At 40.6% G+C, this 288,358-nt stretch overlaps 2 protein-coding genes across 7 annotated transcripts; both read right to left on the reverse strand.

Annotated features, from left to right (window-relative positions):
- Window positions 1-10,672: 10,672 nt before the first annotated feature.
- STAG2 (stromal antigen 2) lies at window positions 10,673-196,568 on the reverse strand. 5 transcript variants are annotated; one of them, XM_043492945.1, is made up of 35 exons: window positions 179,508-179,592; window positions 176,298-176,422; window positions 129,379-129,521; window positions 118,948-119,026; window positions 110,878-111,039; window positions 109,660-109,756; window positions 105,816-105,892; window positions 96,614-96,818; window positions 92,592-92,743; window positions 90,840-90,913; window positions 90,617-90,740; window positions 80,532-80,630; window positions 80,348-80,427; window positions 79,221-79,328; window positions 73,063-73,174; window positions 71,857-71,974; window positions 61,762-61,865; window positions 61,446-61,538; window positions 61,139-61,228; window positions 59,897-60,100; window positions 53,960-54,030; window positions 53,531-53,618; window positions 53,360-53,440; window positions 50,675-50,767; window positions 48,153-48,327; window positions 45,872-46,011; window positions 43,646-43,747; window positions 41,046-41,194; window positions 40,217-40,345; window positions 37,033-37,238; window positions 36,369-36,558; window positions 36,170-36,283; window positions 22,035-22,161; window positions 16,446-16,523; window positions 10,673-12,786 (listed from the first exon to the last, which is right to left on the reverse strand). In XM_043492945.1, exons 3-35 carry the CDS (start codon window positions 129,420-129,422, stop codon window positions 12,763-12,765), a joined length of 3,789 nt encoding a protein of 1,262 aa, XP_043348880.1. In that variant the 5' UTR covers window positions 129,423-129,521; window positions 176,298-176,422; window positions 179,508-179,592; the 3' UTR covers window positions 10,673-12,762. The 5 variants fall into 5 exon arrangements, with proteins under 5 accessions (XP_043348880.1, XP_038273635.1, XP_043348879.1 ...); XM_038417707.2 differs by lacking the exons at window positions 176,298-176,422; window positions 179,508-179,592 and adding an exon at window positions 196,451-196,568; XM_043492944.1 differs by lacking the exons at window positions 176,298-176,422; window positions 179,508-179,592 and adding an exon at window positions 196,023-196,126.
- Window positions 196,569-226,968: 30,400 nt separating this feature from the next.
- On the reverse strand, window positions 226,969-269,216 carry LOC119861110 (X-linked inhibitor of apoptosis). 2 transcript variants are annotated; one of them, XM_038415648.2, is made up of 7 exons: window positions 269,104-269,216; window positions 244,160-245,064; window positions 242,095-242,194; window positions 234,128-234,206; window positions 231,740-231,773; window positions 229,861-230,064; window positions 226,969-227,699 (listed from the first exon to the last, which is right to left on the reverse strand). In XM_038415648.2, the coding sequence occupies exons 2-7, from the start codon at window positions 245,031-245,033 to the stop codon at window positions 227,506-227,508; spliced, it is 1,485 nt and encodes a 494-aa protein (XP_038271576.1). In that variant the 5' UTR covers window positions 245,034-245,064; window positions 269,104-269,216; the 3' UTR covers window positions 226,969-227,505. The 2 variants fall into 2 exon arrangements, with proteins under 2 accessions (XP_038271576.1, XP_043348785.1); XM_043492850.1 differs by lacking the exons at window positions 226,969-227,699; window positions 229,861-230,064; window positions 231,740-231,773 and adding an exon at window positions 232,620-233,728 and having other exon boundaries at window positions 269,104-269,200.
- Window positions 269,217-288,358: the final 19,142 nt, after the last annotated feature.

Consider the following 288,358-nt stretch of genomic DNA (forward strand, 5'->3'; position numbering starts at 1 on the left):
TTAATCAGACTAGGATATATGGTGATGAAATGCAGTAGGAATAAGACTTTTACTGACTTATTCTTGGAGTGATTACAAATTACTAATTCGAAGATGTCTTCATGCTGAATTGAGTTGTATGTCTGGTATTGAATATTCCTATTACTACAGATTTGAGCACTTAGGGCACAATTTCATTAGTACCGCCATTTTACAGTTTAATTATTTAGTAATCAGGTGTCATATAACATAATATACTTAGTTTACTATATGAAACATGTCCATTCTCAATCCGTAATAATTATACAATTAGTCTTTCCCTCCAAATTACCCTCACCACAATCATATAAAAAAACACTTTGGTCCTACCTGATATCTTAATAGAAAAGCTTCTTCCTTTAGAACAACTCTCTCCAGATTCACCTTTCTTAAACTCAGAAAGGAACAGAAGCATACAGCTTTGTTCATATTACACAGATTGAAGGGCTGCAGGTGTCATCTTGATAGAGATTCTTCAGAATTCACTTTCTTTCTATTTAAATTACCTAGGATGAACATTTCCCCCTACCCCCATTGTTATCTACAATACTGTTTGAGGAGGAAGATTTGATGGAATCTAGCTTGATTGTTCTTCTGACTAGTCAAATACCAGATGAAAGATTGGAACTAAAAGGCCATATTAAATTCACATTGAAAATGGAAAATAAAGTTAAGCAATGACATTTCAACCATGAAGCCTTCTTCAGGAATAATCTATAAAAGAAATAGCCAAGTCAGTTAAGATTTGCTTTGCTTTTTCTCTCTATAAAATCTTTTCTGAACAGACTTCATAGGTAAAATGTCACTGGTACCTTTCTTGTCTACATTCAGCGTGGATTTAAGATACCCCTTTTGTTCCATTTGCAGCTCTCGTGCTGATGTAGCAATATTGCTTTTTTATTCCCAGAACATGTTAGTCTAACAGCTTGCTTCTTGGCCAAGACTTTGACTAGATCCGTAACTTTTTTTCTAACAAGTTAAAAAGAAAAGTTGGCAGTTTCAGGTTTTAAATGGGTTACTCCAGTCATAATCCATTTCCGCTAACCATCAAAAAGAGAAAAAGCAATCAAATAATCTGAAAACATTAAGAAGGAAACCTAAGGTTCTTTGGAGTAGAAAAAACGGATGGCTTGTAAGCAGGGACTCAAAGAACTCTGAATGACAAATGTCTTTTGAATTCTGCAAATGGATAGAGTGATGCAAACACATATGCCTAAGACTGAAAAAGGGAAGAAGTTGTGATTGGAAATTGCTTCTAGACTGTTAGTCCAGATCCATAAAAACTGAAGCTACCATACCATAATAAAAACTTATCATTAACCCGATATTCTGCTTGGTCGGTTACAAATGAATCACAGAAAAAGGAAAAGATGCCAGGCACCTGAAACTCTGCAGCCCCAGGCTATTCTGGAGTCTGACTACAAAATGAAAAGGAGTACTTGTGGCACCTTAGAGACTAACAAATTTATTAGAGCATAAGCTTTTGTGAGCTACAGTTCACTTCATCGGATGTATTTGGTGGAAAAAACAGAGGAGAGATTTATATACACACACACACAGAGAACATGAAACAATGGATTTATCATACACACTGTAAGGAGAGTGATCACTTAAGATAAGCCATCACCAGCAGCAGGGGGGGGGGGGGAAAGGAGGAAAACCTTTCATGGTGACAAGCAAGGTAGGCTAATTCCAGCAGTTAACAAGAATATCAGAGGAACAGTGGGGGGTGGGGTGGGAGGGAGAAATACCATGGGGAAATAGCTTTACTTTGTGTAATGACTCATCCATTCCCGGTCTCTATTCAAGCCTAAGTTAATTGTAGCCAGTTTGCAAATTAATTCCAATTCAGCAGTCTCTCGTTGGAGTCTGTTTCTGAAGCTTTTTTGTTGAAGTATACCCACTCTTAGGTCTGTAATTGAGTGACCAGAGAGATTGAAGTGTTCTCCAACTGGTTTTTGAATGTTATAATTCTTGACGTCTGATTTGTGTCCATTCATTCTTTTACGTAGAGACTGTCCAGTTTGGCCAATGTACAGGGCAGAGGGGCATTGCTGGCACATGATGGCATATATCACATTGGTAGATGCGCAGGTGAACGAGCCTCTGATAGCGTGGCTGATGTGATTAGGCCCTATGATGGTGTCCCCTGAATAGATATGTGGACAGAGTTGGCAACGGGCTTTGTTGCAAGGATAGGTTCCTGGGTTAGTGGTTCTGTTGTGTGGTGTGTGGTTGCTGGTGAGTATTAGCTTCAGATTGGGGGGCTGTCTGTAAGCAAGGACTGGCCTGTCCCCCAAGATCTGTGAGAGTGAGGGGTCGTCCTTGAGGATAGGTTGTAGGTCCTTGATGATGCGTTGGAGAGGTTTTAGTTGGGGGCTGAAGGTGATGGCCAGTGGCATTTTGTTGGGCCTGCCCTGTAGTAGGTGACTTCTGGGTACTCTTCTGGCTCTGTCAATCTGTTTCTTCACTTCAGCAGGTGGGTATTGTAGTTGTAGGAATGCATGATAGAGATCTTGTAGGTGTTAGTCTCTGTCTGAGGGGTTGGAGCAAATGTGGTTATATCGTAGCGCTTGGCTGTAGACAATGGATCGAGTGGTATGATCTGGATGAAAGCTAGAGGCATGTAGGTAGGAATAGCGGTCAGTAGGTTTCCGATATAGGGTGGTGTTTATGTGACCATCGCTTATTAGCACCGTAGTGTCCAGGAAGTGGATCTCTTGTGTGGACTGGTCCAGGCTGAGGTTGATGGTGGGATGGAAATTGTTGAAATCATGGTGGAATTCCTCAAGAGCTTCTTTTCCATGGGTCCAGATGATGATGATGTCATCAATGTAGCGCAAGTAGAGTAGGGGCATTAGGGGACGAGAGCTGAGGAAGCGTTGTTCTAAGTCAGCCATAAAAGTGTTGGCATACTGTGGGGCCATGCGGGTACCCATCGCAGTGCCGCTGATTTGAAGGTATACATTGTCACCAAATGTGAAATAGTTATGGGTCAGGACAAAGTCACAAAGTTCAGCCACCAGGTTAGCCGTGACAGTATCGGGGATACTGTTCCTGACGGCTTGTTGTCCATCTTTGTGTGGAATGTTGGTGTAGAGGGCTTCTACATCCATAGTGGCTAGGATGGTGTTTTTAGGAAGATCACCAATGGACTGTAGTTTCCTCAGGAAGTCAGTGGTGTCTCGAAGATAGCTGGGAGTGCTGGTAACGAAGGGCCTGAGGAGGGAGTCTACATAGCCAGACAATCCTGCTGTCAGGGTGCCAATGCCTGAGATGATGGGGCGTCCAGGATTTCCAGGTTTATGGATCTTGGGTAGCAGATAGAATACCCCAGGTCGGGGCTCCAGGGGTGTGTCTGTGCGGATTTGTTCTTGTGCTTTTTCAGGGAGTTTCTTGAGCAAATGCTGTAGTTTCTTTTGGTAACTCTCAGTGGGATCAGAGGGTAATGGCTTGTAGAAAGTGGTGTTGGAGAGCTGCCTAGTAGCCTCTTGTTCATACTCCAACCTATTCATGATGACGACAGCACCTCCTTTGTCAGCCTTTTTGATTATGATGTCAGAGTTGTTTCTGAGGCTGTGGATGGCCCTGTGTTCTGCATGGCTGAGGTTATGGGGTAAGCGATGCTGCTTTTCCACAAGTTCAGCTCGTGCACGTCGGCGGAAGCACTCTATGTAGAAATCCAGGCTGCTGTTTCGACCTTCAGGAGGAGTCCACCCAGAATCCTTCTTTTTGTAGTGTTGGTAGGAAGGTCTCTGTGGGTTAATACGTTGGTCAGAGGTGTGTTGGAAATATTCCTTGAGTCTGAGACGTCGAAAATAGGATTCTAGGTCACCACAGAACTGTATCATGTTCGTGGGGGTGGAGGGGCAAAAAGAGAGGCCCCGAGATAGGACAGATTCTTCTGCTGGGCTAAGAGTATAGTTGGATAGATTAACAATATTAACAAGATTAAAAATAATATAAAAAGAAAAAGGACACTAAGCTATCTAAACTACTATATGCCACAATGGGCCACAACAATGGTTCCCGTAACCCACCCAGCAATATTGTTAATTGTGCTTCCACCGACGTGCACGAGCTGAACTTGTGGAAAAGCAGCATCGCTTACCCCATAACCTCAGCCATGCAGAACACAGGGCCATCCACAGCCTCAGAAACAACTCTGACATCATAATCAAAAAGGCTGACAAAGGAGGTGCTGTCGTCATCATGAATAGGTTGGAGTATGAACAAGAGGCTACTAGGCAGCTCTCCAACACCACTTTCTACAAGCCATTACCCTCTGATCCCACTGAGAGTTACCAAAAGAAACTACAGCATTTGCTCAAGCAACTCCCTGAAAAAGCACAAGAACAAATCCGCACAGACACACCCCTGGAGCCCCGACCTGGGGTATTCTATCTGCTACCCAAGATCCATAAACCTGGAAATCCTGGACGCCCCATCATCTCAGGCATTGGCACCCTGACAGCAGGATTGTCTGGCTATGTAGACTCCCTCCTCAGGCCCTTCGTTACCAGCACTCCCAGCTATCTTCGAGACACCACTGACTTCCTGAGGAAACTACAGTCCATTGGTGATCTTCCTAAAAACACCATCCTAGCCACTATGGATGTAGAAGCCCTCTACACCAACATTCCACACAAAGATGGACAACAAGCCGTCAGGAACAGTATCCCCGATACTGTCACGGCTAACCTGGTGGCTGAACTTTGTGACTTTGTCCTCACCCATAACTATTTCACATTTGGTGACAATGTATACCTTCAAATCAGCGGCACTGCGATGGGTACCCGCATGGCCCCACAGTATGCCAACACTTTTATGGCTGACTTAGAACAACGCTTCCTCAGCTCTCGTCCCCTAATGCCCCTACTCTACTTGCGCTACATTGATGACATCATCATCATCTGGACCCATGGAAAAGAAGCTCTTGAGGAATTCCACCATGATTTCAACAATTTCCATCCCACCATCAACCTCAGCCTGGACCAGTCCACACAAGAGATCCACTTCCTGGACACTACGGTGCTAATAAGCGATGGTCACATAAACACCACCCTATATCGGAAACCTACTGACCGCTATTCCTACCTACATGCCTCTAGCTTTCATCCAGATCATACTACTCGATCCATTGTCTACAGCCAAGCGCTACAATATAACCGCATTTGCTCCAACCCTTCAGACAGAGACTAACACCTACAAGATCTCTACCATGCATTCCTACAACTACAATACCCACCTGCTGAAGTGAAGAAACAGATTGACAGAGCCAGAAGAGTACCCAGAAGTCACCTACTACAGGACAGGCCCAACAAAGAAAACAACAGAATGCCACTAGCCATCACCTTCAGCCCCCAACTAAAAACTTTCCAACGCATCATCAAGGATCTACAACCTATCCTGAAGGACGAGCCATCACTCGCACAGATCTTGGGAGACAGACCAGTCCTTGCTTACAGACAGCCCCCCAATCTGAAGCAAATACTCACCAGCAACCACACACCACACAACAGAACCACTAACCCAGGAACCTATCCTTGCAACAAAGCCCGTTGCCAACTCTGTCCACATATCTATTCAGGGGATACCATCATAGGGCCTAATCACATCAGCCACACTATCAGAGGCTCGTTCACCTGCGCATCTACCAATGTGATATATGCCATCATGTGCCAGCAATGCCCCTCTGCCATGTACATTGGCCAAACTGGACAGTCTCTACGTAAAAGAATGAATGGACACAAATCAGACGTCAAGAATTATAACATTCAAAAACCAATTGGAGAACACTTCAATCTCTCTGGTCACTCGATCACAGAGCTAAGAGTGGCTATCCTTCAACAAAAAAGCTTCAAAAACAGACTCCAACGAGAGACTGCTGAATTGGAATTAATTTGCAAACTGGATACAATTAACTTAGGCTTGAATGGAGACTGGGAATGGATGAGTCATTACACAAAGTAAAGCTATTTCCCCATGGTATTTCTCCCTCCCACACCCCCACACCCCCCGCTGTTCCTCTGATATTCTTGTTAACTGCTGGAATTAGCCTACCTTGCTTGTCACCATGAAAGGTTTTCCTCCTTTCCCCCCCCCCGCTGTTGGTGATGGCTTATCTTAAGTGATCACTCTCCTTACAGTGTGTATGATAAATCCATTGTTTCATGTTCTCTGTGTGTGTGTGTATATAAATCTCTCCTCTGTTTTTTCCACCAAATGCATCCGATGAAGTGAGCTGTAGCTCACGAAAGCTTATGCTCTAATAAATTTGTTAGTCTCTAAGGTGCCACAAGTACTCCTTTTCTTTTTGCGAATACAGACTAACACGGCTGCTACTCTGAAACCTGACTACAAAATGTTTCACCCGGTGTACCACCTGCTTTCTGTCAGACATACAAAGTCAGCTGTCTGTCTGTCCTGCATATCATTTTCCCATCAGACACAAGGGGAGTTCAAGAAGATATTTCACTTTTATTCTACAGTGTTGCAAGAGATGAAGGAGTAGACATTGGAGGCAAAGTCATTTAAAAATAGAAAATGTCACCTTTCAGTTTTAGATCATACCTGCTGGCAAACCACTTTTTGACAAGTAATAGCTATTGAAAGTAATAGGCAACATTTTGTTTCTTAATCGGAAAGACTCCATCTTCCAATTTTCTAATAATAGTTTCCTTTAAAGAGTTGTCGCAGCAAAAATACGAATTCATACTCTCCAACAATTACAAACACAATATAGCTTTGAAAATTGTAAACCAAGGTACCTTAAAATAGTGTAGAAACAAAAAATATACACAATTTAATTGGCAAAACTGCATTGCTGGAGCTTTAGAATCAGCATTATACACACTTTAAAGAATTTCAACTAATAGATGTAATGGAAAACTTTAGTAATTGAAACTGGTAAACCACCCACTTTTTAGAAAGGCAAAAAATTTCCACCTGACGAGAAGGGATGAGTTGAGATCTGTCATCAATTGGTACAGATGAGAACAAATTGTGTAATGCAATACAGTATTTTGAAAAGTGAAAATCTACATATAAAAAGATACAAAGAACAAGACGTTAAAGCAAGTCTAAACATAAAGTTAGTCACATCTGGTTATCAGTAAGCTCCTTCATGCATAATATGAAAACCAAGTGGATGTGGTTTGTTTTTTTGCTTATTGTGAAGTTCAAATGTTAGAAAAACAGAATGTAAAGCTGTGAAAGCAATGTGATAATACAGAAGATCTGTCTATTTTTCACTCAAGAACTGTGGTTTAACTGCTGCTTAAAAGAAAAAGCAAAACACATGGCTTCCTGGAATGATCATATGGTGTGGCAAATAGCAGTTCCATACTAAAGTTCTTGCCAAGTTTTCAACATGCTGAAGTACTCTCTAGAACATCTAGGTCAATGGACAGACAGACCAGTTAACCAAGATGATGCCCAGTCACTCCAAAGTTCCGAGTCAACCAAAGAGAAACATCTATGGATGAAACCATAGCAGAGCATTCTTATCATTTCTAAAGAAACATCTACCCTACTGTACCTCTGACAGATGTACTAAATTTATACAAGGGCTGAGTCCCAGTAGATCGAGCAGCATCCCCAATTGTAATGGGAAGCCAGATTAAAGAAAATAAAACAGTCATTTCCTTTTGTTTTGCCAGCTCAATTATAACATTGCTAGTGTTGACAGAAGTTTCTCAGCTAATGACAATACTTAGGATAGGTGAATGGAAAATTTCTTACCTGGTAATTTTCTCTTAACAAATGGGCTACTCCTCTTACCTACAGAATTCCAAAAACTCCATTGGTGTTGCAGGAAACTTGAGGACTAAGCACGGTCCTCCATTTCAGGTTGACCAGAAATTCTGCCTTTGGCAGCATAACAAGTTAGTGATTCAGTTTCTCCCAATCATTTTGTTTTATATCTTTAATTTGTATTTGTTTTTCATACCCTGGTGACTGCATTTCAACACTTAGTTCCTCTTCTCAGCTGAGGAATAATTGGAGCATTGAGGCTCTATGTCATTTTGAATTTTACATGCCATGTACCCTTGATATATAATTATTTCCAGTTCTATTTTTAATTGACCTATAACTCCCATTTTGACAGACTTAATACAATTTTTCTTTAAAGGGTGAATTTTTTGAGGGGCGTGAGTTAACTACAGAATTCTGACTGCCACTTATCCAATACTGGTATTTCATTTTTCAATCTTTGTAACATGGTTTTCATTCTTTATAAAGCTAGTTATTTAAACAAATTGTTGATTTTTCCCTTCGTGGTTTTTCTGTCAAAAATCAGCTCTACCGTAAAGTGAAATTATTAAAATCAAATTCTGATTATACTTTCAGAGTTAGTTTTGGGACATCCGTAATCACATCCTGAAAGAAATGCAGACATGGACTTACTTAAAAACAATGGCCAACATTTTCAAACATAAGGCCTAATCCAAAACCCATAAAATTAAATGAAAATAATCCTATCATAATAATCAGTCGCTTGGTATAAGAAACTATAGCTGTATTTAAAGACTTTTAAAAGTTGCCTGATTTTCAGAAGTGTATAGTACTTATGAAAAGCAGAATATTCAATTAAATCTGTTTAAATAGGAAAGTAAACATATACAAGGTTTTAGTTTCAAAAAGATCTGCTCTAAAAAAAAAGGATGCCAGGATTTTTCACTCAGTGAAAACTCAGGAATTTAAGTAATCAAAGAAACAAGACACATGTAAGGCTCACCAAGGTGGGAACTGGAGGAAGAGAAGAGAGGTGAGGGGAAAAAAAAAGACTAGTTGACAAGTCAGCATGAGTTGTGCCTTTGTTCTTTTGGTATAAATCACTAGTATATGGCAGATATTTTCTTATGTTATCTTGTCTTGTTCAAAATCGATTTATGTACACATGCACGTAAGTGTATGTAGCTGATATCACTGCAGAACCAGAAATATATAATCTCAGGCCACGTTTACAGTACCAAAAATGGGGATAGGAGTGATCTGGGGAATTATGTCAGGAAGCCTTTACTTCAGTACCAAATAAGCTTGTTAAAACCAAGTATTAAATAAAATTTTAAGACCTGCACAATCACAATATAGTCGGGACTAAACAGCATAGCTTCTGCAAAAGAAAATTTGCAAAAGAAAAGTTTCTGTCTATCAGAATTCTTTGGACACATCAACAAAATAAAAGATAAAAGGAGAACAGACTGCCAATTATATGGACTTTCAAAAAGCATTTGACAAGGTCCCTCACAATAGGCTATTAAGGAAACTAAGTAGTAGTGCGAGACAAACTACTGTCACGAGCAGAAACTGTCTCAGAGACATAAAACAGTAGGTGTATATTTTCATCATAGGTAAAAGTTAACAATGGGGTGTCCTGAGGTTATGTGTTAGGACCGATGCATTTTGTTACTGATCTGGAAAAAGGAGAAGAGCAGTGAAATGGCAAAATCTGCAAAGGACATAAAGTTAGATAAATCATGACCAAAGACTACCACAAGAAACATCAGAGGGACCTAGCAAGCTACATGAATAAGTAACATGATGGCAGATGGAGTAATGCATATTGATAGGAGTAATTTGAATTTATACACTTTACCAGGCTCTAGATTAACTCAAAACTCAAGGGGGGGGAGGGGGGAACGACACTGGCAATCACTGTTGGCAGCTCTATGAAAACTTGCTCTATTATTAGAGAATTGAAAAGGACTTCCATAAGTAAAGGGACTGAAAAGATTGGGACTGTTCAGTTTTAAGGAGACATGATAAAGGTATACAAAATAATGAATGGTACATAGACGGTAAAGAGTGTGCTATTTACCCCCTTCCATAGTACAAGAAGTTGACAGTGAATGAAAATACCTTCTACAAAATGCACAAATGTCACAAGGTATCATTTAGGCCAAATGTTTAACAGGATTTAGAAATGGTCAGAACATTCATAAGGATAATGGGAACTTCCAGAGTTATATACTTCTAATTCTTACTAACGTATCAACATTTTAAACAACCATTTATTTGCAACGACAGGACAAGAAGAGAAGGAGGGAGGCCTTGCCAAACCAGACTTTTTAAAAAAAGATAGCAAAAACTTTGTGTACGTTTGTTTTCTGACGTTCATTTTTAGTACATTTTAACTTTCCTTGCCGTTTCTTTCTCTTAACAATTAAGCTTGAATTGTTTACTTATCGTACCGGGAGTCAGGATGTTGTGTGCAACAAATGCAGAGTGCTGAGCACTGAGCTATTGATCACAGTACAAAAAAAAAAAAATCACCACCTTTAATGACATGCCAACTCATGTAACCAAATTACTGCTCAATTTGATCATTTTCACCCACTTTCAGTATCTGATTTAAAAACAGCAGTTATAAATGTCAGACAAGGTCAGTTAGTAGAGGAAAAGACTTTGACATACCATTAAGAACAGAAATGCTACAGAGCAGCTACTGTCACACTTGATTGTTTTTGTTAAAACCAATTAGCCATTGATTTTCTGGCATACAAGAGTATTGTACAAATCTTAAATTTTATTTTCAGTTACTACCCTCTTTAACAGATTACTTTGTATTTACACTGCTAAAGATTTGTATAACAAGTTTATCCCAAATTAAATAATATTTAAAACAATCATGATTGCATAACTTTTCTACTTTAAATTATTAACCCAATTAGTGCTTTATTCACATTTTAAAAACTTGTACAATTTATTACAAATATAAAACAGTGCAGTTTTCCATACATTATCTCAACTCTGAGACAAACACTTAAAAGACATGGAAAAAGATTTAATTTCTATAAACATAACATTTGCATCACTCACATCCTTCTATTTTCAACGTCCTTCCCTACCCCCGATTTAAAAAGATCAAACATACAACATACTGTAGGTTTATTTTTATTCAAAAAGTTACTGTCTCAAGACATAAATACAAATCAGAAAACAGTACAATTAGGACAATAGAATGTGGAGGACAACAGGTTAAGGTAAATATATAAAACATTTTAGCTGGTTGAAAACATAAAGCTGTAAGAACTGCTTTCACAAAGAAACACTCGTTCAGGAGTAAGAAAAAATCAATTTAAGTTTAAAATCATATATACAGTCCTCTCAGCAGTTCTATTAAATGCAGTGGTGTGAAAAACAATATAGGCAGTACTTTTAGAAATGAGAATATTTATTTATGTAAAATGAGTTAGGCAGATCTGGTTTTGAGTATACTGTTATCCCATGACTTAGTAAAATAATTACATTTTATCATGATCCTTTAGATTATCTATGGTTTTTGGCTACCACAGCCCAATGTTTAATTTCTGAATCTAAAAACAAGAAGTCTTTTCGTGTTCACCCATTTGGGGAAATTCTTGTATTGCAAGCGTATTAAGGCATGGAATGATTAAAATAATATACCTCAAGAACTGAGAGACAACTGACAAAAAATATACATATGTAATATAAGTTAATATTTCCTTTAAAATGATGTCTAGCTGCCTAAGCCTTGCAAAATAAATTGATGTCAAAATGGCACAGATCCACTTTCTGTTTTAAACTGATTTAATTTATTTGTGAAAGGACAAAAAATGAAGTTTAAAGCTTAGCTTTCAAAGAATATTATGGGGTAGTTTATGAATTTCTATTATCCAATCTAATTTACATACAGAGGAAATGTACTGTAACCTGTTAGAAGTATCTTTTAACCTGAAGACTGCTTGCAAAGACAGATAGATAAAACAATATAAAATACAAATTTAAAAATCATTTTTAAAGCATGAATTCTCATGCTTTTCTATTTTTAAACATTGTTAAACTTTCAATATATTTCTGAAACCTCATAATTTTAAGTTGGAATTTAAAAGTAAGAAAAAACTAAACAAACTGCGCAATTATAAAATCAGCACCAATTTATATATATATATAATTTTATTTAAAATTTAGATCCCTATTCCCACACTCTAATAAGCTGTATAATTTTTGTTTAGAATTTTTCTGCAAACATACTACAATAAGCTTCTTTTATTTGGAGACAAAATACAGTGGCACTACTGGAAGGAATTTCACAACATTACATTTTTCTTAAAGGACAAGCAAACTTTCAGGGTTGATAATGGGGCGAGCATGACTGAGTTATGTTACTTTCTGGCAGTTCTGAGAAGGACAGAATGAAGCTTTTGGATTTGAAAAATATTTTAGATGAAAAAATTGATAACATTCTGCATTTAAGTTTACTTTTCTCCATGATTATCTTAATTAAAAAGCTTCTCTTGATGCAGCTTAAGCATTTAATTTAAAATGCCAAAATTCTGCTGGTTTTACAATTCTAGAAGATCAATCCACCTGCCATTTCAGTTCATGTATGTAAACAAACCCAGCAGAGCTCATGATTTAGTACACCTAATAAATGTATAAAAAGAGGAGCTCAAAACTGTACCAAGCACCTCTCAGAATGTTAGGTTAAAACAAATGTGGAATACTTTTTATGATTTGGAAATAAACTAACACATAAAATATTGGTTTTTCAACAAAAACTGTAGCTTATCCTCAAACTGTTTACTTGTCCTTTACATTTCATTTTTCAGGCAAACAAAACTGCCCCTTCAATGCACTTGATCTTGAAAGCATGTCATTCTCCTTAGAGAAAAATCTGTTCAGAATTTCACTGTATCTACCACAATTTTGTATTTTAAAAACTTCCTCTTCCACTTAGAAAATGACTTCATCACGGATTTATTTGCTGATCTGGTATTAAAACATTGACACCCCAAGAACCTAAAACAAAGAAAAATTGTACATATTAAAAGTGGCCTGCTAGTCAATTTATATTTTTCTACAAATTCTAACTTAAATGTAAAGAATAAGACACAGAATGTACTACTTAGATTATATCACACCAAGACACGTACAAATGCCTCCAATATATTTTAAATTTTCTATCCTCTCCTCAATCCAAAATTAGAAAAAATTAAGAGGAAATTACCAAGTCTGTAGTATGGAAACAAAGACATCTCATATGTATTTATTATAGGGTCCTCAAAAAAATTGAAATAGATGTCTATCATAAAAAACAAAAGGCTCTTCATCATATTTCTATGAATTTAGATAAGTTACCATTAGCTAGTTTTTCCATGAGTTAACTATCTGGAATACTTTGAAGATGACAATTTCTCAGGCCCAAAATGGAAATCGAATACCTTGTTCTGCAGTCTTCAGAACTGTTAAAAAGCAGTTAGTCTTGGATGGAGTGGCCTATATGAATGTATGGTCTGGTGCAGAGACTGTGTCTATAAAGAAGACATCTTGCCTCTCAGTTGCTGTCCAGGATACAGACATTAAACAGTGGGTACTGATGAAGGCAACATATTCAGAAAAATACAACTAGTAAGTAATCCAATAAAACCAAAGCCTCACTTAAAAGAGTCCACATGATTACGTGAAAGAAAGCTGGATCTGGATGAAGGATCTGCTCAGACTTATCTGACACCAAGGAGAGCAAGCTGCTTCCTGAACTATCAAAGCAGGTTCCAGGACTGACAACCCCAAACCAAAAATATCCAGATGCGTTCATTTTCCTCCTTTGCTTTGTATAGGATTTTGAGGATCAAAACAGTGCAGTGCAGCTATATAAAACAAACTTCATTCCGTGTTGTAGCAAGAATTTATATAATACTGATGTGCACCTGCTCCTCTCTCTGGCATCAAACCAACTCTTAATGACCATGGCACTAATAATTAACATGCAACTGAAGTAAACTATGAAAGGCATACAAAAATACATTGTGATGAGAAACCAGTAGTCCTAGGTGCCAATGACACTGTGTGTGCCACAAAACAAGTGAGATCGCAAGGAACTACCAAGACTTCTTTATAAACTGAATTTTGGATCCAGATGGTGCATGTGTCAAGGCACACAGAACCATCATAACCTAACTGCTTTTTAATGTATCCAGAGTCTATGCCAAAGGGCACAAACTCCAAGAGTGAGGGATCTGTACAAGCAATTCCATGAAGAAACCTATACTAACCCTACCCAGGAGGAATGTGTGTTTATAAAATTAGACACCATAACTGGCTTAGTTTTTTTTATAAATACTGAGTGATTCCTGAATGATGTTTTTATATGGATTAATCATTGAAATATTTGAAATAAGTAGTTGAAGACAGATTTTTCGTCTTTAAATTTAAGCAGATTAATTCATTTTGTCTTGCACATTCACTTGACTTGGAATATGCTCTGGATGCATGCACTTGCAGTACTGTAATTTATCATCTGCTGCCATCTTGTGGTAATGCTGATAAACTGCAAGTATAGATGCATCTTTAAATTTAAGCTCTATTTAAGGTGAAAATCCCAGGCAAAAGTATATGCTCTGTGTGAGTGTTTTAGTAGGAATGGGGTGAAAGGATGGGGCAGGTGGCAGCAAAGAAACAGAAGTGAGCCTATAGTAAAGATGTAAGCTATGATTTAAGATTTGAAGTCAGAACCATCAGACTGGAAATGTATAATGGCCCTGGATTCAGAGGAACAAACCATGTGTCAGATGAAATTGGCGACCGGTCTGAACACCATTAACATTTTAGTAAGATGAAAAAGATGTTTACAACAGTTCCATTACCTACAATTAATGGAAACCCATTATATTTTACATTTGAAATAAAGTAGGTGGTTGGTGTTCCCCACAGGTGTTATCTGAGGAGAGCAAAAAAATCCTATTAAAAAAGCCTACCTAGTACAAATCCTGGTATGACTTCCTGCTATCAGAAGATGCTTGCTAATATGGTATGTATGTGAGCCAGATAAATGGATGGCTTTGGGGGGGTCTGGAGAGGTGGGGGTTTAAAACTTTAATGGAATTTATATTATGTATCCTTCCATTAAATAAACCCCTCCCCTTTATAGTTTTGACTATATGTATGTCAAATGATTTTTTCCTAATTTTGTTTTTCTTCCTCATGCCCCCACAGAACATCTCCTGTTTCCCCCCTTTCCTACCAGAGCCTGGCTGTTTGGGTGCTGCAACTTGTTATTCTCATTGTAATTTTGTAAAACTAAGAGAATGCTGAAAATGGCTAAAAATGACAGTTGGTTCTGAGAGAGAAGGGAAAAGGATGTTTACAGCTGTTTGCTTTCAGAATTTCTCCCCCCATTTCTGCTGCCTTCCACCCAGACAGCAGCAGGACTTCAAAGGAAAACTGCCATTTCCCCTTCCCAGCCACTGTGCTCAGCAGCATTAGAAAAGTAACCAGGCTACTTTTAACTGGATGTGCCTGATGAAAGGAGCTGGATTAAAGGTTCCTGGTTCAGCCTGTTGACCTATGATGACATGTTTGTATGGATGCTGGAGACAGCAGAGAAAGCGGGTGAGGGAAGGGGAAAATATTTGTTCAAATGGGAATCACAGGCTTTAGTGGCCTGTACAGCTAACACTTTCAATAAGAAAAGAAAATGCCTCTACCCACTACAGATAATAGGGGAAACATATTTAAACAGGTTTCAGAGTAGCAGCCGTGTTAGTCTGTATTCGCAAAAAGAAAAGGAGTACCGGTGGCACCTTAGAGACTAACAAATTTATTAGAGCATAAGCTTTCGTGAGCTACAGCTCACTTCATAATGCATCCGATGAAGTGAGCTGTAGCTCACGAAAGCTTATGCTCTAATAAATTTGTTAGTCTCTAAGGTGCCACCGGTACTCCTTTTCTTTTTATATTTAAACAGGTTTCAGAGTAGCAGCCGTGTTAGTCTGTATCCGCAAAGAAAAAAGGAGGACTTGTAGCACCTTAGAGTCTCTAAAGTGCCACAAGTCCTCCTTTTCTCTTTGCATATTGAAACATTTCTCCCATATTTAAATTCTGTAACCTATGTAGCACAAAGGATATAAGGGATACATATTTTGATTGGTGAGGAGACCCCAGCCAACCACTTCTGAGAACTGGCTGTGAAATTACCTGAATGACTCATTCAGCCAGAACAGGGATCTTTGCCTTAGAGTCCAGTCACATAGTATATAATATATACTATTAATTGCTCTCACAGAAATGTCTTTCCACATTAGTAAGTGGCCTCTTTTCATTTTGGTTTTGACTTAACCATAGGGAATTACACTCAGAACATGAAAAATCAGAAACTTGGAAATACCTTAGTATCAACAGTTATCTGTTATCCTTACTTAGAAATTCAAGAATATTGTTTACATTAATTACTTTTCCTGTGACGAAAAAAAGCCACTACTGATACCATACAAAATATCTTATATTACATAGTTTCATCAGCTATATACCAGTTGTCAAAATAATACAAAGTAGTCCTTAATATTTGATTAAGTTGCCACAATCTCGGGTATTCCTTTCCAACTACACAATCAAGTTTTATTATATATTTAATCTTACAATTAAAATTATTTTTAGTTCCCCCCTCTTTTGACTAAACCTACTGATTCGTCCATGATTGAAGCAGGGTCAAAGAAATCTGGTTTTAGCTCCGTTCTCTCTCTCCTGTTCTTTGATGGTGGCTAAAAAAAAGCAAGCAAGCAAACTGTCACCAAAAATGTTAATAGTAAGTTACATTAAAGGTACAGGGAAAAAAAAAGAACCACTTATTTTGAGCACAGATGATATTCATACTTCAAAAGGGTAAAAATATATTCTTAGATAAAAACTAATTTTTATTCCTGCATAACTTTCTTTACTTTTTGTATGACAGTTTGAACAAGTAGTATATTAAGTGCCAAGTATTTTAAAACATATGCAAACTCAAAATAAACTTCAAGAAATAAAGGAAGGTTACTTTAACTGGAATTCTTGGAGATGTATGGTCTCTATGGGTCATCACTCTGGGGTGCGCATGCACTCTGTGTGCCCAGGATTGGAAAGTCTTCAACAGCAGCATCTGTTGGTTCGCGTCTGCACTTTCTTAGGCTCCCAACCCAGGGCATAAATGATGCATGGACCAACCACTTCACTAGTTCTGTACTATCATGAATCACAAGATGACCCTAGCAGAGGAGAAGTAGGGTAGGTTGTGACTAACCACAGGGACCACACATCTTGGACAACTCCAGCTACTGTTAAGTAACTTTACTTTCTTCTTCACCTGCTGGTCCCTATGGATATTCACTGGGGGTGACCCCCAAGCAGTGCTCGTTGAAGAGGAAGGTATGATGAAATATGCTGTACAAAAGGAGGTGTCTCCAGCCGAAACTTGAACAATAGTATGCCTGGTGAAGGTGTGTATGAAACCACATGTAGTCGCTCTATATATCTCCGAGGGGGATATTCCCTGTAAGAAGGCTACCAATGCTGATTGGGCTCTCGTAAAATAGGCCCAAACAGTTTAAGGAGATGGGGTTTTCATAAGATCATAGCAACGGACATGCTATGGAAATCCATAGGAAATCCATGGAGCCTTTGGGAGCCCCTTTATTCTTTCAGCAACAGTAATGAACAATCTTGTAGATTTCTGAAAGGGTGCCAGTTCTGTGCAAGTAGAAGACTAGAGCCCTGCACGCATCTGGGGAAGGGAGTCTTGTCTTCTCCAAACTGCTGTGAGATGTAGGGTAAAATACCAGAAGGTGAAAATTATGGTTACGGGGAAACCCAGAAGGCACTTTAGATATGAACTTTGTAGTTGCAAAGAAACCCTGCCCTTGTGAAAAACTGTGTAGGTGGTTCTGCCACAAGGGCCCCAAGCTCCCCAACCCTTCTACCAGAAATAACTGCCATCAAGAAGGAGTACAGAAAGAAACAGGAGGCTATGGGTTCAAACAGTGGTCTCAGAAGAGCAGAAAGGACCAGGTTCAGATCCCAGGTAGGATCCAGTTTTAAAACTGTAGGGAATGTCCCTACGATGCCATTCAGAAACCTTGCAGTAGTGGGATGGGTAAAGACCGAGCAGTCCTCTAGGGGAGGGAAAACATTGATAGCTGCCAAATGTACCTATATGGAGCCAATTGAAAAGACATCTGCAGTGAAAAAAGATATTCCAGTCTGAGGAGGATTCCCGATGCCTCCAGAAGTAAGTGGTGCTGCTGGCGTCAAAAGGAGAATCGGTGCCATTTAGTGGAACAATGTTTCCCCACAAAGGGTCTCCTCAGAGCATGCCCTCTGTTTTCACTGTCCATCCAAAAACATGCCAGATGCAGGGAGGTGAGCTGGGGTGATTCATCCTGGCCCTGTTCTGGGACAGCAGGTTCAGGAATGGTTGTAGGTGGATGCACATATGGGGAAGACAGCTGTAGGATGGTGGTGAAGCAGAAATGCTTTGGCCACCAGAAAATTATCAGGATCACTGTTGCCCAGCTGAGCTCAATGTTCCTGAGTATAAGAGGCAATAGGGGAATGGGAGTGAAGGCATACATTAGTGGATCTGACCATTCCACCAGGAAGATGGCCCATCTGGAGTTGAGGTCTTGGGTAGTGTGGGAACAGTGTGCTGGGTGCTCCTTGTTCTGTTAGATTGCAAAAAAGATGAGACCCCCCTTCTCCTGCCCTACTACTGAAAGATGTGCTGCACTATAAATTCCCATTCGTGATCTGTGTGGAAATGCCTGCTGAGGCTGTCTGACAGGGAATTCATTACCCCTGGAACAAGTGCTGCCAGGAGTGTGATCTGATGCCTGATGCACCAATTCCAGGGCTAGACTGCTTCTCTCCAGAGTGGGGTAAGTCTCGCTCCTCCCTGCTTCTTCATATAGTAGGTCAGGACGCTATTGTCTGTTCTTGACCTGAATACATGAGATCCAAATAACGGCTAGAATTGTCTTGCATGCTCTGTGAACTGCCCAAAGCGCGAATAGGTTGATTAGTAGTCTAGATTGGTATGGGGACCAGGAATCTTGGGCTATCTCATTGTTGGGATGCACTCCCTATCCCAGTAGGAAAGCATCCATGATGAGTGTCTTTGTAGATCCTGTGGGAACAAAAGCCACACACACATTCTCTCTGTTTTCCCATCAAGCAAGCAATGTCAACATGCCCTGTGGAAAATAAACTTTCTTGTCCAAAGGATCACTGTTCTGGGCATAGACAGTCTGTAGCCAGATTTGAAGGTGTCGTAAGTGCAGCCATTTACATGGGATGACCCAGGTGCACGCTGCCTTGTGGCCTAACAGGACTAAGCAGGATCAGACTGTAATCTGAGGGCTGAGATGAGGAAGTCTATGAGATTCCTCCGGGCAAGGAATCAGTCCTGAAGTAAATAGGAGCTGCCCTGATGAACTGTATGGTTTATGTGGATATTAAATTTACTTGAAAAAAAGAACAGGAATACTTGTGGCACATTAGAGACTAACAAATTTATTTGAGCATAAGCTTTCGTGGGCTACAGCCCACTTCATCGGATGCATGCAGTGGAAAATACAGTAGGAAGATTTTATACACACACAGAACATGAAACAATGGGTGTTACCATACACACTATAATGAGAGTGATCAGTTAAGGTGGGCTATTACCAGCAGGAGAGAAAACAAAAAACAAAAAAAACCCTTTTGTAGTGATCATCAAGATGGACCATTTCCAGCAGTTGACAAGAACGCGTGAGGAACAGTAGGGGGGAAAAAATAAACAAGGGGAAATAGTTTTACTTTGTGTAATGACCCATCCACTCCCAGTCTTTATTCAAGCCTAATTTAATGGTATCCAGTTTGCAAATTAATTCCAATTCAGCAGTCTCTTGTTGGAGTCTGTTTTTGAAGCTTTTTTGTTGAAGGATAGCCACTCTTAGCTCTGTAATCGAGTGACCAGAGAGATTGAAGTCTTCTCCGACTGGTTTTTGAATGTTATAATTCTTGACATCTGATTTGTGTCCATTATTATTTTATGTAGAGACTGTCCAGTTTGGCCAACGTACATGACAGAGGGACATGTACCGGACAGTCTCTACGTAGAAGAATAAATGGACACAAATAAGACGTCAAGAATTATAGCATCCGATGAAAGCTTATGCTCAAATAAAGGTGCCACGAGTACTCCTGTTCTTTTTGCGGATACAGGCTAACACAGCTGCTACTCTGAAACCTGTCATTACATTTACTTGGTGTCCCAAGGAACGATTTGAAGTGCAGCAGTGGTTGCTGTGTACTTCCTGGCATGGCTGATTATGAACAACCAATCATTCAGAAAGGAAAATACTGGTCTGCCTTGCCTGCAAAGATAAGTGGCCACCACTGCAAGCATTTTGTAAAGAGCCTTGGGGCTACTGAGAGGCCAACAGGGAGCACTGTGAATTGAAAATGTTGTTAAACGTAGCTAAAGAGATTGCTACCCTCAAAGGGAAGGTCCTCAGTGGTAGTTTGGACTGCTCTGCGAACCCTGAAGCCATGAACCCCTCTCATAACTACTGAAATAGCAAAGGAACGTGATGCTGTGTCAGTGTATCAAGGGATTCCATCATCCAGGATGGCCTGGAAGTGAGGCCTATATTCCAGAGGCAGTTTGTTCACAAAGTCAAATAGCTTGTTTAATTCTAGAAGTCATATCTGGACATCAACATGTGGTAATTTGCTATCTGGAATGCTAAACTGTTCAATGAGAAAAATCTTACTCTGAAAAGGTCTAGCTGCTTTGCATCTTTGTTCAAGGGAGTGGACTTGGGCTGTGACAGCCTGGACCACCAAGGAGTTTGGATTCAGCTGAGAACAAAGATTCTACTGCCTTGGGGGAAACAAACTATTGTTTCTCAGTCCTCTTTGGGTTTGGGTCACATGTGGCAGGGGTATGCCAAACCACTCTGGAGAGAGTCACAGCCTGGAGTATGTCTAGGAACTCCTGTGTCAGATCTTGGACCTCCTCTAGCAGAACCTGGCAAGTGTCTGATTCTCCTGAGATGGTCCTGATACCACTTAAAGTTGTCCATTGGTGATGTAAATGCTGGCAATATTGCCTCATCTAGAGAGGACAAAGAAAGCACTGCTGGTGGATCTGATGGTAGTAGCTATTCCTCCTCCAGAGATGGTTCCAGTGGAGCCTCTGGTTCAGGTGGATGATGTGGGTGGAAGAGTCAAGGAAGACCTCTTTTTAGAGGATTTAAGAAATATGTCCCTCTCCTTGCAGGGATTTTGCCCTTATCTTCCTCATGCTTCCACTACATGGAGTCCTTATGCTTGCTGAAGGATTTCAATCCATTCAGAGCAGGTGCAGAGGGTATGGGAAGCTGCCCAGAGGCTCCAGATGGGTTGATGTGGGGAGGGAGGGCTCAGGCAGGGCCTAAAGGAGATCTCTATAAGGTACCTTGGAAGCCTGAACTCATGAGATTGTCTGGTACATGGAAGGAAAACACAGAAGATGCCACATTTCGAAGGAATGTTTGCTTCTCCGAGGCAATACTGATGGTCTTGTGCAGGTTACTCACCAGGATAACCCTAACCCTCACTGGGGACATTCCACTCAAGGCTTTAAGCCTGTAACTTTGGACATAACAGTTGCCTGAAACAGTGAGGGAACTGCAGGGGGTGGGGGTGAAAGGGACCCACATTATCGCCAACTCAATATCCAAAACTTTAACCACTATTTGTATTTACAGGTATGATGAAGCAGAACACTAAAGAGGATAAACAGACCCTGGAAATTCTGTCCCAGACTGTAAGTGGTAGAAAAGGAACTGGAGAGGCAATCAATCTATTCCACCCTTTATGCCTTCAGTTGAGAGCATGAGAAGGTGCAGGGGCAGACCAACAGACACTGTCATTGAAGAGTTTCTGGTCCTAGCCACTAGGAATGTCTGTGCATTCCATACTGAATACCCACAGGAACTGCAACGTGAAGAGGAACTTTGAATAATAAAAAAGGAACCGTGCTGCCAATATCTTTACATTAAAAAAAACAAAAAAAAAAAGCACCTGCCAAAACTGTTAAAACAACCTTCAGGTTTTTTTTTTTTTTTTTTTTTTTTTTTAAAAACATGACCACTAATTGCGCTGTGATGCAAAGAAAGTAAGTTTATTTAAGAAGAATCACTGGCTTTAGCTAATATTAAAGTAATAGCAGGCTTAAATTAAAAAAAAAAAAAGGATCAAATTTTTCTTACTAAGTCTATGTCCATGGTGTCAAAATCCATGCCTTCATTTAGGTCTTCGATTCGCCCTTCTGATGACATCATCACATCTTCAACAATTGGCTCCTCATCATCTTCCATCAGGCTTGTACCACGCCGACTGAAGAAATTACAAGAAAAAGATTTATTTAGTACTAAATCTGAGCTACTAAAAATAAAAATGTATTAGAAAACCCTGGAGTCTACTACAGAACTGAATATGAATTACAATTGTAATGAAGAGTGATGGAACTAAAGAAAGGAAGTGAGAGTTTGGTTATCTGTCACTGAATCCGAACAACATAAAACAGGCCCAGCCCATGAAAAAAAGCTCTCTTTTGTATTTCATATGAAGAGAAGAGACTGGGAACAACAAGATTTGCTGTACACCATCATCTTCCTCAGCACTATTGGTGTGTGGACATAACAGATCTCAGAAAATATCAGACTCATGGCCAATTTATGACTCAAAAGAATGACTGTTACTCTTTTCACAGTCTGAGGTGCTTAAATTGACCGGACTGTTTCATTTGGATCTGAGATCTTAATGAATCCCAACTTTTGTTTACTTTAGCGCATAAAGAAACAGAACCACCTTCTCCAAGGGCAAGTCTGCTTGAGATACTCTGAGGATTTTCTCCCTCAGGAAGCATCAGAGACTAGATTCTCAGTTCTTTTGAGCTCTCAAGCTGAAAGTGGTTGAGAGTTCATCTCTGTAACAGATGAAGAATCTGTATGCAGGACCACCTTGGACATCTTTCCATTACACTAAGGGCACCATTTACAGCCAGTTACCTTATCAACCATCCTTTTAGTACCAAATGGCAATGCTAACAGCAATACCCATCATACTGAGAGACTGAAATAAAGTTTAATTAAAAAAAGAAAATCATGGAAAAGCACATCTAGAAACACTAAGATCACAAGAGTGAAGAACAGCTTACAGAAAGTAGCTGGAGGAAGAGAAGCGTACTCACCCTGTGCAATAACTGAGGTTCTTCGAGATGCTGCTGTAGATGCAGCAGCATCCCCTGGGATTGAAGATCTTCATCAGCAGTGCCCATTAGTCTGCACATGTGGATCTTCCCGTCTTTCCCCATGAGTAGCATGTATATATAGCACTGGGTAGTCCAACCACCAACCAGTTCTTTCTCTACTAGAGAGCTTATCTTTCAGCTCTGAAGAGGGGAGGAGGGCAAGTAGTGGAGCACCCAGATGGACACACATCTCAAAGAACCTCAGTTACTGCACAGAGCGAGTAACCTTCATTTCATCTTAAAGTGATGTTCCTATGGGTGCTCCACTGTAAGTGACTATAAAAGAGTACCCCTAGTTGGAAGGCTGGAGCTTCAGAGCAGCATTTACTGCAGATAATAGGACAGTGTGTCTGAGTAGCGCATTTGATGCTGTGTCATGAGTATTTTCATAGTGATGGCTAGAAGCGTCCATGGATGCCCATGTGGCCACTTTGCAAATGTCAGCAATTGGGACACTGTTGAGAACGGCAATCGAGGTGGGGAGAGAGCGAGTGAAATGTGCTCTAGTTTCAGGAGAAGGCAGTCAATTGTATAGTTGGTAGGACAGGTGTATATACTGTGAGATCCACTTGGAAAGGCTTTGCTTAGAAACAGTTGCACCTTTTGATCTTTTGGTCATTGATAGGAATAAGCATGGTGACCATCTGAAAGGTTTAGTTCTGTTCAAATAAAGGGCTAATGCTTGTCTGATCTCCAGGGTATGTAATGCCACTTCCTCCTGTTTATTGTGTAGTTTTAGAAAGAAGCAGAAAAGGTGGATAGGTTGGTTTAGGTAGAAAAAGGACCATATGTTGGGTAAAAATTTGGGATGTTGTCATAACGTAACTTTGTCTTTATGAAAAATCATGTGCAAGGGGTATGCCACAAGTGCTCCAATTTCACCTACCTGACAGGCAGAGGTGATACTAATAACAAATACTGTTTTCGTGGATAAGTGAACATAAGAGCACATCACCACTGATTTGAATGGTGATCTATTAAGAGAACATAGGAAGAGCTGGAGTGGGATTGCGTATGTGAGGGTAAAGATTTTGGAGGCCTTTCAGGAATATTTTTATGAGTGGGTGAATAAACAAGGAGTGGCTGTCTATATTGGAAAGAAAGGCTATAATGACAGCCAAGTGTACACAAATGGAGCTGGTGGATAACCCTGATCTTTTAAGGTGTAAAATTTAGTCCAAGATGAGTGATAATGGAGCACTCACTGCCTTGATTGGAATCCAAGTCCATTTTTGGAGAGAAGTGTGACTGGTTGTCTCACATCTGCTATTCAAGAGCACTTGTTTAACTGCCTCTGAATAGGTCATCTCCGAATCCCAGAACCATGGAGGAGCTATGCCTTCAGGTGGAGTAGCTGTGGATTGGGATAGAGGATTCAACCTGCATTCTGCAAGAGGAGTTGTGGAGTCTATTGCAGAGTGATTAGAAGGCATAAAGTCATGCAAATAAGTTAAGTCTACCAAATCTGTCATGGTCATGTTGGAGTTAAAAGAATGAGTTGGGCTCAGTCCCCTTGGATCTTTTGGAGTACTCTAAACAGAAGGAGAAAGGGAGGAAGGGCCTAGAGCAGCAGCACATCCCATGCGAGGAGGAATGAATTGCCCAGGAATCCATGGCTTAGGCCTGGTCTTGAGCAAAACTGAGGACATTGGGCATTCTCCGCTGTGGCAGAGATCTATGGTGAGGAATCCCTAGTGGCTGAAGATGAAGGGCCCATGTATCCAGTCCCACTCATGGCCTTGGGAGACTCTCATGCAAAGTGAATGAGCTGTGGTGCTCTGGTGTCCAGGGAGGTATGCAGCTGAGATGCTGATGTCGTGTTGGATATGACAGTTCCATAATTTCAGTGTTTCAGAGCATAGGAAGTGGGACCTTGCTCTGCTTTGGATGATGCTTGTTGACAGAAGGGGACCCCAGCGCAAATGTTTTTGAGCTGTGTGCACCAAAGTAGTGAGTTCTTGACCTTGATAGGCATGGATAGGAGCTTGTGAAGGCTGTGTCTGTGAGGTACATATACTGTACGTGGCCATGCCTGGAGACAGTGCATGTGTAACCTTGCATAGTTTACTATCAAAAGTGGCTGCTGCCATGTGGTTGAGTACCTGGAGACATGTCTTGGCTGAGATCTGAGGGCAAGTTCTCACCGTGGATATGAGATCAACTACTGATGAAAATCTGTGAGGCAGGAGGAAGGATCTGGCTTTTATGGAGTCCAACTGTGCCCCAATAAATTCCAGGAGTTGCACCAATGTCACTGTAGATTTCTCCAGGCTTATGCAAAGGCCCAGGCTTGAAAAAAGGTCTATTGGTGTGAAAGGCATCAGGTTCAGATGAGGCCTTGAGGAGACAGGTGTCTAAATATGGAAATATGATGATGTGCTGTTTGCACAGGTAGGCGTCCACTACCGCCATGACTTTGAAGAACACTCAGGGCGCTCTAGAAAGTCCCAAGGGCAATACTTCGTATCAATAGTGATTGGTCCCCAGGACACATCAGAGGAATGGTCTGTGGGCAGGGTGTATTGGGATGTGAAAATATACAAGTTGGAGGTCAAGGGCCAAGAACCAGTCCCCTGTTCCAATACTGGGATAATGATGGACAGGGTACCATCTTGAAGCGTTACAGTTTGACAAACTGTTGAGGTTTTGAAGGTCTAGGATCAGTCACCACTCTTCCAGATTTCTTTTGGATCTGAAAATAATGGGAGTAAAAACACTTCCCTCTGTGCTGGGATGGGACCAATACTATGGCTTGCAGTTACAGAAGGTGGTTTATTTCTTCTCGTAGAGTATATTCATGAGAAGGGTCCCTGAAGAGGGATTGAAGGTGTGTGGGACAGGTAGGAATGGGATAGAGTATCCTTCTTTGATGATCTCTAAAACCCACTTGTCCGAAGTAATTAGCCACCATGATGGAAAGAAAAGGGCTAACTGATCGCCAAACTGGTGGGAAGGTGGAGATGGCTGTCATGACTGGAACAGGGGAGGCTTCTCGGGTCCTCAACCACACCTTCAAAATTGTTGTTTGGCTGAAGGCATGTAAGGTAGCCCCTGGTGGAGTCGAATGTCTACGCTTGGTAGGGGTGTTGTGTGTCAATGTTGATGAGAAGTAAATGGTGGCGGTTGGGATCGTGGGGGAGGTTGGTATTTCCCCAATCTCTTTGGCACTGGCGTATAAATGCTGAAAGAGCAGAGAGTGGCTCGAGAGTTCTTTAGGGAGTGTAGGGACTCATCAGTGTGCTTCGCAAATAATTTGAAGCCCTCAAAGGGTAGGTACTCAACAGTGGTTTGTACCTCCTTAGGGTGACCAGAGAGGTATAGCCATGATGCCCATCTCATGACTATGACAATCACAATGGAACAGAAAGCAGTAGCCACAGAATCCAAGGCGGCTTGTAAAGCTGTATGGCCCAAGAGGGGTACTTCTGATGTGAGCGCCTGGGGCTGCTCCTTCTCATCATCAGAAATGTCTTGGCAGAATTCCTGTACAGTAGAACCTCAGAGTTGTGAACACCAGAATTACAAACTGACCGGTCAACCAAACACCTCATTTGGAACCGGAAGCATGCAATCAGGCAGCAGCAGGGGAGATCAAAAAAAAGCAAAATTACAAGTAACAGTACTGTTACATGTAAACTACTAAAAAACAAACAGAAAGTTGAAAAAAAGATTTGACAAGGTAAGGGAACTGGTTCCATGCTTGTTTCATTTAAATTAAGATGTTTAAAAGCAGCATATTTCTTCTGCATAGTAGATTTTCAAAGCTGTATTAAGCCAATGTTCAATTATAAACTTTTGAAAGAACAATTAATGTTTTGTTCAGAGTTACAAATATTTCGCAAAAAGAAAAGGAGGATTTGTGGCACCTTAGAGACTAACAAATTTATTTGAGCATAAGCTTTTGTGAGCTACAGCTTACTTTATCGGATGCATTCAGTGGATGCATCTGATGAAGTGAGCAGTAGCTCACGAAAGCTTATGCTCAAATAAATGTGTTCGTCTCTAAGGTGCCACAAGTCCTCCTTTTCTTTTTGCCGATACAGACTAACAAGGCTGCTACTCTGAAACCTGTCAAATATTTCACAGTTACAAACAACCTCCATTCCAGAGCTGTTTGTAATTCTGCGGCTCTAGTGCATCTTGGAATAATTAACATAATTGTATTTGGCCAAGAGAGCCTCATAGTTGGAGATGCGGAATTGGAGCAGAGCAGTTGAATAAGCCTTGCGGCCGAATAGGTACGGTCTAGGGCTCTCAAGAGACTTAAAAAATTAATCATGATCAATCACATGATTAATCACACTGTTAAATAATTATAGAATACTACTTATTGAAACTGTTTTGGATATTTTCTACATTTTCATATATATTGATTTCATTACAACACAGAATACAAAGTGTTTAGTGCTCACTTTATTTTTTATTTGCACTGTAAAAAACAAAATAGTATTTTTCAATTCATCTAATACAAGTACTGTAGTGCAATCTCTTATCAAAGTTGAACTTACAAATGTAGAATTATGTACAAAAAACCCTGCATTCAAAAATAAAACAATGTAAAACTTTAGAGCCTACAAGTCCGCTCAGTTCTACTTCTTGTTCAGCCAATCGCTAAGACAAACAAGTTTCTTTACGTTTGCAGGAGATAATGCTGCCTGCTTCTTGTTTACGATATCACCTGAAAGTGAGAACAGGCGTTCATGTGGCACTGTTGTAGCTGGCGTAGCAAAATATTTATGTACCAGATGCACTAAAGATTCATATGTCCCTTTATGCTTCAACCACCATTCCAAAGGACATGCGTGCATGCTGATAACAGGTTCTTCTTTGATAACCATCCAAAGCCGTGCTGACTGAAACATGTTCATTTCCATCATCTGAGTCAAATGCTGCCAGCAAAAAGTTGATTTTCTTTTTTGGTGATTCAAGTTCCGTAGTTTACGCATCATAGTGTTGCTCTTTTAAGACTTCTGAAAGCATCTCTCAACCTTGTCCCTCTCAGATTTTGGAAGGAACTTCAGATTCTTAAACCTCACATTGGTACCTTCTTTGCATTTTGTCAAATTTGCAGTGAAAGTGTTCTCAAAAGAACAACAGGCGCTGGGTCAACATCCAAGACTGCTATAACATGAAATATATCGTAGAATGCAGGTAAAACAGAGCAGGAGACATACAATTCTCCTCCAAAGAGTTCAGCCACAAATTTAATGAACACTTTTTTTTTTTTTAACGAGCATCAGCAGCATGGAAGCATGTCCGCTGGAATGATGGCCAAAGCATGAAGGAGCATATAAATGTTTAGCATATCTGGCACGAAAAATACCTCGCAATGCCAGCTACAGAAGTGCCATGTGAACGCCTGTTCTCACTTTCAGGTGACACTGTAAATAAGAAGCGGGCACCATTATCTCCCGTAAATGTAAACAAACTTGTTTGCCGTAGGCTCAAAAGTTTTCCATTGTTTTGTTTGAGTGCAGTTATGTAACAAAAAAAAAATCTGAGTTTTTATGTTGAACTTTCACCATAAACAGTTTGCATTACAGTACTTGTCTGATGTGAATTGCAAAATACTATTTCTTTTGTTTGCCATTTTTATAGTGCAAATATTTGTAATAAAAACCAACAATGTAAAATGAGCACTGTCTACTTTGTATACTCTGTTGTAATCAAAATCAATATATTTGAAAACACAGAAAAAACATCCAAAATATTTAATAAATTTCAATTGATATTTTATTGTTGAACAGAGCGATTAAAACTGCGATTAATAATGATTAATTTTTTTTTAATCACAGGAGTTAACTGTGATTAATCAACAGCCCTAGTGCAGTCGCTTCCAATCCTAGTCATAAGGGGTGGGTTTAAGTTGGTATTCGTGTCCCTTTTTGTGCACAGCATTGACAACTAGGGTATTTAGTGTGGGGTGAGAAAAAAGAAATTCCATGTCCTTAGTGGGGGCGTAATATTTCTTGTTTGCCCGCTTGTAGGTTGGTGCGATGAATGCTGGGGTCTGCCAGAGCACCTCGGCCAGGTTGAGAGGGCCTCATTAACAAGGAAGGCTATTTTGGACGATGAAGACGTATGCAGGATGTCGAGCAGTTTGTGCTGCCGTTCTTTCGCTTCCTCCAAAGGAACCCGGAGGGAGTCTGCTATCCTGCAAAACAGCTCCTGAAAGTGTTTAAAGTCATCTACTGATGTAGGGAGTGAGAAGTAAGAAAAGGAGTGGTAGTATAACTTCCTACTCCTGTTTTTCTTCCATGTCTGCTATTGGGAGTGTCTTGGTCTCTGGTGGTCAAGAGACGGATGGGGATGGTGAACATATATGCTTCCAGTTTTACTCTACGGGAGGATTCCCAAACTGTGATCTGTAAATGGCCCACAGATCAGTATGGCCAATGCATAGGGAAAGGCATGTGGGGTTGCATCCATGGCATTCCATACCAGGGCCCTGGCTTGGTTCGCAGAATAAGGATGTGTAGCTAATGTGTTTTGTGCCTGTCCTGAATGTAAGGGGCAGGGGTAGTTCTCTTCCTCGGCGGGGAAGAGCAGTGCCATTCTCCAAGGGGAAAGGAAGTAGTGCTGTGACTCTGGAGAAGAGGATGGAGGCGGAAGGGGCTTGTGTCTAAGTAATGGTGACTCAGGCAGGTCAGATATGAGCAGGTCCTTGGGATATCTGAATTCCTGGGGAGGAGGGAGGAGCACCATTGACACTGGCGGATGCATCAGTGCAGAGGGAGAGGTGCATTCTCTTGAGCAGCCAGCAGATGGAGTCGAGGTCTTGCATGGCGCTGAGGGTTTGCGTGGTGCCAAGGGTGTCATTGGTGCCAGAGAGCGCACTGGTGCAGAGCATTGGTGCTGTATGTACAGTTGCCAGTGGTTTCATTGGTGCCATGGAGCCTAAAGTTTATTTGATCGGGGTGTCCGTTTTTGAAGGTCTTGTGCCACAGTCCCCAGTGCCCAGAGACGGTACCATTGGCTGCAGGTCCGCCCGTTTAGGCTCTTGAGCTGTGGTACCAGAAGTACTCAGATGGTCCCTGGAGCTATGTCTCATCCCCAGAGATCTGAAAGCTACTGACCTCATAAGGAATAGTGGATGAAGGGTGGATGATTGCGCCCCTCCTTGCTTGTTGATATAAAACATGGCTGCTGTATTGTGAGTCAGGACTTGCCTGAGACCTAGGGGAAGGAACACTTGACAAGCCAGGTGCACAGCCCTGAGCTCCCTGCTGTTCATGTACAGGGAGAGTTCTTCCTGGGACCAGACCCTGACTCCTGAGGTTGTTCAGGTGGGCTCCCCTCCCTAGGGACTAAAGACACCGACAGCTGTGGGGCCACAAAGGGCAACCCCATCATTACCAAGCTTGTCTCCTTCCACCAGGCCAGGGAGGCAAGGACCAGGGGAGGGATCATATGTACTGAGTCCAAGAGATGTCTGCTCAAGGAGTATACTAACACTAGCCACAGCTGGAGGGGCCTGATGCGCAATCTTGCGTATTGGACCACGCAAGTGCAAGCTGCTAGGTGACCCAGGGCTTGAGACATACTAGAGCTTTCGTGACTGGGTGGGCCATATCCTTGGATATCAGGTTTGCCACGGTCTGGAATCAGGCCTCTGGCAGGAAGGCCCTGGTCTTGGTCAAGTCAAGAACAGCCCCCATAAATTCTATGAACTGGGACAAGAATTAACTTCTGGTCGTTTATCAGCAGGCCCAGCTCCCTGAAAGCGGTTGACCATGCTGATGCTGTCTTGCACTTGAGCCTGTGACCAACCTTTGATCAGCCAGTCATTGAGGTACAGCTAAACCTGAACACCTCATTACCTGAGGAAGGCTATTAGAACTGCCATCCACTTCGTAAAAACCCTTGGGGCTACTGATTGGCCAAAGGGAAGAGTGGTGAATTGGTAGTGGCAATGACCCTCTACAAACCTGAAAATCTATGACCATGGAAGATAAAAATCTGGAAGTATTCATCCTTTAAATTGAAGGTGGCGTACAAGTTTCCTGGGTCCAGGGGGGAAATGTGATGATCCAGGGAGATCATGCAAAACCTCAGGGCTTGTCTACACTACCACTCATGTTGATGTAACTTAAGTCACTCAAGGGTGTGAAAAAGCCAACCCCCTGAGCGACTCAAGTTACATCAACTTAAAGCAGTCTACACAGTGCGCTATGATGGCAGGAGACACTCTCCACCAACATAGTTTCCACCTCTCGTTTAGGTGGAGTAATTATGCCGATGGGAGAGCACTCGTCAGTATAGCATGTCTTCGCCAGATGTGCAGCTGTGTCAATGCAGCGCGGTAGTGTAGACTAGCCCTCAGTTTCTTGAGAGATGTATTGAAGTGACGAAGATCCAGGATGGGTCAGAGTCCCCTTTTTGCCTTTGGGATTACAAAATATTGGACGTAAAAGTTCCCTCTCAAGGCCGGAGAAACTTTTTCCACAGCCCCCATACACAGGAGCTACTACTCCTACTGGACAAGGAGCTGCTCGTGAGAATGGTCCCTGAAGGAGGACAGGGATGGGTGGATAAAAAATGAAGGGTATGACTGTCACTGTGCTCAGGACCCACCAGTCTGATGTTATGGATGCCCAAGCTGGGCTGAAGAGTGACAGTCCAAAAATAAAGGGGGGAGGAGGGAGATAGATCTGAACTGGTGACTGGTACAGTGCCCTCAGGTGCACCTTCAAAAAGGACTGCTTGGGCCCACCGGAGTATCTCTGGGGCCCTGATTGAGATGCTGAGGTAGATAGAAGGAGCTGGTGCCGTTTACCTCTGCCTTTTCTTTTATAGACCTCCTGTCTTGGGAGGTCCTGAGAACCAAGGCTGCCGCTAGGGCCTGAAGTGTTTTCTGGAGACAGATGGAGTGTACCGCCCTAAGGATTGTAGTGTGCCCCTTCAGCCTTCCGTATGTGAAGTCTCATGTCCATCTGCTCAGAGAAAGAGCGAAGCCTTCAAACGGGAGGTCCTGGATTGACTGTTGGACCTCTTGGGGAAGGCCAAAGGACTGGAGTCAGGAACAGCATCTCATGGTGACTGATGAGGCTACCATCCGGGCTGCTGAGTTAGCAGCATCCAGAGCCACCTGGAGAGAAGCCTTGGCCACATTCTTACCTTCCTTTAGGAGGCTGCACACTCCTGCCTTGCCTCTTGAGGCAGGGAGTCACTGAACTTAGACAGGACTCCCACTGATTAAAATCATATCTCTCCAGCAGAGCTTGCTGACTGGCGATACTCAGCTGGAGGCTACCTGTGGAATAAACCTCTCTTCCTAAAAGGTCCAGTTTCTTAGTGTCTTTCTGATTCGGTGTAGCACTTGACTGGGCCTGCCTGTCCCTTTTGTTAGCAGCAGACACCACCAGGAACCCCAGGGAAGGGTGTGAGCACAGGTAGTTGAACCTGCTCACTAGCACATAATACTTCTTCTCTACCCTCTTTGAAGTGAGGGCCAGAGAAGGAGTCTGCCATAGGGCCTGACCTGATTCTATTACTGCCTCACTGATGCGCAGGGCTACTTTGGCTGGAGCTGCTGCAACCAGGACCTCAATAAGGCTGTGTGATGTCTCTTTGAGCTCCAAAGCTAGGTTTGAGGTGACCCACTTCAGAAGCTCCTGTTGGGCCCTGAAATTGTCCTGGGGAAGTAGACTGCTGGGACCCACAACGGCCCCATAGGGGGAGGACAAGGAGGCAGCCTGCACCAGAAGTGGGGCTCCTTCTTCTCCCTCTGACCCAACTATGTCCACTGGAAGCTGTCCTGGACTTTGGTACTGGGGTTGGTGCTGGAGTCTGGATCTGGTGCTGAGTGTGAAGAAGAGATAGCCTGTCTCCCAGAAGCCACCAAGTAAGAGCAGTGGGAATCAAACCCCAAGAGTTCTAGTAGGGCCACTGCCCACCATGAAGCTCCGGGGAGTGGGGGGCTGAGTGCCGATGGTGGGCTTTTTTTGGTACACAGGGGAAGACTATTCCTCGGTCAGCGACCATGGTGGAGCATTACCTGTTTCTGCTTCCATATGGTGCCAAGACTCTGCGGACTGGTGGTGTGGGGAATGCGATGCCAGGATTGGGTAGGGCTTGCCCCTGGGGGGTGCCGGAGGACCTGGTGTTGGAAAGATGCCTGATGCACCGTTTGCCCTCCTGGTTCTGGAAGCAAGAGCTAGTAGGTTCCCCAGTGGGGCTGCATGGACTGGAAGAGAGAAAAGGTTCCTTGCCACCCGATAAGCCTCAGTGGTTAACAGCACTGTCAGTCCACTGGTACTGTGGTGACTCCATGGTGTCAGTGAAGGATCCCACACCAGACTAAACTCTCTTGGTGGAGTCGAGGGTGCGGACGCATGTCCAGGGGTAGAAGAGTGGCCCAGTGCGGGTCTCTCTCTGTCTCCCCGCTTGTTCCTCCTCTTCTGCACCAGCAAGCACTCTCAGGGCATTGCTTTTTGTGCTTCTTCCATGGCACTGGGTATGAAAAACAGTACTTGGAAGTGCTTGGTGCTGAGAGAGCACTTTGCACTGACGCCGAAGTGCTCAGTGGCAAATCGGACTCGCTCAGTTCTGAGACAGGCTTGAGGGTGGCTTCCATGAGGATAGCCTTTAGTTTGATGTCCCATTCCTTCTTCTTAATGTGGGGTCTGAAGTCTCACCAGATTTTACACCTGTCCTTAATGTGAGTTTTCCCGAAGCACTTTAAGCAACTCAAGTGCAGGTCACTCACAGGCATGTTTTCCACAAGAGGCACAAGACTTGAAACCTGGGGACTGGGGCATGCCCAGCCCCTGGGACAAAAAATGCTTTACTGATAAGAACTACATACACTAACTATATAACTATCACTTTCAAAAACTATATACGTTAAACTATTAACACTATGAACGGAGGAGGAGTCCAAAACCACTGAGAAGAGCCTAGCCAAAGCAAGGAGGTAAGAGAATTGAGAGAGTGCAGGGCTGGCAGCACCCCTTACACCAATATACATTCGCCTGGCTCCAGAGGATGCTAGAACTGGCCCAATGGACACCACTAAGAGAAAAATCTCCAGCAACAGTACACGCGGCAAGCACATACCTAGCATGGAATGGACATGAGCAAGCACTCAAAGAAGAAAAGATTTCTTCTTAGAAGGATGTGGTGGAATGAGGGTTGGTGGACGACCTAGCAGTGTGAGAGTGCCCGGAATGTGGGAAGTGTCCGGACCATGGTCTGATGCTAGACGCAATGATCTCTCCATGAGAAGTCATAGCCAAATGTCTCATTCTTTTCTGACCCTGGCAGTCAGGTTGTGGCAATGGGTACACTTCTGTGGGATGTGTCCCTCAGCTAGGCAGTGGATGCATTGTGGGTGACTGTAGCTTACTGGGAACGCCTCCCAGCAGGAAACACACCTCTTAAACCTAGGAGATCCAGTTGGGAAGGGTGGGAAGCGGGAAAATGAAATCCTAAATTATGAATTAATGGGGAGGGTAAGAGGAAGGAAAAATGATAAACAAAAGAACTAACTACTAAACTACACTTAATCTAACAGGTAAGGCATTATCTAACAGCTCAAAGGATAGAAGGGCTGTGCTTCGGATTCTATCCCAGACCAAAGGCATTTGAGAAGGAACTGTGGGTAGCTGGACTGCACAGCGCTATATGTACACAGACATGCCACTCAGAGCGAGACAGAGAGGCATGCACGTGTGGTCCAACGGGCACTGCTAATGAAGATCTCTGATCCCAGGCGCAGGGAGCGCTGCTGCACCTACAGTGTAGCACACACAGGGACATCACTTGAAGAAGGAATCACTCTTGGTTCAACTAGACAGCCTGGGTAGCTGGAAGGAACTGAGAGGCGGGTCAAAGCCATGGATCCTTTTATATGCTTGGGTCCAAATGTTCAGAGCCATGAGAGAGCATGGTCCCAAAGGCCAAAGCTTTCTAGCATGTTCTGGTAATGATATGGATGTGAAGGTGCTTCCCCAAGACATGGATCGCTACTGGCAATTCTTGAACCTACCCTTACAAAAATTCCTGCCCACTTTCCCAATCCACTACAAATCATCGGCCCAAGAAAGCAGCACTGGTGCTACAGAATGCACTATGATGCTGACATTACACCCATCTCTGTCAACAGCCTATATGAGTGTGGGGTATTGTGCGTTTTCCCTCCCTGCCCAATAAAAATGAATTAAATTTTTAACATTCTTAGTTTTAAAAAATTAAAAATATAAATGTTTTTATTTTGCAAATTATGCAATTGTTAAAAATATGAATTTCCCTGTAACCTGTCTTAAACCATCCCCATAAGAGCTAGCTCTTGCGATTGACTTGACCAGGATAATAGTTGTTGTGACTTAGTTGCGTCACTCAGTGAGTGACAACCAGATGATTGGTCATGGGCATGCCTAACGTGGGAGACACTGTTTATTAATTTATAACATGTTAAATTCTATTGTTAGCTTTGTCATTTGGAGCAACTAGGCAATGTTTTACAGTTCTACTTTTTTTAGATCTGTGTAAGTAAGGATAACCATAAGTACATATACTGGACTTCTTGGATTAAACAACTTCTCTGAACTTTAAGTGTTTGTTTTTCAACAGTCACAAAAATTAAACATGATCTTGGAATCAAGACCTCAAAGCAAAAGTTATTTCTTCTACCCATATAAAACTCTTATTTTAAAAATCTTTTTACTCAAAAAGATATTGCATTCAAAGTGTATTCTCAAGTACAATTCAATATAGTATACCAAAATTTGCCAAGGCTAACAGTTAATTTCGCATCAGATTCAAGTTCACATTTGTATCAAACTCATGTCATGCTAAAAGACATGGTATTACTTTAAATCTTTGGAATCTATATGAAAAAATAAAAATAGTAAGAAACGAAGCAGCTTAACTTGCTTAGTCATATAAGCTAAGCTAATTTTATTGTCTTAGCTTCATTTCTATTTTACCATTGCTTCCATCTCTAGGCATTTCTAAAATGCCAATTGCCAAGATATCAAGGCAAAAATAGTAAAATTCTGAAAGTGTAACAGAGGGGACTATAGATATATATAGTCTATGAAGTCATGCACAAGAAAAAAAAATTTAAACTTTTAACTCAGTCTTACTCACATGGCATGCTGCAAGTTAGTTCTCAGTTTGACATAGTTCATCGCTGCCCTCTCCTGCTGTTGCCTAGCTGCTTCTTCTTGTTGTCTTTGAGCCAACATCCACGTTACTTGCGTGCTTAAAAAAAAATTACTCTTTTAAATGTGAACTGGTTTCATATTTGAACAGTAATACAAAGTGCATATTAGTTGTCTCTACATACTTGTAATCAAGTGGAGCTTGATGGTGTTCAGGCTGCATTGGATATACACCCATGTAACTTTCTTCAGGTCGCAACCGCTTAGGCTCCCTCATGATTGTAGAAGTGAGTTGTGGCGTTTGCATCATGACTGGCGTGTGCATTGTCTGCTCTCTGTTCAACCACATGCTGTCACTACTACTGCTTTCTTCAGCTAAAAGTGAAGAATAATATCAGCATGTATTTTTCACAATTTAAAATCAAATTATTTAAGTATGACAAATATAGAGTGATATATCTTTCAAGCATATGTATAGATGTCCACTGGGGATCAATAATAAAGTTCTTAACTTTTAAGAATCTGCAAAAATGTACTCAAGAATGCCTTGGCACAATTGACCATTGCATAAATTATTTTAAATACCTTACCACTAAAAGCACATTGTTTTTTCCCTCACTTTATCTGTGTGCCCATGTCTTACCATTCAAACTTCCTATTCAGGGTAGCATTGCAAGAAATGTATATACACAAAATTAGGTTGTAAAAAATACAGTAAAGGACAAAGATACTCATCAATCTGACAAATATGAAAACTCTCAAGGTCAGATCCCCAGCTTGGGTAAATGAGGTTGGCTTCATTAACTTCTAAAAATGTCAATATATTTTATAGTAAGAAAAAATTCACACCTTCAGGTATTTTCCGCTTCCCTGTTGCTGGTTTTGTTTTCTTATTCCTTACAGTAGAACCTCGACTGCTGATTCCGCTAATGACTGACATAGTATCATCATCACCTCCAGCTAGTAAGGAGTTCCTATAAGACATGAGAGGAAGCCACACATCTTCTCTTCGTAGAGACATCTGAAAGGTCATGAACTTCTCCAAGTAAACATACCTTTAAAAGAAGTAATGGTTATAAATGTGCAGAATATATTAAGAAATGTAAGCTTATTTGATTACTCAATGTCATCTTCATTCCTAATTTCAAAGACTTTTATAATCTAATTTAAAAAAAAATCTTGCCAACAGCAAACTCCACATGTCTAGACTTGTTCATCCACCTTTGTGTGAAAACAACAAATAAATAGTTTGCCTTGTTGTGATCACACTTGTTTGCCTCAGTCTAAAGTTACTCAAGGCATATCAAAAATTCCATTTTAGAGATTATATACACATTTAGTACATGAACAAATGAAGGTTACTTGTAACTTGGCATATTCGCACTTATGGATAACGTGCCAACTGGTGCAGGCTAACAATCTCTAAGCAGTGCATGTTAGCGGGTGCATGTATGCTCTATTACCCCTCCAATCTGTGTTCACAAACATTCTGAGGGTGAGAAGCTATGTAAGTGGGTGATGTGCCCTCTACCATCTCAATTCCTTCTACCGCTGACCCAAAGAAACCAAGATAGGACTCTAAGGAGGGGAAGGTGGGCGGGAAGTATGAATATACAGAGTCATCTCAAAGAACTCAAGTTACAAGTACGAATACTTCATTTATTCATGTCTTAAATGCTTATATAATCTGCAAAATGGAATCTTTGATATTCCAATTTGCTTTGATGAAGCCTTGGATCTGAATGACTTCCTCTTTTGTTGAAACTTCAAGGAAGAAGCTGTTTGCTGGTGTTTTTGCTGTCTTTGAGTTGAAAGATACAATGAAGACTGAGGATAAAATTGTATCTGGTAGTGAAAAGGAGTAGGTGGTCTCCTTCTAGCCGTGAAAAACAAAACAAGCAAATGAGCAGTAGATTTAGTCTTAACTTTTCCAAAAGCTTGTCCTCCTTGTTACTGAAAAGAGCATCACTCTCAAAGGCAAGATCCCAAATCTTAAACCTAGCGTCCGTGGTCACCAACCAGCCAGGGATGTCTTCTCAAAGTAACAGCAGATGCTGAGACTCTGGCCGAAGAATCAAAAATATCAAAAGAAGCCCTGAGAACATGCTTTGTCACATTATGTCCCTCTCCCAAGATAGCACGGGCCAATCTCTTCTGTTCATCTGATAACACTTGCACAAAGGTAGCTATTTTCTCCTACAGATAGAATTTATATAGTGGGACATTGCCACTGGGTAATTAGAGTCTCTAATACCTAGAGATTAAGAAGAAAAAAATTCTTTTCAGGGCATCCAACTTCTTCCCTCTTTATCTGTGGGGGTTGAATGAGCTTGACCAGACCTAAATATATTACTTGCTACTGCAACCACCAAAGAATGTGGCAAGGGAAAAATATGAAAACACAAAAACCCCGCACATGGGATTTGATACAGTTCATCTGCCTTCTTAGAAATGGGCAGACAGGAAGCAGGGGTAACACAAACTGCCTTAGCAGGTTGCAAGAGACTATCCAAATTGGAGGTACAAACTGTCTGAAGGGCTGGTAAAACCAAGAGTTGGGGGGCATAAACTTGGAGGGCTCAGATCTTTTGACTCTTTCTTGATCCTCTAACTGTAGATCTGTCCTCAGATCTGCTATGGATCTCACTAGAGACAACAGCCCAGAGGATGGAGAGACATGAACTGTGAGAAAGGTTTGCCTGGTGATCCTGTAGGAGACTTAGGAGGAGGACGTAAAGATGCTCCAGAGAAAGACTATCTTCCATCCTTCCTCTCTTATCAGGAGTAAGGGATTTAGACCTTGGAACTGATGTCTTCCTTTTCCTATCCTCAAACAATCAGATGCCAAACAAATTTCTACTACTACTGTAATAGTCCTCTTTGGATCAGTCATTGATAACAGGTTTGGTAAAGACAAGTGTGCCTATCTGACAGTGGCTGTCTTCTCCTTCACCTTTTTCTTTAGAACTGACGGCATACACAGAGTCCTTAACTTCAGTCTGAACACACGTGCCTTTGACATTCTCTCAGCTTTAATAGGAGGATCTGACTAACTAGGCATGTCATCTAGAACCAACGAAGAGACAACCCTGGGATTTCTTAGGCACCTTACCTTGATGCAGTTGGAGCTGAGAGAGACCTCTTAGCCTTCAGAGCTGAAGATCTCTCAAAACCCAAGGGTCTAGCAGTAAGTTTCCTTAAGCAGGAGCACCTGCAGCCTGTTTTGCCTCTCATTCTGGGTGTGAAGGTCCAACAGATGGAACACCCAGAAGGGGAGTGACTCTCACTGAGGCACTTAACACATCTCACTTGATCATCCCAGTGCTGGAAAGATGGCTGAACAGAGAGCACATTTCTTGGAACCTGGCTTTTTCTTTGGATCTGCCAACCTACAGAACCAAACCTAAAAACTAAAACTAAAAATTACTAACACACTAACTATGCTAACACTAACAATAACAGGCTATCCAAGACACTAAGGTAGGAATAAAAATCTGATCCAAAGGACCGTAACAGTTCACTTCCATCTAGCACTAGCAACTGGAAGGAATTGTGGTGCAGAGGGCACAGCGCCCCCTTATATAGCCCCACTCTCAGAAGGTTCATGAACGCTGAGATGAGGAGGTGCACCTGTGTTCTAACAGGCACTGCTCAGAAAGGTTCCATAGATGAGCCAACCAGTGCAGCCTATTACTCATATAACTAGGAATACATACAGCCACTTGAGGAAGAGCAAGCTTTTCAAGCTGTTAATGCAAGTAATCTATGAATTATAGAACAGCTAATACTTCCTTAGTTTTTAACTATTACTGTATATTTATTACAAAAATTAGGGAGACTGCTTTAATAGCTTATCTTTCCCTTGCTTTTCTCTTAATTCTAAATGTCACTGAAGTTTACTTCAATAATAGTGATAGCAATTTTTTTCCTAGTTAATAATAAAGGTGGCATTAAAGATAAAATGTTATCAAATTTAACTATGATGTTTTCATCATTTAACATTTCATAATAAGAACTTTTAGAGAATACTTACACTGTTCTTTTGTCTTGTCTGAGAAGTTTGGAGGAGAACTCACTCAAAATATCAAGAAATGCCAAATTTAAAGGAGGATGGCTCTCACCCTGTGGGTTAGGCTCTTTAAAAGCAAACTCTATGCCATCTCTGAAAATAAAAGTTAAAAATTAAGATTTAGAAGAATTACCTATTCTACAGTTTTCTATAGCACCACCCACATGACCAAAGTATCTAATCACTGCGAGAGTTCTAATTTCACTCCTTTTCTTCTGCATTAAATCCATGAAGAACAAGATCAAGGTCAAAACCACCATTCCTCCAGATGTATTGGACAGGACACCCTTGAAAGTTGTCAGTGTTACTCTATGTGAACTGGTGAATTGCTGTCTCCACAATCTTTCTTGATCCTGTCTAGTACATGAAATGACCTTAGTTATCCAACATGACAAGGAAGAGTACTACCAGTAGTCAACTGGGTCAGCCTTCTTTATCAACATAAAGAGGTTGAAAACACTTTTTCATGATACACTACATGAAATGCTATCAAGTAAGAGGAACTAGAATGATGCTGAACAGTAAAATTTATTCAGTGCTTCAGTTTTTATTTTGATGTAGTACAGTCAGGCTCCACTTAAAGCTATGGAAAACCTGGTTCTTAGAATCAACTGCAACTACAATAGCAAATCACTTTTTTCATCTCTACCTGATTGGCAAAATAAAAGATCCTCAATAGCACTAAAATATTTTGTATTACACCACAACTTTGGTAAATTCCCAAAAGAAAATATTTGTCATGTCAGAAACAAAATTTCTTGGTTGCAGAAATTAAGTTTAAAAAGATAATTACTTGTGTAACATGGCAATAGCTTCTCTTGTTTTCAGTTGATCAAGTCCAAATGTTAAAGCAAAACGTCGAGCAAGTTCCTTAATACCACTAAATGTCGGTGATGATCTGTCAAAATTATAACCATTTTCTTGTATCATCTCATTGAAAAGCTGCATGAAATAAGTAAGAAAGATATTTACTGATTAAAATATACCAAATATTATATAAAAACTAGACAGAACTACAGATTTCTCAATTTTGTGACTGTAAGAAAATAAATTTTGCATAGTTAGGCAAAGTTTATAAAATAATGAAAACAGGCGATTTATGAAAACCTAGGTCTACAAATACATCTCCCTGCCAAGTCAAGATTATTCCTTAAAGTACATTCTCTAATATGTTTAGTCTAGATTTAGATATCCCAGGATATGAGACTTTCAGCACATTCCTAATGAGACAACTGCACAGTTTAGCACTCCTTGTTCTCAGGACAATTCCCCAGATTCCCATCCTAAATATTTTCTATTTAGCTATCCATACGAGTTCCAGAGGTGAAAGTAAGCTGGTATGCCCTGGTACGGTGTACCGGCAAGAGCCGGCTTCCCCAGGGGGCAATTTAAATTGCCTCCAGAGCCCCGCTGCTGGAGCCCTAGGGTAGCAGCTGTGGGGCTCCAGTGGCTATTTAAAGGGCCTGGGGTTCCCCTTCTTCTACCACCCCGGCCCTTTAAATAGCCGCTGGAGCCCCACCACTTCCCCAGGGCTCCGGTGGCTAATTAAAGGACTGGGGCAGTAGAGGCAGTGGAGCCCCAGGCCCTTTAAATAGCCCCGGGAGCCCTGGGCTGCTGCTGCTACCCCGATGGGGGAGGGGGGGAGGAGAAGGGGGGACACTTACCTTACAGGGTGGGCTGGCTCTGACCCCCTCAGCCCCACCCCTTCCGGGAGCCAGAGCTGGCCCCAGCATACCGGTAAGTCACTCTACTTACTTTCACCCCTGACGGGTTCTCATGTGCTCCTATCTCTGTAGTGTGGAATGCCCACTCAACCCATTAATTTCTATTTCACCCCTTTGTACCACCCTAAGTGAAAGTTCCTCCTCTCCACCTCTACAGTGAAATTCTGGCTCCACTGAAGTCAATGGCAACAATCTCACCCTCCATGTTTATATCCTTCATTTATTGGTAGGCCTACATTAATATTTGGCAAAACTGAACACATTGAGCTCTTTTAATCTTTCCTCTTAAATCAATACTTCTAGCTTCCCAGTTTGGTGCTATTCACTAAACTTCTTTCCATTTGTCAGTACCTTTTTTGTAACAAGATACTGGAGCAAAATACATCTACACACATTCATGAACAAAATGATTGGTAGCAGTTTATTCCAGGAAGCGTCTATTTAGCAGTTTGTTGCCTTTTTTGCAGTTATATTACACTACAAAATGTCTTATTTCTTGTACACTATGGGTATGTCTACACAGGGATAAAAAACCCGCAGCTGACTCAGGTCCGCTGACTTGGGCTCAAGCTCTGAAAAATCACTAGAAGGTCCCAGAGCTCCAGCTCCAGCCTGAACCTCTACACAGTGACTTTCAGCCTCGCAGCCTGAACACAAGTCAGATGACTTGGACCAAACATGCCCTGGCTGAAGGTCTTTTATCCCCATGTCAACATACCCTATCAGTCCTATGGTCTCTTTTCAGCTTCCAAGGGATCTCCCCTATAATGTAGTTTCCTAGATGCAATAGTAAGCATCTTTCCAAGTTTAATATATTTTCTACATTCTCTGGGTCCCTTTGTATTCTTTTTCCGATCACACTGGTATTTGGAACTCCTGTCAAGTTGGCATTATATGACCATTATTAGTATATGGTTTACTACCTTTTTTAGGTCATTAGGTTGTCTATAGGACACATGCAGAGGAGGCTGATGAGATGGCAGCATTTTATGATTTCACAAAAAATTACTAACCTAAGCCTGTTGAATAGAGTCAAAAACTGTATAAAGAGAAATTAGCAGTTACTTGAAAATTTTTCTTTCTAGGCCTCCAATGAGATCCATGTGGGTGATCCCCTGCAAACACACAGCAGCCCATTAAAGTCAATGTGGGTCCACCTGAGTTGTCATTGCTGAATTAGGGCTTTTTAATTTCTGAGATGGGTGAAGCCTTTGCCAAGCATTAATGTGTAATAAACAAGGTAAGTCTTTTTCATTACTTGATAGAATGAAAACAGTGGGAAAAAAAGGGGGAGCTATTTTTCCTTGTTGATCTGCTCAAGAACATGTAATTAAGGAAGTTTGTAATGCATTTATCACATTATTAAAATGAACATGTGGCTCTACTTACTATTCTAGAACTGGAAGATATTATGATAGAGTCCCCCTTCATTAGATTTTTACAATCTTTTCCCCACCTTTCATTAACATAATACTTGAAGACAAATGCAGAATAAGCAGGGGTTTCTTTAAATCACCTTAAAATAATTATGGAGCCTTACTTTACAGTTTAATATCTCCTTCTAACCCTCCCCTCCACACAATTTCCTATGAAACATTACCCACAACCAACAAGGAATATTTTATTATTCTGTATTTATATATGAACATTTAAAATGAATAATTCTTACCTGCTGTAAACTAAGAATAAGTGTCTTCGCACACTGAATTTTGTCTATCTGTCTTGTTTTACTCATTGTTTCTTTGATAATATCTCCATAGTCATTGTAATACTAGAAAAAATCCACATAAAACAGCTGAAGCTTTAGATTTTAGAAAAATATATTTTACTACTGAGCCCTTCAGAAAAGAATGATGCATTATGTACTTTATTTACCATGTACTTTGCTAGAAACGTGTTCAGTACCTAACAAGAACAAAACGATGAAATAGCTTTACAGTGTCAAAGCACACATTTTTCACCACTATAAAATCATCAAGATTATACTCTAAAAATCTATCTGAAATTTTTGAAAAGTTCAACAGAAGTTTTCCATTGCCTTTCATACACTGCTTAATGAACAATAGTGTTTGTTCTGAGGCAGAATGACCTATTTAGCTTCATGGCTGACAGGCGGCCATACTTAATAAATACACAAGCATTAGTAGCACTGCCTTTCTTGGGAGGAGAGCTCGTTCTAGCAAATCTAGTGGCGGAGAAACCTCATTTTCTTTGTAGCAAAGGGGGTATTCCTTCCTCAACTTCTACAAGGAGGGCTACCTATCCTCCGAAGCTGCCTTCTTTAATTAATAAATAATAAATATAATAGAATTTCCTCCATTGTTCCTTAAAAGTATTTAAAATTGAATCAAGAACCTATATTTAATCCTTAGTTATCCAGAAATCACGTTAAAACAATTAGGAGAGAATCTATCACTGTGGTTTTAAAAAAAAAAAAAGCTGTACACTCAAGCTAGGTACACACTACAACTTAAGTTGGTATAACTTATGTGGCTCAGGGGTGTGAATAATACACCCTTGTGAGCAATGAAAGTTACACCGACCTACGTGCCAGTGTGGTCAGCATTATCTTGGCAGAAGACCTTATCCTGCCGACACTGCTATCGCTGCTTGCGGGCACTGGAGTAATTAAGTCAATGGGACAGCTCCCTTCCATTAGCTTAGAGCAGTGGTTCTCCACCAGGGATATGTGTATCTTTGATGGTACGCAGAAGTCTTCTAGAGGGTACATCAACTCATCTAGATCAGTGGCTTTCAACCTTTCCAGACTACTTTACCCCTTTCAGGAGTCTGATTGGTCTTCCATACATTATACCTCACTTAAAAACCATTAGCTTACAATATCAGACATAAAAATCCAAGTGTCACAGCACTCTATTATTGAAAAATTGCTTACTTTATAACTATATGGTAAAAGGGAGAAAGTAAATCAATTGGAATATAAGTACTGTACTTACATTTCAGTGTATAGTATATAGAGCGGTATAAACAAGTCACTGTCTGTATGAAATTTTAGTTTGTACTGACTTTGCTAGTGCTTTATAGTTAGCATGTTGTAAAACTAGGTAAATATCTAGATGACTTGATGTAGTCCCTGGACATGCATCCCTGGTTGAGAACCACTGACTTGTTTATACAAATCAGACTCCTGAAGGGAGTCTGCAAAGCTTAAGAGTCTCTGCCTGGGGACATCTGCACTAGCAGCACTACAGCGGTAAGCTCTGTAGTGTAGCCATAGGCTCAGAGGGGGGAACAGTATGGAATAGTTAATGCATTTTTTGTGGAGCAAAGGAGCAAAAACATTTTATGTTCACAGACAGAAGGTTCAGGATTAGCAGGTATGGCTCTGGACCCCAGGAACAGAGGGTATTATTTATTGAACTAAAGCAGTAATCTATGTGTAATGAGTAAAATTTCTATTTGTTGGGAATCTCTGTTCCCTGGACCCAATAATTTTTCCCTTCTACAAAACTCTGAAAGATCTTGTATATCAAAAGAATTTCTAAATGTCCTTTTTCATTTGGAATTAGCCATCATTCAGTTGATTTTTATTCATCTATAGTAATGAGGTTAAAAAAGCTGATTATCTTCCCAAACTCAAACAAGAAATCAAAAATACCACATATCAGGATGAGAAAATAAATCTATTAAAAGGGTTAAAGATCAGCTGTGGGAATATTTTTACACACTAAAACAATTCGTTACTCTGAAACGATAAAGTTGTCTTTGCAGTATTCCATATGGAAACATGGGGAACTACCTGTTTATATTGGATTTAAAATACATCTTTCACATAATCAAAAACTGGGACCCACAAGGTTTAATTAGAAGTACAATTTGTGTTATACTGCAGTATTTTTAATATTTCACTATTATACAAAATCTTCAAATTTACCTTCATATATTGCTTGAAAATATCTGCAGCAGTATTCATTTCAACCACAGTATATACAATAAGTTTACAAAAAGCTGCAAGTAAATTTCTTCTTTTGTGCAATGCTTCAATCTTGCTAGCTTCATCATCCTGCTGTCCATCTGGAAGGTATGCAAAGCATTAAACTACCTAGGACTTTTGTTTTTTATTATTCAGGTCATTTACTTACTCAAGTGGCTGAACAGTTTAGATTTTAGCCTTCTACTTCTATATGAACAAGTGTTACAGCAAAGAACCAGGAGTCAAGGCTCAAGAATTCTATTCTCAGCTTTCCAAGTAATTCACTTTGTTACCTTGAGACAAATGACTTCACCTGCCTGAAAAAAGGGACTAGTATCTATTTCAAAGGAATGTTACAAGGTTTAAATAAGGCTTCTAAAGTACTTTGAGATCACTGAATGGAAGTTGTTACTTTACCATAAGTGTATTTCCTAACAATAAAGGAGCCATATTACTGTGACAAACTATTAATTTCAATGTGGTGTGGCAATATTTGGCTAAAGTAATACATTTTTAACATTTGCTAAAAGAAGCCTTATTACTACAATTTATTTTCTACTTTTTGGTAATGAGAAAGTATTTCTTTTCAATGTTTACATAAACAGTTACATTCTGACCAAATCTTATAATACAGGAACCCTGTCATGGGAGAAATGGCTCTAAGTGAGCAAGTACCTCACATTCCCTAGACACACTCAAATCCTATGACTTTTTAGACGCTATCAACAACAATACCAATTCTAGTAGAGATTTGTGTGACTTCCACTTTCTTTGTAATCTCTACACCACCATTTTATTGTAACTATTTTTAACTCTCTCTCATACTGGGACTAATCTGAACAGGATGTAAATGTGAAATGCCCTACACCCTTGTTATCGCATGCTGTTATCAAGTCCCCATTTCACTTTACACCCTTATTAACTAATCATTGGCTTTGTGAAATATTGACTAAGTAGTATTTACTTTGAGTGTAGCCAAAAAGAGCAAAAATAAAAGCTCACAAGCAAAATTGTAAAAAAAGTTCAGTACCAAAGTTAACAATGTGGTTTTAATACATGGGATAACTAAATCACATAGGTTAATTAACTTGCTACCCAAGGTCACAGAGTAATCTTGCAACTATCAGATTAGAATCTAAAACACTCCGGCGTCTAGACTCTTTTGCTCTAACCAGTAAACCTTTCAGATTCTTAAATAAGTAAAACAGCTCACACAAGGTGTTTGTGTTATGGGTTTTGGTCCCCCCCCGGTATATTACAATTTTAAGATTTATAAATAATTTTTGGCCTAATACTGCACCATCAAAGTCAATGGTTATTTTACTACGGACTTCAACAGCAGCAAATTGTGGCTCTTTATTTGGGCAAAAAGATAATTTATTTTACAGGATTTTTTCTTACATACATATGTATTAAAAAAATAAGAGTTCGAAAAAATCTCATGCCTCTGCTTGCCAATTCTGGATTGTTCCCCACAGTACGTTTTCTAGTGTTTCTAGTCTATTTTTAAACATCCCAAGTGATGGAACTTCTACTTCTTCCCTGGGAGACTACTCTACAGCCTAATAAGTCTGCCTGAAACTCCCCCACTCCCCTGCAAATATTCAGTCTAAATATTTCCTTTCTTACATTAAAGAATGAAAATCTTTTTTGTATCACCCTAAACAATTTCTCTCTATACACAGCATTACTCTTCAAATACTTCTATGATAAACTTAAATTATCAAACAAAACCAAGATGATTCCTAAACAATTTCAATATGTTGACTTAAGTTGCTTTTATTTACTAAGCACATACATACATGCACATTAGAAACATATCCATGTGATAAATTATTGATGGCGTTCCTTTGGTCATTTCCCCCGTTTTCTGTCTACCAATCCAAATCTGTCTTCCCAAGAACTACTTCCAACATCCCAAAATCATGAATAGCTTCAAATGGCTGCCTCTATGTTCATGTATACTTTTGTGTTTGCATATACACAAGAACTGGCAAGAGTGCATAAGAGCATGGACATAGGATAGCGGGCACATGTAAGTGCATAAGCTAGAAGGCAAAGTGAACACAGTGAAAACACCTGACATTTTATGTATGTATGTATGTATGTATGTATGTATGTATGTATGTATGTATGTATGTATGCGCACACACACACACAAATTGTCAGGTGTTTTCACTGTGTTCACTTTGCCTTCTAGCAAAAAATATTTATACACACACACACACACACACACACCTACCTGCACTATTGCTGTCATCATCCTGGTCAATGAAGACATGATCTAGAATAAAGCTGAGCAGTTCAGACTGTAATGAAGAATCAGGAGTGTAAACAAGTGGCTCTAACATGTCACGCCCTCCTGACATAATCTGATGGCTGAAGATCATCAAGACATCACACAAAATAGTGAAAGCCTATTAAAAAAAAAGAAGAAAAAAAGACTGACTATATTGAATTTCTTAAACTTCTGCTTTTTCATCAGAAACTGTATTTTAAATAAATTGGAAGTTAAACAACAAAAAAGGTACTTACATTTCCAATGCAGAAAATATTTTACATTCAAAGCATGATCCTAAAGAAACATTAGTAACTTTACTCACATGGAATAGTCCAACTGGATGCAATGAGACTACCTACATGAATAAACTCTCTCATACGTGTGCTGGCTGAATTGGGATTGGACCCTTTAATAAGGGCACTCTCAAGATTAAGTCTATTACAAATTGAAATATTTATAGGATTTAACATAGGAAATTCTGATGTCAAGTTCTGTCTGAAAGTTATCATGGAGCATTTTTTTAAAAGCAGCAAGATAACTGGGAAAATATAAGGGGTCCTCCACTCAAAAATAAACACAGTAGTAAAGTCTGAAAATTCTGTGCTTAAACGCTTGAGATAGAGCCCCGCATTTTTTGCAAATGCAGAAACACCACAAAATAAAATGAAAACAAAGAACAAAGCAAAAAGCAACTAATGAAACTAAATGAAACAGAACACATTCACCCCTCAGTGGTGGCTTCCTGCTCCAGGCATTGCAACCTGAATGAAAGGATCACAGCGCTGCTTGGGTTTGACCCAACTGCCCCTCTGTCATGATGACCTTCTTCTCCCCTACAGGGCTACCTACAACTCTGGCAGAACCTGATTTAACCACTCCAGGGCCTCTCAACCCAGAGGGCAGGACCTGATTGTCCCCACTCCTCTGGGACAGGACTCAACCCTCCTTTTATCACCAGGAAGGTTAAAACAAAATTACACCACCACCACCCCATAAAAAACCCTGAAAAATTATTAATAAAAAGATTTTCACGGGGCTCTCACTATAGGTGAACTACTTTCTCTACGTATTTTTCCTTTGTCCTTTAGTTTGCTTATTGTCCATTTCACAGCATTTTTCTATACACAATTTCACTATTTTCCCTTAATAGTCACAAAAGAGACATGCCTTGGTTACTTTCTCTGTTTACCTGGATCTTTACACAACAACAAAGGAGAAAAAAAGCCATCTGTTCCTCAAGACAGGGACTGTTTTTTTTGTTCTGTGCTTGTACAGAGCCTAGCATAATGGAGTCAATACACTCTCAGTCCAATCCCCTCCCGTCTCTGTCTCCCCGTTTCGCCCCAGGACTTCATCCAACCTCAGCTGCCAGGGATCACTGTGGCACAAGGAACCAGACTGAGAACAGGAAGACACTCTCTTATGTGTTGTCAGGAGGGCCACAGAATTGTCTGGTGAAAAGGAGAAATGACGACCTTCTGGGACAGGAATATCAGTGGCATCTTCATCCTTCCATTCTTCTGAGGATGAAAGTGGTGCCATCTGTTATTTGTGAAAACACTCTCATGCCCCATTGGTGAACGCGCCAAGATAGGAGATGACAGAACCAAATTCAAAGTAAGTACACAAAGACTAGTCTGGAGGAACTAAACCAGTGATCAATGCCAAAGTCAACAGAACAGAAAGCATAAAGGCAACTGAATCCAGTTCCTAAAGAGTGGTTTAAAAGAGCCCTGACATCATATCCAAACACATGAGCTGATCTAGCAACCAAGCCTCACAAACTACCAGATCCTGAATCAATAGAACGAGATTAGGATCTCCGTACAGACTCCTCAAGCAAATCAGTGCCAGAAAATAATGTCTTTATATCCATCTCTAAGAGGTGTTTCTTTCTAATGGACCTCTCTGGTCTCTACATAGACAGCTGGGGACTGACTTGCACAAAGAGCAAAAATTGAGAACATGTCCCACAATCCTGGATGGAACAGGTCCTAAGTACGTTTGTCAGAAACAGATATTGGATTATCCCAAGATGGGACAAAGCCAGAAACGAACAGACTCTGCTTCAACTGTAACTATGTCCACAGCTGACAACACAGAATTTTTAACCCTACTGGGCATTTAATTTCCATTACAATCTAATTATTATTCCTAAATATAAACAAAGAACTTGGATTATATCTATGAAGTAATAATATTTCCTGAAAGTTCATACTTGCTGCCTATGGTTGTCTGAAGGAAATGAGCTGTAGTTGGGCATATATACCTCTTTTATACAGTCCCAGGGGGACTGAGGTAGAATACATGCACAGCACTACTGGACACAGCTATTCACTGAGCTTGAGCATCCAGCAAGCTGCACATATCGCATACCCATGCAGGCAATGCAAAAAGAATTACTTCTCATTTAGATTGTTTAAACACTTTTAAAAGCATCAAATCACTGTTATAAAAGAGTAAGGCTCAGAATAGTCACTAACCTGCTCTTTAACAGCAGTGTTTACGTTGGTCAGGTAGTGCTGACAGATTTGACAGAATACCCTCATCTGTTTCTTCAAACGTAGAAGGTCCTCCTTTAAAAATAAAACATTTTAAAATAGAAATTAAATACAGTTTAATACTTTTCAACTTTATAATGAAGAATAAATATTCTTTTGATTGAAACGGGAGCTAGCTGTTTAACTTTCAGGTGCCTTTGAAAATTCCAGCACATATGAACTTGACAGAGGCATGTTGTAGTAGACTGAATACTTCATCACCCCAATATACTTGGAGGAAACATACTTAGAAGACTGAGTTTAAGATATGCTCAAGGAGCAGAGAAAAGCTCTCAAGTTTGAAGCTGTGACTTCTCCCCTCTTTATGTGTTGGTTAAAGAGCTCCTGGGAGTGGATGAATGGGAGCTCTCCTTTCCCTTCCCCCTGACAGTATTTGAAAAAAAGTGAACAAAACTTCCCTGCCACTTTTCCTTTTTTAAATAAAAGAATCTGTGAGAGAGGGGTTGTGTTCGGGTTCACAGACTTCCGACTGTGAAAGCACTCCAGAAAATTAGGTAAGCCTAGCTAAAACTGAATGAATCTTGTGTACATGGCTGCATCATCAACTCACTAATTTATCCTCCTAAGACTAACACCTATGTTCCTTTGAACAGATATTTCCTTTAAAAAAAAATAAGTAGTCAACATAGTAGAGAAAATAATTCTGAAGTCAGAGAGACAAGGTGAGTGACGTCTTTTACTGCACCAACTTTTGTTGGTGAGAGAGAAGCTTTCAAAATTACATAGAGATATTCAGGTCAAGGAAATGTACTTTGACTGTCACAGCTAAATACAAGTTGGAACAGCCTACCATAAGCAGTTTACATGCATTTCACGGGACCATTCAAAGTGAAGTGGTCAATTAATACCTCTCCCATCATCTAGGGGAGAGGAGAAAAAAAAACCCTCCACAAAACTGGACCTTCTGACTGGACACAGGTAAAATGAATCCTCCTCCTCCTATCCTCTGGGCTAAGAAAGGTTAATTGTGCTAGGAGCTGGAGACCAAAAGTTCTAGTCTCACCTCAAGCTCACGAGTGGTCAATCATAAAGGTTATGAAGTGCATAGAATTATCAACAAGGCTAAACGTTTCTAGCCTAGGAGAGAGGCAAGCAGCAGCATCATTTCAGAGAAAGAGTAACTGAGAATGCTGTCTTACATTCGGAACACCACATGCAACCTTTTCAAAGCTAGATACCTATCTCTCCTCCCTATTCCCAAAATGACACCCAATATTTGCAAAGGTTTCAAGTGTTGTTTCCTAGGATTTTCAAACAGGATTATGCCGTGGATCCCAATAATGCAAGATCCTGCGATTCTGAAATTTGCCACATAAATGTGTTTCAGTGTAGGTGCAAATAAATCTTTAAAGAACAGAGCCATCTTACCATTTGTATGAGAAAATTTTGTCCAACTATTGTTGCAAGTAATACTTATTATGATAGTGAAAAGGACTGGAGCAAAATTTCTCCTTTTTTCTGATTATGTTCATTTCACAGCTAATTTCACAGTTTATAGGCAGTTTCATTATGCCCTGTGTATAGTCCAAGTCAGCTCCCCCTATCTGAGCAGCTCTTTAACCCAGCAACGAGGGAGAGGAAAATATTATTGTACAAACATATACAACTCCCCCGGAAACATAAGTCACAAAAATTGACACGTTCAAACAGAAGTGTAATATCTGGAACTCCTTTACATTTTTTAATTGACAATAATTTGTTTAAACTTTATTTTTAAAAATTTGAATTGAATGCAAAGCGATGTAGCATTGTCTTCCTGAGTCTGTAGATTCCCAGAGCAACAGCTTTAGGGTGTTAATTAACTAATCAATTTAAAATTATAGTCAAGTCTGAAGGCTAACGATGACAAAGAAGAATCAACATTATTCTCTATTTTACAGATGGTCATTTTAGTGGAAGCATCTAGCCAACTACATTCCACGCTGTAATCCCATGTGTTCTCAAGTGCTAGGAGTTTCAAGTTTTCCCTATACAGTTGCAAAATCTTCAGCTCTTTCCAGATAAAGCATAACTCCATTATTGAAGTTATCACTAAAAAAAATATTTGTTGCATGCCAAAAACATGAAAATAACACAGGCTGAAGCAATACAGAAACAAATTGCACGATACTGCACAGATTGTTTTATGAAATTTAATACATAAAAGCCTCTTCATTTAAATGAATTACCACAGATATTTCAGGGCCTCTATATAATTTAGATCCAGTCCCTGCAGGGCACAAAGAGCTTCGATTATACTATATTTTGTACACGTGGTTCACTACTCTGTACTAAGAATTTTATTCTGATATGTATCACAGTGACAGAGTATCTAATTTGCATCTGAGTTGCTTTGCTTTAAAGTTCTACAGTTTGTTTATTTATACAGACACAATGTTATATTTTAAATAGTAGGAAGGCAAAAGTAAAGGTGGAAGGAATTCAGGGAGTTGTATAAAAAGAAGTCATTTTTCATCTTAATTTAAGAAAGTTTCCACCAGCCCTAAAAATTGAGGGTAGATCGAGTGATCGTAGAGGTGATAGAGATTACAGTAGGAAATTAACAGACGGTCACAATTCTATAAAGATCATACATTCAATTGGACTTACCGCTCGAGCATGACATACCTTTGTGGAGCTGCTTTCAGTAATTTTTGCTAACTGCCAAAGGATTACATAATGAGTACACTGCAGTGCATGAATAACTATCTGTGATTAAGAAAAAAAGTTAGATGAAAAAAATCCCAATATAAACATTAACAAAGTATATTCACCGTTATACATGCATATTTTAAATACCTGTTCTGGCATGTCTCCATTTTCAATACCAGTTTTCAATAATTTGTAGTTGCAACCAAACAAGTCCCATCTTGACAAGTCATGAGCACTGGAGAAAGCAGAAATGAAGCAGTGTTGCAACACATCAAATAGTTATATTTTATTATACTAATTCTAGAATTTGGCATTTAATAACTACTCTATGCTTTTAACTGTCCTAGTAAAGAAACCAGACAGAGTTCAGTTTAAATCATGAGTATATTTTTGTATAAATGTTTTTGTATTTACAATAATCTTCTGTTCAAGATTTGCCAATGTCATGCACAGTTCCGAATTAACAACAACAACAAAAAATAAGTTTTGCACAAAGTTTATAACATGGTCAATTTAATAATATAAGAAACAATGGTATGTTGCAAATATGAAAATCAAGATATTCATCCCACTTACTTGTGGAAAGCAGTGATTCTCTTTAACGTAGACAAGACTTGATAAGCATCATCTTCATCAGGTTCCTCACCCTATTACACAATTATTTTGTTGTAAGAGTTGCAGTAAAAAGTGTGTTAAATTAACTAGCCTGAAGGCATCAACACATTTTGGAATAATTTATATCTGTGTTAGGCAAAAGTGGCATTACAACAAGATACAAAACACTAGCTAGAATAAGTCATGAGAACTATCAATCCTCACATTTCAGATAAATTGCTCACCAGAGCTAAGATCAGGTAGAAATTTTCTATATGGCATACATAGCACAGAACAATCGGGCAGGTGTATTCTGAAGGTGATTCAAGTTTCTCCATAGAATCCAGCAGAGGCCACTGTTACACAACAGATACTGGACTAGATGGACCATTGGTCAGTACTGATATGGCAAGTACCTCAGTCTTAAAACAATTCTTTTTCCACCTAACCAAAGAAATATGGAAACCTTCAACCTAGCCCATTAAACCCCTTAGGAACATGTTCAGGCTCAACTCTAAACCAAAAAAGAGGTAGGTAGGAAACCTTACAGATATTCTTTCCCTGATTTGTACCTTACATCCAAACTTTTTCCTGACCCCCCACTTCTCTCCTGTCTCCCCATGAGTATCCTGACAAATCAAACATAACGTATCGCCCATATGGCTATGCATACTTAAGACATTAATTAGTCACTGGGGTACACTTCACTATCAAATTAATTTTAACCATTAGGTTGTTCCTGCTGCGGTCGGAGAATTTCAACAAGAGGGCCGGGGTTAGCAGAGTTATGTCAAGAGCAGCATCACAAAGAGGATGACAGAGGTCTGGAGACCTTTAATCATTTCTGTGAATTCCCAGCATATTTTGGTCTGCAATTTGCACTATATTTGTAGCCAGGTTAGGGAGCATCTACGTATGCTGCAAAAGAAAAAAAATCCTTATTCTAAGATTTTAAAGGACAGGTAAGAGTTCAACTTGAATAAGAGTCCAGGAATAATGATAATAAAAAAACCAAACTATCTTCCCCACTGAACTTCAATTCTTCCTTCAGTTACTTAGATGGTGGAGAGCTGGTCATTCTTTGGAGGAAGAGAGAGGCTTTGCTTTCTTTAGGTATGTCTACACAGAAAAAAACAACAACAACAAAAACAAACAAAAAAAACCCATGGCTGGCTTGTGCCAGACAACTCAGGCTCGCAGGGCTTGGGCTGTTTCATTGCTGGGTAGACTTCAGGGATCAGGCTGGAGCCTGAACTGTAGTCTTCCCCTGACCTTTATAATCTTGCATTTGCAGGAGGAAGATGGGCCACAAACTCCTAAAAGCATCTGGGTCACAGATTTTCCCACAGGAAGTCCTATTTGAGTCCACAGACCATCTGAAACAATATATCTAAGAGGCAGATGCTCCATTCATCTGAAAATCAGGACACAATGGATTCCACAGTACTTATTTTTCCAAGGTGCCACTGGGATTTCAGCATTTCTTTCTCAGTTTGCTGTTTGTGCGTGATATTGACTTATCTCCTAGGAGCTACCTCTTGCTTTCTATTGTCCCTCTCAAAGGGGTAGTAACTGGGTATTCACTGCCTGTTCTGTGCATTGTTTCAATGAGGCAGGCACTGCTGTTTGGGATTCTGAGGTGGAATCCAAGGAGCAGGAGAAGCCAGAAGCATAGCTTGTAAGTAAGGCAGGTTGTAGTACAGTGCAGTAGCTAAGAACTAAGGGAGCAAGGGAGATGAGCAACTAAAGCTCTTCCCTTTGGCACACATTGGGAAGGAGAATCTGATCACCACCACAGAAACAGAAGCCCACGGAGTGGAGCCAAGTTGCAGAAAAACCCATCCTCCAAAATAATAATTGAGAAATTAATTTATGTTCAACATCAACGAGTATTTCCAAATATGAGCCATGACTGTGTGAGTGGAGGTAGGAATGAAGTTACTTCACATAGATAAAATAAATTAATATTGTAGCAGAATTTGTTTTCATGCAGAGGTCTATGCAGGGCCTTGGCAAGACTAACAGCTCATTATGCAAAAAAACCCTCGAGAAAAATTTGGTTTAACTATAGTATTAATGCTCTCATTCACTGTGGGGTAGCTGAGTAGAATATCCTCTTAGAAATTCACAGTCAGTGGGATATGGAAGTCATAAAACTGGTTTGTGAAATTTGCAAAGAAGTTTTCAGATCTTTCATGACGTTTTGGAAAAATCACTTTTTGTGGTTTCTTTTTTGTTTAGATACTATAAGATGGCTTACACCGTCTTTAACAGGACAGATTTCAGTTGGGGTTCCTTTCAGTTTCTACTGAAATATATCAAGAATAAAGGGTACTTGTGCACTCTGGATTTATAGAGTGCCTAACATTTATCTGCCATAAAGGAATACATGAATCAGCAACAATAATAATACAGAAAACAAAGCTCCTTTAAAAATTATTCATCAGCAAAATCTTTCAGCTTCTGACACCAAAAAGTTAAAATAGAAAAAAGTTCAATTTTTGTGCTGAATCCAATCATTAGACTGACTATTATTAATTTAGATTGTGGTAGCACCCAGAAGACATCTGGATAGAGGGCCCCATTGTGCTAGATGCTTCAATACAGAGGAAGACATGGTCCCTGCCCAACAGAGCTCATTGTTCTTAGATGCCTTCTTCCTGAAAGCTGGTATAAGTGGAGCTTGACAGATTGACCCTAATTTATCTATTTATCTACTCACCTCACTTTAAGACCCTGCATTATAATGTTTTGATTAAAAGTACCATTCACAATGGAATACCAATTAGATTTTTACTCCATCTTATATAAACCTAAAACAATTGCTTTATGTCTAGAAAAGCCAGGATACAACGTAAAGACTCAAGGCAGCATTCCAAACACCATATCAATCTTCGTAACAGTCATAAGAGCATAAAAGTTTCAAGTCACTCCTAGAGGTGAACCTCTTCAAAGAACTTACAGATGGTAAAGATATGAAGACGACCATCTTGTCCATTATTGTACCAATGTAGGATTGTTCCCTAATGTTTCTAATATTTTGGGTACAATTTTCAAAGCTGCCTACGTGACAGAGGAATCTAAGTCCTATTAATTTTCAATGAGTCTTAGGCTCCTAAAGCAAAGTCACTCAGGCAGTTTTGAAAATTTTACCCTTTGTCCTTTTTCATTTCATTTTCATGTCACATGCAAAGGAACTTCCACCATTTCCCTTGGGAAACAATTCCAGTACCTGATGTCTCTTAATGTCATTAGATTTTTCCTGTCACTATTCCCAGGATAGGTTTCAGAGTAGCAGACATGTTAGTCTGTAACCGCAAAAAGAAAAGGAGTACTTGTGACTCCTTAGAGACTAACAAATTTATTTTAGCATAAGCTTTCAGGTTCTTAAAAGAAAAATTTTAATTAAAAAAAAAGTAAAAAGAATCACCTCTGTAAAATCAGGATGGTAAATACCTTACAGGGTAATCAGATTCAAAATACAGGCAAAACCTTAAGTTACAAAAAGACACAAAAACAGCAATATACATTCCATTCAACACAACCTATTTTACCAGCCATTTAACAAAAAGAAATCTAACCCATTTCTAGCTAGATTACTTACTAACTTAACAGATTTCAGAGTAGCAGCCGTGTTAGTCTGTATTCGCAAAAAGAAAAGGAGTACTTGTGGCACCTTAGAGACTAACAAATTTTTTTTCATTTAACTTAACAGAAGTTCTGAGGAGTTATGAAGGGCATTCCTGATCTGTTCCTGGCAAAAGCATCCCACAGACACGCAGCCTTTGTTCCCCCCTGCACCAGCTTTGAAAGTAACTTATCTCCTCATTGGTCATTTTGGTCAGGTGCCAGTGAGGTTATCTTAGCTTCTTACCCCTTTACAGGTGAAAGGGTTTTGCCTCTGGCCAGGAGGGATGTGGGGACCTGCATGAAAGACCCCCTAAGCTTATTCTTACCAGCTTAGGTTAAAAACTTCCTCAAGATACAAACTTCGCCTTGTCCTTGAACCCTATGCTGCCACCACCAAGCGTATTAAACAAAGAACAGGGAAAGAGCCCACTTGGAGACGTCTTCCCCCAAAATATCCCCCTAAGTCCTACACCACCTTTCCTGAGGAAGGCTTGATAAAAATCCTCACCAATTTGCATAGGTGAACACAGACCCAAACCCTTGGATCTTAAGAACAATGAAAAAGCAATCAGGTTCTTAAAAGAAGAATTTTAATTAAAAAGAAAAAGTAAAAGAATCTCCTCTACCCGCATGGCCCCACAGTATGCCAACATTTTTATGGCTGACTTAGAACAACGCTTCCTCAGCTCTCGTCCCCTAATGCCCCTACTCTACTTGCTCTACATTGATGACATCTTCATCATCTGGACCCATGGAAAAGAAGCCCTTGAGGAATTCCACCATGATTTCAACAATTTCCATCCCACCATCAACCTCAGCCTGGACCAGTCCACACAAGAGATCCATTTCCTGGACACTACGGTGCTAATAAGCGATGGTCACATAAACACCACCCTATATCGGAAACCTACTGACCGCTATTCCTACCTACATGCCTCTAGCTTTCATCCAGATCATACCACTCGATCCATTGTCTACAGCCAAGCGCTACGATATAACCGCATTTGCTCCAACCCCTCAGACAGAGACAAAACCTACAAGATCTCTATCATGCATTCCTACAACTACAATACCCACCTGCTGAAGTGAAGAAACAGATTGACAGAGCCAGAAGAGTACCCAGAAGTCACCTACTACAGGACAGGCCCAACAAAGAAAACAACAGAACGCCACTAGCCATCACCTTCAGCCCCCAACTAAAACCTCTCCAACGCATCATCAAGGATCTACAACCTATCCTGAAGGACGAGCCATCACTCGCACAGATCTTGGGAGACAGACCAGTCCTTGCTTACAGACAGCCCCCCAATCTGAAGCAAATACTCACCAGCAACCACACACCACACAACAGAACCACTAACCCAGGAACCTATCCTTGCAACAAAGCCCGTTGCCAACTCTGTCCACATATCTATTCAGGGGATACCATCATAGGGCCTAATCACATCAGCCACACTATCAGAGGCTCGTTCACCTGCGCATCTACCAATGTGATATATGCCATCATGTGCCAGCAATGCCCCTCTGCCATGTATATTGGCCAAACTGGACAGTCTCTACGTAAAAGAATGAATGGACACAAATCAGACGTCAAGAATTATAACATTCAAAAACCAGTTGGAGAACACTTCAATCTCTCTGGTCACTCTATCACAGACCTAAGAGTGGCTATCCTTCAACAAAAAAGCTTCAAAAACAGACTCCAACGAGAGACTGCTGAATTGGAATTAATTTGCAAACTGGCTACAATTAACTTAGGCTTGAATAGAGACTGGGAATGGATGAGTCATTACACAAAGTAAAACTATTTCCCCATGGTATTTCTCCCTCCCACCCCACCCCCCACTGATCCTCTGATATTCTTGTTAACTGCTGGAATTAGCTTACCTTGCTTGTCACCATGAAAGGTTTTCCTCCTTCCCCCCCCTGCTGCTGGTGATGGCTTATCTTAAGTGATCACTCTCCTTACAGTGTGTATGATAAACCCATTATTTCATGTTCTCTGTGTGTGTGCATATAAATCTCTCCTCTGTTTTTTCCACCAAATGCATCCGATGAAGTGAGCTGTAGCTCACGAAAGCTTATGCTCTAATAAATTTGTTAGTCTCTAAGGTGCCACAAATACTCCTTTTCTTTTTGCGAATACAGACTAACTCGGCTGTTACTCTGAATACTATATTAAAAGTTTTGTAAATTAAGAGTGGATTTAGCATGCTTTGCAGATACTAAGCCAACAAGATATAATGAAAATGTTAAGATATGAAAAAGATCATCATGCACATGATGTACCTCTTGCAGAAAATCTTCCAGAAGTCGGTTAAACTTGTCTGCCAGCTCATCTATTAACTGACTTCTTGCAATGTCAACTCTGTTAAAGATTGTGAATTCTTCATTACAGAGTGCATGGTAAGTTTTAGAACACGCTTCTAAAACATCCGTATCTGTGTGCTTCTCTACAATATCTCGGATCTGTCGCAATAAGGCATCCAAATGCTACAAAAGTAAAAACAAAATTCCTATTATATTCTAGTTATGAAAGCAAAGATTTTTAGATTGTTTTGTTACTTTCATGACTGTGTCATATTGAACATAAGAACACTATTTTAGAAAACTGCCAATTCTCTAGAGAAAGCGGGAGTAGCAATACAGCACAATAAAAAACAAAAAATAAATTGGGGGTCAGTGAAGACTACAAATTTAAAACACATACCAAAATGAACTTTTTAAATACAAAACACAAAAGAAAAATTTTAGATAATAGTTGAATTAATGGTGATGATTGCATAGTGTATAGAACAACATTTATTTCCCATTCTCAAAATACTTGTACTTGTACATAATGGTCACAAGAAAAAAAACTTTTCAGTTGTGTTAAAATTAAATGTATGATATACAGGCAATAGTGTGGTAATATCTAGTCATCAAAAGCAAAATGGAAAAACTTTTAAGAGCAGCCCCTGTATTTATAAACACATATCAAGGTATTTTCTCTATACCATCGCAGGGAGAAAATGTCAATATATCACCTTTCAAATTGTAATACCATAAACAATTTTATAACAATAAAAGAAGTTTACAACTATGTAGCTCAATTGACAATTCTCAAATGCAAGTTTTATGTTTTACTACTTTTAGTACTTACAAAAGAAAGAACCTAATTATACTAGCTACAACTAAGATTAGCACAAACTTCTCTCCCCAAATGGTGTACCTGTTCTGAAATGTAATAACCCTGATAGCCCAGAACTGGGATGCTCTTACATGACAATCACCTGTCTAGAAAGACTCTCCTCTACTGACCTTGACCAAGAAATCTTTCAAAAGCAAACTTAGGCTCTGACGCTTTCTAAAGACAAATAGCCAGTGGACACCATGAAGCTCAGGCCTTTTCTTCACTCATGTAGATGCACCAGAACAAACAGCATTTACGCAAGCAGTTTTCACAAGTCTAGCAGCACTGATGTCTGAAATCTCAGTGAGGACAAGGTCTCAGTTCAGTTTTTTCCCCTCTTTAATTTTATGTTATCTTACCTTTTCTAATCGTCCTGTTGTATAGATTTCCAAATCAAAATACTGTGGCAGCTGCAACAAGTTGGTCACTTTTTCTGCATCTACAGAATACTGTCAAAGAAAGAAAAATTATTAATGCCTACAAGATTTTTGTTTTGGAGTTATTACAATAATAATAAGACCTAGCTATTTATTACTAACCAATGATCAACACAAGTATCGAATATATTGTACTTTCTAATGACATACAGAACATTGGGAGATATGCGCCATTTGCCTAACATTTTGACAACACACAACCAGTACCTCCAAATAGAATTAAACTTACTTTTGCTAATAACTGAGGAAGTGCCACTGCAAAAAGCTCTGTAATTCTTGTCCTGTCATCCAGCTGTGTTTTCTTCTCTTTTGCTGTCAGCACCTAAATTATTGATGTAAGGAAGTTTTTAAAACTAAAAAATGACTGTTTTTTAAACAGGTTTGGGGACTAAACTATTTTGCACTCTTCTTATTCAGTACAGTCAAAAAATCAGGGCTATAAAAGACCTGAATACTAAAAATAACAGAAAAAACAATAAAAAGGCAGAATTTAACAGAATTTTTCTCTCAACAATGTATGTTGTTTCAAAGCTTATTGGTCATACCCTTTTCCCTGTTCCTCTTCCCACAGGTGGATGGCACTCTGCTGCTTGTCGAATTGTACACAGCATTATTTCAATCAGTGCACTTTCCTGTCTATCAGTTAAAGCTGAAATTAAAAAGAAAACAGATCATAATTGCAACTTTTTCATTAGTGCCATAGCACCGGATTCCTTAGACATCAAGCAACAAGGTTTTTACTTCAAAGTTTGTAAGCTAAGGGCTTATGACTTTGTGCGGTGCAGAGAGCCCTCAACTCTTATTGATATGAAGACAAACTGAAGATGCTCAGCACCTCACAAAATCAGACAGAAAATATATAAAGTTGGGGGAATGATGCAACAGAGTCACGTAATCTGTGCTGTAAATTTGGTATGCTGTTTTAGTTTTCCTAGTATAAATAAGGCTACACTTGTGACACAGGAGTGGCAGATTTTGTAATTTTCCTATTTTCCCTCTCCCCAAAAAATCTATTATTTTTGGCATTTAATTATTTTTGCATGTGGGTATGGAGATGTGACAGTAAACAGAACTTTAGAGTTATTCACCTATAACTGGAATTCTACAAGATGACCTCTTCGCGTTCAGAGTCTTGGGATGAGCTGGCAGTGCAGCTTGGACCTGTGGAACATTCTGACAGCAGCAGCCATTGGGGCACCCTCACACTCCCTGCCTCTCCTTCCCTTGCAGCTCCAAATGTTCAGAGAGTAGGGCTATAAAAGGTGACAAGGTGTACTGGTTTTCTCAGTTCTTTCTACTGCATTCTCAGGTTCAAAGTTGAAATTAGGATTCCAAGGAAGAGAGGAAGGTAGGCAGGCAGTGTGAATGTGCAGAGTCCATCATGAGAACATACGATTACAGGTGAGTATCCTTCATTTCTTCTTCAAGTGACCTCTGCACATTTGCATTCTTGGGAGTCTGGCAAAAAGTACTTCTCCCTCCAGATAGTGTGAAAGGAGGCCTAGTTAAACAGAGACTGTAATTCTGCTTCACCAAACTGTGCATCTTATATAGATACCAGTTCTAAAAAAATGTTTTGTGAAAGTATGAACAGAGCTCTAAATAGCAGCTCAACAGGTTTTTAATCTGTAATATATGTAAGGTCGGACATGGAACTGGCCTTTACTCTAATCAAATGTGCTTTAAGCCCTTATGGAAGAGTAACAAATGTGTGTTTATAACATTCTTCAATAGAGTCTAAGACCATTTAGAAATACAATAATATGCAACAGCCTGACCTTCACTCTTTTTCTCCATAAAAGACAGTTTAGGTGATTTCCTGTATTCCTGAGATCTAATCAAATAGAAAGCTAATGCTCTCATAGCATCCAAGACACGTAGCTTACTTCTCCTGAATGAAAGTGAGCTCTCGGAAAAAATACTAATAAGTTTACAAACTGGTTAAGATGAAATTCTGTTAACACCAGGAAACATTTTGGGTGTAGAAGAAGGATCACTATCTTTGTGAAATACCATAAGAGGGCATGGGAGATGTCAGAGAGACAAGGTGGGTGAGGTATTATCTTTTATTGGACCAGCTTCTGTGGATGAAAGAGATAAGCTTTCAAAACACACACAAGTCTTCTTCAGATCTGAACAGCCCTGAAGGAGAGCTCTGTGTAGCTCAAAAGCTTCCCAAGAATTTCAAATGAAATATCCCAGCATGGACTGGACAGGAGCTGAAACTGAGTTTATGATATTGTTTGTTTCCCACAAAGAGAATCTTTTTTACTTATGATAACACAAGTGAGTTGTCTGGTTCTTGGAGTTCAACTGAATCTACTGTACCTTTTCCTAACAGTACAGTACCAGATTGGTCAGGTTCCTGTAGCTTTTACTGTTAATTGGAGACAGTCTGGTTTTGGAAAGCAAATCAGAGACAGACAGATAAAACTCCTTGTGATAGCTGAAATAGTTCTAAAAACCACTATTTTGCCAAGGCTGGCGCATTCAGGTTAACGTTGGCTTTATGTTATTCGATTTTTACCTAGAACTCTTTGAATGAAGGAAATGGAGGTGGAGGGAGAGAACACAGGAGACCCACTCCCCATCTAGAAGAAATGCATCAGAAACTGATGGTCTGCTCCTGATCTGGAGCAAAACCTCTGACATTTAGAGCCATGTCTTGAGAACAAATCTATGTCCTGACATCCCCACAGGGAGAAGTCATTCACTCCAGAATAACTACTCATACTAATCTGCTAGTATATTCTCCTTGCCTGCAAGTGGAGAGTTTAGGAACTCAATACAACTCCTTTGAGGACACACTGAAGTTTGAGTCCACAATATGAGAGTCAGGAACACATCCCTAGTAGTGTCAATTTCATAACCATGCTGTCTATATTTGGCATACAGTGTTTTGATAGTCAGGGCTGCAGAAGACTCATCTCTAGATAGGCATACAGAGCTACATTCCTCGCCAAAGACCATCTTGAAGAATATTACTATCTGACATGAGCCCTTCTGCAATAATTTTATTGCTGCAACCCAATTTTTAAAATGCTTTTCTTCTGGAAGAAAATCTCTGATTATTTGAGATTCCAGATTGCCTGAATAAAAGGTCTGATCTGGTGGTGTGTGTAATTTCTTCAGCTTTATCTTGAACCCTAGAGTGCATATTTGTGACAGAGCTTTTGCTACAACCTCCTGTGAGGATACCCTGATGAGCCAATCATTCAAATAAGAGTAGACATGCAAATTCTGATATCTTAAATGAGCTGCTACTGCTGAAAAGCATTTTGTGAATACTATTGGGGGAGGGGGAGGGCAGAGAGCTTCGTGCATTGCCCTTGCCTCCAGGCATCGCCCGCTGCAGCTCCCATTGGCCGGGAACAGGGAACTGCAGCCAATGGGAGCTTCAAGGGAGGTACCTGGAGGCGTGGCAAGGGCAGTGCACAGAGCCCTGTGTCCTCCCCTCCCCCTCCAGGGGCTGCAGGGACATGGTGCCGGCCGCTTCCCAGAGCTGCGTGGCGTGGGGCCAGGTCAGGCAGGCAGCCTGCCCTGGCCCCAGTGCACGCCGCTGCCACCCGGAACCGCTTTAGGTAAGTGGCGCCGGGCCGGAGCCTGAACCCCTCCTGCACCTTGCCCCCCAACTCCCTGCTTGCACCTCACACCTCTCCTGCACCCCAACTCCCTGTCCTGAGCCCCGTTACACCTTAACCCCCTTACCTGAGCCCCCTCTTACACCCCGCACCCTTCCTCTGCCCCAGTCCCTGAGCCCGTTCCTGCACACTGCACCCTCTTGCACTCCCTACCGCACCCCAACCCCCTGCCCTGCATACAATTTCCTCACCCAGATGTTGTCCTTGGCCCCAAAAGTTTGCCCACTGCTGCTTTAGCTCATGGTTTGGGTCTCTGCTATGGCTGAATAGGGTGCTATTCCTTCCTTCAAAATGAAGTGGAAGAGAATGCTGCTTTCCAAAAACAACCATATCCACTGGTATCCCAAATCTTTTCTTAGAGGACTGAGAAATTCCTAGAGACGCTGCAGTAGAACTGATGTCTTTCAGGTTTCAGAGTAGCAGCCGTGTTAGTCTGTATTTGCAAAAAAGAAAAGGAGTACTTGTGGCACTTTAGAGACTAACAAATTTATTTGAGCATAAGCTTTCGTGAACTTATCCGATGAAGTGAGCTATAGCTCACAAAAGCTTATGCTCAAATAAATTTGTTAGTCTCTAAGGTGCCACAAGTACTCCTTTTCTTTGATGTCTTTCACATTCTCTAAACCTCATCTGTTTAGCCCTTCACCAACAAATGGGTGTCTTCCACTCTAGTTCTTGTTTCCGGATAAAGTACAAATGAACGCATCGAGTCACCACTTGTAGTTACATGTGGATGCCACTGCTCTACACACAGTACCAAAAGCATCAAAGAATACTCTCAAGATGTACTTAGCTACTGACCTTCAATAATAAGGGCTCTGACCAGTTTAGTCTCCTAGCAGTGACTGCGCAAACATTCTTTACCAAATAATACTGATATCTGGACATTACTGCCTATTAGTTGATCATTCTGATTCCTAGTGTGGCACAGGAGAACATCCTTCTACTCACAGCATCTTCCTTCTTATCATCTATCTGAAGAGACAGAGAAGACTTGACCTCCTTTAGTTCTTTGGACAGCAGCCTCCACTACAAATGAATCTGGATCTGGGTGAGTCTAGGAGAACAAGAATCACTCAGAAGAAAGCTGGTATAATTTATCTAATTTTTTAGAAATAGCCAGTGCAGTTGATGGATATAATCAGGCATTTTTTTACCAGCTGTAATAAACCATCTAAAATTGGCCAGGTAATCCTATTCTTAGAGGGTGATCCCAGAATATAAAAAAATCAGATGTATAGTTTCCTCTAAGATTACGATGGGGAAGTTAAAAGTAGAATCATAAAATAGCAGGGTTGGAAGGGATCTCAGGAGGTCATCTAATCCCACCCCCTGCTCAAAGCAGGACCTAATCCCCAACTAAATCCCCAACTTTGTCAAGTCTGACCTTAAAAATCTCTACGGAAGGAGATTCCACCACCTAGGTAACCCATTCCAGTGCTTCACCACCCTCCTAGTCAAAAAGTTATTCCTAATATCCAACCTAAACCTCCCCTCTGCAACTTGAGACCATTACTCCTTGTTTTATCATCTGGTACCACTGAGAACATCCTCTTTGGAATCCCCTTTCAGGTAGTTGAAAGTAGCTATCAAATCCCCAATCATTCTTCTCTTCTGCAGACTAAATAATACCAGTTCCTTCAGCCTCTCCTCATAAATTATGTGCTCCAGCCCCCTAATCATTTTTGTTGCCCTCTACTGGACTCTTTCCCATTTTTCCACATCATTCTTGTAGCGTGGGACCCAAAACTGGACACAGTACTCCAGATGATGCCTCACCAATGCCAAATAGAGGGGAATGATCACATCCCTTGATCTGCTGGCAATGTTCCTACTTATACAGCCCAAAACGCCGTTAGCCTTCTTGGCAACAAGGGCACACTGTTGACTCACATCAAGCTTCATAACCCCCAAGTCCTGTTCTGCAGAACTTCTGCTTAGCCATTCGGTACCTAGTTTGTAGCAGTACATGGGATTTTTCCTTCGCAAGTGCAGGACTCTGCACTTGTGCTTGTTGAATCTCATCAGATTTCTTTTGGCCCAATCCTCTAATTTGTCTAGGTCCCTCTGTATCTTATCCCTACCCTCCAGTGTATCTAACACTCCTCCCAGTTTAGTGTCATCTGCAAACTTGCTGAGGGTGCAATCCACGCCATCCTCCAGATCATTAATAAAGTGTGCTGCCCAGTGCAGTAGTCTGAGAGCTAACCTTGTTCATGAAGACAGAGGCATAAAAAGCATTGAGTACATTGGCTTTTTCCACATCCTCTATCACTAGGTTGCCTGCCCCGTTCAGTAAAGGGCCCACACTTTCCCTGAACACCTTCTTGTTGCTAACATACCTATAGAAACCCTTCTTGTTACTCTTAATATCCCTTGCTAGCTGCAACTCCAAGTGTGATTTGGCCTTCCTGATTTCACTCCTGCATACCTAAGCAATATTTTTATACTCCTTCCTGGTCATTTGTCCAATCTTCCACTTCTTGTAAGCTTCTTTTTTGTGTTTAAGAGCAGCAAGAATTTCACTGTTAAGCGAAGCTGGTTGCCTCCCATATTTACTATTCTTTCTACACATCAGGATGCTTTGTTCCTGCAACCTCAATAAGGATTCTTTAAAATACAGCCAGCTCTCCTGGACTTCTTTCCCCCTCATGTTATTTTCCCAGGAGATCCTGCCCATCAGTTCCCTGAGGGAGTCAAAGTCTGCTTTTCTGAAGTCAAGGGTTTGTATTCTGCTGCTCTCCTTTCTACCTTGTGTCAGGATCCTGAACTCGACCATCTCGTGATCACTGTCTCCCAGGTTCCCATCCACTTTTGTAGTAGCAGTCTGTTCTACATGTTCATGAATTTGGAGCTCTCTTCTGAAGAGGAGGAAGATGACAAACCCAGGATGTCATCTGGTGAATTTTGAACATCCAGATCCGTATCTGCATCCAGAAATTTGATAGACCCTTCTAGTTCTTCAGATTGCATGTCTGGGACAAGTGAAGAAACCTGTTCACTTGGTGCTGGCAGGAATGAGGGAACCAGACAGGACAATTCCAGTACAGGAAACTTCAGCTGAACCCTTTCAGGAGAAAGCTCCCTTTGCACCTGCCTTTTCTCAGCCCTTTTACATTCAGGTCAACACTTACGGAAAGACGAATATCGCCATATTGCCCATGGAAGTAACTCTCAGTCCTACCAGTACCCCGTAGAGAACTGCCTTCATAATCTATGGGCAAGACAGGATGATCTTGAGATCTGACAGGTTGGAACTGAGAGTGTCAATAACACTCTCTAGGTTCCCTGAACCATTCCTTGGGAGGGGAAGGGCAAGGAAAGGTGTCAGATTGATTGTGGCCAGATTACAGATCAAAATGTGGATATGAGATCCTTCCAAGAAGTGAAAAGCTGAAGGGACAAGACATTTCCCCTGAGTTTGTGTGTGTGTTTGGGGGGAGAGGATGTCCAAGGACGAGATTAATGTATTTTTGAGGAAATCGGCACAGCTAGGGAAACTGATTTAGCTTGTAAAATTTTTCTCTTTACTGAAGAAAAAGAAGAATGAACTGGCACCACTACCATATGCTTCTTTTAAGCATGGGGGATAACGTATCTGTTGCTGCACAAGGGCTCATGATTTGAAAGTGGCTCTGAATGATGGTATTCCAGAGGCTCAAAACAATGAACCTGAACCACCATGGTACAGTGTCTGTATAATGCCTAACACAGTGGGGTCCTGGGTCTGTGACCAGGGCTCAGAGGTGCTACAGTAATGCAAACAAATAACTGTATATCCAGCAACCAAAAGCTCTGAGAAAGAATCAGGTGCTTTATCAGGCTTATAATGAGGTTTTGATCATGAGAACAATGGTGTTTGATCCAGGGTAGGGTGTGGATCCATGATACAACCTTGGTCCTTAATATCATCCTTCACAGTGCCAAGGATGGACCTTATAGGTACCACTTTTGCATTTCAGTGTTGGAACTGGAAGTCCCAGGTCCTTAATCACATGGTCTCCAGGACTGGCTCTTTTTGCAGAGGCAGATACCTACAAAGCCAGGTGTTTATGCTGAGTCAGACCCAGCCTTTGCAGAGTCACAGTGAACAGCAACTGAGGTTAGGCTCTAGTTACAGACTGACATCTATGCTGGGACTTTGCTGGTCTTTTCAACCCCCTCAATGTCAGCCCCCCCTTTCCCAGCACCTAAATTTCCCTGCATTTTGGAACTAGAAGGTTTAGCGGCTTATGCTTCCTATAATAGCACTGCTTGGAAGCATTTTTGATGTTCCTTTTTGGCCCTTGCGAAGCTGCTACATATGGAGCAATAAAACAGCCCAGGATCTGTCCTGCTGTCTAGTCAAAGCAGGAAAAACAGCAGGGCAAGAAGTTTACCTCTTCAAACCTAGCTCCATTGTCTTTGGTTCTCACATATTAGAAATCAAGGACCTACACCATTTTTACTCAAAAAAAAAAAAAAGCAGCAATTATGGAAAATAAAGAACTAACATCCAACTAAAATATGAATGGGACAGTACTGAGAATGATTCATTTTGATGAATCCATGTCCTAGGACTTTGTGAAGTTCCTGGTGGCTGGGGTTAGAAGGAACGGAGGCAGTGAACACACTACACTGCCTATTTTACTCCCACCCTCTGAACGTTCAAAATAGAAAGGAGAGGGACAGGGATCATAGGAGCATTCTAACAGGCATTGCTATTGATAGGTTCCACTGGTCCAAGATACACTTCCAGCACATCCCAAGAGTGTGAATGTGCAGAGGCCACTCCAAGAATCTAGGCTTTTTGGAAAACTCAAAGCAACAACTCTCCTAAGTAGAGCCTGTGTTTATCATAAATGTGTTACAAATTCTGTGATTTCTGGTTTTTGGAAAAAAAAAAACTCAGAGCTGGTTTAAAGAAGAATCTACACCACACTGTTCCTCCTACTTCTTTTACAAAGGCTGAAGAAAGAAAACATCCTTATCCTTCCACTTTTGAGCATTACTTCTGGGGAACAAACAGCAGGCACCAGAATGGCAGTTTTAAACTTCTAGTTAAATTCATTTAACAACCCAATCCCTTTGAAATATCTATGACTTAACATTACACTATTTTTGTGTGAGGGAGTTGTGTATGCACTAGAAGGCAAAGTTCAGACCTCAGCATTTGAAAATATAAATGTATACGCACAAATACCTGTCCAGCACACGAATTTAAGTGGCTATCAAATAACACATTTTCAATCTTTAGTTGGAAAGTTTACTATTCCTTTAAGAGAATTTAATCTCTGGCAGTGGTGGTCACAGAATTTATTCCAACAAAAGGACATCGTCAATGGGCACAGCAGACTTTCAAGCTCCAAAAGGTTAAAAGTAGGGCTGTAGATTAATCACAGTTAACTCATGCAATTAACTAAAAAAAAAATTAATTGCACTGCTAAACAACAGATTACCAATTGAAATTTATTAAATATTTTGAATGTTTCTACATTTTCAAATATATCTATTTCCATAACAGAGAATACAAAGTGTACAGTGTTCACTTTATATTATTTTTTTATTAATAATTTTTACAGGGCAAATATTTGTAACAAAAGAAATAGCATTTTTCAATTCACCTCATACAAGTACTGTAGAGCATGGAAATGCAACTTACAAATGTAGTTTTTTGTGTTACATAACTGCACTCAAAAACAAAACAAAACTTCAGAGCCTATAAATGGAGCCCACAAGTCCACTCAGTCCTACTTCCTGTTCAGGCAATCGCTAAGAGAAACTAGTTTGTTTACATTTACGGGAGATAATGCTGCTCACTTCTTAATTACATCACCTGAAAGTGAAAACAGGCATTTGCAAGGCAATGTTGTAGCTGGCGTCATTAGATATTTACATGCCAGATGTGCTAAAGATTCATATGCCCCTTCATGCTTTGGCAATAGTTCCAGAGGACAGTGGGTCCAGTGCTGTAGCTATCTTTAAAAATTTCACATTGGTATCCTCTTTGCATTTTGTCAAATTTTCAGTGAAAGTGTTCTTAAAACAAACATGTGCTGTGTCATCATCCAAGACTGCTATAACATGAAATATATGGCAGAATGCGGGTAAAACAGAGCAGGAGACATTGAATTCCTTGGGAGAGAATTGTGTCACAAATTTAATTAACGCATTATTTTTTTAATGAGCATCATCAGCTTGGAAGCATGTCTTCTGGAACGATGGTCAAAGCATGAAGAGGCATATGAATCTTTAGTGCATCCGGCATGTAAATATCTTCCAATGTCAGCTACAACAGTGCCATACAGACGCCTGTTCTCACTTTCAGGTGACATTGTAATTAAGAAGCGGGCAGCATTATCTCCTGTAAATGTAAACAGACTTGTTTCTCTTAGAAATTGGCTGAACAAGAAGTAGGACTGAATGGACTTGTAGGCTCTAAAATTTTACATTGTTTTGTTTTTGAATGCAGGAGTTTTTTGGTACATAATTCTACATTTGTAAGTTCAACTTTCATGATAAAGAGATTGCACTGCAGTACTTGTATTAGGTGAATTGAAAAATACTATTCCTTTTGGTTTTTGCAGTGCAAATATTTGTAATAAAAAATAAATGTAAAGTGAGCACTGTACACTTTGTATTCTGTGTTGTAACTGAAATCAATATACTTGAAAACGTAGAAAACATCCAAAAATATTTAAATAAATTGTATTCTATTATTGTTTAACAGCGCAATTAACTTTTTAATCGCTTGACAGCCTTAATTAAAAGTTATCACGAATAAAGGCTCCTCATGTAGACTGTAATTTTAACCATCATGTACTAACTCCATTGTGACTACTCTTAGTCAAATCATTAGTGATCCAGTCTGGGCAGTCCATATCAATCTGAAGTTATTTACATTCTGCTTAAATTATTCTAAAAATTTGGGTGAGTTAGTTTCAGTATCTCAACTATATCAAATGCTGAAAAATGAACAATATATCAATTTGGACAGCAAGATATAATGAAATCTCTTACGCTCCTCTCCATTGAGCGGCTCCTCCAACAGAAGACTATTCATACATTCCCAGTCCTTCAAGAGTTCTGTTGCACAGTCCCACATGCTGTCCACAAGATAAGCAGCATGCTCATGTAACTAAAAAGAATACAGTAGTTATATTCCTCAACCAATGAAAAAGATAGTTATAAAAGTGGCTACAATGCACTCGGCTACTCTTGTTCCTTTTTGCCTGCGGCATGGTTTCTGACTCCAAAGGGAAAAAAAAATTTAACTTTGTGGCACATTAATCCGGAGAGATCAACAAACATTCTTACCAACATCCTCTTTGGTTTATATTTTAAGATTTTCAAGTTGTTAAGACACTAACAGTTATTTCGACAGAATTTGAAGCTGCAGAAAGCAAACTTTGTGAGTTGTCTGAATCCAAACCTATTATGTGAGAAGACTGTGCCTAATTTTCCCAACAAACAGGTCTGATTCTGCAAGACACTGAGCACGCTTATCTCCCATTCATATAGGAGACATTCAACATCTAGCAAGGCCCAAAACTTCTCTGTACTCCATTTCTCAGTGCTCTTTTAGTTCTTGGGGAATTCTGCACCACTGCGCATGTGCAGAATTTATGTCCCCTGCAGATTTCTTTGCTTTCCAACAGAAAAATGACTTTCTGACAGGGAAGCAAAGGGAAGCCACAAGAGCGGGCATGTATGTTTGGAGTGCCCTGGGCAGCTGGCAGAGAGGTAAATCACTGTGGGGAAGGAGGCGGGACTGGGGAAGACCCATCTGGTGGCTACTACCCTGCGCCAGGATCAGCTGCTAGTCACAAGCGGAGAGCTGCACAGTGATCTCCCACCTCTGTGCAGCCATTGGCCTGTGCTCCCAAATGCCATGCTGGAGCCTCCACATTTATTTGACAAATAAAATTTGCAAACTTTTAAAATAGTGTGCAGAATTTTAATTTTTTTGGCACAGAATGCCCTCAGGAGTAATATATATATAAAATATACGGTTTTAAGTGACTGGCTGTCTATTCCATTAAATGGGTTCCTGTACTCTGCAGATCTTCAATGATATACTACACTATAAAGAATAAAGTCTAGAGTTTCCCAGAGTAACCATTTAAAATAGGAAACCGGTAAGGACATGTAGTACATGAGAGCAGGAAAGAATGGAACTCTCTCTAAGCCAAAGTGATAAAAGGGATAATATGAAACTCAACTTACTTCGCTTTCCAAGAAGAAAAACACCAAAGTCTTCACAAGGTTAGCATTTGGACCTTGTCTCCCCCTCCTTTTAAGTAGTCCATCATCTTCAGGCTCTCTGCGACTGAAAAGCCTAGAAAAAATAAATTTTTAATATAAAATATTTTCTCCTTGAAGGAAATAAGAAATGCTATACTGAAACAGACTAAACAGTATTAGTATCCTGTTTCCAACAGTAACGAATGCTGAATATTTCAAAGGAAGATGTAACCCCCTATTAATGCATATATCTGTGCAATCCTGTACTCTGGAAGCATATTTCTTGACACCAGCAGGTGATCATTTATGCTTTGAAGCACAAAAAATAATCACTCTTAATTTTATCCTAAACAACCGAAACTCAGATGCTCTTATTCATATAAAATATATATTTTTAAAAAAAACTTAACCAAGCTATTTAACTTATTATCCTGCAGCAGTGAATGTCCAAGTTTTAAGTACTGAATCTTTTTATCAGTTCCTTTTATTAATGTGGAAAGGAAAAATGCAATTACACTGAACAACACTGTCACAGTTTAGAGATAAAATTAACTGCTGTAAGCAATACTACAATGTAAACTTAATATTGTCATAATCAGTTTATATCAAGACACAGATGTTACCAATGCAGACTATTGTGTAACATGCGTGTTTTACTTGTGGATCTAGATTATTTTGAAGGAGGATGGGTTGATTGGACGAGCTGTCTTTAAAACAGTTTTATAGGTGCTGCCTTTTGATTTCATGGTGTGCTTCAGATGGATGCTATAGCAATCACAAAAGCTTCTAAGAGGAACGGAAGGATCAGTGTGGACCTGCAGAACTTCATGAACTCCACTTACTGGTAACTAGTTTTCCTTACTCCTTTATGAAATTGCCTCTACAGACCCCCATCCCCACTCAGAAGACTAAGAAGCAATGAAAACAGTATCAGGATAAAGGAAGAAAAGTATTACTAATTGGAGAGTGAAGCATTGCTCTTTACTTTTCTGAAACAGGCATCTGATCAACTTCTGAGTAAAATAACAGTGCTTTGCAAAGGCATGCTTTTTTGAAACAGATATCTAATCTAGCCTCTGAGCATGCTTGGGAAAAGCCCACAGGTAAGTCAAAAACATGGAGACCTGGGAGAAGGGTTGGAATTTGTGGGGAGCATGGGCTGTTATAGCAGGGATAAAGGAGAGACAAGATAGAAATGGGGGGGGGAGATCAAATCAATATCTTAGATGTCCGCATACTAATGTAAGAAGTATGGGGAATAAGTAGGAAGAACTCAAAATGCTAGTAAACAAACACAACTATGACGTAGTTGGCATCACAGAGACTTGGTGGGTAATACCCATGACCGGAATATTGGTACAGACGGGTACAGCTTGCTCAGGAAGGACAGGCAGGGAAAAAAGGGAGGAGGTATTGCCTTATATATTAAAAACATATAACTTGGATTAAGGTTGAGACAGAAATAGGAGACAGACTTGTTGGAAGTTTCTAAGTAAGGATAAAAGGGGTAAAAAACAAAGGTGATGTCATGATAGGGGTCTACTACAGACCACCTCATCAGGAAGAAGAGGTGAATGAGGCTTTTTTTAAACAACTAGCAAAATCATCCAAAGCACAGGACTTGGTATGAATGGGGGACTTCAACTACTCAGACATCTGTTGGGAAAACAACACAGCAAGGCACAGATTATCCAACAAGTTCTTGGAATGTATTGTAGACAATTTTTTATTTCAGAAGGTGGAGAAGACTACTAGGGGAGAGGCTGTTCTAAATTTGATTTTGACAAACAGGGAGGAACTTGCTGAGAATTTGAAAGTGGAAAGCAGTGTGGGTGAAAGTGATCATGAAATGTCAGAGTTCACGATTGTAAGGAATGGTAAGAAAGAGAACAGCAAAATAAAGACAATAGATTTCAAGAAGGCAGACTTTAGCAAACTCAGGGAGTTGGTAGGCAAGATTCCATTGGAAGCAAGTCTAAGGTAAAAAACAATTGAAGACAGTTGGCAGTTTTTTCAAAGAGACATTATTAAGGACACAAGAGCAAACTATCCCACTATGTAGGAAAGACAGGAAGTATGGCAAGAAACCACCCTGGTTTGCCCAAGAGATCTTAAATAATCTAAAATTAAAAATAAAGTCCTACAAAAAGTGAAAACTGGTTAAATTATAAAGGATGAATATAAACAAACAACACAAGTATGTAGGGACAAAATTAGACAGGCTAAGGCACAAAATGAGATAAACTAGCTAGAGACAAAGGGTAACAAGAAAACATTCTACAAATAATTAGAAGCAAGAGGAAGACAAAGGATAAGGTAGGCCCGTTACTCAAGGGTATGGGGGGAGGGAGAGAGATGCCAGAAAATGTGGAAATGGCAGAGGTGCGCTTAATGAAGACTTTGTTTCGGTTTTCACCAAGAAGGTTGGTGGTGATTGGACATCAACGTAGTGAATGTCTGTGAACATGAGGTAGGATCAGAGGCTAAAATAAGAAACAAACAAGTTAAAAATTACTTAGACAAGTTATATGTCTTCAAGTCACCGGGACTTGATGAAATGCATCCAAGAACACTCAAAGAGCTGACTAAGGAGATATCTGAGACCTTAGTGATTATCTTTGAAAAATCATGGAAGATGGGACAGATTCCAGAAGACTGGAAAAGGGAAAATATAGTGCCAATCTATAAAAAGGGAAATAAGAACAACCCAGAGAATTACAGAACAGTCATTTTAACTTCTGTGCCCGGAAAGATAATAGAGCAAATAATTTGCAAACATCTAGAAGATAGTAAGGTGATAAGTAACAGTCAGCATGGATACATCAAGAACAAATTGTGTCAAACCAACCTGATAGCTTTCTTTGACAGGGTAACAAGCCTTGTAGATAGGGGGCAAGCAGTAGACGTGGTATATCTTGGCTTTAGTAAAGCTTCTGATAGTGTCTCACATGACCTTCTCATAACAACCTAGATGGAGATACTATAAGGTAGGTACATAACTGGTTGGAAAACCATTCCCAGAGAAGAAAAGGAGTACTTGTGGCACCTTAGAGACTAACAAATTTATTTGAGCATAAGCTTTCATGAGCTACAGCTCACTTCATCGGATGCATTCGGTGGAAAATACAGTGGGGAGATTTATATACACACACACAGAGAACATGAAACAATGGGTTTTTATCATACACACTGTAAGGAGAGTGATCACTTAAGATGAGCTATTACCAGCAGGAAGGGGGTGGGGGGAAGGAGGAAAACCTTTTGGACTCCAAAGAGAGACTGCTGAATTGGAATTAATTTGCAAACTGGATACAATTAACTTAGGCTTGAATAGAGACTGGGAGTGGATGGGTAATTACATATAGTAAAACTATTTCCCTATGTTATTTCTCCACCCCACCTCACCCCCCCCACTGTTCCTCAGACGTTCTTGTTAACTGGAAATGGCCCACCTTGATTATCACCATAAAAGGTTTTCCTCCTCCTCCCCTCCTGCTGATAATAGCTCATCTTAAGTGATCACTCTCCTTACAGTGTGTATGATAAAAACCCATTGTTTCATGTTCTCTCTGTATGTGTATATAAATCCCCCCACTGTATTTTCCACTGAATGCATCCGACGAAGTGAGCTGTAGCTCACGAAAGCTTATGCTCAAATAAATTTGTTAGTCTCTAAGGTTCCACAAGTACTCCTTTTCTTTTTGTGAATACAGACCAACATGGCTGCTACTCTGAAACCTGTCATTCCCAGAGAGTAGTTATTCACAGGTTCACAGTCATGCTGGAAAGGCATAACAAGTGGGGCCCTGCAGGGATTAGCTCTGGGTCCAGTTCTGTTCAATATCTTCATCTATGATTTAGATAATGGTATAGAGAGTACACTTATAAAGTCTGAGGATGATACCAAGCTGGGAGGGGTTGCAAGTGCTTTAGAGGATAGGATTAAAATTCAAAATGACCTGGACAAACTGGAGAAATGGTCTGAAGTAAATAAGATGAAATTCAACAAGGACAAATGCAAGGTACTCCATTTAGGAAGGAACAATCAGCTGCACCTGTACAAAATGGGAAATGACTCCCTAGGAAGGAGTACTGTGGGAAGGGATCTGGGGATCATAGTGGACCATAAGCTAAATATGAGTCAACAGTGTAACACTGTTTCAAAAGAAAGTGAACATCATTCTGGGATGCATTAGCAGGAGTGTTGTAAGTAAGACATGAGAAACAATTCTACTCTACTCCATGCTGATTAGGCCTCAACTGGAGTATGTGTCCAGTTCTGGGCACCATATTTCGGGAAGGATGTGGACAAATTGGATAAAGTCCAGAGAAGAGCAACAAAAATGATAAAGGTCTAGAAAACATGATCTATGAGGGATGATCGAAAAAAATGGGTTTGTTTAGTCTGGAAAAGAGAAGTCAGAGGGGCACGATAACAGTTTTCAAATACAAAAAAAGGTTGATACAAGGAGGAGGGAGAAAATTTGTTCTTCTTAACCTCTGAGGCTAGAACAAGAAGCAATGGGCTTAAATTGCAGCAAGGGCAGTTTAGGACGGGTATTAAGAAAAAACTTTATGTCAGGGTGGTTAAGCACTGGAATAAATTGCCTAGGAAGGTTCTGGAATCTCCATCATTGGAGATTTTTAAGAGCAGGTCAGACAAACACCTGTCAAGGGTGGTCTAGATAATACTTAGTCCTGCCGTAAGTGCAGAGGACTGGATGAGATGACCTCTTGAGGTTCCTTCCATTTCTGTGATTCTATGATTTGAGCTCCAAGAGGCAGCTTTGTAAGTTTCAGGAATTGATATAGCTGCCCTCCCATTCATGGCATGCACGATTTAGGCCTTAAATCCCAGAAAAGCTTAAGCAAGTGCTTAACTAAGCATTTGAGTTGTCCAACTTTAAACACTCATTTCAGTGGGACTAATCAAGCGTTTAAAGTTGAGCAAGCGTATAAGCCTACATGACTGTGTCTGAAGTTTTAATAGCACTGATACTCCAAATAGAGCATAGCAGGTCTGCGTAACAAGATGATCCATTTTTATAATCTCTTATAAATGGCCTACATTTCTCAAAGAATGTAGGTGTCCTACAAAAGGATTCTGCACTATTCTAAGTAATTATTAATTATAATATTATACTGCCTGAGAGCCCACTGTGCTAGGAGCTGTACAAAAAGACAGTTCCTACCCCAAAGAGCTTACAATCTCAGTAACTATGTAATACTTACACAGTAACAGTTTGGTAAGTAAAAGGACTAAGAGCCCTTTTATATCCAGTTTATACAATCTGCCATCGTCAGTAGATTAGCTGAAGCAACGGCCACTAGAAATACGCACTACAGAGAAGCGGCATTATCGCAAAAGAGTAAGCTTGGTAAGGACCAAATTCAAATCCCATAGACTTGCAGATTTATAGGTGGATACATATTTAACAGACTCTTAACTCTTTTACTGAAAGATGAGGAGAAAAATAGAAGCTTACAGGAGCGAGCTAAACCACAATGGCTGTCAGATGTACCAAGACAGCAGACAATCCAAAATAATCTGGATCAGTCATGTAAGAGAAAGTAATACCAATACACATCCTAGTCCACTCCATAAAACATCTCCACTTCTAAGTGTAATATATGCGACATTTTACATGGCATTCAGGGTGTATTCTTCACATAATTTAGCTGGGATGGCCACATATTAAGCAAGAAAACTACGAGCTACTTACGCAAGTGTATATTTTATGTACATGCTACATTACACAGAAAAGGTATTTTAAAAATTATTTAAAACATTTCACGAGACAGGTTTACAACTTGTGGGGTCTTGCCAGATTATCTGCAGTTTCCGGATTCTCAAATAATAGCCAGCACCAGGACTAATTCTTCTATCTGAGCCTGGGTTGTGATTTTTTTTTTTTTAAATTGCAGATCTCACTACAAGTTATCCATGCCTTTGTCACTTACAGTCTGAACTGTGATATACAGTGGTCCCACATTTTAAAACAAAAGTATTTTAACACCTACTTCCTTATTCAGATTTCCCTTTTCCTAGCTAGAACGTAAATAATATCCATAATATTTGTGCTTTTTTCGATAGTCTATACAACAAAAAGGTAATTAACATTAAGTATATTGCCCCTCACTTTTTATAAAGAAACTCCCCTGCAGCTACTGCTACTGGCCGGTGAGCTGAGTAAACCAGATGATAGACATTTTCACAGTCTTCTGCTGTCAGAACTTCTTCACTACTCCTAGGAAGAGAAAGGGAAAAAATACAGAGACCAAAAATTTAAGTCTATCATTAGACAGGAGAAAAGGGAAGAGTCAAAAGAAAGCCTTGTCTTTAAAATGTCCTCGATCCTTTAAAAAAAGGAAACAAAAACAAAACAAAAAAAACCCTTTTAGCTGGAGGATACAGCACTGCTAAAATATCAGTCTAACTTGTTGGGCAACCCTTTGCTTTGCCTACACGTGCCATGCTTTTAAATCAACAGGGTACTGAAACTATTACTTCACAAACAAAATCAAGTCAAGCCTGTCTCCAGTTACATACTATATAGCAAGCTGGTTCTTCTGCTTCATGCCATCTCATCTGGTAATGGATAAGAAAGTTCAGGTACTAGGGTTAAGATTCTCAACTCATTCTAGGGGACTCATATCTTCCAAAAAATTAATCAAGATTGTTTCTAAATGGCCTATAGTAATGGTTAACCTCACCCTAAGATTTTAATGTTATGTATTCATTTCACCTATAGTATCTGGTTTAGAAAAAGATCTTAATCTGAAACTATACTAGCCCTACCCAGAGAATATCTTTGAAATAAATTGTCTATTGATTGTCAGAAAATTTCTCAAGATATAAAGAGTTCTGTTTTTAAAATAAGCATTCCACAAAGTTACACTACGTTGGCTAAAACATATCCAAGACGTACTATGTTGTGACCAAAGAGTCAGCTTAGTTCAATTATTGTCTCCTATCAAACACATCCCATCTGCAGTATATCTTTTTAGTTCAGCTCTACTATGAAAACCACTTAATTGAAATGAGTGTCTTAATATTTCTAGCATTTAAATGTGCAAATTGGATAAAGGTTGGGATGATATCCTGGCTGGATATGTCACTGCTAACTATTTCTAGAATACATCATTGCGCTACTGTAAGATGGGCAAACTTCTCTCTGCTCTGTATTGAGGCGTCTGACTTACACTTATACATACAGATATTTTTATTCTTTTACTTCATATTGGTCAGAAATAGACATATACTTACTGTAAAACAAGAGTAAGTAATTTTATTGCTTGGACTGCAACATCATATTCTTTGTCAAGAGTCATAGACACAATTCTATCCTAAGAACAAAAAGGAAACTATTTTCAAAGCGGCACAAAGTAAAACAGAACAATTTTTAAAAAGCTTAAAGTCAGTTTTCTTGAAAATATCAAACTCTACATACCTTGAATCGACTGGTGAAGAGTTCCAATTTGGAATTAAGCTCTTTATTATAGTAAAGTCCTTGCAAAGCAGTAAGACATTTGAGTCTTACCTCCCCTTGCTAAAATAAAATTAAGAACTGGATTAAAAAGAAGTATCTGAAGTGTATTTCATCGTCAAAGCATATATAATTTTCCACTCTAAAATATGAATTTGTCAAAATAAAATTAAGTTCCTGTGGCTCACATTATCTTGTTTTCCCCACATCGCTGGCATAATTATCAGCAGCTCTTCTCCTGAGCAAGAAACTAAAGATTGTCATCGTGATATTGATGTCATAATTACATTTGTATTCTCACTACGTTATTTTTACTTTTTTTGTTTGTTTGTTTTTTTACACTTTCAGGGTGTAAAAAACATTTACAAACTTTGTAACTGTTCTTCTTTGAGATGTGTTGCACATGCCTAGGGCCCTACCAAATTCACAGTCCATTTTGGTCAATTTCACGGTCACTAGATTTTAAAAATTGTAAATTTAATGATTTCAGATACTTAAATCTGAAATTTCATGGTATTGTAACTGTAGGGGTCCTAACTCAAAAGGGGGTTGCAAGATTACTGTAGGCGGGTCGCAGTATTGCCACCCTTCTGTGCTACTGCTGGTGGAGCGCTGCCTTCAGAACTGGGTGCGTGACCAGCAGCTGCCGTGCTCTGGCCATGCAGCTCTGAAGGCAGTGCAGAAGGGTGGCAATACCGCAACCTCCCTCCATTAACCTTGCAACACCCCCCACAGACTCCTCTGTGGTCGGGACCCACAGTTTGAGAAATAGTGGTCTCCCGCGAAATCTGTATAGGATAAGGTAAAAGTGCACAAGAGACCAGATTTCACGGTCTGTGATACGTTTTTCCTAGCTATGAATTTCAATTTCTACACATCTCCATTCCACTCTTGGTGTGCATGCACCCTACGCACAGTTGCTGGAAATTTTTCCCTCAGTGGTACGCATTGGGGTGGCTCGAGCATCCTCTGCTGCCATCCGCTATTAGCACCATTATAAAGCACCCAGCTGACCCCACACCCCATCAGTTCCTTCTTTCCAGAAATTCGGGTTTAGAAACGTAAGAAAGAGTATCATGGAATGGACATGTGCAACACATCTCAAAGAACAACAGTTACAAACGTTTAGTAACTGTTTTTTCTTCAAGTGATTGCACATGTGCATTGTCACTCATGGTGACTCTCAAGCAGTGATATAGTAGGAGAGATCAGAGTTCACAGATAGTAACACAGCCCAACCAAACTTGGTATCATCCCTAGCATCTTGGGTTATGAGGTAAGGGAAGGAGAATGTGTGCACCGATTACCAGGTTCCTGCTTTACAAATGCCCTTAATAGCAATCTGCGCTAAGAATGCTGCTGAGTACGCTTATGATCTTGTGGAATGAGCAGTTAGGTTACTTGGTGATGAAACACTTGCCTGATCATAACGAGTGAGAATACACAAAGTTATCCAGGACTAAATTCTTTGTGATGAGATTGGGAGACCTCTCATTCCATCCACTACCATGAACATTTGGGAGGACTGCCAAAACAGGTTAGTCCTTTATATGTAGGATGCTAGAACCCATCTAACATCCAAAGAGCGAATTTGTTGTTTACTCTTATTTGCATGAGGTTTTGGGTAAAAAAACAAGTAGGTAAATTGTCTGATTGCTATGAAACTGCTAAACTATTTTCAGGTGGAAACTAGGATGAGGACGTAAGTACAGCTTATCTTTAAAGACGACTGCATATAGGGTTCTGATGTGAGGGCACAGAGTTCAGAGACTCTTCTGGAAATGATGGGAATTAGAAAAACTATACTTTTCCTGGAAGATGGCAAGGAGTATGTTGCTAAAAGCTCAAATGGTGGTTCCATAAGTTTTTACAAGACAATGGGGAACAGGGTCACTTACTTGAGAGTACAACCTTTCTAGCCCTTTGGGAAATATGACCGTCAAGTCATTGGAAAAAACAGAACAGTTATCTACCCGAGGGTGGAAAGTTTGTATTGCTGCCAAGTGAACCTTAACAGAGATAATTGCTAAGACTTGCCATTTCAGGTGTAACAAACAGTCGAGTATATTTTGAATGGATGACTGCATCGGTGAGACTCTGGCTTGGCAAGCCCAGACCGAGAACCACTTCCATTTTGACAGGTAGGCAACCCTGGTGTAGGGGTTTCTACTACTTAGTAAGACCTGGCCAACTCGCTCCAAACAAATCTGTTCTCTGGGAATTAGCCAGGGAGCTTGTAGGCCAGCAGTGGGTAACCTGCAGCCCTTCAGGGTAATCCGCTTGCGGGCCGCAAGACCGTTTGTTTACACTGACCGTCCGCAGGCACAGTCACCTGCAGCTCCCAGTGGCTGGGGTTCGCTGTTCCCACCCAATGGGAACTACGGAAAGAAGCAGCCAGCACATCCCTGTGGTCCGCACCACTTCCCGCAGCTCCCCTTGGCCAGGAATGGTGAACCGTGACCATTAGGAGTTGTGGGAGGCCATACCTGCAGACAGTCAATGTAAACCAACTGTCTTGCAGCCTGCCAGCAGATTACCCACGGGCTGCAGGCTGCCCACCACTGTTCCAGGCCGTTAAAAGAATGGAACTCAGGTTTGGGTGGAGCAGCTCACTTTGTTCCTGAAACATCAAATCCAGGTGCAACAGGAACAAGACTGGAGTCACCGCAGAGGTCTAGCAGAGTGGAGAATAATATAACCCAGGCGTGGTCCCGCTTCACCTTTAATAGTGCTGTGTGTAGGACTGGGATTGGGAGGAAAGCATAATAAAGCTATCCAGTCCAGGATAGCAGGAAGGTGTCCGTGATGGAACTCAGACTGCAGCCTTGAAAGGAGCAGAAACGCCACCTTCATGGATGGGTGTAGTAGGGAGCAGTTTGCTAGAGGTTTGAAGGGTTTATGCCTGAGGGCTGTTATGACCAAGTTTAAGTCTCATGGTTGCGTAGGTGGTCTCATGTCCGGATAAAAGGGTTTGGATGCCCTTAAGGAATTGTTTTGTGATTGGGTGAGCAAAGACTGTGGTGTCACCGGGTTTTTTGGTGAAAGGCGGTGACAGCAACAATATGTACCTTAATTGAGCTGAGGGATAGAGCGGATTGTTTCAATCTAAAAGGTAGTCAAGTACCATTCGAAGAGGTGCAGATGTTGTAACTGTTTGTCTAGCAGCACACCATGCAATAAATCTTTTCTACTTATGGAGATAAGTATTGCGTGTAGCCTGTTTTCTGCTGTTTAGTAGCACTCGGTGGATGTGTTCAAAGCAATCTAGCTCCTCATTAGAGCCAAGGAGGAGTCAGGCCTTCAGGTGTAGCATTACTACATTGCGATGTTGTAATTAGCCTTCCCATTGCGTCAGCAGATCTGTCTGGAGAAGAAGTGCGATCGGGGTACATGCCGACATCCGTGTAACATATGGATACCACACTTGTCTCAGCCATATGGGGCTAGTAAGATGCTTTATCATCAGTGCCGGTATTATTGTTGTCAAAGTGACCATCCCGAACCTGTGTGTTCTCACAAACTTGTTCAGATGCATGAGATCAAGGATGGGTTGCAACCCCCGCCTCCCACTTTGTTTTGTATTAAAACATAGAGGGAGTAAAACCCCTTCCCTCTGTGCTGAGCAGGGACAGTCACCACTGCCCCTAGTTGGAGGAGATGTTCTACCACTTGGTATAAGAGTTTGTGAGAGGGGTCCCTGAAGAGAGATGGGGATGGAGTATGGGGAAGGAGAATACACAGGAAAGGAATGGCACAGCCCAATCTGATGACTTCCAGGGCCAATTTGTCTGTGGCGATTGCTCCCATTCTACCCCAATTGGGTGGCTAACGGTCTCCAAAAAGCTGGATGGATGGAATACATGCTGAAATGGATAAGAGGTCTTCCAGACACTCGACCAAGACTTCAAACTTGCTTATTGGAGGAAGTAGGTTGAGATGCCACTGGTGGTCATGGAGGTCATCGCTGCTGTGGTCTCTGCCTCTGTCGTGGCTGTTGTTGTTGGTTGTATGGGCTTAGGTGTTGCTGTGTATAGGACGGACATCTACGTTGTTGATATGGTTGATATCTGTATTGTCTGCTTCTTGTGGCAGGTGTATGGATGACCAGGGACCAGCGGGTGGCCGGTGAATTTTTCATGGTGTGCAGCACTTCATTGGTTTTGGCTGCGAACAGTTTTTCTCCATCAAAAGGGAGATCTTTGAGAGTATTTCGCATCTCCCATGGGAATGATGAGGAACTGAACCACAAGGCTTGGCACACGACTACAGCTGTAGCGGTGGACCTGGTGGCCGTGTCAGCAGCATCCAGTGCAGCCTGTAGAGCCGTGCATGAAATCATCTGTCCTTCTGAGACCAGAGTTTTGAATTTGTCTCTTTTCCTCAGGAACGTCATTAGTAAATTCCATAAATTTGCCATAATTCTTGTGGTCATATTTGGGAAGTAATGTTGCATAATTCGCCACCCAAAATTGTAACATAGAAGAAAAGTATACATTGTGCCCGAATAGATCCAGCCTCCTACTCTCCTTATCAGAAGAAGTGGATCAAAAATGGTGTTTGCTCCTTTGATTGGCTGCTTCCACTACCAGGGAGTTGGGTGCTGGGTGTGAAAAGAGGAACTCTGATCCCTTGGAGGGAACATAATATTTTCGGTCCACCCTCTTGCAGGTTGGGGGTATTGTGGCTGGAGTTTGCCACACAGTCTTGGCGGGTCTATGATGGCCCCATTAACGGGAAAAGCTATCGTGGAGGAGGACGATGTCTATAAGATATTAGTTAACTCATGCTGAGTTTCCAACACTTCCTCCAGGAGATCTTAAGCTCATTAGCCACTCTTTTGAACAGATCCTGAAAGTGGGTAAAGCCATCTGCAGTGGTTGGTGGTGGAGATATAGTAGCCTCGTCTGGTGAGGAAGTTGAATTATTATTAATTGGTGAGGTGTCAGGAGCCATGTCCTCTTCCTGTTGAATCCTGAGCTCCTCCCATGTGTCCACTGCTACAGCCTCCGAAGGTGAAAGTGAGGATCTGGTGTCTTCCCTACATGGACTGTGGCACCTCCTATGGTACTTCTATAAAACCCCAGGGACTCCAGTATGCCCTTCAACCTCATCATTTTCATCACTGGAGAATTGTGATGGTATCGGAGAGAACGGACAATGTGGCACCATGGGCCCCGGTGAGCCATCAGTGCCTAACAGAAGGGATTCTGGAGTTGGGGAGACCACCAGATCTTTATGATGCAGGAAACGGGATGGTGCCGAGAGCATCTGTTCCAAGGAGCATGGTGCCGACTGGAGCGGTGGCATGGTGCGCTAAATTGGTGTCGAAGCGGTGGCACTGTCGTGCTAGGCGCATTAGCCTGTGGCATGGGAATAGGAGCAATGGTCAGTTCTGTCTCCTTTGGCATTATTGACGATGCCATGGTGAAGGCAGGCAACTTAGAGCCATTAGCCTCGTGGTTGGTGCCAGCAGTGCCTGGAATGTTGTTTGTGCTGAGCCGCAAAACGGTTGGCACTGATGAGAGTGATTTGGTCAGCCGTCATTTTGCTGTGGTCTGCTCTCTGTGAGGTGAGGAAGCTGGCCACTTTTTCACCAGTTTTTTCTCCTTAGAGAATCTAGGCGGTGAGGAGACCTGTGACCTCTGGTGAGAATATGACTCCTGTCCAGGGTTGGAGGCTGGTCTGAGGGACTTTTCCATTAGGGTGAGTTTAAGCCGCTGGTCGCTATATTTTCTGGCCCTAGCTTTCAGTTTATTACAACAGGCATATTTCTGGGGAATATGAGATTCCCCCAAGCAACGGACACTTTGAGCATGTCCATCTGAGATCAGCATCGTCACTCTGCACATTGTGCATCTTTTAAAACCTGGTGAATCAGGCATTTTCCTAACTATCACTAACTAACCTACAGGATATAAAATTATTATTATTTTTTAAATGGGACAAAAAGGGTAACAACTGAAATTTAACTCGTCTAAACTAACCTTATTTATTAATTTAAACTACTATCTATTTGAAAAAAAAAAACCAAAGGTTTTCAAAGGGACTGCTGAGCTCCTTCTCAGGCTGGGGACGGTTGAGGAACTCAGGAGTCCAGGGCTGCGCACGCTATTGAGGTGCCAACCGCACATGTGCGACCTGTACAAGCACTGCTGCAAAACTCTCCGAGCAAAGGGGCAGAGACGCACTTTCACCTGGAGTGGAGCACCTCCACGGACATCTTGAAGAAAAAAGGTGGTTTGCAAATTTAAAAAAAAAAAAAAAAGGGGGTGGGGTGGGGGTCTGGCATCATGGGAACTAGTACGGAATCCTTGCGCTAAGAATCCAAAACGTCTGCTTAGAACCCTCTGGATGTCTGGGTGGGGCAGGCATTGATGCAGAGGTAGGAAGGGGTGGAAGGCTATGCCTATAACCCTTATTTCATTCTCTCTGCAGGTCCTGACAGGTAGCTGGGGCAGAGTACCAGAGAGATTGTTGTGGTCATTGTTGTGGGTTTCCTGGAAGGGGCTGGGGTGTACAAGCCAAGGGACACCCTTGAGTCCTTTAGGGGATGGAGCTTTGCCTCCATCTGCTCTGAAAAGAGTTGAGAATCCCTCAAAGGGCAGGTCCTGAACAATCTGTTGGACCTCCTGCAGGAGCCTAGAGGACCATAACTAGGAACTCCTATGCATGGTCACAAGAGAAGTCACGGACCCAACAAGGAGAACTCCTAACTAGCCTCTTGTGCAAACAAGTCTTTGAATTTCTGCATGGAGTTCCAAAAGTTGAAATCAGACCTGATCACTGGGATCTGCTGGTTTACAGTGCTGAGTCGTAACCCCCCGGTAGAATAAACTCTCTTACCGAATAGGTCTAGTTTTTTTGAGTCCTTTGATTTTGAAATTGCACTCTATTATCCTTGCCTTTCTCTCTCCCTCTGCAAGGGACCCCGGAAGGGTGATGGGTGTAGAGGAATTAATAGCCTTGAGCAGGTACGTAGTATTTTTTTTGAAGTGGAGGGAAGGAATGTGGGGGTCTGCCACAGATTCTTAACTGAGTCCACAATGGACCGACTGAGAGGCAGGGCCACTCTGGAAGGACCTGCAGCAGCTAGAATGTCAACCAGGCAGCGTGAGGACTCTTTTACTACCTCCATCTGAACACCCAGATTTAAGGTTACTCTCTAACAACTCTTGGTGAGCCTTACAATAACCTGGGGAAGGCAACATGCCCCTTCCTGATACTGTCCTGTCCAGAGAAAAGGACGCAAGTATTGGCTGTGGGTGCTCTTCTTCATCTGCAGGGTCCCTTTAAGCTAGCTCTTGGAGCCCAGTACTGAAGTCCGAAACAGGGACCGCATAGTGGGAAGGTGACACGGCTTTCCAAGGTCATCGAATAAGAGCACCTGGAATACACCCTAGAAACTGGGAGAAACACCCACAGATTCCAAAGGGGCCACTGTACCAGCACAGGCTCCCAGTGACCTCCTGACCAACCACTCGATGGTACTTCTGTGACTGGATCCATGGTGACGTCTCGAGGAATAGCGAGAGTGGCTCAGAGAGCGGGAAGAGTAGGACCCAAACTCTGTCTTGCAAGAGGACGAGTCTTCCACTAACCACAGGGGCCATTCCAGATGATGCCAGCGATCATTGCCATGGCAAGAATTACATGTTTTCCCTTTTACAGTACTGAATGGCAAACCATCTTGGACATGTGAGACTGGCACAGTACCAAGTGTTGTAACAACGCAGCTGTTTCCACCATGCCCACCAGCACTGATGATGACTTTTGTGGTGCCAGTGAAATCGGTACCGACAACGAGAGGCGATCCCTGGCAGCCGCAAATGCCTCTGGTGTAGTTAGTACTGAGATAGTATCGGTACAGTGCAGTGCTACCGATATTGAATCCTCTTCTGGCTCCGGACTCGATGGTACCTGCGTAGGTGCCAAAGTCAATGGTGTCAGCTTCTGCAGTACCAAGGCAGACCAGTGATTGGATTTAGACTGCACTCTGCTCTGATCCCCAATGCCTGGCAGTCTTCGGAGTCCAGGATTGCCCCCTTTTGGCAGCTTGTTTCTTATGCCTTTTTCTAGGCACTGGGGATAATGATCAGTGCCGGGACTCTGGTATGGTAGAAGGAGCACTCCTTCCTTATGCCAAGACACTCAGTGCTGAATCTGACCAGCCTGACTCAGATGGAGGTCTCAGTGTCATCTCCATGAGCAGAAACTTTAGCCTGGCCTCCTGATCCTTCTTTGTGCAAGGCTTAAAATCCTTGCAGATTTGGCAATGATCCCCAATATAAGCTTCCCTCAGGTACTTCAGGCAGCTTCAGTGTGGGTCACTCAGGGGCATAGCCTTACTGCAGGAAACACAGGGCTTGAAGCCCAGTGACTAACTCATCCCTCAGCACCAAGGATCAGGTGAAAAAAAACCAACAAACACCAAAAACTAGCTACTTAATTACTAACCACACTAGCTACTTACAATATATAGAGAAAAGTCCACGGAGACCTTGTGAATGCAAAAACAGCAATTCCAATGACCATCACGGATAGCAAGAAGGGGGTGTAAGGTTAGTTGTGCACTTTACTGGTACTAAAGGCACACAGCAGCACAGGGTGCTTGAGCCACCCCGACAGATACCACTGATGGATAAATTCCCAGTGACTATGCACGGGACCTGTGTATACCAAGAATGGAATGCACATATGAAGAATTTTAGTGCTTTAGATGTTCATTGTAGTGTAGTATTCCACACAGTGCTTTTGCACCTCAATACAAACTAGCAACTTAAAAATAAGAAATTTAAATTTTACTCTGATGCAGAAAGCAGATTAAGACTATTTCAACTAGCAGAACTGTTCAATTACCACAGCAAGCAAATAGCATCAGCCAGAGAAACTAAAACGGTGAGCATAATCCAAGGTCATAGTCAATGTGATAAAGAAGCTGAAAATTACAGAAAGGAAATCAGTGTTGAAGATACTGACTAAACATGCATTTTAAAAGATTAAGGTATTTTCTTATGGTTGATAGTTCCTTTAATATGTTTGATATCTAAACTTCTATCAAAAAAATATATGATCTACTTTTTAAAAAAACATATGTGATGAGAATGACTCCAATACAAGCTCTATTGTTTACCCAATCAAACTTTAAAAAATAAATTCATAAGAAATTTGTACAATTTTAATCCATGTTGTGAAATAAGACTCAGAGATATTATGAACTCAATTAGTTCTTATATGACAGGAAAGGTTTTTTTTTTTTTAAAAAACAAGATGAATTATTTAAAAACTAAACTGCACTGATGTAGTATTTATACTATAAACCAAAACCCAAGAAAATGTTTAAAGTAACACTCATATCAACATTCCCTATTTTACAATAGGGCTACGAGTATATAAATTCCATATACCATGATCAAAATGTTAAAAACTCGGGTACCTAAGTTAGGCACCTACCCCACATATGAGGTACTAAGCACCTACCATTCCCAGACTTCAATAAGAGTTGAGGATGTTCAAGACCTCTGAAAAATTAGACCACTTGAATCCATATTTAGTCACATAAATTGAGATCTACAGTTTCCAAAAGCGACTAGCAATTTTAGGGTGTTCAACTTGAGATGCCTTAAAGTGACCCGATTTTTATAGTGTGTGTGGAACCAACCCTCTGAAAATCAGGCCCTTTTAGAGACATCAAGTTGGACACTTAGATTGAAGCATCCACAAGCACTGCTCACTTTTGAAAATGTAAGTGAATGTGCTTAACTTTATGGAAATTGTGAAAATTTTGGCTGATATGGTGCTATATTATTCATACACAATTGGATGAGTTGAATATATACTGCACTAATGTACTACTAGACCTCAATAGTTGAGCCACTAGTTTCAGTATAAATAAGATCACAGACTGAATATATTAAATTTTTTAATTGGTTTTGGTTTTCTCTCTGCTCAAATGCTAATTCTGAGTCTAGCAATTTAAAAATAGGGAAGCTGATTTTTCCCCAAAAAATAACTTGTGGGTACAAACAGCACTGTTCAAACATACAGCTTACCTTATCATGCATAGTCCAACCTACATATTTTAAATAGCTGTCATTAAGAAAGGCATCACTATACATTTTCATCCATATTCCGATCTCTTCAATACAGATAGCTCTTATTTCAGCTATTGCATCTCTGCAAAGGGGAAACAAAAGTTAATGGTGAAAAGTAAAGTATTTACAACAAACCCAAAAAAGTTTACAAAGCTACAAATTACAGAACAAGTTAACTTACCGGTATCTATGCACAAAAACACCTTTAAATATTGCATTCATCATATTTTCTATTTCATCCTGATTTTCTTGAAGCTGAAAACACATAAGAGTAAATAATCACCGAATGATTACTGTAAAATGTGAGTACTGTAAATGATTTTGGTACTGAAGGAGTGCACCACATGCATATTTTTGTAGTTTATTATTCTATTTGAGTCTTACATGACAGATTCTAGTAAAAAGAAAATTGATTCAAAATTGTTTTGACAGTTCAGTCTATTCCGCAGTGAATATCTGTAAGTGCCAGTTTTCAGCATCATGCCTCATTATTTTAGACACTTTAAATATTACAGCATGTCAATAATTATAATGTTGACAACTAGAAAAGAGGCCAAATGTTTTCCTTCCCTCTTACAAAGGCATTTTAACCTTTAGTAAATTCCTTTTGTCTAATAATTTTGTTTGGAGAAAACAGTAATTTAAATTAAATGTATTGTTTCTCCACATCTGGCGTTCATTGTTTTAACCCTCTCCCTATTGCTTCACTGGAGGAAAAAAGGGCAATTGAATGAGGGACCTCTGAAGAAATGAATTTCAAGGAAGAGTGGGATATTAGAAATGATGGAGACAAAAAACAGTCCAGCTTCCACATATAGAAATAAAGTGGAAGAAAGCATAGACAAAACAGCAAGACACAAATGAAGGATCCAGTTAGCTGTGGAGCTTGGGTGAAAAGAAGAGAAGAAATGTGCAGAGCTATAAAGGCAAGGACCAGGAGCTTAAATTTAGAGCAGAAGCAACAAACACACAATCAGATAGAAGACAGACGAATTAATCAAAGCTATAAAAGGCTGACAGAGAAAGTCTAAAAACCAAACATACAGGGGGCAAAATAAGCCAGGGCAGTCTCAATTCTTACACCCTTTCCCTTTTGGAATCTGTGTGCTGTCTATTCAAGACCTACTCTTGTAAACACGAGTAGTCCCACTGAATTGAACAGGACTATACATGTGTAATCTTCAAAGGTCAGGGCCATAAATGGAAGCTCTTTGGAAGACAAACATGAGACCATCTTACTAGTAATATCTAATAGTATATTTCCATTGTTCAAACTAAAATTAGTAAATAACTACATAAAGGGTGAAAAGAAAAATTAAAACTTTTTTTGTTTTAATCACCTAGAATATTTTTAACTTATGGGGGAGAAGATTTCATTTTAAACATTAAAAATGGCATCATGAAAAGTGCTATGCCGACAGCAATAAATTAGCAGAGTTTCCTATGTACAGAAAGGAAATGATAGAGACAGCTTAAGTTAACAGCTTTACCTCAACTTTGACTTCAGACAGGACAACTTCTATGGACAAGAAAACAGTTCAAAGGACTTTCTGCTGAGATTTTTTTTTGTGACAAGGGCAACTGTTTATTATACTGAGATAACCTACTTCTTTACCCTCGACTAAAAAGAGTAGTCAATAGATGGTAAATTTTGTTTATACCTAGCTGAGCTCAATTTGAACCAAGAGATTAAATGTGATGTATCCCATGCATGTCTTCTGAACTTCTAGTTTTTATAACACAAGCATGTTGAAGTGTTTACCAAACTAATATTTGACAGTTTTGTGCAATTTAAAGCAGCAGCAAAATGGCAAAAAAAAATTCCTTTGCAAAAACAGATTCATACAAGATTAATTGTTGTAATTTCATCAACATTTTCTCTCCTTCATCCCATCATGCACAGCAGCTAGAAATATTTAACAATTGCTCTAACCTCCTTCCTCTTCTGTAGCAAAAGTTCCAGCCTATCATTAGCTCGTTTTCCAATTATTTTATTTCGCTCTGCTTCATATTGCCGTTGTGTATTGTCCATGTTAATGCTAAGATTTAATGCCACATTCACTAAAGCAGTCATCAGCTTCATAGCTACAAAAAAATGTAAAAAGTGAAAATTGATTTTAAAAGTTACCTTTGTAACAAAGATGAAAACAAATGAGTTATATTAAATATTCAAGTAAAATACTCTAGTACCACTTGTAAATACAATTGCTGCATATATTAAAGTGTTGTGAATATATTCAATACATCCGTTTTAAACTTCAAGACATAAATAAAAATTGCAGACTTATTTAAATAAAAGCATAATTTTGCTGATAACTGATGTAGAAAAATAAAAAAATTACTCGAACTGTATTATTTATTCAAATTGGTTAGCAATACAAGTAATGCATAAAAAGCGCAGTTAAGACAAACTTGTGGAAAAATGCCCTAACATTTTTACTCAATAATTAGCTATTTTATTTTATTCTATTTACTTTTTCATACTAAGTCCATCATTGTGATCTCTGAACTACAACATATGCATTTATGTAACTGAGCCTTATTTCATTTAGCCGATCATATACAAATGTTAAAATGTGTTGCCTCAGAAACATTAAATTAAGAGGACTCCACCATTAAATTAGTTAATACAGTCCACTGCTCAAATCACTCAACCTCCAAAAAACAAGTTAGAATTTCTCTCTCATCAAAAGGAGATCACAGAAAGTTAGGACTATGATTTTCTTATGGAGGTCACAGAAATCATGAATAAAAACTGTGCAATCTTGGAAATCGCTGTAAACACACATTTGATTAGGCCCCAAATTGAGTGGTGTTGTGACCCCATGCATTAGGTCAGAACGCCACTCAGATTTGGACCCCCCACCCCTCCATAGTTTGAGACAGAAGGATGGATGGGCCAAATCTCAGTGGTGCTCCAACCCTGTGCACAATGTCACATACCCCTACAGGGAGAATGTGGAGAGGGCTCCCTCTCCAGCCCCTGCTCCTGGGCCTTACCCCATTATATGCTCGTATATGTTGAGGTAGCAAGAACTACATTATTTGGTGACCCTTCTGTGACTTATCCTTTTTCTCCCCCATGTCTGCCATGAAATTTATTAAAAATTTCTGTGCCCAAATCAGAATCGTTACTGTACTGGGTTTTTCTCATCCCTGCAATCACAGTGTTTTTAGGATTCTTGTATTTTATTTACAGAAATAGCATAACGGCATTAGCTAATCAGAAACCAAATACCTGATCAAAATGCAGAATATAATTTAAAAATGAAATTTGTCTTTCTTTTAGCAGAAAATAACCTAGTATGTCTAGTCACTAAACCAGAGACGATCAACAATATATTTAGCCCCACTATAACTTTTGTAATAATGTCAGGGCCAAAACATACACAGGTCGGAGATGAAATGGTATATTACAAGTAAACACCATAGGAAGGGGAGTAAGAATGTTTGAGTAGATATCACTGAAGGAGGGTGTGACAGGGTGCTGGGAAGAATTGCTGACTCAGCCTTCTGTCATGCCAGCTCCCATTAAGGGAAGTAAATTGGAGCTGGCTAGAGGAAACCCGTGCCCAACTACTGAATGGGATACACCAATAGCCTGGGGCTATATAAAAGGCTGGGACGAAGGAAGCAGGGGGAAAGGAGGAGCAAGGGAGTAGAAGCAGAGTGGCAGCTCTTCCCTCCTGGGTGCAAACACTAGAACCCAAGCTGTGTATGCTGAAAAGGCGGTGGGAGCACAACCTGTCAATAAATGGCACCAGTGGTTACTGAACTCCAGGGTCTCTGAGTGACTTTGTTAGAACAGCAGGGGCAGAAGGCCCTGCAACACCCCGCGACAGAGGGCAATAGGTGAGGAACTTTAGCACAAAGAGGTGCGAAAGAACTTTGAGGTCTGAATAATGTGGCATTCTGTGACCTTTAAGGAATGGAGAAATCCCATGAGGCTGCAGCGATTTTTAGATGTTAGAATCACTTCAGACCAACTAAACCATGATTGTTGGCTATTCCTACTTTAAACAGAGTGCATGTATCAATAATACAGATCCTACTACTTACTTTACAAAAAGTAGTTCCACTGACATGTATGCAGCTACTAATATGGAGTAAATGCTACAGAATCAGGGCCATAATTTAAAATGATCACTTTACTCTATTTAAAATCAGTGGCTTTCAACCTGTGGTCCGTGGACTCCTGTGGTCCAAAAACTATGTCTGAAGGATCTGTGAAAGGTTGCTGTTATCATAGAACAGTGGTTTTCAACTTGTGGTTCACAGACTATGTCTAAGATTTCCAAAGAAGTCCACACCCACCGCTCAAAATTTTTTAGGGCTCCAAAAATGAAAAAAACGGTTGAAAACCACTGATCTAAATTAACGTACAAATGGGATAATTCCTGCAGCCTTTACTCAAACCCTACTCCCACTTACTTCACTGGGAGTATTACTTAAAGACTGCAAGAGTAGACTCCAAGTAACTGAATTTACATCAGTGATAGAGTATAATACAAGCAAAAAGAAAAGGAGTACTTGTGGCACCTTAGAAACTAACAAATTTATCTGAGCATAAGCTTTCGTGAGCTACAGTTCACTTCATCGGATGCCTCAAATAAAGCTTATGCTCAAATAAATGTGTTAGTCTCTAAGGTGCCACAAGTACTCCTTTTCTTTTTACGGATACAGACTAACACGGCTGCTACTCTGAAAATACAAGTAAAGCAACTGCAAAAGAATGTGACAGGACCAATGTCTTCTCTGGACAGTAATGTAAGTTTACGTTTTTGCTTCTTTATCATGAATGCTTTGACAGTGTCTCAGCAGCAATCTGACAGCAGGAGCCAATGGGCTATGTCATGGTGTTCTATTCCACTGACCATATGCCTTGAATATACAAGTGACTGAATAACCAAATAAAGCAGATTGTGAAGTTTACCTACAAATAAGAACTAGTTAGTTTAACTTCTAAAAGTTGCCATCACCAACTTGATCAAAAATAGAGACCAAACTCATCCCTGGGATTCGGTTTTAACGAGATCGGATTTACCACCTTCACAATACAAAATTCATCTTAAAACTCCTCAGATTTGGCCACTTCTAGCTGCCCTCTTTTTAGAAAGCCTCTCCCACTTACCTGTGATTTGCATGGTGCAAGAAGCCACCTTCATTTAAGCCATCAGAACTCAATTAACCCTTTCTCAGAAGTATCAGGTTGTTTTATTCAAAAACACTAACAGCCTGTTACACTGTCTTCACAAGGGACAGATTTTAATTTAATAAATATATTTAAAAAACATGCCAAAGGAAGTATGGATTATTTCACAAGAATATTTAAAATGTTTTATCAGTGGCTGATTTATGGTTAAAAATTCTTTAAACTTTTAAATGAAAAACAATGCATTCATAGACTGACGTTATGACAGGCCTTCAATTAAAGCACAGTAACTTTTTCTGCAAGTAAAAACAGTGAGAAGACAATGATACTCAATTTTAAAAACTATATTCTGATAGTGAGAGATGTTTAGGGTCGTAACAAAACATTTTTACTTGCAAAGGATAAAGGAGAACATTATCAGCATTTTAAAAGATACAAAACCTGTAAATCTGTAACTTTAACATAGTTCATTTTTATTTATTAGTTCCGTTTATCCATTGATATAAACCAACAATTGCTGTAAGTAACATTGATAATCAGAGAAGCAAGAGAATTCTTTCCAGGGAACATTTTAATACTAAAAATTACTTTAAAAAATTATAAAAACTAGAACTAAAAAAAACTGATCCAGAATACAAAACTGAATAATTAAATGAAAATGAAATGACTAAACCCAATGCAACAAAATATGAAAGAGCTGAATACTGACTATTCAAAAAGTTTTACAAAAACAAAGTCTTCTCCAACACTGAAAACTGAATAGAAAATGTATACAGAAGCTGAATAAATAAAAAGATGCTGACCTGCTAGCGTGCTAGTGTGTCGAAATGCTCTGACTTGTGAGTCCGATAGTCCTGTAAGCAGTGAAATGACTGTATCCATCATATATTCGTCATATATGATACTATATTGACACTGTCGGACCAATACTCCAATGAACTCACAAAAACTGGATTTGAACTTCTTCCATTGAGGACCAGCCATGGTAAGTGGATAATCTCCACTATCCTACAAACACAAAAATATCTTCAAACATTAGCCACGATTATAACTATAAAAAAATTACGTATTTTTATATTGTTGATTAGAACATAACAGTTCAGAATACAGATATGTTGAAGGATTAAAAAAAGGGTTTGTTAAAACAGAGCGAGCCTGGTTCTCTGCTGGCGTAAACAGGTACAACTCACTATTTGGCCCAAAAACGTACATTTACTTGTCAATTCAATTTTGCTATGCACAGAACAAGCATTCACCTAGTGGAATTTATTGACATTCCTTGCACAAAAATAAAAAATATATTGAGCTAATGTTCCACTGACCATTTTTTTTTCCCCCCATAAAAAACTAAAATAAAACCCCCCTAGACGACAAAAAAATATTTAGTATAACCACAGTTAGAATAACGGAAGGGCCATGTAATCACAGAGTTATACATCAAGGTCATGAACCAAGGAACTATTAGAACTTTACAGAACCAGTAACTGTAAAATGCTAAACTATTACCCCACAAAAATAACTAGTATCTACTTTATTTCTGCCTCTAAAAAAATATATATCTAATAGTGAAGGGAGAGACCAGTGTGCATATGTAAAAGATAAAACAAGTAAAACTGGTAAGTGATTTACATTTTCCTTTATTAACTGCTTCTGCAGATCCCCATTTCAAGAGACTAACTAGCAGCAGCATATTTCATAAGGAAAAAGTTAAAGTGTACTTAATTAAAAAGTGATTAAACCATTGTCCTAAAACAACTTCCAGACTTAACTCCAAGCACCAGAAAGCAATACTTTCTGATTGTATAACTCTAGGTATCAGTTTGAAAGATTTTATGAAGAGATGCTCCTTAAACAGTAGCTAATGATTATCTAAAATATATTCCCAACCTCTATGGTAATGTAATTCCAATCTGGTCATAACAGACTTGGACACAATGTATAATCCAATTAGAAAAGGTACTCACCCTGTGCAGGAACTGAGGTTCTTCGAGATGCATGTCTCTATGGGTGTTCAATAGTAGTAGTCCTTGTGCCTGGGATTGAAGATCTTTGGTAACAGTGCCCGTTGGGCCGCACATGCAATACTCCCCCGTCTCATGCCATAAGCAACATCTATATAGTGCTGGGTGGTCCAAATGCCCTCAGTTCCTTCTCTACTGCAGAGTCAATATTTGAACTCTGAAGCAGAGGGGAGGGGGGTGGGTAGTGGAGCATCCATAAGGACAAACATCTCAAGGAACCTCAGTTACTGTATAGGGTGAGTAGCCTTCTCTTCTTTGAGTAGTGTTCCTAGAGATATTCCACAATAGGTCACTGTAGAACAGTGCCTCTAGATGGAAGGTTGGGGCTTCGGAGTGATTGCTACTCAGGAGGATAGGAATGTATGTCTTGGTAGTGCATCTGATGCAGTGTCATGGATGATTGTGTAAAGATGACTGAAGGTGTCCGTGGACACCCAAGTGGCTGGCTTCACAACTGGCAGTAATCAGCATGTTATTCAGAAAAACTATCAACGTGGAGAGCGACTGAGTGGAGTGCATGCGAGCGTGAGATGCAAGCTGAAGTTTGCCGTGTTGATAGCAGAGGTAGATGAACTCCAAAATCCATTTAGAAAAACATTGTTTGGATACAGCCAAACCCTTTGATCTTTCAGCAATATAGAGGAATAAAACTGGTGACTGTCTAAACGATTTGGTTCTGTCAAGGTAGAAGGCTAGTGCCTGTCTGACATCTAAGGTACGTAGCGAGGCTTTGTGCTGGTTGCCACACTTTCTTTCTTGGGAAAGAAAGTAGTAAAGTTTACATAGTTGGTTTAGATAGAAAGAGGACAGTACTGTGGGTAAGAACTTTGGGTAAGGATGTAATGTGACCTAATCTACATAGAAGTTTGAGCATGGGGGGCGGGGGAGGGAGCCATGAGGGCACCTATGTCTTCTACGTAGGTCAGGCGGATGTAATAGCCACAAGAATTGCAATTTTCATGGATAGGTGCATGTAGGAGTTGCTTGCCTGTGGTTCAAAGGGGGGCTGGTGATACAGCATAGAATGAGGCTGAAATCCCAAGGTGTGGTGGGGTATCCTACTTCAATGTAAAGGTTTTGGATTCCTTTAAGGAATCTTTTCGTCATCGGGTGGGTAAAAACCATCTGACCCTCTATCTGGGAGTGGAATGCAATAATGGCGGCCAGAACAGAGCTTGTGAATAGCCCCGATATCTTGAGTTCCAGGATGTAATCCAGAATGAGTGGTAATTGATAGGATATTTTTGTACCTTTCCACTTCCATAGGTACATATATTGATTGGATGGGCATCTGTTATTTAAAAGAATTTCCTTTACTCCTTCCGAACAGGTTATCTCTGGATCCTGGAACCATGAAGGAGCCAAGCCTTCGGATGGAGAAGTTCTAGATTCGGATGGAGAATCTGGCCTGTCTCCTGGGAAAGATGGTGTGGAGTGAACTGCATGGTGAATGGTGGACAGACCACCATACACAAGAGGTAAGGATATACCTGTTGTGGCCATGTGAGGCTGTGAGGATGACCCTGGCTTGTTCCACTTGTATCTTGTGGAGCACTCTGAATAGTAGGGGAAAGGGTTGGAAAGTGTAGAGGAGGAGTGCATCCACGTAATGAGGAAGGCGACCCCAACAACTGGTGACCAAGACTTGCCCTTCAGCTAATTGTGGGCATTTGGCATTTTGGGGAGTGGTGAACAGATCTACGTTCATGAACTTCCCAGCAATTTAATACATCTTGTGTCCATCTCCGGCTCACTGAGTCTACCGTGATGTTTAGATGTCCAGATAGGTATGTGGCAGAGATGTTGATGCCTTGTTGCATACAGCAATTCCGCAATTTCACAGCTTCAGTACATAGGGACTGGAACTTTGCTCACCCATCTGTTGATGTAAGACATGCAGGCAATGTTGTTTGCCATTACTCTTAGGGTCCTTTGTCTGATTATTGGTAGAAAATGTTGGCACGCATTGTGGACTGCATTTAATTCTAAGAGGTTGATGAGCAACATGGATTCTAAGGAGGACCACTTGCCTGTACCATGTGAATCTACAGATGTGCTCCCCAACCAAGTAGTGAGGTGTCAGTCGTCAGTATCAAGGACAGTGGTAGTTAGAGGAAGGGGAGACATGCAGACATTTGAGGATTGCATCCATCAGTCTAATGAGTCCTTGATCTTGATTGCTATCAAGAACAGTTTGTTTAGGCTGTGTCGGTGGGGTATGAAGCCATCCCTGCAGGAAGTTCATATGTAATCTGGGGCATTTCCCAAAGAATGCCACAGCCATATCACTGAGTAGCTGTAGACAAGTCCTGGTGGAGATCCATGGGCTGGTTCTCAAAGTGGAGATGTGATTGCCTATTGCAGAAAATCTGTGACCTGAGAGAAAGGCTCTGGCCTTCACAGCAGTGGCTCTCAATCTTTTTGGATTACTGTACCCCTTTCAAGAGTTTGATTTGTCTTGCGTACCCTCAAGTTACAACTCATTTAAAAACTAGTTGCTTACAAAATCAGACATAAAAATACAAAAGTGTCACAGCACACTATTACTGTAAAACTGCTTACTCTCTCATTTTTACCATATACTTATAAAATCAATTGGATTACGTTTCAGTGTATAGCAAACAGAGCAGTATAAACAAGTCATTGTCTTTATGAAATTTTAGTTTGTACTGACTTCACTAGTGCTTTTTAGCATAGCCTATTGTAAAACTAGTCAAATATCCAGAAGAGTTGATGTACCCCTAAAAGATCTCTGCATATCCCCAGGGATACGTGTACCCCTTGTTGAGAATCATTGCTTTATAGCATCCAGTTGGGCCCCCCAATAAATTCCTGATGCTATACTGGCATCAGTATCGATTTTTGTATGTTTATCTGGAGGCCAAGGTCTGAGAAAAAGTCCATCATTTTTCTTATGGCTTCAAAACATGTTGACTTTGGACGGATCATTGAGGAGGCAGTTGTCTAGGTATGGGAATATTCCAATCACTTGTTTGCACAGGTGCGCCGCCACCACTGAGAGGACCTTGGAAAATACCCTAGGTGCTGCAGAGAGGTCAAAGGTAGTATCTATTATTGATAACGGTCAGACTACAGAACAAATCTGTAGAACTGCCTGTGGGAGTGTTTATGGCAATATGGAAGTATGCATCTTGGAAGTTGAGGGCCGAGAACCAGCTCCCCTATTCCAGTGCTGGGATTATTATTGACAGTGTGACCATCTTGAAGCGTTGTAGTTTGATCAACTTGTTGAGGTTCCTTGAGTCTAGGATAGGTCTACACCCGACAGATTTCTTTTGGATCAGAAAATAGTGGGAATAAAATCTTTTCCCTCTCTGTTGGAATAAGACCAGTTCTACGGCTTCTAGTCGCAGTGGTTTATTTCTCCTTGAAGAAAAAGTGTTCATGAGAAGGGTCCCTGAAGAGGGAAAGGGAGGGGGAGAGAGGAACAGAACATCTCATTGGAGGTGATTTGTCGCCATGATGGGTAGAATGGGGTCAAACAAACAGCCACCAAACTCATGGATTACTGGAGATGGTTGCAGCAACTGGAGCAGGGAGAGGCATCTCGGGGACTCAACCAAATGTTCAAAATTGTTGTTGGGAGGTGGATGGGTGGGGCATAGTCGCTTGTGCCGATGTCCGTCTGCACTTGGGAAGCGATCTCTGTCGCCTGCATTGTGTATCATAATGCTGTTGAGGGATGAAATGTGGAGGTCAAGATCTTGAGGCAGACTGATATCTGCCCTGTCTTCTCTTCAGCGCTGGTGTAGAGGTGTAAAGGATGTAGAGACTCATCAGTGTGCACAGCAAGGAGTTTAGATCCTTCAAAGGGCAGATCTTCCACAGTGCTGTGCACCTCCCTGAGGAATCCTGAGAGATGGAGCCATGAGGCTCATTTCATCACCACAAATGTTGCAATGGAGCGGGTCGCAGTGTCCTCAGCATCCAGAAAGGCTTGTAGCATTGTATAGGCCAGAAATTATCCTTCTGCCACCAGTGCCCAGAACTGTTCCGTTTTTTTCTTCTGGGAGATGTTGACTGAACTTATGATACTTGGAATCGTTCACATGGTTATATTTGGCTAGGAGACACTCATAATTAGTAATTTGGAACTGGAGGGTAGCTAAAGAATATGCTTTGTGACCGAAGAGGTCTAGCCTCTTCCAGTTCCTGTCAAAAAGGGCTGTTCTGGAATGCGTTGTCATCCTTTCTCCTGCACTGCACTGACTACCAGGGAGTTCAGAATAGCGTGAGAAAATAGGAATTCATGTCCTTAGAGGGGACATAGTACTTATTCTCTGCTCATTTGCAGATAGGTGATATTGATGCTGGGGTCTGCTAGATCACCTTGACTGGGTTCAACAAGGCCTTGTTGATTGGGAGTGCAATCTTTGCTGATTTTACTCGAGGGAATTCTGCACCAAAACCTAAAAATTCACTCAAGAATTCCCCAGAATTCCCTCAAGAGTACCCCCAGAATCAACACCACCAACTTGTTATGCAACAGAAACATCCAAAGCACCAGTAATATATCTGCATGAATGAAAGCTCTGGAGAAAACTCCTCTGGAGCTGACCTCATGGTTCCAGTGTGGAAATAGCATGGGCTTGTCACAGAAAACAGAATGAAATCATCTGTTATCTCTCTATCAAAAGCCTTAGGATATTAGCAGCTGGTGGAGAGATATCAGAGGTAATGTGGTATTTGTACTCTTGGTAAGTAGAACGTAGGGCTTCTTCAAGGGACATACACACGTGCCCCCAACTGTTTACAACGGTTCCACAGCTACCCTGCCAGGTGTGCTATTCCTATAGCCTGGCTATATGGAACCAACATCATGAAGAATGCTGTTTAGCTGGGTTAATGGGTGGTTGTCTGAAAGATTTTTAGCCATCCTACAACACTCATTTCTCGAAGTTAATCAATCAAGTCAGTGATTACCTATTTTGATTTCTGAGCAATGAACTTCTCAGACGAACACCACACTTTTTCCTCTTAAAATTATACAAAAAGAGGAAGGCAAAATCATTTTATCAATACTTGTTGAATGACTGAATGGCATTTAAAAACTTGCTTAAAAAATCCCTTTAGATCTTAGGAAGTCCTACTGATGAATTCCACTCCATTCTGATATTGCAAAAGGTATCATTCTATGATGCAACAACTAATAAGTCTGCTGGAACATGTACCCAACTTACAAAGCTCAAGTCAGTCATGTGAGTGGATGTTGCAAAGACAAAAAGGTGCAAGATAATAAAAATGAAAAGAAATTTTTTTGAAAAGTATATCACATGCAAGAAAGACAGATCTTAAGAACTAACTCCACATTTCAGTAGACTGCTCTCATAACTATGCCATCACAGAATAATGACAAACAGAGGAAGACAACAGGATACAATGGGAACTAAAGATTTTTAAAACTGGACATAACTAGTTTTGTACAGAAAACTAACTGTATTAATTTGGGGCGTATTATTTATCATAAAAAAGTTTTCAGTTTTTGCTTTGCAGTTCCATCAAGGCTGCAACAAAACAACAAAATGACATCAAGTCACTTCAGGTATTACTGCCTTCATTATGAATTTCCTTGATTCAGTTACGACCTAAACACTATTATAAGTGACGCTTCTGTGCATGAATATTATAGGTACTGGAAGTTTGCACTGTTAAATAGTCACATAAAACCCATTTTATCATTTGATTGTATGTTTTAAAAATCAATCTTCTTTCTAACAGAATTTATAATCATGCTGAAATGAAAACTTTTAAGTTACCTTTTAAGTTCCTAGTTTACCCTTTAAAAGAATTAGTGAACATTTCAAGTAATCTGTATATCCTAAATTATGAACCTACTACACTGCGTTTAACTATGCCACCAATGGCCAAAATAATTACCAAGCACATGGAATGGATTGCTTATGTCCAGAATAGAGCAGTGGTACTTGAACCTATCTGAGATAGCAGCAAAAGGAAGACATAGACAGCAATTATACAAATGCAAAAAAAACGTGGATTCAGTTTCTTGATACATTTGGATAAAGAATGCTAAAATAACCCAATAATGCCAGACTTCCATTCCACCTGACCTCTCTTTTTTTCCTCCCTCTTCCTGCCTCTCCCCGTCCCCTTTTCTGCCTATTTGTGTGGGGTTTTTTTTATTGTTACCCTTACCCTAACATGTTGTATCTATGCATTGCAGTTGTAGCCATGTTGGTCCTGGGAGAGAGGACAAGAGAGACAAGGTGGGTGAAGGTAGCATCTTTCCTCAGACCAACTTCTGCTGGTGAGAGAGACGAGCTTTTGAGCCACAAAGAGCTCTTCTTGAGGTCTGGGAAAGGTATGCCTAGCACCACAGCAAAACACAAGGTGGACCAGATTGTACAGCATAAGTAGTTAGGCACATATTGTAAGGGACCATTCAAGGTAGAGTGGCCCACTAACACCTCTGCAATCATAGGACAAAAAGAGGGTTAGTGGGTTACTGATTGTTGTAATAAGCATGAATCCAGTGTCTCTGTTCAGTCCATCATTTTTAATGTCTAGCAAAGTTATGAATATAAGCTCCCAGGCTTGTCTTTTGAAAGTGTTGGGCAGGTTCCCTTTGAGGGTGAGGACAGATAGGTCAGAAAGAGAGTGATCACTTTGTGAAAAATGTTCACCCACAGGTGATGTGGTGTTTTTGTCTTTTATCATTCACTTGTGAGTTCATTCAAGAGTATGCATCTGATTAAGTGAGCTGTAGCTCACGAAAGCTTATGCTCTAATAAATTTGTTAGTCTCTAAGGTGCCACAAGTACTCCTTTTCTCTTTATTCAAGAGTGTAGTGATTATCTGGTTCCACCACATAGTTATTATTGAAGCATTTAATGCACTGGATGAGGTACACCACATGCGATAGGTATGTGCAGGATAGATGGCTCTTGAGAGATGTGTTGTGGGGGATGCTGATCAGCATAGCAATGGAGATACATCTGCAGGTTTTGCATCTGTTGTTCTGGCGCCACTTTGAGTTGGTGTCCCGGTCTGTGGGGAGCTTGCCTTTGATGAGCAGCTCAGAGAGGCTGGGGAGTTGTTTGAAAGCTAGAAGCTGGGGTTCACCAAAAACAAGCTCCCCACAGACAACGTTCCCTTACATGTGCTAACTACTTATGCTAAACAATCTGTTCAACCTTGCACTTTGCTGTGATGCTAGAAGTACCTTTCCCAGACCTGAAGAAGAGCTCCGTGTGGCTCAAAAGCTTGGCTCTCACACCAACAGAAGTTGGCCCAATAAAAGACATTACCTCACCTACCTTGTTTCTCTAATCTTTTAACTATGTCATATTGTCTGATTTTGCAGTTTTGACAAGTTGTGTAATTACATAGTTTTATGGACAGCCTGTGAAACGTGCAGTATTTGCTGATATACTTAAGTTGTAAATCATTTACAAATAAAAAAATTTAAAAAGTAACCTGGAAGCAGATGAAGTTGGACATTTCCTTTAAAAACTGCTGATGCTATTGAAAAAGCTTTATTTTTTAAAATTATGTCATCAGGCTCAGCCACTCCTTTCACTTACTCTCTTCTTATGCTGAGACATTAAACTTTGCAATTCCCATTTTTAAAAAACTGAATATTTTAAACAAATATCCTGCTAACTTTTTTTTAAAAAAAATGTTTAATTTCTCATTCTCAGACTGAATTCAAATGTAACTTAAAAATTCACAACACTGTATGCAATAAAAGTCTCCATTTGATTTCATGATGAAATGATGCATTATTTGAGATTTTCAGTGATGGGATGAGTTACTAACTGGTTATAAAGTCTTGTCAAATATGGTAATTTTTTCTAATGTCAACTTTCCCCCCATCTTATTAATATATTTTATAGTTTACAAAGCTATTACTGGGAGCATCATCATCCAGCAATCTAAATAAGCGAATTTCAAAATCATTAGATTGTAGGAAATTCTCAGAACTTGTGTGTGTTAAAACAGTTACCTCATCAAATTCTTCAGTCATTTTTCGGATTATTTCAGAATTCTGCATATGTCGAAACATTTCTGCTGTAACAACTCCTACAATTCAGACATTAGATTATTAATACTGTAGATATAAGAGAGGCATCACAGATTATCTAAGATCTGAAAAAAGTTAGACAACTGTCAATTTATAGACTTTAAACATCTGAAGTTTTTCATAAAGGTATACAGAAAGACAAATATATGATTTAGTCAAACATATTCATAGTCTGTACACTTTGGAGCAGTGCTAATGTATCTATTGATGTTAAACAGCAGAAGCACCCATATATATTTTGGGGAACATTATATATACAAATTTAATTTATAAGATTTATACATTCCCCTCCTAAAATTTTTTTACAATTTGAAGTACATCAAGTTTTGAGTCTAAAAACATGGATTGGCTGGCTCCCATTTCTAGAAGTATAGACGCAATTATTATTGAGAAATTCAGTTTGATACATTTGAATACAATCATTTTACAAAGTTACATAATACCCTGCAAAATAATGCACTTGTGAGATAATCACTAAGGACAAGATATTTTAAGGTGACAAGCTCAACTCAAAATGAAACAAAGAGTATTTGAATGAGGAATAACATGACATCTTATATCTTTCTTTTCATCAACCCTCCTTCCCTCAAAAAACCCAAAGGTAAAAATAAACCAAAAATCAAACTTTAAAGGCTGAAAATTTATAATTCAAATTTTAAGGCAGGAAGTACTAGAACTACTGTAGATATAGGTTGTTCAGAGTTCCGAATGAGAGGAACCACTGCATCTTTAGGATCCTCTCCAGCCAACTGAGACGCATCAATGACAAGGTCAAAAATGAACCAAATCTCCACAATCCTCACCCAGAGGTCTGATGCCTTTGATGACCAAGAGTATGTTTTGGGAAGTGGGGGCTCCTAGAAGACCTCTCCTACTCAAGATTGAAGTACAATCATTGCAAAACATTAGGTCCCAAGTACCACACCTGCTTTTGTGGATAACTTGGAATATCTCGTTTCTGAGAATGAAAGGCAATTTCACCTGACCACAACACTGGATGAGAGATTGTATTCATGTAAACTAACCTTACAGTATTCAATAGAATATCCAATATCTAAATAGAATCATATAATGATTCCACACTTACTGGTACCATAAAAAGTTTAAGACATAGATCATGCTAAAAAAATAAAGGACTCTGGAACTTTGCTGCCAATATCAAAAAGATGCACTACTGAACTAAGTCCTGCTCTTGGAGATATAGGGAGCTCTAGATCAGTGGTTCTCAGCCAAGTGTCCCTGGCCCCCTGGGGGGCTGTGAGCCATTTTAAGGGGGGGGCGCAGGTCCCAGTGGCTGAATCCTAGAACCCTGGCACCTCCCCATCAGGATTGAATCCCCAAGCGTTCTCCCCACCGGGCTAAAGCCCTGAGCAGCAGGGCTGAAACTGGGAGCCATGGTGCTGAACCCCAGAGCCCTGAGCCCCCCATAGGACTAAAGCAGAGACTCAGCACCCCCTGCGGGATTAAACCCAGGAGTCCAGAGTTTTGGTGCTCTCCTGGGGTTCAAGCCCAGGTGGCCCTGTGGAGCTAAAGACAGGACCTGCATAGCTGAAGCCCAGAGCCACAAGCTCTGGTGCTCCCGCAGGGCTAAAGCCCAGAGCCAGGCACCCCCTGTGGGGCTCAAGCTGGGAGCAGAGCTGCAGGGCTGAAGCCCCGACCCAGTGCCCCCCAAGGGGCTGAAGCCCTACCCTCAGACCTTCAGTCCTGAAACCCAGAGCTCCCGGTGAGACTAAACCCCTGAGCCCCTTGGGCAAAGTTGAAGGGTACTGGGGGCGTCATGTCACCCCACCCAAACTATAGCACCTTATTTAGACCATGGCAATCCCAGGGGGCAGCTCCATACCCTCTCACCTCCTTCTCTCCCCCAGCCTCACCCCTGAGGCCCCACCCCCGGCTAGGTCAGAGGCCAGAAGCTTGAGTCAGGCAGTGCAGGTCTGTTGCTGCTGGTGCTATGGAATCGGCAACTGTGGTACTCCATCTCCTGCTGCTGTTGCCCAGGATTGTGACTGCAGCCAGTAAGAGCCACCTGGGTAGGTGGGGGGGACCCCGCTCCGGAGCCAGCTGAACCCTCAGGGAACAGCAACCATGGCGGGGAGCCCCCAGGCACACAGCCCAATAGCTACCCATCTCTGCACCCTGAGCTACCCCTCTGTCCGCACACAGCCCCTAGCTACCTCTGACCCTACACCATGAGCTACCCTCTGCCTGCACACAGCCCTTAGCTACTCCTCTCCTGGCACCCTGAGCTACCCCCCCTGCCTTCACACAGCCCCTAGCTACCTCCCTGCCTGCATCCAGTCCCTAGCTACTAGCTGTCCCTGCACACTGAGGTATCCCTTGCCAGCGCACAGCCCTGAGCTACCCCCTACCCGCACCCAGAGCTACCCCCTACCCGCACCCAGAGCTACCCCCTACCCATGCACCGCCCCTAATTATCCCTGCACCCTGAGCTACCCTCCTTTCTGCACCCTGAGCTACACATACCCCTGCCAGCACACAGCCCCTAGACGCCCTCCTCCCTGCACCCTGAGCAGTTTTCAAACTTTTTGAGCCGAGTCCCCGCCTTGAGTTATCATTTTTGGTTGCACCCCTCCCCCACAACCCAGACAGGCTGGGTGGCCTCCTGAGGCGAGTCGGGGGATGGAGATGGTGCTCTCTCCCTGGGCCCCATCATGCAGAACTGGCCTGAGCCCTGCCGGACCCTGCTCCCCCCCCGCAATAGAAGTCAAACTAAGCCTATGCTCAAGGCCAACCACCCCACCCTCCCTGGAGTTTTTAAGAGCATGTGGGGTGGTGATCCTCAGGAAATAAAAAGGTTGAGAACCTCTGCTCTAGAGGGGCACTGGAGGTAATGTGCATGTTCAAGGGATGAGGAAATGCCTGATGAAGATCACTTTACACCCCACCTATCTAGAGTATTACCCCACTGGCATGGGCCATCTAGTCTCTTCTTCTGAAAAGGGAGACGTTAAGAGAAAAATGGAGATGAAGGAGCGAGATTGATGGGAGGGGAATCACAAGCCTCAAAAAACCGCATAGGAATAACATAAGAGCCTCTCTAGGCCACCCATTTCAAGACTACTCAAAGATCTTTCAGATCAAAGAAAAATAAGAAAAAGCTGTATTAGACTTCAAACTTAAAATGGTTGCAACAGATAAAGCTATTTAGTAATGTCCAACTCAAATCCAATTTCTAAAATGGAACAAATTAGAGGCATAGCATGACAATCAGTGCCAACAAAATTGCTGAAAGTCTTTAAATGTTCAACTATAGTGAAATTCATCAAGGGGCAAAAAAGATAAAATCACATTCTTTCCAATGTGGGTTAGTAAAGTCTGGTTTGAACTTAAAAGTTTCACCTGCGTTGCTATTTTGGTCAAAAAAGTCACCCCCCCTAACTAAAATAGTTACAAAGGTAAAATCCCTAGTGTGGATGAAGTTATTATGCTATAAAATGAGTTATATCAGTGTAGTTATTCCATTTTCTGTACAGAATAGCTATATTGATATAAAGTACTTTTATACTGGCATACCTGCACCCAGTCTAGGAGGATTCTACAGTTTTAACTATACCAGTATAATTAATGCTGTACAACTGCCTAGTATAGACTAGCCCTAAGAGTGAGAAGGTACTCACTACACTATCAGCATAATAGCAAAGACTACTGAAGAGAGATTTGGCAGGCAATTATCTAAAACAAAGTGGATGTAGGATAGCTAGGAAAGTATTTTAACTTAACATGCTTCCAAAAATATAAATCTTACCTTTGCAGCCTGAACATTGAATAAAGAAGTTGATGAGGTCAAGAAGCGCTATATCTCTGTCATGTTTGTATGACTCTATCCAGTCATCCACTACAGACTGGGTCATGGGGGGAAAGCAGGGGGAAGAGATAGAGAGAAAAACAAAAACTCTATTAGTTTTTAACAAATTGATGAGAAAGTGAACTGTATTTCTCAACTCTTTGCAGGAACACACAAATGGAGATTTTCTTTTACCATTAGTAAAATGGAACCCTTGAAATTTACTGACTGATACCAAGTATAAGTTTTGAATCATCCTTTACTATTACAATACTTTCCTTCAAGAAATGGAAGTCTAATTTACTCTGGAAATATATACAAGCACAAAACTGACCATTAAGTGTGTGCAACTGACCAAAAAGCATATAAATATTGTGTTTCCTCCAACTGACAGAATTTAGTGCAAAGGCCCTGCAATCCTATTAGCAAGGGGACGTAGATAAGTGCTTGATCAAAAAACTTATTAATGAGCCTCAAATTTCCTGGCAAGAATCCAATCCAGCTCCTGCTCATGTGATACAGATGTGCAATAGATAATTTTTGTTGCACTAATCTGTGGCAGAAATCGACAGACCTTTAGTGATAGCAACTTTACTCAGTATCAGGAATTTTAACCTTGCCCATTTTAAAAAGATGCTACCCTTAGTTATTAAATGGTCAAAAAATCCTTCCTGTTAAATGTTTAGCTTTAATCCTCCCTACTTTAGCTTTTCAGCAAGCACTGGTCACCCCCACATAATAACAATAAAGCTGCAATATAAAGTATGTGCCCTTGATAACCATAAACATGATCTATATCTGACCGTTTAGTCATTCAAGCTACTTAAAGGGATAAGTTAAAAATCATATGTAAAAAATTAAAACATCCTATATTTGAGAAATTATATTGTTAAAAGTCTTTCCATTTTATGTAAGTATTTACACATTACGTTTTCATTTCTCAATTAAAACAAATTCAATAAGTCAGTTTCACGTTTAGGTTCTTAGTGATGCAAAACTTGGGTTTCAAACACTGTAGGGGAATATTTGTTTAAAGAGCTGGCCTTTAAAATTTATTGTTTAAAAATTGGGGAAAAACCTGTAGTGGGTTTAATTTTTATAAATACTGGTTTTTACTAAATTTTCAGCCAAATTTGAAGTTGAGCAACCCTTTAAGCCCTAAAGAGACTCAGCTCTTACCTGCATAGCACTCTTGCCCATTTTAACAACCTCAAATAGCATCATGTTTTCCACACCATTCTGTTGGTGATGTCCATTCATCCGGTTTGGACCAGCAGGTTTCCCTGCTCCGTTTCCACCTTTCCCCTTTTCTCCTGGGCCTTTTTTCCCTTTTTTACAGGTCTGCAATCAAATCAAAAGCAACTTTCAAATCACTACAAATGTAAGAACATAAGAACGGTCATATGGGTCAGACCAAAGATACAGCTAGCCCAGTATCCTATCTTTCGACAGTAGCCAATGCTAGGTGCTTCAGAGGGAATGAACAGAACAATTAAATCATCAAGTCATCCATCCCCAATCACCCATTCCCAGCTTCTGGCAAAGAGAGACAAGGAACACCATCCCTGCCCATCCTCGCTAATAGCCACTGATCGACCTATCCTCCAGGAACTTATCTAGTTCTTTTCTGAACCCTGTTATAGTCTTGGCTTTCACAACATGGCAAAGAGTTCCACAGGTTGACTATGCGTTGTGTGAATAAAAACTTCCTTTTGTTTGTTTTAAACCTGCTGCCTATTAACATTAAAAACTAGGGGTCACCAAATGAAGTTATGAGAAGGAGTAAACAACACTTATTTATTTTCTCCACACCATTCATGATTTTATAGATCTTGATCAGATCCCCCCTTAGTAGTCTCTTTTCCAAGCTGAAAAGTCTCACTCTTTTTAATCTCTCCTCATATGGAAGCTGTTCCATACCCTAAATCATTTTTGTTGCCCTTTTCTATACCTTCTCTAATTCCAATAGATCTTTTTTGAGATGGGGTGACCAGATCTGCACACAATATTCAAGATGTGGCCATTCCATGGATTTATATAGAGAAAATAGGCTATTTTTGCTCTTATTATCTATCTCTTTCCTAATGATTCCCAACATTAGCAGGTTTTTTGACTGCTGCTTCACACTGAGTAGATGTTTTCAGAGAACTATCCACAATGACCCCAAGATCTCTTTCTTGGTAACAGTTAATTTAGACGCCATCACAGAATATGTATAGTTGGGATTCTGTTTTCCAAAACTCATTACTTTGCATTTATCAACATTGAATTTCATCGACCATTTTGTTTCCCTGTCACCCACTTTTATGAGATCTCTTTGTAAGTCCAAAGGGGACTGCATAGAATTAACTATCGAGTAGCTTTGTAATCAAAGTTACCAACATTTTAACTAGAACTACTATCAATACAATTACAACAATATTCAGGGTTTGTGCATCTAAAAAAAGTTACTCAATTTGTACAGTAATGATGGTTCTTCAACACTGTGTCCCTATGGGTGCTCCACTCTAGGTGATTCCTGAGAAGTACCCACCACTGGAGGCCAGGACTTCGGAGTCGAGCCTGATAGACGTTAGTACTGTGGCACTGAATTTAGCATCTGCAGACGAATCCCCCAGAATGGCATAGTTTTCTGCAAAGGTATGTGCAGATGTCCAGGCAGCTGCTTTGTAGATTTCTGATAAAGGGATACTCTTGGAGAAGACAACGGATAAGGAGACCACCTCATAGAATGCGTGCATAATGAAGATAGGGGTGCTACATTATGCAATTGGTAACAGAGCCTAAAACAGCTGGAAACCCACTTACAGAGTCTCTGAGCTGAGATCGCTGCAGACAGGTCAAAAGGTATAGTGGAGAGAAAAAGTCCTGGAGATTTCCTGAAAGTTCCTGTCCTGTTCAAACAGAAGGCCATAGCTCTTCTCATGTCAAGCGTATAGAGGATGGCTTCCCTATTCTCCTCATGAGGTTTGGGATAAAAAGTTGGAAGCTGAATAAGCTGATTCATGTGAAATGCAGAAATCACCTTGGGAGTGAACTCTGGATGTGATCTAAATGTGACCTTATCAGGAAAGAACACAGTAAAAGAAAGATGTGCCATCAAAGCCGCTCTCTCTCCTATTCTTCTTGCAGAGGTGATGGCAATGAGGAACATCCTCTTCATGTAAAGGTAAGTTACTGAACAACTGACTATGGGATCAAATGGTGGTACAATGAGTCCTTTTAACACTAGGTTGAGATCCCATAGGGGAGTGGAAGCCTGGGTTGTGGGAAGAGGTTTGCTATGGCTTTAAGAAATCTCTTTGTAGTCAAGTGAAAGAAGATTGAGTATCCTTCCACCTCCTAATGGAAGGTTGCAATTGCTGCCAGATGAACCTTCAGAAAACTAAGAGAGTCCAGATTTCTTTAAAGTCAACAGGTAGCCTAAGGCAACTGGAAGGGTGGCTGCAGTATGGGTGATGCCCTTGGGCTGGCACCAGATCTGGAACCTCTTCCATTTTTGAAGGTAGGTATGACAAGTAGCTCCCTTCCTACTGTGTAATGGCATCTCTTGTACTTCCTCAGAGCAAGATGTCTCTTTGTGCTGGAACCATGAAGGAGCCAAGCTTTGAGTTGTAGAATCCACAGACTGGGATGAAGAGTGCGCATTTCTTTCTGCGACAGGATGTAAGCAGTGATTGGGAAACTCAGTGAGCATAATGCCAGCTGTGACAGGTAAGGGTACCACATCTGCCTGGGCCAGGTGGGAGCAATCAGTATGAAGTTTGCTTTCTCGATGATTTTCAACAAGACCTTCAGTAATAGAGGAAATGGGGGAAAGGTGTAAAGAAGGCCCTTGTCCCAAAGTAGGAGAGTGTCTCTCATGAAGTGTCATGTGATCCCGGCCCTGGAGCTGTACTGTGGATATTTCTTGTTCTGGTAAGTAGCAAACAGCTCCATTACTGGTGTCACCCACTGTCTAATGTCATGGAGTATCACCGACTATCTCCCATTCTTGGCCGCGTGGTAATCTGCGGCTGAGACTGTTGTGTTGTGTATTCTTAGTAGATAGGCAGCTGATATTAGGATGTTATGGGAGATACACTAATTCCATAGTTTTATTGCCTCTACACGCAGGGATTGAGACCTGACACCTCCATGTCTGTTTATGTAATACTTGCAGGCCGTGTTGTCCATCACGACCCTTGTGTGTGTGTGTGTCTTTGATCAGCGGCAGGAAGTGAACGCACGCATTCCTGACCACTCTGAGTTCTAGCAGGTTGGTGTGAAGGCATGTCTCTCCTGCAGACCATTTGCCCTGTATTGTGTGACCATTGAGATATGCACCCCATCCTATGAGGGATGCATCAGTGGTCAGGAGTAGAGAAGGGAAAGAGTGAGCAAACGGAATTCCTGTACTGATGTTTACTGGGTCCTTTCACCAGTCCAAGGATTGTTTGATCCTGGTGTGCACCGATAGAAGTTTGCTTATGTTGTCTCTGTTCTGCCTGTGAACTGAACCATGCTTGGTAGCACCTCATGCATAATTTGGCATGAGCAATAACTGATGTGCCCACAGACATGTGTCCCAGAATCCGGAGGCAATATCTGACTGAAATTTGTGGGCTAGATTGTACTGTGTCTATCAACGGGGATAGACTGAAAAATCTGCGATGTAAGAGGAGTGCCTTCACCTGAAAGGAGTTGAGGTCAGCTCCTATGAACTCAAGCCTCTGTACCCATGTTAAGGTAGATTTTTGTTCATTTATCTGCAGGCCCAGATTCAGAAGCAGGTTCCATGTGGCCTGAGTGACTTGTTGGGCCTCTGTGAAGGACCATGCCCTGAGAAGGAAATCGTCCAGGTAAGGATAAATCATGATGCCTTGAGAGTGTAAGTAGGCTTGCCAATACAGAAAAGGCCTTGGAGAATACCTTGGGGGACAATGAGAGTCCTAAAGGGAGTACTGTGTACTGGTAGTGGTCCTGGCTCAGCATGAATCTGAGGTACTCCCTGTGACTTGGTATGATAGAAATGTGGAAATATGAGTCTTGAAGGTCGAGGGCCGAGAATCAATCTCCTTCCTCTAATGCTGGAATGATCATAGATAGGGTGACCATCTTAAATTTCTGCGCTTTGATGTGCTCTGAGGTCCAGTATGATACTTTGGTATCAGGAAGTAGCAAGAGCAGAAACCTTTGCCTCATATATACAGGCACAAGTTCTATAGCTCCTATGCCGAGTAGATGGTTTACCTCCTGACATAGTAGACTCATGTGAGAAGGTTTCCTGAAAAGGGACAGGGAAGGGCATGGGAGAGGGGAAGGGGGGGAAAGAGAAGGAGGAGAAATGATGTCCCTACAGATCGAAGGGTCACCCGCAAATCCTTCCACATGTGAAGAGACGAGTTGGTCTTTTTGGAAAATAAGTTCATCCTCCTCAAAAGAAAGGTCCTCCACCATGGTTGGGACCTCTTTAGGGAAGCCGGACAAATGCAGCCACGAAGCCCGTCTCATAACAAAACAATGGCCATGGAAATCGAGTGCAGCATCATGTGGGCTACATCTAATGCAGACTGGAGGGATGTTTTAGCCATGAGCTGGACCTCAATTATGGACTTGAATTGGTCTTTATGGAAGTCCAGCAGCTGTTCAATAAAGGAACTGAGTTTCATATCATTCTAGTAGTCCTATTCTGGCAGCAAAGCCTGGTAATTTGTTACACAGAACTGGAGGGCGGCTGATGAATATGCTTTTGCCAAACAGGTCCAGACGCATCCCGAATCAGACATACGGGGTGGATTTAAGCTGGGTCTGGCAGCCCCTAGAATTAACCGCATCCACAACTATGGAATTAAGAGGCAGGTGGGAAAAGGGAAATTATGTGTCCTTCACTGGCATGTCATACCTTTTGTCCATCTGTTTGCATGTTGGCAGAAGGGACGCAGGGGTCTGCCATTACTTTGGCAGAGTCCAGGCATGCCATTAACCAGGAGGGCCACTCTGGCAGAAGTGGAAGAGTGTAAAATGTCTACCAATTTGTGGTGAGGCTCAGTCACTTCCTGCAAATGTATTTGCAAAGCTTCTGCCACCCTTTGAGCTAGGTCCTGGAATGATTTAAAATCATCAGCCACAGATAACGGAGAGGGCATCACCATCTCATCTGGTGAGGACGATGAGAAATTAACTTGGAGTGTCTTCCTCCTCTGCCCCAACTTCCTCCATCGACTGCTCAGGGGATTCCAAAGCTTTCGAAGTTGCAGCTGAAGAAGGGTGACCCCCTGCCTGTTTGTACGTCACACTAGGGGCCTTGGAGGACTGCTGCCTCTGAGCCTGCCAATAGTCCCAGTATGGAAACTGAGGGTAGGGAGCCAGCGGCTGGTACTATGGGTGACCAAACCATAGAATCTGAGCGCCGGATGGATGAAATCGGGCCCCATATAGTCGGTAAGATGATAGTGGGAACCCAAGTCCTCTTGCTCACTTTCCGACTCAGACGATGAAAAAGGCAGTGCGTGGCAGAGAGATGTCAGCAAGTCGAATACTCCGTGAGAACTCAGTGCCTGGGCCCAATACTAAGTAGGGGCGAGTCCAGTGCGTCGGACACCGAGAGATCCGTTGCACACTGGAAATCCAGCAGTGAGGATGGGGTCGGTACCAGTGGTTGTCAGTGCCAAAAGGCTTGTACCAATACAGTCAGAGATGCGGACCTGGCCATGCAGTCTGTTGTCATCATGCACATCAGGGTCAGTACCTGTGCCAATGTCTGTGCCAGCATAGCCTTTCCCATTGCAGATCTCCCATGCCTTTTGATGCCCCTGTTGTGAGAGTGATGGGTCGTCCTTCAGGATAGGTTGTAGATCCTTGATGATGCGTTGGAGAGGTTTTAGTTGGGGGCTGAAGGTGATGGCTAGTGGCGTTCTGTTTTCTTTGTTGGGCCTGTCCTGTAGTAGGTGACTTCTGGGTACTCTTCTGGCTCTGTCAATCTGTTTCTTCACTTCAGCAGGTGGGTATTGTAGTTGTAGGAATGCATGATAGAGATCTTGTAGGTGTTTGTCTCTGTCTGAGGGGTTGGAGCAAATGCGGTTATATCGTAGCGCTTGGCTGTAGACAATGGATCGAGTGGTATGAACATTCAAAAACCAGTTGGAGAACACTTCAATCTCTCTGGTCACTCGATCACAGACCTAAGAGTGGCTATACTTCAACAAAAAAGCTTCAAAAACAGACTCCAACGAGAGACTGCTGAATTGGAATTAATTTGCAAACTGGATACAATTAACTTAGGCTTGAATAGAGACTGGGAATGGATGAGTCATTACACAAAGTAAAACTATTTCCCCATGGTATTTCTCCCCCCCACCCCACCCCCCACTGTTCCTCTGATATTCTTGTTAACTGCTGGAATTAGCCTACCTGCTTGTCACCATGGAAGGTTTTCCTCCTTTCCCCCCCCTGCTGTGGGTGATGGCTTATCTTAAGTGATCACTCTCCTTACAGTGTGTATGATAAACCCATTGTTTCATGTTCTCTGTGTGTGTGTATATAAATCTCTCCTCTGTTTTTTCCACCAAATGCATCCGATGAAGTGAGCTGTAGCTCACGAAAGCTTATGCTCTAATAAATTTGTTGATCTGTGAACAGACAGCTCTTAGCTTCCTCTCTTGTGGGGCGGCTGAGAAGGAACTGAGGAGGCAATGCCCATGCATGCTGGCTAGCTTCATGGCAGGCAAGGAGCAGTGCATATGCAGGCAGGACAGACTGCTACCAAAGTTCTCTGATCGCCAGCGGAGACATGCAGAGACACCTACAGTGGAGTACCCCAGGGATATTACTTGAAGAACCACCTATGGATTTCCAAAACCCTTATTTGTGAATTATTTTTAGTTGAAAATGAAGTTTAACCTGGAAATCATTATATAGCCACACATTTAAAAAAAGGATTGGTAAATAATTTCATATAATGAGATCATTATCAAAGTATTTTCCATTTTTTTATAAAAAAAATCCTTTACTATCTGTTTTATGGTATAACTAAAATAGCTGCTGCAACCTTCTTATAACACACTCCAAACAAGACAGCCTGCATCTCAAGGAATTCAGAAGTGAAGGGATTAATGTATATTATTGTGTTGAAAAGCAGTTCGGTGAGGAAGACGACCGGAGTCTGGTGGTGAAGGAAGCTCCATGCTCCTCCTTCCCCCAGTAGTGCTTGCTAAAATGCAAATTGTTCTGTTTCCTGCAATCTTCCTCCCTTCCCCCCTTAATCTGATATACTGCTTATATGTAAATTAAGGTAAACTCACATTCCTTTGTCTCAGGCAGACTATGCTTACGCATGGCTTGCGAAACACATTTTAAGAATATAATTCTAGAACATATTAACATTTTGTACTCACCCTGTAAATACATTATGCAAGGAAATTAATGATCAGTGAGTTATTCATTCTTCAATATCTTTACATGCAACCTTTTAGATACAGATTATGACAACAGTGCTGAGTATGGCAGGCCTGACAAGAGCTGCTGACACAGACTGGGCCTCTGTGTCACACTGAAGCTCTCCCACTGACATGGGACTTGTCTGAAGACGAGCCAGTTTCAGCATCAATGAGTGGTGCCAACAGTATTGGAGAGGGGTGTGTGAGTGTGTGTGCATGAGATTACGCCCCTACTGGTTGACAAAATCAGCGAGTGGCTGGCTTTCCCTCTTACGCAGAGCAAATGGTTTGAGGACCTCCCTCATTAGGACCAGATCTGACAGTATCTGAGCTTCTGGAACTACACAGATAGTAATGTCCTCCGGCCTGGTGCATCTAGCCCCGGACGTGAGGAAGCAGGTTGGGCTTCTTTCCCTTGGTGGTGCCAGTGGTGTTGGTCTTGCCAGAGTCTTTGGCAACTGCAGCTCTGTCTCATGCTATGGGAATACCACTGGTGTGGGTCGGTCAGTGTCACCATTTATGCCCTTCGTTTGGAGCCTGAGAAGATAAGAGGCACAGGGCGCATACCAACAGACAGCTAGCAAAAATCTTCCAGTCTCAGATCTGGAGCACATGCACACCCAGAGTTCGTACACACAGGATCATCACTCACAGAAGAAACAACAGATATGTAACATGGTAAGAACTTTTTTAAAAGAAATTTTAGGTATTTCTAGTTCCATTTTTTCCCCACAATTGTACAGCCATCTAACCAGCATTAAAAACAATTCTTGCACTTCTCAGTCTGCACACAATTTCAAGTGTTTCAATATCCCCGATAAACTGAACATACTTTTCCTTTGCCTTGTTTTTGATTTTTTCCTTCAATATCTTCAAAGTCTGTATCAGAAGAAAAGTGTGTTTCAGACTCCCTGTAATGACAAACAAATATTTACATATTACATCAGAAACCTTACTGTCAAAATAATTGTAGCAATATTATCTACATCTTTAATAAGACTATGTCAACTCAGTATGAACAAATATTTAAATCTAGGCCTTTCATTTTAAATCCATTTTTTCTTAACAACTAATTAACATGCTAGAGAACCATAAATAAAAGGTTCCTTCTGCTGACAACGCAGGAAAGTGTCTTCTGTGAAATCAAATGGCTATCGAATTTTCTTTCCTTTTTTAAAAACTTACAGAAATCCAACTATTTAACATTGAAGCTGGTTAAAAAATTTTGAATTTTCAACAAAAAAATTCACAAAAAATATTCTAGCTTTTTCAAGCAGCTGTGTTAGACAATAGATAAAGAGATAGCAAGAATCCTGATCTAACATCTTTATGCACACAGCTTAGTTATCTTTACCTAGTTAAACATACTTGAAGTAGCTTTGTATTTTATCAAAACTCAAATTTTGTAAAATTTAAATTGGACAGCCAAGAAAAACAACATTGTGTTTAATTTTAATGAAAATGTTTACATGCTGTTTGCTCAAAACATGTTTACATGTTTTAAAAGTCTTGCATACACTTAGACTATATCAGGCTGCACGGTGAACCACCCCCCGAGTTCCTTCTCAACCCAAGACCAAGTCTTAGAAGAAAACCCGTAAGGAAGGAAGGTAGTGGAACACACCTTGAAAAATTAGAGTTATTGCACAGAGTGAATAACCTCTCTCCCTCTCTTTGGGTAATATCCCTATAAGCATTCCACTTCACATGACTCCCAAGCAGTATCCCTCATAAGGGGACATGAGCTTTGAAATCGAATCCAGAACTGAAGAAAGAATTACCGTATCAGATCTAGAGGCACTGAAAGAAGTTGTGAACCAAATACCCTGTAGCAGCTCTGCAGATCTTAGATACTGTGACACTATTAAGTAGAGCTATAGATATAGACTCTGACCTCACAGAATGAGCCAGCACACAAGGAGGTGGTGGAATGCTAGCTGCAATGTAACAAGCAAATTATACAGCAGAAATCCAATTAGGATTTCTTTGGGTAGAAATAACAGAACCTTTAGATCTGTTTTCAAATTAAACAAAAAAAACAGTACTAAATCATTTTGACAGGTTTCAGTGTGGTAGCCGTGTTAGTCTGTATCAGCAAAAACAACGAGGAGTACTTGTGGCACCTTAGAGACTAAAATTTATTTGGGCATAAGCTTTCGCAGGCTAGAACCCACTTATTCAGATGCATGGAGCGGAAAATACAGCAGCAGGTATAAATACGAGAAAAGATGTGAGTTGCCTTACCAAGTGTGAGGTCAGTCTAACGAGACAATTCAATTAACAGCAGGATACCAAGGGAGGAAAAATAACTTTTGTAGCGGTAATGAGAGTCCCATTTAAAACAGCTGACAAAAAGATGTGAACAACAATAGGGGGAAATTAGGTTTGTAATGACCCAACCACTCCCAATCTTTATTCAGGACTAATATGATGGTGTCCAGTTTGCAAATTAATTCCAGTTCTGCAGTTTCATTTTGGAAATTTCATAGACTATCTAGTGAGAAAGCTAATGCCCTCTTGACATCTAGAGTCATTCCCAAGAAAAGCAGTCCCGAGACTGGAATTACAAGACTTTGGGGAAAAAAATTGTTAGGTAAATGATCTGATTCAGATGAAATTCAGAAGACACTTTAGAAAAGAAATTGGGATGTGACGAAGGAAACCTTATCCTTGTAGAATACTGTGAATGGAGGATCTGCCATTAGGGTCCCCGTTGCTCCTACTCTGCAGACTGATGTAATAGCCACAAAGAAGGCAGTCTCCATAGACAAATTCAGTAAGGAGCAGATTGCCTGCTAACTTTCACACCCCCAGGTGGTTTCTTGAGGTTACCATCTACCCTGTACCATGGGAGCACTGAGGTTTGCCCTCTACCCTAACAGAGATGCATCCATGGTTATGGTTACCATGGCATCGATTGAAGGAAGGAATCTCCCATGCCTACATTGCGATGAACCTTACACTGATCTAGGGTGTACTTCACCTATTGATGAACTGACATTTGTTTGTCCAAGCTGTGTCTGTTTGGCAAGTATACTGACCTGAGACAGCCCTAGAAACTGCAGGGGTATCTCGCATGCTCTGTCATGAAAGTGCAAGCCTACAAGTGACCCAGAAGTTGATGACAGTTTCTGACTGAAGTCCGAGAGCTCCCTTGAATAGTTCTGACACGTGTCATGAACCTGTTCACAGAAAGGAAGGTCCTTGATGACAAGGGTCCTGGGATGCCCCTATAAATTGTATGTTCTATATGGAAGTCAGTGTGGATTTTCCCCACATTTAATTGTCCAAGTCCAAGAACTGAGAAAGTGCCCTCTGCACGAGTCAACACCTCTTACTGTGACTGATCCTCAAGCAGACAGTCATCAAAGTACAGATATACTATGATTGCCTGACGATGGAGATAGTCTGTCACTACTGACTTTAAGGTTAGAAGGAACCATTGTGATCTAATCTGACCTCCTGCACGTTGCAGGCCACAGAACTTCACCAACTCCTGAAAAAGACCTCTAACCTCTGGATGAGTTACTCAAATCAGAGAATTCACCATTTACATTAGTTTAAACTTGCAAGTGACCCGTGATCTATGCTGCAGAGGAAGACGAAAAACCCCCCAGGGTCTCAGCCAATCTGACCCAGGGAAAATTCCTTCCTGACTCCAAATATGATGATCAGTTAGACCCTGAGAATGTGGGCAAGATCCCCCAAGCAGATAGCTGGAAAAGAATTCTGTGTAGAGCCCTCCCCATCTAGTGCCCCATGTCCAGCTGTTGGGAAATTTTGCTACTGCCAATCACTGATGGACCACATGCCATCGTAGGCAGTTCCATCATATCATCCCCTCCATGAATTTATCATGCTCAATCTTGGAGCCAGTTAGGTTATTTTTCCCCCACTGCTCCCCTTGGAAGACTGTTCCAGAACTTCACTCCTCAGAAGCTTAGAAACCTTTGTTTAATTTTGAGCCTCAATTTGTTGATGGCCAGTTTATAGCCATTTGTTCTTGTGTCCACACTGGCACTTAACTTAAATAATTCCTCTCCCTCCCTGGTATTTATCCCTCTGATATAGTTAGAGAGAGCAATCATATCTACCCTCAGCCTTCTTTTGGGTAGGCTCTTTGAGGCTCCTCTCATAATAAGGTAGATTTTTCATTCCTCATATCATCCTAGTAGCTCTTTTCTGCACCTGTTACAATTTGAATTCATCATTACTGTGGCCAGAGGTTGCCAAATGGTTTTTGCAAGTTCCAGCAGAGCCTTTTTGATAGGATGGGCAACTCTGGATGATGCCGCAGAGTGAAAAACATCCAACAGCTTGAGTTGAGATTCTTTAACATTCTCAAGCAGTATCTGTAGGGAATCTGCCCCATGTTTAATGAGGTCTTGAAACTGTCGAAAAATCATCGGCCATAGATGGAGAAGAAGGTATTATGGTCTCATCTAGTGATGAGGATGAGATGTCAATCTGAGGGGTAGGCTCTCTGTCCTAGCCTCCTGATCCTCAAACCTTTCCTCCTGTTGAGTGGTGCGCTGGGAAGGGGAAGCTTCAGTCTCTCCGTCATCTCAGTGAGAAAGGGTCTGAACCTTGGTGAACTGTTGGCAATAAGCTGACCAAGGATTCCAATATGGCCACTGAGAACCACAGTGGGGAGTGGGTAGCATACAAGGATGATCCCAACAAGAACCATGAGGTCCCCAGACATTCTCCCTCTCTCTTTCCTAGGGGTTTCCTATGTGGGTATGTAAGAGAACCCTGGACAGAGACCGATGATACTGATGGGACGACTCTTCTTCCCCTAACAAAAAAGGGAGGTGAATTACAAGAGAAGTATAAGGATCCAGATAGCAAGTGGTTCTTGGTACCAAGAGATGCAAGCAATGGAGACTCTAGTTCAGCTATCACTGATAAGTCCTTCAGGCTTGCAAGACCTAAAGTCTTGCAAGTCAAGCAGAGTGGAATTGCAGCACCGAGTGAGGTTGTGATATGCACTGACTGTATTGTATGTTTGTCCCTGGGGAACAGTACCAAGGGTTTTGAGCGCTTCACATAGTTGGAGGCTTAATATTACACAGTACCGAAGAACCCAACAGAGGTACCAGGAGAGAGGTTAAATCCAATGGTACTGGTCTTCTCTATTTGTTCTGACCATCTCTGCTAGATGGTACCAGCACCTTCCCAGAGCCACACTTACTTTCAGAAGAGCTACAGTACTGGAGGAGCCCACTGCCTCTGCAAGATTGAGCCTTGAGGCTATATTCTGAGGCTATTACCTGCTCAGAGAGCGAGGTCTTTTCAAAGTGGATTCCTAGAGGGGAGTTAGAGCTCCTATTCTTGGATCCTCTACTTGAGGTCTCTAAGGCTTTTCCCATTCTGTAAGAGTGCTTCACCAATGTAGAAGGGGTACTAGATATCTCTGGAAACTAGTGTACAGGGGGGTTTCCTGTGACCGGTTTCCAACTTCATTTCCCAATTCTTCCTTGCCCTGGATTTGAGGGCAACACAGCTTCTGTGGAATGTGCAACTTCTCTAGGCAACGAACATACTTAAGAATATCTGTTGTTGACCAGGATAGCCTCTCTACATGTGAGGCAGCGATTAAACCCTGATTAACCAGATATACCCCTTAGGAAGGGCCTCCCTGGAGGAAATAAAACAAACTTCCAAATTACTAACTAAAATAAACCTAGCTAGACTAAAATCAGCAGGTAGTCCAGACGAACACAATATGGATACGCTAAGCTTCATCACAGGCCAAGATAGCTGAGAAGGAACTGAGGGCTATTCACCCATGCACCCTGATATGGGTACAAGGATATCAGCAGAGTACGCACAGGCCAAACAGACACTCTGATCAAAATCTCTGATCAAAGACACGTTGGGCACATGTGCGACTGAAGTGGAGCACCCAAAAGGACACTACTCTTAGGAGAACTATTCATTTTTAGACACCTAAAAGAAATAAAATGGAACATAATGTTGCGGAATATTTGCAATTAACTAAAAGTGTTTCAAAAGGGTAAGTTATTTCAACATTGGTCTTTTTGAAATACTATTAGCATGTCTAAGACGAAGGAAGTGTCACTACTTTTTTTTTTTAAGAATTTTCATTAAATCAGGCATCTTAACGGAACAAAGAGGTTTTTGTTTTTCCTTGTATAAAGAAAATTCATAACATCTTGAGACAAAGGGAGACAAAAATGGGTAAAACGACGAATAAAATTGGAGCTTATTAGCTTCTTCCAGACTATGAATATGCATGAGACTATGTCACATGTATGTTTCAGTGAGACCTACATGCTGCACTTCACTAGATTTTCTTAATATCTGCCACACTACTGCAAAACTGATGACTTTCCTCCCTGCCAAAGCTTGTAAGCAGGACTATTCTATTTGAAAATATAGATAAATATCAATGGGCGTTACAAATGTATTAAGAGAATAGGGACAGAGAATATATCTACTGTGGTTCAAAACTCAGATGTTTTCTACAAAATTTTCTAAAACGTTGGCACGTGTAGCAACACTACACTTTTACCTTAACATAACATACTTTTAAAAAATGCTTTAATATAAATTAGGGCTGTCAACTGATTAAAAAATTAATAGTGATTAGTGATTAATCGCAAGATTAATCACACTATTAAATAATAAAAGATAATAACATTTATTTAAATATTTTGGGATGTTTTCTACATTTCCAAATATATTGATTTCAATTACAACACAGAATACAAAGTGTACAGTGCTCACTTTTTGGTTTTTTATAGTGCAAATATTTGTAAGAAAAAATATAAAGAAATAGTATACATTTCAATTCACCTAATACAAATACTGTAGTTCAATCTCTATCATAAAAACTGAACTTACAAATGTAGCATTATGTACAAAAAATAACTGCATTCAAAAATAAAACAAATGTAAAACTTTAGAGCCTATAAGTCCACCTAGTCCTACTTCAGCAAATCGCTCAGACAAAAGTGTGGTTACATTTGCAGGAAATAATGCTGCCCACTTTTTGTTTACAATGTCACCTGATAGCGAGAATAGGCTTCGCACGACACTGTTGTAACCGGCATCGCAAGATATTTATGTGCCAGATACGCTAAAGATTCATATATTCCTTCATGCTTCAAATGACCATTCTAGAGGATGCGTGTCCATGCTGACGACGGGTTCTGCTTGATAACGATCCAAAGCAGAGCGGACCAAGACACGCTCATTTTCATCGTGAGTCAGATGCCACCAGCAGCTGGTTGATTTTCTTTTTTGGTGGTTTGGGTTCTGTAGTTTCTGCATTGGAATGTTGATCTTTTTAGACTTCTGAAAGCATGCCCCACACCTCATCCCTCTCAGATTTTGGAAGGCACACCAGACTCTAAAACCTGGAGTCGAGTGCTATAGCTATTTTTAGAAATCTCACATTCATACCTTCTTTGCATTTTGTCAAATCTGCTATGAAAATGTTCTTAAAACGAAAACATGCTGGGTCATCATCCAAGACTGCTATAAACATGAAATATGTGGAAGAACGCGATAAAACAGAACATGAGACATACAATGCTCCCCCAAGGAGTTTAGTCACAAATGTATTTAACGCACTTTTTTTTTTTTTTTTTTTTTTTTTAAACAAGCTTCATCGGCATGGAAGCATGTCCTCCAGAATGGTGGTTGAAGCATGAAGGGTCATATGAATGTTTAGCATATCTGGCACGTAAATACCTGGCAATGTCAGCTACAAAAATGCCATGTGAATGCCTGTTCTCACTTTCAGGTGACAAACAAGAAGCAGGCAGCAGTATCTCCCGTAAATGTAAACAAACTTGTTTGTCTTAATGATTGTCTGAATAAGAAATAGTACTGAGTGGACTTGTAGGCTCTAAAGTTTTACATTGTTTTGGTTTTGAGTGCAGTTATGCAACAACAACAAAATACATTTGTAAGTTACTGTAGTGCAATCTCTATTGTGAAAGTGTATTTGTATGAGGAACTGAAATACACTATTTATTTTATCATTTTTACAGTGCAAATATTTGTAATAAAAATATAAAGTGAGCACTGTACACTTTGTATTCCGTGCTGTAACAGAAATCAATATATTTGAAAATGTAGAAAAACATCCAAAAGTATTTGATAAATTTCAATTGGTATTCTACTGTTTAACCATGCAATCTAATAGTGATTAGATTTTAGTTAATTGCGTGAGTTAACTGTGATTAATCGACAGCCCTAATATAAATGTAAGAGTTAGGAAACAAAAATAATGCTCCTACAGCAATATTAACTTGGCTAAATTTCACTTACATAATGTTAGTATTTTTGCATTTCTTGTTAAAATTTTGTTATTAAACATTACATGTGTATCCTAAACTATATAGGCTATGCATTGTATGCCAATTCCTGTTGTCATAGAACCTATAACATTTGCATTTGCTGACATGCTTTTAAACTATGCAACCTTAAATGTGATCTGCAAAGGGAAAGTGTCTGTATTTGCTTCTTTATAATATATTAAGGATGCCAAAAAGTTGAGAGCCCCTACAGCTGCAAAAAACATTTTCAAGTTGTTGGTTTATTTTTTAAACTTTAGAATGATCAGGTATGTCAACATTTTGTTGTTCCTGTTTTGTAGAGGACTCATATGGATTGGAATCGTCCCCAACCATTAAAAATGCAAGCTGGAAGTCTTTAATAAACAACCTTTCATCCCAAAACTTGGCATGTGAGAGTTTAATAGGTGTGAAAACCCGAATTCTAAACATATGATTAAGGGCTTGTCTACACAAGAAAGCTGTACCACTTTAACTTAGGGTATGACTTTAAACAGATTTAATTAAACTAATGAAAAAGGCTGTGTACACACATCTATTTTGGTTAAACCACATTTATTTCAATTTGCTTTAAGCTGATTAGGAATCAGTTTAAATATAACTCTTAAAATAAAGGATGCCCATACAGATTTTTACAGTTGAAACCAACTTAACTTAAACCGGTGCAACTATTTCTTGTAAATAAGGCCTAAGAATTCCTCTTTCCTCCTTTCTCAACTGTTAAGTTTTACACCCTTAATACTTCTGTTGTCATGATCTCACTAGTTCTCCAGATGTCCTAGTCTTTCAGGAAAAACAAACAGACAAAACTTACGTCTTACATAAACACAACACGTATCACACACAAGTTTTAATTTAAAAACCTTTCAGAAAATATATTGTGAAGAAGCAAATAAATCACACAAACCCAATTCTAATTTGTGGACATGCACACAATTCGGAGAAATTGTTTCTTGATTTATCAGTTGTGTGTATTTAATTTTCTTGGAGAGTGGAGGCAGAGGAAAGGAAAAGGGTAGTGAATAAGAGGGTTAAGTTACTGTGCTTAGTAACAGATTTAAATTGTTCCTATCTGACAGAAAGTTAACCTTAGAAATCTATTAGACTCTGCTAATAAATATATTTTTTAAAAGTCTTTACTACTGATGATGCTCTAAATCAATTTTTTCCAATCACATCTCTCTCTCCCCACCCCCAGTACTTTTTTTTATTGTCCCCAACCAACCTGAAGAAAGTTGGTAATCCTCATTAAGCACTAATTATATGCAGAGTTCAAATTTTAGGTACTTTTCAGCTGAAGTCACGACTGAAAGAAGGGTTTTTAGAATTTCTTAAGTGAACTACAAAGGAAAAAATTGATTATGTATAAAGAAGGCCTAAAAAAGTTTCTGTCTGTACTATGAGATACATTTAGCTTTTCCTCCTCTGTTAAAAACAAAAAAGTCCACAACCCACATTAGGAACCCAGTTTTTGTCTACCCTGAAAGATTATGGTTGACTGGAGAACCAGTAGGATATTATCACAAGTAACTGAAAAGTGATATCATCTACAGTTAAAGTTTATCAACACACACAGACATATTGTTTTTTTTATATTTTATATATATATAGTGATAGACTCAGGCCAGTTGGGTACACCAGAGTAGCAGAAGGCAGATATACTGGCCACTGGATTAACAGTTTTCTATTCCCTGACTGACCAGAGCAGAGGCTGCTCCAGGCTAATGAGAACACTGGACTCCAATTAACCTACAAAGAGTCAGGTGAGGCCATTAAACTAATATGACCACCAGTCTCTAATTAAGGCCCTTCTGATACTATAAAAGGGCTCACTCCAATCAGGCAGAGTAGAGCCAGGGAGCAGAAATGCGGCTGAAGGGCTGGTTAATGAAGACACCCTCAAGTCATTGGTAAGGAAGCCCTAAGGTAAGGGTGAAGAAGGGAGAAGCAAGAGAGCTGTGGGGAAGTGGCCCAAGGAAACGTAGCAACTCTGGCAGTGAAAGGTTGGCTGCCAACAGCTGCTACCATTAGGGTCCCTGGGCCAGTACCCGGAGTAGAGGGTAGGCCCGGGTTCCCCCCAACCCACCACTACAGAAACACCTCCTGGGAGGGGAAAACAGCCCGTCAGGACAGGAGGCTAAACTGTTTTGGTACGAGGCCAAAGGTAGGAGAAACAAAGACTGTGGGAGTTCTTTCACCAACCTCCTTGTTGGCTTACGCTGAAATGGCTCAGTAGATTGCATCCCTGGCCCTAGAGAGAGAAGGGCTACATGGAGGGCTGCAGTGAGCCTCTGAAGCTAGCATAAACTGCCTGGAAGTCCCGGACCCATGGGGACAAGGTCAGAGCTCTGCCACAATTATAGATATATACGCACATACATACACACACATATACATACATACACACACACACACGGCAAAAAAGCAACTCTCAAGAATTAAGCAACCCTAGCACTTTAAAAAAGATCTCAATCAACATCTGGCTCCAAAAACAGGAACAAGACGATTTGACATTACTCCTATTTCTGTCCAGAAAATTTCTAATCCAAAGAAAAGTTTTTTTCAGAAAGTTATAAGCATCAAAAAATGCTGCTATAATGGAAACTATTCTGTGACCATGACAATAGATTCTCCTACTAGCAAAACGCTTCATTAAAGATTCTAAAAATCTAAAGTAAAAAATAAAGTTAAACCAGTTATACGATTGCTATTTTAACTCTCTCAGGGAACACAGGACACCATTCAAGCAATGCTTTAGATTTAAATCACTGTAACTACTCGGCAGAATAAAACTTTTATGTATGTATTAAGCATTGTTCATTTTTCTGTTTTCTTTAGCAATTAATCAAAGCAACAGTGTATATTGTCATTGCACCTACAACAAAATGTGTTTTACCTTAAAAAGTTTGGCCACTGCAATTTTAATTACTTACTGAAGGAGAGTAAAATCAGTTGGTATTTCTGGAGCTGCTATCATTTCTTTATCATCTTCTGGACCACCACTGTATTGGAAATATGTTCAAAAAACAGTTTACGGTGCGCAAGCACGTTTTCTTCCTTTCACAAAAGACAATTCCTATTAAAAAAAAAAACAAATGAAGTCAATCTTTACTCTTAATGAAAGGCGCAAAAATGTTATGGTCATTAATGTCTTGTACTGTATATCAGCCTCTGACATGTATTTCAGAAGATTGGAAGTTTATTTTCTCCTTTTAAATTACAAATTTTGTAAGTGCTCTTCCCCCCATAATCTCTCCCCAAACTCCTGCAACTAGGCATCGCAATATTAAAACAAAATACAGCACAACATGGTAAATGATGTATAGGAAAAAAAAGTCTCATTTTAGAAGGTGAAGCAGCAAGAAGAATATGCATGCATTCCTTATTAGTCTAGATCATTTTAGAAGACTAATCTAAAGAACAAAACTTCAATTTCTTCTTTGAACCAAGGCCTTGTCTGCATCCGTAGTAGCTACACACCACAATGAAAAGCAGTCTGTGTCCACAATGCAGTGAAAGGCTCTGGCAAGGAGGAGGCAGTGGAGAAAAGCTCTGACAGAAAGGAGCTGCCAAGCCTTTCCCCACTGCCTCCTTCTGCAGAGCCTTTCCCCACTGCCAGAGTCTTTCACCCAAGGGAGGCAGTAGGACACTTAACTGCTAAAAATAGAAGTGTAGACATAAAAGGCACTGTGAACCATTTAGGGTGTATACCCTAGGCTTCTGGTGTGTCTTTATACTACTAGACCAAGCAGTGCCTGTCTGCACTGTTATTTATATCAGTGCTAGTGGGGCATGCAGCATGTTTATACTACATGCCACATGTAGTACATATTAAAAACACACAAGAAGGGGGGTCTAAGAGATTGGCTTTTCTACTACTCTTCAGTGCGTTTAATATGCCACATTAACATCAATTTTTACACTAAAAGAACAGGAGTTGACTGTCCAAATGGGCCATTTTGATTATCACTAGTTTTTTTCTCCTGCTGATAATAGCTTATCTTAATTAATTAGCCTCTTACAGTTTGTATGGCAACTTCCACCTTCTCTGTATGTGTGTGTGTATGTATATATATATATAGATATAGATATATAGATACATACACACACACACACACACACACACACACACACACACACACACACACACCCCTTCTTACTATATGTTCCATTCTATGCATCTGAAGAAGCGGTCTGTAGCTCACGAAAGCTTATGCTCAAATAAATTTGTTAGTCTCTAAGGTGCCACAGGTACTCCTTTTCTTTCTACAGCAGTTTAGTGGTCCATCTAGTATGCTAGCAAGAAAACTCACAGTAGACAAAAAATTAAAAAGTACTGCCATCTAGTACTACTGTGAACTATTATGGGCAGATTTGGAACCACCACCTATAGTTACCTCCCATTATAAGAACCTTAGATGCTTAAAATTTAGCTAAAATTCAACTGTTCAGGCTGAAATTTTCATGGCTTCCAAGTAAGGCATGACCCCCCTCAGGCTTCTACATAGTACATAAAGGCATGGCCAGACGGCTCTGCGCGCCACCTGTCCGCAGGGTGGTTCCCAGCCAATGGGAGCTGCAGGGATGGCGCCTGCAGACAGGACAGCACACAGAGCTGCCTGGCCGCACCTCAGAGCAGGAGGAGGGACATGCTTCTGTGAGCTGCTTGCGGTAGCTCCCCACCTGCCCCATCCCTGATCCCCCTCCCACGCTCCGAACCCCTCAGTCCCAGCCCGGAGCACCCTCCTGCACCCTAAGCTCCTCATCCCTAGCCCCATTCCAGAACCCACACCCCCAGCCAGAGTCCTCACCCCCTCCCACACCCCTACCCCCAATTTCGTGAGCATTCATGGCCCACCATACAATTTTCATACCCCGATGCAGCCCTCGGGCCAAAAAGTTTGCCCACCCCGGTCTAGTATCTGAGGGATGGAGCAACGTTCACAATGAGAGTGTAATTAACTTAATGGTAATAACTCCACAACCAACATTTTATTTATTCCAGTGCACAACCGAGCATCACCACTCAGCCCAATATATTGCTGACTGTTTAAAAAAATACAGTGAATAAACTGTGACCTCAGGACAGGAGGTACATGTCACCTAAAGACAGGATGCGGAAATAAAATGTCTAAAAACGGTTAATGATTGCTTCTTGGAGCAGCTAGTCCTGGAACTCACAAGGGTAGAGGCCATGATTTGATTTGGTCTGGCACACAAGATCTGGTCCAAGAGGTGAATATAGCTGATTCATTTGGTAAGAGCGACCACAATGTAATTAAATTTAAAATCCTTGTAGGGGTGGGAAATATCAAAGAAACACTCCACTGTAACATTTAACTTCAAAAAATGGAAAGGACACAAAAATGAGGAAGCCAGTTAAATGGAAATTAAAAGTAACAGTAACAAGAGTGAAATGCCTGTAAGCTGCATGGAAACTTTTTAAGAACATCATAATAGAGGCTCAAACTGTAGGTATATCCCAAATAAAAAAAAATTAAAAGCAACACGACCAAAAAAATGCCACCATGGCCAAACAGAGTCAAAGAGATGGTTAGAAACAAAGAGAGACATCCTTTAAAAATTAAGTCAAATACTACTGAGGAAAATATAAAGGAGCCTAAACTCTTTCATGTCAAGTGTAAAAGCATAATTAAGCAGTCCAAAAAAATATCTGAAGCGTAACTAGCAAAAGATACAAAAATGAACCAAAATAATTTTGTACAGCAGAAGCAGGAAGCCTCCCAGACAGTCAGTGGGGTCCACTGGACTATCGGGGTGCTAAAGGAACACTCAAAGAACACAAAGCCGTGGCAGACAAGCTAAATTAATTCTTTATATAGGTTTTCACTGCAGAGAATATGAAAAATTCCCACACCTGAGCCATTTTTTTAGGTAACAAATCTGAGGAATCGTCAGAGATTGAGGTCAGTAGAGGAAGTTTAGGAACAAATTAATAAATTAAACAGGATTAAGTCACCAGGACTAGATAGTATTCACCCAAGAGTTCTGAAAGAGCTCAAATATGAAATTGCAGAACAACTAGCTGTGGTATGTAACCTATCACTTAAATCAGCTTCTATATCAAATGCCTAGAGGATAATTAACATAACACCAATTTTTAAAAAGGCTCCAGAGGTAATCTTGGCAATTACAGGCTGGTAAGTCTAACTTCAGTACCAGGCAAACTGGTTGAAATGATAGCGAAAAACAATTATCAGACACAGATGAACACAATATGTTGAGGAGTCTCAACATGGCTTTTGTAAAGGGAAATCATGCCTTATCAATCTATTAGAATTCTTTGAGAGGGTCAAAAAAGATATGGACAAGGGAGATACAGTGTACCTGAACTTTCAGAAAGTCTTTGACAGGGTCCCACACCAAAAGCAGCCATGGGGTAAGAGGGATGTCTTCTCATGGATCAGTAACTAGTTAAAAGATAGGAAACTAAGGGTAGGAATAAATGGTAAGTTTTCAGAATGGAGAGAATGGAGTGGTGTCCGCCAAGGAACTGTACTGGGATCAGCACTGTTCAACATATCCATAAATGACCTGGAAAAAGGTGGGGAAATCTACAGCTGATACAAAATTACTGAAGATAGTGGAGTCTAAAGCGGAGGAGTATAGAGGGATCTCATAAAACTGTGTGACTGTGAAACAAAATGATACATTAAATTCAACGTTGATAAATACAAAGTAATGCATACTGGAAAACAATCCCAACTATACACAAAAAATGATGGGGTCCAACTTAGCTGTTACCACTCAAGACAGAGATCTTGGCATCATCATGGACAGTTCTCTGAAAACATCTGCTCAATGTGCAGCGGCAGTCAAAAAAGCTAAAAATGTTAGGAAACATCAGGAAAGTGATAGATAAATGGGACAGAAAATATTGAAATGCCACTATATAAATCTATGGTATGCCCATGAAGTTCTGGTCGCCCTATCTTCCAAAAGATATAGAAATTGGAAAAAATACAAAGAAGAGCAACAAAAATGATTGGGGTATGGAACAACTTCCATATGAGGAGAGATTAAAAAAGACTGGGACTATTCAGCTTACAAAAGAAATGACTAAAGGGCGGATATGACAGAGGTCTACAAAATCACGACTGGTGTGGAGAAAGCGAATAAGGAAGCGTTATTCACCCCTTCACATAACACAACTAGAGGTCACCCAATGAAATTAAAGGGCAACAGATTTAAAACAGAAGTACTTCTTCACACAACGCAAAGTCAGCCTGTGGAATTCATTGCCAGGAGAGGTTGTGAAGGCCAAAAAGTATAACTGGCGTTAAAAAAAGATTGAGATAAATTGCGAAGAATAGGTCCATCAGTGGTTAATAGCCAAGATGGTCAGGGACTCAATCCAATAATAAATTAATGCTTCAAAATATTTGACCATTTTTACATTGTTTGATGTTTGACCCATCAATTGACCAATTATTTTTGGAACAGTCAAATGCTCAGTCCTAATCTGTAATCAGCACAGTACTGTCCTATCCAGAATTTATAAAAAACAGCTCAAGATATCGAAGTCTCAACACTAGTCTGCTGTTAAGTGAACACGTGTGAAACCCCTACTGGGAAAAAGGTTTATATCATCCTCTAGCAGATGGTCCACATGGAAGATAACAGTTTATTATTACTACCAGTTACTCATTTAGTGAAGTGGTAGATGTCTGTGCTGTAGATATGAGGCAGAGAAGTAAATTATTTGTCCGCAGTCACAGAGAGAGTCAGTGTGTGAACAGAAATTACAATACATTCCTAGTTCTGCACTTAGACCGTATCTGGCTCAATATTAGAATCTGTAAAAATATAGTTCTGGACAATATTGTTTCATATAACCACAAACACTTTTAAAGAATATAATCACCACAAACTGAGTAAAGGAATGTATAAACTGTTCAAAAATAATCTCAACACAGAATTAAATTATAGATTTGATGCATCTCATTCTGAAATTAAAGACATCATTTATTAAAACTAGATATCTGCAGTTTTGTGGCAACACACTGTGTGTTTCATAATTAGATTCCTAGCACAAACAAGAAAACCAGATGATTATTCCTGAAGTATTGAATTTCTACCCTCTAATTATAGAACAAAAGAGGGATATGAACCTGTCTCTTAGAGCTAAAGAGTCAGTGTTACAAAAATAGAAGAGTTTTGGGATTGTTTTTGGGAGGGGAGAAAAACAAAAAGGGGAGGGTCCTAGCATTTGGCCAGCAACTTTCTCAACATATGAGACGTCAATAAATTATTTACATAGTATCATCGGTGTGCAAAATGCTCTACATATCAGTAGGATGACACAGGAGTTTACAACATTAATCCCAGCAAAAAGGTGCTGAGGTTATGAGAAGGATTAGGACCATAAACAGTGAAACGGCAGACATTTGCTTTTGTTATACAAGTATCTTATTAGGTCCTTTAACTTACTTTTAAAATAATAATAAATAATAATAATAATACTTTTGATGTAGTCAATTCAGAGAAGGCAGCAAAAAGTCTATTTTGAAGATGCCATTCCAACCAGCAAAAAACTGAACTATCTGCAGTAAGCACAGATTTAAAGCCAGACCTTTGGCATCTAGTACAGGTATATGTATCTGCTAAGATCAACATATATCTCTAATTATCATGAAACTGTAACTATCTTTCATATGTTTAGTACTTAAGCATTTAAATTTTGTCTATTTATATATTTCATACAGCTTTCAGCGTTTGTTGGCAAAATTAAGTTGACTTATGAGTTTATCTATGAATTTCAGAAGACCATGAGTTTTACTGAAACATAATTAACTTATTAACTTTTAAAAGAAAATGTATCATGCTGAAAGATCACAAGGTGGAGCTCTAGCCTAAAGCTAACTAAAGAAACTCTAGAAGACAGGTCACCCAGAGGTTGACCTAGTTATTTCTTTACAATAAACTTTATAATACATTGTTAAAAACAACATACTGTAGCATATTTTGCTTACATTTGCCAAATCTCTATACAAAACAGTTCAAATGCACCAAAAAAGTTCCTGCATCTTGGGTGAAATTAAAAAACAAATTTATTTGGAATCACTCTGGACTCTCCTTGGATATAAAAACGTCAAGGGCAACCATATCATGACCTTGCCGAACTTTGTAGACAGTTCCAAAAATAACTGCAAAAAGATTTAAATTACAATGTTTTACAGCTGTAGCATCTCCCACAGTGATGTATCACCATACTGTAACCAAAGCCCTTTATTTTCAGTTTCTATTTTGTTTATAATTTTTTGGAAACTTATCAGTGTTTATTACAAAAATTTTAAAAATGGCTGAAAAATCAGTGCAAAAAATTAACTTCAGTGTTCTGGGTATATATTAGGGGAAGGAAAGACAGAAAATAAAACAAAGTAATTCTGATCTAGTTTCCCCGCTCTAGAAGGAAAGATGGAAGCTTGGAGACTTGAGCGGTCCAGGTCACCAAGCTGCCATCTCTCTTTCCAGAGTGGGGAGACAGATCTGTGGAGTTCCGGCATTTCTCTTTTTAAGACTTGGGCACTGACATACAGATATGTACATACATGTTTGTTTTCATCTTCTACTATGTTACCTTCTTTTAACAGGCAGCCTTGCATTTATACTTGGACTAATTTATTATTAGCATAAACACACCTACCTAATATATTGTATTTTCTTGATCAATATTCAGGTTTTTTTTTTTTTTACCATTACGACTCAAATAAATCAAATAGGTTTTGCAAAACCTGGGAAATTTTTGGTAAATAATCATTTAAAATAAATAAATAAATAGGTAAAAGCTGAAAGTGAAGGACCTTGACTATAACCTACCATTAAAGATTTAACAAACAAGAAGTGTAATACCATTATGATCCATTAAAGCGGGGAGGTGGGAGAAAAGGTCTCCAGTGCTATTAGTCAGTCATTTAATTATATCAGTAATTTACAATGTATCAGTTGAGGATTCCATTACAAACACCTGTGATGGTACAAAAGCAAAGACTAAAATAAGCTTCTAACTCTACCCACAATTGGAGCTCTACTTCACTACAAAGTTCACTCAAGTTATAACCTGCCCCTAACTCCATTCCCTTACACAAAATAAACTGAGTTTAGTACTACTTTTAACTCAAATTGGCTGGCCTGTGACAAGGGATAAGCTAAAACTTGAATATGAACTCCTCCTCAGGTGTTAACACAACCAGAGACTAGCACCACTCAAGTGCCAATACGCTCCAATGCCTGCCTTCCTTCTCCATGTGCCCAAAAAAAGACAACTCCCACAACTCACTTGGGAAAAATTAAGAAAGATTCATTTTACTACAGCGCTAAGGACCATGGGATGTGCCCCCAGAAGTCTTGGCAACACACACAAGTGAGTACAGTGTGAGTGTGTACACACCAATTTGAGTGCTATTTTGCAACGTGGCCGCTCTCACTTGCACGAAGCTAAGTTGAGAGAAAAAAAAGACTGAAATGTACATAACATCTTAACTCCGAAGTGAAAACATATCTTTAGTCAAACTTTACTTTAATGTAACAGCAGATACCTGTAATATAAAAGTCACCACTGACCAAACAACCCAGTAATATGTAATCCCACATATGGTGCCAAAAGGTCGGGTTTAATTCAGAATTTGTTATAAATGGCAATACAGAGAGAGAAAAGCAAATTATCTAAACTGAATTTACACTTAGAGACTTAAAAAGAAATTAGGTACAGTTTTATATCAGCTCTCTTTTCTTTCCTTTTTTAAAAACAAAATTCACATCTCGAAAGGAGACTATTTCACACTTAAAAATCAGGATAAACATCAGGAAGAGATGCAAAGAAAAGAATGATGGTCTTACGGACAGGTCACGATTCTGTACATTGGGATTCAATTTCTCATTGAGCCACCAACTTCCTATTTGACGTTAGGAAAGTCACAATGTACATTGTGCCTCAGTTCCTCATCTGCATGCAGTGACATCTGAAGAAATGGGTTTTTTACCCACAAAAGCTTATACCCACATAAATCTGTTAGTCTTTAAAGTGCCACCAGACTCCTCGTTTTTACTCAAATTACAGAATCACTCAAAAACGATAAATACATAAAACAACATAGAATAATGCCTGAAGTGACTCCTGGACATTTCACATGCTCTAGATTGAACTGATCACATTACAGTAGCCACCATCACAGAACGAATTGCTAGGGCGTTGTAATGTGACTAGAACCATTAGATGAGTGCCTTGTTGCATTTTTCCAGTGCTGTATATTTAATATGGAACGGATTAAAATATTTTAGAATATTTTAAATATAGAAAACATCTAACTTCTTCCATGCTAAGAACTTCAGCATTGTTCTTTTATCATAACAATGGTCCATTACCCGCATTCTAGAGGACAGTTTAATACCCCAATAAAAGGCAAACAATTTGCTTTTATCTCTCCTGTGCGTGACCCTGGCACTGTTTTTCCACAAAAGCTGAGCTTCTCCTCTAATAGCGTGGCTCCAAGCACTGGCCCTTTCTGAAGGACTTTGTATTTTGCTAGACTAGTGATAGAATTTGTGGGATTTGGCACCACAGCCTGTTCTTCCGCCTTCCTCCTCCCTGTGTCTCCCAGCCAGCAGGAAAGGGATGGCTGGGAGCCGTCACCGGGATTATGTACTTCAAAAGCAGGAGCAGAGATTGAACATTTTCCACCTCCATGGTCTTAGAAAAATCCTTGCAGTTATTTGGTACCAATGGATCACCATTAACAAGATCCTTGAGAGAACCAGCCTAAAGTCTAAGCAGAATATGCTGGACCTTTGCAGGCTTTGCTGGTTGGGACATGTAGAATGCATGCCTCAAGACTGACTGCAAAAGGCAGTACTCTATGGTCAACTTAAGAACTCCTTGCAACACAGAAGGAGACCAAAGCTCCAACAAAGCAATGAGGTCAAAGCAAGGCCTCAAGAAACTCAGCATTCCCACTGGTAACTAGGAAAATCCTTCCCACAATAGTTAAGTTTGCAGAAGCCAGGTTAAGACTGGTGCAGTCACTGCACAGTGCCATCAGAGAGCCCAGGCTGAGGTCCAGAGGCAAGCCGGGAGCAGAGTATGCTTCAACTTCCATCTGGCAAGTAGACCTGTAGCTATTGTGGGAAGTATGCCACTCGCACATCAGGATCTTTCCCATACTATCACTAAGCACCACTGTCAAGGTGTTGGACAGCCATATAAAAGGCAAACAGAAGTGATCAAACTGTCCTTACATAAACCATCTATTCCTTGTTTTCTATAGCTGTCAGGTCACCTCTGATGTATTTCTCATCTTCTAATCTAATCTCTCCTCACATGGAAGGATCTCCATGCCTCTAGTAATTTTTTGTTGCCTTTCTCCACACTTTTTATTTCTTCCTTATCCTTTATAAGATAGGGTGACCAAAACCAAAAACTAACAATGTTATGGTATACCACTAATATAATTATGCCATTATATAACACAGCTGTTATTCTCCATCCTTTTATAAAAACTGATCATCATTTACTTCTGCGCACTGAGCAAGTGTACTCGCTGAGCTTTCTACAAGAAAATCTAGTTCGCTCCATGACCGCCTGCCCAAAAAATCCATCCACAAGTGATTATTTACAGTAAATTTGGTACCCGTAAACATACAAGTAGTTTGTATAAATGTTTCATATGAATGTTCCCACCATCTTCTATATCAACAGCACTGATCCCAGCACAGATTCCTGGGCATCCCTATCTTAGCCTCCTGGCATGACAGATACATTTGATATTTGAGCAGAAGTTTAAAAAAAAAAAAAAAAAAGTTAATTGTTTTGATGTCTTTACATTTATCAATTTGTAACTATGACCATCTTCCAGTAGCACTGATGCCTCAAGGTATCTCAATCAGGATGCAAATGACTTCAGTTTGTTTGCATTCTTCAGTCTTAATAGGCTGGTGTACTTTCCTGGCCTTATAGCTTAAAAAAAAAATTAGTAATTCAAGAATTTAAAAAAATTGTTAAAAAGAGGAAAGATTTTAAAGTGCATTCCAAAAATGTCTAGCTCAAGCCTCAAATGCTGTATCACAAAAATGTTATAGATTTATGAAATACTAAATATTAAGGGAGCTATTTTCAAAAGCACTCATAATTGGCCTAACTCTACCACCATTAAATTACTGGTAAAACTCCCATTTGTTTTGTTCTTTAATGAAATGTGTTGTTGGATCTATACTGATATTATTTATTATACTTGACAAAATATTTATTACAGGTATGTAATTATTATAGGTCAGAATTATAAAGTTACTCAGTTTGATCGACAGATTTTTTTTAGAAATAGGAGAAAAATTTTTATGAATAGGAATAAATGAGGATGTTTCATATATGTACTGTTGTGAGTTTAAGCATGCCTTGCAAGCATGTTTTTAAACTATATTACATTGTTTAGCAACAGGATTTTTTTTATATTCGTATTGCAGTATATGGAATAACTGAATAAGAAATCTGATTCTATTATCTTCTAATAAAGACGATTTCCTACCTATATTCTGCTTCTGAGAAGAGTGCATCTTACAGGAGTCTCATCCCTGGACCTGAGGTTTTGGTTTTTTTAAATCACAATATTCAGAAAACACTTAGATCTAAACAAAAATACATATATATTTTTAACCATTGAGAAAAGTGGTAATGAAATAGAGTAAGAGCTAAGTTCCCTAATGTTTGTCATGCATCATGCTTCGGTAAAGAAATGACGTCCTCCAGATGCTACAGTCAGTTCCTTGGACTGCATGGAAGATGAAGCTCTCAGGGAATAAATAAAATAAAAGGCAATTCAGGATAGCTAACCGACAATCAAAACAGGCCTTATTGAAAAATGAATACCAAGGTTCAAGAGAAATGCCTCATAAAAGTGAAACCTCCGAACTCTGAAGGAAAGTAAGTTGGGGTAAGCAAGGTTCCTGAGAGGCACCTTTACAGAAACAGAATTACAGATAAGTAAATTTCTCACCTGCCCCAGAACTACAAAAACTATTAAGAAAAGATTAGTTGGCTGGGATTTTTCAAGAGCCTAAAAAGAGTTAGGTATCCAAGTTACATTCAAGTCTATGGGAATTGAGCATTTAATTCCTTCAAGCTTCTTGGAAATTGCCAACCAGATCACTACGCCCCACATAAGAAGCACACTGTTCTTATTGTTTCCCTCCATCCTCAAAAGCCTGGTTACTGCAGAAGACATGGATACACCATACACAGTAAGCTACCAACTAGTTATATAATAAAATTAAGACTGAATAACCTTTATTTTATCACTGCTGTCTACAGATTTGCAACAGCTTCAATTGTAGAGGTAGCATGATCCAGCAGATAGGGCGCTGGACTGGAACTCGGGAGAGTGCTATACTTTGTTCTTCCATTAAGCTGCTACTTGACGCAGCATACATGATTTCACTCTTTTACCTCCGTTTCTCCTCTCATCATTTAGGATGAAATTTTCAAAAGGGGCTCACGGTAGTGACACAGAGAGTGCTGGGACTCAGCAAATGAACCATCATTCTATGGTCAGTTTAGCCAGTCAGGCCCTGACACAGGTCCTGCATATGGAGAGAAGTACCTGATTAACAGATCAGATCAGGTTTGGGTAGCTAATGAGCTAATTAACCCATTAAAAAGCAGACTGGATAAAAGAGTGCAGTAGGGAACTGCAAGAGGGGAAGCAAAAGAGAAAAGGCTAGCTGGGCCTGATAAAGAGAGTTCTCTGTGCAGAGATTTTCCCACCCCTTCTAGGTAAGCTCAATGACTCTGTAAATGGTATGGCATCATGAATATCTAAAAGGTGGCAAGGTGAAGCACTGTACATAAACTACACAGTTGTATCTACAAAAGGAAGGTCTCCAAGTGGTCTGTGAGTGAATAAAGATGACCGGAGCAGAGGGTGCTGCATCACAGGAAGTTGTGCCTGAAATATCCCACCCTTACATTGTACGCTCTATAGCAGGGGACTGTCATTAATAAAAGATAGCAATAAGACAGAAAATATGATGTCACTATATAAATCGATGGTACACCCACACCTTGAATACTGCATGCAGTTCTGGTTGCCCCACCTCAGAAGAGACATTAGAATTGGGAAAAGGGCAAGAAAAATTATTAGGGGTAGGGAAACAGTTTCCAGGGAGAGATTAAAAACACTGGGACTGTTCAGTTTAGAAAAGGAACAACTAAGGGGGAATATTACAGAGATCTATAAAATCATGAATGGTGCGGAGAAAGTGAAGTGTTGTTTTCCCCTTCACATAAAACAAGAACTAGGAGTCACCTAGAGAAATTAATAGGCAGCAGGTTTAAAACAAACAGAAGGAAGTACTTCTTCACACAATGCAGTCAACCTCTGGAATTCACTGCCGAGGGATGCTGTGAAGGCCAAAAGTATAACTTGGTTTAAAAAAAAGGAGGAGGTTACTCACCTTTGCAGTAACTGACGTTCGAGATGAGTGTCCCTATGGGTGCTCCACTGTTGGTGTTGGTGCGCCCCTGCACCGTTGTTCAGAGATTATTACAGCACTACCCGTATCGGCCGTGCATGCATGGAGCCTGCCGCACATACCAGTCTTGTCTTAATAGTGTGCATGCGCGGCTGAACTCCTCAGTTCCTTCTCTACAACGGAGACTGCCCCAGCTCTGAAGTAGAGGGACGAGGGTGGAGAGTGGAGCACCCACAGGGACACTCATCTGAAAGAATATCATTTACTGCACAGGTGAGTAACTACCTCTTCGAGCGAGAGAGAGAGGTGTCCCTGTGGATGCGCCACTGTAGGTGACTGAAAAGCAGTCTCTCTCAAGGAGGTAGGGACTTCGGATCTGGAAGGAATCAGTAGATAGAACAGCTCTGCCCACACGCGTATCGGTGATGAGTCCCTGTGTAAGAGCATAATGTTTTGAAAACGTACTTTCAAAAGCCCAAATGGCAGCTCTGGAAATGTCCTTAAGGGGGACTGTTATGTAGAAAGGCCACTGAGGCCTCCATGGATCTGGTGTAGTGAGTCCTGATAAAAGTAGGAAGAGTCTCTTTCTGTAGTTGATAACAGAGACAAGTGCAACTCAAGATCCAGTTGGAAAGACTGGTGAGAGATAAATGTACCCTTAGAGCATTCTGCAATGGGGACAAATAGCTTGTCAGAACACCTAAAGGTTTTAGTCCTGTCGAAGTAGAAGGACAAAGCTCTGCGCATGTCCAAAGTGTGTATCATAGATTCAAAGGAATTCACATGTGGTTTTGGAACAGGTAGGGAGATGGATATGCTCACTGATGTGGAAAGATGAGTGCACCTTCGGTAGAATTTTGGGGAGTAAATGTGACTTTGTCCTTGAAAAATATGGTGTATGGCAGATCTGTCATGAGTGCTGCAATTTCTCCTACGCATCTCACAGAGGCAATTGCTACCAGAAATACAGTTTTCATAGAAAGATGTAGGAGGGAACATGTGGCTAATGGTTTAAATGGTTTTTGGGTTAGGCATGTTAAGACTAAGAGAAGGTCCCAAGGTGGATTAGGCGGTTTGATGTCTGGGTATAGGATTCGGGGTCCCCATAGGAATCGCTTAGTAATAGGGTGAGCAAAGATAGTCCTATTGTCAATGGCATCATGGAACATTGTAATTGTGGCCAAGTGGACTTTGATGGGACTCAGGGAGAGTCCAGAGAGTTTAATCTCTAACAGATAGTTGAGGATTAGTGGGAGAGGCACGGAAAAAAGGAGCGTTTTTTGTGACAGCCCATCAGCGTGTAAATCTTGTCTAGTTATGAAGGCAGGTGGTGCATGTAGAATTTGTTGTGCTATGAAGGAGTACATTTCGAACCTACTCTGAGCAAGTTCGCTCAGCATGAGAGAACCATGAAGGAGGTAAACCTTAAGGTGTAACATGTTTAAATTGGAGTGGAGTGGTGGACTGTCTTGTCAGGACAAGAGATTCAGGCAGGAGGGTAGGGGGATGGGTGCGGAAAGCGAAAGGATACCATACCTGTCTAGGCCATGTGGGGCTATCATTATGACCCTGGCTTGGTCTGTTCATATTTTTAATCAACGATTTGTGTCAGTGATATCGGGGAAATGCATCCATTAGGTCGCTGTTCCATGGGAACATGAACACATCCCCCAAGTGTTTGCCTAGTCCCACTCTGGAACAAAATCTTGGGCATTTCTTGTTTGCTGCAGTTGCAAAAAGGTCTGTGGTTGGGTATCCCCATGTGTGGAATATATCTAGTACTATATCCTTGTTTAGTTCCCATTCATGGAAAACGGGAAATCTTCTGCTGAGGTCACCGTGGTGATATTGAGAGAGCCAGGTAAGTATGCAGCTGATATTCAGACATTGTGTCTGACACCAGTTCCATTGCTTATGTACAAAGGGAGTGGGATCGCGCTCCCCCCCAACCTCCTGTGTGTTTACATAGGACATGGGCAATGTTGTTGGTCATTATCCTGACATGTTGGTTTTGTATGGAGGAGAGAACTGGAGACAGGCATTGTATATCACTCAGAGTTCTAGACATTGACGGGAAGGGACGTCTCGGCAGGAGATGAAAGCCCCGGGCAGTGTATTGGAGCATGTGTACTCCCGTAAGGGATGCATCTGTAGTTATGACAACCGACGGGACATCCTGTAGAAAGGGGATCCGGCGCAAAGGTTGTGAGGCAATGTCCACCTGTGGAGGGAATCCTTGACTCTGGGAGATATGTATAAAAGTTTGTTCAGACCATGGACATTCAGTCTGTAGACAGTGGACATCCAGTTTTGGAAACACCTCATGAAAAAGTAAGCGTTCCTGACTACAAAAGTGCAAAAGGCCATGTGGCCTCGGAGTTGTAGGCAAGCTCGTGCAGCCACTTTTGGACTGTTGCACAGCTTGGGAACAAAAAGGTTGGTGTTAAAAATGTGAAGTGTGAGAGATGCTATCCTTTTGCTTGAGTTGAAATGTGCTCCTATGAACTCCAGTTGTTGGGTGGGAGTGAGAGTGTAGATTTTCTTTGTTCATTCACAGGCCAAGACCATGGAAACATTGGACTGTCTGTTGTGTGACTTGAATGGCTTCTTGGAGGGTCCTGGCTTTGAAAAGGCAGTTGGCGAGGTAAGTAAAAATTATGATTCCCTGCCTTCTGAGATGAACTGTTACAACTGCGAGGAGTTTGGAAGAGACACGAGGCGCAGTCGAGAGGCGGAAAGGTAGGACCCTGTACTGGTAGTGTTGTGAGCCCAGAACAAAGAGAATAAAATGTCCATGGGCAGGATGTATGGTCACAGGAACATAAGCATCCTGCAGGTTGAGGATTGAAAAATCAAGCTCCCTGCTCTAGTGCTGGAATTATGGTTGCAAGAGTCACCATTTTGTATTTTTTTTTTTTAATTTAATGAATTTATTGAGACATCTGAGGTAGAGAACGGGTTGCCATCCCCAGTTTTCTTTTGTGTTAAAACATAATGGGAGTAGAACCCTTTTCCTCTGTGATGGTCAGGCACTGGTTCTACTGATCCTAATCGGAGGAGGTGATGCACCTCTTGGTGGAGCAGTTGTTCGTGAGAGGGGTCCCTGAAAAGGGACAGGGTGGAAGGGACAGGTGGGGGGCAAAGACAGGAAGGGAATGGGCACTGAAGGGATGTTTTCTATAGCCTCGATCACATCTTCCAATTTGCTTATTAGTGGGATGGGTTTGACATGGAGCCAATGAATTGATACAGCGACATTGATATCTTGGTCATTGATGTTGTTGTTCATATGGTCTATGACTTTGTTGAGTATATGTTAGGTAGCGTGGATGTTGATAAGGTTGGTACCTATATTGTCTCCTCCTATTTGCAGAGGTTTGGATATCCAGACACCGTAATTTCGCTCTTGAATCCTTCATGGAGTGAAGTACATCGTTGGTGTTACAGGCAAATAGTTTTTCACCAATAAAAGGGAGATCTTCAATGATATTCTGAACCTCGTGAGGAAAAGAAGACTATGAAAGCCATGAAGCACACACATCACAAATGCTGTAGCAGCGGACCTCGCAGCTGTCTTAGCAACATCAAGCACAGCTTGTCGTGCAGTACGGGAGATGATTTGTCCCTCAGAGAGACTATGACTTTAAACTGATGGGATTGGGTTTTTTTGCCCTCTGGAACGTCAAGAGTCCTACGTATAGGAAAGGTAGCAATCAAAAAAGAGGACTTATGCAAATATACCAGCAAAGAGACATGGTTTTTGCTTCAGCCTGTTGATTCTAATTCAGAGGTCCAGGGAAAAGTTCACCTTGAATTAAAACTGAATGAACTGATAACGGATAATGGATCTGTGTGCCAGCAACTAGTAGTACATCCTTTCTTTGGTGAAGAGTTTTACTTCGAGATTCCAAGAACGTTCCAGTGTTTGTCCTTCTATATTTATGATAAAATAGTCCATGAGTTTCTCATAATTTCTGTGGTCATATTTTGCAAGAACGACCGCATAATTAGCTATCCAGAATTGTAACGTAGACAAAGCATACACTTTACAACCAAGCAGGTCCAGCCTTTTCTGTCTTTATCAGTTGGGGTAGATCTGGGAAACTGGTGTTTGTTCTTTTGATTAGCTGCCTCTACCACCAATGAGTTTGGCACTGAGTGAGTAAAAAGTAAGTCAGATCGTTTGGAAGGAATAAAATTTCCTGTCAGCTCGCTTACGGTTGGTGTGCTATAGCCAGTCTCTGCCATATGGTTTTGGCAGGATCCATAATGGCTGAATTTATAGGCAAGGCAATCTTAGATGTGGAGGAAGGTTGCAGGAGATCAGTCAACTCATGTTGGTTTTTAGAAACTTCCTCCAGATTAATCCTCAACTCATGGGTGACTCTTTTGAAGAGGTCTTGAAATTTTAAGAAATCATCTGACAGCGTTGGTGGGGGAGGCAGCATAGCCTCATCCTGTGCGGATGTGGCTCCACAAGGATTGGGGAAGCATGCGTAGTGTGTTCATCAAAGTGTGGAGTAAAGCTTGTTGTTGTGTCTCATTCATAGCCATATGCACTGGCGGTGGAGAGGTGGCACACTGGGAGTGACCATCCAAGATAGGGACAGTGTCCCTGCACGTAGTGCACCGCTTAAATCCTGGGGAGCCAGACATATTATCATTGACTGGAGAATGAAGCGGGAATGAATTTTTTTTTTAAAGTTATCTAATAACTAGAGTGCTAAACTAAGGGAAAAAAGGATGTCGAATGGATATGAGAAAAAGTTTTAATGAGCCTGCTGTAGGTCCGACTCCGGCCGGGGACGGCAGAGAAGGAACTGAGGAGTTCAGCCACGCATGCCAACTATTAAGACAAGACTGGTATGTGAGTCAGGCTCCGCGCATGCACGGCCGATACGGGTACTGCTGTAAAAATCCCCGAACAATGGCACAGGGGCACAGCGACACCTACAGTGGAGCACCCACAGGGACACCTCTCGAAGAAGAAAGATTAGATATGTTTATGAAGAATAGGTCCATCAATGGCTATTAGCCAAGATGGTCAGGGACACAAACCCATCTTCTGAGTGTCCCTGAGCCTCTCATTGCTAGAGCTGGATGACAGAGGATGGATCACTTGACATTAGCCCTGTTCATTCCCTCTGAAGCAGGGGTTCTCAACCTTTTTCTTTCCGAGCCCTCTCTCCCCACAACATGCTATAAAAACTCTACTGCCCATCTGTGCCACAACAACTATTTTTCGGTATATAAAAGGCTGCATTAGGGGGTAGCAAGCAGGGCAACTGCCCGGGCCCCACACCAAAGGGGGCACTGTAAAGCTAAGTTGCTCAGGCTTTGACTTCAGCTCCAGGTTGGGGGGAGGGGGAGGTTTGGTGCCCCAAGCTGCAGTCTCATGTGGCAGAGCTTTAGCTTTCTGGCCCCAGACTCTAGCAAGTATAATGTTGGCCATGCTTGGCAGACCCCCTGAAACCTACTCACAGGCCTCAGGGTGCCCCGGAACCCCTGGTTGAGGACCACTGCTCTGAAGCGTCTGGCACTAGGTCCCTGTCAGAAGACAGGATACTGGACTAGTATGGCCATTCCTGTGTACTTAATATGTATTTGTAGAACGACTTTTACAATGGGTTTCCCTAACGTGCTACTATAATACAAATAGTAAATTACTACTACCACAATAACAAACGGCTACAACTACAGCATTACTCTATTTCATTAGCCTCTGCAGGCCTGACTGTAAAAGGAAAAAAGCAATATGTTGGTTGAGTTCAAATGGCTGCCTATTTGTGTAAGGACTTTGTGAGGAGCTTTATTAGTGCACAGAACACTTATTAGCATAATAATTCTGAGAACAACAGCAGAGCACTGTATTCATACTGATGCTCCTAATATTACCGATATACAAGCAAGAGGTGGTTAATCAATATCAGTTCCTAAATGATTTACTTCCTGGTGCAGAAGATGACTGAATGCTATAAATTAATCTATGCCATTGGAATCGGAACAGGAATTTAAAAAGAATGGCCTGAACATTGTGTTTCATCAAAACCTTATTGTTTGAAAGGCCTGTAAAAACTAAATGCTAAATAGATCTTGGGTTTTTATTTTTGCTTTTTAGACTAACAGTTTGCTATTTCCATAAAAGCTTTGACACGTGATATTGATACACAGGAAATCTATTTAAAGAACACACTATCTTCACATTAAAAATCATCCTTGTAATTTCACCCCTCCTTATATCTGTGCCATATACAAAGTCATAACTTAAAGCTCATTTAATATCACTCCCTCAAAGACTTGTACTAATGCCCACGTTATTTGTTCAGCAATTGGTGGCATCAAATACTATTATTTTTTAAGTGAGAGCAGCAGCGTGTATTGCATGATTTTCATGCAACTTACAGGCTAACTGATCTTACACGTGACATAGGTTACCAACCAACCGGTTCTACAACTATTATGACAAGACTTTATCATCATATACAAAAAAGTCATTATAAACAACTATTTAAAAAAAATCCTCCTTACTTGCTGGGGAAGAGAGGAAGATTGTATGACAGAACTAGTTAATGTGGCAAAGTAACTTACAGAGACCTAGAATTAAATTAGATTACAAGTGAAACATGTTATAGTGACCTGAGACCATTGGATACTTTTTTTATATCCTAAAACCACCATAAAAGATTGGCATTATTCAAGTCCATTCAATTCCAGAAAGGACTACTTCTGGCAGGTTAAGAATTGTGGTTACTGAAAGAGTGTAGCTTGCTGCTTTTACAAAACTCAGGAAGAAAATCCAATTATTTGTTTTAAAAAGGTAACGAATAGACAACTGCTTTCAAAAGTACCGACAATTTAAAAGCAAAAAGGTCCCATTGATTTTCAATGGGACTTGTGCTCCTAAATCTCTTAGGTGCTTTTGAAAAGTCTTCCCATAAAGCCTTAAAGATACTATGCATCAAGCTTATTAATGCTAATCAACCAAAATTCAAATTGAACTGAAGGATTGCCATGGTATCAAAATGTGCTTAAACTGCAACAAAATTTTCCATCAATTAATTCAATCCATAATCCATGTTGTTATAAAATAAAAAACATTTAAGTAAGGATATAGTGTCTCATCAAGGTAAGAATGAACAGTCATACTCCAGCCACAAAATGTCAAGTGCACGGTGGAAAAAAAACCCAAAATTCATTGGTTCCACTTCTTATGTAGCCTTTATTTTGCAATAAAAAAATCATCAAGTAGTTAATATTAACTGAAGAGTTTAAAATCTTTTAAAACAACTACCATGGTATCTATTACTTCAGTAGGGAGATGATGTTCCGTACTTCAGCAGATGATGTTCAAGAAAGTAAGACTGAGCAACTGCTGTCACCTTCTCTTCAGTGCTGTTCTTCTTTTATCTTTTGCAAAAGTAGCAATGCCAGACAGATGTCTCAAACAAGTTACATATGCTATGAATTTCCCCCACGCACACACAAAGAAGAGAAATAAAGGAACCCAGTACTCCCTACTACCCCAGCTCACTAAGTGATGAGAATTCCTTCACACTCAGCATACCATGAAGATCACACTAAGTGCATAGGGCTCAAAAGATATCAGTGAAATTGCTTCAGCTGTTGTCACATTCACCTACACACATGAAAATTCTCCAACGTAAATAAGTATTTTTGAAAAAACCCAGGCTTCTCTGAAGGCTGTGACAAAAATACGTTTGATATGAGCAAAGCGATGAACAGGCCAAGTATGTCACAAAACCTTATACTCAGTATCATACTTCAACTACATATTCAACATCCTTTTGCTATTGCTTCTCTTATACAAGACATAACAATAGGCTACTATTTTGGGACATTCTCTTCTAATAAGTTTTCCATTTTTACAGATTTTTATTGCAATTAACACTATAGTTATTGGAAATATGATGACATTTTACTGTGAGATTTTAGTTTCCATATTAGTTTAATATTTGTAATCTAGTGAATTTTTTAATATAGCAAATCAAATCTGACTTATCTCTGGGTTAAGATGAGGAATGTATCTTAAAATACTGCTTCTACCAGTATAGAAAACTGCTCCAGCCACCTAGTTTTAGTTTTTAACCCAATATTTGGAATTGTATAATCCTGTGTTTTGCAGTTTCTGTTGATGCTTGATTTGACATCAACGATTACCTTAATTTATTAGATATCAGGTACTACACCAGCTACTGATTCTCCCTGCTAATTTTTGTGGTTTCACAACTGTATTATTTTAATGTTTCTTTTCCCTGTTTCTGTGTGAAAGACGCACAAAAACAGGAGAAATTAGTTAACTATACAAGGGCAGCAATGAAACTGACTAAACACAAAGGGCTGTCAAGTACACAAAGGAAACAAACCGAAAAAGAAAAATCCCTACTGGTTTCTCCAATTTCTTTCAGTTATACTAATCTTAGGTATTACTTGTAACAATAGCTGACAAAAAATTCAGAAAGAAGAGTGACTAAAGTTCACAGTATCGCTTTTAAACTGCTATATTCCTTCTATTCCTTTCCTTTTTTGAGGCAATCCACCATTAACATGATGTATTACTTGAATACTAGTCAACATATTTCTCTAAAAACTATACTCCATGATGTTCACCAGTAATAGTGCTCAAATTTTCAATTTTAAGGCATTAACTTTGTTATAACTATTTATTCAATGTCAATGCTTCTTCGATCTAATGAGGTAGTTAGCCACCAATTGCAGAATTAATACTCAGCACTCTCAATCAAGAAAAGTGGTGACTGCCCAAGATTCTGCTGTGATTTATTGCTAGCAGATGTGCTTCTTGTTAAGGATTTTACCAATAGCTTGCGATCATCTCTCTCACGATTCTATCATCTTGTTAAGTCTACAGCCTATTAAGAGGTATTTTAAAAGTTTTTTGTAATTCAAAAACACTTTTACTGCTATTTATAGTAACCTCTAGATATTTGAAACTGAAGTCTACTTTTCAAAAATATTTTCAGTCCCACATTAACTTGTTATTGTGGGGTTGCTCTTGAATGCTGGCCTGCTGATGCATGGGGCAAGAGAACAGCTTAAGAAAACAGAATTTGGTTTAGAAATTCAAAACTGGGATAGGTTATTTCTTTATTTAATAACTTAGCATTTTATGGGGTAATGTTAACTAGTGAATTTTTCAAAATATGTGCTTCAAATCCCCCAAGTACTGATCTTTTAATAAAAATGATGGATTGGCACTGAATTACCTTGTGTCACGCTAACTCTTTAGATTGTGAATATAGAATGCCAATCTTGTGTACCGCACATTCAAAAGGGCAGTTACTGTTGGAAATTGCTGTTTATATCAATAGGCAACAGAAAAGTCAAATGCTGTTGTCTAGCCAAGTAAGATTAAGAATACAATTTAACTTATTTCTAAATGGTCTGCATTTGAAAATTTCCAGAATTTAAATTAAGTTTTCTGACAGACTCTACATTAAGTAGATCACATGACAAAAGAGTTACATGTAGCCATTAGTAGCAATTATGTGGTGGTGATTTCATAATTTTTTTTTTTTTAAATCATGAAGGACCCATTAAAAAGACATTTAGATACAACAGAATCCGGTCACAATCTGACTACATATTGTTAAGGTAAGATGCAAAAATATTAGGGCTGCCAAGAGATTTAAAAAATTAATCATGATTTATCATGCTGTTAAACAATAATCAAATATCATTTATTTAAATATTTTTGGCTGTTTTCTACATTTTCAAATATAGAAATTTCAAATACAGCAGGGAATAGAGTATACAGTGCTCACTTTATTTTGTTTTTACTATTTTATTTTTTACAGTGCAAATATTTGTATTTTTCAAACAACATCATACAAGTACTGTAGTACAATCTCTATCATGAAAGTACAACTTACAGATGTAGGTTGTATTACATAACTGCTTCAAAAACAAAATGTAAAACTTTAGAATCTAGAAGTCCAATCAGTCCTACTTCTTTTTCAGCCAATCGCTCAAACAAGTTTTGTTTACATTTGCAGAAGATAATGCTGCCCGCTTCTTGTTAACAATGTCACCTGAAAGCGAGAACAGGCATTTGCATGGCTCTGTTGTAGCCAACGTCGCAAGATATTTTACATGCCAGATGCGCTAGAAGAGTCATATGTCACTTCATGCTTCAATCACTATTCCAGAGGACATGCGTCCATGCTGATGACAGGTTCTGCTTGATAATATTCCCAAGCAGTACGGACTGACATGTTCATTTTCATCATCCGAGTCAGATGCCACCAGCAGAAGGCTGATTTTCTTTTTTGGTGGTTCGGGTTCTGCAGTTTCCACGTCACAGTGTTGCTCTTTTGAGACTTCTGAAAGCATGCTCCACACCTCATCCCTCTCAAATATTGGAAGGCAGTTCAGATGCTTAAATCTTAGGTCAAGTGCTATAGCTATCTTTAAACATTTCACAGTGGTATCTTCTTTGCATTGTGTCAAATTTGCAGTGAAAGTGTTCTTAAAACGAACAACATGCTGGGTCATCATCAGACACTGCTAGAACACGAAATATATGGCAGAACGTAGGTAAAATAAAGCAGGAGACATACAATTCTCCCCCAAGGAGTTCAGTCACATATTTAATTAATGAATTTTTTTTAAATGAGTGTCCTCAGCATGGAAGCATGTCCTCTGGAATGATGGCCGAAGCATGAAGAGGCAAACAAATCTTTAGCGCATCTGGCACGTAAATATCTTGCGATGCCAGCTACAGCAGTACCATATGAATGCCTGTCCTCACTTTCAGGCAATACTGTAAATAAGAAGTGGGCAGCATCATCTCCCATAAACGTAAACAAACTTGTTTCTCTTAGCAATTGGCTGAACAAGAAGTAAGACAGAGTGGACTTACAGGCTCTAAAGGTTTATATTGTTTTATTTTTAAGTGCAGTTATGTAACAAAAAAACCTACATTTGTAAGCTGCGCTTTCATGATAAAGATTGCACGCAAGTACTTGTATGATGTGAACTGAAAAACACTATTTTTACAGTGCAAATATTTGTAATCAAAAATAATATAAAGTGAGCAATCTACACTTTGTATTCTATGTTGTAACTGAAATAAATACATTTGAAAATGTAGAAAAACATCCAAAAATATTTAATAAATTTAAATTGGTATTCTATTGTTTAACAATGCAAATAGCGATTAATTTTTTAATCGTGATTTTTTTTTTAGTTAATTGCATGAGTTAACTGCGATTAAATCGACAGCCCTAAAAAACATTTTTATAAATAAATTCTTTGTTTTGAAAGAGTAATTTTAAAAACCCTAATTTAACACTTACCGGGGGAACTGATTTAAGTTACAGCGATATAAATTACCAAGTGCGAAGCGTTGATACTACTAAATAAGTAGATTGATACTACTAAATCACTGTAGTTTTCACACAGAGTAGTTTTCACATAAAGTACTTTTTTTTTAAAAAAAAAAAAAAAAAAAATATATCAACGATTCTTCATTATTATGGAATGGATCTCTGCCAAAAAGTCATTAAATTACTATGTAATTAAACCTTCAAGTGCCAAACATGTAACTGTGTTCTAGAACTGTCAGGAAACTTGTAAGCTTGGTACATCACATGGGAAACGGCAGTCAGAGAAATAGAATGGTGTGCAAGCACCTTTGGCAGCTGGTACACTTGCTAAGATCCAACCAAGCAGGGGGGAGAGCAGAGTGGGATGTGGCACAGAGGGAATCAAAGAGACTTGCAAGCCAGAAGCAGGAACGCTAGGACTGGTGTTAGACCATGGAATGGGACTGCACGTTGGGAATGACTGGCTGTGGTCTGACATTGGGGAGTCAGGACTAGACTGGGACTCCAGTTGGGGAGCTAGTCAGGTGAGCTACTAAACAAATGAATATATATGACAGTGCATATGTATACCAACAACACAACAGGAGATACCTGAGGACACCCACCAAAGAAGCTTTAATGGATAATCAAGGCATCCACTTATAGTACGTAGTGCTTTACACAATAAGCATCAAGAGTCTGGAATGATATCATATCAGGTATTTAAAAAAGAACAAAAGGAAAGTCCAAAACTAAAAACCTTACAAGTCAAATAATTTCAAGATATGATATGCCATTACCCATTATCTGCAAAAATAACCAATGTTGAAAACTACAAAAATAAGCTAATAGTTACAAATCTGCTATCAAGCTCAATACCTAATTTATTAACTGTTTAAATACCCAATGACTAGCCCCTAAGCAACTGTAATTGCTCCTGTAACAAGACAGTAAAAAGGACTACTAAGTATTAATGTATTATTCATACAGCTTTCTCTCAAAAATACAAACTTTAATATCTTACTCTTAATCATAAAAAGTTTGGTTTTATACAATCCACAAAAATCAAAGGAAGCTTTACCAGTTCAGATCTACTTGAATCTCATCTGCTTATGTCAGTTCTCTATGGCACCCATCACTGGAGTATACTAGCACATACAAATAGCAATCTGTTCCAAATGAGCAAAATTCCAGAGCAACTAATGAGTCAAAATATAATCAGACTAAACATAATTCATGTTGATTTAACAAGAATATTCCAATCACACAAATATTTTTATATTAAAAAGGAACTATTAATGTAGTAATCTAAACCGATACTGTAACAAATAATACTCCATTTTCAATTTCAGTGGTAGTCAGCTCAAGTCTCAAAACATCAACAAATTCAGGGGCAGAGTGAAGTTTTTTGGGTGCTAGTTATTAAAAAGGTTTCTGTTTAACGGTCTGTGTGTGAATTGATTGTTAAGGTTAACATTAAAATTGTTTATGGATGTGTTTAATGGTATATCTTCTCTTGAATTACATATAGCAACTTTACCCGTAATTTAATTATGTTTGGTTATAGCACAACATGAATAACCTACAGTTCTCATATGGTTTTAGGGTTTAGAGAACTTCCAGTGTTTACTTTGATTTCTTCTCCTAATCCTAACAAAAAGACAAGCAGGAGTCCAAATTAATCAGCCTTCTGGATATGCAGCGAAGAGTTAGATCACTGGTTTTCAAACTGCAGATCGTGACCCAGTACTGGGTCACGGAATGTAAGGCGCTGGATTGCAGCAGCTCTGGTCAGCACCGCCGACTTGGCCATTAAAAGTCCCCTTGGCGGTGCTGCCTGGCTAAGGCATGCTAGTTCCTCCCTGTTCTGACACTGCGCTGCACTACACTGTGCCCCAGAAGTGGCCATCAGCAATTCGGCTCCTACGTGCGCTGCGCCTGCCCTGAGCACCAGCTCTGCACGAACTGGGGGCGGGGAAGTGAGAGCCACGGAGCTGCTTGATGCCTCCGCCTAAGGAATCGGACCTGCTGCTTATGGGTCACAGTGCAACCCACTGTGTCAGGACAGGCAGGAAGCCTGCCTTAGCACCCCTGCTGTGCTGCTGCCCAAGGTAAGGGTGCATCTCAATCCCCTGCCCCAGAGCCCCCCCCAAAATCAGAGCCTCTTCCTGCATCCCAAAGGTCTCATCCCCAGCCCCACCCCAGAGCCTGCACCCCCATCCCAGAGCCCGTCATTCACAGACCCACCCTGCAGCCCTCACCCCCACCCCTCTGCCCCAGCCCTGAGCCCCCCGCCCCACCCCAAACCCCTCATCCCCAGCTCTTTTGGGTCACCAGAATCAATAGTTTTCTTCAACTGCGTCGCCAGAAAAAAAGTTTGAAAACCATTCAGAGCAACATGAAGCAATTCCTACCTCAAAAGGTTTCAAACTGACTCCACTGGATTGCCAGTACCTGCTGGCCTAGGGCACTCTCCTCGATCTCATGTGTATAAAGAGTTGCCATAAATGGCTTCCACACTGGAAGATAATACAATACATGTGGTAGAAGGATATTTTTCTTTTTACGTCATATATTATTTGTATTGCCATAGGAGCCACACACACAAGGACTAGGACCATATTGTGCTAGACTCTACAAACACAAAACAAAAAAGACAGTCCTTGCCCCAACGAGCTTACAGTCTAAATAGTTACATTTTATACCTTGGGACTTCTAACTTTTTTATACATTACTACACGTGAGTATTTCCTATCATCCAGGGAGTAGACTGAACTCAACTGCGATACCTACTACTCCCCAGAACTTAAAATGGTTGAAAATAAATGTGATCGCATATTTTCACCTTGCATATATTAAAGGTCCGATAAAATTAAATTCAAATCTACGACTGGCTAATGAAACAACTAAATTGTTATCATTACCATCTTGTTAAATCCAAGTAGCAATGGTTAAATTTGTACCGGTCTCCAAAAAGTCAAGTTAAGCAAGTGACAATGTCAATATTTGCATATTGGAAAAAGTGACAGGATAGGAACACAAAAGGATGCAAGGAGACAAAACAGTTTTGTGTTTTATTGACTATGGAAGGGAAAAGAAGAGAAAGTGCCACAGTGTGTGCTATTGTTCCTCTCATGTGCCTTGAAATTAAATTATTTAATGCCAATCATCTTAGAGGTTGCACAATATAGAAGAAAATATTTTTCCCCCCACAAGATGAACCTGAATTTCCTAAAAATATGCATACAAAAATTTCTGAACATATCAAAGTGACCACTGAACTTTTAAGAGATGAAATATTAATAAAAGCAGAAACTTCTTTATTTGCATATTGTCCTGTAGGACATAGTGAAAGAAAAAACAGTGAATAATGATTTGTATGTAAATGTATCAGGAGTTTCACCAGCTTTACCTGTACCAAGTAGAAAGAGCTGTACGTAGAAAGAAGAAACACAGGCGTAACCTGGACACACACAAAAAGCAGATGAACAACGAGGAGTCTGGTGGCACCTTAAAGACTAAGATTTATTCAGGCATAAGCTTTCGTGGGTTAAAAAAAAAAAATCTATCTGAAGTGGGTTTTTTACCCATGAAAGCTTATGCCCAAATAAACCTGTTAGGTCTTTAAAATGCCACCAGACTCCCCATTGTTTTTGTAGATACAGACTAACACGGCTACCCCTCTGATAAAAAGCAAATGGATGAGGCAGAGGCAAAGGATGGTGCTGACTCCAGTGGTATGGTGGCTACATGGCCACTGATTAAGTGTTCATCACTCACTTTTGAGAACTGTATCCCATAAACAAAAGGGACAAGGAGTGCTGTAAAGGAAATGCATTAAGTACCTGGGGAAAGGAGATGCCTTCAAGATGTTCTTTAGCAACTACTTAAGGCTGATTACACCATTAATAAAGCCTTTATTAGACCTCCACAGGCAGTGAAAGGATCACCATTATGCACAGCCTTTACAAGAGTTGACCAAATGCCCTCCTGTATTTACACCCTATACACCACTGACATAATCTTTGTACAAAATATGCCTTGTGAGGTACCGTTTGAAAACTAATAACTTTCTATCAATATCATCATGGTGAAATGCATGCATCAACATTATAGGAGAAGGTATGAACATAAACTGAAATTGTAACTGAAATGAGTTTACCAGACAAAGGGCAAGTTAATGCCTCTAGCCAGGTGTGAAAGTTGATTGGCAATCACCAGTCAAGTGGCTATTCTTCATCAGGGAAGGGAAGCAGGAGCAGATCAATCTGCATTTTGCAAACATGGAACCTCTTTAACAGTGAGACTCCCGTGTCTCCATCCCCACAGCTGGAAGGAACTTTCTTGAGGATTACCCCTAGATAAAGTGCTTTCAAAGAATGGCTGGACAATAAAAGTGAGGACAAAAGCACCCCAGGCATTCTCTTTGTATATCTCTTGCTTGCTCTTTCACCTAAGACGGCAAAGGAACCAGCCCTTCAGACTTTGGGGCCAGATGCCGACTTGAGAATTTGGTCAGCTATGTTGCTGGGAACGTGTGGTGTGGATTTTACCTTGAACTAAGTCTTGTTTACTAAGTCTTAGCTACTAGGAAGCCTTTTATCTTTATTTCTCTTATAACTATTTCTGAATTTAATACCTTGTACTTGTACTCACTTAAAAATCTCTTCCTTTGTAATTAAACAAACCTGTTTCATTCTTTAATCAAAACTAATCCAGTGTTGAATTTAACCTGAACCGGTTGATAACTCCAATTAAAGCAGCAAACTACTGTATACTGACCCTTTACGGGGCAATGGACCTCTAATATCTGAACTGTCCAGGAGATGACTGGATAGTGCAGAACATGAGTTTTGGGGAAAATCCAGGACGGGGAGTGTATTGAGGTTACCTTGCAAGTAATAACCAAGGCTAATGGAAGCCAGAGTGTTGGCTGGAATGTGGCAGGCAGATTGAAGCTATACACAGAAACTCTGCGTGACTGGCATTCTTGTTTGGCTGTTTGTGAGGTGCCCAGATTAAAAGCTACAGCAGCAAAGGTTTGTGAGGCACCTAAAGTTGCAGGGCAGGGGGTAACACCACCCCTCACTAGTCTGGATTGCACTCCAGAATATGACAGAGTGAAAGGGAAATGGAGTGAGGAAGACTGCATATGACAACATTTCAATTTTCAGAAAATTCTACATTTTATAATTGCCAAAACAAACTCCGAAGTAACCCCCCTTAAAATATTTAAGTCACCACCACCATCTTTGAAAAGAAGGAAAATAGGACATCCAACTTTAGATGAAAATTAAATCAAATATTTTAGTTCTAAAATGTTGCCTTTTGATAGTGTACATTATTTACAGAGAAATCATATTAACATGAGCATACCTCCAGTACCAGAAAACAGACAACTAATCACTAATTCTTTTAAATTATGATGAAAGAATGCTGAAACCAACAGTTAAGGTTTAATTTGTTAAGAGGATTAACAAATTAATGCTGGCAAATATGACACTTTGGTGACTGTGGTGTTTAATCAGTTTCTGCACAAAATTTTTTAACATTTATAATTACAAAGATAAACCTCTGAAGCTGTACAGAAGCTATTTGTTGGAAGATGCATAGATAGGTAGAACCACAGAACCAACAGCCAATCTGCACTGGGTGGTTCTCCAAAACTGTGGTAAAGAATATGTTGCCTATTTTCCTTACCCAGTTCACTTTACCGTAGCAGTGGCTTTGGTGTTTTGTCACTACTCCTGCTGCAGTGCTCCTGCACACCCCCCATCTGTGGGGATAATGGATGGAGAATCCGTCTTATAGTAGATCCTCAGCATTCAAATCCTGACTAAACATCAATATACAGAGAGCTCCCACATAGTCTTTTTTTCAGCTAACAGGCTGTTTTGCCTTCTTAACACGAGTTCCCAAAATCCTTCCTCAGCTACACACTATAAGAGCTCCTCAATTACTAAAGACCACGCAATATCTGTCATCTCTAAGATGTGAACGGTCTCCATTCATTTCAAAGTATTAATTCTGAAGCCTCTCTACATCTTAGTTTACCCTTAAATTGTGTGGAATTTCTGGGAGGCTTCACTAATTTCCCTCTCATCTCTTCCCACCTCAAATCCTACACACACAAAGTGCTGACAGTAAGTAGGAAAAATCTGGCTAGTGACCAACTGGACGATTGTCAAGGGTTGACAAACAAAAATGAAACTTAAACAATGCTGCTGTGCATCTCAGATACGGTGATAAAGCTAAGAGCAAAAGAATGTGCCTCCTTTAACAGCTGTTTATGTATCTATTTTTATGTTTACAAAAATGCTATCAGAAAATAATAGGCATGTGTATATTTCACAGAAGCAACCACTGACTGTGTCAAAGAAAATATATCCCCTAAAAATATGCTATTACTATAACAGTTATCTAATCCCCTCAGGAAAGGGAAGCCTTGTATTGTTCCCCAAGAGTCAAGAGACACTAGTTCTGTCAAGCCAGGGATGGAGGAATGAAAATTTAAAATACAAGAGCCTCTGAGTGATGAACTGAGCTGTAGCTCCCAAAAGCTTATGCTCTAATAAATTTGTTAGTCTCTAAGGTGCCACAAGTACTCCTTTTCTTTTTACGGATACAGACTAACACGGCTGCTACACTGATAACTGAGAACAGTCTGCTAACTAGTGCTAGCTAGTGTCTCTTGACTCTCTAGATGCTCAAATTCAGGAAAAGTGGTCTCTTAACTAGCAAGGACTCAAACCATATACAAAAAGAAAAGGAGTACTTGTGGCACCACAAGTACTCCTTTTCTTTTTGCGAATACAGACTAACACGGCTGCTACTCTGAAACCATATACAGTTTTATGCGTCAAAGTCAATACCTTCAGTTATAACTGGAAGGTACTGTGGTCTTCAGAAAGTTAGTGTATTGTACACTGTCAAGCAGGGAACCAGCCAAATTCTTTGGGAGCTGTAGCTTTTAGGATAATATTCTAAGATTGGTGCATGTATTGTACAGAGCACTGCAGTAATACAATCTGCAATGGCATGGTGAACTGTGGCAAGATGCAGATCTGTTAATTGAATGCAGACACTTTTAGCTATATGCAACTCCAAGAACAATTAGGGATTCAAAAGCACTCTCAAAATGAAAATTTTCTTCACTAAGGCTAGGTACATCAAATGGGGGAATTCTGCTGCAAATCAAATTCTCTAGAAGCTCACCTCCATTCTATTAGCATTAACTAATATATCGTTAGAAAACTGCACTTTCATCCAGGTCTCAATTTTGGCCTAGCACCAGGAAAGCAAAGGCCCCTCAACAAACTCTAAGGGGATTCAGCCCCTGGATCCCATGCATTTAAAGCCTCCGGAGTATGAAGAGAGTCCATGTATTGTTCTTATATTGCAGGTTCTAGGCACATTCTCAGGGTGCAGAGCCCCTATCTAGCACCTTCTCCTGAAAGCTGTGATCATGGAGCCCACTGCCCAGCCCGTGCCAGCAATGCTGACCCCTCAGGCTTTCCCTGAAATTTAAATACACCTTCTCCCAGAATTCCTGCCTAGTGGATGCTCTTGACCCACAGTTCACCTCTTCTAGGGGCACAAGCAGTGTAACATAACACAAACTTTGCACAGGACTCAAACTTCTTTACTTAATCACATGAGAAATACAGATTTATACAAAAATGAAGCCTTGCATGCATTTCCCTGCCTCGATTTCTTCATCACTCCGCTACTTTCTTTGGGTTGGACTCAGAATCCACTGGGGCAATCCAGTTCTGCTGCAGTGCATGGCTTTAATCATGGAGCCTTCTCTCCATGAAGCCAGAACTCCGAGTCTTTCTTCTGTTGCTAGTAACTTTCCAGCCTCCAAACTTCCAGAACCATTACAGACAAACGGAAGGAAATGGCTTCTCCCAGATCCAGCCAACCTCCTCAGAATATAAAATGACCATAATAGCTGTTCAAGTCAAGTACTCTCCATTGTCCTTCATTGATGCCAAGACCAGAAGGGACTCTTGTGCTCATCTAGTCTGACATCCTGTATAACTCAGGACCTAGAACTTCCCCCAAAATAATTCCTAAAACTTTTTTAGAAAAAAAATCCAATCTTGATTTTAAAATTACCATAAAGAATCCACCATGACCGTTGGCAAGTTGTTCCAATGAATAATTACACTCACAGTTAAAAATGTACACCTAATTTCCAGCCTGAATTTATCTAGCTTCAGTTCCAAGCCACTCGGTCATGTTATACCTTTCCCTTCTAAGCTGAAGAGTGCATTGTCAAATATTTGTTACTCATGAAGCTACATCCAGAACGTAATCAAAATCACCCGCTTTCTTAAACTAAATAGATTGTGCTCCTTAAATGTATCGCTATAGAGCAGGTTTTCTAATCCTTTAATCATTCTCAGCTCTTTCTCAAATTTATCAACATCCTTCTTGAATTGTTTACTCGAGAACTGGACATAGTATTGCAGTACAAGTCACATCCGTGCCAAATAAAAAGGCAAAATAACCTACTTCTACTCAAGATCAAAGGATAGCATTTAGCCCTTTTGCATGACAGTGGATACTCATGTTTAAGCATGATTATCCATCGCCACCCCCAATCTTTTTCCAGAGTCATTGTCACTGTGAATATGGCCCATATCAAGAGTGGTCAAACTGTGGGTTCATGAGCCACATGCAGCTCTTTTACTGCTAAAATGGGGCTCACAGAGCCCCCACTCTAATCCCCACCCCATTCTCCACATACCAACCAGACTGGGGGCTCGGGACCTCTGCCTTGCAATGGGGTGGTGGAGTAATGGCTTCCACTTCTGCCAGTGGGAATGGGGGGGGGGGAGTGGTCCTCGCATATGAATATATTCAGAAGTTCAAGGACTCAGCAGAACGCACCTGCTTAGGCTCAAACTTTATCAGTGATGGACGTTATGTTTTCTTCCAGATCAACAACAAAAATGTTAAATAGTGTAGAGCCAAGAACCAATCCCTCAAGGACTGCACTAGAAATACATACACAATTCTCCATTTGCAATTACATTTTGAGACCTATCATTTAGCCATCTTTTAATCCATTTGATGTATGCCATATTAACTTTATATCATTCTAGCTTTTTTAACCAAACTATCATGCTATACCAATTAAAATGCCTTATCCAGGAGTCCTCAACTTTACGACGTTCAACTTCTGATGAATGGCACAACGTTTCTGAATTGACACCCTGATTCCATTTACGACAACTGATTTCGACTTTACAATGCTTGGTCCCGCAATGGAGAGTACAGGGAATCCTCAGACTTATGAGGATTCATTTCTCAGAATTGCGTTGTAAGTTGAAACCACTTTTCCCATAGGAATCAATGGTATGAAGGGGGGATTGGTTCCTGAACCAAGGCTTGATACACCATTTTCACTACAATAACCCAGATTTTTGTACTAAATGCATTATAGATGACTAATTTTGCACCATCAATGTATTTACTGTACACTAATTTGTAAACAGCAAACTCACATATGCTGTTCAGAATGCCGGCAACACAGGTTCAGAAAGCCAGGGAGAATGGAACACATGCTGAGCCTCAGCCCATCACTGTTCAAGCTTTCTGATAGGCTGAGTGCCCAAGGCCTGGAGCCAACCAAAAACAAGCAGCAACCCTACCTAACAACAAGCTACCCTGTTGTCTCAAAGCCAATCAGAAGTGACACCTTCCAGCTACATACCCGTATAATACAACCAGGAAGTGATTTCAAGCAAACTTTATGCAAATTGAGCATCATAAGGGTGAAACAATCAGTCAACTGAAAATCGTTGTCAGTGGCATGCGACATAAGTAGCATCTTAAGTCCCCAGGACTCCCTGTATTGCGGTTCTGAGTTAGGACGTTTCGATTACAACACAATTTTCAGGAACCAACTGTGTCATAAGTCCAAGGACTGCCTGTACAAGTCTAATGCTATTACCTTCGCTATTACATCAATGCTATTACCTTTATCAACCAAACTTGTAACCTCATCAAAAAAGATATTAAGATATTTAGATATTAATCTATTTTCTACAAACCCATGATGATTAGAATTAATTTTATTATCTGCCTTTAACTCTTTATTAATATCAGCCACTCCATTATCTTCCCCAGGATCAACAGACTGACAGTCCTATAATCACCCCATTTACCTTTTTAAATATTGGCAAAACGTTAGCTTTCTTCCAGTCTTCTGGAACTTCCCCAGCATTCCAAGACTTACTGAAAAACAACATTAATGGTACTGCAAGCTACTCAGCCGGCCCGTTTGTAACGCTTAGATGCAAGTTATTTAGACATGCTGATTTAAATATGTCTATTTTTAATAGCTGCTGTTTAACTTTCTCCTGAGGCACTAGTGGAATGGAAAGAATGTTTTCATCATTATTTTTCACCAAATTCAAAACAGAAATATTCACTGAATGTTTCTGCCTTTTCTACATTGTTGATAGTTTATATTTTCCATCTACATCATGGAACAATACTATTGTTAGGATTCTTTTTGTTCCTAGAATATATGAACTCCTTCTTGACCATAATTCTGCTGGCCCGGATTTATGGACTCATAGATATTAAGGTCAGAAGGGACCATTATGATCATCTAGTCTGACCTCCTGCACAATGCAGGCAACAGAATCTCACCCACCCACTCCTGCAATAAACCTTTCACCTATGTCTGAGCTATTGAAGTCTTCAAATCATGGTTTAAAGACTTCAAGGTGCAGACAATCCTTCAGCAAGTGACCTGTGCCCCACGCTGCAGAGGAAGGCAAAAAAGCCCCAGGACCTCTTCCAATCTGCCCTGGAGGAAAATTCATTCCCGACCCCAAATATGGCAATCAGCTGAACCCTGAGCATGTGGGCAAGATCCACCAGCCAGATACCCAGTAAAGAATTCTCTGTAGTAACTCAGATCCCACCCCATCCAACATCCCATCACAGGCCATTGGGCCTATTTACCATGAATAGTTAAAGATCAATTAATTGCCAAAATCATGTTATCCCATCATACCATCTCCTCCATAAACTTATCAAGTTTAATCTTGAAGCCAGATAGGTCTTTTGCCCCACTGCTTCCCTTAGAAGGCTGTTCCACAACTTCACTCTGTCTAATTTCGAGTCTAAACTTCCCAATGGCCAGTTTATATCCATTTGTTCCTGTGTCCACATTGGTACTGAGCTTAAATAATTCCTCTCACTCTCTGGTATTTATCCTTCTGATATATTTATAGAGAGCAATCATATCTCCCCTCAACCTTCTTTTGGTTAGGCTAAACAAGCCAAGCTCCTTGAATCTCCTTTCATAAGACAGGTTTTCCATTCCTCGGATTCCTAGTAGCCCTTCTCTGTACCTGTTCCAGTTTGAATTCATCCTTTTTAAACATGGGAGACCAAAACTGCACACAGTATTCCAGATGAGTTCTCACCAGTGCCTTGTATAACGGTACTAAAACCTCCTTATCTCTACTGGAAATACCCCACCTGATGCATCCCAAGACCGCATTAGCTTTTTTCACAGCCATATCACAGTGGCGGCTCATAGTCATCCTGTGGTCAACCAACACTCCAAGGTCCTTCTCCTTTTCCGTTACTTCTAATTGATGCATCCCCAGTTTATAACTAAAATTATTGTTATTAATCCCTAAATGCATGACCTTACACATCTCACTATTAAATTTCATCCTATTACTATTACTCCAGTTTACAAGGTCATCCAGATCTTCCTGTATGATATCCCGGTCTTTCTCTGAATTGGCAATACCTCCCAGCTGTGTCTCATCTGCAAACTTTATTAGCACACTCCCACTTTTTGTGCCGAGGTCAGTAATAAAAAGATTAAATAAAATTGGTCCCAAAATCGATCCCTGAGGAACTCCACTGGTAACCTCCCTCCAGCCTGACAATTCACCTTTCAATATGACCTGCTGTAGTCTCCCCTTTAACCAATTCTTTAACCACCTTTCAATTTTCATACTGATCCCCATCTTTTCCAATTTAACTAATATTCCCCATGTGGCACCGTAGCAAATGCCTTATTGAAATCAAGGTAAATAAGATCCACTGCGTTTCCTTTGTCTAAAAAAAAATCTGTTACTTTCTCAAAGAAGGAGATCAGGTTGGTTTGGCACGATCTACCTTTTGTAAAACTATGTTGTATTTTGTCCCATTTACCATTGACTTCAATGTCCTTAACTAATTTCTCCTTCAAAATTTTTTCCAAGACCTTGCATACTACAGATGTCAAACTAACAGTCCTGTAGTTACCCGGATCACTTTTTTTCCCCCCTTTCTTAAAAATAGTAACTATGTTATCAATTCTCCAATCATACAGTACAACCCCCGAGTTTACAGATTCATTAAAAGTTCTTCCTAATGGGCTTGCAATTTCATGTGCCGATTCCTTTAATATTCTTGGATGACGATTATCTGGGCCACCCGTTTTAGTCCCATTAAGATGTTCAAGTTTCACTTCTACCTCAGATATGGTAATATCTACCTCCATAACCTCATTCCCATTTGTCATGCTACCATTATCCCTAAGATCCTCATTAAAGACTGAGGCAAAGTATTTGTTTAGATATTGGGCCATGCCTAGATTATCCTTAACTTCCACTCCATCCTCAGTGTGTAGCAGTCCCACTTCTTCCTTCTTTGTTTTCTTCTTATTTATACAGCTATAGAATCTTTTACTATTGGTTTTAATTCCCTTTGCAAGGTCCAACTCTACTTGACTTTTAGCCTCTCTCACTTTATCCCTACATGTTCTGACCTCAATAAGGTAGCTTTCCTTGCTGATCCTTCCCATCTTCCACTCCCTGTATGCTTTCTGCTTTTTCTTAATCACCTCTCCGAGATGCTTGCTCATCCAGCTTGGTCTACAACTCCTCCCTATAAATTTTTTCCCCCTTTCTTGGGATGCAGGCTTCCGATAGCTTCTGCAGCTTTGACTTGAAGTAATGCCAGGCCTCCTCTGCCTTTAGATCCGTAAGTTCTTCAGTTCAATCCACTTCCTTAACTAATTCCCTTAATTTTTGACAGTCAGCCCTTTTGAAATCAAAAGCCCTAGTCGCAGATTTATTTTTGTTTATCCTTCCGTTCAGTTTGAACTGAATTAGCTCATAATCACTTGATCCAAGGTGTTCTTGTATCCCCGCTTCCCTTATCAATATTCTACAATTCCTAGCTTCTGATTTATATTCGTTACTGTCAACCTCCCTTTTCTTCCATTTATTTACATATTTTATAGTGACCTTCACTTCCCCTGTAAACCGCAGTTTTGTTGGAGGGTTTTTTGTTTTGTATTTTAATCAATAAAGCCTTATTCCTCGATTATGGCTTTTTTCAGCATCTAGTAGAGTCCTTAAATAATTCCCAATCATTCTCATTTTTTTGATTAAATTCTTCCTCCCAGTTGACCTGGCTTATAATTGTTTTCAGCTTTGTAAAACTGGCCCTTTTCAAGTACCGTGTGTGTGTGTATGTATATATAATTACTAGTTTGAACTTTATTCTGCTAGCACATTATAAATGTGATCACATCATGATCACATCTACCTAAATTACCATTAATTTTTAGTTCTGTGACCAGTTCCTCTTTATCTGTCAAGACAAGGTCTACCATGAATCCCCCTGTGTCAATGCAACATTTTTTGAGTTTGAAAATTATCTATAATATTTAGAAATCCAAGAAAATTTCAATACTGGCAGCATGAGACCTTCAGCATATCTCACTCCAAGTGAAGTGCCCCATGACTATAAAGTTTTTTTTTTTTTTTTTTAACATATTATAGATAGATGCATAAGGAGCCATTCTCTTCCCTAGTATGATCTGGTCATCTGTAGCAGTCACCAACTAATACTGCATCTTGTGCTTTATCTATTAGGACACTGATCCATAAACATTCAAAATCATTGTGATCAGTAGCAGTGCATTTTAGTCTGGTGTATCTGCTAGAGGTTGACAACAACGGTGGCTACATAAAGATACACTAGCACTCCATGACACAGCCATTTCAATTCACAAGTTGTAGAGATTCACTCCCCAAATCTTTATATTTCTTTCTCCTCAAAAAAAGGAACAAAGCAAAAGGTATGTGTCAAATACCTTGGGGCTATTTTGGCACTTAACTTCTAGACAAAGAATCTGCTGTTACACTTTATGTATTCAGACAGTAAACAATTCTAATGATCATACAGTTACATGAAAACTGTACTGATCATTTTCCATCGACAACGTATAAATATATTTCATGCCTTGTTATGCTAGGCAAGGGGTGGACAAGGACAGAGTTTGTAGGGTCTCCATATGCTATTGTCACCCCAATCTTCTGATTGGTTGGGGTAGCGATGTCAGACCTTGCCCCCTGCAAGGTGGGTCTTTGGCCCTGCTGTTCCTCTGTGAGATGAATGGTCCCAAGGAGAGGTGGAATCTCCCGACTTTTCTTGAGCCCAGTACCCCGCTTCACACCTCCAGGGGAGAAGGGAATTATGCTTGCTGCACTATCCGTCTCTGGTTCAATTACATCTTGACTGACTTCTGAAGCCATAAACTAAGGGAAACTTTCCTCCTGAATTTCCTCACACAGTTGCCTCCCACCACTTTGGAGCCTTTCCCCCACACTACTTGATATCATAAGGCTGGAAATATTATTTACCACCTTCCACTTCCCCATTGTCAATGGAGATTAGGCACAGAACCTTTTGGCCATACCTCAGTTTCGCTTCTACCAGGATTTTTGACTGCTGACAGTCCACACTGACTATTTCCCTGCCAATGGTAAGCAGAGCGCTTGGTCCCTGGGGTTAGTATCTGAGATTGCTACAGTCAGAATCCCAGAATCTTCTTTAGCATCCATTTCGACTGGCTATAAGCATGATGGGATTCATCAAAGGGACATTTACCCACGTTTGCCTTCCAACACCTGACAGGTACACTACACAGGGTTTGTCATCCCTCCAGGGTCCTCTCACTTATTCACCTCCCATTTCCACTGGTGGTCTGGCCAGGTTCAACCCTCTAGGGTATAACATGACGTATGCAGAGAACTAGGATGTAAATTCATATTCCTCCACATTATACACACACCCACACCCATCCCTCATGTCTGTACTCATACCATTACACCTACTGCACTTGTGAGACAGGGTCCCAACTGTTCTCTGGATGGGCTGCCACAAAGTTAATCTGCTATGAGGCATAGCCAACTCCCTGGCACATGGCCACTGGACAGTTTACCTTTTTGTGTCCCAGTCTCTGAAGGGAACAGAGACCTTAATACCATAAAATCAGTCCTTGGGGGTTGGCTTGGGGCTTCTGCTCCCTCGAGCTTGGGACAAAAAAGAGGAGACAGCCCTATGGCCATTCACCATGAAACTGGTCAAGCTCAAAACACTTGGGGATTCAGTGGCTAGATCCCTCACAGCAGTCTGATAAGTGGCCAAGAGGAAGCAGGCAACTGAAGCTAACACCTACTCCTACACACATTTTATCTCTGGCCTTCAATATAGTTAGGCTCAGAAGGATTAGATTTCTATTGGTATATGTCAATAAACATCAATTTCACTGTAAACACAGATGAAAAAATATTTCCATTCATAAAGAAATGTACAGAGTAAGAAAAGTGCTGCTTGAGAATCAGAGTTTTATTTAAGAATATTTACACTCTGCATATTTGGACATGCAATGGTGCAATCTGTATTTAATTATTCTAAAGCTTTAACATTTTTATCTCCATGTCTCCTGTCATTAAATAATCAGTCTAACCCTCCTATATTATCTGACCCATAATTTCCCACAACTGTGAAAATTTTATAAATTTATATATATATTTTTTTTAGAAAACAACATCAATATTACCTGTTAATTATTAAACAAAAATTGAATTCTGCCAAGTCTGTTTCTCTCATCTTGGGCTTTCACTCTTCTTCTCACCTCATTCTGATGCTATTTCTCTGATCACTCACTCTATTGTACTAGATGATGTACAAAGTACAGGAGCATACTCCCTGCAACAAAGAGCTTACAATCTAACTTCAGGATGCAATAGGGGGTATAACGAATGGCAGGAATGATGCTAATGAAATATTTTACTGAGTGCTGAATTGAGGAGTAAAGTTTTGGGTTCCCTCTTTTTGCAGGACAGGAAAAGACTTGCTTTCTTGAGGTTCCTCTTCATTTGATTTAAAATTTAGTTTTCTATATGCAATTCTATTCCGGGATACTTAAACTCTGAAAATCCTCCTTTATTAAAAAAAAAAAAAAAAAAAAAAAAAGCAAGATGATGATTCTAAGGAGTCTGGATATCAGCAACTGTTCTAGGTTTGCTCTTTTTTTAAAAAAAAAAATCATGTTGCTTTCTGGATGTCACACTTCTTGTGGGGAGGAAAATCCGTGGAGGGCACACTATCAGAACAGAAATAGGCTCCTAGTGCTATATAGGGAGCTGCAAGAAGGAGGCAGTAATCGTGGGTGTCAGAAACATAGGGGAAATCCCTGCTTGCATCTTTCCAGCCATCTGCTCTGCCTGCTGCAAGTGATAAAGTATGGTTCCTTAAGTAGGACACTGGAGATTTTGAAAATGGAGAGTCCTACCTGAAAGTTCTTCAGTTTTTAACAGTTTCATTACAAGTGCTCGTTTGAGCTTCTCCTGCTTTCCCAGTGGCAGTTACTACTGTGGTCCCTTCAGCCTGTGCCTCCTTTGACAGCTCTTCTACCTCTAAACTCATTGTACAGAAAGGGAACCAACCCATGTAAAGGCTTAGGGAAAACACTAACAAGAAAATAATTCTCTTTTTTAATCTAATAAAATAGGGTTGTCTACCACATCTCTCACACCAGGATATAATCAGAGTGCTCTTCAAGCTGTGGGGGTTAAACATTAAAGCTTAAAAAGGTAGAAGCCATTCATAAACAAGGGAGGAAAAGCATTGCAATGTGGCTGATGTTGAATATAAATCAAGAGATCCATATAAGATCCATATTCATTAGTTTTACCTGGGAAATAAAATAATCTGGTCTTCATTAAGTGAAAGTAATACTATTGCAGTATTTGTTCTGCGTTATTTCAACTAGGCTTTTAATGAAGTGAAATTAGCTTTCAAATATACTCTTCTCTAGTGATTAGCAAACTTTACTAACAATTATAATTAAATTTTTCTTTTTAAATATTAAAGGGGGGGAGGGGGAATTGATAGTGAGGAAAAAAACCTGACCAAACTGAAATATCTCCAAAAAATCAGATTAACAATACAATTTATTTTTAAAAAGAAAAACTGATCTGGCTGTTAAGATAGTTTCTCAAAGATATGACGACATCCCTGACAGCTTGAAACTGTTTCTATGGCACTGGAGATTTCTAGAATCAAAAGATCAGTTTCTTATCCTGTACCATGTGGATGTCCAGCAATCCACCACTGAAGGATTATGTCTTGCTCAGAAGTATGAAGTCAGAGACAGCACAAGTGTTACTAAGAGCCCTCACACGAGCAGAAGATACTGAAACAGACATTTGGAAACAAGTGACTACGATAATGGTTAACTATAAAATTTTCAAATTTTTCAAGACATATATGGAACAACAATGCAATCCACAGAGACAATAGATAAAGGATAATGCCTTGACAGGGATTCTAATATACATTTCTTGCAATATTCTTTGCGTCCAAAGAGACCAATCTTTTGAGAAAGGTTAACTTGTTTGCATTCAAATAACCTACTCAGAGTCCAAAAAAGTCATCAGTAAAAGTTGTAACAGGGTGGTCAAGCCACCACTTTGCACATTTCTGCAGAATTGTCTGTTCTTTCTGCCTACAAGAGAGAGTCATACATTTTTAAGTCCAGAAGGGACCATCAGATCACCTAGTCTGACCTCCTGTAGGCCAACCCAGCCAGGACCAACAATCAGAATTAGACCAAAGTATTACAGCCCTCAAGAAACTGAACTACCATTGAGACCAAAGTGCACCAAATCCCAAGGTCAACTGTTTCACTGCTCTTGTTGACTGAGCATTTATTCATGAGTGGATCCATCATATTTTTACTTGAGTTGATGTAACATTCTAATGCACATTTACCAGATTATTTAGGTGGTAGAAAGCAACAACCACCCAGCTATTATTGTTTTATATTAACAAGTTTCAGAATAGCAGCCATGTTAGTCTGTATTTGCAAAAAGAAAAGGAGTACTTGTGGCACCTTAGAGGCTAACAAATTTATTTGAGCATAAGCTTTTGTGAGCTACAGCTCACTTCATCGGATGCATCTAAGGTGCCACAAGTACTCCTTGTCTTATATTAAGACATTGTTAAGACACTGCTGAGATTTGCAGTGAATGCAAGCCTAAAATCTAAGTGTTGAATTTAGTCTCCAATTTGGCACAACTCTTTAAAGATAAACTGAATTTTCCACATTTAAAACATCCTCACCAACCCAACTTTTGCAGAAGAAATTTGTCAAAATTACCCCCCTTTGGAAATTTAACCTTGAAAATCTCACCTTTAGTGCCTCCTTCTCAACAACCATCATCCTTACAAATTCCCAACTTTTCTCATATACACTTTAATAACTCTGCAGACATAGGCCACATTTCATATTCTACACTGGAAGACCACCAAGACATTTATTCTCCTAATTCATTATTTCCAGCAAGGAAGGTTGATAGAACTGCTCAAATTCTTCAGCTATTTCCGTTTTCTGATGCTTCAGAGAGCAGCTGCCTCCACAGGAGAGCTGCAAACATCACTTGTTTGGCATACTTATGTTTCTATTCTCCATTTGTACATGCTTCCTCTATGGCCCCTTGTAATTAAAAGACTAGAAAAGAGCACGGGTTCACAGCAGATTTAGTACCCCATTAACATCCTTACTTCTGCACTGCTGCTGCGCTCCAAGGGCTGATACCTGGAGCCCCGCCCCCCTTCAAGTGAGAGATTGGGAAGCAAAGAAAAGGAGAGCCTAAGCCTAGGCTGCCACCCGGTGAGGGAATTGGGAGGGCGGGGAAGGGGAGCCCAAGCCATAGGGCTCTGGCTGTCCCCTTTATTCCCGCCTCCCGGGTATGCACGGCCCTTCTTTACAAGCCACAGCAACCCAGGGCTAAGAGCCAGAGCTCTTAAAAAAAGGGGGGAGGGGAGAGCAGCACATAGCTCATGCCTCCCCTGACACATTCCCACGCCTCCTTCAAGAAGCGCACCCCATAGTCTGAGAACCACTGATCTAACAGACCTAAAGAACTCAGCAGGATCAGAACTCAATTGTCAGGCATAAAAGTTGCATGTAAGCAGGAGGGAGCCGAGTCTGGGTTACAAACAGGAGTCCACATTGCTTCCCTGACCCCTGCTCTGCAGCTCTACCCTACAGGTTCACTATCTTGGCCCCAATGCTCACTTGGTTCCCTAGTACGTGCCCTCAAAATCCTCTTCTACATACCTATGGTGGTTTTCCTATTGTTGCTCCTGGAGAGATGTCTGATCTTCCAGGAGGCATTGCAGAGGGAAGCCAATGTTATCTCCATAGAATCCAGCTTTTAAAAAAAAGTTGCCCGGTTTTCTCTGTATGGAAAGTGCTGCATCAAAATGTCCAATATCATGCATGCTATGGCAGTACATGAAGCAACATATGATTCAATCTCTCTTTTGAAAGGGAGTTTTCAATATTCCAGTCAGCTAAATCCTTTACAGAACCTATCCCACCAAAAATCATTTTTTGCCCAAGAACTATTGTAAGCTAAAGGCAGGATAAGTCAATCTTCAAGCCGAAGAACTCTTTGGTCTCATCCAAATGGTTCTAATATGATTTCAGAGACCCTGAAGTGGACTTTTTATTGTCATGGTTGGATCACTTTTTAAGTCAATTTTTCTCAATGGATTCCCGTATGGAGAAAATGAATTTGTATTTCCTATACCTTCCCCCCAGTCTTTGTTACGAAACAGATGACCCAAATAATCCAATTCAGAGTCCAAGGAAAAAGGTTTTTTGTTTTTTTGTTTTTTTACTTCTGAGGAAATCTCTGGAAGAAGCCTGTTTGATTCTCTTGGGAATAGTGTTTATGGTTCCTGCATCAAGACTCCTGAAAAAGAAGAGCGCCCCAGCTTACCTGCTTTTACTGGGACAGTGAGTGGCCATAAGGGGTCAAACAAATGGTCCATATAGCCCAGTAGCCAATGCCGGGTATTTCAGAGGGAACGAACAGAACAGGCAATCAAGTGATCCACCCTGTCCTCCAGTCCTAACTTCTGCAACCCCAAGAGCATAGCGTTGCATTCCTAATCATCTTGGCTAATAGCCATTGATAGACCCCTCCTCCATGGACTTATCTAATTCTTTAACCTTCTTATAGTTTTGCCCTTCACAGCACCCCTAGGCAATGAGTTACAAGTTGACTGTGTGTTGACTGGGCATTGACTGTGCTTTCCTTTTCTTAGCTTTAAACCTGCTGTTTATTAATTTCATTTGGTGATCGCTGGTTATTGTATTATGTGAAGGAGTAAATAACCCTTCCCTACTCACTTTCTCCGCACCACTCTTGATTTTATAGACCTCCATCATATCACCCCTTAGTCGTCTCTTATCCAAGCTGCAAAGACCCTCCCCTCACCCCTTTTTTAAATCTCACCTTATATGGAAGCTGTTCGAGACGTGTCACAAAACTAGTCTAAAAGAAGAGAGAGTTTGAAGCCTGAAGAAAACTAGCAGGTGGGACACTCATCAAGTTCCATCTCACTGTCATGGGCAAAAACACGAAACCAAGGAAGAGTAGGGACCGCTTCACCATTTATGTCCTCGTACAGGAAGGCAAAGGGCGCACTTTACAGACACTACCATTTAAAAAAAAAAAAAAAAATCTTCCATGCAGGGAGCACATGAGAGATCCACCTGACATAACCGAAGAAGCTGTCTTACATCTAGATTTCTGACTCAGACCTGACTGGAAAGGAGGGCTGGAACTGAGAAAACTGTACAAATGGGTGTCACTGGAATCCAGAAGGTAATGGCAATCTTTCTCTAGTCAAAGTCAAGAAGAAAGTGACGTCCGAAAAGCAGCATTTATCAATGATACAACATGGTGCTTAACATCAAGTAGGGGCATAGCTCATGCTCTATCCTGCTATCACTGTCCTAAAGGGTTCAAAGACCATGAGAACTAAGAGGAGTTCCACCACTTTTGCACTAAGGAACAGACGCCTAAACATATACGATCTTTAGAGAAAGTTATGTTTATTAAATACAAAAGAAAAACCACCTTTTCCTAACAGAACTATATTTGTCATTGCCTTACTTTTTTTTAAAAAAGGGAAAAAAAACTTTATAATTTTTTTAATGAGGTAAATTCTCTCACTGGGGGAGAGATATCCAATTTGTCGGCTAAGAAAGTCAACGTAGAAAAACAAAAAAAAAAACTGATCAGTCTTCAATGGCATCCAGCCACTAGCAAGGCAAGATTTATGCATTTGATTATTCTTGGGAATACTGCTGTCATATTTGGTTTATGATGTCTGCTTATTTTCACATTACCAAGGCCACACAACATATTAAGCTAAGTTTTTACTTCAATTAAGCAATGTTCTTTATTATAGATGTATCAAAGGTTATACTTTTTTAATGATTTGTTTCTACAAAAGCTGTTTAATATGGTCTCCAACTAACTGCATTGCTTTTGATATTTATATAATTCATGTGCATTTTCATATTTATCTCATTTTCTCATTGAGACTATTCACAGAGAATGTTTTTATTGAGATTCACCATTTTCTACTAATCTATTTTCAGCAGTTCTGTAATCTTATATTTCTCTCATGTTCAACTGGATTATCTTGTTTTATGTGCCTGTGATATCCCCTCCCCCTCCCTGCGCGCGCGCGCACACTCACGCACACACTTACTTTATCCTCAGCTTTTGTCTTCCCAAGCCTGGAAATTTACTCCAATATGAAGCCATCTGTGCAACGTACTTCAAATGAGAGGGAGTTTTGTCCAGCTATGGTAATAAATTTGCTTACTGTCCATTAGCTGAAATGATAATCTAACTATTGTAACCTGTCTACTATAAAAACAATTCATTTTCAAAGCATGACAACTGCGAGTGATAGCTTAAATTTTTCCTTTGAACTCAGAAAACCCAGATAATAGTCCATGCACATTTCCGGAGCACCTGTACAATTAGACAAAGTACTGTCTGATTCTTTTGTATCATTTGAAAAGCTGGGTGTCAAAGTTAGAGTACTCTACTTTCTTGTCACTGAGCAACCTGGATATAAGAAGGAATTTTACATTATACCTCAGATAGTGACAAGCTTGTTATTCTCCAGTAGCACTAGAACACTATACAGTGAAACCTATTTTATATGTCTACCTAAGGGATCAACTGCATTAATTCTTTTATTTAGGTGGTCTTCCAATAAAAGAGTAAAATTTTACTTAATATTTGAACTATTCTCCTAACACGGGTGATTGCCTAATAAAAGTGGTCTTTTTTAGATTTCACTTTCCCAATCCTAAAACTGTCCAGTATACTAGTCCGTTGTGGCGTGAATTGTTCTTTTCATCTGCAAAACTATTGTCTCTTTTTTATCATTTAGACACCCAAGGTGCAATGCTACAATGTGTCAAAACCCAAAAGTTACTAGTATGATAACTGTACAAAAACTACTTTGATACTTATTTCAAAATCACTAGTTCAGTTTTAAACATTTATAAGCCCCTCAATGAAAAAATAAAAGGAGTACTTGTGGCACCTTTAGAGACTAACAAATTTATTAGAGCATAAGCTTTCGTGAGCTACAGCTCACTTCATCCGATGAAGTGAGCTGTAGCTCACGAAAGCTTATGCTCTAATAAATTTGTTAGTCTCTAAGGTGCCACAAGTACTCCTTTTATTTTTGCGAATACAGACTAACACGGCTGCTACTCTGAAATCAATGAAAAAATGTTTTAGATTAAAGTTTCATTACTGAAAATGTACAGTTAGAAACATAAAACGTATGAAACATGGGATTATACAAAACCGTACTTCTCAAGTACATTAATCCTACATCATTTTAAGATTTCTTCATTATTTTTCTTGTCCTCCTTATTTTGGGTCTGTCTCTTTTCTGGGCCTTCTCAGGCTGTAACATTTTGTCTTCAGAAGACTAGCTGTCCAAAAAAAAAAAAAGTTAGGAAAACTCTATCTAGACATTTCATTGTTCTTTCAATTTTCTTTAAATAGGCATTATATGAGAGCTTTTATAAATACACTGAAAAAGCCTGTAAGTTTAAATATAGCTTCTATTTCTGCTCCTCAAAGGAACGGGCCATCTTTCACTATGGACTTGTCTACACACAGTTTTGTTAAATTAAATCAGCACAAAAACACCTGTTTAGACCATCGTGATGTGTTTGAACAGCAATTAGCACAACGAGACCCTGATCACAACTGGAGTCTCTGGGTATTACCACAATACCAACAATTAACAACTTCTTACTGCAATACTTCTCAAGCGATTCAGGAAAGATATTCCCTATACCAGTGTCTCCAAAGTGGGGTGCGTGCACCCTGAGATGATCGATTGGGGGAGCAGCAGGAGGAGTGCCGCCAGAGCAAAAGGGCAGCACGGCAGGAGGAGCACAGCCAGAGGGGGGAAAAAAAAGGGAGGGGGCGTGGCCCTGAGTCCTCCGGCCTGTGGAGGAGCAGGGGCAGCCATGCAGCCAGCGGCCAGAAAGAAGCGGTACGTTCCCCTTCAAAGCCGGTCTGAGAGAAGCGGCACTTTGAAGGGGAAAGCACCACTTCTCTCCAGCTGCCCCTGCTCCTCTTGAGTCCTCCGGCCCGTGCTCTCAGGGCCGCATTCCGAAAGGGGCTTTAGAGCTGCAGGCCAGGGCCCTGAAGCCACCTGCGTTCCGGGTGGCCCTGTCTACTGGGGGGAAGCTCCCAGAATCACGGCTCCCAGAATCGTGGCCATGAGGGTGGTGTTGAGCAGAGCCACCTGCACACACCCTGCACCAAACAGAAAATGCCCCAGAGAAAGTGCTCTGCACCTGATGCCTGCCCCAACCCTGAGCCTCCTCTGGCACCCCCACCCTGAGTGCGATCCTGCACCCTAACTCCCTCCCAGACCCCGCACCCCACCTTGAGCACCTGCTGTATCACAAAGTGTTAAACCAAGATTTTCAAAAATAAAGCATATTCAATCACATTGTTCTCACTAAAAATATTAATTTTTTAGTGAGAGCAAAAAGGGTTTTTGTACCGTTAATAAAATAAAAAAAAATATTTCATCTTCATCTCATCGTTTTTTAATTTCTATTTTTGTGTATGTTTTATAATTTACACAATATATTAGTACAATTGTACATGTATATAATTTATACATAAATATACATACATATATTGGGGGTGCATGCTCAAAAAATGTTTACTGATAGGGGTGCGTGATCAAAAAAGTTTGGAGACCATTGCCCTATACCATCTACTACAGCAACATACATACAATGACATTCAGATCAAATCACTGTTGCAAAAAAGACTTCTTTCAGAACACTAGTACGTTTTACCAAGCAGATCAAAAAAAAAAAAAAGTCTTGTTTAAATTCTATAACCGATTACTGTTAAACAAGGATATTTTTAAAGTATCAAACACACTAGAATTCCCATTGTTTCAGATAAAAACCACAAAGAACTAGCTTTATTCAATTACAGATCATCCTCATCGTTGAGCAGTTAAATATTTTAAAACCACAGAAACAGAACTAGTTACATTAGAAATGTTGAATACACTACGTTTTTCCTTTGTGGGCATATTTATTGTTTAACACCATTTGACAATTATAAAAGAAAGCAATGAAAGTCTTGAAAATTACATATAGATTTATATCCAAATTGTTTTGACTAACATGGTCAAATGGCAACAGAATATAAATACAGATTGATCGATACTGTTCAAAGAAAAATAGTGTTTAAAACCTGTACAGTAGTAGCATATCTAAATTTGGCTGTTGTAGATAATATTTAAGTTTTTGCACTTAGATTTTTTTTCAGTTCTCTACTAGTATTTTAGATAGTGCAAAAACAAAAAACAATTACATAATTGAAGTGCAAAAAAAAAAAAACCCACACCACAGATCTAGAGTTTTGTTCAGTATTAAGTTACCTTGTTTACAACCAGATCAGCAGCACAGAAAGAAAATTCTTGTCTATTATTTTGATATCCATAAACCAATTTAAAATTGATAAACTACTCTTCCTCTTTGGTAGAGTGACAAGTAGCAAAAACAATCCTCAGCCAGACTGTGTTGGTGCCATAGGTTCTGACTTTAGCTGACACCTCTATAGACAATTTCTTTCCCCTATCAATCAATCAATCAATGGACATGTTAAAAATTCTAATCCAAGGGTAAATTAAACTAAACTCTTTTGTTTGGTCCCAGAATATATTAAAGGAGAGACTATATATGTTATCAAATGTATTGTATTCCAAAAGATAGAATTTTCCCACACTTTTACCTCCCAATTGGTGAGCTGTAGCTCACGAAAGCTTATGCTCTAATAAATTTTAGTCTCCAAGGTGCCACAAGTAATCCTTTTCTTTTTGCGAATACAGACTAACACGGCTGCTACTCTGAAACCTGTTAACTTTGAATGAACATGGAACTGAACTAACAGAATAAACTGAAATAAAGAAATTATAGGTTTCAGAGTAGCAGCCGTGTTAGTCTGTATTCGCAAAAAGAAAAGGAGTACTTGTGGCACCTTAGAGACTAACAAATTTATTTGAGCATAAGCTTTCGTGAGCTACAGCTCACTTCATCAGATGCATTTGGTGGAAAAAACAGAGGAGAGATTTATATACACACACACACACACACACACACACAGAGAACATGAAACAATGGGTTTATCATACACACTGTAAGGAGAGTGATCACTTAAGATAAGCCATCACCAGCAGCGGGGGGGGGGGGGGGGGGAGGAGGAGGAGGAAAACCTTTCATGGTGACAAGCAAGGTAGGCTAATTATAGTTAACTTAAATTTTAAAAACTCCATTTTAAAATCTGATTTTTTTTTTTAAATCATCAATTTTTATCCACTCTGACTGGTATCTTTATAACCTTAACTGAACTTCCATTTAAACAATTACTTGAGCAGAAAGGAAGGAAAAAAAAAAAAAACACATGGCAGTTTTATCAAAAAACAAATGCTAGGAAGCCTGGATATTCAAAGTTAAGGTTACTGACTACATGCACCTGTTTTGTTTTATTTTTTTTGCTTTTTTTAAAGTCCTAGAGAAACAAACTTTCTGAATGTCGTCACCTTTCATGAAGAGATGAGCAAACCTGTCTGTATTTCCAGCAATTACATATGGTCTTAAACTTAAGTCACCAGCAATATACTGCTGCAGAACAGCACTATTTAAAATACTACAGTAGTTTACAGTCAGTCAATCAACGGCACAAGCAAGATAGAAAAATCAGGAAGTGATTTAACTAGACTAATTCCAAGACACAGTTTCAATATGGCCTATGGAACTTTAGGGGAAAAAATCCTGATGTTAGCACTGGTAGGAGCCCTACCATAAATAAGACTAATGGCTTTTGGAGGTTTGATCACCGTGCTAGCTAAACCTACCTTGAGCAACTGTAATTGAAAACAACTTCTACAATAAATCACGTCACTAAAAACTCAAGAAGAAAAATATATATAGAAGACACCTCATGCTGTACATATATATAAAAATTAAATTCACTTTCAATTTACAAATTATTTTTAAATTCATCAATATGACACTTAATAAATGCTTCAGAATTATGTTTGGAATGAACACTTTCCACAATAAGACAAAGGGGAGGAAGGGAGGAAGAAAAGTATTCAACTTTCCATTTAAATTTCAGTGGCCTTCATCCTAAAATACAAAGATCATATGCAGATTATTGTTGTCTCTCACTAAATGCAGTATTTTCCATGCTGCAGTAAACTTCAGGAGAACAAAATGACATACAATATATGTTTATAGGATCAAAATGATTACTCTAACTATGGTATTCACGAGGGCAAAGTGAACAGTTATTCCAAAAAAGTGGGCCATTTTTATCCGATCCATATTATGCCTCATTTACAAAAGCAGAATTGGGTTCAGAAATCACAAACAAGATTAGTTAATATTTGCAAAAACCCTTGAATATGTAAAAAGCACTGTATAAGTATTAAGGCTTCCCACACATTCATTTTGGCATTCCTCCAAGCAGTAAAGTCCCACAAAAGCACTTTAACAGCAGCAACGAGAAACTGATTTGGATCATGTAATTTTAGTCAGTTCTACACTAGTACCACTAACAATCACCTACAGTATCAGTACAGTCTCCCACCAAAAATGCCAAGTTACCCAGTACCATTTGCATGTGACACTTTAAAGACAATTTCTGCCCCAATGAGGTTATAATCAAACATTATGAATAGCCTGAATCCCTATTCTCCTCCTAACACAGGGCACCACAAGCACCCACCCACACACACACTCTACCTTCCCTCTTCCTATTCTTTTATTCTTAATTTCAAGTTAAAACAAACCCTGGCCTGACCTCCCTCCTAGGATTTTTCCCTGTAATGTCTCCTCTCGCCTCCTAATCCCCGAGTCAGAGTGGGGCATATGCTGGATTGAAGCTGACAAGACCTACCTGGTCTTGCTGCCAGTACAAGCTAGCATGAGTCCGCAGCATAACCCTGAGCATTCCTGCAGGCTTCTAGAACATCCCATTACACCCAGTGTAGCAATCACGCTATAAGACAGCAAATAAAATTAGGATAACAAAGACCACGTCAGTTCCAAGTTTTTGGAGACTAAGCCCAGGCACAAGAGCAGCAGCAAATGGCACTGAAGTGGAAGTTAGCATAGGATTCTTCTCCCATTACTGGAAGCACTTGAAAAGAGACAAAAAAAAAAAAAAAAAGACAGACTCCACTGCATGCCAGCTCACCCATCCAATTTTGAAGTCATATGAAAGAACAAAGAAGTTATTCTCTTCTCCCATCATCTCACTCCCATGCTTGTTAAAAAAACCTTCTTCACCCATCTTCATCAGCTTCTCTGCATCCTGCAAAAGGTCATCCTTAATTTCTGCCTTATCTCCACCACATTTCAATCCCTACCCTGATGTCTTCACATCAGACTTATTGAAATCTTTCTACGTCACACATCTCACATCTCAGAATGCTTCAAGCATAATTTATACAAAAGCTTTGTGCATTTCACATTGGTACAACTATTAACAGTTTTGATGACTGCCAGTGTATTCCACAACAGAGCCCTCAGTTGCAAGTGCTGCAATACTGTGCACTGCATATCCACAGGTACTCATCTACTTCTGTAAGTTATTTCTCACACCTTCTTTCCTGTCTTCCTTAGCATTATTTCATTTCCCTTCTCCATCTTTTATTTGATTTTTTAGGATGCTCTGCTCTTCTACGTTCTTTATTCTGGAGGTCAAATGAAGTTGACCTACAGAAGACCTAAAAAGCTTTGGTAAAAAATATTTAAATTGCCAAACTACTTGGAATATGGCCCCAATCCATATTTGCTTAATCAACTGGATCTTCCCACAAAACCTCCATGAGAGCAGGACTGATCCCTACATTTGTAGGGTTGAAATGTCAATACCACATTTAAAAATCCCCCAAAATAATACTTCCCTCCCTCCCCTAACAAGTCCTAAGATCAAAGTACTTTATTTCCCCCACCACTATTGAAGACATAAGCAGACACCTAAATCTGAGCAAGGAAGCTGAAATATCAATGCCTGTTGTAGTGGAAAATAAGGAATTTTGAAATCTGATCTTTCCATGTAAATGAAGGAAACGTTTGGTTTTCATGAATTTTATTCTCAAATGTATTTATCTATTCACAGTATTACTGAGTTGCAATTTTCAAAATATAATTTGTTCATTTTTAAATACTGCTAATGCATAATAATTTGTCTTACCATGTGTGTTTACTACTTTAAAACTGTATTTTGCATTAAACAAGATAGTGCTTTGAGGCACTAACATGCTCACTTCCATGCATAGAACGGAAGTTGAGCAATGTAAATAAGAAGAGAAAACAAGATGGCAAATGACAGTGAAATACCCAAAGCACCTTGGGCTCCAAGAACTGACACTTTTAAACAATTTTCACGTGTTAAGCCACAGGTGCTTTAGTGTCTTGACTCTGTTCGATGTTGTCACATGGTACAATAATACAGAACATGTGCATACTTACTTGAGCAATGTATTTTAAAAATAGACATGTTGGGTACAAATCCTGATGGGAATATCAAGGGTTATCAAAATAAAATGAAAAGAAACCCACCTCATAAAATGGAAAGATATGTGGTGTGTATGAGATGCACAAAAAATGAAAGCCTGAAATGTTGCTTAAAATGGGCTACTAAAAAGAAAACTCACTCCCACCCCTTTCACAGGCAAACTGCCTTAATAATGCATTTCCTTGGTAGGTAAATCAATATGCATAGGCCAATTTCAATGGGGGGGGGTGTCAATCCTTTATCAGAAAAGTAGCAACAGAACTATAACACAGATGCAGCAGAGATACCAGTACAGCTTCGCTTCTGGTTGCCAAAGTTGCAAATGAACTGTAGATTTCTGGAAATAATAAGAGTAGTTATGAAAGGGAATAGGAGAATATTATCTGATTATTTACACAAACTAATTTAAAAAGCAATATTGAAAGAACATTTGATTTATATCTCACTGATGCATAGATAAGTAGGCAGTCTAATAAAGAAATCTTATTTATAGCATGTTAACAGTAGCATTCTAGGTAAGTGCCACAAAAAGAGGAAAAGATGATAAATAACAGCGGCAACAAGAAAACCAAGGACAAGTCTTTTGTGAAAATCCTTTCTATACCCCTACCTGGTACATCGCCCAAGTCATTTACTTGCTGTACTCAAGACAACAGGTATTTTTCAAAAAGAAAAAGAGTACTTGTGGCACCTTAGAGACTAACAAATTTATTTGAACATAAGCTTTCGTGAGCTACAGCTCACTTCATCGGATGCATTTGGTGGAAAATACAGAGGGGAGATTGATATACGCACACAGAGAACATGAAACAATGGGTTTATCATACACACTGTAAGGAGAGTGATCACTTAAGATAAGCCATCACCAGCAGCCGGGGGGGGGGGGGGGGGAGGGGGGAGGAAAACCTTTCATGGTGACAAGCAAGGTAGGCTATTTCCAGCAGTTAACAAGAATATCTGAGGAACGGTGGGGGGTGGGGTGGGGGGGAGAAATAACATGGGGAAATAGTTTTACTTTGTGTAATGACTCATCCATTCCCAGTCTCTATTCAAGCCTAATTGTATCCAGTTTGCAAATTAATTCCAATTCAGCAGTCTCTCGTTGGAGTCTGTTTTTGAAGCTTTTTTGTTGAAGGATAGCCACTCTCAGGTCTGTAATCGAGTGACCAGAGAGATTGAAGTGTTCTCCAATTGGTTTTTGAATGTTATACTTCTTGACGTCTGATTTGTGTCCATTTATTCTTTTACGTAGAGACTGTCCAGTTTGGCCAATGTACATGGCAGAGGGGCATTGCTGGCACATATCATATTGGCAGATGCGCAGGTGAACGAGCCTCTGATAGTGTGGCTTATGTGATTAGGTGTCCCCTGAATAAATATGTGGACAGAGTTGGCAACAGGCTTTGTTGCAAGGATAGGTTCCTGGGTTAGTTGTTCTGTTGTGTGGTTGCTGGTATTTGCTTCAGGTTGGGGGGCTTTCTGTAAGCAAGGACTGGCCTGTCTCCCAAGATCTGTGAGAGTGATGGGTCGTCCTTCAGGGTAGGTTGTAGATCCTTGATGATGCGTTGGAGAGGTTTTAGTCGGGGGCTGAAGGTGATGGCTAGTGGCGTTCTGTTGTTTTCTTTGTTGGGCCTGTTCTGTAGTAGGTGACTTCTGGGTACTCTTCTGGCTCTGTCAATCTGTTTCTTCACTTCAGCAGGTGGGTATTGTAGTTGTAGGAATGCATGATAGAGATCTTGTAGGTGTTTGTCTCTGTCTGAGGAGTTGGAGCAAATGCGGTTATATCGTAGAGCTTGGCTGTAGACAATGGATCGTGTGGTGTGATCTGGATGAAAGCTAGAGGCATATAGGTAGGAATAGCGGTCAGTAGGTTTCCGATACAGAACTGAAGATGATGGCTAGTGGCGTTCTGTTTTACACAAAGTAAAACTATTTCCCCATGTTATTTCTCCCCCCCCACCCCACCCCCCACCGTTCCTCAGATGTTCTTGTTAACTGCTGGAAATGGCCCACCTTGATTATCACCATAAAAGGGTTTCCTCCTTCCCCCACTCCCCTTCCTTCTGGTAATAGCTCATCTTAAGTGATCACTCTCCTTACAGGGTGTATGATAAAACCCACTGTTTCATGTTCTCTGTGTGTGTGTGTGTGTATATAAATCTCCCCACTGTATTTTCCACCGAATGCATTTGACGAAGTGAGCTGTAGCTCATGAAAGCTGATGCTCAAATAAATTTGTTAGTCTCTAAGGTGCCACAAGTACTCCTTTTCTTTTTGCAAATACAGACTAACATGACTGCTACTCTAAAACCTGTCATTATGCAAGCTATTTTTCAGTGCACGTAGCTATAATTTCAGTAACACTTTATCCTTTCCAAAATAAACTTTTTTCCCTTTAAATGTGTCTAAATTAAGCTTTTTAAACAAACACTACTGAAAAAATAAAGACCTGAGTCATCTTTAGAAAAGGGGGGTGAGGAGGAGAAGGGATGAGTTAAGTCATTTCAAAGACACAACAACTAAGTAGTATCTCCTGCTTATACACCAGATGTGTAAAACAACAAAGCTTTACTTCAGATCAGGAGTACAGATGTGCATAGAATTTAAAAAAAAAAAAAGTTATTTGGGTGTTTAGGACCCAGTCTTGCAAATACACATTTCTGTAACTAGAGTAGTTCCTGCAAGTTCATTGGTGAATACTGACAACTGTAAAATTAGTCATAAGTGTACACAGGATTAGGACGATAGTGGTGTTCTACAGATAGTGTTAAAGACAGTCTTTACTTATCCATTGAAAAAGTTACAGCACAAGTAGTGACAATGCAAGATTCCTCGCACTACCAAATCAAAGAGTAGCTAGAGACATTATGTTAAAAAAATATTTTAAATGTTTATTTATGCTAATACCCTAGATTATTAAAACAATTTTCTATATCTAATTTACTTTTCATCACTTGTGCTGGTTCCTCTGTGCTCCTCATTTGGTTTGTACAGTGGAAAGCAGACAGTCAATTTCACTTTTTCATTTTCAGGCACAAGCACAAGGTCGCCATGCCTGGGTTGCAAACACAGTGGTCATCTAAATTCAAACAAACTGCTTTCAGTTAATTTCCATTAATAATAGGTTTTCAGAGCTCTTTTTAAAAAAGCCTCAACTCCCAAGCAGTATCATTATTAATAAATCCTCAGCTTCTGATGTGACTGCCAATAAAATTACAATATTACAGGTGGCTTTTGATGTGCACCCCTCATTACTCAGAAACAAGCTAATTCAGACCATGTCTGCACTACCACTTATGCTGGAAAAACTTAAGTTGCTCAGGGGTATGAAAACATCCCTCTGAGCGACATAAATTTCGCTGGCATAAATGGTAGTGGTGTGCACAGCACTATGTTGGCAGAAGAGCTTCTAGCTACCACTGCTCATTGAGATGGTTTTATTATGTCAACAAGAGAGCTCGCGCCCATCAGCATAGAGAGTTTACACAAGCAATCTTAGAGCAGCCCAAATGCACTACTGTAAGCCCAATACTATAAACATAGCCTTAATCAGCCAATTTCAAGTTCGTTAAGCAATACAGACAATAACCTCTTTTTGTCAACAGTGACTCAAATAAAATCCAAACTTTATATTCCAGGATACATTAATTTACAATGATCTCAAAAAGATATAAATCAGGGATCTCAAACACACGGCCCAAGTTATTTCCTGTAGCCTGCCAGAGGTGCCAACTCCACCGGCAGCCAAGCTCCCCTCATCCCCTGCCCCCCACCTCCCACCAGAGCACACCGCGCTCCCACTCCTCCGCCTACCTCCCAGCGCTTCCCGCCGCCAAATAGCTGTTTGGTGGCACTTAGGACTTTCCAGGAGGGAGGAGGCAGAGAAGAGGCATGGCTGGGGCGGGGATTTGGTGAAGAGGTTGGAATAGGGGCAAGGAGTGGGCAGAGTTGGGGGGGAACTTTGGGGAAGGGGTAGGGCCTCATGGAAGGGGCAAGGAGTGGGGGCAGGGCCAGGGGCACAGGCTTTTGTATCTTTGTATGAAAAAGGTATCAGTGATGCAGCCCTCAGGCCAATGTACTAGTCCTCATGTGGCCCTCGTGGGGATTTGAGTTTGAGATCCCAGAAATAAATGATATACAAGACCATACTACAGGATTCTGTTAATGTGTCAGTTGCCCAAGAACAAAGTTAGTAGGTTAAAATATACTTATAGCCTTAGATTTTGTTATACTTTTAATTATATACCCTTGTTTAGAGATTCATCTTCCCAATATTCCACCATATACAAGCCAGACTTTCTACACTCTCTCCCTTTAGCTCTGTTCTGTGAAACCACACTCATGCAAGCAAGACAATCCATCAGCTAGCCACTGTATACAAATATGCTGTTATTTTTCTACATGCTTTGTTCATTAAAAAAGTATATATTCCCAGAAAGACACCTAAAAATCTGATGTTAAATTTTTTTATACTTTCTACAGTCCAGTTTTTACACAAAGTAAAAAAATCATGAGATTCAGAAAATAAACCTCAATTACTTTGTTATAATTATAAACAGGCTCTTTAACAGATTTGTTTGAACATCCACTGTAAAGTCAATCTTCATTCCCAGATTACGTGCTATAAATCTGAAGAAAATATTCTTCATGCAAAACAGAGGTTGAATCCCTGCTTTAATATGAACCGATCCATAACTAAAGAGCTGCTATTGTAGTGACTCCATATTTAGGAGTTGCATTCCAAAAATGGGCTTAAAATGAGGCATAAATTTCTGCTTTGTTCCTAAAGTAGATGTTGAATATATTTGAAATTTCACTCAGTTGGAAATTTCAATTTAGTTTGTTTGGTTTCTCTTTACAAATTCTTAATAGGAAGCCCTGGGATTTCTGATGTCTGTAATTCTCTCATTGTTGACTGATCTATAAAACAACCTGTTAGAGCTGAATCCAAGGAGCACTAGTGCAACAGGGAAAGGATTTTTTTTAAAAAAATTCTGGATTTAGGGACAATTTTAGAAATTGTTGTAGTATAAATGAATGTTTGCGTGCTGTGTATACAAGCTTGATTGATTGAGTGGGCAAACGTATACAAATCTGGCTGATGGGCACAATTACATATAAAGCCTTTTCCAAGCAGAGCTACATTTCACTCAGATTTTATCATACAACAGAAGGTCTCATGAGCAGCTGCTGCTGGATAAAATATTCCCCCAACTGTACTTCTAAATAATACTATTACCATAGAAAATTAATACACAAAAATATAGTCTGTGAAGCGGTTACTATCACTGTGCCATCAAATATACCTAACCCAAACCCATAAAAGAAAAACTAGTTAGCCTACCTAATGATACATACCCTCTAGTCCTCCACCCACAAGCACATCATTACCACAACCACTGCACACCACAAACTGCCCTCTTACGATGAAGTGAGCTGTAGCTCACGAAAGCTTATACTCTAATAAATTTGTTAGTCTCTAAGGTGCCACAAGTACTCCTTTTCTTTTTGCCCTCTTACTGTCAGCCTTCCGATCTCCTCCCTTAACCATCCTTCTGCACACAACCCTTTCATAAAGTACTCTCTCCCAACACAACCAGCTACCACGGCTAACATCCATAACTTCTCGTCTTGTAAAAATAATCTAGTAAAGGGTGAAAACTGAGCAAAGTTATGGTTGTGCATGATCTGTTGTATGTCAATTTTGGTAATGGTAAGGTACGCACTGAGGGGTGGCTTAACTTTTCATTTCCTTGCTATTATGCGTTTGTGTCAGGCAAGCTGTGTGTGCATTAAGCGCACCTGTTTAACAACCAAATTTTCTGAGTATTAATATATGGGTTTTTTTCTAACATATTCAAGGTTCCCTAGACTATATGGACCCTTTATCCCACTCTTTTCCTGAAACACAATTTCAGTTGCTCTTTTAGTAACAGTTCCCAATCCATAAGCCACTTAATTTAAAAAAAAAAAAAGGGGGGGGGGGATTCCCCAAGAATATTAGTCCTGAGCCCACATCATGGATCCACTAATACAGTCTTAGGGCCCTGAGTCTGCATCAGGATCTAATACTATCATGACAGTCTTTTAAATTCAATATTCACATGCTTCCAAACTGGAAGGGGAGCAAAGGAGTGGAGTTCAGATTATGCAGGCGATCTTTATTTTTGGCGTTACCTGACTTTGAGTATTTGATTTTGATACTCTAATATCCTTTTAATTCATCTGAATACTATTGGTGACACTGACTTTCCAAATTCAAGTACTTCATTAGCTGCTTGAAGGCTTTTTGGTGTCACCTTTGTGTACCAATTTCCAGCAATGTACTATTGGCATCTCTCTCTAACACACATTACTGGTGGGAGGAGGTATTAATGGGGACAAAAGACATCATCAGTGTATTCCTGCCTCATTCATTGTGCACCCTCCAACTTGCACGCTGAATTAGATAAGTATGAAAAAAGTATGATTTCAATTATTTAAAAAACAAAAACTAAGACATTTTATAATACAGAATAATTTACAAGGCAAGAACAAAACAATTTTTCATAATACATATTCAATGAGAATGGCTATGGCAGAAACCTACTGACTTTAACAGGAGTTGGACTTGACCCTAAATTTGGATACTTTATACTAAATGAAGCTGGGCTTCTTCAAAACCCTACCTTATTTCTTAAGTACTCTTCCAAAATCAAAAGATTTCTTGCAACTTAAAAGATTTTTAAAAACCTTCAGCCTGGTCTATACAATAGAGTTAGGTTGATGTAAGGCATCACTCTGTCACTGTTTGCACTACAACAATGGTCCCACCAATGTCACAACATCAACTTAGTTAAAACAATTACATACATGTGCAAAAGTAGGTTTTAAACGCTCAATTCTGCTGAATCAAAATAGATCACCAAAAGGCAAATGTCCAGACTTGTTAGTATCATGTCAAGCTTCAAAGCTGTCCCCCAAACTAGAAAGATGTTAAAGCTGCTAAAAAGCTGCAGATAGAGATAATGGCTAGGGTATTTTTCCCCTCTCACTCTTTGTACCCAATGAACCATTATTTTGTTCAAACTTTGTAAAGAAAAACAAACTACATACAAACCAAGAAGAGAAATGATCGTAAGAGAGATCTTAGGCTACATCTACACTAGAGAGCTTACAGTGGTGCAGCGGTACCAATGCAGTTGTGCCGCTCTAAGATCTCTCCTGTAGCTGCTCTCTACCAACATAAGAGAGCTCTCTCGTCAACCTATTTAATTCACCCCCAACAAGCGGCAGTAGCTATGTCGGCAGGAGAAGCTCTCCCACCGATATAGCATGGTGCTCACTACCACTTATGCCAGCGTAACTTATGTTGCGGGGGGGAGGGGGGGGTTTGGTATATTCACACCCCTGAACAACATACATTTTGCTGACATAAGTGGTAGTGTAGACTTAGACTCTTGAAAATTGTACCCAAAAAGTTTAATAAAGATAGAAGCAACTGAAATGAGTCTTTTGGAATAGAAGCACTTAGGCAACCTTAACTATAGCTCTTGCTCCAGCAATATCAACAAGAGGATTGCATTTTCTATTGCTTCTGTAGACCAAGTACATCATACACACCAGGGACTCCCTGCATTCCTCCACTGCCTCCCTGTGTGCTCCTTTCCCATTCCCTTCTTTTTTAGGGATTCTCTGCAACCCCTCCTTACCCTCTGCCCTTATTTCAGAGGTTCTGAATGTCCTGCCTCCATTCCCCCTACACCATGTCACTGTCCTCCATTCCCCTTATGACAGGACTCTGTGTGCTCCCTTCACCCTATAGTAGCATGCCACATTATCCCGTTCTGTGGTTCTGCGTGCTGCCTCTTTCTCCCCTTCCCCACCATGGCAGGGGCTCTATGTGCGCACACCCCATTTCCCGCTCCATCACACCTGGGTCTCTGTGTTCCCCATGTACCCTTTCCCTCTTACTATGGTCCTTCTTCTTCCCCCCCCCCCATGCTAGGGTTCCCCTTTCTTCATCCCCACCAGCAAGGGTGTGTGCCCCCACCCCCACCCGGGACTCTGTGTGTGCTCTCATTTCCCCTGTCTCAATTTGTTTCGTTCTGTCTGGACAGAAGTTTTTCATGTTAACATTTAAAACTGTATTAGGAGGATGAGCAGGGCTGAGATGAAGGATGTTATTATGCTAAAATTTATTATTGGCTGCCATCAAGAGATTCTTTGATCTACAGACAATTGCTGAAGTTGCTGGTTCTGCTAACCAGATGTCACGGGCTCTGTGTCTCCCCCATTTTCCCCTTTCATTTTTTACAATTTTCTCCAAAGTCAAAAGCGTTCTGGGCATTGATGCCTAAAATACCCCTGAACTTTTGGAAGGAATCAGGTACAGCATTCAAGTCATCACGTTACAGGCAAAAATAAAAATAGACAAGAAAACGTTTAACAAACAAACTGAGATTTTTAGCAAAAAACAAAAACAAAAAACAAAAAATCAGAGGCTGGGATATTGTACAAGCTCCCATGACTCATGGAACTAGAAATGGGTTGCATGGGCAGGCATAACTTCCAGAGAGTCAAATTTTATACTTTGCTGTGAAATTTGCTTAGTAGTGATACAGAAAGTAACACTGAACTACCATGATTACAGGTAACCCAGTCAAGATTCTTTAAGGTTATACTGCACCTGAATCATAGTGACTAAAAAAGAAGTCACATATAAATGAAAATGTATTCTGACACATCAGAAAATATTACAATCGATATTTTGTAATCTGATCAAGTTTAATATAGTCTCTTCCATGAATAAGAGTACATCTCCAAAAGGGTAACATCCTACAGCTATTTTCTATAGGAAACTATGGAACTACCATGTAATATCCAATAGATAAAAGCAGTCTAAACTTCTGTTTACACTGGTTTTAAAGTGATTCAGCTAATGTTTGTAAGATACGGTATTACAGAAACCCTTAGAAAATAAAAGGACATTTAATTACAGAAACCCTTAGAAAATAAAAGGACATTTAATGAGTTACATGGTTTCACATCTCTCTTGCAAGTTGAACATAAATGCATTTCTGCATTTAATAATATTTTATTTATTTTTTTATTTTAGTTTATAAGAACACAGCTGTACTGAGATGATTTAACTATGAAAAAGCACTGTGGAACTTGTTGAGCTAAGCCAATCATTTACTAGCTAAAAAGTTTCATGTTTGGAAAAGGGAAAGTTCTTTGTTTTGACAGAAGATCAATAGATTCCTTTTTCACTGCCAAGAGGTTGCATTCAATATTTTTAATAAAAAATTATAAAAGCCATCTTTTTTCCTGTAAGTTCTCCCAAATATCACTATTCCCTTTAAAGCATCACTGCGTCCTTAGTTAGAGCAAAACAACTGGAATACATCTGGCAAACAAAACTGATAAATCCACTTTCCAATTGCAAACAGCAAGTAGCAAACTTAACCTGGTGTTTAAAGGAGATGGGGCTTACAACTCTAATTTCTATAGAATTGAAATTGTCATTTATAGCTACAATATAATCTTCTGAACATGAATAGTGTATGCTGTGTTGTCTTCCTGAATCTGTAGATAGCCTTAAACAGATTTCAACTGTCTACAGCCCAAACCGTGCCCCCAGTGCATAGTGTGAGCAGGTGTCTGCGAGTTCAGGAATTCTTATGGGTACCCCTGCTTGGTCCCTGAGCCGTAGCAGAGTGGTGCCCTGGTCACTACTCTAGACTAGAGCTGGGAAGGAAACAGTTTTCCTGTCCCACAAAACCTTGAGATTTCAAAATATTTTCTCATTCAACATTGGGAGAAAACCTAGAACTTTCAAAAATGATCACTGAACATTGAGACACCTGCCCCAAAATAGCCAATAATCCACAGTTGGGGCACCCATTTGGGAAACCCAGGTTCAAATTCCTTTGAATTGGGCAGAGCAGCATCTTGAACCTGGGTCTCCCACCCAGTTAGCATCCTAATTACTGGGCTATTAGCTATTCTGGAGGATGGGTGAGGTCTCACTCTCTCAGGCCTGATCTATATTTAAAGTTAAGGCAGCAAAGCTGAAGAATTTACGCCCCAAGTGCTGTAGTTATGCTGACCTAACTCCCGGTGAAGATGCAGCTAAGTCAACAGAAAAACCCCTTCTGTTGCTGTAGAAAGCATCTACACTACAACATTAAACTACACTAAGCATCTACACTACAGCACCATAGCTCTGCAGCAGTAGCACCCATGGCGTAGACATAGCCTCACTCAAAAATTACATCCTGACCCTGAGAAGTCTTCCTAACAAATGCTTCAGTTTTATGGAAAGAAACATTCTTGCCAAAAAAAATATGCCCAAACCTTGTGCCCACTGTGAGCAGTGGAGTATGATAAATCTGACTACTAACCTATTGGATGATATATCACAAATAGTTGCATTTTGATTTTTATCAAGATGGTCACTTTCAGACTAAGGAAGAGAAGCAAGGAATGTTGTTACTGAGGCTTGGTCTATACTTACATTTGGGTTGACATAGCTGCATCAGGCAGGAGCGTGAAAACCACACATTTCTTATCAACATACCTATGCTGAACTAAGTCCCAATGTATACGTAGTCATATTGATGAAAGAAAGCTACACTGACCGGAGCAAACTTTGTTCAGAGTAGTGTTCCTACACTCACGGAAAACCCGGCTTTGTCTACACACTGCAGGGTTATGCCATCATTGCTACTCCAAAATAGTTATGCCAACAGTCTCCACAGACATTCACTAATTGTTGACGACCACCCCCCCTCCAAGAAAAAAAAAAGTATTAATTGGTATTATGAGGCCCCAGCAGAGTATCATGACAGTTATCTGTAAAATCACAGGGAAATAAACTAGGTCACAAGTCAGTTAGTGTTTGTAAAACACTACAAGCGCTAAATATCATCAATACACCACTGAGACTACACACAATACTATGCACAGTTCCAGATACTTTTTCTGATATTGAGGTATATGACGGGGAAAGAACTCCAAAAAGAATGAAAGGCATCCAGGTTAAGGAGGACTTTAAGGAAATAGCTTTCTGCTGGGCCAAGGGTGAAAATTAGGAGTAGGATGAAATTCAACAATGGAAAATTTTAGGATGAATATTAATAAGATTCTGTAACAATTAAGTCTATTATATTGTGGAATAATCTATTAACAAAAGGGATGGAAGACCCCATGACCAATCTTTTAAAACAAGACTGGACAAAACACACAAGTAGGTGGTATAAAGAACAATCAAGCACTGGCCTCCAGGAAGTAGACCTAAGAGGAATTTTCCAGTTCTAATTTCTATTAATATATGATGATATCAACTGTGTTCGTTCCAAGGATCCGAAGCATGAACACGAAGTTTATTCAATGAAGCATATTCTTCCTAGATTTCTCAACTGTGTGAGCTTCAGACATATTGCAAACAGCACCAGCTCTGAGCCCATACTTTCTAATGTAGCTACAGAGCTGAACGCTTTGCTGTGCCGCACATCAGCATGTGTTTGTGAAGCCTAGAGCCAAGTTCACTAAACCCGCTGTAGTGTACTCTCGCCCCGGGGGAGAGCAAGCAGGCCACCTCCTTCTCCGTGTGCGGATGACCAATGGGAAGAAAGAGAAAGGGGAGGCGGGTGAGTGCTCCGAGGACATGAACAAACACAACCAGCAGGCCCCATTAGAGCGACGTGTGACGCACTTCGGTAACCCTACTCCCCACCCCCGTTAAGAGCCACGGCGCTGACACAGCCCCTCCTCCCCTGCAGGAGGGCGACGACGACAGTAAGAGAAAAGCAAGATTTTGAACCGCTCCAGGCTACCTCCAGGAACCCCTCCTTACAGCCTCACTGGGCAAAGGAACCTCTTGTCCCAACCCTACACCTGATAGGGGACAGAGAGAAGGGCTGAGTCACCAGATCAAGCTCCTAATGAAACCAGGTCCAAAGACACAAACATAGGGTGTGGCTGCAAGGAGCACAAGGGGAGGCAACACCCCTGAACAAGCCATCATCTGTGTTTACAAAGCTGAAGGGGAAATAGAAGTGTTTTAAACCCGAACAGCCGGGAAGCTATTAAAAATTGGGAACTAAATCTTTCCGCAACTCTTACAGAAAAGTTTGTAAAAAGAAAAAGGAGTACTTGTGGCACCTTAGAGACTAACAAATTTATTAGAGCATAAGCTTTCGTGAGCTACAGCTCACTTCATCGGATGCATTTCATCGGATGCATCGGAAAAGTTTGTAACAACTAAATGCATAATCTTGTAGGAACACAAAGTAACTGATTGGAAAAAAAGAAAAACAACAGCCCTTCAATTGCCACTGCTGGCCCGGGGGAGGAATCAACCAGCCAGTCGTCCCAGGTATTTTCAGGGAAAGCAAGTATCCCCTACAACACCACTACTTGGAGAAGAAGGCAGCAACAAGCACACCACACAGACAGCGAGGGCACCAGCATCACCACACACACACACACCAGAAGCAAGCGCTGTGTTTACGTTGATCTAAAGGAATATGAAAACAAGCTTCCAAGTTCAGCGGAACTAACTTGATGCCTCTGTACCCTGCCCGTCCACCCCCCATCACTCATCTCTGCTAACGAGTCCCTAAAGACGTCTGCATGCGTGTACACAAGAGAATCCAGAAAGCAAAGAAGCTGGGAAAGCTGCTTCCTCCTACCTGGGCAGGGTTCAGCTCAGTTCAGTGTGCATGTCGAGAAGGAGGGGGCTCTGGGCAAAGCTGTCTAAAACAAAAGTGGCGCCAAAACCCCCTGTAATCAGCTTTCTTCCTCCTTCTCTTCCCCTCCCCCATCATAGCCGGCTCGGGCCCAGCAGGGCTCCAGCAACACGCGGCTCCCAACACCAAGCGCCCCCGGGACAAGTTTGCAATGGCCCTTCTTTTCCAAAACTGAACTGAAAGTGCCTCCACAATCTCCTGCGGGGGGCGGGCGGGCAAACCCCTCGAACAAGTGACGGGGAAAGGCAGCACGGGGGCCCCGCTTCCCGAGACTCACTCCGCACAGGCCCTGCTCGCTCCCTCCTCAACTCCTTCGGGGCGGGAGGCGGTCAGACCCCACGGCTTCATTCCTGTCCGAAAGGGGAAACGGCGCTTGCTCCATTCCTCCCCAAAGTGCCGTGCAGGGAGCGGGCCGGCCCCCGGGGCAGTCAGTTGGGGGTACCAGTCGTGGGGGGTGGGGGGCGGTATGCCCCCCCCCCAGTTGTTGGGCGGGAGGGGCTGTCAGGCACGGAAGCCCCTACCCCAGCCACTCTCCAAGACGCACGACCCCGGGGCAGAAGTGGCCGCCCCACCATTTTCTCGTGCGCGCCGGGCCGCCCCTGGGTGCGCGGCCGGCCTCGAGCTGGGCATCGAGCAGGGCTCCGCGGCGGCTCCGTTCCCCGCCCCTCGAACGGACCTGACCGGCCCGGCCCGGCCCGGCCCGGCCCGGCTCTCCCCCCCCACACACACAATGCCCGAGTCCTCCATCTTGCCAGCAGCCCCTGCTCGGCTCTGGAGAAGGGGGAGGAGGAAGAGGAGGTTCTCCATTTTAGCTCGCGGAGCGCTGGGCCCGGGCCGCCTGGGGCCGAGGAGGGGGAGAAGAAAGGGGGCTCCTCTAGGGCGGGCGGGCAGCGAGGCCGCTTTCGGAGCCCTCTCTCTCCCCCTCCCCGCCGGGGAGCGCTGGGAAGAGGGGGTGGGGGAGCGAGGGGGCTGGAGTGTTTTCTCGGCTCGGCCCCGCGTCCTCCATCTTGGCTGCACTGTAAGTCCTGTGGCCAACCGGCCCGGCGCCCCGCTCTGCCCCCCAGGGCCCCGGCCTGGCCTCGCCCCATCGCCGCACACGGCCCCCGAGTCCCCCCTCCAAACTTCCAGAAGCTTCGCCGCCATTTTCTAACTTACCTTGCCCAGTGTCGGCGCAGGCAGCTCGGAGGCCCAAACCCGCGGCTCCGTCCCTGCCCCCCCCCCGGCCCGGTTGCGGGATGCGTGCGCCCGGCGCGGAAGCTCCGCAGCGGAGGGGTTTACAAACGGCGGTAGGAGCGGGCAGGTTATTTAATTTGGCGGCGGCGCTGGGGATTGTTTGGGGTGTTCGCTGGTCGGCGGCTCGCAAGCGAATGGAGGGCGCAGGCGCCACCTGGCGGCCACTGAGCGAGGCCGGCTATCCTGGGCGTGGGGCGACATCTGCCGGCCGGGCCGCGGAGGCTGCTGCGCTCCCCTCCCCGCCAGGCTCCGAGCGGGTAAACAAGGTGGCGCGCATGCCCGGCCCTGCCTGTCTCACCCGTCACCCAGCCCGGGGCGGGGCGGGGCACGCGCTCAGCGCGGCCTTGTGGGGCGCTCGAGCTGTGCGCGCGGCGCCTGGGGGTGGGCGCACATACGGCCTGCGAGGTGCGTGGGAGGGAGGGAGGGAAGGACGCACGCACGCCAGGGCTTGGGGCCGCGGCCCGCCAGCGCAGCGGAGGGAGGGTGGAGACGACTGGGCCCAGCCCCTGGGGGGAGGCGCTCGCTCGGGTAAGGGAGCCGAAGTTGCTGCCTGAGTTTAGCGCGAGGCACAGCAAGGTCTGTTTGTTGCCTCACGTAGCCAGGGCCTAACCTAGGGAGGAAGGACCCCTCAGCATAAGTGCTGGAACTGGTGGTGCTGCCGCGCTATACCCCCCCCCCCCCGCCCCGGCTTGAAGTGGTTTCCATCATATAGAGTTTGCAGTTTGATTCAGTGGCTCTCACCGCTACCCATCAGTCACCCTCAGGGCACTGCCTGGCTCAACCCACCCAGCAGGGACTCGGCAAACACATGCTACTCCGTGGGCCATGGCGAGGACAGCCCAGCAGGCGTGGGGCTTGGCCATAGCTGGTCCTTCGAGTTGCCCAGCTCTGCTCAGACCCAGAGGACAGTGCTAGTGGCACCCCATGGTCACATGAGGGCCATACCGGTTTTACAGTGGTGCTGGGCCTCACACTCAGAGGGGGCCTATAAACCGTCCCTTTCCATGTACAGGACAAGCCTGGTGGGGGCCAGAATTCAGGCTCGGGCAGGCCCATGGAGCCGCCTGCAGATGTCAACAGCAGTTGCCCCCCAGTACTGCATCTGGCTCAGCAAAGTTGCCAGAGTTGCCACACTGCAGCCAGGAGCAGGGCCACAGGGAGTGGACTGTGCCAGAACTCCCCGGTCTCAGGTAGCTGCACCTCAAGTCCTGGGGGCACCACTCTGCGGGGCCTGAGTTCTGCTATCCAGGGCACAGCTCCCTCAGGCACTGGGCTCCACTTTGCGGCTGTGGGATGCAGATCATGACTCTAAGCCCCTCCACCTGGAGCTGCTGCCGTGGCTGTGCCCCCTCCCTCCACCGTTCCCCTGGATCAGGGTGAGGGGTCCAGTTGAGGAATAGAGGTTCGAGAAGAGCCATGTTCTGGTAGGCAGTGGGGAAATTTGGGTCAAGAGGAGTTGGTTCATAGAGGGGTCTGATCTGATTTGGGCTGGAAACGGATCGGGTTCAGTTTGTGGGGTTGGGTCTGGTCCAGTTCTGGTGGGGAAGGGAGTGGGGAGGGTCGTTCTGGGGAGGGATGTTGGCCTGGTCCGATTTGGACGTTGGCCCAATCTTTTGGTGGCAGAGCTGGTTCTGGTCCTAGTCTTTGTACTTCTACCTGCAGGAAAGGACAAGCAAAGCTTGTATGAATGATGATGTAAATAAAATGTATTAAAGTTTTTCACACTTTTTATTTTTAAAACGTTTTAAATCTGCCCCAATTTCATACAAAAATTTAATTAAACCCTGGTATTCATATGAGAAATGTGAAGGGTGAGAGAGGGCGAAGGTTCCCTTTTAGGGGTGCAGCACATGGTTGGGGTTTTGGCCAGCTTTGACTTTTGTTAGCTGTTTTTACTGTGCTTTATTATGTGTTTTTTTTAATAATTTATTTTATGTACACTTGTGTGTATTCCTTTTGCCTTAGGGCTATCATTGCTAGTACCCTATTGGCAGCCACCTCCATCTTCAACTTAAACTTGCACATTTTGTAAATAAAGCCTGTGCTGCTGTGTTCTATGTCAAAGACAACTTCTGTGTCAATCTCCTGTCTTTTCCAATCGTTCCCCAGGAGGGCCCACAAAAGGTTAATTCAGCCCTGCATGAGGGATCTCTCACAAGTGGGGTGAGGAATGTGGGGTGAAAACCTCCCCCCAATGTGAGGCGGCTGTGTCAGACACAGACTGCTCAGCAGTCTAGCGGCAACAGAGCCTCAGCATGCTCCCCTGCTGAGTGCTTTAGGCAGAGAATTCGCTCCCTTGGGGCAAACAGTTCTGTAATCAACCAGGAAAAGCATTTTGGAAGGGAAACAAACTTGTCCAAAAACAAACAATTCTCCCCAATGATGATTTTTTTCAGGTAAGAACCATGTCAGTAAGGCATTGTTATTGACCTAATAAGCACTGTCCTGTGCTATGCAAGCTGGGCTGTGCACACTGGTAACAAGGTCAGCTGTTTGTTTCATTCAAAGTGACAGTGACAGAATTGACTGGAATAAGAAATCTTGAGAGTGTGTATCATACCAATGTCACAAAACACTAAAGCACAAAATTCTGTATATAAACACTAGTATCCAATTTCCCCTCTTACTTCCCAAAAGGTACAGTAATTGGAAAATCAAGTTACTGCTCAATGTGAGAAAAATGTTTTAACTGACACACAAATGTCACATTGTTTTACATTAATTGGACTGGATTATCAATTTACATTCTTTCTAACGCCCTCAAGTGTCAGCTTGTTTTTTAGGCTAGCCACAGGCAGAACTGGGTTATCTTAAATTACTTTTTAAAAACTGTTCTAAGATTCTCATTATATTTAATGAAGGATTCTGTTGTATCTTGCAGAAATGTTTACAATTGCATACAATGTGCATGTATGTTAGTTTCACTCTCATTGGACCTGTCTGGAGAACTCTGGACTTGTCTGATGAAGTTGGTGACATTTCTTCTGGTTAAGATCAGTCTTCCTCAAAATTTGTTATTTTTTGTTCATTGCTAAGAGTGTTTTCAGTTGAAATTAGTTGTTGCTCTTAGCTTTCAGAAGGGCTGTTCCTTCAGAGCCTTTCTTGCAGGCTCTCCTGTAAAAGTTTAAAGAAAAGGAGTACTTGTGGCACCTTAAAGACTAACAAATTTATTAGAGCATAAGCTTTCGTGAGCTACAGCTCACTTCATCGGATGCATTTGGTGGAAAAAACAGAGGAGAGATTTATATACACACACACAGAGAACATGAAACAATGGGTTTATCATACACACTGTAAGGAGAGTGATCACTTAAGATAAGCCATCACCAACAGCAGGGGGGGGAAAGGAGGAAAACCTTTCATGGTGACAAGCAGGTAGGCTAATTCCAGCAGTTAACAAGAATATCAGAGGAACAGTGGGGGGTGGGGTGGGAGGGAGAAATACCATGGGGAAATAGTTTTACTTTGTGTAATGACTCATCCATTCCCAGTCTCTATTCAAGCCTAAGTTAATTGTATCCAGTTTGCAAATTAATTCCAATTCAGCAGTCTCTCGTTGGAGTTTGTTTTTGAAGCTTTTTTGTTGAAGTATAGCCACTCTTAGGTCTGTGATCGAGTGACCAGAGAGATTGAAGTGTTCTCCAACTGGTTTTTGAATGTTATAATTCTTGACATCTGATTTGTGTCCATTCATTCTTTTACGTAGAGACTGTCCAGTTTGGCCAATGTACATGGCAGAGGGGCATTGCTGGCACATGATGGCATATATCACATTGGTAGATGCGCAGGTGAACGAGCCTTTGATAGTGTGGCTGATGTGATTAGGCCCTATGATGGTATCCCCTGAATAGATATGTGGACAGAGTTGGCAACGGGCTTTGTTGCAAGGATAGGTTCCTGGGTTAGTGGTTCTGTTGTGTGGTGTGTGGTTGCTGGTGAGTATTTGCTTCAGATTGGGGGGCTGTCTGTAAGCAAGGACTGGTCTGTCCAAGGTCACATATAGATGATAAAAAATGTTCAGGTAATACTTGCATATTAACCATCACAAATCTTAAAAAACTGATTATATTATTCTGTTCTTTTTACCAAAATCAGAGTCCAAGAGTGCTACAGAAAGGGGTTCTACAAATATTGGGTGGGGAGTCCTGAAACTGCTGTTAATCCACAATAACAGGGAACAAGTTGGTTGGTTATCAGAGATTAGAAAAGCTAATTATATTCAGAGGAAAAGTAGTTCTGAATTTCAACCAGTTCACTTTCAGGCTTTGAGTTTGCAGGATTGCACCCTACTTGAGCAATATCACTCTAACATCAAATGATTTTTGGCCTCCTGGAATAGTATGGTATGCCGCCACTGTGAATCATAAGTAGTACTACTAATATTAGATGCAAGAAGCTCTTACAAGTACAGTATTAGGCAACTCTAGTAACTAATGTTAGTAAGAATTAGGTGTTGCTGACAGCAACACCATTTGTCATCTACTGGTAGTGGAACTTAGTGTTTAGATATATTAACTTCTGCTAGTATCAAGTCTATTCCATCTGTTTGACTTTTCTTTCCGATTGTAAATTGTAGACAACAATAATCTACCAACGTAAGCATTTTATATAAAATAAGTAGGGCTGTCAAGCAATTAAAAAATGTAATCGTGCAATTAAACTATAATATACCATTTATTTAAATATTTTGGGATGTTTTCTACAGTTTCAAATGCATTGATTTCAGTTACAACACAATACAAAGTGTACAGTGTTCACTTTATTTTTTTTAAATGTACTGTAAAAACCAAAATAAATAGTATTTTTCAGTTCACCTAATACAAGTACTGTAGTACAATCTCTTTACATGAAAGTTGAACTTACAAATGTAGAATTATATACAAAAAACCCCTGCATTCAAAATAAAATATAAAACTTTAGAGCCTACAAGTCCAATCAATCCTACTTCTTGTTCAGCCAATCGCTCAGACAAACAAGTTTGTTTACATTTGCAGAAGATAATCCTGCCTGCTGCTTGTTTACAGTGTCACCTGAAAGTGAGAACAGGCGTTTGGCATTGCATTGTTTTAGGTGGGCGTCACAAGATATTTACGTGCCAGATGCACTAAAGATTCATGTCTTTTGATGCATCAACCACAATTCCATAGGACGTGTTCATGCTGATGACGGGTTCTGCTCAATATGATCCAAAGCAGTGTGACCAACACGTTCATTGTCATCATCGGAGTCAGATGCCACCAACAGAAGGTTGATTTTCTTTTTTGGGTTCTGTAGTTTTCGCAGTAGTGTTGTTGTTTTTTTAAGACTTCTGAAAGCATGCTCCATACCTCGTCCTTATCAGATTTTGAAAGGCACTTCAGATTCTTAAATCTTGGCTTGAGTGCTGTAGCTACCTTTAGAAATATCACATAGGTATCTTCTTCGCATTTTGTCAAATTTGCAGTGAATGTGTTCTTAAAATGAACATGTGCTGGGTCATCATCCGAGAGTGCTATAACATGTTATATATGGCAAAATGTGGGTAAAACAGCAGGAGACAAAGTTCTCCGCCAAGGAGTTCAGTCACAAATGTAATTAATGCATTATTTTTTTAACAAGCGTCATCAGCATGGAAGCATGTCCTCTGGAACAATTGCCAAAGCATGAAGAGGCATGTGAATCTTCAGTGCATCTGGCGACACTAGCTACATCAGTGCCATGCGAACGCCTGTTTTTACTTTCAGGTGATGTAATTAAAAGTGGGCAGCATTATCTCCTGTAAATGTAAACAAACTTGTTTCTCTCCACAATTGGCTGAATGAGAAGTAGGACTGAGTGGACTTGTAGGTTCTAAAGTTTTACATTGTTTTGTTTTTGAGCGCAGTTTTGTCACCAAAAAACCTACATTTGTAACTTGCACTTTCATGATAAATAGATTGCACTACAATACTTCTATGAGATGAATTGAAAAATACTGTTTCTTTATCATTTTTACAGTGCAAATATTTGTAATAAAAATAATATAAAGTGAGCACTGTATTCTTTGTATTCTGTGTTGTAACTGAAATAGATATAGTTTGAAAATGTAGAAAAACATCCATAAATATTTCATAAATTTCAATTGGTATTCTATTGTTTAACAGTGAGATTAATCGCAATTAATTTTGGGGGGTTAATCATGTGAGTTAACTGCGATTAATCGACAGCCCTAAATATTATCCTAGCTAGTCGGATCTTTTGTACTTTTTAAAAAGTCTTTGTTTATTTTGATAAACAAGTATGACAAATGTATCAGAGCATGGAGTGGATCATGCTGCTGTAAATTTTAAAAATGCAATATCTATCATCAGCATTGACAAAGAGTAAGAGAATCTATGCATCATTCTAAGCAATATGAAAAATAATAAATGTTAGAAAGTTAACACTGTTGTGTCATAAGACATTAATACTCAAATAACAGATCATAAAGATTCTGGACTTATCCGTAGAGTGTTACTATCTAAAATAAATTAACTTTTTAAAGCGTGATTAATTTTTGAGTTAATTGTGTGAGTTAACTGTGATTAATCAACAGCCCTAAAAATAACATAAGAAAATAATTTTACTGACCTTTGAAATATGACTTCATCTGGTGAACTACATCTGAATTATTTTGTGTTGGGGCTTTTGTGGCCGGCACAGTGTATTCCTGTATGGTTTGTACATCACCAAGATCACTGATGGAACTCAGTAAATAACATCTATCGAAAAAACATCAGTGTATTTTCAAATGATAAAATAAATATTTTGGGATACATACAGAATATTCAAATTCTATTACTTGTATATTCATTCCTTAAAAGAACAAATACGGTAATGGAAACATACAGAGAGACCATTATCCAAGCTACTAGTTAATTTGTGTCATATGTAAGAGAGGTATGCTACAGACACTTGTAACTAATGATAAATACACAGCATGTAAGGGATGGGCATCTCTCCCAAAATTCTGAAACATACAAATAGTCTGCTCTGAATAAATCAATATCTATTAAGATGTGAAAGGAGAGTTGAAAGATAGCCCAGCAATGCGTATCACAGCAATAACTTGCACATATTTCTTGCAAGGAATTAACAAATGTTGCACAGGGAGGAGACTATTGAGAAATCCTGGCTACATTTGAGGTTAGTGGCAAAATTTGCATTGATTTCAACAGGATCAGGAATTCACTTTCTGTACCTTTAAAAAGTAAATACCAGAGAAACACTAGTATTTTTTATTTTTTAATATGAGTCCAGGCTCACAACCTGAAGTGTCACCCTAGACTTTCCTTTTCTCACATTCAGACATACCAGCATTCTACTGCCACAATATGATTTTTCCTCTCTGTCCCACTAGTTAAAAGAAGTTGTCCAAGCCCTGAGAATCTTCCGTGTTGACTACTGCAGTCTCCTTATGTCTAGCCTCCCTGATGGCCACCATAGCCCTCTCCTGTCTGTCCAAAACACAGCTGCTAATGTTCTCTTACTCACTACAGCTGGTCAACATTTTTTCAATGAAAAAAAAATTGCCCTTTTTTCAAAAATAAGTTTTTAGAAATTTCATTTTTAGTTAAAAAATATGGTAGGTTGTTTTTATGGAAAAATTAACATACCAATTACACAGCCAGAAAAACAGACAGAGGACAAATCGATACTTTGATATTGGTTACCTTCTATTCTCGGATAAAGTATATTCACCTTCAAAAACATGAGGACACCTGTCCAGTGTTTTTTGAATATTAACTTTTGATAAACATGCCTGGTCTGTTAACAGTGTGTAATCTGAGATTTCATTCAGTGTAATAAAATCACTAAAAACAACATATCATGGGTGTTATAATACTCTGTAGTATGGTAACACCGCATTAAGTAGAGAGATTTGACTACTGTATTTCTGCATAACATCTCTTTAAACATAAGTTCACTGTTGTAATGATTATTCTTTTGATTCTGGTATTTACATGACAAGGACTTGTAAACCTGTGAATTCTTCCTAAATACATAAATAGCATAATATTTTCATTTTAAAAAAAATTCTTTTTTCTATTAAATTCCCAAACCCTTTACAGTTTTTTGTTTTTCCCACTCCTTATTTCAGTGGCAAAAAAAGAAAAAAGGGAATAAGGGGAGAAAAGGATTAGCAAGAGGGGGGGAGAACATGCAAGTTTTATAAACCAAATATTTGATACAAATTTTCACAAAAAAATTCTGAATTAAAACATTTCCTTGAGAAAACTCTACAATGAAAATTTCAAAATGTTTAATGACAAGTCTTTACTATTTTTTGACCAGCTGTCATACTCTCCCAACTATCTATGTCATCCCCATTTTTAAATCCTCTGAGGCACACCACATCAAATACAAACTTCTTGTTCTGGCCTTCGAGCCCTAGACAGCTGCCACGGCAAACATCTGACATTATTTCTTCTCATGTAACCCTTGACTCCTCTATTTCACCCAGGATGCCTGTCTTGATATCCACCTATCCACAAAGGGTAAATAACTCGTAGAGGCTGGAAGGGACACTGAGAGGTCATCTAGTCCAGAGCTTCTCAAGCTATCTGATGTTGGGGACCGGCAATTTTTTTTCCAATGCGTACGCAGACCGGCAGCTGATGGCTCGCGGACTGCCATCGGTCCGCAGACCACCACTTTGAGTAGCACTGATCTAGTCCATTCCCCCACACACTGAAGCAAAGCCAAATCTAGACCATCCCCAATAGGTGTTTGTCTAACCTGTTTTTTAAAATCTCCAATGAGGGGGATTCCGCAACCTCCTTTAGTAACTTATTCCAGTACTTAACTATACTTATAGTTAGAAAGTTTTTCCCTTGCTGTAGGTTGAGCAGATTCCTTCTTGTCCTGTCGTCAGTGGACATAGAGAACAATTGATCACTGTCCACTTTACAACAGCCCTTAATATATGAAGACTGTTATCGGGGGCCCACTCAGTCTTTTTTCTCAGTATTAAACATATCCAGCTTTTTTAACCTTTTCTCGTAGGTCAGATTTTCTAAACCTTTTATCATTTTCGTTGCTCTCCTGTGGACTCTTTTCAGTTTGTACACATCTTTCTTAAAGTGTGGTGCCCAGAACTGGACAGAGAGTACTCCAGCTGAGGCAAGGCCTTGCTGATGCTAAGGAGAGAGGGACAGTTACCTCCTATGTCTTACATATGACGCTTCTGCTAAAACATCCCCAAATTATATTAGCCTTTTGCAAAACTGAATCACTCTGTTCTTCAATTATCTTCAATTTGTGATCCACTGCAATCTCCAGATCCTTTTCAGCAGTACTACTGCCTAGTCAGTTTTTCTCCATTTTGTATTTGTGCATTTGATTTTTCCTTCCTAAGGGCAGGAATTGAATTGAACTTCATCTTGTTGATTTCAGATCAATTCTCCAATATATTAAGGTCTTCTGAATTCTAGTTCTGTCATTCCAAGTTCTTGCAACTCCTTCCACCTTGGTGTCTGTGACACCCTGGAACCCCCAAATGCACCACAGTCATATGATACGTTTTGTACAAAGTATGACTTGTGAGGTATTATTTAAGAAGTCTTAATTTGTTGAACATTAATATCTTGTTGAATTGTATGTACTGTCATTGTATGTGAGGTTATGAAGTGTTGCTTATATGTGTTACTGAAATACGTTGTGAGGTTGGGAGATGCCCACAGCTGGCCTTTCAGTAGGGAGAAAGGAGCGATCATCACTCGCCAGACAGGCCTTAATGGCCTATTAAGAAGAATGCACTATCCCAGAGGTTTCTTAGAGAAAGCATGAACACAATGAGCACTGCCTGACCTCCACTTCACAGCAAGGATCTTTCCAGCAGCTGGAAGAAAGTATAAAAGAGGGACAGTGACATCATCACTTGGCCTCTCACACCTCCCTCCCCCACCCCATCTCACCACCTGGAAGATCATCTGGAAGTCAAAGACTTGGAACTAGGGAGATTGGTCCCAGAAAGGGACCAGTCCAGTCTGTGTGTTGAGGAATTGTGAGCTGCCTGTAACATCTGTTAGCATGAGAAACTGCTTGATTCAAATCATGCTTAGTCTGTTAAAGTTGGAATTTAGACTGTGTTTCTATTTTTATTTTTCTGTAGCCAATTTTGATCTCTATGCCTGCTACTTATAATCACTTAAATCTGTCTTTCTGCAGGTAATAAATCTGTTTTGTTTTGTTTTTTTATTGAAGTGCTTAGCGAATCTCAGTTCAGTTTACAAAGGGTGGTGGTATGTCACTTTCCTTTGAAGTGGCAACCTAATTAATGAGCTTGCATTGCCCAAGGGAGTCTTGACCAGTGTAAGATGGTATATTTCTGGGGTGTACGACTGGGGTGATTGGCTGGTGCCTCTCTCTATGATTCATGAGTGGCTCAGGAAGCATTCATGTAATATAGTTGGGTGTGGGGCTCCACATGCTGATGGCTGAGTGATCACAGTGCCTGAAGGGATGTTGCTGCTTATCACTAGCAGAGCTTTATGAGAGACAACCCAGGCTAAAGAGTTAAGAGTACAGTGGTCCCACAATTCCAGATTGTATCCTGGGGATCCCATCAGTGTTTTCCATACATTTTGTAAGCATATTCTTTACTCCATTGTGAAAGTCACTAATGAAAATATTGAATTGTACCAGACCCAAGACAGACCCACCCCTCACTAGATCATCCTCCCTGTTTGACAGTTAACTTACGCCAGTGCAGAGCTTGGAGAGAAAAATATCTATTAGTAGTTGTGGTCTTTTTGTAACTAGAGTGAATCTTCATGGATCAAATGATGGGTAAAGCATTTTCTACATAATTTGCAGTCAGCTAAAGATAACTTAAAAATAAATAAATGACTGATGCAATCATTTGTGCTGTCTAGTTATTCCAAGTGTAATCAACCAGTTGGTACATTCCAAAATGTATTTGAAGGGCATATGAACATAAATTAAAAAATATGCTATAACTAGAATTTGCTTCCATGAAAATACAGGTTCTTTTCCCCTTTTCCCAATTCCTAGAATTAGAGGGAATCATGAGAATAAGCAAACAAACAAACTGTCTTGAAAGCAGCGTACATTTAGACATTTAAAAAACTACAGCATCTATTATTTGTTCTGGTATATTTTTGGAGACAGTTAAAAGGAGCAAGAAGGTTTTCATGAGAGCAAATGAATGGGGGCAAAAGTTTAAAGTGTGGTAGAAAAGTCCTGTTGTAAGACTTTAGGTACACCCTGAAATAATATCTTGAATGCCTAGTCACAGAACTACATTCAAAGTGTTATTTTCATGTTTTACACATAGGAACAAAGGTGCTGTTGCTTACCCTGAATATGAGCCTGCAAATACCAGTTTGGAAGTTGTGGATGAAGTGTGAAAAACTAAAAGCTAAATTTAAAAACTGGGCTTGTTATATAGGCATGTTAAATGAGAAACAGAAAGAAAAGACAGGAAGGACCTAGGTTCATCTGTCTGCTCCCTACAACTGAAAGAAATTGACTGGGCATGATACACTCACTTTACATTAAAACAAGCTATACAACATCAAAAATAAAGTTTCTGGTGTTCCTGAGTGTGTGGTACTCTTGTCATTTTGCCTGAAATATAACAGGCTTGCTCAGGTGAAAGCTCAAATAATAAACTTTGAAGATTGTACAGATCTATTGCAAAAGATAAAAGCACAAGAGTGAAGCAGATTTAGCTGTATGTAAAATCCAAATATTAACATTAGTTTCACATTTTTAGTCTATTGAGAAAACAGTGAAGTTCAAATGCAGCCTACTCTTAAATTTATAGCTGAGATATTTTTAATGTAAATGAGTTGAAGAGAGAAAATTTTAGGTAGTTTTTAGGTATTTACTCTCTTTTCCTTTTCTTGAATCTCTTTGGAATTCTTCCCTTTGTGTTCTCCCTTTGACTGATTTTACTGGTTCACCTGGGACTTCATGTAGACAGATCAGGAGGAACCAGGTTAAGTGTACTGCCTCTGATAGCATATCATTTTTGGGGGCTCATGGCTGAGACAAGAGAGTGATTAGTTGGCAGATGACAGAGAGCAAGCAGTGGACCTTGTCTTGTTCTTTTAGCTTCTTGGGAGAAGCTGAAGAATGATCTAAAGTTCCTAGGAGTCCTCATTCCCTGTGAGATAAAGTGGAACTAGGCTAAAAGGGCACATTATCCAAGGATGACAGAGAAAAGAGACTAGTAAAATCCCCACAAGGAATCCCTGTGGTGTCCTAGCACCAAAAGTCCTATGGGAATTACAGGGAGAAATTGACTCCTTTGGAGTTGTAGCTCCTCTATTCCAAGAGCTACCCAGATGAGCTTCAAAGTCCATTCTTTGTGGTGGTGAGCCCAATTCAGACAGCTTCTGGAACTGAGACACCACAACACGGAACTCTCGTTCCAACTCCAATCCTCATCAGATACAGCCATTTAAGAAGGCACCATAGAAGGCAAAGGCATCAGCACTAACAGATCTGAACTGGCAATCAGAGGAAGAAAATCCTGGATTCTACACCATAGAAGCCAAGGACACACTCAAGACCCATGAATCCTCCTTCCAATCATCAGAACCATGCTATCCCATCACTTCCATCTCCTCTTTGATGGTACTGGAGCAGGAACTCATACTGCAACTCTGCTTCCTCTTCCTTTTATGTGTAAGAGAAGACCAGAACTAAATAATCACTCCTTTAAAGATAAGAATTCACTCACATGAGCAAAAGAGTTTGAGGGTTTGATTTATCCTTGCTGGTGCTGAGGGATTCATCTCCAGGGAAGGACAGGTGTGTGACAGACCAAACTAAATAAAAGCCACACCCCTGGATTATATCTATAACCTAGCTAAAAAACCTCCCCTTGCCAGATACTTCCAAGTCCTCTGAAAATAGCTCAGCCCTCACCAGATGGGTCTGTCTCCAAGTCCTTTTAAAGATGAACCCAATTACATGAGAAACAAAAATGGAGTACTTTTTCATAATTTCCTGGAGAACTATTTCACACCCCTAGCTCACTCTAGGTCTCTCCCTGTTCTGTGGGAAGTGTCTTTATATATTCCACCCCTGTTTTCTGTTACACCGTGACAGGATCCTAGGCTAAAGTCCTGACCACCTTTGGATCTATAATTCCCAGCCTAACATGCTCCCCTGGTCCTGTCAAAGAGACTGCCTGCAATCACAGAAAACCAACTTGATCCCTCATTGCCAGTGAAGGCAGACTCCCAGACAGGCAGTTTTATTCAGATCACTGGACTCCACCCGGAGTCCTTTCTCTTTCTTGTCCACACTCTTCAGGCTAGACTTCCAAGATAAAGAGTCCATAAAGAGTTGTTTTAAAGCTTATATTTTCAAGACAAAATAAAGCCCACACAAGCTTTAGTCAGAAAAAAAAACTAATCCCAGATTCATGAGAAAAGACTTACCTCCATCTGAGGCACAACTTCAGATGGAAGGGACAAGCTATCACTCAGGCCAACTTCTCCAAATCCAGGGCATGATTTTGTCTCCACTTCCAGACCTGGCAAATCAGAGGCTAGGGCTAGGGACAGAGGATGTGGGAATATTCAGCCACAACTCTGCCCACAGATAGATGTTTCTGCTAAAAGTGTTAGCAATAAAATCGGGTATATCACTATTTGAATTGTCATAATTAGGCATCAGAGATAATACACAATTCCAATGAATGGTTTCAGAGTAGCAGCCGTGTTAGTCTGTATTCGGAAAAAGAAAAGGAGTGGCACCTTAGAGACTAAAATTTATTTGAGCATAAGCTTTCGTGAGCTACAGCTCACTTCGTCGGATGCATTCAGTGGAAAATACAATGGGGAGATTTATATACATCATATATTCCAATGAATGGGGCAGCTCACAGTGCTCTGAGAGCTATATTTTCAGGCAGATGGCATTGCATCTGTTCACATCCAGGTTTTCTTCACAACTAAACAGTAAGGGCTTTGGAATGGGTTTTTGTTTTCTCTCTAGATAATATCTTTTCTAGATAATGGTTTAAATTTCCTGAGAAACGGATGAGTCCCTCAGCAAAAATCCTGCATGCCATGCCAGGGCCTGCAGGAGCAGAATGGCTGTTTTCATTCCCAGAGCTTAACTGTGCCTCCTGCTTTCTCTGAGAAGACTTCTGGGCACCATAGCCTTGCTCTGGCTTTGTCTGGGCTGCAGCCATCACCTTGAAGTTTGTTTTCAGACAGTGCTTCTCGGAAGCCCTCCTGGGCTCAAGGCTTCTCCCACTGACTGACCGCAAGCCTAGAGAATTCTCTAGGAGCATTGTGGGGCATCCCATGCCCATACAACTCTATCCATTGGGTTTCCTCCTCCTCACTCCCTTGTAACTTCACTCCTTACCCCAGGCCTTTTACAGAGCATGTCTATCCTGCACCTGGGAGCAAGTCTCCCAGCCCAGGTAAGCAGACTCACACTAGCAGGGTTTGCATACTAAGTATGCATACTAGCATACTAAAAATAGCATTGTGCACATTGCGGCGCCAGTGGAGACTCTGGCTACTAGTCAGCCAAGCTCAGGAGGTTGGCTAGGCTTCAGCTTAGATGACTAGCCTGAGTCTCTATTGGAACTGCAAAATCCACACAGCTATTTTTAGTGAGTGAGGTCGAGCCCTGCTAGCTTGAGTTTCTCTATCCCTAGCTCCCAGCTGCAGAGCAGACATGCTCATAGCCTCTCCAAGATTCATTGGCCCCTCCAGCAGCCATCTATACAAAAAAGCCTGTGCCAACATTCTATTATGCAAATGAATCTACTTGTGTACAGCAGTGGGCATGTGTGGGGGAGGGCGGGCAGAGGGGCAGGAAGGTGGAAGCAGTGGGTATGGAATGTCTGTGAAGTGTCAGTTAAACTGCCATCATAGATTTTTGTTTACTCTCAACTCCCAGAAAACCATGGCTAGGAGGAGGCACCCGATCCTAGACATTTCAAGGCCTGATCTAAATAGGGGAATTGACTAGCATAACTATTGCAGAATAAGATATTCCACAATAGCTATTTCAGAATAGATGCTCCCCATGTGGAGACACTACTCCAGAATAAAAGCTTAACAGTCATCAGTTGATCAGAAATGTCACACTTAAGGGAATATATGAATGAGCTCCTGAAGGAAGAGAAGGTTTCAAAGTCTTCAACATTTTAAACCTATGTATCCTAAATTTTAAATCTAATTTCAATGGGGACAAATTTAAGTGACTTGACATAAGAGCAACAGAAAATAAATGGATTCTTATAATTGTGAATAACATGGCTTGTACAGTCAGAGAAAGCAGGGTGTCCATCAAAAGTACTTCAGATAGGGGGGAAGGGATAGCTCAGTGGTTTGAGCATTGGCCTGCTAAACCCAGGGTTGTGAACTCAATCCTTGAGAGGGCCATTTAGGGATCTGGGGCAAAAATTGGGGATTGGCCCTGCTTTGAGCAGGGGGTTGGACTAGATGAGCTCCTGAGTTCCCTTCCAATCCTGATATTCTATGATTCTAAGAAAAAAATCATTCATGAACCACTCTTTTTGTTTGACTGCTTGAATTTTCTTTGGGCTGAATGCAGGGAGTGGGAAGGTGTGACATTCCCCTCTAGTGTTATCCAGACCAGTGATCTTCTAGGTCACTCCGATCCTTGGCTCTAGGAGCCAGCCTTATCCTGCTCCTCTGTGAGAACCCCCACTCTGGGGCTGTTCACGCACAGCCTCTGGCATGTAAGCTGCTCCCAGCTACTTGCAACCAAATGACAATAACCAGTATCTCCTGTCCCAGACACAACCCTAGGAACCTCCATCTTGAAGCATCTAGTTATGCCTGCTGTACGCTGCAAGCTTATATGAGTTCATCAATTTAACGAAGAAATTGATATTACCAGGCTTGTTATCCCCAGGGGAGTCTCTGACACACTTCAAACCAAATGCACTGCTTCAGGTAGAACAAACAAACAGATTTATTAACTACAAAAAGATAGATTTTAAGTTATTATAAATCAAAGCATAACAAGTCAGACTTGGTCAAATGAAATAAAAGCAAAACGCATTCTACGCTGATCTTAACACTTTCAATACCCTTACAAACTTAGATACTTCTCACCCCAGGCTAGCTGGTTGCCTTTCGGCTAGGCTCTTCCCTTTGATCAGCGCTTCAGTTGCTTGGTGGTGATGTCTGTAGATGGAGGTGAGAGAGAGAGAGAGAGAGAGCATGGCAAACATCTGTCCCTTTTATCATGTCCTTTCTTCCCTCTTGGCTTTGCACTCCCCTCCCCCACCGCCCTTCAGAATCAGGTTAGCATTACCTCATCGCAGTCCCAAACGGACAAAAGGAAAGGAAATGACTCCACTAAGAGTCCAACAGATCCTTTGGGTGCCTAGGCCAGTGTCCTTTGTTCATGTGAGGCTGGGCTGGGTTTGTCCCATACATGCCCTGATGAGGTATGAACTGCCCCTCTGCTTCTGGAGAATTTTTGCCTGGGCTTGCTTTAAGCCATTTTCAGCCACATAACTATATACATGAAATCACAACCTATAACATTACTATAACAACAATTACTATAACAACAATGCTCAATACATCATGAACCTTCCAAAAACATCCATGACAAACTTGGCATTAGATACCACACAATCATATTATAAGGATGAACATGGGGGTGCTGGGTGTTCCCCCAAGGTACAAAACATCACAGAAGGATGTTTGTTACTTTACAAATTTGTAAGCAGAGAAAAATGATTTGTGTGTCAGTGCTTTGTAATTAGGTAAGGTGGGTGAGGGAATATCTTTTATTGGACAACTTCTATTGGTGAGAGAGATGCTTTAAAGCCACACAGAGCTCTTCTCCAGTACTGGGAAAGGTAATCCCAGCATCTCAACACAATGCAAGGTGGAACAGATTGTTCAGCATAAGTAGTTAGCACATATTGTAAGGGACTATGATGGGGCACACTCACTTCTAGTGAGTGCCTCCCATCGGCTGGATGTGAACCTGCACACTCACTTTCTCTCACGCTACTCCCTCACCCCATCCCGCTGACTGTTGCCCTTGTCAGCAGGGTCATCAGTGGCTCAGCCCTACAGCTAAGTAGCACATAGTCTAAACTGGATGAACTCTTTCTAGGGTAACAAAGGTCTAACAAGAACAACGAGGAGTCCGGTGGCACTTCAAAGACTAACAGATTTATTTGGGCATAAGTTTTGTGGGTAAAAAAAAACACTTTTTCAGATACATGGAGTGAAAAATACAAGGACTATCTAACAAGGCTATCACTGTGCCCTTGTTGGTATCTGTGTCCCTGCCTCTGGGCTCAATTCTCAGCCCCTTCTGGACTAGCTTTAAGTCTGTCCCAGCGTACTATAGAGCACAACCCACTCAGTGCCTTCTCCTTTACGATTCTTTGACTTTAGCAATTCTGTGGTGTCCGAGCTCTCCAGCCAGGTTACTTCTTACATCATTCCTATTCCAGGGTAACAAATTTCAGTGAATGGTTGGCCCTCTCCAGGATCTTCAATGAGTGGTTGGCCCTCTCCAGGATCTAGGCCTGTTTAAACTCTAGCCACTTTCTCAGGCTTTTAGTACTGAGTCTTATCCCCGTCTTGTGGCTTAGCCACTTCTCCAGTGGCTGGGTTGGTGGGGGTGGGGGGACAGGGGCAGTGGCGCAGGCCCACTAACTACTCCGGCTCCCAACCCAGGAACCCTATAGACAGCCACCTTGTACTGCCTGCCTTTACTTAGTTGCTGCTGCTGCTATTCCCTGGGCCACTTCCTACTGGGTCCCGTCACCTTCACCCATTACCTTAGGTTACAGTCCTTGGGTTCTGTTTGTCTTGTTCCCTATTTGCACAGAGCTTTCCCAAGCATCCCTGCCTGGAGAGTTTTTCTATCCTATCCCTGCCTGAACAGAGCAGAGCTTTCTCCCCAATCTATCTTCCAGGACTTCATCACCCATCTGGTCCTAGTCAGGAACTGATCTGCACAGGCCTTGCAGCGCCTTTTAACTGAGCCTGCTGCACTCTGATTGGCTGTTTCCCTGCAGCCTTTCTAGGCAAGCCTGGAAGACTCACTTTCACTGCTCCTTTTCTGGGGCAGGGTGTGATAACTGCAAGGCCTCTAGCAAGGGGTCTCAGAGGGCCTGGTACACTCCATCACAGGGACCATTCAAGGTAGAGTAGCCCATTATTTCACATGGGCCAACTTCTGTGGTCTGAATGTGGAGGGGCTTCTGCAGGTTCCCCTGGAAGAGGTGAAGATAACATGCTGCAGGTAGAAATAGAGGGAAACATAAGAGCTATTGCCTTTAACCACTATCCATTACCATTTGAAGAAGAAAAACATAAGATCTAGGACTTGTCTTCATGGGGAAATTGACCACGTTAGCTATTCTGAAATAGCTACCCAAGTAGACAAAACCTTAGTAAACTGAAAATAATTTTCTGCTTGCATTTATTAGAAGTATTTCTGTTTTTCTCACACCACTTCTGTTGCCTTCTGCAACAGTTTATGTATCACAAGTTGTTCCTAGTGCACAACTTATTAAAATTTACATACATGTTTAAACACTACAGCATTACAGACAGCCACATTAGCTTGTAATATTTTAATATACTAAAAACAAGTTAGAACAGCTGTAGGAAAATCCATGTGCAGCAGTAACAAAATATTTTATGTACAATAAAATTATTAGAGACAGGGCCTTACTGTTTTCTGTGATAGGATGAACCAAATTCTGCAGCAAATATTTACATTCTGTGACAAATTCTGTACAATTTCCTCTCTCCCCATTCTGCCACCCTTACAAAAATTATAGGTTTTGGAGGTTTATTTTCATTATGTTCTGCACAGCTAGTGTCCAGGCAGACCCACTCAGAACTTCTTTCTCCCCACCCACCGTGTACCAGAGAAGTGGGGGACTTGAAGGCATCTCTACTGTCTCTTTTCCGTAAATCTCTGTGCCCTGGCCACTGCGGGGTATTCTACAGCAGCCTAGTCTATGCTTTTGGTTCACTCCATTCCCTAGTTGCAAGCAGGACTACAGTTCTGGCTCCCCGGAACTGTCCTGGAAGCATGCGTTGTAAACCAATTAACTCCTCCATATGGAAAAAGCTGGACAGCAAGAGGCAGCTATAAGCAGGTCCCAAATGGACAGGGAAATAAAACAAAAACATCAGGGGCAAATGGCAAATTCCACACCAAAAGTGCTGCACTGTGTAGCATCTTGGAAAAATGCCAGAATCCATAGCTGCAGAATAGAGTCCATAGGGGCCTGACTGAGTTAAATGGGGCAGTTAACATATCAGAACTATTGTTTCAGGCTGTCTGCAAGCTCATGAAGATACCACCACATCAGTTTACATTAGATTCACATTTTAAAAGTTATCTTTGCTAGAAACAATGTTTTTTAAATGAAAGGATTCTGGAACACATTCTGCTGAAAGGGCTTAATTATTTGGCTAATTCCACAGTTGTGGGTTCATGGAACACATGGGGCCCTGATTAATGCATTGCTGTCCCTATGGGAACAAATTTCCATTTTCAGCTCACAGTCCAATTTCCTGCCCAAAATGTTCTTTGAACCTCCATTCAATATTAAGACAGAACTAGATTTCTTTGTAACATTTTCTATTAAGAAACATTTTTAAACTAAAGTTTGTTATAAAAGTTCTTTTGAATGGTCTTCTAGATTCAGTCACAATCATTTTTGTGAAGAGGGAAGGTGGGTTTTTTGTTTGTTAGTTAATTTATGGCAGGACATGGTTTAACTTAAATACACAGACTAAATCTGTATACATTCAAGACACTCCCTTTAATTATGAAATGTTTACAGGTACATATATGCATTTTTAGTAAAGTTGGATTTCCAGTAATTACAATCCTCATTTTGTAAACCAGGTTCTCCAAGGTGTTTTCAGTGGGGATCTTCATAAGTTTTTGATCTTCACTTCTGATTTTATAGACCTCACTAACTAAATTGAGAGCGGTTCAAGTCCTCCTCAACACATTTCCAGTTGTTTTAACAGTCACTAGCAAAGTTATCCATGCCTCCAGACTAATCCCAGATTCATGAGAAAAGACTCACCTCCATCTGAGGCACAATTTCAGATGGAAGGGACAAGCTATCACTCAGGCCTCTGCGGATAGAATGCCAAAGCCCGTCAGGTGATGAATGAGTCAAGTCTTCTCTCCTCATCAGAAGTCTGAAGTGCTGAGAAATAATACTCATAAGTGAATAGGTTGATTCATGTGAAATTCAGACTTCTGATGAGGAGAGAAGACTTGACTCATTCATCACCTGACGGGCTTTGGCATTCTATCCGCAGAGGACGAAACCCAGTACGAAAATGCATATATATAACCTTAGGAATGAATTTCAGATGAAAGTGAAGGGAAACCTCCTCCTTATGAAATGTGGTATATGTCAGAACTGCCCTAAGCGTTCCCAGTTCACTCACCCTTCTGGCTGATGTCATGGCGACTACAAAGGTGACCTTCATGGAGAAGTAGGACCTAGAGCAGGTGGCTACCAGTTCATAGGGAGGTCTGCTAAGCTTTAAAAGACCAAGATTGAGGCCTTGTCTACACTACAGGGGAAATTCGATCTAAGCTATGCAATTTGAGTTACATGAATAGTGTAACTCAAATAGATGTAGCTTAGACCTACTTACCGTGGGGTCCACACTATGCGATGTCGACGGGAGACGCTCTCCCATTGATGCCCCCTACTCTTCTTCATCCAGTGGAGTACAGGAGTCAACAGGAGAGTGATCTGCAGTTGATTTAGCGGGTACCAATGTTCACGGGGCCATGCTGGGGCCAGCAGAATTACCTCCACCTTGTCCCTGTGGATCTTGAGCAGCATCTCGTGCATGTGCGGGACCAGTTGAAAGGCATACATGAGGCGGTTTCCCCAGGGTGGCAGAAACGCATCCATGATTGAACACTGGCTGTGTTTCTCAAAGGAGCAGAACATCGGGCACTTCCTGTTGCTCGGGGTGGCAAATAGATCGACCTAGGGAAACCCCCACCTTTGGAAGATGGGATGAAGGACATCTGGACGGATGGACCATTTGTGGTTGTAGAACGATCTGCACTCCTGGGAGATAGGACGCCTCCCAGATGAATGGAATGGGCTATGCAGAACTCCCATAGCTGGAGGGCTTCTCCACATAAGGGGGATGAACAGAGTCCACCCTGGTTGTTGATGTAAAACATAGCAGTAGTGTTGTCTGTCATTACTGCCATGCTTTGGCATTGCAGCCGGGCCTGGAAAGTTCGTCATGCTAGTTGCACTGCTCTGAGCTCCCTGATATTGATATGGAGGGAGAGCTCATCCTGTGACCACAGGCCCTGTGTTCGGAGATCTCCCAGATATGCCCCCCAACCCAGAGCTGACTAGGGACAAGGAGGCCTGTGGGCTTGAAGGAAACACCTTTGCATACCATCTGAGGGTTGAGCCACCAATGTAGGGACTCGATTATGTGTCCTGGAACCATCACTACCGAGTCCAGGCTGTCGCACCCTGGGCGGTATACCAGCATGAGCCACGCTTGAAGGGGTCTGAGCCTCATTCTGGCCATGTAAGTGCAGGCTGCCATGTGGCCAAGGAGACTCAGGCATCCCCTTGCGGTAATGGTCAGGTATCTCCTGAGGCTTTGAATAATTTCTGTCATGGCCTGGAAACAGGTCTCTGGCAGGAACACTCTTGCCTATACCGAGTCCAGCACCACGCCGATGAATTCTGTTCTTTGGTCAGTAACAAAGTTGACTTGTTCACGTTGAGGCGGAGTCTCAGTCTCTCGAAAGTGGATCTGACCAATCGGACTAGAGACTCCACCTGCTCCCTGGTACGCCCTCTGAGCAGCCAGTCATCTAGGTATGGGTATGCCTGCACCTGCCTCCTCCAGAGGAAGACTGCTATGACCAACATGCACTTGGTGAATACTTGGGGGGCTGTTGACAGACCAAATGGGAGGACCATGAACCGATAGTGTTTGTGGTCGACCACAAACCGGAGAAAACTTCTGTGCGCAGGCCGAATGGCTATGTGAAAGAACGCACCTTTCATGTCCTGGGTGGGCTACAAGTCTCCCAGAAACAGGGAAGGGATAAGAGTGCTCAGGGAGACCATGCGGAGCGTCAACTTCACCATGAACTTGTTGAGTCCTCACAGGTCTAGAATGGGTCTGAGACCCCCGACTTTGCTTTGGGGATTAGCAAATAGCAGAAGTATAATCCCTTGCCCCTTAGCTCCTGATGTACCTCCTCCATTGCTCCTATCTCAACGATGGTGGAGAATTCAACCCTAAAGTCCACAGGATCAGCTCTTTGAACTTCAACATGGAAGTCCACGAAATGAAGTTATACCTACTGAGAATAGCTTGCTATCCTCAGCTGGAGGCCCCCAGTGGCATAGACCTTCCTACTGAAGAGTTCCATCCTTTTTGCCTCCTTAGACTTGGGGGCTGGCCCTTGCTGACCCTGACACTCTTTCTCGTTAACCGCGGACACAACCAGAGAGCATGGCTGTGAGAATCAGTATTCATATCCCTTAGAAGGGACAAAGTATTTGACCTCAACACCTCTGGCAGCCGGCGGAATCAAGGCCAGGGTTTGCCACAGGGTCTTTATGATGTTTTGAACAGTCTTGATCAAAGGCAGAGCTACCCATGATGGACCTTCAGGAGTAAGAAAGTCCACCATGGGGTTCTCGGCCTCGACCACCTCCTCTGCTTGCAACCCCATGTTGCAAGCAATCCGCCTAAGGAGATCCTGATGTGCGCTATGGTCATCCTGTGTCCGTGTCGCCTAAGCCACGACCTGAGCCTGAGGGGGCGGTTGGGACAGAGTGGCCTCAGATCCCCAAGGCGTAGGCCTGTCCCTGGGAGAGTGGTGTGGCCTTTGTTCTGAGGCTACCAATCTTGACTGCCTTGAAAAGGTGCCCTGGGCTTGATGGTAAGCCCGGGGATTCCAAAAGGGCCACTGTGCCAGGGGCTGCCATTACGGTTGCCAGGTCAGCGGCACTTTCCTTTGTCACCTCTCGGACCTATGTCAACTCAGCCTCGAGTAGTACAAGTCAGGAAGGAGGAAGTGGAGTCTGATTGCGATGGCCACAGTGGCGGCGAAGGCCCACGCACCAACGATCGTTGCTGCGATGAGGCGGGGGACCAGTGCCAGGACAACCTCGCTGAGGACCAGTACCTGGGATCTGGCGACGGAGTCAGGTAGCGAGTGTCTGGTGCTGACAATCGAGGACGAAGGCCTGGTGCCAGTCCTCTGTCATCGCTGCGGATCAGTGCCGATCCTCTGTTGGTGCCAGAGATTGGTGCCAGTCCAGCCTTGGTGCGGGGAGAGGGAGCGTCGCCAGTGCCGGAGGTGCTTTCATGGGGCTCGGTGCCGGGGAGCAATGTCGCAGCAAAGGTGACAGAGCGGTGCCAGGTATGATGCTGAGCTGGGGACTGTGAGCGCTGCATCATAGTGGGCTTGCCTCTAGACGTACCGGTCTTATAGACACCGGAGACTTGTCCCTGAGAACTGGGGGCTGTGCCACTGTCATCTTGATCAGGTCTCTGGCGGCTTCAAAAGTGTACAGGGTAGAGGGTGGCTCTACATGTCCACCTGATACTACCCTGCCAGAGAGTCGCTATGTGCCAAACTCAACAGTCCCCTCTGGGGCACTGAAGTCAACGGCACCGACTTGTGCTCACTTGGCGCTCGGTCCTTTCTGCGGTGCACCCGTGCATCCCCTGACAGTCCTGCAGCTTTTGGGGCCGGGGAGCGCCCCCTTTCACCTTTCTTGTGTCGCTTGTGAAGCACCGGGGAAATTGAGTGGTACCAGGCCGCTATTCCTGGTTGCGGTACTGGGGGAGGACTCTGTGCCGGATCCTGGCAAGCCACAGCCAACTGTGGACGGAGGGCGGATTCCATTTAAAGTTGTTTTAGGCAGAAATCACATTCTTTCTTGGTTTTTGGCCAAAAAGCCCTGCAGATTTTGCATCTCTCCATTCGGTGCGCTTCTCTCAGACACTTTAAGCAAGAGTCATGGGGTATCACTGATGGACATAGGCTTATTGCAAGCACTGCAGGGTTTAAAGCCTTGGGCTCGTGGCATGCCCCAGAGCCCAAGGGGTGGGGGGGTTAGGGATTGCGGAAGATCCCGCTCCCAACCTAGTATCTAAACTATCAGTACAACTGTGTACTAAATTAACTATAACACTAACTTGAAACTTGAATGACTAACAGGAGAATGTTAAGGGAGCACTTGCTGAGCAAGTGAGTGCTGTTCCGACAGTAAGAAGAAGCTGAAGGGGGTGCAGGTCGGCAGGGTCATATATTGAGTGCCATGAAAGCGCCACTCCAGGGAGCTCCACAGCTGACCTGACAGGAGCTGCTAAGAGAAAACTTTCTGAGGACCGTGCGCAAATGCACACCTGATTGGAATTGACATGAAAAGCACTTGAAGAAGAATCATACTTTGCTAACAGGGCCTATTAGTTAGCAATTCAAAACTGAAGTCTAGTGAAAAAAAAAATAGCTTCCCTGACTAAGCGGTCAAGGCATTTAGCACCCTTGCTAGTGCATGTTGTCTTGGGATGTTCTAGCCTAGATCTCAGTGGTTGCTTGTACCATTAGGAAGTTGGGTGCTGAGTGTGTAAACAGAAAATCCACTTTCTTGGCTGGTATATAATAACGCCTCCAAGTCCTTTTTAGAGTGGTGGTGCAGGAAGCAGGAGTATGCCAAATTAGCCTGGCTGGTTACATAATGGCCTCATTGATAGGAAGGGCTACCCAAACAGGAACAGAAGGCTGCAGAATGTCCAGGAGCCCATGCTGAGTATCCTGTCCCTCCTTGGGTTGGATGTGGAGCTCTGGTCTTGGCTCCTGAGATACTGCCTGTGGTCATCAGGTGGGGATGGCAAAGACGGGGCAACCACCTCATCTGGTGAGAATAAACCCATCAGAATCATCAGATCCGGCTCAATTCTTTCTCCCTTGTAGTCTGACGGAGGCAGCAAGGGTGGGTAGGATGAATGCATGGTCCAGAGAGTCTAGCACAGGGATAATCCCACTATGAAGGGTCAAATGGTGGAGGGGGACCCCATGGCATTGGGTACCATTGGTCTCTTGATTAGTCATATCTAAGATGAGGACACAGACTTTCGGGGAGCCACTGTCTGGGCTAGCCTCCCTGTGTGGGGCCTCTAACTTGGTAGAGGAGAAGGTAGGGTCCAGTTCAACTGTTGGCACTGGTGGACCAATACTATATCTGGGTGGATTAGGTGCATATTCCTGTCTCCTCAAGTTTTCTCTCTGGAGTTATGATGTCTCTGAGTAGGGTCAGACCTGAAAGAGAGGAGATTGTGGATAAGGTACTCCTAACCTGAACGTGTATTTTCAGTGTTTTCTAGTAAAATATTCTGAACATTTCTAAATATCTAAAATTCTAGTATACACAATTACTTAAGAAATACCTGTGAAAAGTTCCATTGCTATAATAGCAGTGAACAGTTCTGCCCTAACTCAATAGAAGCTACCATTCCCAGGAATTAGGATGAGCGCGAGACTCATTCTGCAGAAATGAGTCGGAGAAAGCACCAGACTTTGAATATTAAATATTTCAAATAGATTGTTAAATGTAAACAGCTCTGTAAATGAATGTATTGGCAGTTGGGGGCCAGAAAGCATCTGTGGTCCTCCCACCAATGCCCTTCCCCAAATATCTGTGCTCCTTCAGACTTACTTTCATCTTTCATTCCTGTTATTCCCTAAATGCTTAGCACGGGTCTCCAAAAAATTTTGCTTCGTATTTCAATGACACTCTGAAAATCACAGTAATTTTAAAAAATAATCTCCCTAATTCAATCAGTCACAATTTGATGGCTGTTAATTATATTCTCACATTTAGTTTAAATGCAGCACTGATTACAATTTTTAAAATTGCACCTATAGAACAACTCTCTTGCAATCTTACTGACAAATTTAGGTTTTTAACCCTTTATTGTCCCTGACAATTACATTTTGAAACATTGACTATTGCAAAAATTAGTGATTCTTCAAAATAAAAAATTCTCAAATAGCTTAGAGACTCACTGTGCCTTTCAATAGTTAGCCTTAGCATGAGTTTAAAATGAGATTCTTCTGCATTTAAAATGTACCTGAATAATATTTCAGTAATTCGCTTGCTTTACATTTCAGGATTTTAAAAGATTGTAAGGCAGTAAATATTAAAAGCCACTGTCACTCCCAGCCTGCTCTCAAACACAGTTCACATACTGTGCCCCCTTGCTGGGATTTGGATAAACTAACAGAAAATGTAACAATTTTGATAATATTCAGCTCAAACCATCTCCCCAGACCTGGCTGGTCTTAAGGTTCTTCCTTCTGTACTATTCATAGGTTTGATCCCCTGTCTAGAGAGCCCCTCCTGCATGCCTTACGTTTTATGCCAAACAACGTGCTTCAGTAGAACACAGTTTACATGTGTTGATCCTATTGGGGAATATTAAATGAGTGAGCTGTTTTAAACAAAAGCTAACAGCCTATTTGCAAACACTTATTTTTCTTCATTACAACTTAAACATAATGGGAAAAATTTTTCAAAGGCACAAATGGGAGTTTAGTGTTGAACCCCAGTGACTTTCAACAGGAGTTGGGTACCTAGCTGCCCATTGCACCTCTGATCATCTCCCATGATAGAGAAATGTCTATAAATATTTAAATTATTAAACAAACTTTCTGCAAAAATAGGCAATATAAATGGTAAATTGAAACCTAAATAGATCATGTGAAAAAACAAACCAAAAAAACCCTCAACCATTAAAATCCAGTTTTCCAGAAGCAGTTTAGTGATTAAACTAGACCCTGAATTCCTTAAAAGTTGTCATCTACTTCAGTGGGCCAAACTCTACTCTCCTCACTCAGAAAAAGTCTCATGAGCGTCAACAGGACTAGTACAAATAAGGTAAGTAGGATCTAACTGTATATGGACAATGAATACTATTGTGTTTCTTATTTGCAGTGTTGATGAAGCCATGCTGGTCCCACGATATTAGGGAGACAAGATAGGTGCGGTAATATCTTTTATTCGACCAACGTCTGTTGGTGAAAGAGACAAGCTTTTGAGCTACACACAATTCTTCTTCAGGTCGATTATATTCTTCTTAGTCATATTTATATTTTACCATGTTTATTAAAATTAATTAGCAACATCCTGTTACATGTACAAAGCCAAGAAATTACAAATAATGCCATTTTATGATTGCTCTTTGCATGTAAAATCAAAGACTAACAATAAACAATTTAAATTCACTTAATCTATTTCAAATTAATTATAAAGTCAGACTAGAATCACAAAAAACAGTTCTGTGAATATTTTACACAGAACTAATTAAAAAAATAATCTCATGAAATATAGTCCAATGGACTGAAATTTAACGAAGTTTTAACAAAATGAAAAATCATATTCAGTATTAAGCATCATTAATCAATGTTCCACATCAAATACATCATTCAGTTCAAAAGACTGAAATATATCAACATGTGCGAATACAGTCCATTCATTTTCAGAAATTTGGAGATTACACTGTTCAAGAGAGGCATCATCACCCAAGTCTTACTTAAATCCAAAATTCAGATTTTTAAAACAAGATGAGAAAAGAGGAGGAGAACAAGACTTAATATCAACTGAAATGTTATGAACTCAAACAGATATCTTGGGAGCCAGAAAGGGAAACTGACTAGAAGCAAAAATGAAATTTTATAAAATGATTTACTGTCAAATTGAGCAAAATACATAAAATAAAACTGTATAAATAGAGACATGTAAGTTTAAACTTTTTCATTATGAAAGCTGAAGGAACAGAAAAGATAATTTTATGCTGATGCTATCCCATTATGCCCATGATAAAATCTTAACCCTAACCACAAAATATATACATTTTCTGTTTAATTTTTAAGATGAGGCAACACTGTTAGTGTTCTGAAAACAAAGTATATGAAGTCTATTAGTGTCTGTTGAGGTATACAGTGAATCTTTAAAAAAGAAAGAAAAAAGAGGAACATATTTAAATATAGAAACTAAGACTGACAATTATGAAGTAAACAGGGAACATGCAATCTTGGACAGATTTTCCACATTAAAACAGGAACATCCAGCATTGACATTGATTTGATACACTAAGATTTCTATCTGAATTACGTCACAACCTAAATTGCAAAAATAAGGGCATTATATCATTTTCAATTATACGTAGTGCCTTTGTGAAACCAAAAGCAGAATATTAATTTATATATATAAATAAATAGGGCAATTTCTAATTTACCAGTAGTACATAGTAGCACTATATTGGGCCTAATTCTGCAAACACTTATGCATGTGCATAATTTTATTCGCATGAGGAGTCCCACTGAAGCGAAGTTTTGGAAGGGAAGGACTCAGCAATGAGGTCAATGGAACTACTCACATGAGTAAAGTTTTGTATGTGCATAAGTTTGCTGCATCATACCCATTGTCTTAAATTATACATGCTATATCTTGCCCTCTTTTACCAGTTTATATCCAAAAATTGGATTGTTAGAAGAATATATTTTTAAATAAGAATTATTAAAATATATTTTACTTTGAAAGCAGAGACAACAGATCATCTGATTACATCCTGGGAATATACCAAATCTTGAATATGTACAAATGGGATGATAAAAATGGGTTTAGAAATGAATGTTTTGATTATCTAGGAATTCCAAATAATGTCATATCTGAACTATAATTCTGTAACTGGAATTTGTTAGCTACAGGATCCTAAAACATGCCAATTTCTTATAAAAGTACAACAGAAATGAACAAATTTTAAGTACAAATGGCTTTAATGTCCTGAGGCACCTAGGACCAGCAGGTTTCATTCTCCAGCTATCTGAACAGTTCTCCTACTGTTGGCAGTTCAACCAAAGATCTCAGGACTTGGGGAAAAACTCCAGATTAAATACAACAGTTTTTCAAACAAATGATTTTGTAAAACCCTGAAAAGCAAATTTATCTAGTAACTCCAATCAGAAAGAAAAGAGTAATACTTTGAAAATTTCTCTCTCTCCAAAAAAGCCTTTGCCAAGGTTCTTCAGACTGGAAGAAGATGCTGAAGCCTTATCTTCCAAAACTTAAGTAGCAGTATACTACATTAGAGCATTTTATCTTATCCACAGAAGAGGGGGGAAGCCCTGCATAAGATATTGTGTTCTCTTAGGAGATCTGTTAAGAGCATTCATTATAATTGCTCTTTATTTTTCACATTTGTAATTGCAATAAATCCCTCCCCAAAATGTGATCATGCAAGAGGCTGAGAATCCTCAATTTATTCGGATAATAAATGTGAGTTGTTCAATGAGAACTCTCAGCATCTTGCAAGATCAGACTCTGTGGCCAGGTCTATAGTTCTACTGGAAAACCTGGTAGAGAGAGCGCTCAAACAATGCCAGGAGACTTATTACAGTATAATGTCATCACAGTACTGTTTTAGACAATGTCATTTGATACTATGTATAAGCAATGATATTGAACATCTCTCTTATATACACGATACAAGTTGACTATGATTCTTCAAAGGGCAATGTAAATGGTTTAGAGTTTATATTCATTTTCAAGGAACTTCCTATGAGTTAATCTAGCAAAAAAAGTTCTGGACGACAACTCTCTTGCTATACAGTGTTTATATTGGTTTTGGCTTTTTGAAATAGGACCAAGCTTACTCCCTGTTTGGGAGGGGGTTATAGAAAGGACAGGCTACAACTGTGAGCCTGCAAGATGGGGGTGGGGTGGGGGGGATACTTGTGTGATAGCTTAAGGATCCTTTTAGTTTTGGGGTTAGAAAAGATCAGCCTTAAGGCAGTCTGAGATGGAGAAATAAATGGACTTAGTGTAACTTAAACATTGATCCTGGAATGTAACTCTATGATATGTAAATGACAAGAATATAATTAGTTGAAATGAAAGGTTGAAGTGAAATTAGGCAATTTTTAAAATAAAAATGGACTCGGGAAGACTAATGTATGCTTGGAAGGGAAAACTGTTTAAAAGAGAAGAGAAACATATGGATGATTTTTTAATTTTTTTGTCATGTGAATAATTTTTAAATAATTTGTACGTTTTAGTGGTTTAGAAAAGGTCAGGAGATTTTAAAAGATGCCATTTTCCCTATAAGAAAAGTAATTTGTGTAACTGATTAACGTTTTACTAAGTTAGAAAGGGGCTTAACCCTGTTTAAGAGATTAGACAGTCACTAAAATAATCAACATAAAAACAAAACTACATAAACTTTTAGCTATTTATTTCTCTCACTAAAATGTCACCATTCCTGAACCCACAAACATCTGCCTTCTTCAACAGATGCCAAATCTTACTATTCTAGTTTTGAATAATATTAATCTTGCTAAAATTTTATTTAACAAAAACATGGCTGGATTTTTTTTTTTGATCACCTCCATTTTATAGTTTATTACCCATATCCTTTCTGAAAACTTGGCAGTCAGAGATAAAGAGTGAGATCAGATGACAAATTCCAACCTACACTGTTATTAGCAACACAGCTTGTAGTCATAACTCAGTTTGCCCATGCTATTGTATACGAGTGAATAATATACTTAATTTATGCACTTTACAATAAATTAGAAAGGTGTGCATATGAGAATGAGAATGTCGTATGAGAATGTCATAGTGAAGAATTTCTTGTGTGTCACTTCAATTAAAGTGAAGGGACAAACTGGAGAGGAATAGAGGCTGCAGTTGAATGTGAGAGCTATAAGCACAAATTTAGTAGCTTCTGATTGTCAGTTCATGAGCTTTTAGGGCACTGACTAAAGCTTTGTTTTTATTATCCCAAAACTTTAGACTCTCCATAAATATATTTGTGTGCTACAGTGCTGAACATCCCAACTGTTTGTTACTGTTTGCATTACAGTGATTTTAAACAATGTAACAGCAAACATTTGCACAAACAGCACTGTACATATGACTAATACATAAATATTTTCTGTCTTTTTGTAATAAGCATACAACACAAAGGGCATTTATCAACTGCTTCAGCACATTCTTTACAAGCAACCAGATGGCCGCAGGGAATAAAAACTACTGAGATGTCTTTATCCATACAGATTTTACACATCTTTTCCTCCTGTAAACGTCTTAACTTCTCTTCAGTACTCAGATCTGAGGAAAAGGGAAACACACGGAACAGTTAACATACTTAATAAAAGTAGCTAATCTCTTAAACTACCTTCCCCATACAAACTAAGTTTTCTTGGTATGACAGGAATAAATCATCCCCTAAACAAGAAAAAACCATGTTAGAGACTACAAACCCTACAATCTGGACTCTCCTCCTCATCATTCCACATGGTGGGAGAGAGATTATGCCCCCCACAGTGGAGAAAGATGGGAGTTTAACCCTCTCTATATACAGATCTAGAACGATCTGCAGAAGCTTTTCACATGGGCTTCCCATTGGCAGCTGCTCGCAAACACTGTTGTCGGGATGGAAAGAGAAAGACACTCATTACATAGAGGGGGCCCATCAGCATTGCAAACCGGATAAATTGACATGAACTGTAGCTCATCATATTATAACACAAAAGAGCCACATTCCTAGCCATATTGTGTCCATTTTATAACCTCTTTGTTTCAGTGAAATGGCACAAACTCAGTGGATCAGAGCAGAGGAGATTCTCTGCATAGGGAGAATCCTCAATGACACAGGAATGCCATTTTGGTTTCTAAACCACTCTGCTCCTGCCTGATGATTAGAGTCTATGGTTGGGATGCTGCTATTACCTGACTGATTCCCAGCTTGGGCCATGGGCACCATTCTTAAGTTAGAGCAGCCATCAGGCCTCCTCAAAAGTCACCGTTGCTCTCCTTACTCCCAGACACCAAGCTAGCCTAAAATGTCTAAGTCTTTAAATATAGGTGCATATGTGTATGTATTCATACCTTACAATATGTGCCTAGAGTTGTAGAAAAAATATTATATTCTGTTGTGTTATTTGAGAAATATTAGTAAGACTACATTGTAATGCTATGCATAGGGAGCAGAATGGGAAATAGCGAACTCCAATTCACAAAAGGAAAGAATACAGAGTGCTGAAAAAAGCTAACATATCACATTGACACCTTCCCTGTTCCCCCGAAAATTTAAATAGGAAAAAAGGTGTCATGTGTTGTGTAAAATATTTCCTAAGAAGAATTTTTTATTCAACTAAAGATAGGCAGAGAAAATTGGTTTTATTTGGTTTTGTTATAGGCACCAAAGAGTAACTGTTTTAACAGTTAATTTAAAAAGTTACACTGTCAAAAGGATTAACTATACATGCTATTTTAGTTCTGTACTATAAAATTGTGCCCTACTTGGAAAAAAAAAATCTGCTTTTGTCTGGAATGCTGTACCCATGCTCGGGAGAAGCTCCCCATAAATGTCCGCAAAACTAATGCATTATCCTTAATGCAAAATGCTCCTTAAAACTCTTTTGTTGTGATGCCTACAAAAAAAACCTGACAGCATCTAGCCCATTCGTGCACTAATATAACAGCCTATCATGCTGACCACTATTGTCTCATTGTTTCCTCCACTGTTGTCTTATACTCAGATTGTAAGGTCTTTGGAATGGACCATATATTTGTTCTGTGTTTGTATAGCACCTGGCACAATGGGGTCTTGGGCCATGACCAAGGTTTGTAGGCTACAATACTTGTAAAAATATTTTATTAATTAACATTTCAGAATTTTATAAAACTGAAAGATTAGAGGAAACTAGAGATTCTCTTTATTTTTTTGCCATTTATTTATACTGGACATTTGACAGCACTTTGTGTATAGTCTATTTCGTAGTTTCTCCTGTACAGTCGTTTCCCATCTACTGTGAGAAATACTCACCCCAGCAGGAGAGGGAGGGGATGAAGACTTGACACATTTTAAAAAAAAAAAAAGTGATAATAAATGCACAAATATCGGCAAAGGAATTTGGGAGTAGGGATAGTATCTGAAACTACTTTTAATGCATTTTTGAAAGTGCTAGATTTCAGGTAGACAGTCTCTCTAATACTATATATTATTGTAGCATCAGTGGTAGGCGGCTCTTTTCTAACAAAGCAGAATATTCTAAAATGCTGCTGGTTAAATAAAATGTAAATTTCTTTTTTTTTGTTTGAAGTAGTTGTGTATATGATTACCCTATTGAATTCTTGAAAAATGACACACATTACATGCATTAATTTTGTGTTATGCAAAGATGGCAACAGAAATATACCAATAAGATATTTAATACAATCTGTTATAATCTTTTGCATCTATGTCTTGTAATTTTAAAAAATTCACCTTTCTGTAGTGAGCTCTCACTGGATACTTCTTCCTGTACTTTTTCTTTTTGAGCATTTATTATATCTGAAACTAGAACTTCAACAGATGTGTAGTTTTCTCCATACGTCTGCAGTTTCTTCTCCATAACGTTCTTAATCTCAGACAAACTGAAACCCATACGCATGGCATCCTGTACCAACTGGTTTTGTAGGAGATCATCATCTTTAACAAACATTGAGGGAAAAATCAGTTTAACCAAGAGCAAATTAGAAATAGTCAGCAGTGTTCACTGAAATTTTTTAAAGAACTTTATAACACTTAACCAAAAGTTAGACAATTAAATTTCTCTGACTGGTGATTTTGCACTGTGAAATATAAATCAAACATCAAACAAGTAGGACACCTCCCAGATTTGCTATATTCCCAACCCTTCCATTGGCCACCCTACTTATATTACAAAGACTCCTAGAGTTTATCCATTCAGATCACTCTGTCAACGGAAATGTTCACGATATCTTTTTACCCAGAATGTTTCCTCATGTAGCAGTAATCATAGATCTTACCACACTTGAATCCAAATTATCTTTATAATGTAGCTTAAATCCTTAAGTACAGGTAACGGTTTGTTTAATATACTTTCTTTCAATTTATAAAAAATATAACTCACCGATAACCAGACTATAAGCAACTTGCCAATTTATTAAGGTTATAAAACCAAAATGCAGTACAATCAATAGTACTGTAATGTGTGCCTCCCTGTCTTATCAGATACACATATAACAGTAAGAAATTATTTTTCTACCATTATGTCTCCCCTTTCCTTCACAGTGGAATTCTTTGCTTAGGTTTATTCGCAAGGCATTTGCTATTTCCACTCATTTTGACTACATTTAAGGGTTACTCAGTTCCTTTTTCCTTGGCAAAACTGCTTGCAGTGAAACTAGAGCTCTCTCATATGTGAATATACTTAGAGACACTTATCCCCCAGAAAGAAAAGGAGTACTTGTCGCACCTTAGAGACTACAAGTCCTCCTTTTCTTTTTGTGAATACAGACTAATACGGCTGCTACTTTGAAACCTGTCATTATCCCCCAGAATATATTATAAATGTAAGTTGTTGTGGAATCACTGCATATCAATGGTAGATATCTTTTCCTACCAACTAAATATTTTAAAGTAGCTGTAAAATAATTCTACTGCTATACTCATCACTATTTTCTCACTTTTTTGTTGTATGTTTATAAGAAAGAGTGCTAGAACCTCTCATACAGATATGAGAGACAATTAAGCTCTTATTTAAGCCTTCCCAAGTATTTTTGTGACAGCATTTTCATTCAAGAAGAGACCCAAACACTTTTGGCATTCCCCGATATTCTTCCTATAGTCTTAACAACTCAGTAATTGTAAAGTGTACTTACTGGCCATAAAGATAAAGATATAGAGGTGTAACTATACATTAAATTTACTTCTACTGTGGTCTACACCTTTTAAAACACATACACACACACAAACACACACCTACACACCCACCCACCCGTATTTGGCCACTCGCAAAACACTAGGTTTTTTTCCCCCCTATCAAAGTTAGAATTTATTCATTGATTTTTTTTACCTTCAGGTTAATGAAGTGATAAATTTACACTCTGGCTCCCAAATTACATTTTCTGTTCAGCAGTTCATCCATATGTTGTGCTTATTATTTAAGTGTTTGGAAGCAAGGACGTAAAAGAAGAGCATAATTTAATGAGTTACCTTCCCTTTTCCTGTATAAAGCATAGCAGGGTCACCTTCAAAATTAGCCATTTCTTTCATTCTCCCCACAAACATAAGCCACAACAACAGAACCTGGTGAGGAAGGCAAACTAAGAACACATAAATGTAACTGTTTTACTGATACCTGTAAGTAGAGACGTCTTCTCAGAAGCTTCTATCTAAAACAGAAATATAAACTTAGATTAAGTCCCCTGCAACCAAAGAAAAATTTTTCAACAGTGGTAAGGAAAGGGTAAGAAAAAGGCTGTTGCTATTCATCATGCCAAGTGTGACACCATGACTCAGATGCGATTCAATAGGAATCCAGTCTTTTATTATGCATCTCCTTCAACAGGATTGGACACACTTAAATAATACCATCTAGTTCTTATACCGCACTTTTCATCGACCAACCTCAGAGCACTTTATAAAAAGGAGGTCACTATCATAATCCCCATTTTACACATGAAGAAACTGAGGCACAGAGAGCAGAAGTAATTTGCCTAAGCAGCCAGTGGTGGCAGAACCAAACCATTCTGTCATAAATAATATGTACAAATCTCAAATCATCCTGTAATAAGCCATATGTATACAATCACTTCAACATTCATAAATGATCTTGAAAAAGGGGTCGACACTGAGTTGGCAAAATTTGCAGAGAATATAAACTTACTCAAGATAGCTAAATCCAAAGCAGACTGTGAGGCGTTACAAAGAGATCTCACAAAACTAGGCAACAAAATGGCATTGATCAGTGTTGATAAATGTGAAGTAATGCATATTGGAAAATATAATCCCAACTATACATACAGAACGATGGGGTCTAAATTAGCTGTAACCACTCAAGAAAAAGACTGTGGAGTCATTGTGAACAGTTCTCTGAAAACATCAGCTCAATGGGCAGCGGCAGTCAAAAAAGCTAACAACGTTAGGAACCATTAGGAAAGGGCCAGCTAGTAAGACAGTAAATATCATGCCACTACATAAATCCATGGTACACCCACACTTTTGAATATTGTGTGCAGTTCTTGTCACCCCATCTCAAAAAAGATATATTAGAATTGGAAAAGGTACAGAGAAGGGAAAAAAAAAAGATTAAGGATATGGAACAGCTTCCATATGAGGCAAGATTAAGAAGAGGGACTATTCAGCTTAAAAAAGAGACAACCAAGGCGGGATATTATAGAGGTCCTTCACACTACTCACGATTTGATAGAAGTGATAGAACATAAGGAAATGTTATTTACTCCTTCACATAACACAAGAGCTAGGGGTCATGCAATTAAATTAATAGGCTGCAGGTTTAATACAAAGAAAAGAAAGTACTTCTTCACACAACAGTCATCCCTGTAGAACCCATTGCCAGGTGACGTTGTGAATGCCAAAAGTATAACTGAGTTCAAAAAAAAAAGATTAGAAAGTTCATGGAGAATAGGTCCATCAATGGCTATTAGCCAAGATGGTGAGGAATGCAACACCATGCTTTGGGTGTTTGTGGCCGGGTGCTGCTGCTGCTGCAGCAAACACACCTCATCAGCCCCTGCCACAATCAAGGGAGATAGATTGGGGCTGGCTGAAAAGTTTTATGTCTGCCTTGCGATTGGCAACACCTGCTAGCCTGATAGGCAGGAGCTACAAAGGCTGGAAAGGAGCCAAAAGGAGGGAGGCAACCAGAGAGAGAGAGAGGTCAGTCCGAGAGGGAGATGGTTACTGACCCAGCCTGCGGTAGGTGAGAAATCTTTAAGAATTGTATATAGTTGGACACTGGTGGTGGGAAAATGCTTATAGAATAAAGGACTCGGGTGTTGCATAGAGCTGAAGTCTCCCTGGACATCCCTGCGGCCTGTGCCGCTTCCCGCAGCTTCCATTGACCAGGAATGGTGAATCGGGGCCACTGGGAGCTGTGGGCGGCTGTGCCTGTGGATGGTCAATGTAAACACTGTCTCATGGTCCACCAGCGGATTACCCTGACAGGCCGCAGGTTGCCCACCACTGATCTAAAGCTAGTGCCGCTTCCAGCACAGGAGTGTTGCAGGATTTGAGGGGATGGATTACCATATGCCCAGGTCATGGGCTTTTTGTAGCCCGGGGAAGGTTCCCAGAGGTGAGTCTGGCGTGGCTCTGGGAGCAGCATCTGCAGGGGAAAAAGAAGTCCTGTCCCTTCCCAACCTGGGCTGGGCCTAGCAGCGAGGGCTCACCACATGGTAGGAAGCCCCGGCTGTAGCAGCAGAAACCTTTCCTACAATAGCCATATTTCATGGGGGGAGATCAGATTTCAGAGTCTGTGATGCATTTTTTAGACCCATGAATTTAGAAGTGCCCTAATCATATTGCTACACTGTAACTGAATCCCTTCCACTTCCTGTTGATAGTCAAAACAGTGTAAAAACTATATACTATCACTAGATATATTCTGTATTCACATGATAAATTGATTTCACAAAAAATGTGAAGTTATACAATGTTATCTGTAATTAAAAGTTATTTCTCTAGGGAAACTAAAACAGTAGATGGTGAAAAAAAGACAACTTACCATGGAATCCCTTGGTAAAAGCGTTAACTGAACACCGTTTACAAATTCTTGGCCCTTCTCTTGTAGCAGGTATTTGCATCTATAGTCACAGAAGATTTTAAATTACAAAAAGCATTATACACATGGGAAAACAAACAAAGCTGAACACACAATTTTCAAAAGAATTTGGGTAATTCTGCATTTCAAAGAATATTTCTGCTCTTGAAGTTTTCTATGAAAATGTAACTGAAATCATTTAAACATCACAGACTCACTAAAAAACATTCTGATAGTGAGCTTCATCAACAATGCTTATTTGTCAAAGACTCTCAACAATTGGAATCACAAAACTTTACATTCACTGGTCACGGCAGCCACAATCACTGGTTTATAAAAGAAAAACAAACTTTGCAAACAAGGAAATACAATATAACTTAAATATCAACTCTTAATCTTTTTGTAAGCAATGAACCACAGTCATGGACAAATAGACATTTTCCTTACCTGTTCTATCCCTCTTTTCAATATCTTCTATGCTACTCCAAGCACTTGGGTATAGCTCCTCTCTGCCAACCGATGGAGACAGTACAATGGATAATTCTCGATAATGAGAATTCTTGATAGACACAGAAAATTCTTGATAATGGTTTGCTGGCTCTGAAGAGTTTAGCCGACTTTCCAAAAGCAGTTAATATATGAATTACATCCCATAACTTTGAGATCTTCAAACTCAAACATAAGAATAATTTACTCACCTTGTGCAGTAACAATGGTTCTTTGAGATGTATTCCCCCTCTGGGTGCTCCTCTGTAGGTATGCTTGCGTCCTGATGCTGCTGATTGGACAACTTCAGTAGCAATGTCCATTAGGCCAGCACATACACGGTTTCTCCTCGTGGCTTGCCATGAGGCTATTCAGAGTGCACTGCTAACCCCCTTAGTTCCTTCTCTACCATAGAGACATTAACAAGAACTCCGAAGTAAGGGGAGGAGGGTGGGTTGTGGAGCACCCATAAGGACGAACTCTTGAAGAACCATTGTTACTGCACAAGGTGAGTAACTTCCTCCTCCTTCTTTATGTCCCTATTGGTACTGGGGTGTATGTGACTCCCGAACAGTATCCCTATTGGCGGGTCAGATTTTGAAGTTGGATCAGTTACAGATGACAGTACTGTGGAGCCGAAAAAGGCATCAGAGGCAGTGTTCTGCGAAGGTATGGACAGCCAGCCATGTCATCACACTACAGATCTCCAAGATAGGGATATTCTTAAAGGAAGTGACAGATGAGATCAACCTCACGGAGAGCGTACAAATAATATCTGGAGGGGTCATATTATGAACTTGATAACATTGTCTAATGCACTTTGAGACACATTTATAGAGTCCCTGGGCCAACATTACTGAGCCCCTGGATGGTCCCACAATGGCAAGGCAAAGCTTGGGAGACTTCCTGGAAGCCTTTGTCCTATCTAGGTAGGAGGCAAGGCCTCCTCTGACATCTAGTATGTGTAATATAGCCGTCCTGTTGTCTCGGTGAAACTTGGAGTAAAAGGCTGGAAAGTGAATCAACTGGTTCACGTGAAACAGGGGGGTTACCTCATGGATGAATTTTGGGTGAGGCCTGAGCATAAGCTTGTCCCAAAATAATACCATGTAGGGGGATGTGCCATCAGAGCCGCTATTTCCCCTATTCTCCTAGCCGAGGTGATTGCTATCAGGAAGCTGTTTTCATTGAGAGGTATGTAAGTGAACATGTGGCCATGGGTTCGAAGGGAGGCCAAGTCAGTTCTTTCAGTACCAGGTTTAGGTTCCATATGAGGGTAGGAAGTCAGGGTTGTGGGAAGAGGTTTATTATACCTTTTGAGGAATCTTTTAGTAGTCAGGGATGATAGCCCTGAGTATCCCTCTATTGGTTGGTGGAAGGCGGTTATAGCCAATAGGTGGACTCAGAGTTTAGAGATACTCATGATTTTTTTAGGGTTAGAATATAGTCTAACATTTGTGGAAGAGCGATGAATGTCAGGGAAATTGGTTGGGAAGTACTCCAAATCCAGAACCTGGACTATTTTTGCAGGAATGTAGGGAGTGTCCAAGACTTTCTACTGTGTAATAAAACCTCCTGTACCTCCTTTAGGCAGAGCTTTCTAGGTGTTGGAACCATGAAGGAGCCACACCTTGAGACAAAGAATCCCCATATAGATATGTAGGGTGCATTCTTCATTCTGCAAGAGGAGCCTGGAGTAGACTGGAGAGATCTTGGCGGGCATTTTGTGAGCTGTGACAGGTAAGAATACCACGTCTGTCTCAGTCACATGGGAATAACCAGTATGACATCTGCTCAGCCTCTTCATTTTGAGCAGGACTTTTGACAGTAGGGGGAAAGGAGGAAAGGCATAGAGAAGGTTCCTGTTCCTGGGGAGGAGGAGAGCATTGCCCAGGGAGTGTTTTCCATGCTACTGCTCCACAGCAAGGATAGGACATTTCCTGTTCAGGTAAGTGGTGAACAGGTCCATGGTCGGTGTCCCCACACCACCTGAATAGATCGTGAAATACTACTAGGTTTATCTCCCACCTCGTAGTCATGTGGCAATTTGCAACTGAGAGACTGTACACTGTCGAGTTTTATGTGCCTGGGAGGTAGCGTGCTGACAGTGTGACGCCATGGGAGATCATCAGTTCCGTCATCTCATTGCTTCCACACAGAAGGAGGGCAACCTAGTTCCCCCTTGTGTGTACTACATACAGGCTATGTTGTCTGTTAGGACTCTCGTCAGCTTTGATCAGCTGGAGGAAATGGGTGCCGGCATTCCTGACCACCCTTAGCTCAAGAAGGCTGATATGAAAGGATATTTCTGTGAGTGATCACTTGCGTTGTGTCATGAGGTCACTTACATGTGCGTCCCACCCTATGAGCGATGTGTCAGTGGTGAGAGGCAATGATGCATGGGTTTGCGAGAAGGGGATCCCTTTGCAAACATTGTCTGGTTCTTTCCACCAAGGAGTTTTTAATCCTGGTGGGCAGTGACAGAGGTTTGTTGAGTCTGTCCCTGTTTGGTCTGTAAACTAAGCTGAACTACATCTGGAAGCATTGCACATGAAGCCTGACATGAGGTATTACCGCTGTGCCTGCTGCCATATGCCCCAAAAGTTGGGGGCAGTGTTTAGCCGATATTTGCGTGCTCCTTTGAACAGTCTCTGTGAGCATGGCCAGGGAGAGGAATCTGTGTTTAGGTAGGAGAGCGCTGGCCTGAGTTGAGAATGGCACCTATGAATTCCAGATGTTGCACTGGAACTAGGGTTGATTTTGGGGCATTTTTCCATAGGCCCTGTTCTGTGAACAAGTGCATTGTAGCTTTTGGTGACTTGGCTCTGAGGAGGCAATCTTCCAGATAAGGATAAATCATGATCCCCTAGGAGCGTAAGTGTGCAGCCACTACTGAGAGAACCTTGGAAAAGACTCTTGGGGCCGATGATAGCCCGATGTAGAGTACCCTGTATTGGTAGTGGTCTTAACCAAAGTGAATCTGCGGAACATAGTCTGAGAGTTGGTAGGATTGAGATATGAAAACAGGCGTCCTAAAGGTTGAGGGCCAAAAAACAGTCTCCCTGTTCCAATGCTGGAACGATCGTTGCTAAAGTGACCATCTTGAATTTTTGAGCTTTGACAAAGGTGTTGAGAGCTGAGGTCTATTATGGATCTCCAACCTCCCTTCCTCTTGGGTATTAGAAAATAGCAAGAGTAGAACCTTTGCCTCGTAGATGTTGAAGTACTGGTTCTATGGCTCCTAATTAGAGAAGACGATCTACCTCATCATAATAAACTCTCACGAGAAGAGTCCCTGAAGAGGGATGGGGAAGGGAAGTAAAATTAACAGAGTACCCATTACAATATGATATACTCCCAGGTGCTGGGGAATGCTGCCAGCTGGTAGGCAAATGGATGGAGAATGTTGGTCAGCTGTAGCCGTTGGTGGGAGTGGTCTGACGCCTCAACCAACATGTCAAAATTGGTGCTTGGACATGGACATGGAAAATTGCAAGCCAGATGGGTTATGCCTCAAAATTTATTTTTCTTTCTCTGTGGCTCGCAGTAACGCTGAGCCAGATATTGGTATGTGAGTGGTTTGTGCTAGGGTGCTGGACTGAATTTTCTCTTTTGTCCTGGCATGTAGATGCCCAGCGAATGGAGAATGGCCCTAGAATCCTTCAGGGTGTCAAGAGAGGCATCGGTCTTCTCTTGAAGAACTCACTGTTTTCAAAGGGAAGGTCTTCAATGGTTGATTGTATCTGCTTCATGAAGCCTTACAGATGGAGCCATGACACACGTCGCAATACCACAGCCACGGATATGGACCTTGCCACTGAGTCAGCTGCGTCAAGGGCAGATTGTAGTGTTGTCTTGTCCACTAACTTTCCCTCTTTCCATTTCCTTAAAACGGTCATGGTGCGACTCAGGCAGCTGCTCAATAAAATCGTTCAGTTCCAAATAGGTTAAATAGTCTTATTTCACCGTCAGAGCTTGGTAATTAGCAATTCAAAACCAAAGCATTAACCGAGGAGTATGCTTTCCTCCCAAAAAAGTCTAAACACTTCCAGTCCTTATTGCTGAGAGTGGACCTCTTTTGGTGTTGATGGCCACAGGAATTAATAAGGTGGGAGAAAAGTAATTCAGTCTCTCAGCTGGTGCGGGCAGTCTGGCTTGTTGACCACCCTGCTGAATCTAATTGTGCATGGTTTAACTCCAAGAGGTAACTTGTGTACTTAGTAGGCAGATAAATGCACCATGTTCAGATCATTTTGAAGAAATTTCAGTATATCAACATTAAGCTCATGGGTCATCTGTCAAAACAGTGAGAAACTGTTCCTCCAAATCCTAGCATCCTAACTGGTTCTGGACTACCCGCAAGAGCATATTGTAGTTGTGATGATCTTTACCAAAAAGACATTTCTTCTACAGACCTGCATTTTCAAAGTTAGTAAAAATGAAATACAAATCAAGTTCTGCGTCGACAGATCACTTGTTGTTAGAAGGTTGATCAGCTCTTCTGTTATCTGTCAGTTCTGGGTACCAGTACAATATTGGTCAATTCTAGACACAAATGATAAACAATCTGGCTATTGTTTATAGTCTGTGATGAGGCATCTACCTCACACTGGCGTGTAAATAGTTAATAGAGCCCTAGGGAGGCAGCACAGAAAGCAGCCGACAGGAGAGGGGCTGCAAGGAGCAGCCGGTAGGGCCTGGCACAACCATATAAGAAGAGCTGCAGGGAAGAGCAGGTTCAGTTGCTCCCTAGAGCTCAAGAGGGACAACTGGCTGCCTTACAGGCAGAAGAATGCCAGCACCCTGGACAGAGCAGTGCTGCTAGCAGGGACCAGAGAACTAGGGAAGAGCTCCTGGCTGGGAGTTGCAGACTGAGGCCATGAGGCACAAACAAAGAAGGTACTGGGGCCGCTGGGAAGTGGCCCAGGGAAATAGACTGAGAGGTTGGAGGGGACGCAGTGTGGGACTGTTATCTACAGGGTCCCTGGACTAGAACCCGGAGTAGTAGGCGGGCCCAGGTCGCCCTCACTCCCCACTGAGAAAGTGGCTGGATCATTGGACTGTGGTACTTCCCCCCGGAAAGGGGGAGCACAGAGTGTGGCACAGCCAGAGGGCTGTGTCCTAAAGAGGATGTCACGGTCCTTGGAACAACACGGGTCCAGGACCCTAAGTGACGGTGGGCAAGACACCACCAGGAGTCAAGCGTATCGACCTGTGGAGCTGATCCGTAAGACAACCAGTGAAAGGTGCTAACATGGTGGGTCACACCCCATCACAAGCACCTTACCTATCATGAGCCAGGAAAAATGTATTGGAACAACGGTGTGGGAGCCAGGGGTGCAAAACAAAGAAAGCAGGAACGAAAGCATAAGATTAACATATGGAGATAGATCAAATGAATAAAGGAATTCAACTTGAGTTAACTCCTCAAAGACTCCATTGGGAAACTTAATCCTCTAAGGAATTAATTTACTTTTCTGAAACCAGGACTGGGTTGGTGTAAGAAAAAGAAACTGTTGAAAAGTCAAACTAAATTTTCTTCTATAACTGCAGGAACTGCCACTGATGATATTGTATGGGCTTATTCACTGAAGAAGCAGAGTGGTCTTCCTCCAATTAAGTCCAGGAGACTGGGGGCAAGCATGTTATAATTGCTTGAAGGAGGCAATAGCATTCAGCTCTGTATGTGTTCTGAGACGTGGAAGGATTTATCCTTGTGGAAGGATTTATCCTCTCTTGACAAACTGTGGCCGTTCTCCCCAGCAATATGATCTGAGCTGTATAAAACAATTCCTGGGAACAGAGACAGAAACTGTAGCCTAGACAGTTTATGGTGAAGATACCTGAAGTTCTTTCTATTTGCAGGAACTGTTGAATTCCCTGGTCTGCTGAGGTGTCCCCCTTTGAAAGAAAAGGCTGAGAGGCTCTGATGTTTGGTAGACTAACCATTACTTCAAACCTTAGTGACTTTCTGGTTGCTGTTGAGGCTGCCATAGATCTAGAAGTCTTAAGTGGCATCACACACAAGTGGCAGGACCGAAACTAAACAAGGTAACATCTGGATCCTTCTTATCTTTTTGGTTTTTTAAAAAGTCACCCAGTCCTTTAATTCCCCATGAGAAGGCTCAGGAGGAACCCACTCAAGGAGTCCGCTTGGAGTGTGAAATTCTGGTGGCATGAGCATATTTCCTAGAATGTGTGAGTGACACAGCCATGCTATATTACTGCGAGGTTTGGGGTGTTGGTATCTGGGACTGAGGCTCTGTCTACATTAGCACTTTTGTCGGTCAGGAGTGTGAAAAAAAAACAACACACCAACCGACAAATTTCACCGACAAAAGCACCAATGTGGACAGCGCTATGTCAGCAGGAGACACTTTTCTGCTGACACAGCTACCGCTGCTCAGTGACGGTGGTTTAATTATGCTGGCGGCATAGAATAGATACATGGGAGACCGTACAGCAGCGCAGCTGCAGCGCTAAAGCTCTGCCGCTGTAAGGTCCGTAGCATAGACATAGCCTGAGAGATCACAAGCTGTTAGTGTTTCACATGCTGCTGCAGAAGCTAAAAATCCTCTTAGAGCTGCTCTGTTCTGTCTGTTGCAAAGGCTTCCGCACACCAGCTTTCAGGTCTATACTGCTTTCTCCTTTGGTCAGGCCTCTCTCCTCAGCCAGAATTAGCAGGATGCTCCTAATGGAGATCGAAACAAGTGAACTCTGGAAGCCAGCAAATGGGGGATCACATCAACGTCTCAATGAACATTGGTCTATTTGCCAGCAGAGAAGAGCTATACCCAAGCACATGGACAGGAACGACTGGAGTGAGAAATATATTTTATATTCAAGACATCTTAAGAGGGCTTCATTTTCAGAAGTAAAAAATAATGTGCTCTTTGAAAAAAAACAGGTTTCTTTATGGTGTCATGTTGGCCACCAAAAAATTGGGACACCCAAAATCTCTACTCAGTTTTGAAAATTTAGGCCTTTATTTTTAAGTGTAAGTGTGCTGCATAAACAGCAGTTTGTCTTCTCTTGAGACTTCTACATAGCTCACTCCCAATATCACAGCTGCACATAATGCTTATAACATAAGCAAAGACTCTTCTCTACAAGAATATGCTGTAAGTGGGAGCAAATGGGCCTCACTACAGGGCACCTTGAAAGTCATGCTTCCTACTGATGAGAAGGAACACAGCCACCTATGAAGGCTCTTGCTGCTGCTACTGTAGGAGAGTTGCCTCTCCACAACAAAGTTAGTGAGGACACGGAGGAGATGGTGAGAAGGACATCTCAACCATTTCAAATTATTTGGATAAGCATCCAAACCACTGAATGTTTAGCCAAACTGAGCCTTTTGAGGTCATGTTAATACATTCTCCCTTTGTTGCAGATGCAACATACTGTAAATGGAAGTGTGCGCAACAATACAGTAAAAAGTACCTTACCCTGGAAACCATTTAGCATGTTGCTCCCAAGGATCTTCATTCTGCTGCCACTCTTGCAGTCCTCCACCACAGTGAAAGCACAAAACATGATCACCATTACCTAAGGGGGCAAGTAAGTGTGATGTTGTATACTTGTCAAATAGGCTGAATATGCAAATATTTGTTCTTACAACTGAGAAAAAGAGCTTCAGCAAGTCGTGTTACTGATAAAAGCACCAAAAATGTGTCAATTTAATAATGAGCATCTAAGAATAAAAAGGATTATTTTAAACTACATGTCAATGTAATCTGTGATAACATATGGTAAGAAAAACGAAGTAGCTTCTTGGACTATTTCCACTTTAATAAAAAATTACAAAACCAAGCTTACACAAATACTGCTTTACTTAACTGTATTTGGCATTATAGAGATATCAGAAATGCTTCTATTTGCTTACAAGTCTATTACCAATAACTTCTTGTTAGTGTGTCCAACTGTTAAGTAGGCTATAAAAACCACTACCACAAAGTTTTTAAGGCAAAAGCATTTGACACAATTTCTTCTATGTTTTTGATCAGTCTTCTCTGTATTAAGTCTCAGTTCCCCTTAAACAAGAATGGAATTAATTAACAGAAACCCAATTCACAAGGACATTTACTTATTTGCCTTTTTGGTCATTGGTTTCACCAGTCAAGACTAATGGGTTCTGAACAGCAGTGACCGAGACTAAGAAGATGTGGAAGGAAATTAAATTGTCTGAGCTTTAGCAGCACAGTGCACATTACAATCAAAGACTACATCAGAAGCTGCTTACATATTAAGTGTCTTGCAATGAGAGGAGATATGGATAGATTTCTCCCACTGAAATTAAGTCCTTCTCAGCCAATAGAAAGGATGCAGCTCTTGGAATTTACTCTAACAGTTAACCAGCTGGTTGGATAAGCTACCTATTTTGCATGTCTTCCCAATACAGATCCCATTTGGCTGTTGAGCAGCTAGATTTTGGGGGGGATCCGACAGATTATATAAATAAGATGTCACCACTAGGTATGAATGTATTCATTTTGTGCAAGAATGTACAACAAAACACCAAAAGTTTTATTTGGAGGCCAGAGGGGATAGGAAGAAACCAAGAGAAAACAAATTAGAAAGTCAGTGCTGTAAGAGCACAAAAAATGAGAATCAAATACCATGAGAAAGCTAGAAATTATCCTTGGTAATCCCTTTCCTTCCTGAATAGTACTACTTTGCATTTCCCTTCCTTCCAAGGATTTCAAAGTGATTTTCCAATATTGATTAATTAAGCCTAATATGTAATTAGTCCGATTATACAGATGGGGAAAATGATGCAGAGAGGTTAAGCAGCTTGACCAAGTCACACTAAGTTTTTAAGACTGGAAGCTTTTTGCGGCATGGACCACATATTCCATGAGTTTGTACAGCAGCTAGCACAACAGACCCTGAGTGTTGACTAGAGCCTACCACAATTTAACTCTCACACAAATAAAAAATAAGGGCAGAGCTAGGAATAGAACCCAGATTTCCTGGCTCCTAGCACTGTGTGTGAACCACAAGACCACAATTCCTCTTTTTAGGGCAGGTCAGGATAGCTGCGGGGCAGTGTTCCATTCTTTCTAATATGATAAGATAGACAATGATTGGCATCATTAAAAGGTTAAGAGCCAAAATCTGAACTGGCATACATCCTAAAATGGGCTTAAAAGACAAAGGTCACTACTTAAGATATTCCCTTTATTTAACATTCTGCTGCTAGAAAGGAGAACGATGCGACACTTCAGATTATGTGATCATTCAAAAAGAATGCTTGATATTTTGCATGCCATCTTACAATAATAAACCAGGAGAACATACCGTATTAGTTATGTCTTAAAAACTAATTTGAGTTAAGTGAACGTAGAATTAAAAAGCATTTGAAGACTAAGGTGTTGAACAAAGGTAAAGCCTTAAATAAAAGATTTGTTTTGGCAAGTCATTCAGTGTTAAATTAATGGAGATTCTGTTTAAAATCGTGTCATGTACAAATTCTGCTGCAACGAACAGATGTGAAAACCCCATCTAGCTTACCTATACTATAGAACCCAGCTTCAGCAAGTTGCTCTTTAACAACTGAGTATCTCCAAGTCACAAATGTCTTGATCCGTGCTTCATATTCTGCCATAGATGGATTTCTTGGGTGATCTGCATCGTTTAAGCCACTCCTGCCAACCTCAGCAAAATTAGATTCACTTAGGACACTTCCAACAACATGGCTAAGGACAAAAAAGCACCTAGGAAAATGCTTCTTATGTTCTGACCAAGCTTGATCAAAAGGTTCCCAGTTTTTCAGTTTTCCACCACAACAAAAGCACTCCACTTGATCATCAACACCCGAGTAATACAGCCCAGCATTGGCTAACTCCTTTGGTGTTAATGGAGCATAGGCTGGCCAGTTGTGAAAAGACTTTAACCTAGCTTCTTCACTGCACATAGCAGGGTTCCTGGGGTACATGCAATCTGACATGTCCACAACCTGCCCAGTTCTCAAAAGATAATCTGCACTGAGATCAGATGATCTGTCAAAAGAGCACTGGAGGGTTGAATTTCCAGAACAGTTTTCAACTCTGCATTGACAGTTTTGGAGAACAGGATGCATATCTTTTTTTAAAAAATTAAATTGAGCAATAAATTTGCATTTTGGGGAAATTTTTCTGTGTCTTCCAACTGCTGAGTCTCCATGTTCCCACCCTTCAATAGTTGCATGACAGCTGAAGCACTTCACTTTGTCTCCCTCTCCTGTATAAAAGAAGCCAGCTCGTGCTAGTGTTGATGCTGAAATAGGACAAAAATTTGGGAAGTTGGCAAAAGTCCTCAGTCTGGAGTACTCTTCAGCCATCTCTTGCCCATGGTCACAATCTGGTGTGGCACAAGCTTCAGAGTTATTGGGATTGTTACACGTCATCTCTTCTTCAAGAGTGGGGCTCTCAAATTTCCTAAATAAAATATGTTTTTTAATTAATAATCATAGACAAAGCAAAAAAACAACAGATCAAACATATTCCTTATGCAACCCCTATGCAAACTGTGGGAATTAGTGGGATCAAAATATTCATCCTATTAAACGGTAAGGAAGAAAGACTTTTTTTCTTTCTTTGTTAATAACATTTTCAAGCACAGGAACATTGCAAAAGAAATTATATGAAGACAGACAAGGAGTATTATCGTATATGAAGTTTTCTAGTAACACATGTTACGGATATCTCTTAATTGTCATCTGAATAAACAGTAAAAAGTTAACTGGAAAGCACATGTGAATAAAAAAAGTGTACGGACTAAGAAGAACATTCTTTTTATTAATAAGGCAAACATTACGAGATTAGGTCTGATAAAAAAAAATATAACAGGGATGTAAGGGGCCTCACAAAAGATATGAACGAAAAACTAAGAAAAGGCTTCAATCATGACTGTACTTACCATACAATGGTTACTGCTTCCATACATCGATTAACCCATGCCACACTCAGAATGTATTTTACTGCTCCAGTTTGGAAAGATCCATATTCAAAATCAGCCTATTATGTTACTCTTGTATAAGCAGCTTTACCTTTCTTTTTTAATTAAAAAAGTGCCCATCACACCAGCTCTTAAGTGCATACCATACATAAATGAAAAGAATTGGCAAATGTCAAAATAAAAAAAATACCCTGGGATTTTAAATTTAACTGTGAAGACAAACCCCAATTTTCCTTCAGGTAAAGGTCTGAGCAAACAGACTTTACATTATTCACAGAAGGACAAACAAGATCCAAGTTCTGTCATAACAATGAGAAAAGGCAATTCTAGTCCCAAGAGTCAGAATAAACGGACTCAAACTGAAGATGTCCTGCCTCCTCCCCTCCAAGACGATTAAATCAATGGACTTTAAAAGCAAGAGTTCATCAACTGATTTCAACTGTTGTGACAAGCACCTGAATATTAATATTTACTTTACTCTGTACAGTGTCTAAAGTTCAAAATACACCCATATAAAACAAAATACATTTGAAAAATGTTTATACATAAACTTATGTTCTGTTTCCTAGATATCCCAAATGTTTCATATGTTCAGCCAATAGCCTGAATGTTGCTACATTGGTGCTGTGCTGATACCTAGTCAAGCCTTAAAATAAAAAGGCTTGCAGTTTACCAATGAACCAGCCTGAACACTAGAGACTCCTGAGTGGAGTAAACACATTTATAGATGTTGTTTCAGTATAACAGTACTCAAATATTCAAGACCATTGATATATAATTTTTTAACTGGTGGTTTGGGGGAAAACAGGAGAGTGTATGCTATAAGATGGGATATGTTGAGTATGGGAAAGTTTTCTGAAAAATTCTCAACTACATTTGCCCTTTCCATTATATTGTAGCTATGGACACAACGGAGCAGTCTAATAAAATATTTAACTTAGCAACCAACTTTTCCTGGTACTGCTTTTAATAATCTTATATACATACTTATAAGAATAGCCATACTGGGTCAGACCAATGATCTATCTAGCCCAGTATCCTCTCTTCTGACAGTGGCCAATGCCACTGCAGAACTGTAAGCGTAGAGAAGCCCTGATTAACCAACCCCAATGAGCAAGAAGTAAGAGCGCAGAGGCAAGTGTGGGTGGGGCCTAGCCTGAAGACTCAAGTGCTTGTGGGCTCTCAGACTGAGTCTGCAGACGAGATCACTACAGCTGTGCTGCTATAGTGCCATAGTGTAGATGCTTCCTATATCGACAGGAGGGCCTTTTCCATCAATGTAGGTAAGCCACTTCTCTGAGAGACAGTAGCTAGGCTGATGGAAGAATTCTTCTCTCAACCGAGCTGCATCTACACAGGGAGTTAGGCAGACCTAACTACGATGCACAAGTCATGAAATTTTCCACAGCCCTGATCGACGTAGGTAGATACATCTGGCCAAGACTATGTCTACTTAGGAGTTGGAAGGTGTAATTTCTGGCTTGAGTAGACAGACCCACTCTAGCTCTGGTTCAGCTAGTGAACTAAAAATAGAAAGGTAGTCATGGCAGTGTAAGAGGATAGCTGCCCAAGTAGCTACCTAGCATCTTGGATGAAATCATACTAGTTAGCCTGTCTTACTGCTGTGTCTGCCCATCTATCTTTAGTGCTCTAGCTCAATCAGAACTAGTGATATGTGGACTTGAGCTGGAAATTACACCTCAAGTTCCAGTGTAGACATATCTTAAGACCAATGGGAGCGGGCAGAGAGAAATAACAAAAACTAAAACCCCAGGTGTTTAGGAGAAAGGGATTATCACAAAGAAAAGAGTCTCTCTCAGGGAAAAAGTCAGGTCCCCATTCCACTGCACTCTTTTCCATCATTTCAATAGTCTTGTTTGTAGGGCAAGTTATTTCAATGGTGTGAGGTAGACCATGACACTCAGAAAGGAGTAAGAAGAATCAAGACTTTAGGAGAAAAAAAGACAACTCAATCCTTTCCTACCCCTCTTTGGGAATTTAATTTTAATTTTATTTTATTTTGGAGAAGGGGGAGGGAGGTATTATAAATTGAGCTTTTTCTGTCTAATACACTTCTGAATGTTTAATCCTCAAGGGAGGCAGGCAACAGCAACCCTACTTATTCTAGAACAGGACTCCTCAAGAGGTTGCCTACTGGGATGCTGTCAAGATTCCTTCTCCACTCTGAACTCTAGGGTACAGATGTGGGGACCTGCATGAAAGACCCCCTAAGCTTATTCTTACCAGCTTAGGTTAAAAACTTCCCCAAGATACAAACTTTGCCTTGTCCTTGAACTCTATGCTGCTGCCACCACCAACCGTGTTAAACAAAGAACAGGGAAAGAGCCCACTTGGAGACGTCTTCCCCCCAAAATATCCCCCCAAGCCCTACAACCCCTTTCCTGGGGAAGGCTTGATAAAAATCCTCACCAATTTGTACAGGTGAACACAGACCCAAACCCTTGGATCTTAAGAACAATGAAAAATCAATCACGTTCTTAAAAGAAGAATTTTAATTAAAGAAAAGATAAAAGAAATCACCTCTGTAAAATCAGGATGGTAATCAGATTCAAAACACAGAGAATCCCTCTAGACAAAACCTTAAGGTACAAAAAGAAACAAAAACAGGAATATACATTCCATTCAGCATAGCTTATTTTACCAGCCATTTAACAAAAGGAAATCTAAAAGCATTTCTAGCTAGATTACTTACTAACTTAACAGAGTTTCTGAGACTGCATTCCTGATCTGTTCCTGGCAAAAACATCACACAGACAGACAGACCCTTTGTTTCCCCCCCCTCCAGCTTTGAAAGTGTCTTGTCTCTTCATTGGTCATTTTGGTCAGACATCAGCGAGGTTATCTTAACTTCTTAACCCTTTACAGGTGAAAGGGTTTTGCCTCTGGCCAGAAGGGATTTTATAGCACTGTATACCGACAGGTGGTTACCCTTCCCTTTATTTTTATGACAGATGCGTACTTCAATCTTAGATTCTGAGCCCCTAAGGAACACTGTAGCCCTCTTCAGTTTCTTTCCCTCCCACACTGACATTTAGCTCAAGGAAGCATGAAGTAACAGCTCAAGATTCAAGAGTAACACTTCTAGATCCAGAATCTTTTCAACCAGCAATGTCACTGGAGTTGAGAGAAGTATGGAGGATAGGGAGAAAAGTCCTCTAAACCCACAAACCAGCCCCAGTCTTCATCAGCTGCGGGTTCTCACCACTTGTGTTAAATTATACACAAATTATTCTTTAATCCCTGGAATTCTGTAATGGAAAGACCAGACATGCAAGTACTTAGGAGTGTGCTGAATTCATTATATTCAGTAGCCCCATTAAAAATCAATGGGGTTTCTTACAGTAGTAAAGTTAATCATGGCCATAAGCACCAACAATGACAGACAATGAATTTTAATTCTTGGTTTCTTACTTCACCTAGCACCTTATATATCACTGTTTATTAGCACTAGCCATTAAAATATGTAAGAAATTTTTTTACCAGATTACTACAATAAAAATGGCACATTTTGAGAATGAAAAAATAAAGCCAAACTTATAAAAGTCCACAAATATTCCTGTAGTTTGACAAGTCAACCACAAATACAGGAGGCCTACTCCTATTCATTTGGCCACATCCTATCATTACAAGAGTGACCAAATCATCAGACGCTGTAGTTAGAGGATCTTTTTTGGTTTGGTTTGGTTTTTGCAAGGAGTAGATAGTTCTCAACTCCTACTGATGAGGGTTCTCAGCAAGACCCAAGATTGGGTAAAAAGTCAGGGCCTAATTCTGAGAACTCTCACCAGAGAAGTCACTATTCGCACAGTCTCAGCTTTTGAAGGATCTGTTCCCTATTGCAAAGAGAAATGCTTTAAGTGAATGAATAAATACTAAATTATTAGTGTGTTTTTATAAAGGTCAATGAAGTATTTAAAACTCTCAAAGTGAATTAGCTTTAGTCTGAATTGGACAAGAAAAAAAGTATAGAACTCTTCTTCCTAGGATACCAATTTACCAGCTGGCATTGCCCTGTTATGTGTTTCATACCAATAAGATACATAATGCAAAACAAAAGGATGGCAACTGATATTATATATAGTCAATACTTACTGTGCTCAAACTTTAAAAAAAAAATTTCTCCATACTGACAGCAATTACTGGCATAAAAGATTTTGGTTCAATGCTACATAAAAACCACAAACTTTTATATCTGCTGCATGCAGTGAAAAAGCAGCTTTCACTGCGGAGACAAAGATGAGAAAAACTTTTAAAAACTAACTCAAAAGACATCTAACAAAAGTGTGCCTTTAGCGGTCGGTTTTGTTGTTTCCCCCCTTCTGTATTAATATTCATTACATTTTTAAAGGACAAAACAGATTTTATCATTTAACTTGGTTATAGACTACTGTACTTAACAACCAAAGGATGAGGAAGAATCTTTCAGAAAGTTCAGAGGTGAAAAAATAATATTTTTGCACCCAGAGACTACCGTTTGCATTGTCAAAAAGACACAGGTAGCTGCCCAATAAGCACATTAAGAAAATAAAAGGAGTGGGAGACCAGTTCTGTGTTTACAAGGTGTAAGTCACAGGAACAAGACAATTTGAGTGTATCAGTATGGTTCTAAACCCTAGATTTAATCACTGGCAATTATATACATAATGTAATGACCTCTAAGATTAATAATATGGATATTTTATACCTTACAGAGTAGCTGTCTTTCTATTTGTCTTTAAAGAGCTACATCAGCTGATTTACAGATCTGACCTAGATAATTGTTTAGATGTTTGAAAGGCAAGGGCCTTCAGTAATTATACAGAGCATCTGTGGAATCCATTACCTATGGTCTAGAGAGCCAACCCCCGCTTTTTTTAAATAATCAAATGTGAAAAGGTTTGTGTTGATAGTACTTTAAAATTCAAGGTTTTTTTATTTTATTTTATTTTTTTTAAAGTGCTTCAGAATTGTTTCTGTGAAGACCCCTATATAAGCTTATGGAGGTGGTATTATTACTACTAGAACACATTCATAGAATGCATTATTTATTTTTACTATAGTAGCTGTAGATATATGCAGGCAAGAAAAAGATTATTCCTGAAAAGGCTTTCCAAGGGAGTATATAGTTTAAGGTGGAAACCTCAGAAATACTGAAAAATGTGGACCTTAAAACACACAATGCTGGCAAACAAACATATCTAGAGACTACACGTTCAAGATTTCAACATTATGTATAAATAAAAGCATCTTGTTTTATTTAAATGGAAGGTGAAATGGGAAACAGTAAATTAAAGGTAGGTATACACTCAGAGGATACTGGTGTCTTTCTGACAAATTGTAAAGTTTTCACATATAGCTCCTTTGGTATCAAAGTAATGGTTCTAAAACCCTTTTTCTGGACTGCCTCACACAAAATGGCTGAAAGGTCATCTCATGATCACCATGGGGTTTAGAGCACAGGATGATTTTTTTCAGCCATTTTGTGGGAAGCAGATCAGGAAAGGTGTGGGGCCAGGGGCTGCTGTTGGGTTGAGCAGGGCTCCTTCTTAATTTACTGTTTCCCATATCTCTGGCATTGACTCAGAACGAGGGCAGGAAAATTGCCATTCCAAGGTGCTGCAAAGCCAGTTCTAAGGCCTTACTGCTTCCTCTGCTCCAGAGCCGAACCCTGGGTAGGAGTTGCAGATGTACAGAAAGGAGCTGCTCTTAGGGTGAGCAGACAGCAAGTGTGAAAAATCGGGACAGGGCCAAGGGGCAATAGGAGCCTATATAAGAAAAAAACACAAAAATTGGGACTGTCCCTGTAAAAATCAGCACATCCGGTCATCCTAGCTGCTCTAGAACTAAAAGGAGAATAGGAGAAGTAGCAGCCCAGTAGCAGCAGGATCTCCTGCCCAGTCTCCCACTGGATCTTAGAAGTACAACAATATTGTAGCTCTTAATTGGTGGGGTGCAATCCATCAGGCAGCCTTTCACGATTCGCCAGTTGAGCAGCATGGTCACAAAGCGTGTCTTTTTTATCCTTATTACTATTAAACCGATTTAGTATTTTATAGTACAAACCAACAAATTGAATGATATAGGTTTAAGTAATATCACTTCCTATACAGCCATCTCTCCTCTTTGGAAGAAAAATATCCTCCTCCTCCCCCAGGAAGGGTTAGTTTTATATATGTGGTTCTAAAATGACAGCTCCAACTCTGCTATGAACAAGCAGATCAGGAAATTAAACGAAAAGATCCTGTTTACACTCTAAAGATCCACTGGAGGGAAGGAGCCAGCACTAGAAGTTACATGGTTCAAATCTACTATATTTATTAAGTACACTGGAGAGGGAATCACCATCCCATGGAAACACTTTGGGAGATTACTAGGGCGGGGAAAAGACTGCTCCGACAGTTCCCTTGCAGAGGTGGGTTTTTTTTTGGGGGGGGGAGGGGAAGGAGGGGGTCAGGAAAGTGGGTTTTGCCCTCTCCCAGTGGAAGTAGTAGGGCTTTGGTCCCAAATCTCATAGTTCTCATTAGTCCGACCTTTACACTGGTTTGTGGATCCTTGCCTCACACTTCATCTCTTAGGTGTTCATCTACCGCAGTGATGGGCATATGGCCAGGCGCTCCCTTGTCAGCAGCTGCCTATGGAGCCCTTCAGCAAAGGGCTCCACAATGCAGAAACAGTTATAGAATATTTTGCACAGAATCTCCTCCTGATGCGAGGAGAGAGAGGGAAGAAAACATTACACACTGAGCAGTAACTCAATGTCTGTATTGAGCTCAGCTTGTTTCACTTTCATTTACATTCAGTTTCCAGTCAATTTCATGTTCTGATTCTTACACTAGCACAACACTGCAATGCGGGGGCTTCTAATACAAGGGAATGTTTAAATCCAAACAAAATGGGGAAAAAACTATTTAAAAAAAATCCTTTAAAAGCATTAGGGCTAATAGATTTTTTAAATAGAATAGGACTGTTAACTCTAAACTACCTAGTAGTGTCATCTTAAAAACTATTCTACTTTTGTAAAGTGATGCTTTATTGCAAGTTAATTGATTCCAAGGTGTGCCACTTCTAAAAATAGTTTTAATATAAAAGTAAACATTTTATTTTTAAGTAAGCATTGTTTTTGTACCATTATACTAACATTGTTATGTGACCACTGTAGGTACACATATCTTTCCTCCCAAAATTTCTCTCCTCCCAAAATGTCCTAAATACAATTTTAAATAGAAGGCAAAGTGATTGAGGGAAACAATTCCCAAAGTGCAACATTTTTAAAACTCCAGCTATAGATGTTCTGAAGTACAAAAGCCTAGTCCAGCTAATCTTGATTAATAAATCTGACCATGGAAACCTTTTATCACTATGACTGCAGTCAGCTGCATCTTTTCAAGCTCAGCATTGTCCTCTTCATGATGTGCTGATCAGTACCAGACACAAAGAGATAACTACAAAGCTGGTGTAATTGAATGCAACTTCACTGATGTCAAAGTACTTGCTTACACCACATCTGAATTTGTCCTAATAATCTAAATATATTAGTAAGACACTAATTTGGCAAAGAAACATGGGTTCCTGAAAAAGGTCTAGGCCCTCCAATGAGCTCTATGCAGGTAGACCCCTGTGCTTGTACACTCATTACAGAATCAAAACCTAGCTCTCTTAGTTCCTTTCTGGATTCTTCTGCTGAAAATCTATTCTTCACAAAAGCAACATATGGATGAGAGTTGACAACATATTTTTTCCTTTTACAAACGCAGAATACTGACAAAGCAGGGTTTAAATAACTGGCATATGTTAAAATTCACTGATAACCTTTCTATAGCACTTTACATTCCAAGGACCTCAAATGCTTTCCAAACTATACACCACACAGGTTTAACTTTAGCAGTGGCTTGCAAGTATCCAAAAACTGACTTGCACTTCTTCCCCTCCCAGTCACTCCTCACATTTTAAAAATGTAGATTGGACAAGCTAAAGTATCACATGGGTGATGCTACAACTGGCACACAATGCTTCCCTATTAAGAGCAATAACATTGGATTGATGTTATTAAGCCCAGCCAGGCTTATGCCAATTTTACTCTAGTGATGTGGCTGTTACTGCTTCTGTGGAAGAGACATGTAATAACAGACATGATGCTGAGGAAGAAGGAAAAAATGGGGGAGAAGGACACAGACAGAGATGATGATCAAAACATAGCTGGACTGCTACATTTTAGGATGGAGAATGTATTTCATACTCTTGTCTATCAGCCAATTAGACTGGTAGTCAAAATAAACAGAGGCATTTAAATCTAAAATTTGTATTTCTCTCCATTTGAATGTGCATGCAGGGGAAACGCTCTCTAACACAATTTAATTCCAGCACAGAATACACAGATGAATCACTTTACTCACATTGGCGAGGGAGCAAGAAGTAGCTGTTTAAATGGTTCACAACAATACTTAAAAGAGTAACAGGGGAAAAATCATATGTAAATACATTTTAGGAACAACTGAGGTGGACAAATTGCAATTCTTTCATTGATTTAGAATTTTAGCCAGAGCATCAAGGCTTACACCCTCACTGAAAGCATAACGGGAACTTTAATGATACGTTATCAGGATCTTAGTTTTATATCTCATTCAAAAGCATCTCAAAACAGACCTGTGTCACCACCACGATGATGGGACACTGATTCAGAATTAATGCATAGAGAAGAGTGCTACCTATTCAATCACCAATATTATCTAGAGCAGCATCAAGCTTTGCTTTGGAAATGTGCCATCTTGATTTTAATATCTCATATTGCCAAAATAATATTCCTATATTATTCAATGTTTTTAATACAATCATTATTACTGATAAAATGGTCAAGACTTCAACCAACATATGCAGAATGCTTTATCACATAGTAATTGTTAATTACACTGGCTGCCTGTTGCTTCACACCTTCTAAAGTAATGTTTCAAAGGAAAAGAAGAGATGGTTTCCCTCACATAGAGAGACTATCTTCCATTTGCAACCTTCCAACTGCCCTCCCGCCCGCAAAATCACTGCCGCCTATATCCTACAGCAATGGAGGCATTAAAATACCTCACAGATACACTGTGATATATTCCATCCCAATAAGACTCAATATGACACCCTACTTAAAAAACTGTCCTTTTATCTTTCTTTGTATTTTTATCCAATGGAGAAGACAGTCATAACACCTCAAATTCCATCAATTTCAAAACAAGCCACGGTCATTATAGTAATTTCCCAGATACACAAAGCACTTGCTTTGAGCCTGGTACTCATGAAATATAAAGTCCAGTGCATTCCATAAGACTGTTTAAATTTTTAAAGTAATTTGTAAAGTAATCTTTTTACATGGAAAATTAAAATGGTATTGTTAAAAAATGTCTATAAAAGCTATCCATTCTAACATGTAATAAGTAATTCTGTATTATTCAAACTAAACAAGATAAATATATTATGCTACAATAGCATAACAGTATTAAAAGAAGCACAATTAGTGAAAATAGTTAATTTAAAATATATTAGTAAGTTTTTGTTGAGACACAGATTAAAAAAAGAAAACAGACAAAAGATACCCATCTAACAGCTATGTCATAACACTTTGCAGCATAAACAGCAACCAACCTGAGTTCAATGAGTTTATACGTACAAGATAACTAGACTTATTTTAAATTTTGCCAGATTATTTCATCGTCACATATTTATTAAAATTCACAGTAATCAAGATGTTTAATTTTTATTAGCCTGTATCTATATGCTATCTAAAGGGTTTTTTCACAATTTCTGAGCATAAAATATCTTCTCTTGCATGCACTGAACAAAGTCTATTTTAGAATGAAGCATTTCCAGGAGCAGAGTCATGATTAATCCTGTTTTTAACTATCTTAAAGTATTAATCAGAAGATATCTCCCCCTTTTACACTAATCTAGCAATTTGCAGAGCCAGCTTGACTACAACATTTCATTCACATCAGGTGACAGAAGACAAGAACTCAATAGAGGATCATGATGTCAGCAAATATTAAAGTATAAAGAAGAAGAAAATAAAATTATTTAAACTGAAGGACTATAAACTCTGGTTATTCATATGAAACAAGATTGCTCTTTGCTTTAAAAGTAGCAACAGATATGATTTAATGTAACAGGAATGATACCATGTTTTCTTTGAGACACCTGAATTCAAAAACTGGAACCCACTCTTTGTTCCAAGTAACTTTTATTGGGATTAAGGATAGAAATAATCATATATCCAGGATAGATGGGCATAAGGAAGGAATTATTTTTATTTCTTTTCCTCTTCCATATGACAAGCACCAGGGTGAAAAAACGTATCAGTTGTGTCAGATGGATAATTGTATATCCTCATGCTTCTGACACAGGGGAGTATTAAATGTAGTGCTCAACAGATTAACTACAAGAGCAATGTTGATGCTTAATATGCACTTGATCTTGAAATGTGAGTGCACGTAGTGAGTCAACAAACAGAACATACTGCATCAAGTGACACACAAATTGTGCATGCGTCACTCATGTCACTTTGCTGAAGTTCACTCTGCACCTGCAAAACTGCAGCTAGATCAAGCAGGACACTGTTTACTAACTGAAATGGTACTTGAAAAGCTTAAAAAATGGCAAAGCATGGAATTTTTTTTTAAACCTAGTTTTTTAAAAATCCCACCCGCCCCAGGTCAGTAGCCATTTGAAAAAGCTGTATTTTATCTGGAGTGTTTGTTTCCTTTGTGTTATTTTATAAAGAGGGCAACATAGGTTAAACAAAGTCCTTTGATGTATTTGTATAGAGTAGGTGCTGAGTCAGTATTGTGACTTATCTGTAATTTATAAGAAAAACTGAACTCTACTCAACGTTATTCATCTGATTTTCAGTCAGGTCCTGCTTAATTTTCTGGCTAGATATATTGGGGTACAAGGAAATCAATTGACTTGCTCAAGGTCACTGAAGGACTCTGCTTAGAAGAAATTAGGATCCTGCTAGCTTCTATGCTTGGTTCTAATCACAAGGATTTGTATTCTTTCACCTTCAGCTCTAAAGTCAGGTGCCTTCAGTCTAAGAGGACCATCATAAAGATTCCCAGAATGCAATTTTCATTTAGAGTATTTCATTTCTCTCCTGAAAGAAAGCATCTCTCTTTTTATGGATTCAGTTTTCAGAGTTTCCTTCTGCCCTCTTAATGAAGGGTCTAGAAACAAAAATAAGTGGAACCATTAAGCAACTTTACTGTACAACAGATTACAAAATGGTTCCTAGCACAATTAGTAGGGAATAACTTCAATATTACTGCTTATTTCACTCAGTTACTTAGAATCTTACAAACAAAAAATTTTGTTCCCAAACATAGTTATGGTTGCTAAGTGACAATCACATAGTCATCTATCCCATCATTTACCAGATATAAGCATGCAAGAAAACAAGAAAATTAATAGTCATAGGTCTTGCACTACCCACATAATAAGCATCTTATGTTTAAGGTGTTTCATCACAACACAACAACCTTAATACTAATTATTATTATTTGTATATATTACCATAGCACATAGGAGCCAGGTTAGTCCAGGCTAGGGGTTGGCAGGGCAGACTTTGCTATGGGCCCTTTGCTAAAGGTCAGAGATGGAGGAGAGTGAAGCATGGCAAGAATCTACAACCATATCAATGAAAGAGAGGAAATATGAACAAATGAAAATATGGACAACTGTTTAAAGCAATTGAAAATGTTAGTGTCAGCCTCCCCGCACACTCATTGTCACTCACAGGCAATACTCACCATGGCTAGGGCTAGAGAGTGATGCTATGCAGAGGTGTTCCACAACTGAAGTGTCCATAAGCACATAATTAAAAAGTTTCATAGGAAAGAGGGAAAGGAGTTTTGAAACTTTCACTTTCTATTGTGATTGTAAATACAATGGATACATCTGTCTGTTTTATCTGCAGCTGTTGCTATTGTAGCCTTGAGGGGTGCCCCCTCCACACCTGTAGAACACCTGACTCCGATGCAGAGGAGAAAGAAGAGGACTAGGGATAATACATTCAATGAGATCCTGCTAGCCCATGTTGCGTTTGTTGTGAACTCAGGGCCTAGTGGGCCAACATGGTAGACAGCATGAGGAGGGATAGAAAGGAGAGGAGAAAGTGTATAAAGATCCAAGAATCCCATGAGAAGAGGGAGTGGGAGATGCATCAGGACATAATGGAACTTCTCAGGCAGCAAACACAAATGCTGCAGATTCTAGTTGACCTACAGGTCCAACAATCACAGGTCCAAGTTGCCACCCTTGCAGTCCGTGGCGAACTCCATGGTGGTAGCTCACTACAACTCTCAACAATCCACATGGCATCATGGGTTACATTCCTACCCCCACCACAGCAGACGGTGGACAGTAAAGTCAACCACAGCTTCACATACATCAACCTATGAAAGTCACAGTTAATGTACTTGTAGCCAAAATGGACTGCATTTCTGCATTGAAAGAGAGAGAATCATTTGCTGCCTTTCTAAATTTAAAGTTCCATTCAGTTAATTTATGTTTTGAAGTTTGTATTGGCCTTTTTTTATTTACACATTGGGTTCCCCCCCCCCCCCGACTGCTTTTGTCAGTCAATAAAATTCTTTTTTTTTAAATAATCTTTATTAGTTTACCACACATACTGAAGTATGCATAGCAGTACTCAAAGCATCCAGTACTTGTAAAGTGTCCAGCACCACAAAACTCAGAGGTTAGAAAAACACCCAATAATGTAGAAATGTACAACAAGCAAATGTACACTGCATAATTCATAGTTTCAGTTAAAAATAATGTAGTAGTTATAAATGTACAGCAAAATACAATAATTCATAGGTTCACTATACAACAATGTATGAATGTAGACCAAGTACTACACCGTTCCTAAAAACCCACAAACCTTCAGGTCCAGAGCACAGTCAAGCACAGCACATTAATGTGGCTGAGACTGTTAAAGTACACTTTCAAAGCCTCCCCCATGACCACACAGCTCCACACTGGGCTCTTGTAATGTCCCTGGTGTCTGGTTGGTCAAACTCAGCAGACAGCCACGCCGCCTCCACACCAGCAACAACTCCCTCCCCCGCAGCTGATACCATTATATACTAAAAATGTAATGAGCAGAAATTTAGTTTGTTTCATAGCAGGTTATGAATACAAATTATATTTTTCAGTGGCAGCACACTAAATCAGGTTGCCAGACACTGCAAAATAGATAGAAGAAATAACAGTGCACCAGAACGTGCCTGTGTTAAATCTAATCGATTTAAACAGTAGTACTATGGATGAACAGGCTTTATGAATTTGAGACACAAGGGACACAGGAACTTTCTGCTTTGCATAAAATGCACAGAACGTTTCAACTTCAGAAATCACAGATGAATGAATGGGATACTGAGCTGAAATCAGTTATGCCAAACAGAAACAGATGAGCTATGTTAACAAGTTAGGTGAGAATGAGACTGATTTGCTTTCAAGTTATTCCCATGGACCGTGAATCAGCTTTTAATTAGAGCAACCCAAGACAGACTGGCTTCATAAAGGGCTCGATCCTGCACAGGGTTAATAATGAATAAGCACAAAGCAAAAAGATGAGAAGGATTTAAATACTGACCAAAGTGTGGCAGCTTTATTAAAAGAAGAAGTAAAATTCAGACAAAAAGTAGCTTTGATAACAAAGGTCAATTTTATTTAACCCTTAAAATGATCTTTGTATCTAGAGATCACAAACAGAGATTGCTATGTCATGAATATATTTAAATAGAACTCATTATAATTTAAGAGAAAGCGCAATATCACTGCAAACTTTAAAAGATTACAGCATACCCATCCGCGTCTACAAATTCCTGATTGATCCTAATTAGGATATTGTACATAAAGTAATTTATTAAAACTGCAACTGTTAAGTACTCAAACTGAAGTTTGCTTTCCTGGTTAAGTAGAAAATTGTCCAGAACATGACATGAAGAAGAAAGTTGATTAACTGGCAAGAAATATGCAGCTTATATCCATCAGTCATCAACACTAGACAGAATTATGACTTCAGTATCTAGATCCCATTAAACACATTTTTTTAAATGCATCTTGTTGCTCCAGTTAAGAAAATTTTGGATAGTTTTCAAGTCCAAAACTTGATAGGGATAGCTCAGTGGTTTGAGCATTGGCTTGCTAAACCCAGGGTTGGGAGTTCAATCCTTGGGGGGGCCATTTAGAGATCTGGGGCAAAAATTCGGGATTGGTCCTGCTTTGAGCAGGGGGTTGGACTAGATGACCTCCTGAGGTCCCTTCCAACCCTGATATTCTATGATTTCTCTGGAGCCTCCTAGGTTCTCTTATAACAGTTTAATGTAAGTGGTACATGCCCTGTGTTACAATTTTCACTTCTAAAAGAGGGATTTGCTCCCAAATTTAGATTTGAAAAATTCCCAATTAATAAAAAGAGCTAAAATGCTAATGACCTTTGTCACCACTGAGGGTGCACTGCTGGGTGCTGACCAGCAATCAACAATAAATCCCATTGGACAGTTATGCAATGATAAAAAAATAGATAATAGAAATATCCTATATCATACTATTGTTGTGACTTCCCATCCCATATGATGTAATCCCTGATCATCATCCAACCATTAGGGCCCTGCGCAGATGCAAAATTTGTATCTATATCAAAGCTGCGATCTGCAAAAATTGTCCACAGATATATAGTGGGTATCTGCAGATTTGCAGGCCTCTACCAGTCATCATCCAATCACTTATCCATAATCAAATTCAGAATTAGATTAATTAATTGAGTCTCTTCTTCCATCCTCCACTAATCCCTAAAACAGGTTGCAATTTTTAAATTCTTGACAGAAAAATAGAGGAAGGAAAGGAAATTTTACAATCTATCTTCCAGAGGTCAGAGCTACAGAACTAATTTACTATCAGCAACCCTTTTCAGATCATATCTACTGGACAAGAAATCTGAATCAAAGTACATTCTATTCCCCACCCCAAAATACCAACTGAGAAGTAATCTAATTAATAATAGTTTCCACATTAATTTTGATTATTAAAGCAAAGATTTTAAAAACTGACTTGTAATTTTAGGTGCCCAATTTAAGGCTTATTAAAGAGATCTAGTTTTCAGAAAGTGGTGAACATTCACTGTGACAATGAGGGTCCAGACACCAAGGGCAGAACAGAGGGTTTAAACAAAAAATGAGTACTTGAATCAATTGATTCCATATTGTACTATAAATGTATAAAAAGCATAAGGACTCAGGAAAGCTTGTAATGCTCTCAACTAGATGGTCATTATGAGATATGTTTACAGTCTGTGGTTATGAATCTATGTATTTATTTATATATATAGAAAACTGGTCATAATTTCAAGTATCAGAGGGGTAGCTGTGTTAGTCTGTATCCACACAAACAACGAGGAGTCCTGTGGCACCTTAAAGACTAAGAGATTTATTTGGGCATAAGCTTTCGTGGGTAAAAACCCCACTTCTTCTAGCTTATGCCCAAATAAATCTGTTAGTCTTTAAGGTGCCACTGGACTCCTTGTTGTTTTTAGTCATAATATGTACAACTACCCCTCATAGTTGAATGATGAGCAGTCAAGCAGTGAGGGACACCTCCCAAGTCAGGTATTTACATAAAACAAGCTTCAGGTAACCATCCATTGTCCAGCCCAGGAAAAAAAGGCATTAACAGGAAGAAAGACATCCTGGCTACCAAGCCAAGAGGGAATTTCCCTACTCTGAATAACCATGAGTCACCAGGGATTTAGTACACACTATGTAGATATTGACGGGAGGGGTTCTCTGATCAGCGTAGGTAATCCACCTCCCTGAGAGGCAGTAACTAGATCTATGGAAGAATCCTTTCATCAACCTAGTGCTGTCTACACCCAGAGTTAAGCCAGTTTAACTACACCACTCAAAACCCTGGATTTTTCACACCCCTGAGCAATGTAGTTAATCTGACTTAATTTTCTACCATAGCCCATGCCTGGGAGGGAGGGTGGAGGGAAGGAATACTTTAAAAACAGGCTTGGGACTGCAAATTTTCATCCAGAACCTGAGGGATGGTCTGTACACAGAGGGCTGTTTGTGAATGCTGGATCGCTCCTACAATAAACGGGTATGCTGTGAAACTGTCTTAAAGTAATAGGTAACTTTATTAGGAAAGGGATTTTATCTAATACGAAAGTTTAAAACCTGAGGTTGCCTTTTATGTTTATTTTCTATGTAATTTGTATGTTCGCTTCTACTTACTATTTCATCATTGAATCTGTGGTTTTTCTATTAAATAAACTTTAATTATTTTCATCCAAACTGGTCTTTGGTGTGCAGCATGTGTGCCAAAGTAACCTGGTATCAGGAGGGTTGTTTCACCCTTCAGGGGTTATGAATAAGGCTATGTTTTAGTCACGGGTATTTTTAGTAAAAGTCACAGACAGGTCACTGGCAGTAAACAAAAATTCACAGCCCGTGGCCTGTCCATGACATTTACTATATACCCTGACTGAAACTTGGGGGAGGGGGTTTGCAGTGCGCAGCCTGGGTGCTGGGCGGATGAAGGTTTGTGGCGTGCAGCCCAGGTCCGCCGCTGGTGCTGGGTGGGGGAGGTGGCAGGGCAAGCAGGTTCCCTACTTGGCTCCGTGCCTCCGGTGGCAGGCACTGCCCCCGCAGCTCTCACTGACCGCGGTTCCTGGCCAATGGGAGCTGCAAAGCCAGTGCTCTTGGCAGAGACAGTGCGCAGAGCTGCCTGGCCACACCTCTACCTAACAGTTGAGCAAGGAGGATGTCACTGCTTCTGGGGAGCCGCCCAGGTAAGTGCCACCCACAGCCCGTCTCACCCCGTCCCATGCCCCAATCCCCTGACCCCTCCCACATGCAAACTGTACTGCTGCTGGGGGGGGCGGGGGGGTGCACAGTATCCCGAGAGTGCCCCAGCACTGGCTGGTGCCACTGGGGCAGGGGCTGCCTGAACTGCCCCGAGCCAGGCACACCAGCTGCTGCAGAAGTCACGAAACTTTCCGCAACAAACTCGCAGCCTTAGTTATGAACCAGAGGGGGAAAGGGCAACTGTCTGGCAGTTCAGAACTTAGGGAGGATGTATTTAAGGAGACTAGGCTGTTGATGTAAACCTGCAAAGAGTAACTGAGCTGGTGAGACCTTACACTTGTGGACTAGGTACTGGTGTCAGAGAATTAAACCAGACCTGCACACTATTAAGGCAGGCAGTGACAGAACCCTTTAGTGTCACACTCACATTCTGTAAATCAGGCCCTTTTCAGTATCCAAAATCACTGATCATTTTTTCAAAATGCTGGCCTTGAAGTCACGGGTCTGTTATGATGTAATATAAAGGTTTTACACCAACCAAATAACTGAACCAATTATGGCTAGGACACTGCTCTCAGTTTAAGTACTTAATGTCTATTCAAATTCATGGTTTTACTTATCCCATAGAAACCCCAAACCCACAAACATGTAAGGGACATATACAAGATGGGCTATTTCCCACCAGTCTACAGTAAATGTAAATATAGTAAATATTTCCTTGATATAAACTACTCCTAGTTTCCAGTGAGCATGCTTTCTCCATAGGAAAGACATTTCTACAGAAGTTGAAGTGTCTGGACTTTGTCAGAAAACAGAATAAGAGCCTGATAGAGCAGTTCCGTTCCTCAATGAATCACAAAACATAAGACAGCTTCAACAAGATTCTATGGATTCTAACACTATAGGCTGGCTTCTATATCTGCATATTATAGTACAACTAAACAAAGCACTTCTGGATATTTAAAAAGTAAAAGCCACCAATGCTAGGTGCTGTCCAAACAAATAAGAATCTAAATTATTTATATGCTCCCATTATTGTAGCATCCGTGCACCTCATGAACAATGAATTTCTCCTCTAAAGCTACTTTAGAGCAGAGGCTGAGTAGTCCTGAAAAAGGAATTCAGGGACCAACCAAGCCTGAGGAAAACACTTGTGCTGGATTTTATGTTTCATTTTGAATTCCTTTATTCCTGTGACTAAAGCCAAAATCTCTTGTTTTTGTTTTGACCCCCTACAACATGTCTGGTCTGTGGGCTAGTCTATGCTGGGAATTTACATTGATATAGCTACACATCTCAGATGTGTGGATTTTTCAGATATTTTTCAGATTTCTATAAGACAGATATAGAAAGCCAACAGAATTAACACCCCTGAAATGCCTGGAGGCAGTTTACACCTCTCTCAGGAGCTCACAAGAAATTGGGGCTCTGCTATTTGGTTTTACTCACATTCACAAGGCCTGGAAGCTTACTTTTAAGTGCTCTTAAATTTTACAAAACTAATGGATGAATCTCCAATACACCAAGTAAAGTTTCCTATTCCCAGTGGTGACTGGACAAGTAGATTTGTCAAGTGCTGGTTTAAAACATAATGGTCATGCCCCAATGTTTTTTGGTTGTTTACCTTAGGTCAGGTGATTCAGGCCTCCTGTTTCCCTCCCACAAGTGCCCTGAACTGGATTTTTCAGAGTCAGTACTTCTACCTGACAAGATACCATTTCTAGGGATTGAGCATTGGCCTGCTAAACCCAGGGTTGTAAATTCAATCCTTGAAGGGGCCATTTAGGGATCTGGGGCAAAAATTGGGGATTGGTCCTGCTTTGAGCAGGGGATTGGACTAGATGACCTCCTGAGGTCCCTTCCAACCCTGATATTCTACGATTCAAATACAGGAATACATTTTTTTCCCTTTCTTCCCCTCTGCTGTCTGAACTCATGCCCTCTTACCCCATTTCCTTGTCACCCCCCTCACCTACCATAGATGTGATATCAACGGATAGAAAATGTGACTAGTGCTTTAATGTCTAATGTTAGTTCAGCTACTAGTGAACCCTAATGGGACTGCATACCGAATTGCCGTGAAAACATGTCTTGGATTGGTTTTGCAGGTGCAAAGCAGCTTGAAATGAAGCCTACCAACCAAACTATTAGAAATCAAACCAGTCAGATAATGTTTGTCAGTAACAGAGATATCTTTTTAAAAGTTTCTCATATCAGTGGGAGCAGTCATTAGAAACTCTTCTTGCTTTTGCTTCTAAGAACACAGGGCAAAGTCACCAGAGTTCCGGAATTAGTGCTGGCCTGTTTCTTTGTTCACCAGTTTGGCTGACTTCTATGTGCACAGTTTTCCATCACAGAAGTAGTTAGTGTTCCATGAGTAACATCAAACAAAAACACAAGCCATGCATGTAGCTAGCTACAGGAAGCAAGTAGAAATCCTATAAAAAAAATCCAGATTAATCTTAGTTTACCGATTGCACCATATAAAAACAAAACAGCCTTTTGCAATCACAAAATGAAAGAGAAACTAACAGGCCCTGAGACTGCTAACATGGTACAGGAAAACCAAAACCCAGTTTATAAATAAATATATTTTTTTCAATGCCTTTAATAAGGCAGCAGGAAGAATAATCCATTTGACATTTTGACTTGGTAAGGGGTTTTTGGTATTTTTCAAGATGGCCTAAACTTGGCAGAATTGGAGTTCCCAACCGTTTTTGTTCCTTAAATGAAAAGCCCAACAAAACAACATCCTATATATTAGGATAGAAGTCATGTTCTGTTCAATGCTCTACAATGATAACATTTCCGGGGAAAGTGTTATTGTCAAGTAACATGCCAAAAGACAGGTGCACAGCCTGCATCTTTTTAAAAGAAGATGAGGAAGAATATAGTCTGTTTTATTAAACTGAAATCTCTCATATTAATAAACACTGACATTAAAAAGACAGTAAAACCCATATGAATATTTTCTAGGGACTTAACGATCTTAAGAGATAAAATAATGTAGGATTTCTAGTAATAAATTAGATTTTATGCAGTTCTATGTATCCCTAAAACCACATACAAGGACAAAATTAAATACCCTTAAAGGAAACACAATTTTACACAAACAGTTGGAAATGTGGAAAATTGTGTCAAAAGCAATAATTAAATATTTATTTAACCCATTTATAGCACATCCAGCACAAAAATCTAAACATCAGACAATAAACCCGTGAAATAAAAATCAAAGTATGAAATATTTGGAGAGAAAAATCAAAGAGAAAGAATGAATCAGCAAAAATACATAACCTGACTAGGCATATAATCTTGTAAATGGCAAACATCTCTCAAAAAGAAAAGGAGCACTTGTGGCACCTTAGAGACTAACAAATTTGAGCATAAGCTACAGCTCACTTCATCGGATGCATTCAGTGGAATTTTGCGGATACAGACTAACACGGCTGCTACTCTGAAACATCTCTCAGAAATAGCAGGAATCAGGAGAGTGGAAGCTGAGCCAAAACGAAGAAAGGATTTGGCAGGAGAAAGTGAGTATAGGTTCAAAGGACTCGAGAATTGTTTGAATTAAAATTTGAGTTACATTTGCAAATTGCAAAGATCTATATTCACAGGTTTCAGAGTAGCAGCCGTGTTAGTCTGTATTTGCAAAAAGAAAAGGAGTACTTGTGGCACCTTAGAGACTATTGTGTCATATTGTATCAGGACTCAAAGAACTAAATTTGCAGAAGACCTGGAGAGAATACGAACAATTATTACTTTCTTTGCACAGGGAGGTGGCAGAGAAGCTAGGGAAATATATATGTATTTTAATTTGAACAAGGAAGGCCACATGTTTCCATCTCTCTATAAGAAAACCCAATACAGTTCATACAAAGCAGATAGATTAAGAGTGGGATTTATTCCTAAAAGAATAGCAGGAGCAGTTTTCGACCCTGTCACCCTGTTTTAGAAATTTTTGGTGTTTTTTGTTTTTACTGTGAAATCACTGTCATGTTTTCAATTCCAAATTAATGACTCTCAAAGATGAAATACTAACACCTTCACAAGAAGATTTCACTTATTTGCAGGAATTTTGAAGGGCAAACTAGATTTAAATAATAAAAAGGAGACAAATTGTGATTAATCTTTAAGGTCGTCCCCTATGGGGCAGGAAGAAGAGATTCTCCTTTTTATACTGTCCCACAAGAGTTCTTAGATTTTTTTTTAATCTGCTTTAATGGCACATAATTTAGTAATCTATAAACAAAATAAAGCCTCCATTTTGGTTATTAATCCTGTAATGACATCAGAAAATTAGATATCAGTCTTCTGAAATGTAAAATTTATCTGTTCACAATCATCTCTTTTTTTATCCTTATTCGTAAACTGATTTTTTTTTTCCTGTATGCTACCCCAAGTTTTCTAAGGGACCATGCACCCTCAGATCCCATTAACTGGTAAACAGTTTGTAGCTTCTTTTACAGAAAATCTACTATATATGAAGGTCAGCAGAACAAGTTTTAGGTTATCCATTGGCAGAGAGCTACATTTTGACAAACTTCCAAAACCTGAGATTTCAGTTACCATGTTAAATAAAAGTGAAGTTGTGCACTTGACTCCAATGAGAGTTAAGGGTTTCCATTGTAGATTCTTTGCAACTTGCTAAGAAAACGGTTAAAACAATCCCGTTTGGGATTTTCTTTGTATAGAAACATCTTTTTTATGAATAATTTAAAAAAATTATTCAAACCCAAAAACCTTTATCAGAATTTAGTTTATTCAAATATTTTATTACCTTACGAAAATAAATTATGTGACAAAAAATTAAATAGCATGATTACTTAGGAGCCAGTCACAGATCAGCGCCACAATTAACAGTCTTACCCCTCTGTAATTTCCAATGGCCAATGCTTTAATAGAAAACATCTCTCTGATCTTGCTATTTGAGGCTTACTAAAGCCTCTAGAAAGGCAGGTTCACCAAGAAAAGTATTCCTGTCTTTGCGCTATAGAAATATCAGCAACCTTAGAACTGGATTTCAAAAAAGCAATCCCCTGACTAAATTTATTTTCTTGTGAGCTATAAAACATTAGTTCTGAGACTTTATAGAAGCAGACCTTTTCAAAGTGAACTTTGACTTTTTTGGTTAAGTCTTTGATATAGCAGTATCTTGAAAACACTTCCTCATTTCAAAGAGACTTTGGCTTACGACACACCAGTTTGCTTATGATTTCATACCGTTTTACTTGCTGCTTTAATCCTCTTCATTTTTAGTTATTTAATAAATATCCATAATATTTGACAAACAGCTGCATATACAGAAGTAAAAAGAAAAGGAGGACTTGTGGCACCTTAGAGACTAACAAATTTATTAGAGCATAAGCTTTCGTGAGCTACAGCTCACTTCATCGGATGCATCCGATGAAGTGAGCAGTAGCTCACGAAAGCTTATGCTCTAATAAATTTGTTAGTCTCTAAGGTGCCACAAGTCCTCCTTTTCTTTTTGCGAATACAGACTAACATGGCTGCTACTCTGAAACCTGTCAATATACAGAAGTATTACTGTTATAACTCTTCAACCTTTCAGGTCCGGAAGATTAACAGGGAGAAAAGCAACTCTTTAAATGACAGGTTTCAGAGTAGCAGCCGTGTTAGCCTGTATTCGCAGAAAAGAAAAGGAGGACTTGTAGCACCTTAAAACTAACAAATGTATTTGAGCATAAGCTTTCGTGAGCTACAGCTCACTTCATCGGATGCATTCAGTAGCTCACGAAAGTTTATGCTCAAATAAATTTGTTCATCGCTAAGGTGCCACAAGTCCTCCTTTTCTTTAAATGACCTTACCCTTAAATGAGCTACAAGCCAATAGAGAGAGAGACAACTACAGATAAACCAGAGGCAGAAATGAAGTTGAAAGGTCAGGTGTACTCCAGACGTGTGGACAAATGGCATGCAATGCATTACACACTAGTTAACGCAGTGGAGCCATAGGCGAGACTGGTGCCAAGTCCAGCACAGCCCTGCAATTTCGGAGGGAGATAAGTCCCGAGGGCTCTATACCGCTGTGCCACAGTTGGAAATGGGGGAAATGGGAAGTGAGGGAACCTTAGGATGGCTCCAGTTTATCCAGGTAACACAACTCCCTGGGGGACTCAAGCTGCATCTTAGGGGGTGTCCATAAATCAGGTAACGCCCGAAGATTTGTGGGTCCTTTAATTTTACATGTTTGTTTCCATATTACAAAGTATTACAAGGTGGGGGGGGGGGGGAAGAGGGGAAGGAGTCTTGAAAAATCACCAAAAAAAAATAAAATAAAATAAAAAGTGTGATGTAGTTGGCGCTGCACCAGCCGTAGGGGAAATGAGACTCCCTGCCCCCCTCCTGGGGGAACCCCACTGAGAAGGGGGGTGGGGATCAGAGTCTTTCCCCTGCCCCCCCCCGGGCGTGCCCTGCTCAGAAGGGGCGCGGGGGGAGTAAAGCCCCCCCCCCGCCGCCGCCGCCGCCCAGGACACCCCCGGAGGGGCGGGAACGGTCCTGCCCGCCCCGGCACTGTCCGGAGGGGGGACGAAGTCGTGTCCCGCCCCCTGTAGTGGGAGCCCAGAGACACCCCCCCGTCTCCGAGCTGCCCCCGTCCCCTGCCGTCCGAGCTAGCGGGCCGCAGCGGCCCCTTCCCCACGTCAAACTTACCGCACGGGCTCCGCTAAGCCGCCGCCGCCGGCGGCCCCGCACGCCTGCGAGAAGATGGCGGCTCGCGGCCTCCTACCGGCCGGGGGCGGGGGCCGAGGCCCTGAGCCCGTTGGCGTGGGGCGACATCTAGCGGCGGCAGGGGGAAGCGCAGGCGGGGAGCCCGGCGCTGGCCGCCCGGGTCACTAGAGCAGGGTCAGGGCCTGGCCCGGGGAGAGCAGGAAGGGAGGCCTCTGGGGCCTCAGAAGCTGCGGGGAGGGGAAGCCCCGACCCCCCTCTGTGCCGAGCTGGCCTGAGCCCCCCTCTCTCCCGTTCCCCCTGTGTGGAGCTGGCTCTCATTCTCAGGCTGTGCAGAAATTCAGCGCAAATCTATCCACCTTGGTGTTTTCATTTCCCCCATCTTGACACAGCCATGCAGGGATTTAGCCGGGGAGGCAGGGTCAGTATTGGCCCCATTTGGCAGACGGGATCTAGGGCACACGGAGGTGAAGTGACTTTCCCAAGGCTAAGCAGGGAGTCTGTGGCAGAGCAGAGAACCAAACCCAGAACACCTGGCCCCCAGGGCTGTGCCGTAACCACTAGGCAATCCTTCCTACCCCAAGGAGGGAGAGCCTGCTCTGCGCTTTGAGTATAGGGGTGGGCCAGGCACTAGACCGAGCACCAGGAGGCGGGAGTAGAGAGAGAGATGGGAAAAGGGACATGGATGGGAAGTAACAAGGGGGAAACATCAGGAAGCGGAGCAAGGACTTAGAGAAGAAACAAGAGAGGGGGAAGACTCCCCACTGCTTGTCCCTCGCAGCTGCCACTTTTCCACTGCCATCAGTGGCCCGCAGCTCCCAACGAGGCCCCAAGCAGGTGTGAAGCAGAGTGAACGTAATGTTTATAAACTGGGCTGTTAGTGAAGACAGCTTGTAGCTGAGTGTAATGATTTTAATACACTGTAATTCATGATAATGTAATGATGTAGTTCATTACTATTTTAATATGACGTTAAGATACCAATGATAGACACACATTCAATAAATAGAATATGAGAAGTGCATAAATATACTGAAAAGGGCCAGTTGGGGGGAGCTGACCCCCCCCCCCAACACACACACTTTGCCCTTAAGGCGGGAGGGGGCAGAAAGGAGTGAGTGGGAGGGGATCTAGGGGGAGGGGGCAGAGCGGGGCCAGGAAGGAGTGGAGCCAGGACCTTGGGGGAGAGGGCAGAGCCGGGATGTGGCACCCACTGGCAAAACCAAAAGTCAGCACCTATGATGGGATAGGGAAGAGAAGGGGATATAGGGGAAGCGGGGGCCAAGCATGCGGATTCCCTTGGCAACAGCTGGGACTCCCCTGTTAAGCAGGCCGGTCAAACCCTCACCCTGACAAGCCCCACCTCCCCTGCATCCCCGATAAGCCTCCCCCCAGAGGTTGAGCCCCAACCACCTACAGACACCCCCCCACCAAGCTGCAATCACTTTCACTTGGTTCCCCCTGCAGACTCCCATTGCCCCTGCACCTGGAACCTCCCTGTGCATCCAGATCCCACCCTGAGCTGCCTGCACCCAGACTGCCCCACACAGAACCATCTTACCCCCATCTGAATTCCCCCACGCTAAGTCCCTCTGCACTTGGATCCTGCTGCCAGGCTGAGCCTCCCTGCTCACATCTGGCAATTTTACTGTGTTTCTGTGGCAGGCATGACTCTTGTGCTGTATCAAGGTCAGGTTCAGCCTCACTGACAAGTCCCTGTCCCAAGGGGTGGGCGAGGCTGCAGGGTATTCTCCCACCTCAGTGTCCTGTGCTCCCTACTGCCATGGTGGAACTTCCACATTTATTTATTGTAAAAAAAAAAAAAATTACAGAATTTTAAAATATTATGCACAGAATTTGATGCAGAATTCCCTCAGGAATATGGGGCGCTGTACAGCTGTGATGGTGGGACTGTGAAGGGGGTGCTTGACAGTAGGGATTTTTGGGTGGGGGAGCTAGGCAGGGGTATAGTGTGCATGGTGCTGTGCAGTTGTGGTGGGAGGTCAACGGGAGGGGTCTCTGGGCAAGGGGTGCTGGGCATAGCGGGTCCAGGGGCATTGGGCATAGGGATCTGTGGGGGAAGTCTGTAAGTGGGGGGGTGCTGGGCATAAGGGCAGGACACTAGGCAGGGGGGCAGTGTGGAAGGGGCATGCTGGCATTGCAGGGCTGGGCGAGCCAGTGTGCGTCTAGCAGTTGTGGGCTTGTAAACAGTGCCCTTGTGCTGGGCCAAGTGGGGCCACTCCCACTGCACTGTGCCTCATTGCCCTCAACCAGTTCCCATCACATGCCCTATTTTCCCAATGGGGGCCCACAAATATGTTTGGTGCTGGGCCCACAAAAAGTTAATCCGGCCCTGGGTGGGAGGGGCAAACTGGCCAGGCCACAGCAATTCCGGGCCGCAGGGCAGAACTGCCAATGGGCTGCTGCTGCGCATTGTGCAGGGCAAGCTGGAGCCGGGCCCCATGCTGGCCCAGCGTGGCCTCACCACATGGGCACGGAGCTGGACTACGTGCGGCAGCTGGTACATACGCACGCAAACTGCACGGACGCAGTCTGCCTGACATTTGGGCAGTGCTGTGCCTGCACTGGCTGGTGCCCAGCGAGCTGCCGGTTGCGCGGCTGAGCGCACTCTTCTGGAACAGCCAAACTGTAAATGCTGTATATGATCAAAACCGCTTCAAGCCAGGGGGTATGGCAGTACACCTAGTTCCAGCACCTATGCTGTTTTCAGTTGCTTATAACTGCCAAGTTTTAACCATTAGGGCTGACATTTTTACAGCTTGGTGTATGTCTCAAACTGAATTATTCTGGAAAGTTTCAGGCAAAACAATTTAGGTATTTCCTGAGAATGAGGCTATGGAAAATAGAATTTTTTAACATGGCAAAATAATGTAACCAACTTTTGTTTGGGAAGCATGAGGGCTCTCATGCTTTGATATGGAGACTTGAAATTTGGAAGAGGAATTGGCTTTTTGTGGGGATCTGTCTTTTGCTATCCAAGTGAAAATTCACCCAAATTTGGTCAAGTTATAAACCTCTGAAAAGTCTCAGTTTGTACATGCTCAGTAGAGACTTGCTGGAGCTTTGAAGCTAAATTCCCCAAAGATTCTGGCTGGGCAGGGAGATTGGGACCAATATCTTGGGGGAGTCTATGGACTACTCGCATGTAAAATTATACAGATGTCTAAGTATTTCAGGCTCAGGGCCTTACATTGAAAGCTCTTTAACATGGGAACTGTCTCTCATTATGGCTAAGTCAACATTTAGCATCTATGTGAGCTGGGAGATTTGATTGTTAAAATTGTTAGATGCTAAAAATAGCAGTATAGCCAGAGTAGTACAGGCAGTGGTTTGGGCTACCTGCCTGAGTATGTACCTAGGGGCCAGGATGGGATGTATTCAGGTGGCCAGCTCGAGCTACCTCCTGTGCTATCCCAACTACACTGGTATTTTTAGTGAGCTAGCTTGAGCAGAGCTAGTGTAGGTAGGTCTGCACAAGCCGGGAATCACACCTCCCAGCTCAAATGTACACATAAGCCTATGTGTTTGTATAGCACCTAGTGTAATGGGGTACCAATCTTGGGTGGAGCCTCCAGGTGCTACTATAATAGAAATAATAAATTTCGTCACATCATTCACCAAGTTAATGACAGGAATTTTAAAATGTACATACAAATCTCTTTTTTAAAAACTTAATTTCAAGGCACTTCAGAACAAAAGAAAAAAACTTTATGTCATGTACCAGATATGGACTGGTTACAGAGCTTCCACCCAGAAAGATACATGACAATGTGTTGCCTTTAGGTATCTTCAGTACGCTGCCAACTATGGCTGTTCTCAGCTCAGATAAGGTATGTTACACATGGCACTAGCTAGTGGCTAAACATTATAATACAGTTTAACATTCCATTGCATCTCCCCCTTTAAGTTTTACATTTCTACCATTTACCAAATTTACACTATCAAACTATTTTTAAAGTTCAGTACAGATCAGTCTGTTAAGCTGAATCACACTGGTTTTCTAAGTTCATGACCTGCACACATAACAACTTTGTCATCTGGCTGTCCATTAGTTGCAATGACTGGCTGTGGTTGATTTGGAATCTGAGTCTTCTTCTTGGTCCACATCCACCACATGTAGAGTTTGCTCTGTTGATTGTTCTTTCTAACAAACATCTTGTAGATGTTGACAGTTTCTGCTGAACATTCCACTGTTGGTCTCAATCACATAGGATCTGGGAAATGAATTCTTTTTCTTTACAATAGCTGGAATTCTCCATCCTTTTTCTCCATCCAGTTTGTCACAAACATGGTCACCAGATCTGGCAGTTCTCTAACTGAGTGATGCCTGTTGTAAAAGTGTTTATAAGCTCTTTTTGCCTTTTGATCTGATATGACTAATTTCTTCATATCTGGCCACTTTGGAGATAGATTTACTGTTCTGACTTTGGAAAAGAATCTGAGTTGTCTTCCCATCAGGAGTTGTGTTGTTGATCTGTAGCTGAGAAGATTAAGAAATGAATATTCCAACTGTAGGATTTTCTTGTCTGTTCATCTCTCTCTGCCTCTCCATTCACTTGTGGGCAATGTGGACTGCTAGTATTATGGATAATAATACTATTTCATTTGGAATGACTTACATTCCAGTGCAGTGAGTTGTGGTCCATTGTCCATCATTGGTTGTTCTGGAATACTGAAATGAGCAAAAGTGCATTAAATTTTTCGATAACACTGCAATACGTTATGTCTTTCAAGTACATTATTTCCCATATACCTGGAAAAATAATCCATTACAACTAGGTCATGATGTCCTCTGAATGCACATAAATCTGCAGCTAGCCTTTTCCAAGATCCTTCTGGTACAGGTGTAGTTATTAAAGGATCTTTCTGTTGTGTTAGTCTGTTAGTTCTGCAACGTCCACATGCAGATACTTTATTTTTTATGTCCTTACTGATGCCCAACCAGCACACTGACTGGTTGGCTCTTTCACAACATTTAGGTAGGCCTTGATGTCCTTCATTGATGAGGTCTAGGATTTCTCCTCTCATTTAGTTTGGAATTATAATGCAGTCGCCTTTAATCATGAATCTATTTGAGTCGCTTAATAGTGCACGTACCACCTCTTGTCACTTCCTTAGTGTTCCTTCATTAGGGCAAGTGGTTCCCAAACTTGTTCTGCCGCTTGTGCAGGGAAAGCCCCTGGCGGGCCAGGCCGGTTTGTTTACCTGCCACTTCCGCAGGTTTGGCTGATCGGTGCTCCCAGTGGCTGCAGTTCACTGCTCCAGGCCAATGGGAACTGCTGGAAGTGGTGGCCAGTACGTCCCTCAGCCCGATGCATTGGACTTAATAGTTCATTCAGTGGTTTTGTCACTGCAGGAATGTCTTGTAATTTACCATCCTCAGTACATGTCTCAGTTCTGGTGCATTTGTTGGTGGATTAAGTTCTCAAACTGCTTTTACTTTCTCAGGGCTAGGATTGATTACATTTTGTTTATTGTCTGTCCCAAAAACTCAGTTTGGGATAGGCAGAAACGGCATTTTTCCTTGTTTAACTTTAGGCGAGACAAACTGAGTAGGCTTAGAACTTCATTGAAAGTTTTGTTGTATTCTTTCACTGAAGAAACATACATCAAAACTACAACTCCATTTGTGCTCATTTACGTTTCTGCCACATTTCTTTGGAAAATTTCAAGTGCACTGGTAATCCTGAAAGGCAATCTTCTACAGCAAAATCTTCCAAAAGGTGTGACAAATGTACTCAGTTTAGCACTCTATATGGCTAAAGGAATTTGCCAGAATCCATTCAAGGAATGCAGCTTGGAGAATACTCTAGATCCTTTGGCTTTGGGGAGGAAGTTATCTTCTCCTGGGAGGATATATTTTTCTTTCACAGCTGCTTCCACACAGATTTTTATTTTTTCATTTTTCTTTATAACCGGTACTATTGGGGCACACCAGGCTGTTGGCTCAGAGATTTTTGCAATTATACCAATCTGTTCCATTCTCTTTGACTCAGTTTCCATTTTATGAAACAGTGGGATAGGAAAGTCTGCAAGATATACTTATACTATGTGGTTCAGCATTGTCTCTTAAGGTTATTTGCACTAGAACTCCTTTCAAAAGTCCATTATCACTAAATACTCCATCAAGTTCTTCCACCTTTCTCACAAGGCCCATAATGGCTTCCACACTGCAGCTGAGAAGGCTGTTGGTCTTTGATCACATACGCTCTGAATGCAAAACTTTTGTCCTGGTAAGTTGTTTCTGTGGTGAACTGGCCCATGCAGTTCAGAATACCTCCAGAGCTAGTCAGGGCTGTGTCAGGTGATTTAAGCTTCAGGAAGAGTTGCTGGTCATTGTAAATCCCTTCTGATATGACTGTCAAGTCAATAGTTTTTCCATGGATATTCAGTTTTCCTTTCCAGGCAGGCCCTGTGTCAGGACATGTGGTAGATCTCAGAAACACTGGCTCTTGATTGTCTGTAATATTAGTCAGCTTTTTGGTTACCTTAGTACAGCAAACAGCTGCAAAGTGTCCATATTTTGTGCATTCATTACATCTTGCACATTTGGCTGGATGCACATTTCTTAGGCTATGAGTTTTCCCATATCTTGTGTGTTTAGTCTGAAAGGCTTTGTAGTTAGCTTTGGAGCTCTCTCTCCTTGGAATAATAATTTAATATAATAATAATTGGCATAATAATGACTTTTAGCATTCATGCTGTGTCTGTTTACTGCTTCTAAAATAGTTTCTGGTTTGACAAGTTTGTTTTGCTGCTTCACAAGTTCAGACTTCTTTGCTATTTGAATAGCTGTGTGTAGGGTTAAGTGTGTTTTTAACTGTAGCTGCTGTGAAAGACAATCTTCTGTAAGGCCAATTAGCAATCTATCACTAATATTTTCATGTTTTACAGGCCCCAAATCAGTTTTCTGCCAATGCACGTAAAGCACTGATAAAAGATTCAACAGATTCCCCTAATTCTGTTGAATTCTCTGGTGGAAACATGCCATTTCATAAACCACCTTTCTCTGAGGTACAACATATTCATCAAACATAACCGGACCCTTTCATAGTTATTTTTGTGACTCTTCAGTAGAGGCAAAAGATTTAAAGATATGCTCTGCCTGCTTCCCTTAGCATAACTTATAGAGGATACCTGAATATCTCTGGTTTCCTTGTGGAGTTTGGCTGCAATGCGGAATCTTGCAAGATGCTGCTTCTAGTCTATCCATTTTGAAGGTCTGTCCATGGTGAAGTTCTCTAGGGGCATTGAAGGATGGCATATTACTAGAGCTATTCTGCAAATGTTGATTCCGCCCCCCCCCTTTCTGCTTGCAACCTTTGCTGCTTTCCTTCTATTTCTGTTTTCTTCTGGCACCAGTTAGGCTGCCTTTCCACCATGTCATGTACCAGATATGGACTTGTTACATAGCTTCCATCCCAGAGAGATGTATGAAGATGCATTCCCTTTAAGAGATCTTTAATATTCTGCCATTATTATTATTATTCTAATGGCTAAATAAATGGATAAATAAAGTTGATCATTCCTTTACACCTTCAGGTCCAATCTTGCAGTACTTATACTGGCAAAACTTCTACTGAAAAGGTCTGACAGTCACTAGAGATTCTTAAAATCAACCAGAATTTTCTCCAAACAAAGACTGCAAGGTTGGGTCCTAATGCTCGAGACAAAGGATTTTGTTTTGTGTTTCTAATTCACTGAGATGTTTACAGCCTCAGTCGTCATCATTTGCCATGTTAACTCATTTAGGGCCAACTTCTGAGAGATGCTGAAGTCAAAGGGAGTTGAAAGTGTTCAGCAGCTCTCAGAATCTGACTTTTGGACTGGCATCATTTACCCTTCCTTAGTGCAAGGGTGTGAAACAAATGGCCTGAAAGGTGTATTTATGTGATCCACAGACTGTGTAGAGTAGCAGCTTTAATTTTAAAAACATTTAATTTTAATTAGTTCTAGCCCTCCTGGCTGCAGAAATGAGCCTTCCAAATGTGAACTGAGTATAATGGATGCAAATGCTTTAGTGTTGACGGTCCAATAATGACACTTCAGTGTTAACATGAACTATTTCATTACTAATCATTTTAGCAAACAGAATGAGGAAGAGGATGAGAGGGAAGTCTCCAGGGACTGGGAGTAAGGAGTTGCTACCAAAAAGGAAATACAGAGGAAGAGACTCACAGGAAGAAATACAGAAGAGACTCACAAAGACAGGGGAGGGAGAGGGAATCAAAGAAAGAAAGATGGAAAAAGAAGAGAAAAAGGCCTGGAATAGCAGTGGCCAAAGGCGACCATATTTTCTCACTGAATAAATAATAAATAACTAAAAGCTTAGTTAATACATAAAGGACAAATTCTCCCCAGGATATTTGTGCAAAACTCCCACTGATATCAGTAAGCAATCCATTGTGCATTGTGAGGAGAGTACGTAGTCCTGAATTTGTACCTCAACACATGGATCATAATTAAACACAGAATTCAGCCCTCTCTTCCGAATGAATTTGACACTTATTGTGATTATTGGGCCTACAAATGTATCCTAATTGTTAGCTCAATTGTAAGAAGTAAGTATAAATTCATAAGATGTCACAATAACCTATAACAACAAATGTTGATGGACAAGGTGTGAAAAGGGACAGAAAAATGGAATTAGTCCAAACTAAAAGGCCTAATGATATAATTCAAGGACTGTGTTAAGATCATATTTGATAAACAAGACAGTGTTAGACTGAAAATAAGTGAGCAAAATTGGTTTGTCAGGTACTAGGCCTAATTGGGGCACAAAATAATGAAGGGATGGGGTATTCCACCTATCATTTCCTTTTGGGGTCCTTAAAAGAAGAGAGTTGGGGAGAAAAATTGGCTAGTGGAGTGAGTTTCACCCTCATGGCTACCACTCCCACGATCTCCTGGGACCCTGGATCTTTCTCAATACTGAAAGATGTCCTGACCAGCCTAGGCCAGAGACAGAGACCCAGATAACATTGGCACCTCCACCAGCTCTGGCTGAATTCCAAATACCATCTAGGACGTGATACTTTGGCTATATCTACACTGGAGAGCACACAGTAGCATGGCGGTACTGATGCAGTAAGATCTCTCGTGTAACCTCTCAATGCTGACGGAAGAGAGATCTCCCGTCAACATAATTAAACCACTCCCAACATTATTCCAGTGTACCTTATGTCGCTATGGGGTGATTTTTCCCACACCCCTGTATGATATAAATTTTGCCAGCATAAGTGGTAGTGTAGATATGGCCTTAGTCTCTGCTCTCCCATGCCTCCACGTGGGTCCTTTTCCTTCCCAATCTTATTTCTTTTCTTTTCTATCCCTCTTCTGTTTCCTTCTGTCTAATAAGAATCTGGCTTAACTGGCCAATACTGTGTATTTTGCAACACTGCTGTAAGCCTGTGATTTTAATGAGGCAGCTGAAAGCAATGCCTTAAACAGCCTGATGCTGGTAGGATTTTTCCAGGTCTTGGAGTGGCTGATAAGACCGTGTGCTGTGTCTGTGTTTTTCAGCTGTGAAGTTGCAGGTGAAAGTCAACACCAGAGACAGAAGCAGTGTTGACTATCTTTGTTGTTCTGTTCTCTGCCTTTTTGTGTGTGCTTGTCTTGTTTTGTCTTCTAGATTCAGAAAATGGGATCAGACTTTAACAACAACAGCAACTACAATAGCTCCAACCCATCTCTACTAGCTTCCCCTCTTTTTCTTTCAAGGGCAGTTATTCCCATATTAAATGCCATCTAAAAACTGTCAAACAATGAGTTTTTTCCTTCTAAAAAGCTCTCTCCAGGTAAAGGGAACAAGGGATGCTGTTAAAATGAAAATCGTATTTAATCCTTTACATTACTTTAACTGTTTTTCCGTCTTCTCTTCTTCAATAGAAAATTTAAAGGATTTTTACAGCATTTGCCATGGTACCATGTATGGGCAATATTAATCTCACATGTACTAGTTAAAGGACTAAAGGTGAAATCACAGCCAATGGAAAGCGAAAAGGTTTTCTGGATTAGAAAAAAAAAATTGGCTCAAAAGAATCTGAGGTATTTTACAAATTGAAAAATTAACTGATGAGAAATAACTACAGGCAGTTCCATTTAGTATGTTTATTTTCATATGATTTTATTGAAGAAAACAAGACAAGACATTTGCACTTCTATAAACATGTTGATAATCTGCTACCTCCTGGAAATATTCGCCTGAAAAATCAATTTTTTTTTATTTTTTGTCATTTTGATTATAATTATTTGTTCAAAATGTGAAGTTCTAATCCTCCAAAGACTTATGCACTTAAATTGAAATCTGCCCATTCCTCTTGGTACCGTACTACTAGTATTCTTCTTTGTTAGGATATAGATATTCAGGCCTGTCTGTAAAGGCCTATACTCTAAGAATTTAGGTGTATTCTTATCACTTAGCTAGTTATAGAGGTATAAAAGAAAGACTCAGAATCACTGTCTGCCGGTGTAAGGGCCTTCTCTTACTGTGACAGTCTGAGGCCCCGTTCTTAGGCTATGGCCTTTGGCTAAGCAGCCATAAACTGGGAAGCGACCGGTCACCTCCTCACATTCCAAACTAGTCACATTGAAATAAGGTGCTATTGGGCTGTTAGGAATCCTGTCCTGATAATGCCTATCGCCTCCAGAGAAAGGGATGTGAAATCCCTTTGTTGTTGTTCTATCAGTGTAGTCCCCATTTCCCTATTGTTTGTCTGTATAATCTCTGTCCGGTTCTGTGATTGTTTCTGTCTGCTGTATTATTAATTTTGCTGGGTGTAAACTAATTAAGGTGGTGGGATATAATTGGTTAAATAATAATGTTGCAATATGTTAGGATTGGTTAGTTAAATTTCAGTAAAATGATTGGTTAAGGTATAGCTAAGCTGATTTCAAGTTTTACTGTATTGTCTGCAGTCAATCAGGAAGTAGGGGGGAATGGGAACAGGGAATGGGGGTGGGGAATTGGAATCATGTTTTGCTAAGGGGTGGAATGGGAACAGGGACATAGGTAAGGCTCTGTGGTGTCAGAGCTGGGAAGGGGGGACACTAAGGAAAGAAACTAGAATCATGCTTGCTGGAGGTTCACCCAGCAAGTTCAACAAATATTGAATTGTTTGCACCTTTGGACTTCGGATATTGTTGCTCTCTGTTCATGCGAGAGGACCAGGGAAGTAAGTGGCTGAAGGAATAAGCCCCCTAACATTCTTATTCTGTAAAAATCAAAAATATTTTAATAGTTTTTTTATAATGGCAGCTTTAGGCCTGATCTTCATTTGGTTCTTAATCAGAAAAGTTAATTCCTCCAGCCTCTTTGAATCTAATCCTGGTTCATAGCACCTCTCTCAATTTGAAGACTTCTGAGCTATACGTATGAAAGAATTGCAGGAAATGGAATCGTTTCAGAACAAGAAAACCATTTAGCACTCAAAATACAGAACATTGTTCTGGAAAACGCTAAAAATAGTTTTGAAGTTTGTTGTGTGCTCTCTGCTCCAAACTGAGATGGCCCCGGGATATGTTACACAAGGAGCTACGTGCTTATAGGACTTACATATGCACACAATTGAGTGAAATTTTAAAGTATGGACAGAAATACATGATCATGATCATCTAATCCAGTGATACTCAGACCTCAGTGATTCAGGAGTTAATTTAGCAATCAAGATTATCCAAAGAGTAGTGTGAATTCATTGTTTCATTTATGATATATTTTAATTTAAACAGTATGATGGGAAATATATCTATATTTATATAATTCTCCCAGCAAAATGACTGACAAAATATTATTTTATCAACTACAATTGGTTAATAAACAGTAAAAGCATCCTGATTGGTTCATAATTTAGGCTGGTTAATAATTAAATCACAGTGTTTTAATATCATGTGTTGCAAAGAGCTGCAGGAGACAAATTAAAGAGCCAGCTGTGGCCATCGAGCCTCAGCGTGAGTAGCTTTGATCTCTTGCACAGTGCAGGCCACACAACCCCCTCCTCCTGTAATAGACCCATACCTCTGGCTGAATTACTGAAGTTCTCAACTCATGATTTAAAGACTTTAAGTTATAGAAGTCCACCATATAGAGTAAATCCACCATTTACTCTAGTTTAAACATGCAAGTGACCCATGTTGCAGAGGAAGGCAAAAAAAAACCCAGAGTCTCTGCCAATCTGATCCAGGGGAAAATTCCTTCCTGACCCCAAATATGGTGATCAGTTGAATGCTGAGCATTTTGGGTTTATTTGAACCAACTGGGAATATAATTAAAAATGAGCTTTCAGGTCCAAAACTGGTATAAGACAGAAAGGAAACATTGCTTCTAAGTAATTACTAGAACAAATCAGAGGTAATCTAATAAACTGCTGTTCAAATTCAGTCCTGAGGTATTTTTAGCCACAGATTTCCTGCCCTTTAATGCACCCTCATGTTTTCATGAATGGCTCTGTAGAGATATGTTTCTATGGTCTTCTGAAAATTCCAGGAGAATGAGCACACACTGTTCAATATCTGACAAATATTTCTGGTCCAACAGTGGTGTTGTAAGTTGAACAAAATATCTTTGAAGCTGGTAAATGTAATTGCTTCTGCTCATTTAAGACAGCTGTAAGAAACAGGAGTTAAGCTCCTTTATGAAACAATAGCAGCCGCTACCCCAAAACGCAGGCACATGTGACTGCTCAAAACAAAGGTACATGTGAGCCATTTGCAAATTTGAACTATATGATGAGGGGCTTGTGTGTGTGTGTGAGAGAGAGAGAGAGAGAGAGAGAGAAGGTACCAAGGAAGCACCAGACACAGCCTCAACAAACAGTGTGTGTGTGATCCTGGAAAAAGCCAAGAAAGAGAGCTTTTAGGCTGGGTGCTGCCTAAAAGGGGCCTTGGAGATGTGAGCAAAGAAACTGTCTCCTGTTGTTTGATTCCTCCTGTGTTCAGGGAAACAGAGCTTTATACATTTTTTGTAAACAAACAGAATTGCATCCAAGATACCTCACTTCATCATCAGTTTCTCCTTGTAATGGAAATAACCTGCAGAGACTTGAACTTTTGCTAGCAACTTGCTTCAAAAGGGATAACAGTATAAATCCATAGCAGAAAAAAACTTGAGGCCTGACTCTGCCACCATTACTTAGGCAAAACACCATTGGAAGTCAATAGGAGTTTTGCTTGAGTAATGATTGCAGGTTTAAAGGCTATGTGGAGAAACACTCATATGCAATCCTGTTGTCATAGAAATCAATGGGAAAACTAAACTTCCATTGGAAGAAGAAATGAGCTTGTACAAACATTGCCAATCTAAGCATTGCAAAATAGAAACATCCAGTAGATAAACAGTTTATCTACTGATGATATTTGGAAAGGCTGTAAATATTTGCTGGAACTTTAAAATGATTTTGCTTCAGCCATTATTGTGCCCCTTTTATGTTTGCTATGAACATTTGAGTGATTGTTTGTGCTGGTAACAATTTTCACAGGAAGCTAATAGCAAAGTCACATGCATTAGTATGAACGAAAACCAACTTTTAAATTCATACATGCAAGCTCTGAAGTCTCTGTACTCGAGCTGTTCCTGGATGCTGGTATGTCCTTTTGGGACTATAGGTAACTGAGGCCATGCTTACAAGTACAGCACTGCAGCAGTACTGATAAGTATTAATTACATGTATTTTACAAAACACTTTATCTAATAATCCATAACTGTCCCCTTTGGACCTGAGGTATGACATATATTTAATAAATTACATCAATAGTAAGGATAGAGATTTTATGAAATGATCTTTGGCATAGTACAAGTTATGTTAATGTTTACTAGATGCCATTGCAGTATATTAACATGAATTTTCATTTTTTTATATCCTAGTAATATCTCAATAATAAGATATTTCTCAGCAATGATGCTGTTTTTATAAGATACAAGAAATTTTCTTATTTCTGATAATTTTTCAAGAAAAACTAATTGTTTTTCAGGGGTTGCATGATTCTCTTCCTATGGTGAGATGCTTATTCCAGTGGCCATGATTCCTAAATCAAATTCTATGGTGTCACATATTTTTGAGTTGCAACTTGCATGGCATTATTTTCATGCTTGTTTTCTCAAAAAATTGTAACAATGAGGAGTACATGGACTGAAAAATAAAAAACATAGTGGAAAAGAAAAGCACGTGTAGTGGAAATAGGTAGGTTCACGTTAGGCTTAGCTTCCAATAAGCTTGATTAACTTAACATTCAATATTTGAAATGAAACAGTGACTCAATTAATAGTAACATAGACCAAGAATAACAATCTCTCTGGTGACCTAATAAACTTAAAACTTATTATGTTACTTCAAAGCACTTCTCATTGCAGATGGAATTGTACAACACTGGTAGTCTAGCTACAGCAAGTAATTATATTTGAAATCTTAGATTAGAGTTCTCTAGCAACAGTGTCTTTATTGACACAATCTAGGTGTAGAAAAATATTCATATTTGGCTGGATGCTCTCTTTAGCTTAAAACTGATTGGGCTAAATTCTCTTCATAGTTGAAAAACCCCGCAGTGACCCAAATATTGGCTAACCGCTTGGGCTAAAATGGGCTGATAACAGAGGTGATGCAAGGGGAGGGTCACATGGGGTCAGGTGCCCCACAGACTTCTGCCAGGGATTATATTTTTAATTCTTATTTTGCAGAGAGTGGGTTCAAAATATATGAGTGCAGAGTAGTTTATTTCAAAAGAGAGACACCAGCAAAAGTGAGCGGCCCCCCTTTTTCCTCCTCCTTTGTAGGCCTGACTTATGCTGGCACTGATACTCCAGCCAGGTCAAAGGGGCCATGTGTGGCGGGCAAATTTTTTGCCCGCCTGAGGCTTGCAGGGCTGGACCCACTGTGGGTCACTGCTGGTCAGTGGGGTTGAGCCCCTGCCCTGGTGTCTGTTTGGGTCTCGCACAAGAACACAGGGAGGATTTAACCAGGGCCACGGTTAATGCGCAGGAGTCCCCAGCTGGGAGGTCCTTGGAATCCGCAGCTGGAAACCACCCAGCCCCCAGGGGCTTGGGGCAGGACTGGGGCCAAGCTGTTGACTCAGAGCAGCTCTGCTCAGTCAAATGGTGCTGCTGGGCCCCCTCCCTGTGGACAGCTGGCAGAGCTAAGCCAGTCAGGTGACCTTGGAGGCTAGGTGAACTGCAATCTGTGCCCCAAAGGGAGAGGTAACAGCTGGGCACTGCAAGGAGGGGTGACTGTGTGTAAGGGTGGATGGTCTGCCTAGGGGGGGCATGACTTGAACTGTTGGGGGGGGGATGTGGCCAAACCTTTACATTATTTCCCTCCCCCTATCAACAGTTATGCGTCGCCTTTGGTTAATAATATTTTATCCAGTCAGAAGCAATCTGAAAGGGGAATTGTAAAGCTATTTTATAGTTCATTCAACAGCAAAGTAAGAATTCTGATTTGATCAAATTAATTTTATTTCGTGAGCATGAGCTGAATTGTTCTATTAATTCCGCCTCCCAGGAGCTTTGCCTCTTTTTTGTTAAATCTGCTGGAACTGTTAATGTTGACACTGAAGTATCATCACTGGGCTTTAGAGCTGGCACTCTGAAAAGTTTAATAGGGGATAAGAGAGTTCATCACCCTGAGATATTGTTTCAGGCTGTCTGCAGACTCAGACATCATGACGTGAGTTTACACTTGGTTCGTGTTTGGAGTGTTATAGCTGCAGTGGCAGACAAGAGGGAGAGAACCTTACTCTAAAAAAAAAAGTTAGCTTCTGCACAACTTAAGCATGTCATACAGGCCACATAGATATGGCATGCAGGCTGAATTCAGCCTTCTGACCCTTGACATCCCTGCTTGATGCTAAGTTAGGGTACATCAGTTATATTTATCTACAAAACATGGAAACTTATATTTCATAGCGTAAACATAATTCTTTGCAGGGGGATAAATTACACATTAAATTATGGGACTGGGGCTTTGTGGAAATTTGGAAGCCTGAAGAATTGTTAGCTGTGGTAACTGTGTCTTAAAACTTCAAAATGCTGAGGAAAGGTAAAGACTATTAATCTGGTGTTTGCTGGTGTTCCAACGTATCAAATCTGTCATTTGGTCCCACTGGTGGGAGAACTTGAGAAACATGCTGTAATTTTTCTTGTATATATGTCAGCTGTTGTTGCTATATTCAGTGTTGTGGGTACTCTGTATAACAGTCTGGGGTTTATCAATAAATTTCTAGCTCTATTAGGAGTCTGGGAGGGCTTTCCAGGCAGGGGATATGTGCATATCCTAGTCCCTTCATGTGGTAGATTCTAAATCCCTCCCCTGCCCAGTGCTTAATTTGTAATGAAAGAGGTGCCAAGGATCAAGCAAATTTTTACATTTATAACAGATGCAGCAAGGCCAGAGGTGCTGGGACTAAACTACGAAGCCTAGATGTGTTGGGGCTCAGCCCTGGCACAAATTAAGCATTGCCCCCTGCCTCCATCTGTGTTTGGTGATAAACGAGTAACTCATGTTAATGTGTTATTTTTTTTTAGTAAATGACTATACCACAAGGTTACATAGATGGGTTGCCAGTTCTGGAGCCACTGGAGCTAGGATGAGATATAGAGGTTGAGTATGACAAAAAAAGTATGACAAGAAGTATTTGACAGGTTTCAGAGTAGCAGCCGTGTTAGTCTGTATTTGCAAAAAGAAAAGGAGTACTTAGTACTTGTGGCACCTTAGAGATTATCAAATTTATTTGAGCATAAGGTTTCGTGAGCATCCGATGAAGTGAGCTGTAGCTCACGAAAGCTTATGCTCAAAGAAATTTGTTAGTCTCTAAGGTGCCACAAGTACTCCTTTTCTTTTTAAGAAGTATTTGGTAATCATTTCCCTGGGAGTGACTCTCCTTCATCTGGTTAGCTTCCTAGCAATAGTCTGTACTCACCAATGTTACAGATTCCATACTTACCTTTACAGATAGTATTGGCCAAATAGAGACAATTTTGATGGGAAAATGAAGAAGCTTTCTCTATTTGCACTATTCTTCATATAACTATGATTGTGAGCTAATGGAATGACCACTCTTGTAGCCTTTCTCCTGAACATCTGTACAAGGGAAGGAAAAAAACTCTGCTGGTGTTTCCCCTTGTTCACTGGAGACAAGGTACTGTCCCTGCATCCTGCTACAACATCAACATCAGTTCAGTAAATCAAGAATAAATACTTATTCTGTTCATAAAATGAACTAGCACAAGAACATCAATTTTCTATTGTTCATCCTGTTTCTTTGCTGGATGATATATGATAGCAGGAACCTTAGATCCTAGCAGCTGAGGCTTGGATAATATATCTTTGTCTGTAAGGCATAGATTTTAATAAGGAAATGTGTTGCAAAGTTTTAAACTAAACAGTTTTCTACTCTTATCCAAGTGTAACCATAGTGCCTAACTCAAAACTTTTTATTTTTACTGGTTTCAGAGTAGCAGCCGTGTTAGTCTGTATTCACAAAAAGAAAAGGAGTACTTGTGGCACCTTAGAGACTAATAAATTTATTAGAGCTTAAGCTTTCGTGAGCTACAGCTCACTTCATCGGATGCATTTTCATCTGATGAAGTGAGCTGTAGCTCACGAAAGCTTATGCTCTAATAAATTTGTTAGTCTCTAAGGTGCCACAAGTACTCCTTTTTTTTTTTTTTTTTTACTGTAGTCAATAGAGAATATTCAGTTTGTTTCATTATTAATAGAACTTAGGAGGGAAGCACAGCAGGTGACACAAAACTGCAATATGGCATTCCGTGGCTTTCTACCAGAATCAAGGTTTTTCTCCCTCGTCAGTGTTTAATTTTATCCAAATATTTAGGACGCTAAAGGTCAATTTCTAAAAATATCAGAAGGCATCAAAAATTTAACAGTTCTGGTTTTAATTTTTCTGAAGAGAATAAGTGTTTTTTATAGAAATGGAAATATTTCTGTTAATTTTGGATGCAAGAGAAGCTTCCTATTGCTTAACCAGGGTCTTTGATTCATTTACATGAGTCCTAGGGTGCCCATGACATCTCCTTAAAGCACACAAATGCTTCATCAGGAGATACGGAATTAACTATAAAAGCTCCTATGTAGGACAAAAATACAAAGCTTCCTTTGAACTCAGTAGTGTGTCATACTTCAACCAATGATAGTCCTACTGTCACAGCTGTGCACCACACAAGCAAGTAAAAAACAAAATTAAATATGACTGTGACTGCTGGGATGAGAGGATGATTTTTGTGTCCATAATATATTTATCCCAAGATGTACTTGGTGCGCATTATTCTATATTACAGCATTTTGCTTTGCTAGTAAGTTTTGACAGCATCCGATGAAGTGAGCTGTAGCTCACGAAAGCTTATGCTCTAATAAATTTGTTAGTCTCTAAGGTGCCACAAGTACTCCTTTTCTTTTTTTAAAATATCTGAGTATCTACATCTGCTTAGAATAATAGAATATCAGGGCTGGAAGGGACCTTAGGAGGTCATCTAGTCCAACCACTTGCTCAAAGCAGGACCAATCCCCAATTTTTTGGTCCAGATCCCTAAATGCCCCCCTCAAGGGTTGAACTTACAACCCTGGGTTTAGCAGGCCAATGCTCAAACCACTGAGCTATCTAAAGGACCATGTGCTGGACATCTTTACTGAGTAGAACATTTCACAAAAAATGCATCTCAAAATGCTTTATAGAATAATACAATATAATTGCAGAGGTAATGAATACTAGAAGAGAGTGGGGAAAATTAAGATGTGTAGGCCATGATGGTTCTCGAGGTACCTCTGAATCACCATGTTACCTTCTGCCTCTAACGTGAGTCTATCTTGCCTGTGCCTACCTGGGTGTCAGGTTACCAGTAGGTGCACCCCAATCCTCAAGTCCCTTTGAAGTAATCCCCTATGATAACCAGCCTCTGACACTGGGTCACTCACTGAAACCACAGATCATCTACCCCTAAAGGAGCAGTGTACCCCAGTTTACCATTTTACCTTAAATCCCCTGCTCCTGTATAACACTTAGCACTTGTAATAAAACAAATGAAGGGTTATTTAAGAAAGGTTAGAGATTCTACTAGAAACAAGAGAGAGTGATGGAAACAAATAGTTATAACACAATACAAAGCTCAATAAGTAGGTTCAGTCTGTTGCAGAGCTGGCTAGCTTCACAGGACTCAGGATCCAATTTTTCATGAAAACACCCCAGCTGCGGAGGATGTCTCCTCAGAAAAGGGATA

The sequence above is a fragment of the Dermochelys coriacea genome, chromosome 9, assembly GCF_009764565.3.
Source record: "Dermochelys coriacea isolate rDerCor1 chromosome 9, rDerCor1.pri.v4, whole genome shotgun sequence".
Lineage (NCBI taxonomy): Eukaryota > Metazoa > Chordata > Testudines > Dermochelyidae > Dermochelys > Dermochelys coriacea.

Excerpts from the sequence above, each read along its gene's own strand:
- STAG2 (XM_038417707.2), bottom strand. The coding sequence starts at position 129,422 with ATGATAGCAGCTCCAGAAATACCAACTGATTTTACTCTCCTTCA. Across the intron at positions 96,819-105,815 it reads TGACTGAAGAATTTGATGAG|GATAGTGGAGATTATCCACT; the intron begins GTAACTGTTTTA and ends TTGTGTTTGTAG. Across the intron at positions 46,012-48,152 it reads TGATGACAGCAATAGTGCAG|ATGGACAGCAGGATGATGAA; the intron begins GTAGGTGTGTGT and ends CATACCTTCCAG.
- LOC119861110 (XM_038415648.2), bottom strand. The coding sequence starts at position 245,033 with ATGACGTGTAACAATCCCAATAACTCTGAAGCTTGTGCCACACCAGAT. Across the intron at positions 234,207-242,094 it reads CATGCTAAATGGTTTCCAGG|ATGCAAATACCTGCTACAAG; the intron begins GTAAGGTACTTT and ends CTGTGACTATAG. Across the intron at positions 227,700-229,860 it reads TGAGAGCTCACTACAGAAAG|ATCTGAGTACTGAAGAGAAG; the intron begins GTGAATTTTTTA and ends CCTTTTCCTCAG.